This window comes from Ceratotherium simum, chromosome 6 (genome assembly GCF_057802395.1).
Source record: "Ceratotherium simum simum isolate JZ-2026a chromosome 6, ASM5780239v1, whole genome shotgun sequence".
Classification (NCBI taxonomy): Eukaryota; Metazoa; Chordata; class Mammalia; order Perissodactyla; family Rhinocerotidae; genus Ceratotherium; species Ceratotherium simum.
The window spans coordinates 3,680,529-3,968,886 of record NC_141905.1 but is presented as its reverse complement, the minus strand read 5'-3'; the positions used below and the strand labels follow the sequence as shown (position 1 = coordinate 3,968,886).

Genomic DNA, 288,358 nt, shown 5'->3' with positions numbered 1-288,358 from the left:
CCTGCCTATCTCACAATAGGCTTAGGCAGCAGTCAGTTACCTTGTAAAGTCAGTAACTCATTTGCAACCCAGATCCAAAGAGTCCCCCTTTGATCTCGAAGGATGTAACACTGTAAGTAATTACCCAGAGAAACTGGAACTTGGAAATACAATCACATTTTCCTTATTACTTATCAGAACAAATGAGACCACATCTGGCTCTCCTGTGCTCGCTAAGTCCTGTCATTTTCATTCCTGCATAAATACAGAGTCACTAAGCTCACCACCGCATGCTAGTCGTGCTCGGGAATGGAGAAACACCATTTCCAACATAAGGCTAGTGTTTGAAAACCCCAATCACAAGGAAAACTCAAGGAGGAGTTCCAGGAACCTGCCTGAATGAGTCCCTGGGGCTTTGCCCTCCAACATGGGCCTCCAGAGTTAACAGTTTCTGCAGAACGGAATTGAAAGCAGCTCCCCCTGAGGGCTTGGTCCCAGCCTTCTGGGTTGGGGTGGTGGAGGAGCATGGGCCTGGGAGACAGACAGATGAAAATGCCTGCCCCACTATTTGTTGGCTGTGGGGTCCTCAACAAGCCAGGATCCAGACCAGAATGAGTCTGAAAATAGCTGTGCCTGTTTCCTCCTTTTGAATTCATTCACAGTTTATCCAACACATTCAGCCACTACCATCCTAGGAAGCACCTCTACGATCATTTCAAGGGGAGAAGCTCTTTGCGAAGTGTAGCTCAACCACTGTGTGGCCCACCAAGACCCCAGGAAAGGGTGGGAACAGCAAAAAGGTTGTCCTGTTATGGGGTGCTGATCCAACCTCTCCCCGTCTTCCCTCCAGGGTACCTTCTACTCCACGAGGAGGGGCACACAGACTGGGCGGATACCGGCAGAACCAAGTCTGGATGAGAGCTGGCACCCATCTCTAGCTAAGCTTTGCATTCCAAAATGAGACCCCCTCTGACAACAGAGGTCCCCTTAGGAGCAGCTTGTGAATTATTTTCTTCAAGCCGCAATCATCATTCCAATCCATTCCTTTCTCCCCACACTTACCACCCAGTTCGGAGACTCGTCAGTTCTCCCCCGAGCCCCTAAATAGTTCCTTAACTCCATCCAGCCTCACTCCTCTCCAGGCCTCTACCCCTCAGCTGCCAAGGTGAAGTTTCAGAAATAAGAACCTGGTCAAGCCTACTCTGGAACGGGCCCCATCATCTCCCAACTGAACTAACGCAATAGTCCTCCCCAAGACCCAGGCACACTGGTCCCCCATGTCTTCTCTTGCTGTATCCCATAAGCCATGCTCCACACAATAGCCAAAATAATACACTGAAAAGCAGAAATTAGGTCGTGTCATTTCCCAGCTTAAACACCATCACACTCAGAAAAGAATTCAGGTCGTGGGACTCTGTATATCCTCCCTTCCTACTGCTCCTTTGATGCTCGTTCCACTCAGCCCCCGACCCCTACACTCCAGCCACACATGTCATCTTCCATTCGTGGGACCCACCAAGTTCATTCCAACCTTTGCCCTTGTCACTTCTTTGGGCTGGAATCCACTTCCCCAGATCCTGGGCGCTGACTCCCCTTCTCTCCACCACCCCTCCTCTGGAGGCATTCCTTGGCCTCCCAGGTTGGCCACATCCAGAGAATCAATGCATTTATTATATTTCTCCCTCCACCAGATGTGAGCTGCACAAGAGGAGAAACACACCTGTCTTGTCTTGTTCACCCCTCTATTCCCAATGCTGAGACTAGTACTTGACACATTCAATAAAGGTTTATTGAGTAAATGGATGGGAGGAGGGAGGAGTCATGTCACTTCTGTGATTAAAACCAGTCAGTGACTTGCAGTAGGACGAAGTGCTCACTCCTCACCATGGCAGGCAAAGCCCCCACATCAGCCCTGCCCACCTCACCACCTCATCCCCCACTTCTCCCTAGTTCCAGCCTTCTAGCACTTAGAAAAATAGATGCCAAGCTTAGAAATAAGGCAAAAAAGACTTCTTGTGCCTTTCAATGTCACACTAGCACACTGCCAAGCGAGCCCACATAAGGATCTCCTGATGTTCTAGGGAAAGGAATCTTGTTTGACTTACTGTTTCGTATTGATTAAGATTCAGAATCTGTGAAGGTAGATGTTAACTTCAGAATATTGATAAGTTGCAAATGATTTAATTTGGTAAAGATCTAAATGAATTTTGTCCAGTAAGACAGAAGGTTACAGTTTTGCTGCCATGTGGAACATTAACCGGTTTGGTATCTAACGTAAAAATCTTATTTCAGCATTCTTTGTTTCACTGAAATTTGCTTCAGGCTCTCATACTGCTCTTTGGACCAGCTGCTGAATCCCTCTTTAATGTGTTAAATCAATTTTTGACACGGGCTCACTATATATTTTGGGGTATTTTTGGATATCCTGCTTTGACACTAAATTACTAACACACAACTTCTCCATGCTCTCACAGCTTTGCAGTGTTTGCTGCCTTTTCTCGGCCCCACCCTCTACACCTCCTGCCCTCATTCCCAATCTCATTTTCCTCCAGGTTATCCTCTATTAATCCCTGTAGGCTAAATTCAAATGTCAATTCCTTAGGACGCCTTCCCTGACACACCCAATACACACACGCACACACACACAGACATACACAACTCTCTGAAATATAGCTTTCTCTCAGAAAAAAAGGAAAACCAATGGAACAGAGTAGGTCCACCAGGCACATGCAAAGCCTTAGACTAGCATGAGTGGCCTTCACCATGAAGGGAGGAACCTAGCTCCTCCTGGGCCATTAGGGATCTACCGGAAACAGAATGCTTCTGGAAAACCTCCATTCCTCAGAGTCCAAGGACGCACACCACATGGTGGATGCGTTGGGCACTTTTCCTTCCACAGAGGCAATCAGCTCATACTACTCAGCATGGCAGGGTGGCTGAGTACACAGCCTCTGGAGCCTTTCCCCCCAGGTTCAAACCCCGGCTCTGCTGCTGACTAGCTGTATGACCTTAAACAATTTACGTAATCTCTCTGAGCCACAGTGTTCCCCTCTGTAGAGTGGAAATAATAATAATAGTATACTTGATAATAGTACATAGTATACACAGGCTACAATAAGAATCAAGGGGAGTACTGTAACTGGAGTGCATGAACAATGGGAATGATAATAATAATAAACTTATACGCTGTTTTAAGAATCAAATGGATTAATATAGCTAAAGTTCTTAGAAGAGTAACGGGCATGTAAGTGCTACTATGGAACCACGGCTCATGTTCCAGTCTCGTGTAAGCCTCTTGGGCTCACCTCTTCCCCCAGTCAGCGGGAGCTGCGCAGATGAGACCTGGGGCCCTGCGATATGAGTGATGACGGCAGAGGAGTTACAGCCCCAGCAATGGAGATAAGACCACAGGTTCCCATTTCAAACTTACTGTAAACAATTGGGAAACCTGAGAGCCTAACACAGTACCTGGCACAGAAGGAATTTGATAATTTTTGCATCTTCTCTCTGCCATCCCTGTCCTACCCATTCCCAATCCCAACCTTAATCTTACAGGCAAGCAACATTTTGGATGCTTCCAAAGTTTTTGTATAACATTGACTCAGAGGTGAAGGGCTGTTTCTGATCGTTATTCATCTTTTCATTACTGTCATGTATTTTACTGATTTTGCATTGAAATATTTTTTTCAGCATTTTAAAATGAGACTCTTGCTTCAACACATCCCAAATCCTAACATCTGGTGAATTACAAACAATTCTGTGGGCTTCTTTTTCTTCTTAATTTTAATTTTAAAAATCAATAAGTAGTCCACGATGCCTTTAAAAGATATTAAATAACACAATCAGCTTGGATTTTATTGTGAAGATGATATTCTCAACAGTGTGTGCACAAAATCACAGGATTGGTGAGACCTTGAGGCACTGGGCTTTCTGGAAAACTCCCCATTAGGATCCAGAATTGAAAGGGCCCATGGAGAGCATCTGAGCTGGAAAAATTTTTGCATGAGAACAAATTCCAGGAAAATTAACAGATCTACTGGAGATTACCTTTTTTCCAGAATTACTTTTTCCATTTAAAATAAAAATAACTTTTGAACTAGCTTTGGGATAATTCTAACTTTACCTACTATTTAACGAATAGAGAACATCAGTGAGAATGCAATGCTGCTTTTGGCCACTGGAGTATTTCTATCTAGGCCACGTGAGGAGAGACAACGTGAAGGCAGCTTGCTAATCATTCACCATGGAAATAGATGGAGGCCATATGCAGAAGCCACGCCTTTGGGGAGAAGCCAGTCCATTTTGGAGGGAAAAGTGGGAAGACTGAGGTTTGGAGGCTGGAAGAAACATGTGTCTCACCTGAGTTCTCAAGCCATCCGGGGACAGAGACAGGACGGATCCCTCCCTCCCGCTTTCCTGCCCAGCACCCTTCCCATATCCCATGCTGAGGTAAAGAGTCAGAAGCTCCCTCATCCGCTACCAGGAGGGATGCTGCTCCAGGCAGCCCCCTTGGGCTGACTGACTCAGTCTGCACCTGCAGGTCAGGGCTGAGGACAGCAGGCCCTGAGTTCTCCAAAGGGACAAGTTGCCTCTGTAGCTCCAGAAGATCCCTGGCCAGCAATGAATTCACTGGGCCCCTACTCTGCTGGCAGCTGGATTTGAAGATAGGGGAAAAGATTATACACACACATACACTCACATTTTGTTTAAATCTGGCTCTGCCAACTCACAGAAGGACCCCTTCCGACCCTCCAGCACTCTCGACTGTACACATGGCAGGATAATAAGTGGCCTTCCTTCATCTGTTCCAACTTCGCTAACCCATCTCCCACACTGAATGCGGCCTGAGACCACTCACTGGCTTGCTCCTGTCCAGTGTCTTCCCCCTGACGGGGTTCTGCCTTCACCCTAAGGTTCACTTTCCCCCAGATGAGGGCAAGCCTTGGGAGGAATGTCTGTCCAACCCTGTCAGTTCCTCTGAGCGCCCAGCTCTGCCAGCACCAGGCAAGGCGTGGGAGTCAGGGCCCTGGCCACTCATTGGTGGCTGAGACAACACTGACATCTGGTGGTCTGGAAATCTGCCTGCCCCAAGCATCACGGGCCAAAGCCAACCTCAGGCCTCTCAAGAGGAGCCCTTCCCAGCCCTACAGGTGGGAGTGATCAGCCCTGTGTGGACCCCGCCTGCAGGAGCTCACGGTCCAGCAGGACACTCAAGTAACCAAAAACATGCATGCAATGGGCAATACAGCCCAAGACAGCATCAGACCTGCCGCATACATGGGCTTTAACCCAGTCAGCAAACGCTCAGTGAGCAATACCGTGGGCAGCTCCAGAACCAGGCAGGAATAAGAGGCTCGCAGGCAATTACAATCCAGTAAGCAAAGTGCCAATGGAGGGGTGTTTGATAGCTGTGGGAGCTCAGAGGAGGGAGGACAAACAGCCTGAGGATGAGGTAAGACTTCAGAAGTGACCTTGGGTGAGAATCTGAACGAATACTTTGGAGTCGTGGCGTAAGCAAGATGAGGAATGAGCAAGTGAGAACTTCTGAGCCTTACAGAATAGGTTCGACTTAGAGATGGAGTGCTAAGCCAGAAAGGTGGCTTTAAAGCATGGAGGGGGTGTTCATGTGGTTTATTCGAGGAGAGGCAAGAGTGGGGGGCACAGAGAGGGCAAGAGTAGAAGACAAGTGTGGAGAGAGCCTCAACGCCAGAATGAAGAGTTCAAACTGTTTTTGATTGCTGGGAATCACGTGACAAAGTTGTACGGAAGAAGAAATAATCTGGCAGAGAGAAAGCATGAATCATATGCATAGAAAAACATCTAGAAAGATATTCCCCATAACGTCAGGAGGGGTTATCTCTAGGGTAGAGGGCCACATATACTTATTTGTCCTTTTTCTTTTTCTTTCCTTTTGTTTTTTTTTTTTGTGCTTATCTAATTTTTCTGGGTTAATGAATTTTTATTACTTTTGTAATGAAAGAGACAGCCATGCAAGTTACTATATGAAGTACAGGAATAGTGGGGTTTGGAAACTGCCCACTGGCTCTCGCTGTGATAGTCAGTCTCGTCCATGAGGAAGCTCCTCCCCCAAAGGGGGTAGAAGGGGATCATGTAATACACAGGATCAGAGACCCAGCATCTGTCACAGGGAAGGAACCTTGGGAACCTACCCAACCCCAGTACTTCAGACAAGGGATTGGCTGCTGGCTGCTGGATTTGAAGATAGGGGAAAGATTGTATACGTACACTCACATTTTGTTTAAATCTGGCTCTTCTCTTTCAGACAAGGGAAGCAAGTTCTGCTGAAGGGGAAGTAGCTTGCCCAAGGCCACAGCCCCTGCCAGACTCAGGATTCAAATTCAACTCCTGCTTCCCACTCACTTCTCTCCCTCTACCTCTTCCCCTCACTGCTCACCACCTCCCATAATGCGTGGCCAGAAGCTCACCACGCCCAGCAGGGACGTACAGCTCCACACAGCTCCACAGGCAGCAGCCGAGCAGGGTGATGTCGGCCGATCTGCTTTCCCACGGGCCAAGGCCAAGGCCCCTCTACCACAGTAAGACAGACTGGAAAGCTCCACCCAAAAAAGGAAACAATTGAATACCAGGACTTTCATGTGATTTCATCCAACAGTTCTCAAAGTTTGGTTCAGGGACCCATGAAGGTCCCCATGACCCTTTCAGCGGGTTTGAGAAGTCAAAACTATTTCATAATAATACTGAGGTACAATTTGGCTTCTCCACTCCCATTCTTGCATGAGCGTACAGAGAACTGTTCCAGAGGCGACCTGACATGTGATGTTGCAGCAGATTGAATGGGGCTCCTGAAATGACTGTTGAATGATCAAAGGCAGTGCGAACTTGATTCTGTTGAATCTATTCAATGGAATACAAAGGCAGAGGGGAGAGCTCAGCTGTCTTCTGTCAAGCCAGACAGTAAAGAAAGCTGCAAAAACATAAAACAATGCCACTCATTTTTCATTCCAATTTTTGAATTAGAAAATATAGTTATTTTAAAATGTTATGTTTATAACCGTTTACTGTTTTATTTTTAATGAGTTCATAAATAAATATATTTTAATTTTTTAAATATATAAATTTTTAAAATAAATATATTTTTAATTTCTCCTTTCTAATCATCAACCAATATGGTAAATATTGATTGATATAGTCCACATAAAAAACTCTTTGAGATCTCCACAAATTTGTAAGAGTGTGAAGAGGTCCTGAGACCAAAAAATTTGCGAGCCTCTGACTTAACTCCCCCCCTTATCACCCTATATAGTCCTCCCCGCCCTGACTCCACCCCCTGCCAAGTTCCCCCACCTCCAGGGGATGGACCTCCTCTCTCGTCCCTTGTGTCCTCAGAAGGACCCCCAGGACATTTCCTACCAGATCTCTCTTCTATCCTCTCTCCCCTCTCTTCTATCTCTCTCCCAGCACACAGGCCCCGGCAGGGCGGGGCTGACAGCATTCTGAGCACAGAGTGTCTTTCTTCCCTCTCTCCTGCTTTCCTGCCACCTGTTGCAGCCTTTGGGTCTACATCCTGCAAGCTACCTTCCAAGTGCTTCTAAAATACCACTTCTCCCCAGAAATTGGCCCCCAACCTCTTTAAAGAGATCACAGACTGAGGAACCTGACAGAATAAAGCTTGCACCTGCCTTTCCATCAGTCAGCAATCATTTCAGGAGTCCCAGCTCCCTGTCAGATGCTGAGGATCCAAAGATAAGCAAGACATAATCCCTCAGCCTGCTCAGTTTCCAGGGAAATGAAGAAGGAGCCAATAGTTCTGTCTGGGAAAGCCGGGAAATGCTTCACAGAAGCTGTGACCTTTGACGTGGATCGTACAAGAAGAGGAGGCGTTTACTGAGTGAATAACCAAAGATATTTTCCTGGTGAGGGAAGAGTGCTTTCAAAGACACACAAATGTGAAAATGTTTAGGGGCTGAATACATCAATGTATTAGATGACGCTGTGCGTACGTGTGTGCATACATGTGTGTGCATGTGAAAATGTGTGTTTGAATCTGTAGTGTGTGACTGCACGTGTTTGTAGGTGTGCATGAGTGTGAGCGTGTGTCCACATGTGTGTTTGTGTGTGAACATAGTGATGATGGGACAGGAGCATCTCTTAGGAGAGAGAGGAGGAAGCGGGAGGAAAGGGACTTGTGCCAGACCCATTACACATATTATCTTATTTAGTCCTCAACCTTGCAACATGGGTGTTATTGTGCCCATTCTACAGAAAGGGTTAGTGAATTGCCTGAGGACATACCCATAATAGGTGATGAAGCTATAACTTAGGCGTAATCTCTAACCAGCCCCCACCACAGGGACCTGAGATTGGGGTACTGGAAAGCTGAGAAACCCAGATCTTCCCATATGCCCATCTCTCAAGTGGAGCCTCACTGAACGCCTGAATGCCCAACATTCCACTGAGAGAACCTCAGTGGACGGTGTTTATTTTCCAGATGGTCCCTCCAGCCTGTGCCAGGACAGCTGCACACCTCTGCCACCGAGGAAGAAGCTGATCCTTTTTACAAAGCTTTTCTTGCAATTCAGAGGCCAACGGAAAAACACAATCCGAGAATTTCAGCCTTTTGGAACGTTAGGAAATAAAGTGGGAGGCCAAGGGTTTGAGGAAGCTGGGAAGGACCATCACATCCTCTCCTGCTCGACAAGGGCCGCTGAGAGCTTGGGTTAGCTCTGCACAGAAATGTCCAGAAGAGGTCAGGCACTGCTTGCTCGCTGGGCCCTCCTGTGCTGCCGCTTCTGCTAAATCTGCTTCGCTAAACAGCAGTGACTCGAACTAAACGCGGCCCTGCATCTGCTTCAGTTAAATGAAAAAGGGGTCCTCCACGTCCTAACAGGTGTTAGGATGCGTTTCCTGTGCCAGACACTGTCCTGAGGCCGTATACATTCTCTCACTTAAGCCATGTCCGTTTTCTATAGTCTATACTATAGAAACACATTTTATATATTCCATGCTATATAGAATAAGATACCATAGATCTTATACTACTTATTTCATGTCCACTTAGTTTATGTATTTCAATATTATATGTTATACATGCCATGTTGACTGTTATACATTTTATTTCTATCTTTAGTACAATCATTTGAATTAGTTATTTATCACCCCATTTTTCAGATGAGAAACCTGAAGCCCAGCAGGCTTGGATAGCTTGTCTAAAGTCCTGCAACCATCAGTGACAAACAGCGTGCAAATCCACATCCTCCTGCCGCCCCGAAGTGCGCCTTTTCCTCTCTGCCAGCTCTTTGGGTTGGTCTCATTCTCAGTCACAACTAGGGCGTGGCCAGAGGCTGCAGGACCCATGGCCCTGCCGCTGGGCGTCCTCCTCTGAGCCCCAAGCCTGACTCAGCCGGGTCCAGTCACCCCGCCGTCCTTCACAGCCTGAGGATGGTGGCAGCACTGTGGGTGTACTTTTACAATCCTGGCCTGAAATTGATCAGCAAATTGCGGCTCATCCAGAAATAGAATATTATGGAAACCTTAAAAAGCACATTTATAAAGTATTTTTATGGCCCTGGAAATAAATGCTCATATGTAAAACAAATAATAATAATAGACACAAATTCATATTCATAGCATGAGATCAACAATATAAAAACAATTCAGAGTGGAAAAGCGAGAAAGGAAAGTCACCAAATGCGAACAGTGGTTATTTCTGGGTGATGGGCTTTTAGGTGCTGATTTTTTTCTTCTTTTGACTTTTCTGTATTTCACAATTTTCCACAATAGACATGCATCACTTTACAATGAGGAGGGGAATATTTAAAACCTGACTGTGGCTTGAAAACTGCAAGCTGCCCCCCTTCCCGTGCACTTCAAAGGGCCGGGGGCTGGAACACGGTTCCCTGCTGGAGAGCCTGCCAGAGACTCCCAGCGGGAGCTCGCCTGGGAAAACACAGCGGCCAGCCTGGGCGTCAGGGTTTGATGTCTCTGCCCTCCTGTTCTCCATTCTCGCTTCACCTGCATTCCCCTGGAAAAGCACAGGCTGCAGCCTGAATCCAATCCTCCCCTCCCCAGCCAGTCTGCCTCACCAGCTCCGCAGCCTCCAAACCAGACACCAGCCCTGACCGCTCCCTAAAATGAGCCTGCAGGTGACAGACTTCACTCTGGGGGCCTCAGAAAACCCCCCTTGCCCCCTGCTGGCATGTGTACAACCCTCTCAGAGGACAGTGCCCAGGAAGACACCCATGAAATCAGACTGTGCAAGGGACTATCCCCTCCCTCCCTCTTTGTCCGTTGCTGTCACCCAGGACCACACATGAGGCTTTAACACTGCACCTGTCCACTCACTTCCTCCTTTCACAAGCATTGGATCAGCGCTTCAGTTCGACCAGGGGAGAGGCTCACGACAGCACGCTGGATTAGCAGAGGGATCTGCACCACATCCAGTGGGCAGCAGGGAGGCAAGCAGCTCCCAAGTCTGGGGAAGGCTGGCCAGGAGCAGGATGTCTGAGCTGGATTCCTGAAAGACAAGGAATGACTGGACAGAGCAGAGAGAGGTCAGCATTTTGTGCAAAGTGAACAGCAGGAGCAGAGCGGCAGACACAGAATCAGAGCATTTGAGGCCTTTGGCAGGAGGTAAGATGGTTGGAGCTGAACTGCTATCCCCATCCGCAGTGCTGCGGAGGGAGGAGTCCCTCTTTTCTGCAAGTGGAGCCAGCCAGGTCTGTAAGGAGAGGAGCTGTGACCAGGCTTGCTCTTAGGGAGATGACCGTGGCAGCACAGGAGAGAGAACCGCAGGCAGAACGCCCCCAGGGGCTGCAGTGGGCATTGTGTCTGCCCAGCCCCCTCGCACGGTAATGGAAATCTGCTGTGGAGGAAGAGTCGCATACTTACTCTGCCCTGGTCCAGAAATGAGAAATGACACTAACTGGCATATTCCAGGCCCTTGTGCAGTCCCAGCCCTGCTGGGGAACCTCTCCTGAGCTGGCCAGGGAGTCCCATCCCTAGGAACTTGGCATTGAGAACTAGAGAAGGTTAATTCCCTCTCTCTGGGGGCCCTGGTCTATGACTACGAACCTAAGAGAAGCTCGTGGTCTTATCTGCCAAGCCGACTAGAGCATAGCATGAGCTATTCTGCAAGAAATGCTGCAAATAATAAGGGAGAAACAGAGGAGAGAGGTCACAACTAAAGGCTGTCTGGGCTCTGCATTACCCAGTCTCTGCTTCCGTTCCTGAGGCCCAGTTTTAGCCTTTCCTTTGCATTCTGTGAGGTTGGAAGGAGAGTCAGATACATTTTTTTGTTAAGTTTGCAAGTTTAACTTCTCTTACTTGCAACCAAAAAAGTCCTAATAAAGCTTTTTTTTTTAAAAGTTTAAGCCTGAATTAAAGCAGTGCAGTGTAGCTGAAGAGAACACGAGTTCTAGAACAGAGAACTATTTAGATTACGAAGTCAACAGACAGGAGACCAGCTGCTTTGTCAACTAACCAAGCTCAATTACTTACAGACATCCCCCTTGCATATCCTCCTAAGGCATCTATGAGCTTCAGAAGGGGAATGCATGGACGCCACACCACCTAGAATCCACCCATCCACAAACAGGTGCCGAGGCAGCTCAGGAAAGATAAACAGGGCCTCCTCTGCATGCAAGGGGACAGGAGGTCCTCATCATCTAGTGAGCACCTTGGCCCCTGCACGCACTAAGAGGATAGTTGGGTAACTATCACTGTTGAACCATTCCAGAATGAGTTCTCTGAGGCCTGGGGATAAGATGACATCCCTACCTTTGTTGGGTAGCAAAGCGCCTGTAGCAAGGTAACGTGAAGGGAGACACCACCGTTGCCAGGGACAGAAGGAAAGATGGAGAAAGCTCCAGGGCAGGATGGAGCTCCATGTCTGGTCTAAGATATCCACCCTCCTCCCACTCTTCCTACTATGTGAGTAAATGTCACTGAGAGGTCATTTATCCCTTCCATTAGAAACGCCTATTTCACACTTCATCTGCAAGTGGTTTCCTTTTGCAGCTTGGGAAGTTTTCCATCTTAAAAAAAAATCTCACTCAGATTTTTTATCTGTTCCAGATTTTCAGATTTCAGTGCAGCAGCATACTGGTTGGCCCCATAAAAGAGAAGAGGAAGAGGGCTCAGCCAAGCTTCAGTCTGGCACAACTTAGCCCCGGCACCTTCTGGAAACAAGCTCCAAACTAAAGAAAAGGTGTAGCCTTTCCCAGGTGGATGGAGTTCTACCGATTCTGACCCAAATCTGCATCCCAGGTTTGTTGGATGAACAGGGCGGATGTGTACAGCCAGAAGGGAGGAATAGGAGAAGCCCATTCCTTCTCTGCAAAAGCCTGCCATAGCCACAAGCCTCTCCATCCCCTGGATTTCTGAACCGAAGCCGAGTCCATTTCAGCCGAGACCAGAAGTCCACCTCCGCTCACAGAATCAGACAGCGGGTTGCAGCAGAGTTCCTCCTTTTGAAACATCCCAAAGATTCAGGAAAGATTTAAACATAAATGTCCTTCCTCCCCAGCCTGAAAAGTCTCCCTTCCATTCTCACAGAACAGAAGAGAAAACTTCTCGAGTTCTTGCCTCTCTGGTGTCAGGTGGGTTAAACTATGAGGCCAGTTTTCCTGGTTTGTGCAGAAATTCCCTCCGTGCCTGGGCCCCCAAACCCTTTTCTACTTGAGCCCCGAAGCCTTTTCAGAGAAGCAGCCTCAAAGCTCAGAGCAGAAGTGAAGGCACTGGAGGGGTCCACACAGCTGCCTAGACCACAGAAGGAGAGGAGGTGCCATTGGCTCCGGGAAGCCTCTTTGTCCCAAGAAACTATACCTCATAGTCCTCCATGGGCGTGGGCAAAGCCCCTCAGGGGCTGTAAGCCGCAAACAGGCAGCTCCTTGTACCTCCTCTGACAAAGCCGCTTCCCTGGAAGCCTTTACTGCAAGTGTACTGAGCACTGAGCGTGTACCGGCACCCTCATCACGCCAACTTTATGACAGTGTTTCTTTTTCCAATCCAGAGCAGTCAAGAGTTTTCAGCGGGCCAGCCTGGTGGCGTAGTGGTTAAGTGCGCATGCTCCACTTCAGTGGCCCCGGGTTCACGGGTTCGGATCCCGGGCACTGACCTACGCACCGTTTGTCAACCATGCTGTGGCAGTGTCCCATATAAAGTAGAGGAGGATGGGCACGGATGTTAGCCCAGGGCCAGTCTTCCTCAGCAAAAAGAGGAAGATTGGCAACAGACGTTAGCTCAGGGCTGATCTTCCTCAAAAAAGAAGAAAAAAAAAGAGTTTTCAAGACTCAACGTCCCTCTTGCCCTTCAAACACCTCCAGTGAGGAACGCCACACCAGGAACAGGAACACAAGATGAGTACCGCCTCCAGCTTTGTCCAGAGGCCACCAAATGGTCCACTTGGTGGGGTCAGCCCAACCAGCCAAGAAAGAGAAGCTGAGGAGTGTGTCCAGCCCTTGAGACTGGCTCAAAGAGAGCTGCCTGCTGGGAGCCCGGCTTCCTCTCCTGCCCCCCGGGCTGTCCCGACAGATAACTGCCTCCTTCCAGAAGCTCAGGGACCCCACGAAGAGGTCCTGCCGCTCCTCTAGCTCAGCTGCTACGGCCTCTCCCTTGCCCCACTGCAGGTCCCACCCCACCTCTGTGAGGCCTGCACCTGCAAGGCAGGCCAGCCTGCCGGGGAGAGGGAGGCCAAGGCACCGAGCCGGCTCAGCACCCCCACGGGCCCCCCGTCTCTCCCTGCCTTCCTCCACTGGACACCGGGGAGGGACCAGGGCCTCTCCCTGCGACGCCGGAGCAAGGGGAGCCTGGAGCGGGAGCACCGCCCACCCAGGAACACACGAGCCTGAGACGGGCAGTTGGCCTCCGCGAGCCAGGCTCGGGGAGAAGCGGACACCGGCCCACGGCCCAGAACGACACACAAATTCTAGGTGCGCCAATGCCACAGAGCCCCTTCAACCCAGGTTTTTCAAAATTTGCTCAACATGGTAGAAGAAGAAAGCAAAACAAATCCTGTGTTAAGACAAATTGTATGTTTCTTTCTGTTCCAAATAAGGAGTTGCTTTCATATGCAGAACATCACATCCCATTTTAACAAATTTAGGAGTGTCTCTCAATTCAGCTTCTCTGTGCCTTTCTTGAAAGCGTTCACTCTGTTACACTCACAGAAGATGAAGATAACCCACAGGATACACTTCCAAAACCTGGTGGAAGATATATTTAAAAGTTGTTTTCCTCTGGCGTTTACCTCAGCAAAATATTCAGTTATCTGTGGTTCTTCTTCTCTCCTTGGATGTCTGTTTGTTTGTGGGGGTGTGCAACTGTCTGAAATAGACACCCTCTTGAATATAAAAATTAGAGAAAAAATAACCCCTTCCTCCTGGTTGTCACGCACTCTTAGGTCTCAGGACGGCAGCTGACGCGGCCGCCAGGCTCCGGCAGCCTCTGCTTGCTGGCCTCGGGCTGAGAGGTGTGGCCTCTTGTTGCTTCTTCGGTTTATGTGTGTGTGTGTGTGTGTGTGTGTGTGTCATAAAGTGCACAGCAGAGACAGGTCGGCCCTGGAAGAGACGAAAGGGGAAAGAGAGAGAAACTCTGAGGGTGTAGTATGGGGTATGTGTGTGGTGTGTGTGTGTGGTGGTGTGTGTGTGTGTGTGGTTGTGTAGTGTGTGTGTGGTCTGTGTGTGGCATTTGTGTGTATGGTATGTGTGAGTGTGCTGTGTGTAAGTGTAGTGTATATGCCTCTGTGCGTGGTGTGCATATGTGGTTTTGTGTGTGTGTGTGGTGTGTGTGTAATGTGTAGTCTGCATATGTGAGGGGGTGTGTGTGCTGAATGTGTAGTGTGCTTGGTGTATGTGTAGTGTGTGTTGTGTGTGTAGTGTCTATGTGTGTGGTGTATGTGAGTCTGGTGTGTGGTGTGTATGTGTGTGTTATGAGTTTGTGTGGTGTGTGTAGTGTGTGGTGTGTAGTGTGTGGTATGTGTGTGTAGTAGATGTTTGGTGTGGGAATAGTGTGTGGTGCATATGTGTGAGTGTGTGGTGCGTGTGGTGTATTTGTGTGTAGTGTGGTGTGTATGTGTGTGGAATGTGTTTGTGTGATGTGTGTGATCTGTGTTTAGTGTGTGTGGTATGTGGTGCGTGTGGTGTATATGTATAGTAGGTGTTTGGTGTTTGTGTGCAGTATGTATGTGTGTAGTGTGAGTGTGTATGTATGATGTGTATGATGTTTGTGTGGTGTATTTGTGTAGTGCGTGTATACTGTGTGTTTGGTGTGTGTCACGGTGTGTGTGTAGTGTGTGGTATGTAGTATGTATGTTTGTGTGTGGTGTGTGTAGTGTGCGCTTGGTGTGTGTGTGGTATGTGGTGCATGTGTGTGAGTACGTGTGTGTATAGTATATGTTTGGTGTATGTGTAGTGTGTGGTGTCTATGTGTGTGTAGCATGTAGTGTGAGGTGTGTGTGTAGAGTGTGGAACATATGTGTGTGTTGTGTGTAGTGTGTGTAGTGTGGTGTGTGTGTGTGGTGTGGTGTGTGTGTAGTGTGGTGTGTTTTTGTGTGTGGTGTGGTGTGTGTGTGTGTGCTTGTGTGTGTAGTGTGTGTATGTGGGAGGTATTATATGGGGTGTGTGTGGTGTGTGGGGTGTGTGTGTGTAGTGTGGTGTGTAGTGTGGTGTGTGTGTAGGGGTATTATGTGGGGTGTGTGTGTGGTGTGGGGTGTGTGTGTGTAGTGTGGTGTGTGTGGTGTGGTGTGTGGGGGGTATTATGTGGGGGGGTGTGTGTGTGGTGTGGTGTGTGTGTGGTGTGTTTGTGTGTGTCGTGTGTGGTGTGTGTAGTGTATGTATGTGGGGGTATTATGTGGAGTGTGTGTGGTGTGGTGTGTGTGGTGTGGTGTGTGTGGTGTGTTTGTGTGTGTAGTGTGGTGTGTGTAGTGTGTGTATGTAGGGGTATTATGTGTGGGGGTGTGTGTGGTGTGGTGTGTGTGTGTGTGTAGTGGTGTGTGTGGTGTGGTGTGTGTGTGGGGGTATTATGTGGGGTGTGTGTGTGTGGTGTGGTGTGTGTGTGCTTGTGTGTAGTGTGTGTATGTGGGGGTATTATGTGGGAGGTGTGGGGTGGGGTGTGGTGTGTGTGGTGTGGTGTGGGGGGGTATTATGTGGGGGGTGTGGTGTGGTGTGTGTGTGTAGTGTGTGTATGTGGGGGAGTATTATGTGGGGTGTGTGTGTGTGGTGTGGTGTGTGTGTGTAGTGTGATGTGTGTGGTGTGGTGTGGGGGAGTATTATGTGGGGGGTGTGGTGTGTGTGTGTGCTTGTGTGTGTAGTGTGTGTATGTGGGGGTATTATGTGGGGTGTGTGTGTGTGGTGTGGTGTGTGTGTGTGGTGTGTGTGTGGTGTGGTGTGGGGGGTATTATGTGGGGGGTGTGTGGTGTGTGTGTGTGCTTGTGTGTGTAGTGTGTGTATGTGGGGAGTATTATGTGGGGTGTGTGTGTGTGGTGTGGTGTGTGTGTGTGGTGTGGTGTGTGTGGTGTGGGGGGTATTATGTGGGGGTGTGTGGTGTGGTGTGTGTGTGTGCTTGTGTGTGTAGTGTGTGTATGTGGGGGTATTATGTGGGATGTGTGTGTGTGGTGTGGTGTGTGTGTGTGGTGTGGTGTGTGTGGTGTGGTGTGGGGGGTATTATGTGGGGTGTCTGTGTGTGGTGTGGTGTGTGTGTGTGCTTGTGTGTGTAGTGTGTGTATGTGGGGAGTATTATGTGGGGTGTGTGTGTGTGGGTGTGGTGTGTGTGTGTGGTGTGGTGTGTGTGGTGTGGTGTGTGTGTGCTCGTGTGTGTAGTGTATGTGGGAGGTATTATGTGGAGGGTGTGTGTGTGGTGTGGTGTGTGTGTGTGGTGTGGTGTGTGTGGTGTGGTGTGTGTGTGCTTGTGTGTGTAGTGTATGTGGGGGTATTATGTGGGGTGTGTGTGTGTGTGGTGTGGTGTGTGTGGTGTGTGTGGCGTGTGTGTGGTGTGGTGTGTGTGTGCTTGTGTGTGTAGTGTATGTGGGGGGTATTATGTGGGGGTGTGTGTGTGTGTGGTGTGGTGTGTGTGTGCTTGTGTGTGTAGTGTGTGTATGTGGGGGGGTATTATGTGGGGTGTGTGTGTGGTGTGGTGTGTGTGTGTGCTTGTGTGTGTAGTGTGTGTATGTGGGGGTATTATGTGTGGTGTGGTGTGTGGGGTGTGTGTGTGGTGTGGTGTGTTTGTGTGTGTAGTGTGGTGTAGTGTATGTGGGGCGTATTATGTGGGGGTGTGTGTGTGTGGTGTGGTGTGTTTGTGTGTGTAGTGTGGTGTGGTGTGTGGGGGGGTATTATGTGGGGTGTGTGTGTAGTGTGGTGTGGTGTGTGTGTGTGGTGTGTGTAGGGGGTATTATGTGGGGTGTGTGTGTGTGTGGTGTGGTGTGTGTGTGCTTGTGTGTGTAGTGTATGTGGGGGTATTATGTGGGAGGTGTGTGGTGTGGTGTGTGTGTGTGGTGTGGTGTGTGTGGTGTGGTGTGTGGGGGGGTATTATGTGGGGTGTGTGTGTGGTGTGGTGTGTGTGTGCTTGTGTGTGTAGTGTGTGTGTATGTGGGGGTATTATTATGCGGTGTGTGTGTGGTGTGGTGTGTGTGTGCTTGTGTGTGTAGTGTGTGTATGTGGCGGTATTATGTGGGGTGTGTGTGTGTGGTGTGGTGTGTGTGTGGGGTGTGTGTGTGTGGTGTGGTGTGTTTGTGTGTGTAGTGTGGTGTAGTGTATGTGGGGGTATTATGTGGGGTGTGTGTGTGTGTGGTGTGGTGTGTGTGGTGTGGTGTGTGGGGTGTGTGTGTGGTGTGGTGTGTTTGTGTGTGTAGTGTGGTGTGGTGTGTGGGGGGTATTATGTGGGGTGTGTGTGTAGTGTGGTGTGGTGTGTGTGTGTGGTGTGTGTTGGGGAGTATTATGTGGGGTGTGTGTGTGTGGTGTGGTGTGTGTGTGCTTGTGTGTGTAGTGTATGTGGGGGGTATTATGTGGGGGGGTGTGGTGTGTGTGTGTGGTGTGGTGTGTGTGGTGTGGTGTGTGTGGGAGGTATTATGTGGGGTGTGTGTGTGGTGTGGTGTGTGTGTGCTTGTGTGTGTAGTGTGTGTATGTGGGGGTATTATGTGGGGTGTGTGTGTGTGGTGTGGTGTGTGTGTGTGCTTGTGTGTGTAGTGTGTGTATGTGGGGTATTATGTGGGGGTGTGTGTGTGTGGTGTGGTGTGTGTGTGGGTGTGTGTGTGTGGGGTGTGGTGTGTGTGTGCTTGTGTGTGTAGTGTATGTGGGGGAATTATGTGGGGGGTGTGTGTGTGTGGTGTGGTGTGTGTGTGGGGTGTGTGTGTGGTGTGGTGTGTGTGTGCTTGTGTGTGTAGTGTATGTGGGGGGTATTATGTGGGGGTGTGGTGTGGTGTGTGTGTGTGGTGTGGTGTGTAGTGTGTGATGTGTGTGTTATGTGGGGCGTGTGTGTGTAGTCTCTCCTGCGTGTGCTCTCTTCCGGAAGAACAGGGCTGGCAAGCCCCGGCGGCGCGCGGACAGGCGTGCTGGGTCCCCGCGTCAGTAACTGCCGCGCAGTCGCCTCCTGGCGGGAGTGTCCCGGGAGCTCCGGGCGGCCGCCTGGGCGTGGGGCTCCCGCCCGGCGGGCCGCCGCTCCTGGCAGAGAGCTGGGCGCTGAGGCTGGGCTGGGGGACAGCGGGCGCAGCTGGAAACCCAGGCACCGCCCGCCTCCCGGAGCTCCCCGCGGGGCCCCTGGGGCCCTACGGGGAAGGGCCCGTTCTCTTGGGTCAGGTTTCCACACAGACCTGTGAGGCTTTGTCCCCGTGCCTCAAGGGGACCAAGGAGTCTCCCCGGGCCAAAGCCGGTCCCCTGTATTGGAGCGCAGACAGGAGGCTGCGCTTGCAGCCCCCGCGCTGCTCGGGGCGGCCGGCCTGCACCGCACTCACAGGGTCTATTCCACCTACCCTGGGGGTGGGGGGGGCCAGACCCGTCTCCACCGGCCGCTCCTCCTGGATCGCGCCGCCTGCGGGTCCCCAGGCTTTCTCTCCACCGCTCCTTCCACCCAGGCCCCAGGCAGTGGCGGCGAGAGACGAATCCACGTGGACAGAGAGTGGGCGGCGTTCATCATCAGCACAGCGGCACGGCCCACGGTGCGCTCAGCACTCGCTGCCAGAGGGGAACGAGCAGAAACCCCAGAGATTTCCGTACCTCCGGGCAAAAGAACGGCCTGTCAGAGCACAGGGCTGTCTCCACAGCAGCATCACCCCAGTGGCCTGATGGCAGGGTAAGAGGTGGACAGGGAAGGAGAAGGCAGGGCGCGGCTCTTTCTCCTGGGATGACCTACCCCAAACATGGAGTCAGGAAGCACTGGCAGGGGAGAAAACCCTAGCCTCTGCTTTACCTAAAATCTTTCCCTCTCCCAAAAACCATCACCCTGGACAACAGAATTCAGTGATCAACCAACCAAAGCAGGGACCACCAGGTGCCACAGGTGTGGACCTGAGGCGGGCCTGTGGTAAGAAGGAGCCGAGGGCTGGGACCAGTGCAGGCAGGAAGGCAGTGCGGGAACCCAGGAGGGGGTCCTGCCCTGTGGGCCGGGGCTGGCCCGCCGTCCCGCTGCTCTGTCCTGCCAACCAAATTAGCCTTCACCCAAAACACTGGGGAGAGTGTGCAAATGGAACAGGAACTGGCATCAGGTTCCGGGCAGGACGGAGGCCAGTGTGCGACCACACAGCCCCTCTCAGACAGGGGTGACGGAACTGGGAGGCCTGGCCACCCTACCACCGGGACAGTCAGGACTCAAAACCTTCCCCGCAACTGAGTGGCGTGTTAGGGAGCTGAGCAGAGATACAGAGAGGGCGGGGCGTGGGCTAAAACCGTCTGATGAAAGGGCAGTGGCAGCACAGGTGCGGGAACGTGAATGTTCGCTGGCGGAGTATTTCATTGTTGCCGTAGGTTTGAAAATTGTTATAATAAAATGTGGGGGGGAGGAGACATTTGCACCTTTAGAGGACGGGAATATAGGGTGACAGTAGTTCATGTGACAGTCCCTAAGGTCCTCAGCCCCTGCTCCATGGCCCCCACCACCAACTAATCAGCTCCCGGTCCTCCAGGCCCTGTCGGGAAGGTCAGCCATCTGGTGGGCGTAGAGTCCTCTCCCTCCCAGGCCCGTGATTCCACAGCCACCGGGACAACCGGAATCCTGCAAGACCATCCTATCTTCTGCAACCGTGTCCTTGGTTTTGGCATTAAAATGTTATTCTTTGTGTTAAGTGATGGTGATAACAGATGATGATTTTTTTTAAATGCTTACATTTGGCAAAATAAAAGGTTGACAGCCCTGGGTTGGTATCTACAATTATTTTTGGAAATGGGACTGGCCTGTGAAAACCAGATCTGGGGACTTCTGATACAGGGGAACACGTGGACTTGGGTTCCTACAGCCATGGCCAGGAACCCCAGGTCACTGACCACTGACTGCCTGACCCTAGGCAAGTTTCTTCACTTCCGGGGGGGTGGGGGAGGCCTTGGTTTCCACATCCTTTAAAAAAAATTTTTTTAATTGGATATTTCAATGCATGAAATTTAATTGGATCCTGATTAAAAAAAAAACAAGAGAAGACAATTGGGGACATTTGAGTATGGACTGGATTTTAAATGATATTGGAGTGTTATTAATTTTCTCAGGTGTGAAAATAGCATAGTAGCTATGTGACAGAAGGTCCTTATTTTTAGGAGATACATGCTGAAGTATTTAGAGGTGAAATTTTATGATGCCTAAAATTTGCTGTGAAATAGTTCAAGGGGAAAAAAGAGCAAGAAGAAAATTCGGCAAAATGTTAGCAGTTGTTGAAACTAGGCAAGAGATATATAGGTGTTCACTACACTGGTCTCTTAAATTCCTTATGGTTTAAATGTTGGCATAATAAAAAGTTAGGGGGAAAAGGCTTTAAAAACACCTCGTTTGCTGATTTGTTGGGCAGATTAAATAAAACAACGTATCAGAGAAATTCTTGACTGAAAACAAGGTACAGAAGGGCAAATCTGTGACCCAGCCAGTCACCACTCTTAGGGCCCCCATTCTCCCCCCACCCCAATGAGATGGCAGCAGAAGAGGATCTTGGTAAAATCCTGCCCAAGAGATTCATCACTTCTAGGATATTCTAAATTTTCAACCCTGTCAATAAGCTCACCATTGTGTCTCTGGGATCCCAAGTTATGTAAATTTGATGTATCTCTGGGCTGGGTAGGTGGCCAAGAAATTCTGGAAATAACAATGACTTCTGAAGCAATTATGAGAGAGAGACAGACAGACAGACAGAGACAGACAGAGAGGAAAAAGGAGGAGGAAGGAAGGAAGGAAGGAAGGAAGGAAGGAAGGAAGGAAGGAAGGAGGGAGGGAGGATGGAAGGAATGAAGGAGCGAGGGAGGGAGGATGGAAGGAAGGAAGGAAGAAGAGGAGAGGAAAGGGGGAGGGGGAGAAAAAAGCCCCTGAGATCCGTGGTCACTGGAAGCTTTTCTGAAGGCCAGACAATCAGACCAGGAGCAGAATAAGAAATGTCTGTGCCCTTAGCTTCACTATTAATTTTGGTTATTAATTATCCTTCTTGCTATTGCTCATAAGCCTCAGCATACGTTTCTACCTTTATGAAAGGCTAAAGGTAGAAATCCTCTTTCAGACTGACCTATTTATGGTCCTTGACCACTCACGTGCTGAATGCATGCCCAGGTCTGGAATTGACATGTCATGGGGATGACAGACTGACCTCCAAATGACTAGTGGGGGAATATGCTGTGCCTCAGAGAGATCTGAGGGCCCAAAGGGAGGAGATGGGAAGACTGCTCAGGCAGGAGGTGAAGACAGTGTATTTCTAACCATCTGATGCCCTGGTCCTTCCCAAAATGGGAAAGTTCTGGTCTTAAACCCATCTTAGCAAAACTGAGTCGAGCATCAAGGGAAAGTAATCCCAGAGCACCTGTGATACCTGCTCTGTTCAAGAGGTCCTGGAAAGGGCTCCTTTGTGCCCAAGAGGAAAGGAAGGTAAACCCAGTGGCAGGTCCGGCAGCAATCTCTGACTAAAGACCAGGGTGTGAGCATGAGGACTAGACGGCCTTGGCCAGAGCCTCTGGCAATAGTAGCCCTCCAGACTGGTGATGTTTCCCATTCCTGGTCCAAGACCCAACCCAGGAGCCACTCTAACGGGGCTGGCCAATGGAAGTAAAGAGTAAAAATTGCCACTGCGATGTTGTAAGCATGGTTCACTGGATCCTAGAATCTTCCATAAACTTGGAGGGGGGTCAGCCCATCTCATTTCTTTTATATTCCCAGCTCTTCCAAGATGGGGCCATCAGTGTCATTGCCTGCAGAACACATCCCTCCCCAACCCTAAGCTCCCTCCACGTCAAGAACCTGGAGCAGGGGTTGCTGAGTCAGAGCTGGCTCCTCCTAACTCCCCCTCCAACCCTGCCAGCTCAGTCTACCAGTCTGAGCCCCCACCTTGGTCCCACACATCTGTCCCTGCTTCATTATTCCTAAAACTCTCTAGGCCTGGAGCTTAGAGGGCAAGGTCAAGGATGCCTCGCCCTGCAGAGAAGGCCCGTTCATCCTTCCCATAGTCTTCCATTTCCTCTGGTCCCTCCCAGTCCCCAGTTCCACGTCTCAGTCATTCAAAGCCCGGCACAGACTCCACGCTGCGAAGAAATCAAGGGCAGGGCGGGGTCTCTGGTAGGCAGTCACAGAGTCATTTCACAGGGGGACCACCCAGAGATTGTGGCCATCACTCCTCATTGCTAGTCAAAGTCCTTTCACTTCTCTGAAATTTCACGTGGGATGGTTTGTCTCCATTTGCGTGGTCGTGTCCATGATGCAGGGCCTGGCCCTCCTGAAGTATTGCTACAGTCTGCCATCCCTTTATTCACACATTCTTTGACCAAGCATGCCCTGAGCTGCAACTACAGGCCTGGCCCTATACTAGGCACTGGGGAAAACCACTCCAGCCACTGCAAACCAGGGAACAAGAGATGCCAAAGGTCAGCACTACCTTGTCACTTTCCTCCTTAAAACTTCTAGATGGTTCCCTTTATCTCATGAAATAGCTCTGTACCTAAGCGAGTTATTAAGAAAGAAACTAACCAGTGTTAGTGTTACTGCACAAAATTGGGGTTCTCTTGCCTGATACACATAAACAAGCCAATTAATTATGGCGCCAGCCTTTGGGAAAGAAATCAGCGTTACTCTGTGAGATCCATCTGCAGGGAGACAGGGGATGTATGCCATCAGATCTGTCTCCCCAGTTCAGGATTTGGGGTGAAATTTAAGAGGTTAGGGAGAACAGGCTGGCATGTGGAAATGCTGGCAGGACAGGCTTTGATTGATGGGCTTCAAGCATTTATGGTAAGGTTCTAAACATTTATGACAGGGTTATAAACATTTAGGAGCAGGTGGAGAAGGAATTTTAACACCGGATCTTCCTGAATGACAGAGCCCTCGCTTCTGATAAGAGTCCCACTTTCAAGTTCCGGTCATGTCCCAGTCCTTGGGTTCCATGGGGAGGAGAACCTTTGGTTCCACAGTCATTTCAGGTCAAGATTTCTTCTTCTGCACATGCTCTGGCTACATACTTTGCAAATTTTCTGAAAGACCACTTCTTAATTACTCTGTGGATAAGATGAGGTCAGTTAAACTGGTCCTGGAGGGCCCGCAGTTACATTAATATCTCCTTTCCCAGTCCCCACTCCAGGAAAGAGAGCCCAGCCACGTTTCTGAAATGCTGAGCTGTCCTCACTTCTTTCTACTCTTGAGACAGCTTAAGAGTTTTGTGTGTGTGTGTGCCTGTGAGTTTATGTGTGTGTCTACATGTTTATGGGATGTGTGGGTGTGTTTGTATGTGTATGTTCTAGGTCCATTAAAGAGAATTAGTCTCAAGTTGGTCCTGTAAGATGCGAGGATAAAAGTGTGAGCTTTTAGGATAGGGTCAGAAGCCAGCAGAGAGGAGGCATTTCCATCTGGGGGCCAGGACAAGAACTCCACAGCTGCATTAGGGAACTGGAGGAGCCAGTGAGACCACCATGGGAAAAACAGACCTGGGTCCTCTCCCAATTTTTCTGACACTGGATAAGCTTGAGATTCTTTGACGAAACTATGGAGGAGAGGATGAAGTCTCTGGGTCTCCTGGGTCTCCTGCCAGCAGACAGGTGGGATCTAAACGCAAATTAAATCTGATTAAGATAAATAGTAATAATACGCCCTTGTGGTCTAGTGGTTAAGATTTGGCGCTCTCACTGCCACAGCCTGGGTTCACTTTCCAGTCAGGGAACCACACCACCATCTTTCTGTTGTCATATTGTGGCAGCTGCGTGTTGCTGTGGCACTGAAAGCTATGCCATATTTCAAATATCAGTAGGGTCACCCATGGTGCACAGGTGTCAGCAGAGCTTCCAGACTAAGACAGACTAGGAAAAAAGATCTGGCCAGCCACTTCTGAAAACATTGGCCGTGAGAACCCTATGAATGGCAGTGGAGCACTGTCTGATATAGCGCCGGAAGATGGGAGGATGGTGCAAAAGACTGGGCAGGGTTCTGCTCTGCTGTACACAGGGTCACTGGGAGTCGGAATCGACTTGGTGGCACTAACAACAAGAGAAATAAAGGAATGTGGCATGTCACATACCTTGTTGCTGTGGACTGATTCTCACTACAGGTCAAAACTCCCTGGCTGAATGCTCACACCTCTCCATGATTAGACCCCATCCTGCATTTCTAGTCTAATCCACCCCCCCCACCCACTGCCTAACGTCTATCTACCATACACTACACTTAAACATACCCTGTGCTTTCTCACACTGTTGCCTTTACAAATGCATTTCCCCTGCATGGACTGCCCTTCATTCTTTTGCTATCTGTGGAAATTCTACCCAGTTCTTCAGACCCATGGGGTACCTATTTATGACACATAACTGGATCCTCTCTCCAGACAGAAGTGCTGTCTTCCTTGCCTCCACCTCTACCTTTGCTTGTACCACTGTGATATTTATCATGGTCTGTCTCACTATAGAGAACTGCACGCTTGTCCCCACTTCCCTTCCAGACTGAAAACTCCTTGAGAGAAGTATTAACATGAATTTTATTCTATATTAACTTTCAGTGCCTAGGGCAGTGTCCTGCAAAATACAGGTTCATAGTAAATATTTGTTCAATGTATTAATGTAGTGACTGAACAGTGTGTTCAGTCAGTGACTAATTCAGTGACTGAACAGAGTGTTGGATGGGTGGGTGGATGGATGGATGGATGGATGGATGGATGGATGGGGTGGTCTGACAATCCTACAGGTGAGATAAAAATGGAGCTTAGCTTTGTGTGGCCCAACTTCATGTTTGAAAAGACCTCCCTATGCAAGTGTGAAGCCTAGGGCTTGGAATACCTTGTCTATGCACATGGGGGAAAAATTGAAAAAATATTTCTGCTTTTTGAGTTTGGGAAGACACGGGTTTGACTTCATTTCTCAGTTTTCACCCAGTTCCTATGCAGATTGGCCTCTGACTTTTTGTCCAGGAAGGCTGAGTGAGAAAAAGCTGTCTTCCTACAAGAGAGACAAATAAGGCCTGGGGACTCAGGCAGCACCTTGCCGGGCCTCCAGCCACTGTCCCTGCACACAGAGCAAAGGAAGCCCAAGACACAAGCCACAATCTAAGTGGATTTGTTGTGGAATGTGGTCTTTCTGCACATCCTGCACTGGGATGCTGCCAAATTGATTGAGTCTCTAACAAAGAAAGACAGCAGAGAAATTTATCAGATTTCATCTTGGAAATTCCACAAAGCCCCTGGAGCTAGATGTCCCCAGGGCTTGTGGCATTATTGCTTTAATGAAGAACATATCAAGAGCCATATCACTGTGTGTCATATGGTCCTGTTCAACTTCAGTGGAGGGAGAGGGAAAAGGGAGAGAGGGAGACAACTGAGTCAGAGAGAGGAGGCTGAGGGAAGAGATGGAAGAGGAGGGAAGGGACAGAGAGGAAGAGGGTTCAAAGCAAGGAAAAGGGGAGAAAGAACTCACCCCTCAGACCTGGCAGGCACTTTTAGGGATGGAGGGGCAAGACTGATGGTGCCTTCCTCTGGCTCTTCCAGAGCCAGGTTAGTGTGCTTTGGGTGAGCTCACAGAGGGGAAATATTTTATTCAATAATTTTATTATTTTTATTCAATAATTCAGGCGGTAACGCAGATAGGGAAGGAAACACACATCTGCTGACTGTGCCACTGTGCTGTGCCCTTGACTCATTGAACCCTCAGGACCTTCTGAAGTAGGTACTAGCACTCCTGCTGAGAGACAAGGAGCTGGGACTTGATGAGGTCAGCTGATGTATGGAAGGTCGACCAGCTAGCAAGCAGCAGTGTCAGAACCCATCTCCATTCTGTCCCTCTCCAAACCACCACACTGACAAACCGGTGCCACCCCCACCGCTCATTATGTCCCAACCCATAAAGTAGACTTGACGTGTGTTAGAGCACTCCTTTCAGACCAAAGCTTGTGAATTGTTATATTAAAAATATAGTATTTCGAAGCTATTAAATGATATCATGTTCAGAGAATAGGAGATGTACAAATCTTACCCAACTCTAAGGATCCTGAAGGCTCAGATAATGATAAAACAGGGACCAGAATGTCACGTTCTTATTGGCAGGGATGGTGTCAGGAACCCGCAGAGTAGAGCTCTAATAAATCTGGTTTCAGATTTGGCTTAAGGTTGAGTCCAAGCTAGCCCTTCAATTCTTTCCTAAGGCACAAAGCAAATCTTGTTCCCCTATCGTTGTCTGGTCACCACGTGGAGCTGTGACCAGGATCCCCCAGTGACAGTGATTTTATAGAGTGTAATCTGAACATGCCAAAGGGGATTTTCCCACTCCACACATAACTGTGTAACCATTAGTGAAAGGTGACCCTGCTCCCTAGTAAACCGGGCAAAATCAATGTCTTTCCTCTTCCTCCCTCAAAGAAAAGCTAAGAAGGTTGTGAGCAGAGAGAAAGGCTTGGCACGTGGGAAGGTAACTGTGTGTTTCCCCGACGCTACTTTAATATTCAGCTATTGTCATATCATGAAAAATGGACCCAAAGACACATGGCCCATGTACACAGGGAATGGACCCCAGAGAGGCAACAAGGGGGTAGCTTGGGTAGGAACAAGCTGGCAACGTGAACAGATACTGCGTCCGTATCGTGGCTGAAGGAGGTTCATCCTGTTTATGCTATTCCTGAGGGATGAATGAGTTCAACTCCCCTTAGTGGAATCAAGGGGCGAAAGATTAATTGAGGCAGCCAACCTACCACCATCATGAGTAACCCGTACTCACTAGAATCATCAGCAGCATGAGCTCTACTGCTCCCAGGACAGAGCTCCCTTGTGCAGTGGAGCTGCTATGTGGAGTCAGAAACACTCAGTGACCTGCAACCCAACCAGCAGGATAAACTGCAGACAGGAACTGCCCGGGGGTTTTCAATACCTCAGGTCCAGTGCGCTCCTTCTCCTTTATCCTCAAATCAAACTTGTAAAAATATATATGGACTCATTATACTCACCACAGATTCCTCCCAAACGTCACTCTTATGATGGCCAGAAAATTTAAAACCTAGCCTCTGTTGTTGCATACTGTAGGAAATTGCAAATGATTCTGTTGGTATCAACGAGATCTGGGATTTTCAGCATAAGAGAAAGGAGATCCATATATCATTGATATAGTTAAGTAAAAACTCAACAATCCTGAATCAGAATTGGAAGTAGTAGTATGCATTCATGATATATTTTATTTAAAAACAAATACACATTTCCTAGCTATGTTTATTGAAAATGTCTAGAAACAACAACCAACACAATAGCAAAGAGCACCCCTAGCACTCAGGCGGTGGTCTCCAAATGCCATTTCCCATCAAAGGAGCCAGAGTTTCAAGGAAAAATGATGGATTCCAGATCAGGACATGAACAAGATGAGTCTGTTACATCTTATAAAACCAGAAAATAAGGAAGCTATCAGTGACTACCAGGCTCACATCAACTGGATTCAGAAGCCAATTTGAACAGGTTCTCTCAGGCAAAGATGGGACAATTTGAGCATCAATAAGAATAATAGCTACAATGGATTGAAACATATCAAATCTCAAATATGTTTCAATCCCTAAGTTCCATGAAGACGCTCAATGGAAGAAAAAAACTACACTGGTCACCTTTGGAGGATGTTATGAAATCAGCCCACTGTTTTGAAAGCTTATAAGTAAAGGGGAGAATTAAGCATAATTCTCTTCCTATACAAACTAGATTTCTGGGTAATCCAATAACCAATGAAGTGAAGTTTTTCTTTGTAGATGTTTTCCAGCTTATAAAAGAAGAAAATAAAATTAGAATGGCACCATGTTGCAACCCCTAATGAATTAATGCACCTAGGCTATGATCATCACGGCTGCTAATCACGAAAGAGAAACCACCAGACGCTACATGCCTCCTAATGGAAGTCAAATCATAACACCTCCTAAGAAGTAGCCTTGCCCACAAATCTCCCCTGAGCCTGGTCAAGCCTCTGCGTCTATTTACAGGCAATACAAGGAACAATGAAGATGTGATCAATCCCATGAGGATGCTGTCAGCCAAACCAACTGTGGGGAACTACAGGGGAGACAACAAAAGCAAAATGCAGTGAACGAAAGAGAGACTTAAAAGACATCAGCTGATCTGAAAATGTGGACCTTTTTTGGATCCTGATTCAAATAAACTATTTAAAAAAACACATTTATTAAACATTCAGGGAAATTTGAACATTGGCTGGATGTTGATGTTGAAGGAATTATTATTACATTCTTAGATGTAATAATTATATTTTGGTTATTTTTTTTAAGTCCATATAATTTGGCAGGGATTTGTTTCAAAAGAATCCAGGAGAAATAGAAAAAGCAAGGTTGGACATGGTTGATAACTATGGAAGCTAAGTGATAGATACACAGAGGAGTTTCTCGCCTCTGCCTTTGTGTAAGTATTAAATTTTTCACAATAAAAAGTTTTTTGAAAGAAAAGAAAAAGGTAGTCTCTTCCACTTTTTCATGTCTGCCTCTCTTGGTAAATTGTTCACCTAGATACAGTTATATGATTCAGCTGAATCAATACATTCTAATTCTACCCCTAAAAAAAGCATAATTCACACAATACTTCTAAACACAAACACCTGACAAGATAAATTTCTCATTCATGTTACCTAACCCAGAAATTTCCTCTATTTAAGTTTCTTTTTGGATTAGCATCCCGCCTCACCTCCTCCTCACACCTGTTGCAGATGTCTTTCTAAGTGTCTGATCGTCCTGTAGAAGGAACCAACTGTTGAACGGACCCCCAACTCTTATCCTGACCAATATCCTCCAACCTAGAAGCACTACAACTGGAAGTGTAGTTGCCTCACTCAGTAAAAGCGGTAGACAATCCCTGGTCAGAAAAAGGACGGGGCGGGGGGCACACAGCCCCTGCTCTCAGGCCCCCGCATCTTCACTCTGCCTCTCACCCGCTGTGTCCCTTGGGCAGGTTATTTCCTCTCTCTTACTCCTCCATAGAGGTTCTTGAAGAATGAGACATTGTACATAAAGATTGAAAAGAGGTCCAGACAAAGAGAAAGTGCCCAAGGCAGGCAAGATTCCTTCCCACTGGAAATCGAGGTCAGCAAAGACAAGGGGACCTGAATGACGATAAAGAAGTAGACCCCGAGTCAAGGGAGCCCAGAGAGAGTGCTGAAGATACAGGTACAATGGCCAAGTGACAGGAAAGGAGAGCTACTTGGGATATCGTTGAGTAGGGACTATGGGAAATCTTAGTGGACCCCAAGGCAGTTCATCAGGTCCCAGGAGAGGGGGTAGCCACCGTGAGATGGCATCCACTTGGGACATATGGGGCTGCTGTTCATTCCTGACCTGCTCTCTCCACACACCTGCCCCACACTTCATATCTGGCCACCCTGGCACTGACCCCACGCAGTTCAGCCCACTGGTGGCTCAGCCTTTCCAGTGTGACCCATCCTTTGGCCTTCCTCTCTGTGTTACTTGCAGACTCCAACTGACCTTTTCCCTGGCACAACCTCTTTGTGCCTAATAATCTTATCCATGTGTCTCAGGCAATAGAAAAAAAAGTTCAAATAAACAGATCCTGAGGATCGATGGAATTGGCTCCTGAAGATCAAAAGCTACAGCCATGCACCACCCACACAGATCTGGGGTCCTTGCCACACGCAAATCAGATTCCAGGTCAAGCCGGCCCCCTCCTCCCTCAGCAGAAGCCCCTCCCCTGCCCTAGGACCTATTTGCATGAATTGGCACATGGGTTTCTAGGCAAAAGAGAAAAGTAGAGATGAACAAATGAAGGCTATGTTGATGTCTTTTTCTAACTCACCCCACAGAGACAAAGTGACCACAAGTGAAAGAGTGGCTTTCATGAGCACCTGTGAAGCTCCAGACTACAAGCTGGGCTGCCTGGGTCCCAGGCGAACAAGTGGCACTGAGTGTGGGCTCCATCTTCCTGGCGCAGGGTCTGCTCTGATTCAGGAAGAGTGAAGCATATACAACATTGCAGAGCCCTATTTGGAGAGCACTGGGAGGCGGCACCCAGAGTGAAAATCAGGGCTCTGACAAAGGGCAGGGAGAAGAGGCAGTGATGAGGAGCCTCTCTCTTTCTGACAGCCAGAAAGGACCAACGAGGAGATCAGAGCAGAAGGAAATGAGTGGACAGGTTGGGATCACATCTGACCTTCCTCAGGGACTCCAAGATCTCCGAGATCTCCATGCACAATTGGGAGGCTGAGAGCCTGCCTTAGCTACGGGAGTCATCAGCCACAGCATTCCGATTATTAATACTGAAGTTATCTCATTGTAATTGCATGCTGGCGGTCCTGGGGGCCATTCAGATCACACACACGTATGGGATAAGCACCTCTTTGGGGATAGTCAAAGAAAAGAGGCACCATCTTAGGACTGAGCTGTGGTTCCAAGGGCAGAGCTGCTTGCAGGAAGGACAGAGTTTATATTTGACCTGGGAGACCAACTATAACCACACACAATGGTCCACAATCCAAGGCCAACTGAATAGCCCAGCCAACAACAAATTTGAAATTCAGAAAAGTTCAAGGTCACTGTGTGCTGAGGGCTCCAGAGAGGCATCTCAGAAAAAAATGCATTTGTTCTTTCTCTGAACAGCTGGGCACTGCTCCAAGCTCTGGGGATGCAGCAAAGTCAGAGCTGCCCTCAAGAGGCTTAGAGCCTTGTAAGGAGAGCTGACTGTGGTCTTGCGACAATCTCTCTGGTGCAAGTCCAGGGGCGCAGGAGGGGACCACTCATGCCGCGCAGGTGGGAGGGAGGCACAGAGCCTTCACAAGGTGACAACTGCCCCAAGCTTAAAGCAAAGGAGCAGGGACAGTCCAGGCAGGGGGCAGAAGCAGCAGAGCCCCCGAGCTGTGATGATATGTCCATGAAAGGTCTGTGGGGTTAGGGGCTGGGCTGGGGAGTAAAGGAGGGAGCCCGACCCCACGGGTCTTTGAGCAGAAAGTGTCAGAACGCCAGTGGGACTCCTGGTTCTGGGGAAAAGAGAATGAACCAGCTTCCTCAGTCAGAGCAAGTGCTGGAGGAGGAAGCTAGAGCATCAGGAACAAGAAGGCTGCATCTGTGCAGCCTCCGGCCAGTCTGCCACCTTCCCCTGGGCTTCCCTCTCTTCCTCTGTCACGCAGGAGCCACCCTGCCCCGCCTACCCCTGGAGATAAGGATATAAGGACCCCGTGGACTATGGTTTGTGAGAGTCCCGGGACTGGTTCCAAGGGCCTTACAACTGCTGGGGCGGTGAGCGCTCAGAGGCGGCCTGATGCGTTCCAGCAGCATCGAGCAAACAAACACCCACTGAATAACCAGCCTCTGAGAACTGTATCCCAGAGGGACCGCCACTCTCCTCCAGGTAGAAACCAAATCTAGCTGATTGATTTGAAGTGCGAGTTACACAAGTCATCACCAAGTATGGATTTAAGCTTTAAGAATTAATGAAAGGAAATAATTGCAAATGTGCCCAAACCACAGTCCAAATGAAGCTTTGTCCTTGAACAACCGTAATTTAAGATTGTCAGCTGTGGGCCTGATAACGAAAAGGAGACTTTATCCAGCCCCTTCTCCCAATAATAAAAATTGGTTTTTGACCAGGGCCAATCTATTGTTCCAGATCATTAACTTCAGAGAATAAATCATTTTCTCATGCAGTAAAACTGGTTTCTGGGGGTTTGATGTTTCAGGCGGCTGGTAATGCAGAACTGAAAGGCTCTTTCAGCTGGAAGCAGCTTTGGGGAGGGCAAAGCGGCCTCCCTTTTCTGATTCTTTGGGCTTCCTTTGTGGCATCTGAATTCCAGCTAGACCTGGGTGCTTTCAAAAAAACCCCATTTTAACCTTCTCTTCCTGAGGCCTGAATTTCAGCCTTTCCTTCAGAAATGCCCTCCGCCCACTTGTATTCCGGTCCACACCAGCAGCAGCTGACCCGTGGGGCCCTGGTCACGCCAACCTGACCTCCAAAGCAGAGCAGAAGCAAGTGGAGTGTCCCCAAGGCCAAGGTCCATGGTGCTCATTCTGAATCACAAATCCAAAATGCCATAAGCAAACCTCATTATTATCAAAAAGAAGTCCGAATTGTAAGACATTCAGGAAAAAACCCATTCTTCTCCCTCAGCCGTGAGCACACAATGATATTCTGCAGATTCTTGATCTAAAGGACAAAGGCTTCTCTTCTCAGCAGGGGGAGAAGAAACTAGCATGGATTCAAAAAAGCAGCAAGTGACACGTAGGACTAGAACCCCTTACCCTGCCATCTCACATGATTCTCACAGTAAGGGCGTGAGGAGAATATTGTTGAACCTTTTGTACAGATTGAAAAACTGAGGCTTGATGAGTCTCAGTGACTATCTCCAGACCACACTTCTGTAAGTGGGGAGTCGCAGGTAAACTCAGGCCTCTGGAGCCCCAGGCTCCACTCTTCCCACCAGCCCAGGTGGGATCCAGGGAGAAGGCACTTCTGCAGCCCATCTTTCTGGAGACTAGGTTGGGACCAGGGAGGATGCCGGGCACAGTGGGGACAGCCACAACAGGCCTCCTGGGGCCACTCCCAAGTGCCAAGTTCTTGTCAGACACAAGGTCACCCGGGAGGAGCTTTAGGAGACAGGGTCAGTGGGCAGGGACCCACACGCAGTGTGAAGAGCCCGTGTTAGACCGCTGCGGGGGGGAATGTGGCTGAGTGCTCCTGCATCAACACGACACTCCACAGCCCCAGCCAGACTCCCTGTGATGCTGGGCTCGGCCAAAGTGTCTCCCTGGCTCTCATGGCTATAGCATCAACATTCAGAAAACCTCACGTCTGAGCTCACCATAATCCCATGAACCGCGCCTGTCCCATGGAGGTGAATCCTGATCAGCCACGTGTGTGCAGAGTAACACATGACACACTCAGGATCACACTGAAGTGACAGCTGAAACATTTAATTACATGGTATTACATGGGACCAACCAACCAGAACAGACAGCAGCCAGGAAAGTCGGGACCTGGCTCCCCAGTGCACTCACCAGCGACACGGCGCTGGAGCCACAGCTGGTCGCATCTGGTACAGACCCTGAAGTCAAGCTGAGCTGATGAGACTCTGTCTCTGAAAATTCAGAATTAGGAGAACGAGAGTCTGGCCTCTTAATGAAGTGACTGGAACTGCGGATGACCAACATTCGACATCCTACAGACCGAGAATCACATAAAGGCCAGCTTCAGAGAGAGACGAAAGCTGACGCGGTAGAAGGCAGCGGAGGGAGAGGCCCTTCCCACCGGCGTCTCTGCTCACGTTCCCGTCCTTCCCTAATCCCAGCTGCATTTCCGCCCTTAGAGGCCCTGAAATCACACTTGATCCCTATTTTAAAACAATCATTTCCCTTTGCTTATGTATCAGGGTCAAAATCATCCCCACAACTCAGATTTGAAAACAGAATAGCATCCTTATTTTTCATCTCTATCCTCATCTTCTTTGCAGTCTCCCTTCCTGGTAAGGAGCAGCTCTCCCTGGTTCCCCACACCTGCACACGTGGGGGTGGGGGGTTATACTCGACTTGCAGTCAAAGGTAAGTTGATTTCTTTTGAGATAAAATAGCCCCTTTCAGGTTAGGAATGAATGTTTAGTCTTGCAGGTGAGCCCTCCCCCTTCTTCTAGCCAAGGTCACCTGCGTTGACAGTCCTTGTGACCCTTGCAGGAGATCTCAGGGTGCACCCGTCCTCCATCCTCCGGTCCTCATTGGCTTCTTCTGTGGGGTGTCGAATGGCCTTGCCCTGCCCCCTGACGGCCTCAGCTGATACAATTGGTGGCTCCACGAGCTTTGCCCCTCAGCTACATTATGTGTTCCCAGCTGGGAAGGCAGACCCCCAGTGGCCTCCCACACACCTGCACAGGCTACGGGGAACCAAGAAGTGCATTTCAAACTCTTTCTCTGCCCAAGCATCCCAAGCTGCCATTTTGTCCCTCTGCCACAACCAGCCCAGGTGGTTCTCAGGCCCCCTGGTTCCAGAATTTTAACCGTACTGGAGGTGCAAGCCCCTGTGCTTTTGGCTTCCTTTCTCAGCAGCCCGAGTTCCTCTCTTCTCAGCCCCACTGTCCCGGCCACCACGAATCACACCAAGGAGAGCAGGGTGCTGATTTCCTCAGGGCCCCAGGCAAGATTTCCGCCAAACTCCTCCATCCTCACCACCATGGGGGGATGGCACATCCCTGCATCTTGTCCTCCTTCTTGCCCACTAGGTGAGCATCCTTATCCGGAAATCCACGCTTCCTGGACCTCTGAGACTCACGGTCCAGCCTAAGAGTCAGATTCAACACAGAGAGAAAAACTGCTTTACCCTAAGGGAAGTGTCCGGAGGAGGCATTTTAAAATTATTTATTTAAAATTACCCCTGTTATCATTTGAATGGGCTTGAGTCTCTTTCTTTTACTTGTGACGATTCTTAATACACACAGGACTGGATGAGAAGTTCCTGTCTGGATCTTTCCAAAGACAGTCCTTCTGAATGCCCCAGGGATGAGAGGGTGGAGGGGGGTTGCCCTTTGTATTCATGTGTCCAGTGACTCCCAGGGCAGAGGGGAGAGAAGGGACTTTGGGCTGGCCTGCTATACACGCCACTCCTCAGGTGAGGAGGAAAGTCGGGAGACCTGGCCCTCTGGGGTTGGCTGCACCCTGACACGCGGGCCTCTTTCCACTTCCTGTGGCCTGTACCCTGCAGAGTGGGGTCCTATCCCAGACTCTAGGTGCTATTTGAGGGCTTGAACCCTTCCCACCTGCCCAGTCCTTCCTTCCAGGTCTGACCTTGTTCCTCATGAGCCAAGCCACCCACCACAGTGCCCCCTTTCTGCTCCATTGTCACAGACTCCTCAAGATCACAGCCCTGGGCACCTACCTCTGGGCCTTCCAGCCAGGGCCCGGAGGACAGCAGAATCAGGAGCATGCCAAGTCAGACCTGGACCACCACAGCCAGGACCAGCTTTTTGGACACTGTCATTAGAAAGCTCACCCCTCATACCTCCTGGGTCAGGACTCTCTCCTGATGCCAGCCCCAGCTCACTGCCCAAGTCTGCTCACCCCACCCCCATGCCATCCCCGGTCACAGGGCCCCAGCAAGGCTCACATTATCTAGGACACAATGCACCTGAGTGCCCTTAGACCCATAAACACAGCACTCCTCACCAGGAGATCTACAAGGACACCACCAGAAGCTTCTTGCCTCCTCCTGGAAAGTCATTCTGGCCTCTGCTATTTGTGGCTTGAGGGCACAAGAGGTAGTAACCTCCTACAGGGACCTCGGGTCCCCCCAGCCCCCAGTCTCCCCTTGCAGGGGCTCTGCTCTTCCTCTGTGTGGCTTCACTGTGGCTCAGTAGGTTGAATCCACTTCTACAATCCTGGGAGGCTTGCCCTGGGGGAGGGCCGAGGAGGGGCACCAGGTGAGCAGGGGTGCCGATCGACGGAGAGCAGCAGCCACTGAGCTCGCTGGTCTGGGGGCCACAGGGAGAGGGCTCCTGTAGGTTTGCTCCCCAGAGACAAGTAGCATCTCCAGCTGACTTGCCTGCAAATGCAGCTCTGTCTGGGATTGAGTATCTTTAATTGAGTTTAATATCTGGACTCAAAAATGCATTACCATTTATAAAGACATCTTTAATAATTTCATACCATAATCTTCAAAATTTAATAAGCCCTCCACAGATAATTAATAACAATGTGACCTAACTTAAAAAGTAAAATGTAGTGGCATACAATCTTCAGCTATTAAAAGGCTGCTGTTCCGAGGCGTCCTGTCCCAGGATCCTCTCTCCACCATTCAGGACCCCTTGGCTCACCCCCTGGAGGAGGGAGAAAAGATTCAGACCAGAACAAAGAGCGAAATTCCTACCTTTGATCTCAATTCCAAGAGCTGGGTGCTTAAAAGGGAGCTGGTTTTCCTTTGAATTTCAAAGGATATATTTGACTCGGATGATCAGGAACCAGAGCTCTGAGGAGCTTAAGTCCCAGAGTGGAGGAGGTGAGTGTGAAGAAGGATCCAGAATAGGACTAAGAATCATTTCCCTGCCAAGATGGGGCTGAGGATCATCGACAAGATTTGGAAGTGGTGAGACCAAGAATGGGACATTCCCTGTGTCCCTTCCAAGAGACTCAGAGTCTCTTGGAGACTGAGTTATGTTGAGGGGGAAGCTGAAAGCAGGAGGCTGCCCCACTTCCTGCCTGAAATTCTGGAATATCATCACCTCCGTGCTACAGCAACACGGGGCCCCTGGGGAGCAGAGCTGGTGGCACAGCATCTTTAGGCAACACATTATCAGGATTCTTGGTTTCAACAAAGAAGCCAATTCTGGCTAAATAATCAGAAAAGCCATCTATTGGCCGGGTATCAGAGTGCGCACAGAATGGACAGAAGGGACACTTCTGTGGTGCAGGCCTCAGTCGAGAGGTCAGCTGGGAGAAGTGTGCCTTTGGCCTCTGTCCGTGCAGATGCCACGGCTGAGTGTCTACAGCTGCTGAACTCACGGTCTGTGCTGGCTGCACTAAGCTGGCCTGCCTCCTGCTGCCGACGAGGCCACCATCCTTGTACTGCTGACCCTCTGAGACTCAGCCATGCCCACCGAGGTCTCCAGCCCACTCCTCACTCACTGCTCGGACCATCCCCACCCCACAGTGAGCTCTGGCAGGCACATCATCTCTGAATCCCTGCCAACGTCTGCATTCCTCCTCCAGGGGCGCAGAAATTGTTGTGGATTTTCTGCACGCTCTGCGGGAGCTGAGAGATACTAGGGTGGGTGGGCAGAGGCTTTCTCGGGCCCTCTCTGGCTCCAGAAAATATTTCTCATTCTGGCTACCCAGAATCCAAACAGCTTTCCTATTTGGGAGAATCCCAGGAGAGAAGGGAGCAGCTCTACCTCTGAAGCCAGGGGGTGGGGGAGAGCGGGCAGGTAGCCCCTGTCCCCACCTGCTGGCCCATGGGGTGGACATGTGGCCTGAGGGTGGCCAATCAGGTACTACCGCCAGGTCTCAGCTCCTGAGGGAGGCAGCTGGTTTCCATGGTGGCCGAGGTGGGATGACGTCCAGCAGTCTGGTGGCAGCAATGTCTGTAGCCAAGTTGAAGAGGGCTCAGCTCTCAGCTGCCGGATCCACAAAGAGACAGCTCCGTGGTGTTGTCGTGCTGCACCCTGCCTTCTTGGTACTCACCCGAGCCCCGTCCTGCAGCCTTCCTCCAAAGCCAGGACAACACAGAAACACACACTGAGAACTTATCTCACCCCAGAGCTGAGGACAGGAGGAGGGAAAGGGGTCAGTTCCAAACTTGTCTGAATATTTAACCAAATCTTCAACATCTTAAACCAGAAGAAACTGCATTACATACATGTATACAGTACTTTTCTGCTTAAGGCCCTGGCAGCCTTGGGGCGAAAGGCAGTAGAGAATCAGCATTTATTGAGCACCTTCTGTATCCCAGGTATTCACTCTCAGAGGCATCATTTGCTTGTAAGGAATGAAACCCAGTCAAACTAACTCCAGCAAAAGATAGAATTTATGAAAAAAATCAGTTGAAGCTCACAGAATTAAAGGGCAAAAGGTGCACCCTGGAGAGAGTACCAATATTATAAATTTTGACAATTAAAATAATGCAAGTACAGAAAATCATCACTAGAATACCACAGTAATAACTGCTATAGGCAAGACCCCATTGATGCATGCTAAGAATTAGTGGGCAAAACTTTCAGGAGAAACAGGGATATTTGCATAGCCCCAAAGCCTCTCCACCAAAATATTTATTAATTACTTGGGTGGTTTTAACATATGTCCAGAAATTCTTTGGTACTCCTCCCTTCAGGAGGTGGAACTTAATTCCCTCTTGCGTGTGGGCTGGACTTAGTGACCCACTCCCAAAGAATGGACTACGGAAAAAGAAAAAGAGTAACTTTACAGTGGAGAAAACTGCAGACACCACCTTAACACAGTGATCAAGGTTAAGATCACCAGTAATAAGTCACGTTGACATCAGGTACCCCTGACGTGATATGATAAGAAGGGCACGTCCCCCTGAACCCTGTTGTATTCATAACTCCAGACTAGTCATGAGAAAATATCAGACAAACCCAAATTCAGGGCCATTCTACAAAATACTTGACCAGTGTTCTTCAAAAGCGTCAAGGTCATGGAAAACAAGGAAAGACTGAAGATAGTGACGAATTGGAGGGGACTAAGGAGACACGACGACTAAATGCAAAGTGATGTCTTGTATCGGATCTGGGCACAGGAACAGGACACTAGTGGAAAAACTGGGGCAATCCAAACAAGGCTGTGCTTTAGGTAAGAGGGGGACCAACCGTCCTGAAGGGGCACTTTGGGCATGGGACTTCCAGTTCTAAAATTAGGACAGCCCTGGTTTGTCTGGACTGGGGGGGAGGGGGAGGCAGGCGCGGTGTGGGGAGCTTCCTAGTATGCGAGGCTTTCAACGCTGAAAGCAGCAAAGTCTCGGGAAACCAGGATGAGCTGGTTACCCTCGTAATCCATACTACTGTACAGGGTTCATTTCTCCGTTGTGACTAGGGTATCACAGTCATGTAAATGGTAACATTAGGGGAAGCTGGTGAAAGGGGTACAAGAACACTCTGTACCATCCTTCCAACTCTTCAGTAAATCTAAAATTATTTCAAAATAAAAAGTTTAAAATAAAACAAAACAATTGAAATAATAAAAATAGTGGGGAGGAGGCAAGAGGTGAGAGGAAGTATAAATATCCTAATATCCTCACTTCTCACGACAAAACGTCAATAGATGCAGGCAAGGCTCGGGAGAGAACCAGAGATGGAAAAGCCTGGAAGAAATCACTTCTCTGTCCATCCAGGCTGCTCGGGCTGATCTCTCTCCTCTCTCAGCCCTTTATCTCCCAGCAGCCCTGCTTCAGTCTCCTTTCTCCCAGCTTTCTCTCTCTCTGTGCACGTGGCCGTCCCAGCTCTCCACGAAGCCCCCTCCCGGCACTCAGCACTACGTAAGAGTCTCTGAGTCTCATAGTAAATTCCAAGCTGAGCAAATCTGAGTCTTGTGTCCACCTCTGACTCCATCAGTTATAGCTGGGGGTGTGAGACACAGCCCACTGCCCCTCCATCAGCAGATGTGTGAAGGTGGATGACAGGCAGGCAAATGGGTCACCAGGTCACTGATGCTTCTAGTGGGGTGAAGTGAAAAAAATACAAATAACACTAAAGAATAAATAATGTTGTCGAGCACCTCAGTGTTATTTGTGACAACTAAATAAAGCTGTTTTGTTAAAAAAATTTTTTGAAGGTACATATCCATTACTGCTCAAGGCAAAGACCAACAGCTGTGGGAGCTCCCTGCCAGGGTCACACACAGACCCCCATGAAAGACCCATGCTAGTCCCCTCCTCTCCAGCCTAGGCCCCCTTCTCTCAGCTCCCGGGTGCCATGGGGGGGTGGCCTCCTCCTCCCTCTATTTTCTTTCCAGTCTTATCATTGTGATATAAATTCTGTACCTTGCTTCACTTGGGTCTGCCCTTTTGAATCTTAAAAGCCTGTTTGAGGAATCAAATAACTGAAATTTAACTATTTCTTGCTATTTTCCTCCCCACTTATCTCACTTATCCTGAAGAACACGTGAATGTCCTACTTGACTAGAGGTGGGGATCAGGGAACACGTAAAACAAATGGCAGGGAAGGCAGTAAGAGTAATATTTCAAATTATTATTGTACACACCAAACGTGTACCTGAAAAAAAAGTTTAATGTGAGAAAAACCCGCAATAGACCTATATGTTTTAAGTGTGTTTAGGGGTGGTTCCATCTTGGAAAGGAAAAATAAATATACTATGTAACCCCCCATTACTTGTCTCAAAAGATACAAAATCTTTGCCTGTTTTCCTTAATTTTGTTCTTTTCCTTCACAACCAAACTCACAGCCAACTGGTTCAACCCCAGTGAGTATCTGATTCAGGTAAGAGATTGATTACTTTTGGCACGCCTAAGGGTTGCCGTCTTTGATTCTATTGTTTTAAATTTATGAAACCTACACTTCTTATCTGCACGTTCATTTTTTCTCATCTTCCTCTCATTTTAATAAAAGAAGGATAAAATGCCACAAAATGCTCAAGGAGTTGCATAAGGTACATGCTGTGTAGACACAGAAGGTGTGCCGTGGTCAACACTGGGCTGTTGGCCAGTGGGCTGTGCCACAGGCACCAGCTGAACGGGTCAGGCTTTCAGTTGATGGGCAAATGTGTGTGTTCAACAATGCGAGGCTTCTTCCCTTTCTTAAACAGTGTATTAGAAATGTTTAATTTCATAAGAGTTTGATGTGCTCTTGTAAAACATCAAACAATGAAGTCATACGAAGAAAAAGTTAATTCTCTCCCTCTCCCAATGCCCCTTCACCCCCAGTGCCACACCTGGAGATAACCAATGTTAATTGCTTGGTGTGTTTCTTTCCACATCTTTCTCCACTCAAACATCAATGTATATAAGCACATGTAGGCAAACATTATTTTATGCTTTGTTTTAATCTTGATGGAGTCATACTATGGATATTATCTTGCAACCTGCTTTTTCAGCCAATAGTATACAGTGGACCACCTTCTAGGCCTCTGCATAGAGATCTAGTTAATTTTACTTTGTGCATAATACGTCATATTATGGATTTATCAAAATTTATTTAACCATTCCCCAAGATGAACCTTCAGATTAGTTCCAGTTTTTTAACACCACAATAAATTTCCTTGCACATTTACAGAAAAAAAAAATGGTCCTATTATTTCTGTAAGAAAGATAGCCAAAACTGGTTTTACCAAGCCAAAAATTGTGTGTGTTATTTATATTATTAGATATTCACCATATTACATTCCCAAAAGTTATAGAAACTCATGCTCCCACCCACAATGTGTAAAAGTGCTTTTTTCTCACTATTAGGATGTGTTATCAATTGTTTTAACATTTGCCAATTTGATGAGTGAAGAAAAGTATCTCATTGTGTTCATTTGCATTTCCCTGCTTCATTAGTGAGATTAAGCATCTCCTCAAATGTTAATTGGCTAATTCTGTGAATTGTCTGTTCATATTCTTTGCCTGTTTTTCTGTTGAGTTATTGGTCTTTTTCTTACTGTGTAGTTTTCTATTGCTCCCACAACAAATTACTATGAACTTAATAGCTTAAACAACACAAACTTATTATTTTACGGTTCTGGAGTTCAGAAGTGCAAAATGGCTCTCACTGGGCTAAAATGAGGGTGTTGGCTAGATGGTGTTCCTTTTCAGAGGTTCTAGGAGAGAATCTGTTTCTTTGCCTTTTCCAGCTTCTAGAGGCAACCCACATTTCTTGGCTTGTGGCTCCTTCCTCCATCTCCAAAGCCAGCAATGACAAGCCCAGTCTTTCTCACACTGCCATATCTCTGGTTCCCTGCAGCCAGGAAAGGTTCTTTGCTTTTAAGGACGCACTAGATTGAACTCTCCTGGATGATCCAAGCATCGTTCTCCATCTCAAGATCCATTAATCACATCCGCAAAGCCCTTTTGCCACATAAAGCAACCTATTCATAAGTTTGGGGGACTAAGGCATGGGTATCTTTGGGAGCCATGATTCTGCCTTATACTTTTCAATGTATGGAAGTGCTTTTTAAAAAAGGATATTAGCCCATTGTCAGTGTAAATGTTGCACACATTTTTTAACCCTACCATTTGTTTTTTTGATATTGTTTATGACTCTGCTCTCTTCAGACTTGCAAATATTTTCCACTTCCCCCACTTTAAGGCTATGTGATTGCTGTGAGGTGAGCAATAGTCTCCTGCAGTTTCCTCATTCAAAGCATAAGCAGCTCGAAGAGCCAGAATCACAATGTAAGTTGAAATCACACCCTCACCAGGTCTCTCGTGGGAAAGTTGGGGTAATAATTGGGATGAACCCTGAGAATCGGGTCATTTGGGTAGACCTGGATGAACCTGAACCCCCGGAATTCCCAAATCCTTCTCAGTCATCCTTTGCCAAGAGACATCTCCCCTCTCGCTCCTCAGTGATGAGTGCAGAGCTTTGCCTTGCTTCAAGACACTTGACCTTCCCTGGGATCAAAAGGAGAGTCTCATCTTCCTTACGATCCATGCCCCTCCACTCCTTCTTGCCTGGAGCCCCATTACTAGGATCAGATCCCAGCATAACTCAGGATGTGAGTTTAAATATGACACAATGTGGAGCTCTGCTGGCTTCAAGCTCGTAAATACTGAGGGAGAGATTACTCTACCAGAGACGCTGGAAGCAGAGGCTCCTACCTGGCAATTTTGAGCTCCCAATGCCGTTAAGCCAGCAAGGGGAATAACTACACAGACTGGTTACCTGATCCTGAATATCAAGGACAAACAGGAGTGCTGCAGCCCGATGGGGACGAGGGAGAATGTCCAAAATGATGAAATGATAGATGCAAAGTGCTAAGGAAAAATAACTGGCAACTAAGAATTTTATACCAGCATAAAAATCTTCTATGTCCTTCAAAATAAAGGCAAAATACAGACATTTTTCAGAGAATCAAAAACTAAACAGACCTGCATTAAATGAAACACTAAAGGAAGTTCTTCTGGCAGAAGAAAATAATTCTAGAAGGAAGCATGGATTTCTACAAAGAAATGAAGAGAATCATAAAGGATGTACATACATACCTATAGACAGACATATATAAATTTCGAATACTGACTGTATGAAACAACAATAATAATGACATCATGTGGGGTTTAAAAATATACATGTAATTAAAATACGTGACGAAAATAATACAAAAGGCAAGAGATACATTAAAGTACTCTAAAGCCCTTGAATTATTAGGATGTGAAAGATAATTTACATTCAATTTTAATACATTAAGGATGCCTACTGTAGTGTCTTAGGTAGCCATTTAAAAAACTGTAAAAGATTTTAAAGCCATAAAACCAATAGAGAAGAAGGAAATAAATAAAAACTACTTGATGAATCTATAAGAAAGCAAAACAAGAAAGAGAAAAGAACGTAGAACCTCTGGAACCAATAGAAAAAAAGCCATTAAGATGATAGATTTAAACCCAAATATATCAACAATTATATTAGAAAGAAATAAGTTAAATATTCCAATTAAATGTAAAGGTTATTGTATGGATTAAAAAGCAACTATTATATGCTTCTTACAAGAGACATACCCAAAATATAAGGATATAGAAAGGATGAAAGTAAGAGATAGAAAAAATACGTACCATGCAAACACTAATTAAAAGAAAGCTGGTATAGCTATAGTAATATCAGACAAAATAAACTTCAGGGCCAACACAGTATAAGTGATAATGTGGGATACTTCATATGATAAAAGAGTCAACAATCTGTAAGATGGGAAAGAGTCTAAAACTGCCTGCACCTAATGGCATAGCATCAAATACTAATTCAGGGGCTGGCCCCGTGGCTTAGTGGTTAAGTGCGTGCGCTCCACTACTGGCGGCCCGAGTTCGGATCTCGGGCGTGCACTGACGCACCGCTGGTCCAGCTGTGCTGAGGCCATGTCAGGCCACATACAGCAACTAGAAGGATGTGCAACTATGACATACAACTATCTACTGGGGCTTTGGGGAAAAAAAGGAGGAGGAGGATTGGCAATAGATGTTAGCTCAGAGCCGGCCTTCCTCAGCAAAAAAGAGGAGGATTCAGCATGGATGTTAGCTCAGGGCTGATCTTCCTCACAAAAAAAAAAAAAAAATACTAATTCAGTAATTGACAAACCTAAAAGGAAAAAAAAATGAATCCACAATTTTATAGTAAAAAGTTTTAATACATCTCTCTCCATAACTGAAAGAATAAGTAGAAAAAAATTCAGAAATAGAGAATATTCAAACTAATTTAGCACAATTTATCTAATTGACATATATAAAACATTATATCCTGAATTGCAAAATATTCCATTATTTTCAAGCGCACATAGAAAATTTACCAATATCAACCATATACTGTTCATAAAGCAAGAATCAACAAATTTTAAGAGATTAAAATCTCACAGAGTATATTCCTTGACTATAATAGAAGTAAGCTAGAACTCAGTATCGCAAAAATAACTAGAAATTTCTCAAATGTTTAGCAATTAAGCAGTATACTTCTAAATAGTACGTAAGTGAAAGAAAAAGCTACAATGGAAATTAGGAAATATTTGGAGCTGAGTGGCAGTGAAAACATGGCATATCAAAATGTGTGGGATTCAGTTAAAACTATGAATAGAAGAAAATGTTTATCATTAAATGTACACATGAGAAAAGATGAAATGCCAAAAGACAACAAATTAAACTCAAAGTGCAAGAAAATAATAAAGAACAGGAATTAATAAAATAGAAAACAAATGTAGAACAGAGAAAAGTCAAGAAAGCCAAAGTCCAAAAACAAGGCTTGCTCTTTGAAAGCACTAATAAAATTTATAAATCCCTAGGCAGACTAATCATGGCGGGGAAAACACAAGGCACCAGAAATCAATATTGGCAAAGAAAAAAGGGGATACGACGACACCCCTGCCAGGCATTAAAAAGAAAATAAGTGGAAATAATGAACAGCCTTTTGCCAATATATTTATTTATTTATTTTATTTTTTTTTTAAGATTTTATTTATTCATTTTTTTCCCCCCAAAGCCCCAGTAGATAGTTGTATGTCATAGGTTCACATCCCTCTAGTTGCGGGACTCGGCTTCGGGTTGGACGGAGAAGTGGTGCCTTGGGGCGTGCCCGGGATCCGAACCCGGGTCGCCGGCATCAGAGCACGCACACTTAACCGCTAAGCCACGGAGCCGGCCCGCCAATATATTTAAATATTTATACAAAAATTTCTAAGAAAACACCAAAAAATAGAAAATTTGAATTGTATTTAATTAAAATTTTCTGCATTTTAGAAAAATTGAATTAATTTTTAATAAATTCTGCATTTTAAAAAATTAAATGCATAACTAAAAACCTTTCCTCAAAGAAAACTTCAGGCCCAGACAGCTGCATTAATGAATTCTTCCAAAGATTTAAAGAAGAAATAATGCCAGTTACACCCAAACTCTTCCAGAAAACAGCAAATAGGAAACACTTCCCTACTTGTTCTATGCAGCAAGCATGACCTTTGATTTCAGAATCTGAGAAGGTCATCGCGAGAAGGGAAAATCACAAGGTAATCTCTCTTATACACATAGAATCTAAAATTGTACCAATCTAGCAATATATAAAAATAATAATACATCACAACCAAGATATGTTTATTTCAGGAATGGAAGGAAATGTAACATTAGAAAATCGATGAATTTAATTTAGCACATAAACAGAATAAGGGAGAAAAATCATATGATCATTTTAATAGATAAAGATAAACCATTTGATAAATTTAATACCCATTCATGATAAAAAACTCTTAGAAAATTAGGATTAAAAGGCAATCTTCTTAACCTATTAATTTATAGGTACAAAAAAACCTACAACCAACATTACACTTAGTGAAATCCTAAAAGCTTTCCCCATGAAGTTGGAAATGAAACAAGAATACTTGCTGTCACAGCTTCTATTCAACATTATACTATAGATTCTAACAGTGCAATTAAGCAAAAACAATAAATGAAAGGTTTAAGGATTGGAAAGAAAGATGTAAAAGTCATTACAAATTACTACATAGACTACGTAGTATACAATAGAAAATACGCAAAAATCTATAGACAAACTATTAGAATTAATCAATAAATTTAGCAAAGTCACTGGATACAAGATCAATACACAAAAAATAGTTGTAGCTTTATATTCCAATGAACAAATAGAAAATTAAATTTTAACATATTTAAATTACAGTATTATAAAAAAATAAACCTGAGAATAAATTTAACAAAGAAAGTACAAGAACTCTATGCAGAAAACTACAAAATATTATGAGAAATTGAAGATGAACTAAATAAATCAAGTGATACACCATATTCATGGCTGGAAGACAATCTTGTACAGATGTTAATTTCTCTTCAAATTGATCTATAGATTCAAAGCAAATGCTATCAGAACTCCAGCAGAATTTTCCAAGTCAGCTGAAAAGTTGGCAGGCTGATTTTAAAATTTATATGGAAATGCAAAGGGTGAAGAAAAGTGAAGAACCTCTTGAAGAAGAAGCAGCAGGTGGGATAATATGAGCTACTCAATATAAAGACTTAGGAAGCCAAAATAATTAAGGCAGTAATTAAACCAACGGAACAGAATATGGAGTCCAGAAACAGACCCATGCAATATGACCAGTTGGTTTATAGCAAAGGTGACATTGTACATCAGGGGGGAAAAATGATGATCTTTTAATCAACATGGTGCTGGGTCAATTGGATAAACATTTGGACAAAATTGAATCTTGACCTCTATTTTACACCATCCACAAAAATCAAACACATCTGGATTGTACATTTAGATAAAAACATAAAACTTCTAGAAGATAATATGGGGAAATTTCTTCATTATCTTGGAGGAAAGAAAGATTGCTTAAACAGGACCCAAAAGATACTAACTTTAAAGGAAGTGATTGCTAAATTGGACCTGATTAATAATGAGAACTCTTGTTCTCCAAAAGATACTATTAAGAGAACCAAAAATAAGCCACAGAATGAGAGAACTTCTGCAATATACATATATAAGTAACAAAAGACTTGAATCAAGAATATATAAAGATCTACTACAACTAAATAAGAATAAGACAATGCAATAGAAAAATAGGAAAGACACTTGAACAGGTACTTCACAGAAAAATATAGACAAATGCCCAATAAACATATGAAAACATACTCAACTTCATTCGTCATCGAGAAATTGTACATTAAAACCACAATGAAATATGATTTCACACCCACCAGAATGGCTAAACTTAAAAAGATTAGCAATACCAAGCATCATTAAGTATAGCAGTTGGAACTCTCATATATGTTTAAATAAATTATGGTTCAGGAGATCCACACAATGGAATACCACTTAGTTTTTTAAAAAGAATGAGGTATTTATATGTGCTTACTAGAAAGAACTCCAATTCATGTTTTGAAATGAAAAGAGTAAAAGGAATAACAGCATATTACCTCATACGTACTAAAAAAAAATGAAAGGATACAAACATGTATCTATGTTTACATATATTAGTATACTTATATAAACTTATTTGGAAATATACACAAGAAGGTGTTAGTAGTGGTTTCTTTTAAGCAACAGGACTGAGGATAGAGGGAGGCTTTCATATTTCATAGTCTTTGAACTTATCATGTGCATATATTTCTTTGTGTGTGTGTGTACACATACATATACACAATACACATCTATACAAACACATGCACACATTCATTCATACAGACATTCTTTGCTTTAATGTCTAAATCTCTTTAAAAAGTTACAGTAAACTTTTAAATGTTGGCAGACATTTACAAAAAATAGTGATGGGTTTTAGAATATTAATCTAGTGCCCTCAGTCTGGCAATTAGATAATAGCCTAATCTGCCTCTGAGGAGAGGCTTAGTTCAGAGCAATGAAACATTTCATCCCATTCAGGAGCATAGTCCTGCTGCGAGCAGGTCACCAAGCCAACTGCAGGGTGGAGAGTCAAAGCAGGAGTCTAGCCCTCAGACAGAGAGAGGGTTCAGCTCAATAATCTCTGCACAACTATGACTTCCTAAAATAATTCATACGCTACTCTACTAATGGTTAGCAGATGTGATCCAGAGAAACTCCAGATCCATCACTGCCCACCATCTAGTACTTGCCTTGTTTTGATCTTAACCTTGTTCCTGATCCATCTTAGTCCTTCCTGGTTCCTGACTCTGGGTTCATCTTCTTTGCTTTATCTGTGTTTTAACCTAACTTTTATTATTTCAACAATGTCTGTTTTTTGGTTTGCCCTTTATTGTCCCTAAAGATTCTGGTTCCTTCTACTTTTAGCTGACTTGGGTAGATAACTATTCTAACTTTTAAGACCCAAATCACAGTCCTAGTGCCCTTGGCCACCACCAAGCCTAGTCTACATAACATCTACAAGGGAGTTTTGGTTCTGATTATGTTGGGCAAGAACTTGCTTTTTCCTAGATCACAGCATGCGTAGTCTGCTCACAGGAGAGCCTTGAGCAAAGGTGTACGGGAGCCCAGCATTTGCAGCCAGTTCAATAAACCTCAGGCATGGTGACTGGCTTATTCTACCATCAGTACTTTCATTCATTATATCACTTGGAAAAAAGGAAACAAAATTATCTTAATTTATACATGATATAACAGTTTCCGTTGACAATCGAAGACTTTATTTTAAAAATACTATTATAATGAATAAGTGAATGTGAAATGGTGACTGGATACAAGATAATTATACAAAGATCAATAGACTGTTCTGTTTTGATTTTTTTTCCCCTGTAGCAGACAGAATTCTTAAATGTACACAACCAACTTAGGCTATTTTAAACAGAAAAGAAATGTATTATGAGATATGGAAACTCAGGGAGAGCCAGAGAATCAGGCTGGGCATTTAGTCAGAGTCAAATTACTCCTCAGAACTGGACCAATGGAGCCACCATCGCCACATTTACTAGGCACAGACACTGAAACTTGCACCATAAACCCCGGGGATGTTAGGCACTGAATGTCACAACTAGAAAATCGGCCTCTGCAAACTTCACGTAGCTGCCTCAAACCATGCCAGAAAGCTTCAGTGCCTCTTTCTATGTCATTAACTTCTGACACAAAGTCTGGAAAAGTATAACTAATTGGCAAGGCTGAGTCAAATACCTGAGTCTCAGCTACAAGGGAGGCTGGGAAATTTCCACGGGGAGGTGGTCTCTGCCTCGCACCAAGATGCATAAAGTGGAAAATTCCTCAAAAGTAGGAAATATGTTCAATGCTCCTGGGTAGCCAAAGAGAATGAGAACTGTCTGTTGTAGTCTACCCTTTAACTGTCCGACATCAACATATGGCCTTCTTCCACACTTAATCTTCCAAATCACAACAACAATAATGGTCCCACCTAAAATAATGAAACTATCTGCCCTGGAAAAACGTACTCATGCTCTCCCCTAAAACAGAGACAATCAAAAGCCTTATTAGATAATTTCACCCAACTCTATATCTAGGCTTACTGAATAATGCCCATTCCTGCTCTAGTTCTGTGATAATCATGTAATGATATTCTGTGAATGACAGACTAAATGGTGGAGTTCAATATCATAAAACACCCTACATAACATTAAAGAAAAAGTAAGATGGAGAAAGAATATAATTAGTTAAAATAGACCATTGTATCTGTGACACTGGAAAGAGAAAATACCCATATTTAAACTTCCAAACAATAAGATGCCTCCACCTAACAGTGCGACTAGGAGGTGTGCTAACCCTCCCCCCGAAAAGGGGCAACCCAGATCCCACAAGTCACTGTGTCTGTGTTTGGATGATGTCTATTCTTCACATCATTTAGTCACGATTCCCTTTTGCTCTCCTGGGTAACCTAAAACCACATTATAAGGTTAACTCCAACTAACACACATAATATAAACTAGTATGGAGAGAATAAAGGGAAAATTGATTAATATATAAAAATATATATATATCAAGGTAAGGAAGAGTATGTGGAGACACTACAATCCTCATTTCTCAACTAGGTATGAGGCCATATTTAGTGATTTAGCGATTACAATTTTCTGTTTCCCCTACCAATCCTATAATCCCTTTGCCTTCAGCCGGTCCTTTAGCTGAGCGTGGTTCTCTTCTTGGGTATTTCTCAACCCAGCCTAACTTGTCTGGCAGTATTCGGCCAGTGCTTGCTGGAAAAGAAGTCCTCAGTGAGTTGGGGGAGTATGAGGCTAAGCAGGCAGGGTGTGGGAGCCCAGCTCTGCCTGCTGCTGACACCTGCGCACTGCACGCTCAGGCCTTCTCAGGGCCCAGCCCCTCTGTCCAAGGCCTACAAATACCTGGAAGGACCCACTAGCATAGGATGAGGTCTGGTGACTGCATGTGACTGCACAACAGCTCTGTGAAGAGAAAACGGGTGTGCTGGGTCTGTTCCCAGATCCCAGGGCAATGTTTGAGTCACGGTGAGAAGGCAAGGCAAAGTCTGCATCAGAAGCATAGATCTGTGACCAGACAAAGCTAGATGTGAAGACAGTCTCTGACTCTTGTTAGCTCTGTGATCTTGTGCAAACTTCTTAATATCTCTGAGCCTCAGTTCTTTATAAAATGGAAATAAATATGGCAACTCCTTTATAGAATCGTACGCATGACTAAGTAAGATAATGCACACAAAGCTTAGCATGATTCTGGGAACTGGTAAATGCTCAAAAGAGTCGGCTAATATTATTTCTTTTTACCATCATGGGCACACAATAGATTTTTTTACTTGATAAGTGAGGCTACATTCAGGGAGTCTGGGGTGCCAGAGCTGTCCCCAGGTCCCTGCCAATTCTGTTTTGCTCCTAACAGAAGGTCTGAGGCTGAAGAGGGACCCACCTCAGAGCCCTGACTATCGCCGTGGGCCCGGGTCACCTCTTCGGAGCTTCTGCACATCCGGGTCTCGGCAGTGTCTGGGTCTGCATGCCACAGGAACAGAGCACCACTACTGGCTTAGTCATCAATCCCACCACCTCCCAGAGGCGCCCGCTGCTGGACCCCACTCCCCACCCCCAGGTTTCCCCACCCCAGCCCTAGCTGAGATGTAGACGCTGGACCGAATGGCACCTTCAGCCCCTGTTCCATATGGACGGATAGCTGGCCTCGCCCAACTGGCCTTGCACAGTTCAGTCTCAGAATACTGAGGGCCAAGGCCATCCTGGGTGAGAAAATAGACTGATTTACTGAAAATCAGTTTGCCAAAGCCAATTTGTAAATGATTGAGTCACTAAATTAGAATTAATTTTTGTCTTAGTTTCATCATAGCTTTCTTAACCACAGCACAGCCTGCCCAGGTCAGCTGAGTATGAAATCCCAGCATGCTTCACTGTTCAAAGGCAGTGAGCTTCTTAAAGGTGAGCAGCTGGACTTTCTCCTAAATTCAGGTTCCCGCCTTCTTCATTTTACCCCTCACCTTTGCTTCCGCGCCTTCTCTGCACGTGCTTCTCGCTCGGCCAGCAGAATGTCTGCAGCCACTCGTCCTAAACACAGTCGAGGGTGTGACGGTTCTCAGCGAATTGGTTGTTCAGTGATTTAATGATTCAGCAAATTTATTCTCAGCAAATTAACGTTTGGTGAATTGGCTTTTAGCAAATTAGCCATTCAATAAATTAGCTTTCATTGAATTGACCTAGATCCACAGGCAATCTAAGTTCCCAAGTGATATTTTAGAATAAAATGCCAACTGGCAGCAAAGTAAGAGTCACATTTTTCTTACACTCTAAGAGAACTAGGACTCACTAAATCTTAATCAGTGTGTGTGCAGATATGCAAGTGTACACACACACACACACACACACACAAATAGACTCTTTTAACAAAGTATGCAGTTGCCACGTTACAGCATCCACAGTCTATTTGAACCAATCAGGCAGTCCTCGAAGGAAAGGAGGTGAAGAATACGGAAAGAGGCCACTTGGCATGCCGCCACCCGGAAATTCATTTAAATCTCGAGCCCAAGCCACACTGTTTCTCCCGTGGTGGTCAAAACTTGGTCTCAGCTCAGAGGGAGTGTTGGGAAAGATGGTGTCAGGGCTGCAATCCAACAGTGTGGAACAAGGCCACAGCCCAGGAGTAGGAACAGGAGACCAGAAGGGAAAGAGAGGAGAGAGAGGGAGAGGAACTGAAAGGTACTGAGCTCCTGCTCTGTACTAAGAGTTGTGGCCAGTACCTTCTCCCAATAGTCCTGACGCTCAGGCAACGTCCCTGCTGCACAGAGAAGTTGGCTGAATTGCCCAGGGCCCACAGCTTTGAAGTGGTGAAGCCAGCCTTAGCTTTCAAATAGGTCTGACTGTAAAGCCCAAAGACATTGGGCTCAAATGTCGTACTGAGTGAGCTGAGAAGAGAAGAGAAGACAGAGAATGGCAAGATCATCTGCTTCCGAGGCAGCAAAGCCTGGTTCCGTCAGGAGCACCACCTCTTTTCCCAGAGGCAACATTTGAGGAAACCCAAGACCAGAAACCCATCTCTTGACTCTTGGAAGTGCTTCCCAAGGAGTAGAAGGATGTTCTAGAGGCAGCCTCTCTTTCCTGGAGGCTGTCAGCCCTTTTATAACCCCCCTCCCAGCTGTCAAACACAGCCCACCGAGCCATTTAATTTGGCAGAGCAAACAATGGTGATCTGCTGGAGTGCTTATCAAATGTCAATTAGTACTCTGCTATAATTGACGTCTAATGAACATCCCACCGCCTGTTGTTGGATGCCAATTAAATGCCTAAACAGTCCTTTCTATTTTACTGCACCAACAAGACAGTAATTGTACATTTCTCAGTTCAGTAACTTTGGAGTTAATTTTATATTGTGAGCCTTTTGGAATATGGAAACCCAGAGAGAACTCTTGGGCAGATATTTAATTGATATGCTGCTTTGATAATGCTCAAGTCCACCTTCTGTTCACTACCTTCCAGAGACATTAAATTATTCCTTTCTGTAAAGGTTAAACTCTACTCAAGGTGTGGGTACCACCACTTGGGCGAACACACGTGACAGGAAGGAGCTGGACGGGCTGAGGGGGGAGGGAGGAAAGCATGGAGTCGGCTTCCCTCCCTCCCCGCCCAGACCGACTCTCTGGGAAGGGGCTTGTTAAGGGCGCAGGACTCACAGCGGAACAGGGGCTCCAGGGTACCCAGGAGTGGGGATGGGTACCAGGCTGAGTCCCAGGCCCTGCACACAGGGGACACACTGTGTACATTTCTCAGTTCGGTTTGGAGAGAGACCCTGGCGCTCGGCCATCTGCACCCCAGGGAAGAGTAACACCCGCTGCGTGGGAACCTGAGGGATCACCCGGCTACCGGAGAGCTGAGCAGAGCCCACCCGGCCTGTGAGAGGAAGCGGGTAAGGGGCAAGTCCTGAGGTACGAGAGACGAGGCCTCCCTTTGGCCGTGGGAAGATGTGACGGTTGTTAAGTAAGCGTCGGTCAGCTCCAACCCACGCCATCTCAGCTCTGTGATGCTGAGGCGGGAACCCTGCAAACCACATTCGTGCTCCGCCAGCAGCTCCGTTAGGCTCTGCCAGCCCGGGCCCCGGAAGGGGACTGGGAGGCTGGAGAAGGGGCAGCACTTGCTCCTTCCTGTCTGCCCCTGTTCCTATGAGGGTCACCCCAGCAATGCTCCTTCCCCCTGGCAGGGGCAGGTCCTTCCTGTGGCAGCAGCGAATTCAGTCTGCAGTTTTCTCAGCCCGCTCTCCCCGCACCCCACCACTGCAGACACTCCCCAGCAGTCTGAGTCCCAGCCCCACGGGGCTCCTCGCCAAGCTTTGAGTTTTAAGAATCCCATACTCTTCCGTTGTTCTTCCAGCCCTAAGAGTGGGTGCGGCTTCAGGCCACTTCCCCTGTGACACCTCAGAGTCCTCTCTGTACCCCGTCAGTTATGCAGTCAACAACTTCATCTCCAGCAGACAATTCTCCATAGTAAATACTCTCTGCTCAGATAACTGATGTGGTTTCTGTCTCCCAGAGGAATCCTGACTGACAGGGAAGGGTGGACTAGAATTGGAAGGAGGCCTAACAGGGGGCCATGTGAAAGACACATGTACCAAAGGGAGGGGTGGGGGGGTCGGTTAGCCTGCAGGGTTGAATCCAGCTCTGCCTCTTGTTCTCTGTGTGGCCTCGGGCAAGTTGCTTAGCCTCTCCATGCCTCAGTTTACCCATCTGTAAAATGGGTACAGACTAAAACTGTAAAAATACCAGTCCCTGCTTTGTATATTTAATGATATGTTATGTGAAAGCATTTGGCAGAGTGCCTGGCATGGCAATGTTCAATAAATCCTGCCTATTATCATCATTATGATTATGATGATGATCATCAGAGGTCAATTGAAAGGAGTAAGGAAAATGATGCACAGAAAGTGCATTCGCTTGTGCAAGACTACAGAGCCAGCTACTGCCAGCGACTGCCTTGTGAGTCAAGGCTGTAATGAGGAAGTGATCTACTCAGCTGGCCTGACGCTGAAGCCTGTGAGCAGGGAGCATGCTAGGCAGCCTCAGTCCACAGCCCTTGTGAGTGCTCCTAAACCCTCCCACCGCCCAGCTGACCTGCTGTCCTCAGGGTTTAGGGCTGAGTCTGCGGCCCACACTTCCTCCACATCCTCAGCTCCTTCAGTGGCGCTTCCCACTTGGAATAGAGCCCTTGGGCAGAAACACCTCCTGGATCATCCTCCCCAAGAAGCTGAGGCAAGGTGACCACTCAGTCCAGCCTGGAGGTCTGCCCAGGCAAAGGGCAAGCTCTTTCAGACACCTTGGAAGGAGCCATCAAATGGTGGGAGCGGGGGCTATGCAGACATGACACTGCAGGGGACCCCAGCTCTGCAGTGCGGCTGCCAGTCAAGGGGAACTCTTGGCAAAGCCTGAGTGACATGGAGAAGGGAGCAGGAGAGAGTGTGAAGCCATGTGGGGCGGTTGCCTGTATGAAATGCCACAAGGACACGTGAGATAATGCAAGCAGCACAATGCCTGGCCTGTGTGATGCGCGAGCAGCCGGTATCTGGTGGCTCTCAGTCCCTGTACTGTCCTGACAAAAGCCTGCACCAGTTCCTCCCTCCCTGGGCCCCATGCCGTGGTCCTCAGCCTCGGCTGCACATGACGCTCACCTGGGAGTTAAAGAACTACCTGTGCCCTGCCAGACCTCAAAACTAAATTAGAATTTCTGGGGGCAGGGTCCAGGTTTCACTATGTTCTGAAAGCTCCGTCACTATCGCCATCTCACCTCCACCCCAAACAGACTAATCTGCAGCTGGTCTGAGAACCACTGACCTGGGGCTGTGGTTTCCAATATGAGCTCACACATTAGAATCAGCTGGGAGCTTTAAAAACAATCCCAGCCTCTAGGCCCCACTCACGGGGTCTGCTCATATACAGCTCCTCCGACAAGGGGGGAGGTGGCCCCACCAGCCACAGCCACTGAATTTGCTGAGGGGGACTTTGTTACATAAGTGAGCCAAAGATGGTCTCCGGGGATCGGCCTCCACAGGGCTTATTTCTTCACTGCAAGCTGAGACCCCTTAGCTCAAAAGCCTACTGGCACCAAACTCAATGCTTTGCATACCCACCCCCCCCACCCAACAGCTGTTACCTGTTAATCAGACAAAGCCTTGAAATTCTAAGGCCCCGAGCTGCTAGGGCCACAAAGCACAGACTCCCCACCATGCTGCTGAGAGACCTCACCAGACACATGAGCCCCCTCTGTGTCCCCTCTCGCCTGGGAGTTCCCTTGCCCTCCTCCCCTCTGAGCTGCCACAGCCTCTGGCCAGACTCCTGCTACCAGGGACTTCTTCCCCCCACACGCAACCCTGTCCCAGCACCACCCAACAAAGCTTATTGTATGTTACTGCCTCTCGTGGTCGTACCTTTGTCCTTAATTAGCCCCCAAATCCCTCACACCCCTACGGGACTGCAACCGCCTGAGCAGAAAGGGCAGGTGTGAACCAGGACCCACATCCATCAGGAGCAGTGGCCTTTCCTGACAGGCCAAGGAAGAGGGGATGGGCCCACGACCCCTCGATTGAGAGGGGCTGGAGGTGAGGAAGAACGCAGCCTGGCCCACTGGGAATTGGAAACGCACTGCAGAAAAGATTCCCCCAGGACCTGGAACTTATTTCTGCGCGGGGGATGAAGCCAACTTTCAACTGTTCTTGTTTTAAATATTTTGCCAGAGGTTGCAACACCATCAATTAGATAATCATTTTTCCACTATTTTGAGAGGCTATTTTTATTATGAACTAAATTCTGATATTACTTGAGTATATTTCTGCATTTTAATATTTTACATTAATATATCCTTTTCTGTACCACTACCATATTATTTCAATTATTTTCCCTTTATAACGGGTTTTAATATCTGAAGGACGTTTAACATCTGGAAATTTTTCATCTCAGGGTTTTCTTGGCTGTTCTATGTCCATTACTTTAGATGAGCTTTAGGAAAAATTTGATTAAATGTTTCAAAAAATAAAATAGGATCCTGATAGTACTTTAATTGAACTGGAGTTCTATTTATAGACAAATTGGGGAGAGCTGCATCTTTAGAGTGTTGGACGTTCCGGTGCCTTCATTCATGTACTGAATGAATCATTACTGAGGCCTCCTATGTGCCAGGCACACAGAGCTGGGACAGGGGGCGACGTCAGCTACGATTCCCGCCCTCTCAAAGCTTATTTTGAACTTCATTTATTTGAAGAATCGTTCACACATAGGTGAGAGTTGAACTGTGGCCACACAGTGGCTGCGAGTGGGTATCCGCTAACTGAGGACACGATGAGGACTCCAGACTCCGCTCCACCCCTCCCACGGCGCACGCTGGGCGGGAGGGCCGCTAGCTCTCGGTCCCCCCAGAACACCTGGAGCCGCCCTCCCCCGAGTGTGTGTCCAAATGGAGAGAGCCTGGGAGCCTGTTTAATGACTCAGAACAGTAACAAGATAGGAAGAACCTGGAAACAAAGTGTCTAAATCTGAGTCCCGAGGATTGTTGCTAATGGGTTCACCTTGGGAAGGGGCCTGAGAACCTGGCTTGCTGTGGCACATTTCTTCCTCCCCGCAAAGAGCTTAGGGAGGCCCCTGGAGTAACTGCTATCAACAGTCAACAAGTCCCAGCGACTCTGCGCCAAGGCCGGAGCTGAGAAGGGCCTGGACTCGGGCAGCCTCCCCACCCACCTCGTCCAGGCCTGCGTCTCCTCAGCTCACCGGGCCCACTGCTCCTGCCCGGCCCCTTCCCTGGCTCCTGCCCCACCCACTCCTCAACACAGGCCGTCCTTAGAGCACAGCCTTGCCCTTGGCCCCAGTTCTTTCTCGGGGCCTCAGTTCCCATCTTCCTGCCCCGTCTGGCCCTCGCCTGCTTCCAGTTCGCTCAGATCCAATTCCAGGCGCCTCGTTTCCAGGCAGACCCGTCTCCTCAACAGGCCCTGTGCTCAGGCAGGCCGTCCCATTCGTAGGGTCAGGCCGTTCCCCTGGTTCCCGTGGCTCATCTCCTTATCTCCCTTCCCAGCAAGCACTTGCTGCGGGCTGGCCGTGTGTCTGGCCCTGAGGGAGATGCAGGGACACACTGAGGATAAGACACGGTTGTGTCTAACAGACAAAGAGTCAGCTCCGGACACAGAGCAACAAACAAGCCACTAGGAAAACCGGCACCTCACAGAGGAGAAAACTGGAGTGACCAACGAACAGGACAAGAGGCTCAGCCTCAACTGGCATGGGGAAAGGCAGGTGAAACCCAACATCCTTTTCCTCTAGTCAGACTGACAGAAATTCAAAAGTCGCATAACAGAAAGTGTTGGTGAGGTTTGAGGGCAGCCCGGGACTGGATCCCTTGGGGGCATGTGAAGAGGTACAAGACTTTGGCGAGGACTCAGGCAACGTTTATTCGAGTTGAGGATGCACAGACCCTCTGTATGTATGAGCCAATGATCCCCCACCACCAGTGGGTCTGCCCACCCTTCTTGCCTGTGAGCCCAGAAGAAACAGACAGGAATGTCAGTGTGCAGGTTCATCACGTTGAAAAATCAGACACAAATCCATTCAACAGGAGGCAAAAGATAAGTAAACTATGGTTTATTCTTGAAATCAAAAGCACTCCATTATGGTACCAGTGAACAAAATATATTTACACAAATCAACACAGATAATTCTCAAGAGCGTAATATTGGAAAGAGATTCCATCCAACTTCATGAGCCTGGGGGCAGAGGGAAAGGGAACAGGGGACTGGGGCTTTAGCTGTATTTTTTAATATTTATTTCTTCAAAGAAAGAGAAAGATAAAATAAATGTGGCAAATTGCTATTATCTATTAAATCTGGGTTGTGAATACATATTTGTTATTTTCTGTGGTTTTCTAATGTTTCCCAATAAAAAATTTAAAAGACTATTTCCTAGCACAGTCCTTAAGGAGCTCCCAGGCTCCTGGGGACATGAAACCAGCAGCTGATAAAGTGACAAAGAAAGAGCTAGCACAGAAGCCCGAGCATGGAGGACTTGAGGGAGATATCACAGAAGGGGCCACACAGTTTGGGTCCCACGGGACACACAGGAGTTTTCCAGCTGGAGGACGGGGTGGCTGGGCACCTCAGGCAGATGAATGTGCAAACACAAGCATGGGCAAAGCACGATGTTTGGGGGCCCTGGATTGTTCCGAGGAGGCTAGGGCGGGGGCAGAGGCCTAACCGGGAACAGCTCTGTCGCCGCACTGAGGGCCTCATCCTACAGGAATGGGGATCACCCGGGTATTCGAAGAAGGAGTGGCATGCTCGGGTTTGTGTTTCACAAAGGTTCCTCAGACAATACTTCAGGAAGAAAAAAAGAAAAATGGGAGCCCCAAATACGGCAGAAGGAAAGCAGGCAGAAAAGGGGCTGGGCCTAACAGCTAGATGGAAGGGAATCCCACATTTGTGGGATCCACGCTGATCTGCCTTCCTAAAACCTCCCAGGGGGCTCCCGCCTGACCCTGCTCCATCCGACCCGCCACCCTGTCATCCAGTGCTGGCGGGGGAGTACGGCTCACCAGACTTCTGGCCGTGACTCACAGAGGACCATCATTTGGGAACCATGTGATTCAGGTGGAGTCCGTGCCCAGGCCTGGCAGAGCAGAGCACCACATTTCGACGGGCATAAGGGTTGTTCGGGATGAGCACACGGCCCAGTCAGAGTCAAAGGTGGGAATGACACTTCTGCTGAGTGTCGTAGAAAGGGACTCTGCCTCTTTCCCCAGAGCCTGACAGGATGTGACTGCACTGCCAGGGGTAGGAGCCTGCCCATGAGGGTGAGCCTAAGACAAGACCCAATGTGGAGGAGAATGGAGCACAAAGAAGGAAAAAAGAGAAAAGGCACCCTCATGGCTTCCTTTAAGCTCATATCAAGCCACACCTGAACCCCTTCTGCTTAAGCCAGTCTGGAACTAGCTTGCTGTCATCTACTTGAGTCAATCGCATGGCTTCAGCCCTTGCCCAGCTTGGAGTCAGTTTCCCTGTCTTCAACATCAGGTCCCTTGCTTGGCCCCTTTGACCATGGTCTGTCTCCTCCCCAGCATCCTGTTGCCCAGGCCGATGACCCAAGGTTTGCATCTCTCTCAAGGACCCTCCTTGGGTCATCTCCAGGAACCCCTGCCCCTAGGCCTAGAGGGCCAGATGCGTGATGAGAGAAGACCAGAGCAGCGATTGCTTGAAAGACTCCAGGGAGGGGGCTCACAGGGGCACAAACATCCTCTCCTCCAGGAAATATACAAGTCACACGCTGTTTCTTCATCCTGACTGAAATGGGGCCTTCCACCTTGGCTGCATTGCAACAGGCATATTTGACATCACCCCTTTCAATCTATGACAGCCACTTCTGCATTCTCTTCTCATCACCATTAACACGGAAATAGCTCTATAACGACACCAAGCCTTACCGAGCATCGCTCTCCATTTATCGCGTTACAAATGAAACCATCTTGTTATCTGGGTAAACTGAAAACAGAAACGTTCTGTGTCAGATGTCACGGGGCAACTGTCCCTCATTATTTCATCAGACCGAGAGGAATTGGAGCAGCTGCTGAAAATCTGCTCCTGGTTTTGAGTTTTAGAAGTAACATTTCAGAGAAAAAGCTCGTCTGTCCACTGCGGTGAGTGCTGTGGAGCCCCTGCAGGCACATTTCCTTACAACTCCCAGGAAATTTTATTTATTTCCTGTCTGCACAAAGCAACGCCCAGGAAAGACACGGGGTTGTGGGGGATGAGGAGGGAGTGGAGATAGGGGAGAGGTCCAGACCTGGCCAGAAAATTCCCCCAGTCAGCCACTGTGTCCAGGTTGGCAGCGAGGGAAGAAGAGGCCGCAGCGATGGCCAAAGGCCAGCTGTTAGTGCCCTACATGAAGCCGTGGAGGCCCACCTCCAGTCAGGCCAGAGGGTGGCACCTTGCGAATCTGCCTCGCCTCCTCCTTCTCCGGGTTCTGATGCTGAATCTGCAGGGGATGCGGCCTGCCCACCACACCTCAGCCCACCGCTCACGGAACGGCTTTTCCCGGCTGGTGGCTGATTGCTTTAGAATACCTGTGCTGGGCCCGCAGGTCCCCATGCGCAGTGCTTTACGGCTCTTGGAAGCAAAACCACTTATCTGGTGTGTAAACTGGAGAAATATCGGGATCTTTAGAACACAATGTTGTACTTTAATGACAGGAGGGCCAGGAAGGCCATCGCGCTCAGAAACCCTGATCTAACCGGCAGCGGTATCTTCCCTGGCTTCAGAATATTGATGGGACAACTGCCCCCCACACACACAGAGGAAAGAAACAAAGCCAGAAGCTGTTCACGGTGCTCAGTCGTTCGGTACGGGAAGGCCGCAGGACTGGAGACGACGGATAATGAGGATGCATACCAAGCTGAGCTCATCTGTACCGTCTAGGAGGAATCCCCTTCCAGGCTGACCCCGGGCGGGAACCCAGCCCCTCACATGTGCTGGTCCAGGCCGTTTACCTAAACCCTGACTGGAGATTATGTCTCCTCTCCCCGCCACACGCACACCACACACCACACACACACACACACCATACAAACATATACACGCCTCACACACACACCACATATACATAACACATCCACAACACATACACCACACATACACACATACTCAACCACATACACGCATCATTCATACACACCATACACCATACACACACATACCACACACACACCCCACCCATACATACACACAACACAAACTCCTCTCCCAGGAACGCCAACAAGTGTCTGGCTTGTATAATCTTCAAAATATTATTGTCTCTATGATTTCCTTTATCTTGTGGAATTGGGCTATAACTCATTCAAGCCTGAGCCAAAAAGGCATGCTAGGTAGCCAGCTTTGCTGGACAACCAGCACAACTCTGAGAGGCTTAGGACTAGCCGCATTTATTCTCTTGCTTCTGAGGGTGGCCCCAGGGGAAGCTCCTCTCGTGTTCCATCCCCAGAGTGCAGGAGGCAGAGCCGATCCATCAAGCACTTGACAAAGCCTCACATCTGCTAACAGTCCACTGGCCAAAGTCCTATGGCCAAGATCAAGGTCAGGGAGCAGGAAGCACACCCTGCACAGCACAAGGCCGAGGGTGGAGGTGCGAGCCCACCACAGGTTGGTGAAGAATCAGGACCAATAACTGAATCTACTAGGGCGCCTTCTCAGGGTTTTTATGGGTGAGATACTCAGATTCCTAAGCAGTCAGTTGGCAACTAGGTACTTTCAAAAGAAGACAAGGAGTTTAAAACTGGGGATGATGCAGAAAATCAACCATTTAATTGGGGGTGGCTGTTGGAGGACTTGGGTTCCAGAACTCTGACCCAGGAAACTTTTTATCACAATGGGTCACGGCGGGAAGAGGGAGTGGGAGCAGATGTACAGGTTGTGAACAAAGATGTGGGAGACAACAGCCTGGGACCCTGCCCACACACACCCCTCGCTCAGCCTAAGGGGGGAGGAGGGACTCAGCTGAGTCTAGCTGACCAGCCTGGAAGTTGTGGGTGTGTGTGTGTCTGTGTGTGGCAGGGGGAGGAGGAGACGCGCTGAGGTCGTATTGTGTTCCAAGCCCGGGCAGTGCTGAGTCTACACTCGGGAGGCATGGGCAAACCCATCTAAACGGGGATCTGGGTCAGGCTGGGGTGGGGAAGGGAGTTAAGGGGTGAATCTGGGCCTGCCTGATCCATGTGAGCTGACTGCAGACTTAGCTCAAGACTACACCTTAAACCCGCAGTGATGGACCTAGGCCAGGGCTGAGGGAGAGACCCCGCCCCCGGGAACTCCTCACAGAGGGACAGCGGATGACACCCACTCCGTCGCTGTTGCAGGCTGAATGTTTGCGTCCTCTCAAGATTTCATGTTGAAACCTAGCCCTCAATGTAACGATGTTGGAAGGGCGGACTTTGGCCAGTGACTAGGCTGTGACGGTAGAGCCCTTGTGCAGGGATCAGTGCCCCAATAAAAGGGACCGCAGAGAGCCCCCTTCCCCCTTCCACCACATGAGAACACAGTGAGAAGACAGCCATCTGTAAAGCAGGAAAAGGGCGCTCACCAGACATCACGTCTGTCAGAGCCTTGATCTTAGACTTCCAGCCTCCAGAGAACCGCAAGAAATAAACTTGTGTTGTGTGTAAGCCACCCAGTCTGTGTGTTCTGTTACAGTAGCCTAAATGGACTAACACAGCCACCCTGTGTAAACTCTCTCCCAAAAAGAAAGAAATGCGGCTGGACCTCTCCAAAAGGGTGGAAGAATGGCCATCCTTGGCCTCTTTTACTTCTTCCTCAATTTTTTCTTCTTTTCCCATTTACTCGATTTTACACCATCCTGTTCTCCTCCAGAGTCTGGGATGGACCAGGACTGTGGCCAAGCGCCGGCAGGTGCCCGTGGAAGCTGCCCGCATTACTCGAAACCTGATGCCTCCTCAGCCCCGGCCTCCGTGCTGCCACTGGCCCCGTTTGTTGCTGGAGTTCCCTCCGGTTTACCTTCCTCCCCGGAGTCCCATGGGCCTTGTGGACAGCCTAGGCTTGCGGTCAGACAGGTCTGGGTTTGACCATAACCTGCTCTCACCCCACCCAGCAATGAGATGGGAACAACACCTGTGGTACCCGCCTCCCTGAGCGGCTGAGAACCAGGTGAGATGGTGCACGTGGACGGGGCACCCCGCGAGCCATGATTTCATGCCATCTGTGCCTTGTTACCTCGGGTTTGTTCAGTGAGAGGTGACTGCTAGCAGCTTGGGTTTCCCTAGTTGAAACACCAAACAGGGGAGGAGAAGGCCTGTCTTTGTTTAGGACCCAGCACAACGGCCCTGGGTGACACCTGTCAGAGCACGTGTGCACCCACTGCCAGGAAAGAGGCCGTGCAGTTGGGATGAAGGGGACGCGAGGTGGAGGTGAGGGTGGGACCAGCAAGAGCTGTGGGCACATGGCCACCCGATCCTGGCTGGACCCCTCAGTTGAGGGTGGGGAGGACAGAAGTGCCCTCAGACTGGGTGTCCACTCCGCCCCTGCTCCCCATACCAAAGTCACCCCAATCAGGAGGGAAAGGAGGAAGAAGAGGATCCCCAGCCAATCGACAGGAGTATCCACCCAAAGTGAGTGCACTTGAAGGAAAAGTCACTGACTGACCTCGGAGTGTCAAGGTGATGACTCTCCAGGGGAAACGGGAGCTGTGAGCCAAGTAGAGTTCTGTTGTAGGGAAATAACTTGACTATGTTGTATACCCAAGTCCACGACGGTAAAATTCACCTCTGCTGCGTGCTGTGCAGGAATTCAGCAAGGAGACCTGATGGGGTGCCGGCGTGAGGAGTAACCACATGGAGCGTGGTCGGAAGTCCCTCTGAGCGGTGACATAGGGCAGAGAGGGCGATGTCCAGAGGTTTTCCCTCCCAAGTGGGCAGGAGCTGCAGAGTCGGCAAACGAGAGCTGAAGGACAGCAAAGAGAAGCCACAGCACCAGAATAATGAGAAATCGGGATGTGCTCATCAACGAGCCCGGGCAGTGGAGCTGCTCCATCTGCAGGACCAGCTCATATAGCCGACAGGACAAATGGCAGCGTCCCAGAGGGACCTCACCTGACCCCTGCGTGAGAGGGGAAAAGGCCTGAGGGGCGTGGGGGTGGGGCGGGAGGGGCTTCCTGCGGGGAGGAGGGGCTGGAGGCACCCACGTGACGACCACGCCCCAGCCCGCGGGCGTGCCGCCTACGCCTCCCAGCCTGCTCGCCTGCCCAGATGTGCGGCCCCCCTGGGTGCTGGGCAGCCTGGGGCCCGCGGGCTTGTGGGAGGGAGGCCTGGCCCTTCCACGTGGGTGAGTCAGGCGGAGCGTGGGCTGCGCGGCAAAGCCAGGAGCCGGCGTCGGGGGCGGGCGACACCTAGGGGTCCGGGCAGGAACTGACACCTGGAGCGCCTGGCCCGGAAGCCCAGGGCACAGAACCGAGCGGGCAGGGGCCCCGGGCCCCCGCACAGCTCCCCCAGGAGAGGCCTGGAGTGTGGAGCGGCAAGCACTTCGGAGTCCTGGGCCTGCGCTAAAATCTCAGCTCACTGCTTCCGCCATGTGAAACGGATTAGGTGTTTGTCCTCCCTGAGCCTGTTTCCTCGTCTGTAAAATTAATACCAGTTAACAGAGATGGTCTGTGGAGTTAAAGCAGAAGATAGGGGACCCCTAAAAGAGACAGACAAATGGACTCTGTGTGGCCGACCGGAACCTAAAACGAAACCGAGTCAAGCGGCCACGCAGGACCGAGGTGCGGTCAGGGGCTGTTCTCGGGAAAACACAGCTCGCGCCTGGAACCGCGCGCCCCTCCCCGCCGGCGGCCCGGAGCCCGGCAGAGCTGACTTGAGAACGCCAGGACCTATAAGGGAAGCAACGAATCAGACGCCCTCAAAACAATCCCCGAGGACTATGGTCTTTGCCTTTATAAGCTCTGCCCTCCCACACCCCGCCGGAGCGCACTTTTGATTTGTTCTGGAGGCTGCGTCTCCCTGGTTTGCAAACTGAGAAGTACAGCTTTCCTAGCCAAATCCCTGTGTTCCAGATCTTTCTTTGTTGACAGGTCTCTGCCAGACAAGCCGCTCTACAGCAGCCCCTCGCACCCCTTCTCCTAGAAGCGGCCCCTCCTGGCTGGTCAGTCAGCGGTGCCCGGATGGCCCAATCGGAGCCGTCCCTCGGGATTCCCACACGGAGGCTGCGAGAATCCCTCTTCCCTTTCCACACCCTCGCCTGGTGGGAGGCGAGTCTAGGACGACCCCCAGACAGGCTTACCCTCACCCAGGAAGGGCCCATCTCCAGAGCAGCAAAGCCAGTGAACCCTGCAAGGGAGGAGAGCCCAGGGGCAGGAGCCCACCCCCCTGAGGCCAGCCCCAGTTCTGCCCCTGCGGGGCCAGCAGGCCCCCTCGTTTGCTGAAGCCAGTCCAAGTTGAGAGCTGGTGGCCTGGGAGAGCCTGGGGGAGTGGCCCTGGCAGAGGACCTGTCCAGGACAGCGCAGGAAGAAGGGGGCTCCCACCTCCTCCCCCTACAGGCAGCCCACCCATTCTGAGTAGAACGAGGGCTTGAGGCCTCCTTTGGCAGAGGAAGGAGCCAGTCGCAGACCTCATGCCGCATCCTCATCCTGGGCTCAGGGACAGCTGGGCAGGCTGGCCGAGGAGGCAGCACTGTTTCCCGTCCACGCTGTCACTCTGTCTGCCCAGACGGGCGTGGCCCTTGTCCTGCAGCCGAGAAAGAGCCAGGCAAATGCCGCTCCCTGCAGGGGGCTGGGGTCTGAGAGGCAAGGTGGTCACCAGGCCCAAAGGCCAGGGACGAGGCCTGGAAGTTGCTGCGTAGGACTGAGACATCCCCGTGCAGGACTTAGGGGCAGGCACATTCACGCCCCTTGTCCTGCTTGGCACAGGGCGGGGCTGGGTGGGGCTTCTTATTCTTTTCTCTCCCTTTGCTTCCAGCTGTGAACAAGTGGGTGCCAGTGCCACGGGAAGGGACACAGAAGTGGCCAGCTCAGCCCGAGTGCTGGCTCTGTGCCCCTCCCTGGCCCCCGCCCCTCACACTGCAGTCCCGGGAGGAGAAAGCAGCCAGCAGCCTCAGGACCAGGGCTGGGCGCACCCCAGACACTCCTTAGTCCTCAGGCAAAGAGAAGCAAACAGGAACTCCTGAGGCTGAGGCAAGTGGGGCTCCCCACCTCAGGCAGAATGAGGAACAGAGCCCCACACGTGGCAGCCCTGCTGAGGGGCTGGGCTCATGCATGCACGAACATGTGCACTCACACAGAAACACACATGCATACGCACTAACACGCAGAAACACAGGCGCACACACTCACACAGAAACACATGCACACACGCTAACACAAAAACACAGAAACACATGCACACTAACACAGAACACACACATAAATACACATACAGAAACACGTGTAAACACATACAGGAGCACACACAGACACTCCCACACACACCCCAAGGCTTCATCTACTCATCTCCACAATCTAGAAGCCTTGCTGCTCACATCTAACAACACACACGCTCCACAGTGCTCACGAGCCCCCAGGGATGAAGCAGGCAGTCAGTGCGGAGGAAGGACCTTCTGGGCAGTGCAGAGGCCACCAGAGCTGGTGCCACACAGAGAGCTGGCTCCTGCCTCAGAAACCAGGGCCTGGAGCCAGCCCCGATGGCCTCTGGCTACAGTTCTGCGCTCACAGCTTTGGAGGCCCGGGCTTGGTTCCCAGTCGCGGAAGCACACCACCCGTCTGTCAGTTGCCACGCTCTGGGGGTGGCTCACACAGAAGAACTAGAAGGACTTACACCTAGAATATACAACTGGGTACTGAAGCTTTGGGGAGGAAAAAAAAAGGAGGAAGAGTGACAACAGATGTTAGCTCAGGGCGAATCTTTCTCCGCCAAAAAAAAGAATAAATAACATTATTTTAAAAATAGATAAATAAATTAAAACAAAGAAAAAAAAACCAAGGTCTGTACCCTGTTTCCGGGGGTGCTGGCAGTGAGGTGAGGGAGGCCTTTGATGTCAGCCAGAGAGAGGAGTTTCCAGATCTTAGAGGGAGAAAAATGCCACAGAAACCACACAAGATGGGTGCCGGCGAGTACCCGAGACAGGCAGCCCATCCTCAGGGAGCTCGCGGGCGGGGCAGGCAGGCCAGAGCCCGGCACCGGCCTGCCGTGTGGGAGAGTGAGGCCAGGCGAGCACAGGCGCTGGGTGTCCATCAGAGGGGGCTCAAGATATGCCTCCTGGAGGAGGTGATGCCCGCGGAGGCCCCAGGAATGAGAACTCGGAGGAGGAGGTTCTGGGGGAGAGCTGAAGCGTTGGAGGTTACCTGCAAGAGAGACAGCAGTGCCATGGCCCCAAGGCCGTCTTAGAGGGGCGGGGGAAGGAGACCCACAGATTTCTTGAAACCTTCCTTTCTAGGCCCTTTATTCTTGTTATTATCACAAGACTACTGAGGCTCAGGGACGTTAACTAACTTGCTCAAGGTCACATGACAGTTTTGAACTGAGGTCTGTTGGCCTACAGAACTCAAAATCACATCCCCACAGCTCTCATCTGGAGTCACGTTTGGGGGACGCTCAGAGCCTGGGGCCTGAGTTAGGCCGAGTCCAGCCCAGTGCACGGCCCTTGCAGGAACGCAGCATCAACTGGCAGGCCCTCAGAGCTCGTCCATGGGCCACAGATGGGGAAGCAGGGAGAGACCAGGGAGGGTGGCTGGGCCCCCAAAGTCACCAGGCAACAGGGTGACCAACCTTCTAGGTCTTCCCAGGACTGAGGGGGCCTCCCTGGTGGGGGGCTTTTCAGTCCTGGAGCTGGACTCCCAACTTGAATCACGCAGAGACTGGTGCCCATGCACGTGGGGCCAGGGCGTCTGCCCGCAGGGAGACGGCCAGCATTGTGCGGGCACGGAGCCCTGACTCCAGGGCCGCCCCATGCCCCCTTGCAGGCTCATCCACAGGAGACCTAACAAGTTCCGGAAGCAGGACTTACTGGCACGACCCTGGGGGCACACACGTGCGTCTGGGGGCCGTGAAGCTGCCTCCTCAGCATGTCAGCTGGTGGAACTCCTTATGCTTTTAAATGAATCACTTTTGGAAGGTCCAATTCCAGCATTTCTGCCTGCCATCCAAAGTTTTAAATTCTACGTATCTCAGAGTCAAATACAATTGTAACCAGCCACTCAGCTCGAGGACATTCAGCTTTTTGTATAGTTTCTCATCTCCATGTCCCTAACCTTGCTTTTACAGGAATTGCTGTCTCTGGAGCCTTCCAGACCATGACCCACCATTTTCCTACAGATGCCAGCGCTGAGGACTCTGGAGGCCCTCCATATGCACCATCTGCACCAGGGCTGATCAGCTGTGCTCCTCACAGGGTTGGAGGGTGGGGTCACCTGGCTCACCCCTGCCGGGCCCAGGGATCAAGTGACATGGCCACTTCTCAGTGAGGCTGCCAGACCTCCCACTCAAAAACGGAATCCCACACTCACACATACACACTCTCTCACACTCAGACTCTCACACACACACACTTTCACGCACACACACTCTCAATACACATACACACTCTCACATACACACACTCTCACATACACACACATACACACTCTCACGCACACACACTCACATGCACTTGTCTCTTGTCCTGTTTTTCTATAGCACACGTCACCATTTAAAGGTCTATTTATCTGACTTATTCTCTCTCTCCCACCAGAATGTAAGTTTCCTGAAAAGAGGCATTTGTCTTTTTTCTCCCCCCACTGGTGTATCCCTAACACCTAGAACTGAGTCTGACATGTGTTAAGAGAGGTTTGGGGATTCGATCGGAGATGTAAAAGACACTTTCCACTCCAAACAAATGGACCGAAGGTATATTTTATTATATAGAGGATAGTAAAGGCAACAGTCTGCAAACAGATCCAAATAGATCAAATATTAAGAGGGAAAAAAAACATCAGCCCGACTGGAAAGGGAAAACACCCACATCAGCTGAAGAGAAATGACACAAATCAACCGGAAAGAGAAACACCAGGTTGACCGAAAAGAGAACACATCAAATCAATTACTTCATATCAAATCAATTATTTCACATCAAATCAGTTACAACATCCACGCCCCACTGCCGGGAGAGCCCTGTCAATCGACGCGGCTGGGCAAGGATCACACGTCCTGGGCAAGGTGTCCCTTCCACAGGTGGAACTCTCACCGGGGCTCAGTTTCCAGCAGTTTTTATACCATCAGTAATTTTCAGAGTAAGCAATTATAGAGTTTGCAGAGCAAGCATTTAGTGTTTCTATGCACAAATGGTTATCAGTGGCGTACGTGTACTGAGCCCCCTGGCTAACGTCCCAGCCCAGTAGTTGTGTACGTGCATTGTTCTCTTTGGTTATCGTCTTAGCCCGGCACAGATGGCCAGTCCATTCTGGGCCACGACGCTCCAAGAGCCTTGAAATGTTACAACTTGCAACTCTCTCCGTGGGAGAAAGGCCAGTTCCCGGGAAAAGGCCAGTTCCCACCACACAGAAAGCAGCTTTGTATTTCTTTTTGTGCTGGTGGCTGTAGGTCAATGGAGCGGCCAAACATGGCTGTACTCATGTCAAGACATATTTGGCCGTGGCCGTCTTCATTAACCATAAGACACCATATGCACAGACAATGAACTTTGTACGCAAGTACATAAGGCACATCCAAGAATCTAAAATCTAATGACTACAATAATTATAAAACTATCTCGCAATAAAGGACCCAAACCCCAAGGTAACCAATCAAACAACCCCTTAGAATATGAAATGTTATTAACTTGATCTTGTAAATCATGTACAGTATCAAAGATAACATTAGTTTGATCTGATATATTGAAACAACACATACCCGGTATTTTAGTACAAGGTGTTTGATGAAGAAGAAACAAATAGTCTAAAGCAGCTCGTTGTATAAGAGTCTCTCTACGCAGTTTTTGTAATTTTTGAGATATAGCCAAGAAGGCTCTAACAGTATCATTTATTATATGTGTCAACAAGCAGGAAAGGTGTTTAATTTGACGATGGTTGTCTACAATTAGGCCAGGATCAGGTAGTAGAAGGGCGGCCAGCGTTGTCACAGTAGAGATGGGAAGAAGGTTAACATGAGGGTCACAATCTGTAGTGAGTGCTCGTTTCACTCGAGAATTTTTGGTAGGGAAAGCGGCTATAAGGGGAACTATTGGGCCAATACCACATGTAGCAGATGTGTCAGTTGGAATGTGTGAATACGCAGCATTATCACATAACCAGAAATATCCAGCAGGTAATCGTGAGGGGGTAGGAATACTAACAGAGATAGTCTTATTATAATAGAATGGAATATATGTATAATTAATATAGTAACATGTAGTGGAAGTCACTCTAGATATGGGCATCTTTATTAAAGAATGAGGGATAGTAACTTTAGCATGTAACACATTAGGTAAAGTAACACCTAGACCCAACAGATTAGCTTGCAGAAGTCCAGAAGGATTATTATTGTTTCTGAGACAAAAAGCAGTTTCATTAAGAACTGTATGAGCTAAATGTAACCATAGATTAGTGTTTTTAAGAGGACTAGTGGCATTAGGAAGGATGTTAATAAATCGAGCTTCTTTAAGAAATGGGGAATCTGGATTTTTCTTTTTTTATTTAATACAAGAATACCAGCCCCCATCACGGAGGGTAACAGAAGACAGAGCAATGGAGAAATTATAACTAGTTCTGCGTGACTGATCAGATATGGGCTTGTACCGAGAGATTGCTTGATGTTTTTGAGACCAAATTTTTTGGCCATTTATAGTCCAGGTTATAGGTCCCACTGGTGTAGAGCAGTTGGTCCAGCAGTGCAGGGTCAAAGGTTGTCCTACGGAGACATTAGTTGGCATGTAGGTCTGCAGCAGACATGGAAGTGCAGCACAGCATAGCAAACACAGCAGGAATATCTATTCACGCAAAGAAACAGAATTTTTAGGAACATGATATAATTGTCTATTTCTTGGATATATTATTATGAGCGTTGTAGTGGGCCCTTGGGCCACTACTTTTGCGGCACGTGGAGCCGCATTGGGTGGATGTGTCACCCACACCTTTGCTCTAGGTTTCCATCTATCTGTGGACCCAAATCTTTGCATTCCTCTTTTAGTTAATTTACTTGGAGGTTGTCCTTGTGACACATTTGGAGTCAGGAGGGGAAGCACCAATAATTGTCCCACTCGTTCCCCAGACTCTACAGTTAGTATTGTGTCACTACCATTATATAATATAAATTTTATTTTTTCTTGATAATCTGGATCAATAACTCCTCCTAGTACATCAATACCTTTTGTTGCCAGTCCAGAGCGTCTTTTTAACAAACCAAAGGTATTTTTGGGAAATTGTATCCCTATCCCAGTAGGGACTATAGACTGCCTCTTAGGGGGCAATTGAATAGAATGAACAGTAGATAAATCTAATCCAGCCGCTTCGGCCGTGGCACGAAAAGGCGGTTTAGCAGACTGAGTCAGGGGCCAATAGGTTAAGGTCATAAGCTCATGGGTGGCGGCTGCCACTTTTGTAATCTTTGCTGGTAACAACCTTGACAGAGGAGTCTCATTAGGGCCTAATGGCCTGTTATTTAACACATTTAGAGCAGTACTTAGATGGTTGTGCCACCCCTTTAATGAGCCATGACCAAGTTTCTTCAATTGTTGTTTAAGCAATCCATTTATTTGTTCTATGAGGCCTGCAGCTTGGGGGTAATAAGGTATATGATAAATCTATTTTATATAATTTTCTTTGGTATAGGTTTGAATCAACTTACCTGTAAAGTGGGAACCGTTGTCACTCTGAATTTGCCTTGGTGTTCCATAATATAACTTGATTATATCTAATAATTTTATGGCACTCTGTTGGGTGGCCACTTTAGCTGGTATAGCCAATAAATAACCAGAATATGTATCAACAGCAGTGCAGGCATAAGTATATCCACAAGAATTTGGCAATGGTCCGATAAAATCTATTTGCCAGGTATGGGCGGGAAATAATCTCTTTTGGATATGACCTTGGTAGGGGTGTGGAACTCCCCGTTTATTTAACTGTTGGCATAACTGACACTGTTGTACTGCAGTGGCAATATCATCATGGGTGACAAGGATTTTCCTTTGTTGTGCCCACCTGTATGACGCTTGTTCTCTCAAGTGTCCACTCTTTTTGTGGACCCATTGTGCTAAGCCTGGGTTGTGCGTTGCACGAATCTGTACCAGCTGATTAGCATGAGAATTATGCTTTCGTTCTGCAGAAATTAAAGAACTGTGAGCATCAACATGAAATACAGTAACAATTGTATTTTGACACCATAACCATATGTCTTCCCATAATTTCTTTCCCCATATTTTTTTATCATTAATTTTCCAATCATGTTTTTTTTATTGTGGCATCCACGTTGCCAAACCTTGTGCCACTGCCCACGAATCAGTATATATATGACATTGTTGCCCCTGTTCTTGTTGAAGTGCCTGATACACCGCATAGAGTTCAGCATATTGGCTACTCATATTATCTCCGGTGGTGACAATTGTTTGTTGGGTGGATGGGTTATAGGCAACTGCTTTTCATTTCCGTGAGCTTGATATCATTTTGGCAGAACCATCTGTAAACCACGTATGGTTTTGTTGTTCTTTAGTCAATTGATCATATGAGACACCCCATTTAACAGGAGATTCTGTTATATCAGTCTTAGGTGACACAGTTGGCTCACTGCTATATTGAGACACTTGTTCATGTAATAGAGACAACCCCTTTGGGCCAGGTTTGGCCCGGTCTTGAATATACCATTTCCATTTGATAATATTAAATTGTTGTGCTTGTCCAATTTTATGAGTAACAGGCATGTTATGAATCCATTGCATGATGGGTATTTGAGGTCACATAATTACCTCATGTCCCAGGGTAAGGCTTTTTGAGTCTATTAGAGCCCAGTAGCAGGCTAACAGCTGTTTTTCAAAAGGACTATATCTTTTACTGGAACAGGGAAGCTTGCGACTCCAAAATCCCAGAGGATAACGTCGGGCACCTTGTTTTTGCCATAGACTCCAGCTGGCATACTGATCAATGACATCTACCTGTAACTCAATGGGTCCCGGTTTAATTGGCCGTAGATCTAAAGCAGTCTGAATAGCATGTTTGGCTGCTTCAAAAGCTTCTTTTTGTTCCATTCTCCATTCAAATTTATATTTTTTCTTGGTAACTTTATATAAAGGTGCAAGGAGCCGACTTAAATGTGGAATATGTGCCCTCCAAAATCCAAATAATCCAATAAATTTTTGTGCTTCTTTTTTGTTACGAGGTGCTGCAAAATCTAATATCTTTTGTCTAGCTTTAGGTAAAATTTTTTGTTTTCTATTATTCCAAAGTACTCCCAAAAATTTAACATTTGAACTCGGGCCCTGAATTTTAGCTGGATTAGTTTTCCATCCATCCTCCTCAAGTGTGTCTATTATTTTTTCTAACTGTTGTTGTACCTTTTTTTTTTCATTTCTTTGGATTATAATATCATCTATATAATGTACTATTTGGACATCATCAGAAGCAGGTACCTTTGCCAAGGTCTCAGCAACCTGTCGATGGCAGATAGTGGGGCTATGCACATATCCCTGAGGAAGTCTAGTAAAGGTATATTGTTGTCCCAGCCACGTGAAAGCAAACTGTTCTTGGACACTTTTAGGTATAGGTATGGTGAAAAAGGCATTAGCCAAGTCTATGACTGCATACCAAGTGCCTGGATAACATTGTACTTTTTTTATGAGAGTAATCAAATCAGGGACGGCCGCTTGAATAGCCGGAGTCACTTTGTTTAGCTCTCTGTAATCTACAGTCATTTTCCATGTCCCATCACCTTTTTTAACAGGCCAGATAGGATTATTCCAGGCTGTAGTTACTCTGCGAAGGACTTTTACAGCCAAATAATCTTTTATGGTCTCAGATATTTTTTGTTGTCCTCCAGGGATGCGATACTGTCTTTGATTGATCACTTGTGTGGCAGGTGGAATTTTTACTTCATGATGCAAACATCCCACAATTACAGCATTAATATGAAAAGACAAAGCTCTAATAGCAAATTGGTATTGTCCATCAGCCAAATTTAATGTCAATCTTTTTAGAATATCAATCTCAATTATATATTCTGGTATTGGTACAATCATAACTAGATATGTGCGCCGGGGTAGTTGCCCAATTTGCATAGAAAGATTAGTGGTAACTGCCTGGATTTCTTTTCCTCCCAATCCAGTTATCAGAATTGATGTACCTTGAAACTTAGTTGGATTCCCATAGATAAGGGTGGCCTCTGCCCCTGTATCTACAAGTGCCTTCACACTAGTTGTAGATCTATTTTTCTAAAATATTTTAATTGGTACATGTGGTCTAATATCTTTTTTTATAGTGGCACTAATCGATATAGAGGTTTGGCCTTCCCCTCAATCACATAAGTCAGCAAGAAGAGGATCCAAGGGAGGAGGTGGTGCACTAGGTGCAGTAGGCACTGGGTTGGAAGCATTCTCTATATTGTCCCTTCTGTTTACTTGTTTTACATTCAGCCCTTTTTCTTTATATAGTTTTCATAATTCTCTAGTGTCAACTCCATCAATCTGGTCTTTAGGTACTCCTGCCTGGAGTAGGGCCAAAAACATATCACCTCGAGTTATTTTATCTTTTTTAAAGAATGTTTCTCTTTTTTCTCTTCTTGGAGAGTTTTTAGTTGTCTGCCAGTCTCCCAAGTCTGCTAGCTGCATAATCTTATCTGCAAGTGTTGATATAGGGCTTTTAGTTTCATTCATGAGAAGGGTTGTAATTATTTGTTTGTATGCCGGAGGTGCAGTTTTTATCAACTTGTTTCGCACCTGGACACTTAAAGTCATTTCATTTAAAGCTTTACCACACCCCAGAAACACAGCCCGTTTTATGGTTTCTTCTCTCATCTTTTGGACACAATCTTTTAAAGTATACCAGGGTCTATTAGTGTCTGGCCACATATCATCCGTGGGGTATTTATCTTGAGCTCCTTTTACTGCAAGAGCCAATAAAGTGGTACCATCAGTGTCTTGTCCACGATCATTTGGGGGGTGAGCATTCATGCTCCAGTCTCTGAAAGCTCCCCGTATTACTGGATCATTGGACAAAATTACAAATTTAAAAGCATCTCCTGCATCTAGATTAATTTCTGTAGCGCCCATATCATATAGGCGAACAAGCCAGGTTATGATGGCTTCTCCAGGCTTTTGTGTAGCCCGGGCTAAAATATCAGAAATTTTTTGTTGGTTAAAATCTTCAATCACATCTTTCCTTACAGGATGATTATCATCCATTTCCATCCGCCGCCGGCGAAGAGGACGTGCCTCTGTGCGTTTGGGCGGTTTTTCCTCTTCCTCATAATCAGTTTCAGAATCATCATCCCATATATCACCATCCCATGTGTCCGGGTCCCACTTAGGACCGGCCGATGTTATGGCCATATGAACTTTTCGTTCATTTACCTTTCTTCTCCTCTTTCTATATTTATATTTGGCAACTCTTACAGCAGCCTTTTCTGCTATAGCTTGGTAGTTACGAGCCTGATCTCCCAGTGCAAGATATTGACATTGAATCATAGCCAAACGAGACTGCAAATCTAAATTTTTTTTTTCCGAGAGTGCCTTCTCTGTCTGTATCTTATCCCTATCTTCTATAGCCCGGCGATAAGCAGTCAACAAACACCAACCTCGCCGTGCCAAAAAAGAAACATCATCTTTTTCTTTCCTTTCCACCGTCTGCAAAGCTTTGGTCACATCCAACGGTTCAAATCGTCGCAGACGAGCATCCCAAGCTTCACATAACCCTGACCTATGAGCCCACTCCCCAGCCAGAGTGCAAAAGGGAGGGTCCTCCCATCCTGGAATTTCTTCCACCTTGACTTCAGGCAACTGTAAATCTGAATATTTTTTTTCCAAGAGTGCCTTCTCTATCTGTATCTTATCCCTATCTTCTATAGCCCGGCGATATTCCGTTTCCAAGAGTGCCTTCTCTGTCTGTATCTTATCCCTATCTTCTACAGCCCGGCGACATTCCGTTTCCAAGAGTGCCTTCTCTGTCTGTATCTTATCCCTATCTTCTACAGCCCGGCGACATTCCGTTTTCAAGAGTGCCTTCTCTGTCTGTATCTTATCCCTATCTTCTACAGCCCGGCGACATTCTGTTTCCAAGAGTGCCTTCTCTGTCTGTATCTTATCCCTATCTTCTATAGCCCGGCGATAAGCAGTCAACAAACACCAACCTCGCCGTGCCAAAAAAGAAACATCATCTTTTTCTTTCCTTTCCACCGTCTGCAAAGCTTTGGTCACATCCAACGGTTCAAATCGTCGCAGACGAGCATCCCAAGCTTCACATAACCCTGACCTATGAGCCCACTCCCCAGCCAGAGTGCAAAAGGGAGGGTCCTCCCATCCTGGAATCCCTTCTACCTTGGCTTCAGTTACCTTTCGTTTGAATAGGAAAGGCATCTCCTTAATCGAATCCTGCTCACAGCGCCAATTATGTTAAGAGAGGTTTGGGGATTCGATCGGAGACGTAAAAGACACTTTCCACTCCAAACAAATGGACCGAAGGTATATTTTATTATATAGAGGATAGTAAAGGCAACAGTCTGCAAACAGATCCAAATAGATCAAATATTAAGAGGGAAAAAAAACATCAGCCCGACTGGAAAGGGAAAACACCCACATCAGCTGAAGAGAAATGACACAAATCAACCGGAAAGAGAAACACCAGGTTGACCGAAAAGAGAACACATCAAATCAATTACTTCATATCAAATCAATTATTTCACATCAAATCAGTTACTCACAACATCCACGCCCCACTGCCGGGAGAGCCCTGTCAATCGACGCGGCTGGGCAAGGATCACACGTCCTGGGCAAGGTGTCCCTTCCACAGGTGGAACTCTCACCGGGGCTCAGTTTCCAGCAGTTTTTATACCATCAGTAATTTTCAGAGTAAGCAATTACAGAGTTTGCAGAGCAAGCATTTAGTGTTTCTATGCACAAATGGTTATCAGTGGCGTACGTGCACTGAGCCCCCTGGCTAACGTCCCAGCCCAGTAATTGTGTACGTGCATTGTTCTCTTTGGTTATCGTCTCAGCCCGGCACAGATGGCCAGTCCATTCTGGGCTATGACGCTCCAAGAGCCTTGAAATGTTACAACTTGCAACTCTCTCCGTGGGAGAAAGGCCAGTTCCCGGGAAAAGGCCAGTTCCCACCACACAGAAAGTAGCTTTGTATTTTTTTTTGTGCTGGTGGCTGTAGGTCAATGGAGCGGCCAAACATGGCTGTACTCATGTCAAGACAACATGGAACAAACACCTTACAAATATTTGTTGAATAACTGACTCCAGACTTGCACCTATAAAACACAGGAAAACCCCCCGGGAGTTGCAGACACCCCCTGGCCGCCCCAATGGGAACTGCGCCCCTGGCTCTGCAGGCTCTCTGCAGCTGCCTGCTGCTCGCTGGAAAAGCCCTTTCTTGATCCCCCTCTGGGCCTGGACCTGCCCTAGGTACCCCGCAAGAAACTCACTTCCCCCAGCAGTGCTGGAAGGCCTAGGTGCTGTCAGGCAAGGACGCCGAGAGGCTGCCGGACTACGAAGAGCGCGGAGACCCACCCTCGTGGGTCTGGGTCCCGGGCCACAGCGAGGCTGCATCACAAGGGAAGGTCTGGACCCCTACCTCTAGGGAGCTGAAGGCAAGGGCGTTAAGCTGCCTGTGCTTCCGTTTCCTTGCCTGTACAACAGGGCCTTGAGCACCCGTGTCCCCGGGTTGAGGGGGGAGGAAGTGAGGAACCGCGAGGGGCCCGTAGTAAGCGCTGGGTGCTGGAGCCATTACCGCGCAGGCCCCAGCCCCTGCCGCCTGGTCTGCACCTGGCCAGGGCCTCTCCCGGGAGAGCCTGGAGGCGAGCTCCCCGTATCACCAGCACTGGCGGGGGCTCGGGAACCCCCGCTTCCGCTGCAACTCTGCGGCCAGCCCATGCGCCTCTCCACGGAGCCTCCCACCTGGGAGCCCAGGCTGGGGCCTTGCTGACCCCCGACAGACAGACCCATGCCCGGGGTCGAGGCCAGTAGAGAGTGGGGACTGCAGGGGGGAGGGCAGAGGGTCCCTGGTGAACACCCCCTCCCCAGCCCCCCCGCGCCTGGAGGACCCCAGCACCTCGTGTTCTGGGGCCGACCCCTCAATCTCCCTGCACTTGGGAAAGACGCAGCGCGCCCTGTTAACTCGCGGAATCTCCCATCTCTCAACAGCCCCGCGCGGAGGGCGCCGGCGTCACCGTCCCGACAGCGGGCTGGCCCCCGGCTGCGCTGCGGGCGGTCCCCGCTGGGCGTCCTCGGCTCCTGGGACGCAGAGTCGGAGGAGACCTCCAGGCGCAGCGGCGTGGCCCCTCTGAGGCTCCAGGAGGGTGCCGCATCAGACAGGCGTCCAGGAAGGGGCCGGGGCTCCTGCGACCCTAACCAGAGACGTCCTCGGCCCTCAGCCGACCCAGGCGCGGACCCGAGGGTGAGGCCGCTCCGGAGCGGGAGCCGCGCGCCCCCGTGTGGCCGTGCCTGGGAACACAGGTCTTGGAGCCGGGCCACCCCAGGCTCCGGCCGGCTGGGGAGGGACGACCCTCAGACGGCCCTCTGCCACCTGGGGGGCAGAGGGGCGCAGAGAGGCCCCTGGAGCCCCTCGACGGGCCTTACTCTCATTGGAAGGCACTTGGCAGAACTGGATCTCCTATGATTGCCACCCCCTGAGGGGAGGACTGCCAGGTGGCACAACCCCCACTCCTGTACCCCAAGGTTCTTCTTCCCCTTGGGGCTCACGTAGCACCTAGTGCCCCAGGGACTTTGCCCTCCCATGAGAGCTCTAGTCTGAGCAGGGTGCAAGGCCCCTCCAGGGCTGCCCTGAAGATTCGGGGGCAGCACCAGAGAAATGGCCCGGAGTAACAGGCAACAAGACAGAGCACAGCGCACTCAGCTTCATCCATTCATTCAGCAGGGCTTCTGGAGTGCCCACCAAGAACCAGTCACCTGCAAGGCTCTGAAGCTGTGTCCTCTACAGGCTAGGAGAGGCTTTCAAATCCACCCACCAAAATTGAGACTTACCAAAGGGCCAGACCCCCACAGTGAATTCTGTGTGCCTCAGCGGGGGGCTTCTCATTGCCCCCTTCCCACATTTGAGCCCCAGGAGGAGGCCTCATGCACCTCTGATATGGCGACTCATATTTAAGAAAGGGTTACTGTGTGGGAGGCACAAACACCCCTCTGATAATTCGGGTGGATACTGGTCCTACCCAGTCTTACCTATGAGTCAGAGTGTGACCTTAGATGCCTTAGAAGTACACTGGAAAGTTTGAAGAAGCCATCCAGGTAAGCTGCCTTCACATTTTTGCCAGTCTGCCCAGGATACGTAGAAGAGCTTGATGCCATCTTTTGGATTTTGCCAAAGATACCAAAGCTGTGCTCTGCTGTCCTCCAACAACTCTGGGCAGGAATTTGGCATCACTTAGTAACTACGGGCAGCATGGTACACCAGGGTCTGTTGACATTCACTCCATGTGACGGTGAGCGTTTGTTACTGATATAATTGGTGCAGAGAAAAGCCACTAAAACTTCTGGGAAATTTACTCAATATTGTAATGCATGGAATGGAATCACAGCAATGAGGAGCTGAGTTATGTGACTGGGGACTTGTGGTTCCTGCATGGTTGAAAATGTGTGCACTTGTATGCGCTTGGGATTTTGATAACTTACCAAAAGCCTTATGCTCTAATCTCCCTGCCTCCAGCCTTTTCAAAATCCAAAGGAAATTTGCCGAGATTGGCCTCTGAAAGCCATAACTGATGCGACAGCAAATCAGAGCCTGCCTTAGTGGGTGGAGTCCCAACCCGGGCACCCAGACCTAGACCCCGCAGAGGCCTGAGCAATCTACTCCTGGAGATAGAGAGCCCTCTACAAAAGAGAGGCTCACTTCAGGTACACGGGGTTGTGCATTCTGGACTCCAGAAGACAAACCCATTTCCCCCCCCCCTCCCCCAGGACTGTTTGCACACATACAGGGAACCAGGTGTCCCAACTGGCAGAGCAAATTGGGACTACTGAACATTTTAGCCAAATTCTCCAACTCTAACCCAGCATTGGTACGCTTCATATTAGGGTCTTGAAAATTTCCTCTGGAGCCAGTCTCTTTGGAGCACAAGGGCAAGGTTGCTCTCCTTGATTGCATAGAAGATTCTTAGGGGTCCTGGGCATTGCACATGGCGACCACACTGCCGAGTCCACCTGCCCTCCAGTAGGAGCCAGGCAGAGGAGGGTACAAGGTCTGGACGGTGCTAACAGAAATACAATGCCAGCCACGTATGTAAGTTTGAATTTTTAGGAGACACATTTAAAAATTTAAAAAGAAATAAGTGAAATTAATTTGAATAAAATATTTTATTTAACCCAATATGAAATAATTTATTTCAAAATGTAATGAGCATAAAAAATATTAATGAGCTATTTTACCTTTTTTTCAATATGAAATCTGGTGTGGATTTTACACTTACAGGACATCTCAATTCAGACTAGCCACACTTCAAGTGCTCAGCAGCCACACGTGGCTCATAGCTACCTTATTGGACTGTGTGGTGCTAGAGTCCATCTCTTCATGACACAACTGAGTACCATCATTGCCATCCTGCAAAGTCCAAACCAGGGTGTCAGGTCCTCAGTGCTGCTTTCAAAACATAACTGTGCCAAAAGTACCATAAATGTGGGCACCTAGACCTGAAAGATGCAGGGGATAGAGTCTGCTGAAGCCTTCACAAGGCATTCCCATCCAGGAGTGACTGCCTGGAGAGAGGAGGAGGCTGAACCAGGGTTCCTATATAAACAAGCACATCTGTTCCACTGAGACTCTAAGGTTGGCTTTTCCAGGTAAAGGAATGTCCACACAGAGGGAACCTCCCAAGTTTTTAGTGCTCTTGTTGTTGAATTACTAATGAAGTCCAAAACCAGGGAAACTCTTGTGATGAATTGATCTACTTTTTTTTTGCCAGTGAGAAAAATGGAACACATAAGTTTCCCTCTTTGCCTTGGCTGCCAGGAAACTCAGAGTCAAGTCTGCTCTCAGTTAAAAGGCATTGCCTCGGCTATACCTCCATTATTATGTAGTTGTTGTCCTTTCCCTCTTATTTTAATACTTTAGGGGTTTTACAGGGTTTTTGTCTTCTGAAATTTTAAGAAACTTGGACGTCTTTTGGAAACGGGCAGGGTATGTGTGTGTAAGGAAGTTTCCAGACTTTACCACTAGATGGCAGCATTGTGCAATAGACTGTCTTGGCTTTGGCCGCCACCACCACCCCCCCCACCAGAGCCTGCTCTGCTATTTAATAGCTGTGTGACTTGGCGCAAGCGATCCTTAAAACGTCACGTCTCAGTGTTATCACGTGAGAAAGGAAGGGCTGCTGTGAAATGGACTGAGAAGAGACTCCCCTTGAGAAGTGGTAACAGCCTTGTGATTAACCGCATGGACTCTGAACCAGGGGGCCTGGTTTCACACTCTGTTTTGCCATTTAGCAGCTGTGAGCTCTCAGGCAGGTTATCTGACTTCTCTGAGCCTTGGCTTCCGCTCTGTAAGGCAGAGATACAAGCACCTGCTTCACAGGATTGCTGGGAGAATTCAAGGGTTGCATACAGAGTGCTAGCGTGACAGCTGTACACCAGAACACCAAGGGTTGTGAGCTGTTACCACTGTAACTAACACACAAAGCACCATCAGAGTGCTCAGCACAGTGCTCATTTAGACGATGAGGTCTGTACTGTGGGCCTGGGACTATCTAAGAACCTGGAAATGGGGCTTCCATCTGGCCCACGGGCTCTTCTGTGACTCCTGGCCCTGCTGCGCTGAGGGTCAGGGACTTGGTGTGGAGGGAAGTGGGGGGTGAACAGGGCAGAAAGGAGCCTCAGAGCAGCTCAGGCCATGGGGAAGTCTTGCGGGAAGCGGGCCGGACAGCTGAGCAGTCTTTGTGAATGTTGCCGTGCAGACTATGTATTTGGGCTCCATCACAGTTTTTGACAAAGCAAGTAAAGAATTTACACTATTGTGAATTTACTTTTGGCTGCTGGACGGTGTCTGGGATTTTCCATTGCACCAGCATCAACACTAAACAAGATGGGTCCTTCATTTATAGTGGCTGCATTTATAAAGCATTTAACTCTGTTCTTGGCAAACAGAAAGCCCTCAGCAAACATTAAGTCTTCTTATGTGACCAAGCTTCCTCAGTCTGCACCAACCTCGGCACCGTATTAACGGTATTTCTCCAGCGCTCTCCACCTGCAGTCTGTAGAAACCCCCAAACTCCACAGTGCCTTTGAGACTCACTGTATCTTCTGCAGTTTTCAATAAAAAAGATGATTTTGTTGAATTTAATTTTTTGGTTTATGTTGCAGCAAAAGAAGTTCAGATTTGGAAAATAAAATTCAAATTATAGAAGTGAATATTTTGTCTTTAGAATATACCCCCATCAGACATTGTAATTCACCGCACTGACAGCAGCCTGACCTTCCCTAAGGCTCCTTGGTTCCCAGGAAAGTAATGTCCTCCCCACTCCACCCCTCATCTCTGTATCTCTTCCTGTGCTACACATATCTGCATCAGACTCAGTTTGGGTAGCATACATCTAAAACCATAGGCCCTACGGCCTGGCGTGCTCAGCTTCCCAAATGACTCTATGTTTTATTCCTAAGATTCCTGCTACTTCTCTCACTAATAAAGGAAAACTTAAGATGACTTTTTTGTGTGTGAGGAAGATCAGCCCTGAGCTAACATCCGATGCCAATCCTCCTCTTTTTGCTGAGGAAGACTGGCCCTGGGCTAACGTCCATGCCCATCTTCCTCCACTTTATATGGGACGCCCCCTCAGCACGGCTTGATGAGCGGTGTGTAGGTCCGCACCTGGGACCTGAACCTGTGAACCCTGGCCTGCCCAAGCGGAGCACACGAACTTAACCACTGCGCCACTGGGCCAGTCCTACAGGTGACTTTTATTAAGACACTTTAAGGTCACTGTTTGGGGCCCAGGCGGTCAGCGCCTGCTGCAATGTGTGTCTGGAGGAATGAGATAGCAATAAGACACTTGAAATCTTTAGCAGGGGTCTCAGAACTAGGGGGCTCAAACTAGGGGGACCAGACGCCCCACACCCTTTATGTGCTTCCTGGCCACGTGGGCTGGTGTGACAGGCCTCTGACAAAGTGAGTGTGGGCTTTATCCTCCCCCTCAAAGTTGGAAGGCTGTGTCGACTCATTGCTGCTGTCCCCTCGGGCCACTGAAGGCCACAGCAGGAGTGGTGGCCACACGGAATCTGTCACGTATGTCCCAGCATCAGCAGTATTAGCCTCAAGAGGGCCGTGCAATCAGACAAGGAAAAGGGAAAAAACGCACCCACATTGCAAAGGAAGATGTAAAACTGTCTATTTGCAGATGACATGACCCTATATGTAGAAAATTCCACGGAATCCACAAAAGCACCATTAGAACTAATAAGTAAGTACAGTAGTTGCAGGATACCAGATCAATATACAAAAATCAATTGTATTTTTATATATAAGCAATGAACAATCCAAAAAAGAAATTAAGAATACGATTCCTTTCACAATAGCATCAAACAGAATAAAATACTTAGGAATAAATTTAACAAAAGAAATATAAGACTTACACACCAGGATGTATAAAACATTGCTGAGGGAAATTAAAAAAGATCTAAATAACTGATGAGATAATTCATGTTCATGGATTAGAAGACTTAGTCTTGTTAAGATGACTATTCTCCCCAAATTGAACAGATTTCATCCAATCCCTATCAAAATTCCAGCATGCTTTTTTGCAGAACTTGACAAAATGATCCTAAAATTTATAAGATTTTTAAATACAACGAATAGCCAAAATAATTCTGAAAAAGAACAACAAAGTTAGAGGACTTTAGCTTCCTAATTTCAAAACTTGCTATAAAGCTACAGTGATGAAGACAGTGTGGTTCTCGCATAAGGACAGACATATGGATCCACAGAACAGAATTGACCAGAAAAAATTTTTTATATTTACAGTCAATTTACTTTCAGCAAAGGTGCCAAGACAACCTATTGGGTAAATGATGGCCTTTTTAACAAATGGTGCTGGGACAATTGGATATCCACACGCAAAAAGATGAACTTACACCATCAACTCACACCCTACACAAAAATTAACTCAAAATGGATCACAGACTTAAATGTAAGCTAGAACAAGAAAATTTTTAGAAGATGACCTAGGGGAAGACCTCGAGTCTTCAAGAACTTGGGTTAGGCAAAGATTTCTGAGAAACGACACCAAAAGCACAATACATTAAAAAAAAAAATTGACAAAGTTGACCTCATCAAAATTGAAAACTTTTGCACTTTAAAAGACATGAAGAAAATGAAGACAAGCAACAGATGGGGAGAAAATATCTTCAAAACACATATCTGGTAAATGACATATCTAGAATAGAAACAGAATCCTTATAGGTCAATAAGGAGAAGACAAGCCCATCGCAAAATAGACAAAAGAGTTGAATAGACACTTCTCCAAAGAAGACCTATGAATGGTGAGGAAGCACGTGAAGTGACATTCAGCATGTTAGTCGTTAGGAAACTACAAAGCAAAACCACAGTGAGACACCATTTCACCCTGGAGAATGGCTATAATAAAAAAGACAGACAATAACAAGTGTTACGACAGATGTGGAGAAATGGACCCCCGCCTATGTTGCTGGTAGGTATGTAAAATGGTGCAGCAACTTTGGAGAACAGTTTGGCAGTTTCTTAAAAAGTTAAACACGAATTTGTCATATGGCCCAACAATCCCACTCTAAGGTATCTCTACCCCAGAGACATAAAAACATGTCCATACAAAGACTTACACATAAATGTTAGCAACATTACTCATAACAGCCCCAAACTGCAAACAATGTAAATTGCCAACTGCTAAATGGATAGACAGACTGTGGTATGTCCCTATGATGGAATATGATTTAGCAATAAAAAGAATAAACTGATTCATGCTATAACTTGGATGAACCTCAAAACATTATGCTAAGTGGAAGAAACTATTCACAAGAGACTACATCTTGTATGATTTCATTTATACAAAAAGTCCAGACAAGGCAATTTATAGAGACAGAAAGCAGATTAGTGATGCCTAGAGCAGTTGGTGGGGCAGGGACTAACATTAAATAACCATGTGAGATCTTACCGGGGTGATGGAAATGTTCTAAAACTGATTTATGCTGAGGGTTGCACAACCTGGTACATTCAACTGAAAAAACCATTGAATGTATGTACACTTGGAATGGGTGAATTATATGATATGTAAAATATGCCTTCATAAAGCAATGTTTAAAAAAAAACAAGGCCACACAGCTTTGGAAAACCAACCTACCTTATCTCCCTACCAATGAGGATCAGGTCTGAGGGAGGGGGACAGGCAAGGGAACGATGCCTTGTTTAAAGATGTCTAATCAACATCTAATACAAAGAACTGAAGGAAACGGCAGAATCCTCTTGCTCATTGGGAAAACTCAGAAGCTGGAGTGAGAAAGTATAGGCAACACGCATTCAAGGGGCTAAAAAGAGTGCTGTGTCTTCTCACCCACTCCAGGCAGAAGAGAAGGAGCACCTCCCCCCCTTGCCCCCCCGCCCCCCACACAGAGTCCCCCGTGCCCTGATCTGCACAGCTCATCTTACTCTGCACACGAGTCTCTCCTCCTCTCAGGCTCCGCAGAGGATCAGACCTTGAACACACTTGATGTTCTGAACTTGTCACATTTGATTTACAAACGTTGAGTGGCAGACGAACAAAATGGTTAGGTATGGGGAACTTATTCAGAAAAAAGGAAAAATTACCATTTTCCCAGGAGAATAAAAATAACCATTGGTTGAATAACTTTATTTGCAGGTAGAAGCTGTTAGAAAAGCAATCGTGAGGTTTGGCCACCAGCTACAGAAAATTAAATATTGATAATGAGAAAAATAGTTGTCGTGGGAAGAATTTTATTTCTCCGTGCAAACTGAGTGAATGCAGGCTTGGGTGTCCACCAGGATGCCCGCTTTGCGCCCCTTTTCCTCTCCTATTTCCTTACAACGTGCACTTGTGTGCAGCTCTGTAGGGGAGAAGCTCACGGGCCTGTGAGATGACGGCTGGGCAACTGGGCTCAGGTGGACTTTCCTACTCACTCCAAACCAGAGTGAAAGCTTAGTGCTAAGGAAACCATAAATAAAGGGTATAATTATAGGCTGGGGTCCCCCTCCTTGGCCCAAAACAAACAGAATTAGGTGGACTGTTCCTCATCTCATCCAAGAATCGGAGGCAGCAGGGCCGTAGCTGACCAAACCAGAGAAGTCCTCAAGTCTTGGGACCAAAGAGTGGCGGGGCAGAGCCCTGAGACTGGCCTGTTCTGGTTTCCAGCATCACTGAAACACACTTTTAAAATCTATCCAATTGCATGATGCATTCTTTCATGCCAGGCATGAAAGTCCAGTTAACACATGAAGAGCTGACCTCCCACAGCACACGGCCCTAATAATACAGCGGGACCCAGGTGAGGCTCCATCAGTCCACACAGATTTTCCCTCACGGCACTCTCATGTGGGAGGGTGAGATGGAGCTGATGACTAATAAGAAAGTACTACATGGAGAAGGGTTGGTGTGTGGGGACATGACTATCTCCAGGCCTAACTAGTACAGGTTAAGGGTGCAAACTGTTCAAGTTTGGGGGAAATGTATTTTGTCACTGATGGTGGACCCATCTCTGCTGCATACAGTAATGTGTTCCCAGCCCCAACTACCTGGACAAAGGATCATAAAACATAATGATGCACTGGCACTCATTTCCATGTCAGGTAGATCTGCCATTAGCTGTGTCTTTGCATCAGTGACTTAACATTTGCTGACACATCATCTTCTTATAACAGGATGTTGTGAACAAGGGCTGCTCACTGACTCAGTGGCTGTCCCCCTGTCACCAGAGACTAAAGGGCCTGAGGACCCTCAAGGAGATGAAGGAGGCCCGGGACACAGGTATTCCTGCTCCAGAGAAGTGTGGAGCACAGGAGACAGGGCAGCCACAGGGCGGGGAGAGGTGCAGGTGGATTTCAACAAGGAGGCGAGGAGGGCCTGGCTCTAATGGACACTGACCAGTGCACTGACTGGACATCGAGGTCGCCAGGGTGAATGGGCCCACAGATGCTGGGAAGGGAGGCTCGCGAGCTCCTGCTGTTCTCTCCTTCTGGCTCTGCCTCTCTCTGTGTAAGGATCACCACGACCTGTCTCATCTCTTCTTTGAGGGCCTCTCTCTCTAGGGTTTCACTCATTTTGTTGAGTAGCTTCACATGGTAAATCAAGTTAACCATTAAAGAAAATGCAACAATTTTGTGTGCCATAGATTTTAGTAATATTCCCAGTTCGTGTCAGATAGCCCCCTAGACACATCTGTCCTTGCTCCAGGCAGGTCTGGTGAGCACAGGAGATATAGTTTTGCTGAGGCCAGTTTGACTATGTAGTGACATACTGGTGACATCTCACATCCTGTTAGATCACATTCCCAGAAAACGAAGTATCCTCCATTTCAAATGTTTTAACTCGCTGTTGTGAGTTAGTAAGAGAAATTTTAAAGAACTGAAATGCCCCCCTCCATCCCTCACCACTTTCCTACCTTCAGCTCAACTAGTCAGGGAAAGCAGGGGAGAGGATTTTCCAATTCCGGGTCACTTTTTCTGCCGGTCCCATCCTGACCTTCCATTCGTCCGCTCACGTAACAAATGTGCCTGTGACCACAGAGCCGTGACCATCAGGCCCAGGGGAGTAAGGCCTGGTGGGAGGGCACACTGACTCCCGGGTGGGGAGGGCTCCCACCGAGGTGACTGCTTGCAGGGGCTGTGCGAATCCAGCAAGGGCTGCACTGAGGATTGCAGCGTGAAGGACGAGAAGGTGGTCAAAGGCAGCCCAGGCAGGACCAGGGGCCTCGAGGAAGCCTGGCTGTGCTGTCTCCTCTGGCTTTGCTTTCATCCCGCTTAATGTTCCCAGGTCACAGCCCATGTCAGCTGGGCTCAGGGAGGGCTCTGGGTCTACCCTGGGCCCAAAACTTAAATGAGAACCATAAGATCGTGGCCATGACTCAAGCCAGAAATCCCCAAGGACAAGGCGACCCAACTCTCCCTTCCTGTAAGACTTTTTCTAGGCTCAAAAGAGCGTGTGTGTTGGGGGTGGGGAGTAAAGCGGATCAATTATTGAAGGCCTCTGTGCCCTGTGCTTTACAAATTTTGCCTAGGCAACAGAAATGCCCGTTATTTAAAGAGCACTGTCTCATAATTAAAAGAAAATGTATACGATGAAGATAAAAATACCACTCATAATACTATCATCATTCTTAACATGTAGTTCTGTTATGTAAGTATTTATAAGCACAGCCATATAGGGACTGCAGTGCATTCACAGCTTTATTTTGCTTCTGTCCCCAGTTATAATGAGAATATTTTGAGTAAATGTTATAATGTGAATATTCTGGTAAATATTCTTCAATAGCATTAACTGACTATAGAATTATTTTGTCATATGGATGAAATATTTTAATCATTCTCCTACTGTTGGACATTTATTTCTGATTTTCCATTCTTTTAAATAGCTCTTTGCATATAAAGATATATAAATGACCTGTCATTCTACTCTGCCTCTCTCTACTAGCAAAGGTCAATTTTTCACATTTTATTATCGTTTTGTACATCTGTGGTTGGTCCATTCTGCGACTTAAGTAATGCTTCTTGCAATACACACAAATGACTGTAAGTCTATGGTCTCCTCTGCTTCTCCCTTAAATTTTTGGGGAGCTCTGAAAGGCAAGAGATCATTATGCTCTACTCCCCTTCCCTCGGCCCAAGCGTCCTTTACAATGAGAGCAGTCAGACCGAGGGCCAGGGTTCTCTGGGGGGCCTGAGATGAGCTGTCCCCACCCCGTTGGGCCCAAATCCATTCCTGAATGCCTCCTTTGAGCTCTGTCTAGCCCTGGACTTATGAACCTGACCACAGTAGCAAAGAGTTCAGATGCATGTGTTTGCATCTCGGCATTGGTCTGGAACACAACTTAGGAAAGAACATGGATTAGTAATTCATCACAGGTCCTATTACTTTTGCTTTTCATTGCAATTTATATTTGCACGTAACTACCTTCAATTTATATACATAAGAGCAAAGCCTCAACTAAAATTTGTCATGAAAATTCCCTATAACTCAGAAGTATTTGAACTGATCGTGTGTTTAAAAATGCCTCAGGTTGGTTGAATATCATTGCTTAGTACAGATTATGTGATAATGGTCTAATTTTTGCTCAGCTTTAACTTTCTTCCCTCTGACACAAATGTACACCTGTGGAGGAAGAGAGGCGGTGGAAGTAAGTTCACACGTGATCGCGGTCATCTCTTTACCGCACACTTAGCTCCTACAGTTCTATGCTGGGACCTGTCTGTTCTGCTGGAATATCCTGATCTCTTCCACGGCAGGGACTGTCTCCTTCATCCCCACTACAGGAGCAAACCCAGGGTTTGGTACACAGCAGGCACTTCAACAATGTTTATTGTGAGGAATGAAAGAAAAGCTGTTACCTTTCACTTTAGCAGATTAACATTTGAGGCATACTTTTGCAGAAAACTGTAATCACTTAAAATATTACCAAAGGACCATTATTCATACTCAAAATGGATGTGTGAATAAGTGAATTTACGTATGGATTAAACAACAGGTCATGTTTCAGAATCTGGAAAACAGCAATACCATTTTTATGGTTGAGATATCAGAGAAATGTCTGTGAGGAACTGTTTCTTCTATTTTGTCATGGGATGGATGCTAATTTGAGGGTTGTTGGGGGGAAATTCATGAATAGGGAAAAGGTTCTTCTAGATGACCTCAATTTCTCCTCAGAATCCACATGGCAAAAAATAACAGGTAACCAAAACTATCAACTAGCCCACCCAAGATATTCTGTCTATATGAGAGACTGGGATGGAAGGAAAACGAAGCCTAGACATACACTGAGTGTAAAAATAGACTTCAGAACAGGAGACCGTATGAGCCAAGGTTCTAAGAGGGAAGGTGGCTCAAGACAGTTGAGAAATCTCAACCTTAAGTCCTGACTAATCACCTCAGGAAGACAATGCAGAGTATTTAGGAATATCTGACATGGCTAAAGACGGGGTTCTTGAATAAAATCAGATTATAAAAAGCCAAGTTTTCAAAGGGAAATGAAGGCATGTAACCAAGAATTAATATAATATAGAAGCAAAGATGAGAATAGTGCAAGAGAATTAAAAACCAGAATGAAATGCAACTTGAGAGGAAATGTCATCAAAAAGGAGTTTTACTGTTAGGTTCAAAATACGATGATCAACATGGAATGCAAGGGCATTCTTGAACTGAATGGCATGATGTTAAAAACCACCTGTGGGTTCTCAAGCTCCATGGGGTAGGGACCACGTAGTCTTCATCTCTGGAGACCCAGCAACTTGCTCAGTGACTGAACAGGTAAGATATCCCACTAAAATTACTTAAACCCAACTAACAGGAGGAGTCAGAATTAACTTCTATTTGTCTTTTCGGTGGGAAAAAAAGATTTTCAGAACAGAATGAACAACATAATGAGAAACAACTGAAATGGCTATACCTGATGACAAACTAAAAAGGAAAAATTTTGAGTTAGTCTATGAAAATACTTGTTAGTAACTCAGAGGACCTTAAAACTGATACAGGTGTCATAAGAGGTTCCTTAGTAAATGCCACTCTCAAATTTATTACTAATGAAATTTCCTTCACTCTTTTTTCCAGCATTTATGTAACCATTTTGGATTAATAACATATCACTGCATCAATTTTTATATCCTATTATATATAGACTATCACACATAGTTAAATTGGAAAATAAATATAAATTCCCTATTCCTTTGGTTCCTAAATACTATGTAAAATTTCATTAAACATTCCTCTTGCTTCAAGCTATTTTGTACATGTAATGTTTAAAAACAATAAAACAAAATAATTAAAATTATGCGTTCCCCTTTTATGCAGCTTTCCTAACTTAAAGTGCTAAAATTTTTAAGTAAAAATTACCCATTCTCTCAATATTTTTCTAAGCAGATATTTGATTAAAATGGAAACTGAAGTATTAGATCACTAACAGAGTCTGTGAAAACACAACAAGCTTGTCAACTCCTACTCAATCAGGACTTGGAGTGTGATGTGCGTGTACAGGGGACTATCTGAAAGGATAAAGAGTTTGAAAAAAAATCAACCAAGTGAACAGTCTTTTAGATCTATGTGGGAAAAGGATATCCAAGAAAAAGTACAGCATGGACGTCAGTGTTGACAAGGACAAGAACACTTTCATAATTATGAACTTTATTTTTATTTACTATGCCAACATTTTCTGGAAAGAGACTTTACATTGTTTTTATAATTCATTTTACAAGCAAATTCTAATATACAGTATTTACTCTGAACTGGTTTTTTAAATCAATGGGAAAAACAATACTGCAGATATTAAAGACTGTGATGTTTTTGTTTTTAGTTAGTAATGACTTAGAGACTTTAATTCTTAGGGGTCAGTATTATTTTGTTATGGCAAAGCTTTACCAAGGAGAAAATGGGTAGCTTTTCCCCAGCAAGGGTAAAACATATGATGTATCTTTAATTAATAGCATAGCTGTAGATTGGCGCCCACCACAATTTTTCTTCCAAACGTACTGTTTCAAATTGCTGCAGCAGAAAAATTGAAGAGAGGTGTGAAAAAAAATTGTAATTCAAGCATCAGAATTAAGAAAAAGAGCAAGGCGATCACCCCCAAGGAAAAACATCAGGTATCTGTGTTACAGGTATAATTAATTTTCAGTGTGTGCATAAGCATGCAAACATGACCACCCCAACTAATCCATAGACACGAAAACTACTGAGTGAGACGGCGAGTGAACTGAGCCTGTGCTGCAGTCTTACTGATCCTCACTGCAAGTCCATTCAGTGATTCCAAACTGCACCCTCAGTGCCCTAGAGAGCAGGAAACCACCGTGACAGCTCTGCTCAGGAACAGAGTGCACCTCTGCGTCTGTAACGCCCTCTATGCTACAGGAAGACCAGGAAGACTGAGAAGTAGCAGCTATAGGGGAATCATGTTCTCTTTGATGCACTGAGTAAAACACTTAAGGGGATAAGGAAACATTCAAAGAACTTAGTGCTTTAATGGGAAAAGCGACATGCTGAGGATATAATTCTGTGAAAGGCTGTGCTTCAAACGGCAACAATTATAGAGAAATTCATTTCAACAAAGAAAGCCACACCCAATAGGAGGCATTTCGATATTTCAGGCACAACTCCAAGCAATTAAGCTCATTTAAAGTGCAAATCTGATATTTTCTTTCATATTCAGATTTTTACTTGTTAAAATACTTAAGTTCCTTAATATCTATATAAATACAATGAACAGTAGTCTATATGCCTGAAAATATTGCACAAATTAAAACGAGACTCCAAAAGAAAAATGCTAAAGGGTCTCAGTTATTAGAAACATTCTAAATGATATAACTATATAATCCTTTGTTTAATGCCTTAAAATTATCTGCACCTGTCCTGATTAACTCCTTAGGCCAAGCTTTCTTTACAGAATTTAATATGCATCCCATTAACAGCCAAATGTACAATTCTACATACTCTATTAATTTTCTCTTTCACAAATGTGAAACTTAACCCCCATAAAACTTCTTCCTTAGGATGTAGAATTCATACCTTGGAACCATCTTCACCGAAATCACAAGAACTAAGAAAAAAAGTGATCAGAGTTCCTGTGGAGGAGGATTTGGCACAGAGTTGACTTAAAGAAGCACTAAACAGAGATCAGGCCGAATCAGAGAGTGTGACCTCTGATTACTCAGGCGAGCTACATCCTCATATCATTTGTGACTTAACATTTACTAATGAGCAGACTAGCGCAATAATTATTCTTGCAGTTTTTAAAAACTGCAGGCAAATACTTTGCTGTTTTGTGCAAGCATCCTAGATTGTTTTTCTCTTAAATACATTATGCTTCATAATTATATCGATAAGCCTTCGATTAAGGCTCAACAAAAGCACAGAGAAGTTGAACTGATTGGTTAATATTTCTGCAAATTCATCAGGGGGGAAATAAGAGCAGAAAAAAGATTAGAATAAACAAATACAGGAGTCCACATTTTTACATAACAAAGACATTTCCCTCAGACTAGGGGGGTAAAAATTTAAAACTTTTCCCCTAAAGATAAAGGCCTACTTGTCAATTATGTTTCACAAGAGTCTACAGCAACTTCTAAATAAACCAAAAACCTACTAATTCATCAGTATGTTCTACTTCAGGGAAATATGGTGTGATAACATCCCCTTTACAATATATGAGATCAGTTTTCTTTCTCACATGTACCCACTTACAGCCACAGCGATCACTGCTCTTTCCAGTGAACCAACAAGAGTTCTGCGGACATCTCTGATCACTTACACTAATAATACTTGGATTGTGTGGAAAACTTTCTGAAATTCAGTGCTTCTGCGGCAGAAGTGCTATCAAATGAGAGTATGGCAGTAGATTTGTGTTGCTCACCTGTCACCAAATCCTAGAATGGTCTGTACCCAGTGAATGGCAAATTCCCTGGAATGGTCCTCTGGTAGGTAAGGGAAGACTGCCTCAAAATGGTAATAGACACCTCTTTCGAAATGTCCACTAAAGCACCTGCTGTTGTTTCTCTAAAAAGGCTCTGACAACTTCAACAATGCACATGTTTTAAAGGAATCCCTAGAAATTTGAGTGACTTTTTGGCCATAATCCCTTTTGATACATTTTTGGTCAGCTGATCACAACCAAAACTGACTTTGTAAAAGGCTGTCTATCTGAAAGACACTAATTCCAATTAAAAGAGCTGCAGGCGAAGAGCCTAAAGATGACATGATTCGGGCGAGCAGGAGGCACGTTCACGGAGCCATCGCCGAGCGGCCCGCAGCATGATTAGGTCAGTGCACGTGGTCCCTGGGAGGCTCCACAGCTGCCTTCCTAGCACACTAAAATAAATAAGCACAATGCCATCGAAATATCTTTTAATACCTTTTAATACAACACAATTTCTCCTCTCCAATTCTATTTTTCTTCCCGAATCTACTTTTCAAGAAACTGTCATTCAAACACACACCGACATAAAAGGAAAATCTGGAAAACTCAGAAAAACAAAACTTATGAATTCCAGCTTTCTCAAGATAGTCATACTTAAATTTATACTCATTCTCAAAACATTTTAACTTGTTTGGCTATAGAAAATAGTTTTAAATCCCTATGTATGAGATATTTATATCCCACCAAAGTTTTGTGCAAACATTTCAAGTCCATTATTCCAGTCTTCGGATATTAGCAGAAAGTCAATAAATATAAATATTACAGTAAGACTTAATTTAAAATATATGCTGTGGAACCTTAAAACAGCTATCATGGATCCATAAGCCTACAGGGTTCAAAACTGAATTACCAGCAAAACTAGAGCACAACATGTCACAAACGAATAGATCTTTAAGTACAGGTTTCAAGATGTATCTCAAGCTTTCCAAAATTTATCCAGTAGCAAAAAACAAACACAAATGGAGTGTGTGTGTGTGTGCGTGTGCGCGTGCACAACAAGATGTTAAAGCAACATATAATTGGTTTATATATAATACGAAACATTTTTAGCCCAGGGAATTTGTCTGGTAAATAAATAAATACTGAGACTAGCTTGCTGATCCTAGCAAGGAAAAATAAAGCTTACATAGGCTTCCCATTAAAAGCTGGATCTCCTTTATTCATCACAGAGCTTTTGCATAGACCTTTTAAGTATACAAACACTGGCCAGAACTGTGTTTACAGACTACCATCTTCCATTATCACCAAATCTTTAGTTAAAATAGTAACCATATTCACAGGAGGGACAAGTGAAAAAGGATGAGGGTCTGAGAACCACCATTAATACAGACCTTAAAAGGATTAAATCAGCAAAGCACACTTCTTGCCTGCTAAGTGGAATAGCAGGAATTTTCTGATGTGCAGAGGAATGGATTACATGATTAGAGCCTTCTGTAGGCCTCTGAGATGGCTAAGCAAACTTTTGTGTTTACCTGAGACAAATATGCTCAAGTGCTATGTACTTCGACCAGGATATAAAATGGAAGAGCCAAACTAGTAGAAGCTTCCACATTTTAATTTTAAGATTTGCAAGCTTTCAATGGAACCTCCATCATGGTAGCAAATAGCACATAAAGCTATTACAGAACAGATTGTTTTTAAAAAAACAAATTGGCAGGTGATGGCTAGGTAGTTAATGTATCTTTGGTTTAGGAAGACGAGAATATCGTGTAGAAGCCAAACAATCCCCAGAATTCAAATTGCCATTCGGATTCTGCATGATTTCTTTCTTTCTTGTTAGTGGCCTTGGGATGCTCGTCTTGGCCTGGAAGTTTTGAGGCTCTAGTCGGGGGTTGCTTATTTGTTTTTGTTTGAAAGAGCCAGAAGGGGGGCGGAGCTTAGATGCTTTTGGATTTGGATTATTTGCAAGACTTGTTTGACTAGATGTTGGCTGAAGTTTAGCTGAGTTACATGGTATGATTATTGGTGACTTGTTACAAGTGGGAGTCCTACTTGAGGATGATTCAGAAACTGGAGGAGGTACCAAAGAATTCAAGACGGATGGCTTCAAAAGCTGCAAGGACTTGGGCTGTGACACGTGGTCCTCCGGTGAAGACTGATTTCTTCCAACTCTCGTAGCCTGGTCTACTGTTCTTGACTGGGGAAGCGCCTGAAGAGAAGCGGGTACAAACTGCACGTCACTAATTTGATTATCCGCCAAATGATAAGGCTCTTGAGCATTCGTGGTCATGTTCAAGTCTGCTTCAGAAGGGGTACTCTTTGCCACATCTGTAGTGAACTGCAGGCCTGACGAACAAGGCCGGTCTCCCAGACCGTGCTTGCTTTCTTGCGGCAAGCCGTGCGTACAGCTCTCATCCAGACGAGCCTCACCCTGAGCTATGCCCTGGACTGTGCATTCACTGAGGGCCTCGATACGTTGTGGCTTTATTAGTTTTCCCTGGGCGTGGTCTGTGAGTCTGGGAAGGCTGCTGGAAGGCTGTAGTACTTGAGGCTATTAAAATGAAAAACAACATTAGCATCAATTCATTTTAGAAATGCCACCCAGAATTAATATGTTCCAATTAGGCTGTGTTGGTACTTATTATGTTTTAACATGAGAAATATGTGAGAATTTTTTAATTAAAAAATAAATTGCAATATTCAAGTGAATTCATGAGATACATACAAGAGTGATAATGGAAACAAAAAATGATACAGGCAGGAAACACTAAACAAGATCCAAAATCAAACAGGGGAAAAGAAAAATCTTAAAGTACTGATTTATTGTAGAAAAAAGATTCCTGCCTTAATTGATTCATTAATATTTAAAACTTTACATATAATAGAGCTTACAGAATGACTTCTATAGCACTCAGGTTTGATCTCCCTAAAGCATTCAGATAGTAACTGTGACCATCAGGATATCACCCATTTTAAAGTTTTTTTTTTAAAGGAAAGCTATTTAGCATGTTATCACACTTGACTAGTTGATGTGAAATTCTAATTACTTAAAAATAGGTCAATACATTTAGCTAATGCTAACCTACCTTTAATATTCTTGTTGAAAAGTTTCAGAATACAACGTTTTCACAGCTTATTTGTTCTGTCTCACTGCCATATGAGAGACCAACTAAGGTTCTGTTATGTGGAAAACAGACTTACCCTGCCCGAGAGTGGACATCCACTTAGTACAATTAAAAATGATCAGCCTTTTGAATGATGGCTGAGAGTAAAACAAATCTGAAATTGCCTGTAACTTGAACTAAAGCTCAGAAGCCTACAGTATAGCAAAGTTCTCAAGGCCAATGTGCCAACATGCCACTACTCTGGAGTTCACTGTGTGGTTATATTCTACACAAATCAGAGGAAACAGGCAACTTCCATTACTTTTGGGCCAGGAGGGGAGTAAGAAATATGAATCTTAAAGTTATCTTTCAGTGGCCCAAATAGTTAAAGTATATGGGGCAGAGCCTATTGGTCACGTTCTGATACAAGGGTGGTTGCTATAAATGTATAAACACACACACACACTCACACATACACTTTCTATTAAATAATACGGGCTGAAAATGTCAAAAACTTTGGCAAAGGGCTTTGAAACGTGAACTTTAAAGGACCATTTTTAACTAACAACTTTTTTTTTTACTATGCTAATCTACAAACAAATCTACACAGTATATCTTTAATTTCTCCAACAGAAGGGGCGAATATCTTTATACTGTATCATTTGTGTGTTGTCACTTTTTTCACCTCCTTGACCAGCACTGAACGATGGCTGCCAGGGTCAGGAGTCTCGGATTAGATCATGGCAGGGTTACAAGTGACTGAGAACAAAGTTCACTGACTCATGGAGAGATGGCTGGCCATGACAATAAAGGGCTAGGGTTTTAAAAAAGAGTAAAATGCAGACAATGACTACTCGAATCCATACAGAATATGTTACATTAAATTCCTATGTTTAAAATAGGTAAGCCATCTCAGTTTCTGCTTCAAGCTAAACGTCCTAGACTTTCAAGTCACTTGGCATTTTCACAATAAATCACCACAGAGACGAATAAACTGTCCTTCAAGAGAAAGGCACTAAAATCACCAGGTAACTAATTCAAAAGACTCTCCTTGTGGTTCCCTAGAAAAAAAATAACCATGCCAAAGTGATCATACACTTTAGAAAGATGAGTAAAAATATAGAGCAGGACCATATTAAGCAAATCAAAATCTACCAAAGGAAAAAAAAGCAACCAAGGAGGAGAAAGGGGCTCCATCAAATGGTTGATTAAATGGGGATCTGTTTTCCCTTTTCACCTTCACAAACACTAAGATATTCTAGTCTAGAGTTAAAAATCTTGGAGCAACTTAAGACCTTTGAAAATAGTGACAATTTAAAAAATGACTTCATTGTAACATGTCTATTGCCACTAAGAAAAAAAAGGTATAAAGGTGCTATCAGCTCAAAGCATAAAAAGTTATGATTTTATAATTAAGACAAAGTAATAAATTGATTATTAAGATAACCAAACATCCAGAAAAGGAGTACTGTGAACTGTAGATCAGTTATCCATTTGCACTGTTCTGATCACTTATATTACCCAAATGACCATGGTTTATCAGAGCACTTAAGGGAAATACAGCAGATAGAAAGATATGCTGCTTGCATGCAAGAGAGCTCCATATCAAATATTAAAGAATTAGAAAATTATCAGGTTTTTAAGAATAAAATTTTGAGTCTTTTAACTGAGAGGAGTTAGAGCGAACAATTGTATAAAAAATGTCTAAACTATCGCTTAATTACATTAAATAAATTAGTGGTTTCTAAATGCTGAATAAATAATGTAGATTGCATATTTTTATTAAAAGTTTATTTTAGTGGTATAATTTCCCCATCCCAAAATAAATCTCTTGTTTTATTAATTATTTGAAAATAGTTTGGAAATCAATTCTGTTAATGTAAAGAAAAAAGTCTTTGACTTTTTTAATGGAAAAAAGTCTTTCTTTTACTTTCTTTAATGTAAAGAAAAAAGCAAGGACCAAGGAAACAACCTGCTCCTGATACAAGGAAGATTGTGTAGAACTGGTTACCCCACTAAGGACTGTCATTACCTACCTGCTGGCAAACAGAACAACAAGCTGCCTCGTAGCCTCTAGCAAGTAAAGCCAGGATGTGTTCTGATAGCTTGCTGCTTGCAGTATAATTTCCCCAAATTCTAAACACTCAACTGTATTAACACAAAGGCAAGATGTTAACAATTCATCTTACCCACATTCACGACTGCTTCTATGCCCTCAGACATCTTTAGAATGAATTCCAAATATAAAAAGAAAGATCCCATGTTCTCATGGATAATAAGATCAATAAAGGAACATCAAAGACCATTTATTTATTTTTTAAAAATGTCTACAACGTATCCTGCATTGTACTAAGTGTAGGAAAATATGGAACTGAACACAATGCTGTTCCTGTGGTGGAGAGGCGTAGTGAGGGAGATAGGTAAACAAATGATGAGACCACGCCTCAAGAATTACAACATATGGGAACAAAAAGAATACACGTGCCTGACTGGAGAGGTCACAGAAGGCATCCAAGAATTGCAAACATCTGAACTGAGCTTTAAGGTGAGTAGGAGTTTGCCAAGTAGACAAGAAGGGAAGAGCATTAAAGGCAGAGGGCCAATACATGCTAAGCAAAGAAGCAAAAAAAGAACACGGTTTGTTCTAGTAATTTCAAACAGTTAGACTGAATTTGGAGAGCACAGTGCTGATGGGAAAGTGTAGGCAAAGGCAAACTCATAAAGGCACTCATGTCAGGCTAAGCAGTCCTGACTTCGTGCAGTAGGTGATGGGAGAGACTGATGAATTTTGCTTAAGCAGAGGAATTAATGTGTACTGCAGAATGTCACTCTGGTGGAATCCGTGAGGGACGCAGTGGGAGGGGATGAGACTGGAAGCAGAAGAGCCAGGTAGTATGCTACTGCCAAGAGACCAGGTGACAAATTATAAAGGTCTAAAATTAGGATACTGGAATAAAACTGGGAAAGATTAGAAGAGATTTTGAAGGTGGGACAGATAAGTGGCTGTTTGGGAGGAATTAAGATGAATTTCAGGTTTCTGGCTTTGGAGATGCATGATGAGGTATTGCCCTGTATCGAAAAAAGGCCTCTGGGGAAGTTGCCCATCAGCCCATTCGTTTTATAGCCTCAGCAGCCCACAGGACACAGAGGGCAAAAGGAACCCCCCACTACTGGGGGAACTTCAGGAAACTCCCTGTGGTCACAAATAAATAGAACTTTAGTATTCCATCCTTGCAACTTGTAGAAGGGTTGTTACTGAAGCTTCAAAATGTGGAACCATCTCCAGACTTAGAGTCAAGTGCTTCTAACTGGACTCAGCAACTTCAAGTCCTACTTTAGTTAGAGACATACACTGCAGCACACCATTCTGAGAATTCTCAGATGCAACGGTTACAGGTGTCAAGGTCTAGAGTGCCAGCAACAGGCACTACTGGGCAATTGTGCAGGGTATTGGCAGGCATTTTCCATGATAATTTTAAATGCATATTTTGGGCTGCTTACAAAGATAACCAGAGACTACGAGCTCCTTACAGGCATGCACCAGGCTTTATTCATTTTGTTGATGTAGTTGGTATCCCTAGTATTTGGTACATAGCAGGCATTAAATATATATTTGCCAGATCCCTGTTAGGGCAATGATGCAGCACTAATAATCAAATAGAAACAAGTTTAAAAAACACTGATGAAAAATAAATCTTATAATAGAAATAAAAACGTTTTCTCTAAATAAGTTTGGGGTTAGCTTAATGATTCATGTTTAGACTAGCAGGAAAGATTAATTAATTACACGTTAACCTGAACACAGCACCTCCCATAATGATGTACACCAGCTAAGCCACAAATGTTTCTTACTTGAAGACTAGACATTGCTAGATGAAATGAGCTGGGCGTTCAGCTCTTTTCCATTTCTAATTCTAATAATTAAATATGATTATACCTGCTAAAGGCTCAGCACAGGACCTCCCAGCACATCACAAGTGCTCAATAAATATCATCTATGATTATTAAAAGGTGTGTGAATGACGAATTCGAGCCATGGCCCTTTTGTAACCGGGACTTGAGGGAAAAAAAAAAGACAAGTTCTATAACAGTATAATAAACTAGTTGCTACAGAATAAGAGGTTTCTAGGGTTCAAATACATATTTCAATAATGTTGGTCCCACCTAAATTTTTTTTTTTTTTTGTGAGGAAGATCAGCCCTGAGCTAACATCCAATGCCAATCCTCCTCTTTCTTGCTGAGGAAGACTGGCCCTGGGCTGTGCCCATCTTCCTCTACTTTATATGGGACGCCACCACAGCATGGCTTGACAAGCAGTGCGTCGGTGTGCGCATGGGATCCGAAGCTGCGAACCCCAGGCCACCAAAGCGGAGCACGTGCGCTTAACTGCTGCGCCACTGGGCCGGCCCCACATCTAAATGTTTTAAATCCATAGCAGGCATATCTGATATGACACAGAGGTCAAGCTTCCTTAAGTGCCTCCCTGGAGATAAACCAGAGCTAGGACATGCAAGGCACTTTAAAGTTAAGGAAGAATTTACTTGTGGCAATATGACGAAGCCAGTACAACACAGTACTGAATCACCTGGTTTCTGGAGTCAGACGGATCTGGGTTTGAGTCCTGGCTCTATCTCTTACTATTGGTGAGATACTGGGTAAATTATCTTACTCTTCTGAGATGGAATTTCATAATTAACAAAATGAGAGTAGTAACAGTATCTATACCTCACTGAACTGTTGTAAATAATAATTGATGACATGCATACAGAGTGCTGAGTATAATGCCTGACACATTACAAACCCCTGAGTAACCTTCTACTCTGGGCTCTGAGAGACCGCCCCGGGGCTTCCCTTCTTTCCAGGGGCAGACAGCCCAACTCTAAGTTCACATACATGTTCTCCAATTATCCCAAGATCCTAGGTGGAAGGTATTGTCTTCTTTTTGTAAATGAGTAAAGTGAGGTTTAAAAAAGTTATGTAACATGTCCAAATTCACACACTTTAGCAAATGGCAAAGCCAGAATTTGAACTGACAGAGAATTTAAAATGTAGCGCTAAAACTTTATTATTCTGTGCTATTTGAGTAATTCCAATGAGTTCACAGACTTTCAGAATATGCAATATAGCCAGATGATTGTTTTAAAAACTCCATAGGCAGATTCAGTACCAACATTCAGGTACTAACTTTTGTGGATCGTGCCCTATTTCTTTCTTAGCTGATCTATCCTACACAGGATAACTCTCAGACACCAAACTCAGGCCATGCTGTGGAGCAGTATTTCTGGGAAAAAGTGGTTCCAAGTGACCCACTGAAGGGAATACACTGAACACAAGGAAAGGCAAATTAGCACTCAGCACTGAGAAAAACTCTTCACCGGTTCATACCACTTCAAAGATTTCTAGCTTAAGAAAAAATATTCCTATCAGTTTCTGTAAACATTCTTGTTCTAGAGTCACCAACAATAAAATGGCAGCTGGAAACATCAAGTCCTGATTGAGTAAAAATATGTCAAAGTGTGTAAAGTAGAAAGCAGGAAATGTTCTCCAGTGTAATAATGCTACTGCATAACAGACACAGGAATTATCTAAAATTATTTTCTGGGTACATACAAGTTTATTATTATTAAACACATTTTAAAGGTTAAAAAGAAGATGGAAATGGAGCCATCTGTACCATGCCTGTAATTTCATGCAGGCTCTACATGCATCATGCAAACTGGGAAACAAAAACAAAAATAAAAAAGTGATTATGAGGAAGGTGGTAAGAAAAAATCTGAAATTGTACTGTACCACGCTTTGTCAGAGAAGTAATGGACTAACTTCTCAACTCCTTGCCAATGGCATAATGGGAGAGCAGAGACAAGAAAAAGACAGGACAACGGTGTCAGAGACCACACACAACACCAAGGCACTGCCATGACTGGGTAGCAGCAACAGTATTTGCTTTGCTTCTGTTGTGTTTTTCTAGGCATTATTATTTTATTTAATATATTTGTATAAAATGAAAACATATTTTTAATGGATTTATACTTTCTTGCTGAAGTGGTTTGCAAATTAATGCAACTATTCATATCTACAGAATGGCGTATGTAAAACTTCTCAAACTTAAACTCCCTTGAAGAATCTCACCAAATAAAATACCAGAAAGAATTTTGATACAATTTAATATTCATACTCCAAAGATCCAAAAAGGTTTAGTTACTGTAATCTCTTACAAAGGAATAGAAATTTTTTAGTGTTTACTTTTATTACTGCTGCTGCATTAAAGAACAATAAAAGTATAATCTGATCTTCATGTATGTCTTAAATATGATGATCTAAATTATAAGCGAGGCTCCACACATCACTATAGAGATGGAAGACATAACTGGATCCCTAGTGTAACTAGATTCAAAGAATTCTGCTCTATAATTCACAGGAACCCAATCACAGCTTCCAAGGTTTCTTGGAACCAGGAATGCTCTTACTCCTCTAGATCTCAGAGGACTTACAGAAGATACCTGATTGATAAATTTGAATTATATATGAGCAAATTCTGAAACAAGGAGTTCAACAGCTTTTCTAAATCTATCAGTTAACTGCTTTTAAAAACTATCAAAGTGATTAATAGTGAGTTAAGTAAGCATTTACTATACAGGCACAGTCAGTGTGAGATGCTTAATTTTCATGGGTCTATATCTCTAAACACAGAACCCATCAGCATCTACCTCTGGGATGCAGAGTAGTTAAGAAAACAAAACTAAATAGCATCATAATAGTACAATTCCATTGGTATGGCCAATATGCATGGTATATTTATCCAGAGTAGGATACTGCAGGCACTATCGTATAGCAACATATATGGCTAACAAAATGATCCCACAATCTGCAGAGCAGGTTGTTTCAAAAGGCTTGTACAGAAAACAGTAATTGCTGTGTTTCTCAAAATTGCAAGATGTTGAGAGAGAAACTAACCCATGCCTAGGTTTACAGGACGGCCTCCTGCACCATGAGTTGCATGCACATTTCTAGCCAATTAACCAATGACTATACTAAACAGCACTTGAAATTAGCTACAAAAATGGACACAGTGCCATAGTCTATATTAACTACACTTAAAAAAATAGATCACTGTAAAATGTAATTGTTCAGTTTTTACTGAGTTACTCTAGTTTCCATTTCACTGGAAAATATTTTATTTTTATGAAAAGTCACTCCCAGAGCTAATTTCTCATTAAAGCACTGAAATTGACGCTATCCTTACATTCAGAATTGACTACAGTCACAGGGTGGAGCCAACCAGATGAAGTCACGTTAATGTATACCTTATGAGCATGTTTGACAGTTAATACACATCATTTGTCCCTAGAAAGAGCACACTCTTTGATTAAGTAACATCCTTCTAGTAATCTAGCTAAGAGCGTGCTGACACTGATCTGTACTCAAGGACAAACTGCACTGCAATACTATCTCTATTTAATAGGGAAAAATGGAAACAACATCAACGCCCAAAATAGGAAAAGATTAAATAAATTCGAGTATATCCACATGACAATGTATTATCACGCAGCCATTAAAATAATGTTTTAAAGAAATATTTACTTATGAAAAATGTTCCTATAATGATACTATGTGAAAAAAAGCAAAATAAAAAATTGAGAAGAAAATATGCGAGTATCATATGTCCTAAGAGAAAGTACTGTTTTATGAATCTTATTGGAATTTTAAATACACACACATATGTGTGCTGGGTTGTAAATACATAATTTTATTCAGTGAATACATACTGGGTTGTGATATAAAATAAATTTATAAGTGTCGCTTGTCAAAAAGGTTTGCAAAACACTCCCTGAAGGTTATAAGTGGAAAAGGAGGATATAAGACAACATAATTGCCATTCTTAGTGTAATTCTGGTGAATACAATTAGTTATTATAATAATATAAATTGAGAAATCAGACAACACTACATCAAGAAACTGCTGGGTTATTGAGACATATGACTATTAAGACAAAAACATGCATTTATGTTATTTTTGTTGTTTAAAAACAATTTTTTCCTCCACATCTAAGTTATTGCACATAGAAGGTAAAAGTAGATAAGATCTCTAAACTTTTTCAAGCAAGGTGTTAAAGAGCAAATTTTAAAAATCTTTTTAGGCATGATAAGAAATAGGTATTATTTCAAAATATACTTTTTGAAAAGTCAACTATCCCTAGAAGCATATGCTCTGGCAAGAAATGCTATTTGAGATTACCATTAACACTTTTTACTTGCCAACAATAATCATTTCTATTAAATTTTCCCTCTATGAGGTAGGTTATTTATCATTCCTAATTTACAGGGTTGGAAATTAGAAAGACTAACCCAACGCCAGTTAAGTCAATGTGGACAAAAGCTGAAGTGCCTACTGAAAATAGAAAGACCGCTGTAGGTCTAAATGTAGATAATTTCTGCTAACCCAAAGAAAAATTTAACTTGAAACGATAAGACAAACATCATCAAGTTGAGACTAGTAATATACTCAAAAAAACAAATGTAAGTCAAAATTTCCTAGAAAGAAAAAAAATGCTTAAAGATCAGGATTTTCCTTTTATCTCCATTTTTCTAGAGTTATTCTTAAATTCAGCAAGAACTTCCTTGGTCAGTACAGCTTTCTTGAGGGACTAGAGCCAATATCTCCTGTAAGCATTAATCATTTCACTCTCTGCATATCTAGAACAGGCTATCTTTTTATGCTGAAAGGTCTACTACTCTTCTACATTTAAAAAAAATGAAACCAAAACCGGATTGCCTTACTGAAAACTAATAGCCAAGCCTACCTGGCTTCTGCATTTAGAAGAAAAAAAAAGGTTAGGTTGATGTTCAAAAGGGCATCAGAAAGAACTTATTAATGAAACAGATTATAATACAGAAGAACACTCAACTATCTACCATCACCTACAGAATTACAACCCCCCAAAATCAGCACTAGGAATCACATACTGACTAAACACGAAGACTAATAATATTTCACTGAATATAAGTTTAGTGTAGGAAAAGGAAAAATCTATTTCAAACCCTCTGAAAAACCACTGGATTTACTCCCCTAATTCCATACCCTTCTCCTTTTCTATATTTTATCACTAAAAAAAAAAATTTTATTTGTAAACCGCTTCAGCTGCTCTCAGGGTAAATCCAAAGTAGTGCTGTAGTTTAGGATATTATTTCTCCTCTAAAGGAACCTCTCAAGCTTAGTAAGAGCTGTCAAACAGCTGTGAACAAGTTCCAGTTATCACTCTCCACAAGTAGGGTCCTATGGGTCTCAATGATCACATCCCAGGGCAGTTCTCTTAGCTGAGGAAGCCATAAGAACTTACCCAAGGAAAGACTCCAGTGTATACATCTTCCCCTAGGTGGCTAACACATCCCAACTCTGGAGAACCCAAACTTTCTTTTTGCTACCTTGGAGATGCAGAGGAAGAAGGTTTGCCTTAAAAAAGCCAGAAAGACAGATCTTGATAGCAGTGTTGCAGGACAGAGCTGCTTCATAGCTGGAAACGAAAAAGACAGCTCTGACCCAAAAGGAAAGGAGGAAGAAGCATTTGAAATTGGAGGGCCAATAACTCAGGGGAGGGACAAGAAAATTCTAAAGCTATACAAATAAGAAACTAGTGAAATGGGTGTTTCTGAGAAACGTGTTTTAAAAATAAATCTAAAACTATTTGCAATACAGAATAATTAACCTTAAACTTCAATTCCATATTATAACTAGCTGAGCGGAAGGAGAATGCAGGAGAATGGTGGAGGAAAAAGATGGGGACTGAAGGAGGGCTCCAGTACACTCAAGGTAGTTGTGTTAATCTGAGGTAAATCTGTCAAACCATGCTGGTTACAGGCTACAAGTCTAAGAATACATTATCATTTGTTACAACTGCCCTTTGAAATTCAGATTAGTTCACTAGCAATTTAGTGTAATTCCTTATACGCTAGGAATCTTTAAATGGAGGAGAAAAAAAGCAACTTACTTGAAGCTAAGACAAGTAAAAAGGAAGGCAGTGGGAGATGGAAAAGGAGGAGGAGGAGGAGAAGGAGGAGGAGGAGGAGAAACTCCTTATTGCTTCCACTAAACAAATTAGCTTGCTGCTAAATTACCTGATATAAAAGCCTATATAAGCTCTCCACTCTATTGTTCTTTAAAACTGTGCACAAGGGAAGGAGAGGTATAATAACCAAAATATAACTTCAAACCTTGTCTTGAATTCATGTTGATAATTCAAAATTTTGCCTAATTCAAGAAATAAATTTTTATTTGAATAAATCACATTTCTTAATTTTAATTAATTAAAATTTCCCCTTTTGGACCTTTGATACTTCACATAGATAATAAGGATAATTTGTGAAAAAGTTGATATGAATCACAAATCAGGGTAAACCCATGGAGAAAGCAATTCAAAGTGACTCTGACAATATTTATCTCTCTTTTTCATTAATATTAGCTTTTTTTGGTGACTTTTCAAAAAAGATAAAATATAACCAACTTACCAGGTGTACTTAAAGTACATAATACAAAATGATAAACATTGTTTTGGAAAGCAGATTTAACGTAAACAAAAAAAATTTTACAGTCAAATAATTACTAAATCATTAGAAATGTTAGTAAACCATGCATATTCAAAAGCCATTTCTTCTGTACTGTAAAGCAGCTGATAAATTACAGAGACATATTAGTTGTTAAAAAACACCCTGCAAAAATGATTTAAAAGCTGTTTATTCTAGATAACAGTGAAATGCAATCAAAACCTTTTGATTAGGAAATATTTAAAGAAATGTGCAATGGTCTAGTAAGCCTGCTCCCTAAACAGTATGCATCTGTCCATTATACCACTGCAGATAAGGTGTGTATTTTTAATATAACTAGATTAAAAAAACAATTTTTCTTTACATATCTCAAGGTCATGAAAAAAGAAAATGCATTAAAAACAGATGCATGTCAGTAGGTCTAGGGTCACTGGCAACAGGTGTAAACAGCATTAGAGTGAAATTAACTTCAGACAGCTTTCCTAAGGCTCTAGTGGAAGTCTATTCACATGCAGTCACAGAAGTGTTAATTATGGGAGGAGAGCCCAGGGAGAGCAGGTTTAGCACATGCCTGCAGGTCCCTCTGGACGGGAGAGGAGGTGCTGGGGAGGGACAGGTCATGCAGAAGGGAAATACCATCAACGGGAAGCCAGAGCAGGATAGGAGTGAGAGACACAGACTCACTCTGTCTGCGGTGCGGCGGAACAGTCCGTGGGATCCCCTGGAAGGAGCCCTGCCAAGGAGAGAAGGAGGGAGCAGAATACCCACCCTGTGCAGAGAGAGACGGGGGTAGGGAGGTATAATAAAAAAGGGAACCGAAAAATAGAGAAACCAAAGTCATATTTTTTTAAAATAATAACACAACAATAGTGTTAACGAGAAGACAGATTGCATTTTTTTTAAATACAGGCAGCTCAAATTACGAAAAACACATCTAATCCAAACCTAGTTGTTTTTCATATACTTTAAGAAAAAAATTATTTTCCTCTAATATTTATAATTAATGCATAAGAAATAATATATTCTTTCTGGTATACATTACATTTATTATCACATATCTCTTTTTAAAGTAGGAGATTCCAGCCTTTTGCAAAAAATGAAAGCATTTAAAAGGGGAGATAGACTTTAGGTGTTAAACACACAGAGACTGCATCAATTATAAAATCAGGCAATAAAAAAATTACCATATGAAAAAGCTTTCTTTTTAAATCATACATTTTCAGAGGATTAGTAGGTAAAATAAAGGTCAAAAAATATTAACTGAAGATAGCAGAACCAACATAGCTTAAAAAGACTGAGGATGTTGTGAGAGTGAGTACTGTATCAAGAACGTGACATATAGGCCACAGGTTACACAGGCAAGCTTTTTCATTTGAATATCTTGTGGCTTCTTATCTTTGCTTATTTTAATCACAGATTATCAGAATTGGAATACACTTGACATGTTGTTTACTTAAATTTCCTTACTTCCCAAATAAAACTGGGTCTTCAAGAAACAAAGAATTCGTTCAATGTCTGTAAACAGAACTAGATTGGCTCTCACGTCTCTCTGTTTCTAGCCTCCTCACTGACTGAAACATATCCATAAATAAAACTACTGGAACACTCACGACATCATCAAGGAAAATGAGCCTGCAAAATTATGATCATACTCAGTTCAATTTGCAAAAGAAAGTACGCATACTTTTTCAGACTAATTAATCTGACACAGAAATGATATATTAAAAGATTATTAACATAGTTTATCGGTGTTTACAGATTTCACCAACACTGGTCCAAATAAAATTTTTTTCACCTCTGAATCAACATTCTTTGGCCCAGTTCAGTACAATCAGACACTTCTTTAAATGTAAGAGTAATCCTACATTGCTCACAATACAGCAAAAACAAAGATCCCATTTTCTAAGTTGATGAAGGGAAAAAATAGCTACAAGAAACTAAGTAGAATTAACGATCTTTAGAATATCCTAGCAAATAAAGATCCTGTCTTTGAGATTATTATACTTTCTCCACTAATTTAACCAGAGATGTCTGCAAAACTAGCTTAGAAAACATTTAATAGGGTGACGACCCCAGGTGCTCTCCACAGATATTACCTGATATAACTCCATTTTGCTGTTTCAGGAATGTTTTGGTTCAAAAGCTTTACACAAAACAAGTCCTCAACCAAGAAGAGGCATGCACTTCCCTGCCTATGAGTTGCACCAGGGCCAAGTTTCTACCCACTGCCCTGGGTAAAAAGTCTTTCAGATAGGGATTTTGTATGTAAGCTAAACCAGCAGTCAGAGACTCCCTCTCACAGAAATAAGTTCTCTCCGGAGGTCTGTGGCAATAGTACTCACTGGGAGTCAGGGGAACCGTGTTTTTCTTGGATCTTCCATAAGACCTGCAACTTTGATAAAGCCACTGACTGATCTTTTCTGAGCTTCAGTTTCTTCATTTGTAAGATGTAGATGGAATATGCTATAGAATGAATATTTGTGTCCCTCTCAAAATTTCATAGTTGAAATCTATTCCTCCCGATGATTTGGAGGTGGGGCCTTTGGGAGGTGATTAGGTCATGAGGGTTGAGCCCTCATGAATGGGAATAGTGCCCTTATAAAAGAAAGGGAGAAAGGAGAGAGCTCCCTCACTCCTTCCAGCATGTGAGGACACAGGGAGAAGACGGCCATCTATGAACTAGGAAGTGGGCCCTCACCAGACACTGAATCTGTCAGAGCCTTGTTCTTAGACTTCCAGCCTCCAGAACTGTGAGAAATAAATTTCTTTTGTTTATAAGCGCCCCCGTCTTTGGTATTCTGTTATAGCTGCCCGAATGGACCAAGACAGAATGATTTATCTCTAAAACACTTCTCACTTTTAGTTCTTATAATTCAGTTACTCACATATCTGTCCTTATCCCCACTCCAGAGTCACTGTTATCCTTTTATAACTCTATTTATATGGCATTCAAAACAATCAACTTTGTATTAAATTGTCTCTCCTGATATATCATTAGTTCTTTGAAATAATTTAAGTGAAAGTATCTGTCACAATACCTAGAACCTGGCAGGACGTTTAAAAGATGATAAATGTCCCACCTTCTCTGCCTAACAGTCTCCAACACACAGCAGACTCTAAATAATTGTTTACTGATTTAAACTGAATTAAATCAAGTTATTGTGTTTATCTAGAGATGAAGCTATAACATCTGTCAGGCCTGGGACACACAGTGTAAGCACCTAAGAATCTTAAAAAAAAAAACAATGATAACAATGATACTCATCTTCATTCCTCCAAGAACAACAAATCATGATCTCTGAAATGGGCCTGAGCATGAGAAGGAGAGAGACAATCTTGTGAAGTAAATACATCAACAGCTCTGCCTGCTATCGCCAAGGGGCACTTGTTTATTAAGCTGACTAAACAGTTGTCATTTGACTTTATGCCTAGAAAAGCAAAAAATGTTACTCGTCTTATTTCTGCCACTTAAAATGCCTCCTGCCACTTTCCTATCCCCATCTGTCAAAATCCTATCTAGCCTTCCCAGCCCATTTTAAACCCATTTCCTAAAAGCTTGTCCTGATCCTACCTAAATTAATTATGACCACTCTTGTTTATAAGCATCCACATCTCTTGGTGCATACTTGTCTCAGGGAATTTTTCTTCCTCTACTCATTATTTTGATTTGAATATTTTTCTTATTCTTCTATTAAATATAACCACTCTGACAATAATAGCTTCTTACTTTTCTTGTTGTCAACTATAGCTTCTTGTTAAGTGACTTATACAGAGTAGAACCAACACACTATTATTAAAATTTAATACAAGCAGAGGGGCTGGCCTGGTGGCGTAGCAGTTAGGTTAGTGCGCTCTGTCTCAGCGGTCCAGGGTTCGCAGGGTTCGGATCCTGGGCGCAGACCGATGCACTGTTTGTCAAGCCATGTTGTGGCGGCGTCTCATATAAAGTAGAGGAAAATGGGCACGCATGTTAGCCCAGGACCAATCTTCCTCAGCAAAAAGAGGAAGATTGGTGGGGGCCGGCCCCATGGCTTAGCGGTTAAGTGTGCATGCTCTGCCACTGGTGGCCCGGGTTTGGATCCCGGGCAGGCACCAACGCACTGCTTGTCGGACCATGCTGTGGCAGCATCCCACATACAGCAACTAGAAGGATGTGCAACTATAACATACAACTATCTACTGGGGCTTTGGGGACAAAAGGAGGAGGATTGGCAATAGATGTTAGCTCAGGCCTGGTCTTCCTCAGCAAAAAGACGAGGATTGGCATGGATGTTAGCTCAGGGCTGATCTTCCTCACACACACAAAAAAAATTCATACAAGTGGGACTTCCAGTTTCAGCACAAGATAGAATACATATACTTTTCCCTTTTCCTCCTGCAAAATACAGCTAAAAACCTTGGACATTATGTATAAAACTCTGAAAGGTGGAGCTAAGAACACAGACCAGGTAGGGAACTTGAAATTCAAGAAGAAACATGGTAGATAATTCTCTGGGCTTTCTTTTCACCTAATGTATCCTAGACTAGGTGATGGAAAAGCTAGCACCCGGAAATGTCAATGGGCACAGACAAAAACAAAGTCAGTCTCAGAAAAACCTGCACCCTGCCAAACGACCAGCAAAGAAGTAGCCTAGTAATACACAAAACTTGTACACTATAACCTGCTAAACGCCACGGGAAAACCTGCCGCCCTCGTCCCCATCCCGATCAGAAAAGACCAACTGGGAAACCTAGGCTTCCACCCTCACCTGGCTCTAATATTATCTTACGTGGTTCTTAAGGTATGTATAGGCAAATATTAAGATATTTATATTATAAATGGGGGAGAGGAGGGACTTAAAGGGTAGTAAGGTTTCTGTACTTAGTAGACTACATAAAGTTATGTATATATAATGTAATACCTAGAGCAACCATACATTTCCATAAAAAGAGTATGTAAAGTAAAACAGAAAAGATATACCATGCAAAAAAATCAAAAGAAAGCAAGAGTGGCTATATTAATACCAAATAAAGGAGGATTCAGATTAAGTCACCAGGTACAGAGTGGGACCTTATAAAATGATAAAATGGCCAATCTACCAAGAAGACATAGCAATCCTAAATGTGTATGCACCAAACTACAGAGCTGTACAATACATGAAGCAAAAACTGAAAGAATAGCCAATCCACAATTACATCTGGAAGGCCAACACCCCTCTCTCAACAATTGATAAAACAACTAGACAATAAAATCACTAATGATATAAAAGAACTCAAGGACACCATCAACAGTCAGGATCTAATCAACATTTACAGAATATTCCATCCAAGAACAGCAAAATACATGTTCTTTTCAAGAGTCCACAGAACATTTAACAAAACAGACCACGGTCTAGGCCATAAAACAAACCCCAACAAACTTAAAAGAACTGAAATGATACAGAATGTCTCTGACCACACTGGAATCAAATTAGAAATCAGTAACAGAAAAACAGAAAAATTTCCAAACACTTGGATACTAAACAACATAATTCACGCGTCAAAGAAGAAGTCTCAAGGGAAATTAAAAAAAACACACTGAATACAAAATATAATACATAATATCACAAGTTGTAGGGCACAACTAAAGCAGTGACAGAAAAGAGAAAAAAATCTCAAATCATTAAATTAAACTTCCACCTTAAGAAATTTGGGGAAAAAAAAACAAAATAAACCAAAAGTAAGCAGAAAGAAGAATACAACAAAGAGGGGCTGGCCCAGTGGTGTAGCAGTTAAGTTCACGCATTCTGCTTTGGTGGCCCGGGGTTCACTGGTTCAGATCCTGGGCGCAGACTTACTCACCGCCCATCAAGCCATGCTGAGGCGGTGTTCCATATAGAAGAGCTACAACTATACAACTATGATACACAACTACGTACTGGGGCTTTGGGGAGAAAAAAGAAAGGAAGATTGGCAACAGATGTTAGTGCAGGACCAATCTTCCTCAAAAAAATAACAAAATAAAGAACACAATAAAGAGTAGAAACTATTAAAATTGAACACAGAAAAATAGAAGTACTTCATTAAGGAAACAAAAAGTTGTCCTTTGAAAAGGTCAATAAAATTGGCAAACTACTAAGACTGATAAAGAAAAACAGAAAGAAGACACCAATTACCAAAATAAGGAGTGAAACGGGATATCAGTACAGATCTTCCCGTCATTAAAAGATAGTAAGGGAATACTATGAACAACTTTACAGTCATAAATTTGACAACTGAGAAGAATCGGACTAATTCCTCAAAACCACAAACTATCAAAACTTATCCAAGAGCCAGCCCTGATGGCCTAGTGGTTAAAATTCGGAGCGCTCACTGCTTTGGTGGCCCAGATTCGTTTTCCTGGTTGCGGAACCACACCACCCATCTGTCAGTTGCCGTGCTGTGGCAGCAACTCACACAGAAGAACTAGAATGACTTACAACTAGAACATACAGCTGTGTACTGGGGCTTTGGGGAGGGAAAAAAAAAAAAACAGGAAACGGCAACAGATGTTAGCTCAACGCAAATCCTTCTCTGCAAAAAAGAAAGTTACCTGAAATGAAAGAGATCATTTGAATAGGCCTATAACAATTTAAAAACTCCCACAAAAGAAATATCCAGGCCCGGATGGTTTTACTGGTCCAAACATTTAAAGAAGAATTAATACTAATTCTATACAATCTCTTCTAGAAAGCAGAAGAAAGAACACTTTCCAACTCATTTATGAGGCCAAAATTACCCTAACACAAAACCAAAGACAGTACAAAAAAAAAATTATATATATATACATATATATATAGGCCATCTATATATATATATAGATCATTATCCCTCATGAATACAGATGTAAACAATCCTTAACAAAAAAATACTGAATAGAATTCAGAAATATATAACAGAATTATATACCATGACCAAGTGTGGTTTAGCTCAACAAGACTGATTCATTATTCAAACATCAGTGAAGGTAATCAATAGACTAAAGGGCAAAAAATCACATATTCATATACATTAGTAAAACAAAAGCATTTAACAAAATCCAACACACATTCATGATAAAAACTCTCAGCAAACTAGGAATAGAGAAGTTCCTCAACTTGATAAAAAGAATCTCTCCAGTGTCTACAGCTAACATTTACCTAATGTGAAAGACAATGCTTTCCCCTTTAGATCAGGAACACAGCAAGAATGCCTGCTCTCACCATTCATATTCAACATACTAGGACGTCCTCACCAGTGGCATAATGCAAGAAAAGGAAATAAAATGCATATAGATCAAAAAGTAAGAAAACTGTTCCTATTTGCAGATGACATGATGGTCCACATAGAGAATCCCAATTTACAGAAAAATCACCAGAACTAATAAGTGAGTTTAGTAAGTTCAACAGGATACAAGATCCATATACAAAAGTCAATTGTATTTCTAAATACCAGCAATAAACACATGGAAATTGAAATTTAAAATATAATACCATTTATAACCACTCAAAAAATGAAATAATAAATCTAAGAAAGCATATGCAGAATTTTTATTCTGAAAACTAGCAAATGCTGATTAAAGAAATCAAAGAAGATTTAAATTAATGGAGAGATATACCTTATCCATGGATTAGAAGACTCAACATACTAAAGATGCTATTTTCCCCAAAATGACATTTAGGTAGAACACATTTCCTGTCAAAATCCTGCCAAGATTTTTTTTCTATAGACAAGCTCATTCTAACATTATGTGGAAAGGCAAAAGAACTAGAATATATAAACAATTTTGAAAAAGAATATTAATAAAGTAGGAGGACTCACTCTACTCAATTTAAGACAAATAGCTATAGCAATCAAGACAGTGTGGTATTGGTGGAGGGGGAGACACATGGATCAGTGGCACAGAATACACAGAAGCAGATCCACACAAGTACAGTCAACTGATTTTTGACAAAGGCGCAAAAGCAATTCAATAGAGAAAGGACAGTCTTAAACAAATGGTGCAAAGCGACTGGATATTCGTAGGAAAATAATGAACCTTGACCTAAACCTCATATCTTACAAAAAAATTAACTCAAGGTGGATCATAGATTTAAATCTAAAATGTAAAACCATAAACATTTTAGAAGAAAGAAAATTTTCAGTGTCTTGGGCTTGGTGAAGAGTTTAGACATAACACAAAAAGCATAATCCATAAAAGAAAAAAATATGAAAAGTTGGACCTCATCGAAATTAAAATTGCTTGCTCTGTGAAAGGCTCTGTGAAGATGATGAAAAGACAAGCTATTGGAGGGAAATACTTGCAAACCATATACCTGACAAAGGACTCACATCAAGAGCAAATAAGAAACTCTCAAAATTCAACGGCAGAAAAATAAACAATCCAATTAGAAAATGGGGGCAAAAGACATGAAGAAACATTTCAACAAAAACGGCAAATAAGCACACAAAAAGACGTTAACATCATTAGCTGTCAGGGAAATATAAATTAAAACCACAATGAGACATCTGTACACACCTACCAGAATGGCCAAAATAAAAGAATAATTACAACACTAAATGCTGGTGAGGATGCAGAGAAACTGGATCACTCATATAATGTTGATGAGAATCTAAAATAGCACAGCTGCTCTGGCAAATCGTTTGGCAGTTTCTTTGAAAACTAAACATACAGTTACCATATGACCCAGAAATTGCACTACTGGGCATTTAACAGAGAGAAATGAAAATTTACATCTACACAAGATCCTCTACACAAATATTCATAGCAGCTTTATTTGTAATAGCCAACACCTGGAAACTACCAAAATGTCTCTCAATAGACGAGTGGTTAAACAAACTGTGGAACATCCATCTCATGGAATACTACTCAGCAATACAAAGGAACAAATTACCGATAGACACAACTATTTGGGTGGATCTCCAGGGTGTTTGCTGGGTGACAAAAGCCAATCTCAAAAGCTCACACACTATATAATACCATTTATAAAAAATTCTTAAAATGATAAAATTATAGATACGGAAAACAGATTAGTGGTTGCTGGGGGTTAGGGGTGGTAGGGAAAGGAGAGAGTGGTTGTGACTTGTAGCACACAAGGGAGAAATTTCTAATGGTGCAATAATTCTGTATCTTAAATACAGTGGTTGTTGCAAAAATCTACACAAGTGATAAGATGGCATAGAACTACACATACACTAATGTCAATTTCCTGGTTTTGATATTGTACTATAGTTATATAAAATGTAACCACTGTGAGATATTGGGTGAAAGATACCAGGGATCTTTCTGTACTATTTCTGCAATTTCCTATGAATCTATAAGTATTTAAAATAAAAAGTAAAAAAAATAGAGGAATAAAACCATAATGTACATTACAGTAAAACAGAGGAAAATTATTTGAAATGCTGATTATAATTGGCAGGGTCATATTTTCTTGGGGAGAGAAGGAAAACATGTTTAAGAACCTTCTCATCTCTATAAACTAAAGGTAATTTCCCTGAGTAAGAAAAGAAGAAAGATTGTGTATTCCTTTCAATAGCAAAAAACAACTGAAATAGTTATAAAATATGATATGACTGACTAAAGCTTGAGACCAGGCAAGTTCAGTGACAGCAGACATCTGAGGAACACTAAGCAACAGCACTAAGAAACAGCATGCATTAGCTTCCCTTGATTCCATGTCTACTGGAAGTGTTTCTACAAAAAAGAGAACTTGTAGGGAAGAGCCTAACTCAGAAAGACTTAGGGTTTATAAGATGGAAGGAAATGGTGGGAGACCTGACCTTGAGTAACAAGACAGCAGAAACAAAGAAAGAAAAAGCTCCCAGTCAGATGGACTTGTTCCAGCAGTGAGTGCTGGAATACACTATGCTCCTAAACTGAAGACCACCAGAAGTCATGGCAGCTTGAAGATGGATTTGAGAGCCAGAAGGTCTAGTTTCCATATCTGGAAGAGACGTCCACCATCCTCTGGTCCAGAAACAGGACCTCACTGTCCTATCATTTTTCATTTACCCTTTGCTCTCTATGAGTAACATCAACTAAGAATCAGGCAATGTCTTTGATTTAGTATCCAAAGCCTGTAGCACTGGGATTGAAATACAGAAAAAAACCAGTCAAACTTCACTGTATGAATGAATGAACAGACCTATGGTTTACAAGCTGAAGGAATTTACTATTTTTTTGGTCAGTTCCTGGTACTTAATTCAGGTTTAAAGCCTAATCCAAGAGCTGCCTGTCCAATATAATAGCTAGTAGCTACAGTTGTGGATAGTCTTAATTGAAACGTGCTATAAATGTAAAATACACACCAGATGTCAAAGACTTAGTACAGAAAGCAAAAAACAAAAATTGGAACGTAAAATATCTCAGCATCTTCTTTATATTGATTATATGTTCCAACGGTACTATTGGTTAAAGAAAATATTTATTAAAATTAGTTTTGCATGTTTATTTTTACTTTAATTTGGATACTAGAGATTTAAATTATATATGTAGCTCACATTATATTTCTACTGGAGCACTAATCTTAGAGGGCAGGAGACTCCATAATTCTTTCTTAGTTGATGCCATGAAGATCCCTAAGCTCTGGCAAAGAAAGGACCTTATGCTCATATGAGTCTACTTGAAATCTTCTGATGACTTTTAAGATGAAATGGTAGGTATGAGATGCTTTCTGCTAGAGAAACCACAGTGGTTGTATATAAAAACAAAAAGCAGTAAGTATGCATATGAATATATCCCATCCAAGGGAAAAAAAAATCTACTGGAAGGAAAACATAGAATATCTGACATATTGTTTAACCATATGCATAATATTCTAACTACACTTTAAATTGGCGGGACAGAAAAACACAACCAAAAACAAGATAAAGGAACACCAACAAAAAAAAACAGGCATGTCTAGACTCAGGGTTTTAGAGGAAACTCCTTGTTTCTCTCAAGATAAAGCCTAGTGAAACTAGTCTTCATATAACAACACCTTTCTGTGAACTCTAAGGGTAGGGGACACGGCAAGGAACTGTGAGCCAAGTCCTCCAGAACACGTGCAGCTCTTCCTCAGACAGTTGCTTTTTCTTAAAGCGGAGGTGATGGGATGGGAATTACCACTGAGGTTAGAGGATGGGGAAATTTTATCTTAGCACTGAAGAGAGAAAACTCCTCAATTCACGAAGATTACTTTACATAGTCCTCCCTCTACTGAGAGCTTAGGAAGCTTCCTGGAATGGTCTGACTCGCTCCCAAGAGTCTGTGGCACTTGGCACTGTAGCACTTTATCCCAGTGGATAAAGCTCTATTACCACAGATTTCTGTCTTCCATACCTCAAGATCTCCACACACTTTGAATCCACATCTTTCCCTAACTTCTCCTGCACCTTTCAAGCGCCAATCCTATATAGTCAAACTCCTCTACTCCCTTCTGTCCTGCCAGAATTTCAAACGCAAGGGATTAAAATATAATCTAAAACCTCCTGCAGTTTCCTTTCCTAATAAAATCCTTTCTCTTGGTTTTCCTATTTTTATGACTGACATGCCATTTTCCCAGTCATCCAGGCTTGATAATTTATATTCACCTTCTTTCCTTTCTTCGCACCCTTCTCATCCAATCACTTATCAAGACAACAGATCCTGCCTGAGTGATCTCCTCTCTGTCTCCCAGAGAGATCACTAATCATAAGTCGGCCCTCATCTCCTCTTGCCTGGGCTATCATGATAACCTTCTCAGTTGTTTTCCCTGCCTTCGTCTGTCCTCACTGAGATTAACTCATTCCTGCTGCCATAGGCTAGACCACCAAGCACACAAGAGGAATGAGACACAGCCCCTGCTTCAAGAGACTCAGTGCCTCCTCTCATATACTCTTCCTGTAGCAAATACGGTTAAGCCTGGATCCTGCTAGAACCTTCTGGCTACAGGATTAAGTAGAAAGTTCTCAGTCTAACATCTAAATCTCTCTTTAATGTGATCCAAGTGTAACTCTCCAAACTTCTCTCTTCTCTCACCATATTCTCATGTAATCATTACTATTACCACCACCAATAACTACACTAAAATATGGGAAAGTATGGTAAGTGATTTAAAAAAATGGATAACAATCCAAATGTTACAGAGTTTTAATAGCAGAAGAAATTTCATCTGTTTGGTAAACTTTTATTTAACCCTTGCCCAGGTATTCCTTCTGAGAACGATAACAGGCAGCCCCAGGTGTCCAGAACTGATCTCATAAGCAATCTCACAGAATACCAAGGTTACTCTGAGACCATGATAACATGAAACAAGGCCACTCCATAATTTTGTCTAAGTACAGATAAAAACAAGGTCACTATGCCGTCCAAAGTACCCTAGACTTTTCCACTTTCTGATAGCACCTAACAAACAAAACTCTGCTTCCTTAGACTCTCTCCTAAATCACCCAAGAAAAGCTCAAATCCTATCAAAAGTTCTTTCTGACACACATTTTTGAGATGGTTCCTCATGGTGTGTATTCTCCCTGGCCGCAACAAGTAATCCACCCAACTTGTTTCACAGGTGTGTTCCGTTTGTTCCTGGTGGGCTTTAGCTGAAGGTCACTGACACTTCACTGCTCTGAATGATCAGGACAGCTATACTTGTTTAGAAACTTTAGGACTGGGTAAGAGAAGTGGCATTATTTTCTGCTATATCAGGAATAGTAATGTAACTTTCTGAAAAACCCTCAGAGCATAACACTAAAGAGACACCCTCTAGGAAAAAAACGTGTTACATTTGACATTTAAAAAATAATACTTTTCTAAAACATCTATAGAAATGGTTTTGTAATTATCTAAGACAAAAGAAAAGTTAGAAAGTTCCAGCAAATAAAGACTTAATAAATTACCACTCTGCTAAGCACAGACTAAAAGAGGAGCAACTTTTATTACCTCTTATGGAAGCTGATAAGTTTCTTCTGAAAGACTGACTTGATCATGCTGTTTCTTGGCAACTAACAGGATCATCCACATCTCACTGACTGCTAACATTAAATTCTAACAGTAAAACTGTGTTCTGCCTACACTCTCAATGTACGAGTCAGTACATTAAACTCTACATCACACAAATGAAATGGATCCCAGTAGTGGAAACCTTTGGTGTTATCCTTTGTTTTCTAACTGCAGTGCAGACAAACTTTGCTTCTTTTAATGGATACTTTAAACAAAGTTTTTTTTTATTTTGGTTTTTTATTTTTGTGAGGAAGATCAGCCCTGACCTAACATCCATGCCAATCCTCCTCTTTTTGCTGAGGAAGACTGGCCCTGAGCTAACATCTATTGCCAATCCTCCTCCTTTTTCTTCCCCTTTTTCTCCCCAAAGCCCCAGTAGAGAGTTGTATGTCATAGGTGCACATCCTTCTAGTTGCTGTATGTGCGATGCCGCCTCAGCATGGCCGGACAAGCAGTGCGTCGGTGCACACCTGGATCCCAACCCGGGCTGCCAGTAGCAGAGCGCGGGCACTTAACCGCTAAGTCACGGGGCCAGCCCCTAAACAAAGTTTTAAAAATGCCTTTTATAGTTCTGGTATTTGGTATTGAAGGACACAAATTTAGATACTGTTAAATTTATGACCAGATAAATCACTCAATTGCTATAATATCCATATTTAATTTGTTCCTAGCCTTGAAAAACAATTCTATTTTTCAGTTATTGGTGTTAGATGTATCCATGAAAACTACAGCACTATTGTTTATAAAAATCATTGTAAAAGATGCACATAATAGAATTCATGTTGTCATAAATACATGCATGCTAGAACGAGATGTGTCTCAGCAACACAGATCGCTCCTGTCAGCATTTAGCTCATTGAAACACAGGCCCGTATTCAATGGTCAATATCTAATACTGACTAAACACTAAACAATTTAAAAATAATTGCATGACCATATCATAAATATTACTTGTTTAAACACCAAAGTATATGTATATTTCACTTAAAATATCTCTAGTGGCATATTTTAAATACAAGTAATAGTGAATATAAATAAACAAAAGACCTCATCAAAGAAATAAATTCCTTAATTACCTTTGGAAACACATATGAATAGTAATGTAACATCTTTCCCATTGGGAGAAAATGGTACATCTAAGTTTAAAATCAGGACATTAATCTCACCTAAAAATTAACCAACAATGCTGCCCACTTCCAAATCAGGAAGGCATATGGTCTAAAAGAAAAAGAACTTAGTTGAGAGTACCCTTAAGACAAATCTTTGGGTTATATTGTTCCTTTTATTTAACATTTCATCTTATCTCCCAGGCAAGGAAAAAAAAGCAGAATTCTGCGCTAGTACATTATCATGATTGCCAGAAGCTAGGTACACTCCTTCTCCTTTGGGAATTATAAACAGTTGACATGGTTTTTGGGATATGTCCATGATAAAGTTTTCTGATTTTCTCTTCTATTTTATAAATAGCTATGACAGGGACACACCTGATTCTGTATTTTGAAATACATGCATAATCCAGTACATCTGAGGCATAAGAACCTAACTGTAAGCACAAAGGACTGCTGATAATGCTGATCACGTTCCAAGTGCTGAATTTATATAATTATATGCATATCTATTAATTATGCTATAAAATGAATTAATCTTTGATTCAGTACTAGAAACTAATTCCAAAAGAGCATTTTAAAATTTGTATTAAATCATCTTTTCTCATCCCTTTGCTACAGATAATAGAGTTTGTTTTTTTTTTTTTTAATAATTTTATTTATCTTTTTTCCCCCAAAGCCCCAGTAGATCGTTGTATGTCACAGTTGCACATCCTTCTAGTTGCTGTATGTGGGACGTGGCCTCAGTATGGCAGGAGAAGCGGTGCATCAGTGCGCGCCCGGGATCCGAACCCGGGCCGCCAGCAGCGGAGCGCACGCACTTAACCACTAAGCCACGGGGCTGGCCGTAGAGTTAGTTCTTAAAATATGAGAGAAAACTAGTATCAGACCAAATTGCACACACTCTGAGTTTTAACTGGTAGGCATATTTCCCACTGACACTGATATAACGATGTTTATCCTACACTCAATTTTCAGAGTAATCCACGTCAGGCCATTAGGTGATAGGCCAGGTGGATCCTTTGGGTCCATCTTGAAGTCCCTTCTTTGAGATTCAAGGGAATAAAAAATAAGATATTTGATGGTGTCAGTCTAGAAATGTTTTCGGATATTATGGCTTCTCTAGTTAATTTAAGATGTCTGAACAAATGCTCTGTAAAAAGTATATATCATGAAAATTTAGAATTTACTTAATGTGCAAAATAACTATTCAAATCTTCAAATACTGATATTAAATGTTTTTAAAATATTGGAAATACATTAAAAAAATCTTATAATGCAGTCCAAGATAACATTATTTATAAGAATATGCTTGTGCATGGATCAGTAATATCATACTATCTTTATAGTTTTTTAAGTTTATATGTTTAAAATGAACCTTGATTTCTCACATAATCACCATCTTCCTGCAGTACTCCTAGTCTCTTCAACCATTTATGTGTGAATGATTAGGCACCTTCCATGTTGTTATTCTTTCCACATTATCCATGTCACCATTTTACCTGGGTATTCTATCCCTCAGATGAGAATATTTGGTCAGAAGACGACTCATCTACTCTCCTCTAAAGGTACCATCTTCTCTTACAGCTCATTTTTACTTCTTTTCCGTCTTTTTTCCCCTACCTAAATCTGTACTCCATCTTCATTTTCCTTTATTTCTTCCAAAAATTGCCTTCACTGACTTCCCCTTTACTTATTGCTCCAGGTAGTTTTCCTATATCCATCTAAGTAGACATTATTAGCTCTAGAGCTGCTTTGTCCAATATGGTATCCACTAGCCATACATGGCTATTTACATTTAAATTAATTACAATTAAATAAAATAAAAAATTCTCTTCTGCAGTTAGACTAGTCATTTTCAAGTATTCAATAGTCACATGTTGCCATGGCTACTGCACTGGACAGCACAGAAAGTTCTATGCGAGAGTGCTGCTGTACAGTGGCCTCTCATTCTCAATTCTGGATCTCAGTCCTACTGTGCCTGCCTTCTTTTCATAATGCAGGGCTCTGGGCAGTTTATGCCACCATGTTATTCCTTTCGCAAGCACAGGGTAGCCTCACGTACCCTTTATTCTACAAGGTAAGAGGTGCTTCATATTGGAAATGCTGTTCCAATATGAAGCAAACTACAGTTTCTTGAACACAAACTATACTTGCAAGTGTCCTGTAATATGCCCACAGCATGTCTTAGGCAGCTCCCTGTAGCAGCAGGCACCTTTGTCACACCCTAAATGAAGAGCATCCAGCAGGTGATTAACTAGTGTCCTCTTGCTAGGGTTCAATTTCATAAATAACACCCCAACTAAACCCAAAACAGGTCTGATCTTTATCAGTAAAGCTCCAACACCAATAGTACCTGTAACATGAAAGCCAAATGTCACAACAGGCAGAAAGACATTCCCAAAATTCTAAGGATTAAAATACATAATGAATATATAAAAGCTGAGGTTGAATATATGCAAAAAAGAGCCTAATGAAGTGGTTCCTCGGGCAGGAGGAGGAAGGTCATAATTTGTAAGGTAAGAAAACATCACAAAACAGGAATGGTCATAACTAACATAGTTGAGAGTGGCCTCCAGTGCCACCTGAAATGATGGTGTGGGGACCAACGGGGAGCCATCCCGGCCAAAATGTGACCTGGCTTGTCAGGGCAGCAGGTATTTCTCTTTTGTACAAGTAAATATCGTAGGCTCTTGTAACCTGATGACATCAAACACTTGAGTCTACAATCTAACATCACGGCCATTTTCTGATCATAACTTAGCTGGTGGTAGTATAAACTGTATAAATCTTTCAGGAAAAAAAAAATGGTAAGGTATTTCAAGAGCCTTACAAAGGACTATCCACTAAGAAAATTCATTTTTCATTAAAAGTAATGTATTCCTTCAATTTTGGTTTAGCAAAAAATCAAACAAAATAGTAATAACATCAACCACCTAAGCAGGTTAAAATACAGCACATCCACAATTCCATCTAGATAGATGATAGGCATTACATAAAAATTCTGGAAGACCAGATACAAAACGTTAACAATGACTGTCAGTGATTAATACAATTTGAGTAATTTAAATTTTTCTTAAATTGTGTGGTTTCTTTATTTTCTATTTGCTATAGAATGAATACATGGTTACCTCTCAATAAAAACAGGGAGGAAGAAAGCCATTTTATTGTGTTTCTCTTGTAAGCATATACATTTTTTGACTCTATGTCAGTCATAAAGTGTCCTTAGCATTCTATTTTTCTCATATCTTTAAAGGCGTTAAATTTTATTATTCTTTCTATTGAGAAAATTACTTATGCAACCTACTACGTCAATAGATTTCTTCACACTAACATTGGAATTGAACCTAACTTGGTTGCGGAGGACTTTTCTTTTACACTCACCCTGAAACTATGCCTTTTCAACCATAAATACTTTTCTCCCAGCAATTTTAAATACCACAGGTACGTTCTATAGATTATCGCTACGGACTGCTAAAATCTCTACCACACAGCGTAAACCTGGGCACCTGTTTTTCTCTCTCAGGAAAATAAGTCCTTATCATGATCTCTCAATGAGATCAAGTCTCTGTCCTTCCTTCCCAGAGCTATGACCCTGTTCTCCTCTCTCTTCCTTCTACCCACCTTGCCTCTTGCAGCCACTCAAAAGTGAGGCAACTAAGATGTTACCTACAAGGTAGAAAACCTGGTCTCTGGCATAACACAAGTTGCCTAAGTATTTGCACAAGTGGTCACTTCTTACTCTTAGATTCTTCATGTGTAGGAAAAGGTGAGATTAACACCATTTAGGCACACTAGAGGTTTCTGCAAGCACCCTAAGGGCTGGGACTGTAACTTTTTCATGTTTACACTCTCAGATGAGGACAATGCCTAGCATAGAGAAGGCACACAAACATCTGCTGAAAGAGTAAGTGAATATCTACTTTTCTCCCTTTCTGCTGTTCTACTTCCTTGTTTCCTCCTCTTATTTCCTGTTGGTTCTCTACTTTAAAAATTTCATCTGTAGCCAGTAGGAGATACCAAAATTCTCTTGGGCAAATTTATGAACACTTAATGTTGGGCTCAACACATTCCAATTTCCATTGCTCTGCTGCTGTTGTTGGCCTACCACTCTCCTTCCTCTGAGTAAGATGTTTATATGCTGTTGTTGGCCTACCACTCTCCTTCCTCTGAGTAAGATGTTTATATTATTACTTTTTTCCATATTTCTTTCTACCTTCCAAACGGCTGCCAATAAGTATTACAGGCAGTAGCTCTCTCTCCTCCACCATCCTTCTCTGCCTTCTATTGCAGCCAGATTCCTTCCTCCGATTCCAGGAAATGTTCAGAGGAAATGCTTAAATATGCCTCGCACTCTCTGAGGTAGATTCCACAATCCTCAAGTAACTGAGAGAGTATCAAGACAGACATTTAAATTTCCCATGATATTACAGGGAACGGTGAAGAACAAGGACTCAGATTATAACTTTCAATCTTCCTAAAGGCTTATCTGGATCAAAAAAATTTTACCTATAATAATCATAGGGATTTTTTTAATATAACGTTTTGATTTCCAAAATCACTAACAAACTAGATGTTGTCAAAGAAGAATCCCACTGCATCTCCCCATCCTCATCATCAACATCTTGTTTAAATATGTTGGGTTCCTGCTAAAAAAAGAACGTGTAGAGTCAAGTGTAACTTATAGTAAATGGTTTCCAAAATAAAGTAATTTATTTCAAATAAATCTCACTAAGTTCAAAGAATGTAAAAATCAGAGAATAAACTGAATATTTAACGTTCATATTTAATAATTAGCACATAACTAAGTAATAAATATATGTAACTATTTCTTTAACTAAATAAATACAACTTAGTAAAACTATTTTAACAGCAATTCCTGAATAAAATTTTGAATTCTACCTTCAAGTGAGCTTTAACACTAACTTCAACTATTTCCCTAAACATACATCTGTGTTTCAGCCAAAACCATGTACTTACTATTGCCTAACTTTATCTTCCCACCTCTTTGCCTTTACTTGTACTGTTCCTTTTGCCAAGGATATTTCTCCCATTTCAATCTGCAAAACTTCTCCTAATCCTTCAAGGCTTCTCAGTGTGCTTTTAGGGAAAGGAACCTTGGACGAGCAGGCAGGAGCCTGAAGTTATAGGACTATCTCAGCCACTGATTAATTATGGAAACTTCAATATGCCATTTACTCTCCCCAGCTTTTGTTACATTATCTATAAAACAAACGTATTAAGCCAAGTGATTCCTACAGTAATAGATAAGGAAGCCTGAAGTCTGGGTTTGTGAGGAGTGATAGGCTGGAAAACTGACCTTCACTTCACCCAAGATCACAGTAAAAGTAACTCAGGAATACATTCAGGAATGTCTTGGGGTTGTTTTGCACCACACTTTTGTCTGATGAGCAGGCTGAGTTAACAGCTGGTTTCCAGGACGGTGAGGTTGAGGGAGCCAGAGATGGTATAATGACTCCCATGAGGATGGCAAAATGGAACTTCTCACACATAATGAAATCACCCTTCTACTGAGTAAGCCAGAAAGTACAAACATCCCTGTGAGGAACTGGAGAAACCTAGAAAGCCCAAACTTCCATCTAGAAACAAGAAGCATGTCTTTTATCTTGTAATCACCTCCAAACAGATTACGTTTCCATATCCTTTGTCATTAAAGAAGTATTACATCATCTCTGACTACTGGCATCTTCTGCTCTGTATGATTCAACCACTACCTTCACCTTCTTCACCAAGCTCCTTGATTCTTCCAACTAGACTTTCCCAATCCTCTGAACCTTACAGAACTTCCTACACTTTAACTATTATCACATCACCAGTTCCTTTAATAAGCACTTGTTAATGGAGGAATCCTTATTCGTCTGTGTATTTCCTTCCCCAATTCCCTACTTCTACTTCAAGAGCCTTTATATAACTGAGATGGGAGAGGCTCACCAAACTATGGTTGAATAAATTAATTATTAGCATCATACCTTATACAGAGCACACAAAAACTATTAGAATGAAAAGAAATAAGTATTGTATAAACTTTTAAGGCCTATAGCCAAGTTTTAAAAATTGGATTGTTGATTACATTAACCATTATAGTTCCCTGTTTATTTGTGTTACTACGATTCCACTGCCAAAGTAAGGCAAAAGAAGAGTCAAGGTTGGCTTATTAGGCATTCTCTTAAGAAATATCTATTACTTGGCACCATACAATAGGATAATGATGACTGATGGCTCAGGCACATCCTGAACTGAGTTCAGAAGAACTCAGATTAAATTATGGTCAGTGTATTCTAGCACTAAATACGTTTTGAGATGTAACTTTTTTGAAAAACAACAAAGACACATGGAATGCATGGGTACCTTCGACTGTTTAGAAGAAACCATTCCCTAACTATGCTCTAAAACATAACCTTTACTGTCTGTATTTTAACGCATTTATACTTCCCAATAGCCTCAACATTTATTATAATAGAATTTTTATAATATACTATAATAATAGAATATATCTGAAAATAGAATATACTTCAACAAAAAACAGAATATGTTACATCATGTATTTTCAAAGAGTCATATGCTGCTAGAGAGGGAAGACTGCATTTTGGACTTCATTTCTTTTTGGGTAATCTACTCTCATAAATACACGCAATGAGAGGAGACTGGACACTCAAATAAAATGGGCTACAGTGAGCAGGATGGAAAAGCTATTAAATGCACATTCATTTATATAACACACACAAGAAAAGCTTTAGAAAGCACGTAAACACCTAAGAGACAAAAAAAATCAACTTACCTAAAAGTAATTAACAGCCATGGCAAATTCAAAATTATTAGAGATTAGACTAAAAAGAGTAGAACAAAACATCAAAATAGTAAATGACAAGAGAAGTTGTTAAGGGCATATGATTACTTACAGGAATTTTTCTCCAGGGTGTTTGGGTATATTTATCAGCATATGTGCATTTTTCCTCTTTAGATTTTTGGTGGCAGTTACACTGAGTTGCCTGAACAAAAACACAATTTTTACATTGGCATAATTCTACATATACACATACACGTACAGACAAAAGTAATTAGGGTCTCTCTTAGGGGGTTAAAAAAACAACAACAAAAAAGGGCAAACATCAAAGTCTATTCAATAGTCTCCCATCTTATTCAGAGATTGGGTTCTAGCGTCCACCAGTAATACTAAAATTTCGAATAGTCAAAATTACCTTTGGCAATCTCTTATATTGTCCATAAATTACATTACCTATAATTTTATGTATATAAATATATACAGTACTATGTGTATATATATATATAGAATATATACAGCAATATATAGTATGTAAAGAATATAACTATAAAATTTTAAATATTTTCCTAAACTATTATGGTATGACAGTCACTACAGCATAGTTTCTTAAATTCATTTTTGATGAGACTACAGGATCTCATCAGTCCACAAGTATGGTTGTCTGTTCACACGGATAGTGCTTTTAAGCCCCTTTAATGATGTGTTGACTTTTTTGGACTGGAATATTTTGAAGGATCTCTGGCCTTTGACGAGATCCATCTGACCATCTCAGTTCACAAATGAATTCTCTACACATGATTCCGCTCAAAGCACGCTCACTTAGTCATTTATACTGTGTAAACTCTGGTCTCTCAAATATCAAATTAAAAAAAAAAAATGAACAGATTAATAATGAGAATTTCTCCTTAGTGTGAAGTTGGAGTACAGCCATATTATTTGTTACACAAGCCCACTAGAGGTAAATATACTTTCTTGTAGGAAAACCCATATAACAAATTCTTTAAATTTTTTTTTCCAGGGGAAGATTTGCCCTAAGCTAACATCTGTTGCCAATCTTCCTCCTTTTTACTTTCTTTTTTCTTCCTTTTCCCCCCCAAAGCTCCAGTACATAGTTGTGTATAGTTGTGAGCTCCTCTGGTTCTTCCACGTGAGCCGCCACCACAGCATGGCAACTGACAGACGAGTGGTGTGGTTTCACGCCTGGGAAACAAATCTGGGCCGCCGAAGCGGAGTGCACTGAACTTTAACCACTAGGCCATCAGGGCTGGCTCACAAATTCTTGATTACTGCATCAAGTTAAAATTATAAGTTTCTACTTTAAAAATATTTACCAATATTCAAAATTTTTCTTAACGACAATCAGATTATTCCTATTTTCATATACAAAATAAAATCTAATTAAAAACAAAAATCTCTGTAGTACAGACCTATTTCCCATTCGTAAAAAATGGGATAGTCATTGAAACAAAATTCAATATATAAACAGGTCACCTTAGAGTCTCTTGGAATTCACTATAATATGGCTTAACTTTTAACATATATGGTAGATATGTAAAGAATAGAAAAGAAAATATAGAACATTTATCTTAATGCAAACACATTACTTATTCTATCCTGACTAATGCAACTCCAGAAATAATTTCCTTTCCGTGGTCTGCGTGTTAACATATGAAGAACATTTGGCAAATATCTGAATTTTCCATAATTCGGAAAACCTAGTTTTTAATGACACTTCAATAGATGTAAAACGACTACCCAAATCATTCCCTCTGCAACTGCTTTCCTTAGTACTGACAGATTCTCTTCAGATGCTCACCTTCTATGTGGTCCCGTATTCAGGGAAGTGCATCCTCTCTCTTTGACCCAACGATAGATTTTGATTAGTCTGAACCAATCTGGTTAATCCTATTCCTCTATGCCTAGGAGGGGACCAAGAACCCAAATCTAGCCAATAAAACATGAGGAAAGTCTGGGTTATTTCTGAGAAAGTGTTCTTAATTTTAAAAATAGGCATGCTAGAGAAAACAGGCCCTTCTCCTACCTTTGGGGACTACTTTGTAAATATGTGACACACAGAGCTACAGCAGACATCTTGTAACCATGAAGGGACAGCCAAGAGGATTCCAGAAAAGCCAACCTAGAACTTCATCATTACCCAAATGACTAATTAAGCAACCATGGAAATGGATGAGACCATTTCCTATACACACACACACACACACACACACATACTTTCCTGTTATTTAAGTTTACAAATGTTCTTATTTTTAAGTCACTTTAGTTAGGGACTTTTACTTGGAACTTAAAACATCATAAGATATGCACTGATTTACTAGCTGGTAATTTAGGGTAAGACATTAAATAAGAGTTACTATTTACCACCTACCTATGGCCCAGGTATAGCATTAGGTAGTTTACATACATAGTTCATTTAACTATTACAACCCTACATGGTCAGTATTATTTTTATTATCCCCATATACAGAAGAGGCTTAAGAGAAATTAATTTCCCTAAGAAAACATGGCTATTAAGTTTCAGAGCCAGGATTTGAACCCAGGTCTATTCAGCTTCAAAGCTGGTCATGGTTTTTCAAATATATTACATGCTAGCTATGTCTCCATAAAGAAGTTTGACATGGGGCCGCCCGGTGGCGCAAGCGGTTAAGTGCGCGCGCTCCGGGGCGGCGGCCCAGGGTTTGCTGGTTAGGATCCCGGGTGCACACTGACGCACCGCTTGTCAGGCCATGCTGTGGCGGCGTCCCATATAAAGTGGAGGAAGATGGGCATGGATGTTAGCCCAGGGCCAGTTTTCCTGAGCAAAAAGAGGAGGATTGGCAGATGTTAGCTCAGGGCCGATCTTCCTCACAAAAAAAAAAAAGAAGTTCGACACTAGTAATTTCATAAAATTATTCTAAACTATTAATTTAGATAAATTATTATGTAACTGGTGTACTGAAGTGAAAATCAACTGGCATTCTTGCATGTTGGAATAAGGTTTGAATAGTCGATGTTCTACCTTTCAGTTACATTCCTGGAGCACTGAAATCTGACGTTATATCTGCATATTTCACATAAAATATGAATTCACCACTTTATTTTTCTGAAAGTTTGCACGCAAACATAGGTTAGAGTTGAATGCATATTTTCAAAAAAAAGATAAAAAGCATAGAAAGCCAGAACCGGAAAGGGACTTTGAAATCACCTAGAAAAACCTCCACATTTTTGATAAAGAAAACACTAGAGAGTGATGGAAACTGCCAATGTCAATCAGCTAATTAACACTGAAGATAAGAAAAGTCTTCTAATTCCCAGTCTACGGCTCTTCTTCTGCTACTTTAAGAAAAGCAGTTTAGTGATGTAAGGAAACAAAAAATAAATAAATAAATTGTAAATAGAAAGAATAAATTGTAAATAGAAATCAAAATTTTAATTTTGATAACGTAAAAAATGCTGTTAGCTATCTCTACTTACAGAGGTTTATATCTTTTTAAATTCCCTTGATGTGAACAGGTGAGTTTCTAGAGTTCCATAACTAAACCAAAGATAGGTGATGGGCTTTTCCAAAATAAAATATGATTTCCAGGTTTCATATATCAAATACAGAGAATTTCAAAGCACATATTGCTAGAGAGTAACGCTTTCACCTTTCTTCAGGATTCTCTTAGATATTTGTAAAACCTTTCTAAAAATTAATTGCAAGGTGAGATATTGTTCAGGACAACTGGCCCAGTCTCTTCAACGAGTCAGGACAACAACAAAAAGAATGGTTTTAAATTAAGAGACTCAAGAGATATAACTAGATGTAATGTACAATTGAAAGGATATTTTTGGAACTGGAGAAATCTGAATATGGACTGGAATAAGAAGCTATTAAGGAATTAATATTAATTGGTTAAAGATGATAATATTTCAGCTACGAAGAGAACTGTTCTTATTTTATAAAGAAGTACATTGGGGTTAAAAAAACACTAGTAAAACTTCTCAGAACAAAAAGCTTTATCTTTCATTATTTATTAACCATATATCAATATAAAGTGACCTCTTTTCATAATTCTTTCAGTCTTAAATTTTTCTAATTTTAACATTGCAACCCCAACTTTTTTGATGAGAATTTCATTCTGTCTTGCCCAACCTTTTATGTTCAGGATTATTGTGCCATTTTATTTCATCTAAATTTCCTTTATACAGAGAAAGTTAATGGATTTGGCTTTAAATCCTCAATGAAACTCTCTCCATAAGATAAGATCATTTGCATTTACTATTATATTTATTACATTTGGTCTAATTTCTGTCACCTTAGTTTTGCTGTTTTTAGATATCCTTGGTATTTTTCTACTTTATGTCTTTTTTTACTTTTATCTTTTGCAAGATACAATATTCTAACCTACTAATAGTTATCTTAAAGTATTTCACGTTTTATAATTTATCTAAGTATATAAAAAATAGTCTTAAAATAATTTAGAAAATAATTTTAGATACTCATTTGTAGAAGATAAAAATTCAGTTCTTCTGACTTCTTCAGCATAGTCCTTATCTTCTTACTCAAACCTATTTTATTTAATCTAAATACTTTCAAAAATTAATAGCAATTCAAAATTTTAAAAATTAAAAATATTTTTTTAATTTCAAAAAAATTAAAATTGTATAAACTCAAAAAAAAAACGCCAACATTCAAATGACGTTGACGTATAATTACATTAAGATGAAATAAAGCACAATAAGTTTTCTCCCATTAGTGGTTGGGAAGTTTATGCCACCTACTCTCTCTAAAGATGATTTTCGTTTTTTTTTTTTACTGAAGTGCAAAGTCCACTTTGGGACTTTACACTTTATTTATTTTTATTTATTTATTTATTTTCTGTGAGGAAGATCGGCCCTGAGCTAACATCTGCCAATCCTCCTCTTTTTGCTGAGGAAGACTGGTCGTGGGCTAACATTCGTGCCCATCTTCCTCCACTTTATATGGGACGCCACCACAGCATGGCTTGACAAGCGGTGCGTCGGTGCGCACCCGGGATCTGAACCGGCGAACCCCAGGCCGCCGCAGCGGAGCACGCGGCACTTAACAGCTTGCGTCACTGGGCCGGTCCCTCTCTAAAGATCAATATCATTTTACCACTCATTCATTTCAACCTTTACCTTCTTATTCTTGAGTTATTTTTAATTTCTCCCTCAGGTATTTCAAATGCATTATTAAGCAATTTTACAAAGATAACTGGGTGGTACGTTTTTCAAAACATTAAAAGTACGAGAATTTACCTTTGTTTATAAATAAAAATTTGTTTCAATATAAAATATGGGGGTCATAACCTTTTTCTGAAGTGCACTAGACACAACAACCTCTTGTGTTTTGTAGTACATCTTTGCAAAATTTGAAGCTTACTCTATTTCCTAACACTGTCTTTTTTTCTTCTTCCTGAAAATTGGCTGGGTTGGTTGAGTCCTTGTCTTTAGCTTTGAAAAATAAAAATTAGGCTTACTATTTTATTTTTTAATTTTATATTTAATAGGTGCTCAATTCGCAATGTTCAATTACTCTTTTTTTAGATTCTTTTTTTTTTTTTTTTACAATTTTATTTATTTATTTTTCCCCCAAAGCTGTATGTCATAGCTGCACATCCTTCCAGTTGCTGCATGTGGGACGCCGCCTCAGCATGGCCGGAGAAGCGGTGCGTCAGTGCGCACCCGGGATCCGAACCCAGGCCGCCAGCATCGGAGCAAGGGCGCACTTAACCGCCAAGCCACGGGGCTGGCCCTTTTTTTTAGATTCTTAAGTTGTCTTTGTACCCTTAATCATAATATCTGTCTGTCCTTACTATTTATTCAGGAGCTGAATCTGTGATCTGACCTCAATGGCTCAGAGATTCAACATATCACATCCTTTACATTCTGAGTGAGATCAGTATTTTATATTGCTGAATTGCTTTGCTATACCAACATATGCTTTTGATTTCCAACAAAGATCTTCCTTGGCCTACTGTGATTTTTATGCCATTATGTTCTTATTATCCTGGCCTTTTAAACTAAATTATAACTAAATTCAAGGCACTTCACATATTGTTCTCATATGGGACTAACATTTGTCATTGTAACAATTACAAAATTAAAAAGGTTCAAACATGGCTCTGAGGGATCACTCAACATCATCCACGGGGAAAAAACATTTTTTTTAGAATTTTTTACTGATGGACCTACAAATACCTAAGCCTGAATTCCCAATTTCATTCTGCTCTCAGAGAGAATATGCCTTGTTCTCAACTCACCAGTACTCGCATCTTTAAACATACATGAAGGAAAGACATTTACCCTGCATCAATAAATGTATGTAAATTGGTGAATTTCAAACCCCCAAAACAGAGGCCACTGAAAATGGATTGACAAAGATTTTCTTTCCACCTTGAAAACTTAATATTTAGACTGAGAGTACTTTCAAAGTACATATAATCTAAAAATAATACAATAGTACAACTTTGAAAGCCAAAAATAAAGTCAAATTTCAATTCTGACTAGAGTTTTATAAAAAATATATACTGCCAGTTTGAAAAGCCCCCACTTTACATACTACTCTATAATACTCACAAGCTGATGTTCTAATAGTTGAATTTTTTCATCTTTTTTCTTTATTTCCTCTTTAAGTTGTTTTATTTCATTTAATAAATCTTCATTCTGAAATATTTAAAAAAATTAACATGAAGTATTTAACTGTATTTAAAATACCCTAATGCGAAGCATTAAATCAATGATGAAAACTGAGTCATGAATGGTCTGCTCATTTAAGGGAAAAATTCTTCTTAAATATGCCAGCAATTAACCTATAAAAAAACAAACAAACAAAAAAGCCACTTTAGTCTTCTAAGAATTCGGTCTAAGGGAATCTGACATGTAAACAATGAACAATAACAGCAGCAACAGCCAACTGCATTGCATAGTTACCAGTGCCAAGAACTAAGTACACTTTAGGTATCTAAGCATTCGATCCTGACTACATCCCTGAGGTAGGTACTATTATCCCCATTTTATAGATAACAAAACTGGGATATAGGCCATACAGCAAAAGAATTACAGACGAAACAGTATCTTGAGCTAGATTTCAAAGGATGTGTAAGAGTCGCCTGTCAGAGAAAACGAAGGGCACAACAGCAGAGGGAAGAGCGTAACTAAAGGCACAAGGTCATGTCAAGGCTGGTTAAGAAGTCAGCAGCAAGATAAACGCACCTGAAGGGTAAGAAGGGAGATTCTTTTTCCACAAGCCACTTTCCTGAGAACTGCCTGAATCAAAGGGAAAATACCCTGTCAACTTAGTCTACAAGAAATTCCTAATAGTATTAAATGGAAACCTATTGTTATGTTAAGCAGAAGTCCAGTTACATTTCATATACCCTATATACATATAGGGTAAAGTATCTTTACCCTACAGTTAGTGCATTTTGTTTACTGCTATTAAATCATCCAGAAACATATACTGAAGCAGTAGTGCAAGCAAGGAAATTAGAATATATAGGTGAATGATCTATCTTTCCAGAGAGAAAAATATATAAACAAATAATTATAATGTGTTGCTACTGAGCAAAGTATGCCATCTCCTTCAGATATGTTAGAAGAAAAAAATATATTGTAGTTTCTTTAACAAGAGATCAGAAACAGATATTTACAAAGGCTTTAACATATCAAATAAGCATCACAAACAATGGGGAAGAAAAGATTTTTTTAAATGCTATTATGTAAACTGCAATTGGGAAAGATTGTTTATTATATATAAAAAATGATTTCCAGTTGAATTTAAAAAGAGTTCAGGAATTTTAAAAAATCATAAATCAAGACCAATAAAAAGATGGACTGCAGATCACAAAGGATACATTTTTAAGCTATGTGGCAAATGAAGCTATTAAGAAATGATAAATATATTTGATTATATAAAATTTTTGAGCATCTATAGAGTTAACATTAAGTTAAAAGCTGGTGAAAACCTATGCAAATATGACAAAGGATTTATAGCGCAAGTATATTAAGAGGCTGTTCAAATTTTTAAGATCATTTTCTAGGACCTGATAGACAAATAACCAGTTCTCACAAACATACATATAATTGGCAAAATGTTCTTGAAGAAATACCAATTAAAGTATAAAAGGTATTGCTTTATAGGTATTGAATTTAGGGGAGAAATACTCAATGTGATTAACAAGACTGCAGAAAAAAATGATTCATCATTGAACATCACAGCTGACCTTTCTGGACAGACATATGGCTGTGTATATGAGAGTCATGAAAATATTTGCACTCTTTGATTCAGTTATCCCACGCCTAAGAATCTGTGACAAAGAAATGATCTTAAGTATGAGAAACCTACAACAAGGTATTACCTGAAAGTTCACAAATTTACAATTGTCCTAGAAGAGGACAATTGAAATAGAATGTAGCAACTTGATGGAAAACTACAGTCATCATTTAGTCATTGCTAGGTTCTGCCGGTACTGGAGAAAACGGACCCAAAAACAAAATCAAAATACAATGTGGTAATAACATTAATAGCCAACATGACATGACAATATGACTTTATGACAGGCACCACTCTAAGGATTTTACACATAAAGAGAGGCAAAGGAGAACACGTTAGGAAATGGGTAACTCCAGGGGAGTCTTAAAGGACGAGTAAAAAGTGCTGAAGACACAAGTGTGGCAGGCTTTGGATTTTAGGGTAAGGGATTCTAAGTATTGTATGACAACAAAGAGATGAGGACAAGCATAGCATATTTGGAGAACTACAAGCAGTGATGCTGTTGCACAAAGGCTGTGGTGAACAGTGGGGAGCAATGTGTTTAGTAAACTGGGTAAGGGCCAGATCATAGCGGGCCCGGAATATCAAGCATGGCAGTGACAGATGGATTTGCATTTGAGATGGCTTTGACAGCTGTCTGGAGGACCAATTTAATGACAACAACAAAACCATGCTAGGGAACTTGTTATCAAGATGTTGTAATCCTTCAGATGAGACTAATAGCCTGATCCAAGAGAGTGATAATAGGGAGAAGGAATCAAAATTAGGAGATTTTGGCAATTGACTACACGTGAGAGAATAGCACAGAAGAGCAATCAAGAGTGACATCTGTATTTCTAGCTTGGGTGATATGGTGAATGGTTGGGCCACCAAAAGAAATGGAGAATAAAAGAGGAGAAATATGTCCAAAGAGGAATATTTGTAAGTTTTAAATATATTGTTAGAGGTACCTGTAGGTGGGACATACAGTGGAAACGTCCAGCAGGCAACTAGATTACCAAATACGAAAGAGAGATTTTACGTGAGATCAATATATATGTCATAAGTGAAATCATGACAGTAAAAAGTTCGAAGAGGACTGAACTAAAGATATAAATCTACATCCTAAAGAAGAGAAGGAATCTACAAAGGAAACGGGGGGAAAATGTTGAGGGGTATAAGGAATTTCAGAGAGAAGTGGCACAAAAACCAAGAGATAAAGCTTTTAAGACAAAGGTCATGCAAATGTCTACAGCATTAAAACCAGTATCTATTTTCATTTTTCCAAGTTTCCATGTTAACTAGAAAGGGGTTTAAGGAGAGTCAAGGAAAGGTATATCTGATTTACTGAATTTAAGATAGGTAAAATATAGAAATTTATTAACTGAGAATGAAGAGGCAGCAGAGAAAGCACAGTGAAGAAGGATGAGAGGACAATGTAGTCAGGTCCTTAACAGCAGCAGAAAATAGAGTCAAGAACACAAGAAAGGGTGGTCTTCCACAGCATAGCGGCCACTTTTGCCCTGTAACTGGAACGAAGTGAATGAGAATGATGATAGATACAGGTAAGTCAGAAGGCAAGAAGGGAGGTGGCATAAGATCTGGCTTGATGAATACAAGGTTACCTGCAGAAGATGAGAAGAGTGGCTGAGAATGAGGCCTGAGGAGAGTGGTCAATGTCTGGAATAGCTCATCAAGGGAATGGGAGAGCTGTCCCGAGATAAAGGATAGATAGGAGACCTGCAAGTCCAGTGGAGATTTCAGACTCTAAATTGGCACAAGTCACCATATTTGTATCATTTGAAACTGAACTGCTAAACCATTTTGGAGGAGAAGGTGACATAGTTGGGGATTTGCCAATGAAGGTGCAAGAGAGTCTAGTGTACCGGAGAGAGACAGTATCAGCTATCACATCTCACCTGGAAAAAGAAGGAAGAAAGAATAGGAATGATCTGCCTGAAAGGAAATGGAGTGAGGATAAGAAATAAATACTATGTAACAATATTTCTGTCGTGTAATATTAAATATATAGACAAACTCCAAAGGAACATAGGAAAAAATGAAGACACTAGTTGTGGAAAAAAGATGGAATTAAATTTTTTTTCTTTAAAAAGAATTTCTTGGGCTGGCCCTGGTGGCCTAGTGGTTAGGTTTGGTGCGCTCCGCTTCAGTGGCCCAGGTTCGGTTCCCAGGCACAGACCTACATCACTTGTCTGTCAGTGGCCATGCTGTGGCGGTGGCTCACATACAAAAAGAAGAAGATTGGCAACAGACATTAGCTCAGGGCGAATCTTCCTCAGCAACAACAATAAAAAAAGAATTTCTTCACATGTAAAAAACTTTTCACAAAAAATTTTTTTTTTGGTGAGGAAGATCGGCCCTGAGCTAATATCTGCCAATCCTCCTCTTTTTGCTGAGGAAGACTGACCCATGGCTAACATCCATGCCCATCTTCCTCTACTTTATATGGGATGCCACCACAGCATGGCTGTGCGTCGGTATGCGCCCAGGATCCGAACCGGTGAACCCTGGGCCACTTGCGCCACTGGGCCGGCCCCACAAAAAAATTTTAAGAAAAAAGTCAACTTTACTTTTAAAATATCAGTCACAATACTTAAAAAACTGAGAGATAATTAGAGATCACCTAAGTCAATGGTTCCCAACTGGCACAAGTGTGTATGTAAAAGATTTTTAAAAAAGAGAAGTCGTGCTACAGACCTGCTGATTTAGAATATTATTATACTCAAAATAGGATGAAGCCCAAAGATGGGAAGAAATGTGAGCAAGGACAGGCATGTAACATGTTGAAAAGCCCAGATTAGATAACTAGATACGACTACCATCCTATATTCTTTTGATTTGATTGATTTACATACAATCTTGTTCCCAGTAAGTCACTGCACACCCTATGAGAAAATTATGCTTCTCTGACCCCTAATACTAGGCTTGGCCATTTGACTTGTTTTGGAAGTGACCTATGCTACATCCAAGCAGAATCTACATGTGGTTCTGCCAATGCTCTTTTCCCTCAGGTACAAAAACAACACGTCCCAGGATAGAGGCTGATCCTTTAGCCTGGATACCAGAATGAAGAAGACACATGAAGCAGAGTCCTAGCTGATCTCCAGCCAATATGTAACATATTGAGAAATGACAAGTGAGAAATAAACTTTTGTTATTGTAAGCCACCAATATTCCAAGGTTGTTTGCTACTACAGATGACTATCAAACACTGACTAGCATACCCTGAAAATAACAAGAAAAGCAACCAATAATTTTACTTGGAAATATTTTAAAAAATCAAGAATACTTGTGTGTGCTTAAGAAATAAATATGTGCTTCAGAAATAGTTGCAAAAAAAAGAGATTTTTCCAACTAAAAATAGACCTAAAGATGAGAATTATAAAAAATTTACTTCGAAACACTAAGATGCATCTGCATCCTACAATCATATTTTTAAACATGAAAAAAGAAAATTAATCTCATTTTCAGTATATTTCTTCAATGCTGTGATTATATATGAGAAGTACCTATTAACCATTTTAAATTTTACTGGTAGTCATATTTTAAAAACTGTTATTCATAATTATAAAAAAAGAATTAAAAAATTTGATGATTTAAGAAAAAGAATTCTGTACCAGTAGTACTACAGGGACAACTGATTATCCAACTGATAAAATAAATTCAAAATAAAACACCACAGGGATATCATTTTAACATAATAAGGTAGCAAAAGTTAAAAGCAAACCTGATTAAAATCCAAGACAGCAAAGCTGCAGGTTTTAATATATTTCTTATTAAATGTTTTAATTGCTATTGCTTTATAATTTTAGTAATAAAAAAGAATTTTGAAAAATTCAGCATGACTATCTAGTCATACCTTATATATTTGATCACCATCCTCTGGTTCTGGACTGGATGGCAATGATAGTTGGATATCATGCAATGAACCACTTCCATCATGCTGTCAGAAGAGAAGGAAAACATGAGATTAATGTACAATAACTGCAGACATTCAGTTCAACTTGAATTCACTCTAGGCCAAATGCTAGCACAGCAAAGAACGAAGAGGAAATAAGATTTTAGAAATCTCCTTTCCATCTCTATGCACTGGTAGTAGGAAATGGGGAAGAGGAAAAAAAGAGAGTTAGGCCAAGAATAATCTGTGGAAATAAATAACAGACACTATATTAGTGGATGAAGCAGAAGAACACTGAAAGTTTTAGAGTGGCAAAAGGAATATGGGAAATTTCCTAAAGAATTTTAAGATTATCTCGCCTACGAAAAATGTAAAATAAAAGCCAAATTAAATCTGCTTTGATGTTTTGAGTATAAAGGAGTCAGAAACAATAATATTAAATAACTCAACAAGGCATGGCCACAAAAATCATCTGATTAAAAATACTAGGCACAAGTACCCTATTACATGACTATTTAAATGAAGTCTGAGAACTGGTAAAACTAATTTATGGTGCTAGAAATCAGAAGAACAGTGCTTGACTCAGGGGAAAGGATTACTGAGCAGGAAGGAACACTCGGGAACCTATTAGGGTGCAGGAAATGTTCTATGTCTTGACTGTATGGTGGTTACGTGGGTACACACACATGAAAAGTTCAAGCTAGACACTTAAGGATTGGTACACCTTAAGCACTTCACTGAATATATGCTATACCTCAATGAAAAAAAGCTGAAAAAGAGGCCGGCCTGGTGGCATAGCAGTTAAATTCGCACGTTCTGCTTTGGCGGCCCGGGGTTCGCCGGTTCAGATCCTGGGCACAGACCTACTCACCGCTCATCAAGCCATGCTAAGGCGGCATCCCACACAGAACAGCTACAACTCTACAACTATGATACACAACTATGTACTAGGGCTTTGGGGAGAAAACAGAAAAAAGAGGAAGACTGGCAACAGATCTTAGTGCAGGGCCAATCTTCCCCCCCCCCCCAAAAAAAGTTGAAAAAGTTAAACTTTTTATCCTTAAATGCAATAAAGAAAATGACAGGATAGTGTTAAGTCGTACCCCTTGCTGAACTGGTTTAGGAATAACCAGCTAAGAAATGGTATGTTCACTGATTGACAGACAACCTCAAAAAAGATGCACCAGTGAAGAATATTCCTGGGATGATGGTGAGGCAGTACAGCTGCAGTTTGACACCTTGTTTCTTCAGATGGTACCCAGCTGCCTTGGGACACCCACTGAATCAACAACCTTCGAGGAGCACTACCATTGCAATCTTCCTCAGACATATCTGCCCCAAAGGAAACTTCCCAGACCAAGGAAACGTCCTGCATTGAAACAAAAGTGCTAAAATAGGAGACATAAGCATGTAGGTCATTTTCTTCTTTATTTATTGTACTGTATACCTGGTAAATCAGAATCTCTAGGGATAGGGCCTAGGGATGTGTATTCAGAAAAGTTCAACAGGTAATACTGATTGACAGCGAAGAATAAGCATCTGCCAAATTTCTAGCACAGGTAAACTAAATTTTTATTGGTGATGACATATGGACATTAAGAACTTGACCTGAGAGGGGAGGCAATGTCCTAATACACAAAAAATGTTCTCAACGCCACATTAAAAAATGTTACAAAAAAACAAAGAAATTTTACAAGACTCATCTCGGTAAAAAGATCATCTCTGCTGTAAATGCCTTGACATATAAAAACAGGGCCAGTCCTACATACAAGGTATATATTTGATAAAAGAGGCACTGTAAAATTTGACTTATTTCCAAACATCTATATCTTCCTGTCCACTGCAACACAGGAAGCCCAAGGAATGGGAGATAACACAAGCATACACTGCTTTACCTTGGACATGGATGTAGTTGTGGGAAATATGCAGCAGAACAGGAAAAATAAAACATCAGCTTTCAGGATGGAGGAACAAAAAGGGGAGCCCAAGGAAAGGAAAAATATCAGGGAGATCACAAAGTACCAGGAACTCAGGAAAGTGAGCTAGAAAGTTGTATGTAAATTTCTAGGTTCACCCCAGAGCAGCATTTACTTGGATCTGATCCTAAATAGCATAGCAAAGACTTTCAGAAATAAACTAAGACCACTGCCCAGGTCCCAAGGTAGCCTCTGGAAGGTGTACACTCAGAACTGATCTGGCGAGCACGGCAAGGGCTTTGAAAATAGAACTGACATTACAACTACAATCCAAAGGTTGCTAGTTGGAACTTGTAGCTTAAACCCAAGCAGACTGTTTGCCTGCTTAAAAAAAAAATCAATATTCTCCATAGCATTTAAACAAAATCAAGAGCCTCATAACACAACATCCAAATATCTAAAATACAATCCAAAATTACTCAACATATAAACTACAAAGAAAATCTCAACTCACACAGGAAAAGACAATCAACAGACACATCAATGCCAAAATAACACAGAAGTTGGAATTAATTGGAAAAGATTTTAATAGATCTATTATAAAAATTCTCCAAAAGTAAGGGTGAACTCTTAAGGGGAATGTTAAGAAAGTATCAATAAAAAAACAGTGGAAGTGGAAACAGTTTCCATATAAAGTGGAAACAAATGGAAATTTTAGAACTGAAAAGATTCAATAACCAAAATTTTAAAATGCACTAGATGGACTAAATACCAGCATTTGAGTATCATTCATAGAGTGAACTCGACAGATCAAGAGAAATCAATCAATCTGAACAATGGAGAGAAAAAAGACTAGCCAAAAAAAAAAAAAGAACAGAACAGAGCCTGCTGAGGGAGCTGTGGGACAATAACAAAAGATCTAATATTCATGTCACCAAAGTTACAGAAGAAAGGGTGTGGGGCAGAAAAAATATTTGAAGAAATAATGGATAATTATACCTCAAATTTGGTGAAAGATCTGAACCTAACTATTTGAGAAACTCAATTTGAAAAAATTGAAAATAGACAAAATGTGCTCTCTGGACATAAGGGAATTTTACCAGAAATCAATAACCCGAAGGATAATCTTCACACATTTGGAAAGTAAACAACAAACTCCTAAATCATCCACGGGTCAAAAGAACAAATCTCAAGGTAAATAAGAAAATATCTTGAGTTAAAGGAAAATGAAGACAATACATCAAAATTTATGGAATGCAACTAAAGCAGTGCTCAGAGGGAAAATTACTGTATGAGGTGCTTGTAGGAAAACAAAGGTGTTAAATCCATAACTGGAACAAAATAAACCCAGAACAAGCAGAAAGAAGAAAATAACAAAGAGCAGAAATTAATAAAATTGAAAATCAAGAAATAGAGAGAAATCAATGAAACTAAAAATAGGTTCTTTGACAACTGCAAAATCTCTGCCAAACAGCAAAAGATAGAAGGCATGAATCAGACACATTATCAGGACATAGAAGACATATATCAGGAATGAAAGCAGGGATAGATTACAGATGTTTCAGGCATGAAAAGCAAACAAGGCAATAATACTGTAAGTGACTCTGCGCATACAAATTCTCCATGACATGGAGAAATTACTCAAAAACCCCAAACTATCAAAACTCACCCAAAATGAAAAAGACAACCTGGATAGATCTATGACTATTAATACAATGAATTCATAGTTTAAACCTTCCATAAAAGAAATATTGAAAGCCAGAAGTTTTCCTGACAAATTCTTCCAAAATTTAAAGGAATAGTATCAGTTCTAAACAATCTCTTAGAGAAAACAGAAATCAATTAGAAAATTAATCAAATCAATTAATGAGGCCAGCGCTTCCCTGATACCATACAAAGACAGTATAAGAAGACTATATAGATCAATATCCTTCATGAACAGAGACACAAAAGTCCTTAATAAAATATCTGAATCAATTTCAACAATATATAAAAAGGAAGACACATCATGAACAAATGGGGTTGATCCTGGGAATGTAAAGCTGGCTCAATAGTCGAAAAGCAACGGAATTCACCATATCAAGAGACAAAGGATCTATACAATTATCCCAATAGATACAGATAAGGTTTCTGACAAAATTCAACATCCATTCATGATAAAAACTCAGCAAACTAGGAACAGAAGGGAACTTGCTCAACCTGATAAAATCTATCTAAAAAACCTTACAATTAACATTATATTGAATGGTGAAAGAATAAATGTTTTACCCTTAAAACCAGGAACAAGGCACTCCTGTTCAATATTGTATTGGAGTTTCTACCCAGTGCAATAAGGCAAGAAAAGAAAAAACGAAGACAGACAGGTAGGAAAGGAAGAAATAAAACTTTCCATTCAGACAATATAAGTTTTGGTGTAGTAAACCCCTAAGTATCTACAATAACATTACTAGAACTAATATACGAATTTACAAAAGTCAAGATCCAAGGTCAATATACAAAAATATACTACTTCTATGGCAAAGAACAATTCGAAATTGAAATTTTTTAAAAAGATTACTATTTACAATAAACCAAAATCCACAAAACAAAAACCAAACAAAACCAAGAAACAAATGAAAATCCAAAATTAAGAAAAGATATATTTAGGTACAAATCTAACAAAATATAGACAAACAATCTATATTAAAAACAAAAACAAAACTGATGAAGGAAATCAGAGATGACCTAAGTTAATGAAGAGATACACTCTGCTAATGGATTGAAAGACTAAATATTGTTGAGATGTCAATTCTCTTCCAAATTCAACTACAGATCAATGCCCTCCCAATCAAAATCCCAGCAGAATTTTTTGTAGAAATTGAAAAGCTACTTCTAAAATTTATATAGTAATGCAAAAGAACTAAAACAGTCAAACAGTTTTGAAAAGAGGAATGAAGTTGGAGGAGTCACACTACTTCAAGACTTACTATAAAGCTATGGTAATCAAGAGAGTATGATATTGGCAAAAGGACAAACACTGATCAAAGGAACAGAACAGAGTCCAGAATTAGACCAACACATACATGCTCAAAGGCATTTCTGACAAAAGTACAAAAGCAATTCAATAGAGAAAGGACAGTCTTTTCAACAAATGGTGTTAGAACATCCATATGCAATAAAATTAACTTCACCCATACTTCATACCATATACAAAAATTCTCAAAACAGACTGTAGACCTAAATGTTAAACTTAAAACTACAAAAATTCTTCGAATAAACATAGAAAATCTTTGTGACCTAGGGCTGAGCAAAGATTTCTTAGATATGATACCAAAAACATGAACTGTAAAAAAAAAACTGATAACTTTGACTTCAAGAGCAGAACTTCTCTTTCAAAAACTATTAATAGAATAAAAAGAGAAGCCATGGACTGGGAGAAAATATCTGCAATAATTCAGATAAAATACTGAACATAGTGCCTAACTCATAGAGAGCATTTATAAATTGTTAGCTATTTTTTAAACAATAGCAATAACAAAAATAATTATCATGTGAAGGTTTAGGGTTTTTACCTGACTTCATTAACTCAGAACTGCACACAGTTGCCCAAAAAGCTAATTCTATTTCTTTCAATATTCATTTGTTTCATCATTCACATACCTAATAAAGGACTTACATATAAAAATATAAAAAACTATCAAAAACCAATAATAAAATAGACAACATTTTTGTTAAGGGGCAAAAGAATAGACATTTCACCAAAGAAGAAATACAAATGACAAATAAGCATATGAAAAGATTCTCAACATCATTAGTCATTAGGCAACTACAAATTAAAACCACAGTGAGATACCACTGCACACCTATGAGAAAGTCTTTTGAAAAACACTGACAATATCAAGTGCAGGCGAGGATACAGAACTGGAACTTTCATTTATCACTGGTGGGAATACAAAATTGTACAGCCACTTTTGGAAAACAGTTTGGTAGTTTCTTAAAAAGTTAAATATACAGTCATGTGTCACTTAACAATGGAGTTCATTCTGAGAAATGCATCATTAGGTGATCTCGTCGTTTCATGAACATCACAGAGTGTACTTACACAAACCTCAATGGTATACCCTAATACACACCTAGGCTGTATGGTACTAATCTTATGGGACCACTGTTGTATATGTGGTCTGTCATTGACTGAAACGTTGTCATACAGCACATGACTGTATACTTACCATACAACCTAGCAACCCCACTCCTAGGTGTTTACCAAGAGAAATGAAAACATGCTCACATGAAAATCTGTGCGTGAATATTTATTGTAGCTTTATTCATAATTGCCACAAACTAGAAAGTGATACAAATATCTCTCAACTGGTAAATGGATAAACAAACTATGGTACACGGATACAATGGAATACTACTCAGCAACACACAGGAACAAATTACTGATACATGGTACAGCATGAATCAATTTGAAATGTATTATGGTAAGTGAAAAAAAGCCAGACTCAAAAGGCAATATAACATATAATTCCATTTATGTGATAGTCTTGAAAAGGCAAAACTATAGAGACATAAAACAGATCAGTGGTTGCCAGAAGCTAGCAGTGGGTACAGGGACTGACGACAAAAGAAAAAAAAAGGAATTTTGGACGGTGATTGTAATAGCTGCACATTGTATGCATTTGTCAAAGCTCACAAAACTGTACAACAAAAAAGGTTGAATTTTACTGCATGTAAACTATACCCCAACAGAACCATACTAGGTTGAACAGCGTCCCCCTAGAAATTCATGCTAACCCAGAACTTGTGAATATGACTTCATTTGGAAATAGGGTCTTTATAGATGTCATCAAGTTGAGGTCATACCAGACTAGGGTGGGGCCTAAATCCAATATGACCAGTGTCCTTATAAGAAGAAAGAAATTTGGACACACAGGTCATGTGAAGATGGAGGCGGAGACTGGAGTGATGCATCTACAAACCAAGGAATGCCCAAGACTGCCAGCAACCACCAGAAGCTAGAAAGGCAAGGAAGGTTCCTCTCCTAGAGCCTTCAGAGAGCAGATGGCCCTGATGAGACCTCGATTTCAGATTTCTAGCCTCCAGAATTGTGAGAGAATAAATTTCTGTTATTATACGACACCTAGCTTGTGGTACTTTGTTATGGCTAGAAAACCAATATAAGACCTGACTAAAAAAACAATTAAAAGCAAACCAAAAGAGTAACATCACATAAATCTCAACAATAACAAGACAAATAAAGCTCATACAGCAACATTATTATAACACAAGAGGCAAGATGAAAAGTATTAATAACGATAAAGACTTTAGCAATCAGAGGAACAATCCACCAAGAAGGTGGGCCAATAATAAACATTTATATACCTAATAAAATAGCCTAGAGATACTAAACAAAAATTGACTAATTAAAAGGAGAAATTGAAAAATCCATAATTATAGCAGGAAATTAACATACTCTCAGAAATTCACAGATCAAAGACAAAAATTTAGTAAGAGTAAATAAGAATGAATGATACAATTAAAAAGCTTCATATAATAGACATACTGCTACCTAAAACAGAATGTATATTCTATTCAAACAAACACAGAACAATCAAAAACTGACCATGCTCTAAGCAGGGGTTAACAACTATGGTCGATAGGACAAATCCAGCCGGTTGCCTACTTTTATTACAGTCCATGATCTAACAATAATTACTACATTTTTAAATGGTTGCATTTTAAATGATTTTATAAATACCTACATCATAGCGTCAATTTTGCTTTTGCTTGAAAAAGCTAAAATATTTACTATCTGGCCCTCTAAGGAAAAGTTTTCCAACCCCTGCTTTAGGACACAAAGGGAATATCAACACATTATAAAGAATTTATATCATAGAGCTATTATACTTTATTATTAATGTACTAGGATTAGAAATCAATTAAAAAGATGAAAGCCCCATAAACCAAACCAATATTTTTGAAAATTGAAAAAAAATAGCTCAAATAAAATAAATGTATGGTATAGCCCCAGACATTCATGTTTAAGCTATTGCTATGCCTCAAAGAAAAAAAAAAATCTTCCTTTTCTTTTTTTAACTGTCTAGCAGTCTAGATTCAGGAGATCAAAGAGGGAAAATACTATTATTTCCATCAAAGCACAAGAGCTTAAAGATCATGAATATAAGCTCCAACTGAATCAATTAATAAAACCACCTCCCCTCCAAATAACTCTGACACTAACCCATGGTAGTACTCTCTATAAAACTTTGACCAAGACAAAACGTGTCCAGGCCAAAAGTAGGAAACATTTTGAGAAAAGCTTCTTTAATCATCAGAGGGGATAAAAATCATAAAACAGACAGAAAACATTCTCTTTCTAAAAAACACTGAAGAAATAACAATCAAGCATGCAATGGTCATACTTTACATTACATAGACTAAGGAGCCAACATTTACCGACAGTGCTGGGCACTGTTCTAAGCATTTTGCATAAACATATTTAATAAATGTCTAGATGCAAAAATAATACATAAAACCAGAACACATCGCTGCACAAAAAATAAGAAATTCATAATTAACTGACTGTCCAAGTAGTCTGGGCTGCTTTACTGAGTGAAGTGTCTCAGCAGTTTCGATGGGTTCCAGTTAGGATTTTTGAACTCTGAATGCAATTAACCTTAAGTTAATTAACTCTTGTGTTATTAGCATCTGATTAAGATTCAAAAAGATAAACCTTCCTCTATTCTAAGAGCATTAGGGGTCTACTGTCAGCAAATAATCTTCCACTTTTCTTTTCTGACATAGCATCAAGGTAAACTTTTCTTCTACTATTATTACTCTCCTACACATTAACTTGTTAGAAAACCCTACAACAAATTCCATCTTACCCAGGTGGTTCTTCCATGAGTTTGAAAAAACTGGGCTCTTCCTATGAGTTCCAGAGCAGCCGCAATGGACATGGACATTTAAAATGACTAACAAAAAAAGTTTGGCAGCGTTGACCCATCTCTGCTGACAAGCATCATCAGTGATGTCAACAAAGCTGCCTTGTGTTTCAGATGCTACAACACAATCACTAGAGGCATCCTAGGAAAGGGAGCACAGGAAGAGGAGAGAGTGACTGTTGTTTCTATTTCTATTCAAAAAAGTATCTTCTAAAAATACAAAGGTAGATAGATGAACAATCACATCACAACACATTGACTCTACAACGTGCACTGAGAATAACTTTTGAGTAACGCTGTAATTCACCTATGAAATTTAAAATCTAATAATTGAAGCTATATTTGAGAGGATTTAAGAAATACAGACTTAGAATGCCTGATTTTCATTAAGTGCTTCAAAGAAGAGGTGATCTTAACAGATGGTTGGGACAAAGACATTTTAAAACAGAAAAATCAACCTGGCATTCAAATTGACTAGAATGTTATATATGGATACATTCTTTATAATATTCTAAGCAAATATTACTTACAAATTTCTTCTGTTTAGATTTAATTAAACATGTTTAATTTGTACATATCTGAATCAGAATATCCTTTTCTATAGGTTTCTTTTGTCCCTTAAAATTATTGTGTTGTAAATTTCTTCTAATTTTTCTATATTTAAAAAAAATTCAAGTCTTCAAACCATCTGAGTTTACTATAGCATAAAACAAAAAACTAAATAATTGCTTCTATACTACTGAGTTTTTCTCAACATCTATTTTAAAATCCATCTCTGTCCAATCGTTTTCATCAACACCTATTTCTGGGTTTTCTCTTCCCTTCCATCACTCTAGGTTTCTATTTGTGTCAGTATTACATCCTGCTCTAAAGGGTATGTCCCACCTTCTCTTTTTGTCTTTCTCAATGTACATAAACCTTACCGTCTGGTGCTAACAATTTTGGAGTCATTTTGATGAATCCCCAAAATAAAGCTGTTGTGATTTTGGATGAATTTATATTACATCTATATACAGTACTGGGAAGAACTATAGGTTCCAATCATATAGCCACTATAAAGTGGCTGTCTTGGTTACTATACTAACATCCATGGATTAAGTTAATGTTTACAATATTTAGCCTTCTTATAGAACATAAGTATTTTCTCTACATTTTTTACACAAAGTTTTGTAGCTTTCTTTACAAAATGTCACAAACAACTCTCAGCAAATTGATGACAATGTTTTATTGATGCAGTAATTATTTCCAGTTTAAATCTAAGATTTATTATCCTTGGATCTTGAATATAGTACTGTTTATCTACTAGAACAGGTCTTTTTTTTTTTAGGCAAGGTCACACAATAAGAAATACATTTTATATCACAACCAAGTACACATATATATACACACATAGACATGCATATGTGTGCATGTGTGTGTACATATATCTACATAAGGATGGATGGTGGACAGACAGACAGATATAGATATTATATTAAAAACAAGTTTCACAAAACAGTATTTGTCCTTATTACATGTGATGTCCCCTGATAGTTTCTATACTGTTCTACTTTATTAAGAAAAAATAATAGTTACAATGGAGAACAAAATTGATTTCAAAACCCACTAAACAGCTGTAATGTGCAATTTTAAGAACAATGCAGTAGGCAGAGGACAAGAATTGTGACTTCTTTCTTTTTATCTTCATTACACCACGATCCTTGGTGCTCAACAAGTGCTTAATAAAGCATACTGAATGATGGAACAACAGTAACTAAATGAATATTAAATTGTGAGCAATTCAAATAATTAAAAACCCTTGACGTTCCCATTTTTATCATTATTGTTCCCATTACTGTTATTAATATAACAATTTATATACAGCTAACATTTATTAATTACTTTCTATGCATCAGACAGCATGGTTAGCACTTTATCTGAATTTCCTCATGCATTCTTTTTTTTTTTTTCTTACATCCACAACACACCAGGCAGACATCTCATGCATTCTTTACAACAGTCCTGAAATACAAGCTATTATAATCTCTATATCTTTTATGAGGAAATTTAGGCATAGAAAGTTTAAGTCATTTGTCCAAGATCACACAACAAACAAGTGGAAGAACCGGTCTGATTTCAAGTCTCAACCTTGGAATTGTCTAATTTTTTGAAATTACATTTATTCTTATTAACATTCATCATTAATATGCATAGAATTAGCATTATTCCAGTTACCCCACAACTAAAAACAACTCAAATGTCTATCAACAGGTAAATGGATAAAAATAAAATTTTGGTATATATATGTACAATGGAATGCTACTCAATAAAAAGGAAATGTACTGATACTCACAAAACACAGATGAATATCAAAACCATTATGGTGAGTGAAAGAATCCAGAAACAAAAAGAGTACACGTTGGATGGTCTCATTTAGATGAAATTCTAGAAAAGACAAAACTTTAGTAACAGAAAGCAGAGCAATGGCTACCTGGGCCAGGTTTGAGACAGGACTAACTGCCAAGGGACATGAGAGAATTTTAGCAGCTATAGAAATGTTCTATATCTTGATTGTGGTAGTGGTTACACAACTATATATATTCATCAAAACTCAAGCTGTATACTTAAAATGGGTGCACTTTATTTAAATGTAAATTCTACCTCGATAAAGTCGATAAAACTTTTTTTTAATTCGCTTCTTTTTCCACTTCATTTTCCTTTCCCTTCTTGAACAAGCCAAAACAGAGTAAGATAGGTCTTCACCCAAAAAGAGAGCCCAGCATGAAATCTGAAAGCCTAAGTAAGTTGAGGAATATGACCTTGCGGGGGACAGCTTACCAAAGCATGTCAGAGCCTAAAAGGGTGAAAAGGGCATCCCCAGGGTTCCGCAGGGTATGAGGGAACAATATGATACCAGAGTCAAGCCTGAGTAGAATGAGCAGGGCACGTGCACATATGGACAAGCTGGTGGGCTGTCAGAGTCCAAGTAGAGTGAGGTGGGCATCCACACACAGGATGGCCTGGAGAGGGCTGCCAGAGCTCAAGCAGCATGAAGAGGGCATCTATACAGGAAAAGGCCCAGTGTCAGACCCAAGTAGGGAAAGGAGGGCATCTATATGCAGGCATTAACTGACATGTGGTGTCAAGCCCAAGCAGAGTGAGGAGGCATCCAAATGGAGAGGGAGACTGGTGTGGAGTGTCATAGCCCGAGTCGGGTGAGGAAGGTTTATACAGACAGTGGGGAGCAGCCAGGCATGGGGATTCAGAATCTTAGTGAGGAAAGAAGGACAACTACACGGGAAAGGTGATGACAGCAGTGGTAGGAAATCGGTTACACCCAGGAGGACTGATCAAATGAGTAAATATATTAAAAAAAATAGAAACCAATTTTCACACTGTCAGAGAAGAGAGTTATAAATATGGGAAAGTAAAAATGCTTTATTTAGATTGGAATTGAAGTTATGACTACAAACTCACTGTTTTCAATATATTTAGACAGATACAGAGATACAGTCACAAGTATGCATATAAACACCCACAAACACATGCACACACGTGTGTGCGCGCACACACACACACCCCCCCTCGGAGGGCTTAAGGGCACCGAGGCCCCAACAGCAATAAGCACACCTAGCCCCCAGATCTTGGCTTCTAAATACCATTCTCCACTAAAAGGAACCAGGGCTCCTTGACATAAATGGCGGTTTCTAGGTTGGGATAGGGAAAATACTAAATAAGCCTAGACATCTTGTATTGCCAAAAAGGAAAGAAGTGCCCAAAGAATGATGAGTACAAGTCAAAAGGACATAGGAGCCAGCCTAAAAGAGCTCTCAAATGCCAAATCTTGGATAGTCTGAGCATCAAAATAAATTATATCAATAGATTATAACTGATCACATAATATAAGAAACCAAGAATATATACTAATATAAATAAATCACTGAATAAGTAGGAAATTTGACAATAGGGTATTTGTATAGTTTTAAAATTCCTCCCTACAGAATACTAATTTTAAAGAGGAAAAGAGTAATTTTACAGTTGAGAAGGCTTGCAGACAACACCTTTATCAAGTGATCAAAGTTAATATCACTAATGGGACAAACCAAAATCATGTGCCACCTGACGGCATGCAATGAGAACTAGGCAGCATTTGCTTCTGTGACATTCCTGTCGAAGATGCATAACCTAAATCCAATCATATGGCTACATAAGACAAACCAAAATTGAAGGGCATTCTGCAGAATAACTAGCCTATAATATTAAAAGGCGTCACGGTCATCAAAGTTAAGGGAAAACTGAGGAAGTATTGTAGTTTGAAGAAAACTACGGAAACATGACAACTCAAAGCAATATGCAATTCTGAAGTGGATCTTTCTGCTATAAAGGATATTACCAGGATGAATGGCAAAATCTGAAAAGGCTCTGAGGATTACATGGTATTAATGTATCAAGGTTGATGTCCTGATTTTGATAACTGTATTGTGGTTATACAGGAGAAAATCCTTATTTGTAGGAAATGTACACTTAACATTTGGGGGTGACAATCTTTAACAGGCAACTTACTCTCAGGTGGTTCAAGAAACAAAGTTCTTGAAACTTGAAGAAAGTACCTGAAATGTTTTTGTAAGAATGAAAATGTTCCAAAAAAATTTTTGTTTCAAAAAAATTAAAAAAAAAATACAAACACTGGAAAGGAAAAACATAATTGTCATTACTGCAGATTACATACTTATCTAAATAAAAATTCCAAATAAATCTATGTTTAAATTATTATAATTAATAATAATTGTATCAAGGTTGCTGGATACATAAACTCAATAAATAAAAGTCTACTGCACTTCTGTATACCAGCAACAATCCATTAGAAAATGGTAGCATTCACAATAGCAAAAAAAACTTTAGGTACTAGAAATAAATCTAACAAAATTGTACATCTTTTAAGGAAAAAAGTATAAAATTTCACTCAAAAAATTTTTTTAAACTAAATCAATGGACCTATATATCACGTTTTTGGATACAAAGTCTAAATATTCTAAGATGTTAATTCTTCCTGTTGACCTATTGATTCAATGCTATTCCCATTAAAATCCCAAAAGAGTTTTTCATAGGACTCAACAAAATGATTCTAACATTTTATGGAAAAGCAAAAAACTAAGAATAGTTATGACACTCTAGAAGAAGAGTAAGATAAGGAACCATGATGATGTATTATCGAGTCTTATTATAAAAGCAACAGTTAGATTATATAACCTGGCACTGGGACTGTGTCACGCATATGGACATCTGGCTTTTTTAAAGAGTAGGCACTGTATATCAGAGGAGAAAAAATGCACTCAACACTTTTAGTACTGAACCTACTGATTATCTACACGGAGAAAAATGAAAGCGGATCTCTATCTCACACCTGATGTACACCAAAATCATTTCAAAGGTATTTGTAACTTAATTGTGAAGGTCAAATCTCTCAATTTTTTGAAAAGAATACATTATTTTTATGACTTCAGAACAAGGAAGGATTTCTTAAACAAGAATTTCTACAAGCACAAAGAAAAAGTCTGATAAAATCAATTACATTAGAATTGAGAACTTTTGTTCATCAAAGGATACCAAAGAGTGAAAAAGCAGGCCACAGAATGGAAGAAGACTTTTAACACACATAGCCAACAAAATACTTACATCCAGAATATACAGAAAACTAAATCACATACACACAGACAAACGATATGCTCAGGCAATAAACACTGCATAAGCATACAAGAAAGCTCCACTTAGGAAAATGCAGAATAAAACCACAATTAACTATCACTATATGCTCACCACAAGACCAAAATTAAGAAGTTGGATAATACCGAGTGTTGCACAGATGTGGAACAATGGAAAACAGCATCTGCTATTTGAGGGGAGTGAAACAGATTGAACAATTTTGGAAAACAGTCTGGTATTTCTAGAGTAGAATATTTCCATGCCCCATGATTCAGAAATTCCACTCCTAGTTAGTTAACTCCAGAAGAATTTTTGCACATGTTTACCAGGAAAATGTTCACATCAATATTATTTGTCACAGCAAAAAAACTGGAAGGAAACAAAGTTGACATCAAGAGTAAAATGGACAAAGAAATTATTGTTTGCTCATAGAATAGAACAATATAGAAATGAAAATTATGGAAATAGAACTAAATATAAATATGAATGAACCTTAAAGAAAACTCTGAATAAAAGAAATGTCACAGAGAAATACGTACAGTATAATTTAATTTATATAAAGTTCTAAAAGAGGCAAAACTAATATTCACAGGGATACAAACATAGGTGGTTCCAACTTAGAAAAACCAGGGAAGCGCAACATTCTGGAAAGGGAAGGTGTTCCCATCAGGAAGGAGCCCAGAGGGAGCTTCTTCATGTCTCATTTCTTAACCTGGGTGGTGAGTACAAAGCTGTTTTACATTATTCATTAAATTGTACCCTTATACTGTATACGCTCTATGTATATTTCATAATCTTTTTTCTTCTTGAGTGATGAGAAGAGTCTAATGATAGAGAAGCATGAGCTCCCTGGCCTTTCTGTGGGTCTCTGCCACCAAGTGGCAATCATTCAGCAGCTCCTTAACTCTTAGTGCACTCAGCCAGAATGCTGCTGCTCTAAATATTTCATCCACCTACCACTACACACACACACACACACAAACAAATAGGAAAATTATGTGAAGGAAAAATTACTGATTTTATTCTCAACATGGGAGATGAGAGGAAATAAAACATCTCTATACCATACTTGACAATTCATAAAACACTATTATATACTTCTTTATTTTTATCCCCAAAACAGGTAGACAGGGCATGAATCATTGGGATGAAATATTTTGCAATCCCAAAGAAAATGTAAAAAAGAGGTATCGTCATGCTCTTCTGATTATTTCACGTCAGATTGTTCATTTCCTACTCCAAGGTCAAAACAGATGCTGAATGTGATAATATAATAAATGCAAACATGGAAAATAATGAAACAAAAGGGAAGAAAGTAGATGAGCATAACCAAACTGTTCTGCAGTATTTACTAAAGCTAAATATCTATATACGTTATGACTCAGCTATGTATTCCACTCATAGGTATACACCCAACAAAAACACACACATATGTCCACCAAAAGACATATACTATAATACTGTAGCAGCATTATTCACAAAAACCAAAAACTGGAAAACTGCCTAAATACATACCAACTATAGAACGAACGAAATAAATTGCGGTATATTCATGTCATGAATTACTCTACAGCAATGAGACACACTGCAAAAAATGGATGACTCACAAATCTAAACTGAACAAAAGGAGCCAGAAAAAAAGAGTATATGACATATGATTTCATTTACATAAAGTTCAAACACGGGCAAACTCATATGTTTTCAGAAATGAGGTAGTCACTGTTAGAAAAGCAGGGCAGCAACTAGAAGGGGTTAACGTTCTGGGGTTTTCGTGGGTGCTGGCTAAATGGGTATTTTCAGTTCGTGAAAATTCATTGAGATAGACATTTAGGAATTATACCCTTTTCTATATGCATATTATGCTTCAAGTGTTTGAAATGGGATACAGCAAAAAATTATTTTTGCTCCATGTTCCCATGTTCTTCAGATCAGAATCGAAATTCTTATTTAAAATTCTCTAAATTGGGTGACAGAACATGAGAAGTATTAAGCTAAAATAATTCAAAAGCCCTGAGTTTTAAAATGCATTGTGGGGGCCAGCCCCGTGGCATAGTGGTTAAGTGCGCGCACTCCGCTGCCGGCGGCCCGGGGTTCGGATCCCGGATGCGCACCGATGCACCACTTGTCAGGCCATGCTGTGGCAGCGTCCCATATAAAGTGGAGTAAGACAGGCACAGATGTTAGCCCAGGGCCAGTCGTCCTCAGCAAAAAGAAGAGGATTAGCATGGATGTTACCTCTTCCTCACAAAAAAAAAAAAAAAAAAAAAAAAATGCATTGTGCATTCAATCTGAGAATCTCAGTTCTCTGACCATTAAAATAGGATTACTACTGCTGTCCTCCCTATCCCACTGTATTGTGATTAGGAAAACAAGGTACATGAAAGTGCTGTTTAAACCGTGAAGTAATCTTGAGCTGTGTGTAACAAAAACAAAAAATAGATCAAAGGCCAATACAATGGTTTACCATTTTTAAATTTATATGGGTGCAGTGAGAACTTCGTTCAAGTGAACTCAAATACAGAGGCCTATTTAATAAAATAAAGACTCCATTGCTCCGGGTTTGGCTGAGGTGATACAGAGCAACGGTGAGGAGAGTGCTGGAGCCTGCCTTCACACTCTCCTCTCCCTGTTGTCCCCCAAGGTATCTCCTAGAATGCTGCTGTGTGCAACAGGCCTTGGAGTCATACAGACTGGGGTAAAAAGTCCTGGTTTTATCACTAATTAGCTTTCTGGGCCTCAACTTATTCAACATGAGATGAAGTCAGTATCACCTACTTTTCAAGGACTAGAGATAATGTATGAGAGAATCTAGAAGAAGGCCCAGTATGCAGTGTATGACCACTATATAAAAGTTTTACATACACAATTCTGTAAAACATATGCATGAAAAAAAGCACTAAAATTCAACGATTTTCAAAGCAATTAAATTTAACAAATTTAGGTTAACACTTGGATGTCTGCAACAGCCACCTAAATATTACGACTTAAGTCATTCCTTCTGCTATTCATTTTCCATAAATCTCTTCAAGTAATATTTTTAATGTACCAATTTGGCCATGTCACTCATTGGCTTACTACTGCCTACAGGATAACACCCAACTCCTCTTGTGGCACACAGGACCTTCACAGTCTGCCCTAAGCCTCTCCATCACTCCTGCCTCTTCTCTAACACCCAACATTTTAACCATACCCAATTATTAATTGACCTTTAAATAGGACATGTATTTTGTCAATAACCTCTTATTTTTTCAGAAATAATAAATACATATTGTAGAAAATTAGAAATTATAAAATGTAGATTTAAAAAAAAAATTATAGTCTCACCATCCAGGTATCATCACTATTAACACCTTAGTGCATAACCTTCTGGAGATATAGATATATAGATACATAAAGATACATGGATCATAATGTACATACTGTTTTACCACTTGCTTTCTTCAGTCAACAATCTCTGTCTTTCCATTTCAGTAAATTTCTACTTATCTAATACAGAGACCACATTCAAATTTCCCCAATTGACCCAAAATCTCCTTTAGAGTTGATCTGTCCAACCAGTATCCAATTCAGAATCTCACATTACATCTATTTGTCCCTTAAATTTCTTTTAGTGTAGCACTGTAAACTCCCTGCATCAACTTTTTAGGACACTAACAAGCTAAAAAGACATCACTATTTTTCTTACAGAATTTCCAGCCATCTGAATTGGTCTGGTTCCTTCCTCTCTTAATACTTCTATCACCTGTTTTTCCTGTACAAAGGAAGTTGTAAGTAATGACTAGAAGAATTAAAATTAAATATTTTGGGCTAGAATGTATTATATATAATTCTGTATATTATATATAATTACGTATTTTATACATAATTCTGTGTAGCACATAAGAAGATACACACTATCTGGCTAACTCAACTCATTAAAGATGAGAAAACTAATCACTGGATTAGAGTGATGACAGTTTGATCTCTTCAATGAACAATTATGTGTTTTTCTCTTGCAACCATGAAGTAATTTACATAGCGTTACTCTGGCACTATATAAACTGCCTGGGAATCCATCACCCATTCACCTAATGGTTGTAACAACAATTACTAATCCTGGCATAAAGCAAGAATTTCATCAAGGTTTATAAAATGATGTTTCTCTAATTCTATTACCCCTTCTACATTTGTTTGCTGGCATTCTTCAGCAAAACTGAATTATCTTGCATCAATGATCTCTAAAGAGATATAGATACACAACCAACTATAAATGCAACATAAATGCTAATTCTTTCCCATTAATAGACATTTTTAAAGTAAGAAGGTGTATTACTAGTCACCTCAAAGTGCACTAACTGAGCACTGGTTTTTCTGGCTTTCTCTTTTTTGAGTATCTTATGTTCTCACAAGTTTTCTGTCAGTCATTGTGAGGAATGCAACTCATACTTTCAATAACCTGCACCTTTGCTCATGCTGATCCCACTGATCTGCCCAAAACTCTTCACTTGATAAACTCAACTTCCAGGAACCAAAATATCAGTATCATGTCTTCTCTATAATGGCATACAGTGAATTTCTTCATTTCCATTCCCAGAGCAATTTTTTCTCTCTGCAATACTACATCAAGATACCTCTGATAGAACATGCGGTTGCATATCTTTTTCACTCCCTGAATTTGTCTTTTACAGGTCAGGACAGTATTTCACACCAATGTTATTCACAGTTTGATTCATAGATCAGTTCTGGCCCATAAACTGTTTCCTGTCTGTGACACAATAAAAAGCTTGCACCAGAATATAAATCAACTACTCACTAAATACACTGTTTAGTTCAGATCACTTGTTTTCTTTGGTAACAAAAATATGCAGAAGGAGGATGAAATGTGCTGATTTCTATTCTGGCAAGAGCTACTTTAACTTTCAGTGGATCAATAACAAACATTTCAGTATAAGCTACTTTGAAATGCACTGTCTAACTGTCAATTTATCCTTACTGCCAGGAACACAAGAGGAATATAAGTAACTGTTTGTAGAGAGAAAAGGCAGTGTAGCAGAAGTGGGGACCATGGGCATGTTGAAATATCTCTTCTAAGAAGGTGAGGATAAGTTGTCACATCTGGATCTTCCTACAACAAAAAAGATGTACAACACTTAATGGGCCTCTTTGGATTTTGGAGGCAACATATTCCTCATTTGGGTTTATTATTCCAGCCCACTTACGAAGTGACTCGAATAGCTGCTAGTTCTGATTAGGGCCCAGAAGGCTCTGCAACATGTTCAGGCTGCTGTGCAAGCTGCTCTGCCACTTGGGTCATAAGATCCAGCAGATCCCATGGTGCTTGAAGTATCAGTGACAGGGATGCTGTTTGGAGATGTTAGCTGGCCCCTACAGGTGAATCTCAGTGCAGGTCCTTAGAATTTTGGAGCAAAGCCCTGCCATCCTCTACGGATAACTACTCTCCTTTTGAGAAACAGCTCTTGGTCTGCTAATGGGTCTTAGCAGCAACTGAATGCTTAACCTTGGGCCACCAAGGTACCATGCAATCTGAACTGCCCATCATGAACTGGGTATTATCTGACACAAAAAGTCATCAACTTGGGTGTGCACAGCAACACTCCATCATCAAATGGAAGTGGTGTATACCTGATCAGGCCAAAATAGGCCCTGAGAATATAAAGAAGTTACAGGAGGAAGTGGCCCAAATGCCCATGGTCCCCTCTCCTGCTACACTGCATTTTCTCTCCCAGCATACACTGTGACCTTATGGGGAGTTCCCTACGATCAGCTGACAGAGGAAGAGAAGACTCAGGTCTGGTTTACAGATGGTTCTGTATGATATGGAGACAACATCCGAAAGTGGACAGCTGCAGCACTATAGTCCCTTTCTGGGACATTCCAGAAAGACAGCAGTGAAAGCAAATCCTCCCAGTAAGCAGAACTTCAAGCAGTAGAGCTCATTATTCACTTTACTTAGGAAAAAAGATGGCCAGACATGTGATTATATACCAATTCATGAGCTGTGGCCAATAGTTTGACTGAGTTGTCAGGGACTTGGACGGAACATGATTAAAAAATTGGTGACAAGGAAATTTAGGGAAGAAGTTATGTGGACAGACCCCTCTGAGTGGGCAAAAAATATGAAGATATTTGTGTCATATGAATGCTCACAAAAGGGTGACCTCAGCAGAGGAGGATTTTAATAATCAAGTGGATCAATGACCCATTCTGTAGACACCAGTCAACTTTTTTCCCTAGCCACCCCATTATTGCCCAACAGGCTCACGAACAGAATAGCCATGGTGGCAGGGATGGAGGTAATGCATGGACTCAGCAACACGGCATACCTGGCTACCATCACTGCTTAATACCTAACTTGTCAGCATCAGAGATCAACAATGAGCCCCTGATATGGCACCATCCCCTGGGTGATCAGCCAGCTACCTGGTGGCAGGTTGATTACAGTGAACCACTTCCATCATAGAAGGGGAACAGACACTTACTCTTTTGTCCTTACTGGAATAGACACTTACTCTGGATATGTATTTGCTTCCCTGCTCACAATGCTTCTGCCAAAACTACCAGCTGTGGACCTAGAGAATGCCTCCCCAATGTGGGTGGGCCTCATTCAATCCGCTGAAGGCCTGAATAGAAGAAAAGGTGGAGTAAGGGAGAATTCACTCTCTCTCTCTGTCTGACTGTCTTCAAGCTGGGACATTGGTCCTCTCCTGCCTTTGGACTCAGACTCATACTAAAACTTATATATCACTGGCTCTTCTGGTTCTCAGGCCTTCAGACTCAAGACCAGAACTATACCATCAGCCGTCCTGGGTTTTTAGCTTGTCAACTGCAGATCTTGAGATTTCTCAGCCTCCATAATTGCATGAGCCAATTTCTTATAATCAATCTCTTCATATATATATGTACATATTATATATATGTGTGTGTGTATATATATGTCTCTCTGTCTATATATATATACACACACACACGTATATATACACATACACAGACAAAGATATACACACACCACATATACACAACATTAGTTCTTTTTCTCTGGAGAACCCAGACTGATACAACGGCAATTCCTTCAAACTGGTAATAGGCACTAAGGGAAAGTCTAGAAAATGCAAAGGTGGTTTCTCATTTGTCCTTATCAAGCAGGGCCTCTTGATCAGGTTCTGGAGATCAAGAAAAAGACAGCAAGAGAGTGTACTGGATTAAGGGATAACCAGCAACTAAGGAAGGTAAGGTACTTGTAAAATTGTTTGATTCAACTCAATCTAACACATATTTATTGAGTACTAGGTAACAGAAATTTTATATATTTATATGTAAAGTTCTCAGGAGCTCTAGAAAATTCTGTTGTTTCCAATAAGAATCAAGCTGCAGAAATCATTTTTATGCTATTTATATTTTCACTAATCATTTCTCTTTAGTTTTCTTACATAAATTTAATTCAATCTTATCAAGGAAATAGCCTAACTAAACTTTGCTAAAAACAGTCAAGGAAAAGAATTCTGTCTGAGTTTAAGGAACATTGCCTTGGGGTAAGCCACCTGGAGGAGAGAACACAAAAGTAACAGAACAAACGAGATTATGCAACTACATCTTTCTATGTGGACATTCGTCTTTCTGAGCTAGTAGTTAGTCAAATCTTGGAAAGCTTCATGTTTTACTGAAGTAAGAGTGACTCCTCCCCATAATATCAATCTCTTATGGGTAGCCCCCCAAGCAGATACTGGTTGCTCGTGCTTATTTAAGTTCTTATGTTTGCAAATGAGTGTAAAACCCCACCTCACTACCGGCAAATCCAGCAAACAACATCAATGTGCAAGGATTAAACCAAATGTTGAGCTGTGATACACTGAAGTTTGGTAAGAAGCATTCACACAACTTAATTTTTAAAATATTTTTCTCTATGTTTTAATAAGGAGAGGGCTTTTGATTAGAGATATTTTTATCTTCTCTTTCTCTTAAACCTATACTAAAAGAACAGTAAAAATTTTTTGAAAACACATAAACCATAACAATAAAGGGAACTGGGGAGGGGACATAGCAGACAGAAACTTTCATAACTGATTTAGCAGGACCAGAGGAAGACACACTAAAGTGTGTATAGATGAGGAACTAAAGGGGAACCAATTTGCTCTGCAAAACCCCAAAGAGGGTCAAAATGCTAGATACAGGAAAAGGTAAGTATATGACCTACTAGGGTTAAAAATACGGGACTTAATTGGAAGTCTGCATAAGGCAAGAACAGACTCCCAGTCCTCTATCTCTATTCCAAGCAAAAAAAATTAGAGCTTTCTTCTCTGGAGAAACTGCAACGACCTCAGAAGGAAAAATCTTCCACTTAGTAAGTATTGAGGGTCCAACAACATCCATCCATCACTATATAATGAAGCCAGCAGGCTGACAAGCCCAGTGCATGTACAAAGAGTCCTGAAGCAACTTTTTAGTTCCTTACTCTCAAATATTAATAAATAAAAAAGAATCACTACATATTTGAAGAAAGATTCCAAAAGAAAGAGAAACCAAAATAAAGAACAAAATGACCATGTACAAAGAGAATGCAGGGAACCTGAAAAATCTTAACAAAACAGGAAAAAACAGTCTACTTAATGTAATTACAGACAAAACAAGAACTGAATGATATGAATAAGGAATGGTATACAATAAAGAGTTCTTGGAAACTGAAAATACAATTGCCAAGATAATAATTCAACAGAAACAGCTGGAATATGAAGTTGAGAATATATACCAGGAAACCTAATCAAACCCAAAGAAAAGGAAAATATGAAAGAAAAAATAAAAGATTAAGAATCAATTCAGAAGTTCTAGTTTGTGATTACCAAGAATTCCAGAAAGATACAGAGAAAATGGGGTAAAGAAAATAATCACAGAAATAAGAAAATTTCACACTACATGAATCTCCAAAGAGCCCATTAATTACCCACACATTAAGTGGAAAACAAACAAACAACTACAATAAAACTCAGATCCCAGGACATACTGTGAAACTGCAGAATGTCAGAAATAAAAGATTAAAAATCTCCCAGAGAGATAAAAACAAGCAAAATACAACTCAAAATGAATCAGAATATAGTGGGCTTTTCTCAGTGGCTAAACTGGATCCTAGAAAAGCAATGCCTTCAAATCGCTAAGGGAAAATGCACCTCCATCCCAGCCAAATTATTAATATCAACTAAATGTGAGAGTAGACAAAAGAAATTTTCAGTCTGTAGTAACCAAAAATCTTTACCATCCATTTGCCCTCTCTTAGGAAGTAAATTAAGGATATACTCCAGCTAAATGAGGGAGTAAACTGAGAAAAAAAAGGACACGTTATCCAAGAAATAGTGGACCCAATCCTAGAGAAGCTTCAGACAGTAACCTGTTCAGATTAGGAAAGGCTGACTGAGGTGGGAAGAGTGACAGAAATACTGTTCTTTCATTAAGATTCCGGATACTATGTTAATTTTTTTTGTATTATGTATCAAACTGAACTTTTTAAAATTTAGTAATATTAAAAGGGAAAAAATTAAGAGGCAGTTATATGAAATCTTTAACTCACTCAGCTTTTAACTTTCATTAGCATTTTGGGAAACTTTAAGATGCCCTAAAAAGATTCTGCAATTTTCTCCTCCTAATTTTGTTTTTACTATATAAACAAAAAGTAAAGTCAATCTGATCAGTGTGTACTACCTACAATTTCAAAGGTCATAACGACAGAAAAGAGACATTAAGAGATTCACAGCTGGGGCCAGCCCAGTAGCATAGTGGTTACGTTTGTGCGCTCTGCTTCTGCGGTCCAGGGTTCGCGGGTTTGGATCTTGGGCACAGACCTACACATCACTCATCAAGCCATGCTGTGGTGGCGTCCCACATACAAGACAGAGGAAGACAAGCACAGATGTTAGCTCAGGGACAAGCTTCCTCAAGCAAAAAGAGGAAGACTGGCAACAGATGTTGGCTCAGGGACAATGTTCCTTACCAAAAAAAAAAAAAGGAGATTCACAGTTTTTCTATTTTCATAGTACTTATCACTGGTTACCAATTCACCTATACTGTCCTTAATTATGCTACTTCTCTCATTATTAGAGGTGGTCTGGTCTTATTAGCTGATATTTAATCATGCTTCATGTTTCAGGGCAATAACCCCGGTACAAAAGAGGGTATATGATATAGCTAGTACAATGACTGACTCAAAATAGATATTTAACATATTTTAGCTATTTCCCACCCTTTCTACCTCCTCTTTGTTTTACTCTGAAGCTCCTGATCAGAAAATCTTCTCCCCAGACCAACGAGCAGAGAAATACTATAAAACAGAGTCTATCTCCTAGTTACAGTTGAACTAAGTTGTAAGCCCTATGTCTGGATATTTCAATCATGGAAACTCTTTCTGTCTTGAGAGGAGTCCAAGAATCTCAGATCCAAAAAGGATCTTCCACTTTCTTTCTGCCAGCCTTAGCACAGAACAGTTTCTCTTAAAAACGTAGTCAAATATCCACAAGAATGGAGAATAGTAGCCCAGAGAATCCATAACTGAGTAATATAAAACCATATACATGACTTCAACAGAATATTTACACTAATCGTCATTACTAACACAGGAGCCATACTTCACTTCAACTAGCCTTTACTGAGCATATATCATGAGTTGGTTTTGATGGCCACCAAGAATTCTCAGACTTGGGCCCTGTATATAAGAAGGTAGAACATACAATCCTGAGGAAGGTAACTCGCAAAGCTGAGCAAAGAAGCCAGACTCTTCTTTCTCAACCATAATTTTAAGCTAATTTGGCTAGTCTACAAAACACAAATACAGATTTAAAACTAAACAAAAGATATCTATAATTTAAAATTAGTATTTTATTTCTCAGTTTCCTGCTATGCATCTGACCTTGTCTGTAAGTACTAAATGTTCAAGTAAAGAAAGTACTATTGAATCAGAAGCCAGGTTCTACCATCAGCTCACCTTGTGTCTTTGGACAAATCACATCACTATGAGTCTAGATTTCTCTCAAATAAAAAAATGAGACGACTGGGGAAGATTAAACTTGAAGGTTTCAAACAAAAGTGAAATTATATGACTATGATTATCTAAGTAAAAACTGCTATTTCTTATCTCCCACTTAGCTGAAAGTCTAGTAGCAGCCACTGATGACTGAATGCCTGCTATGTCTCAGGTATCAGACTGTTCAGTTTACAACTACTATTTCTAACTCTTTCAACAACTTTACAGTGTAGGTACTGTAAAAATGAGGACACAGAAACAGAGAGATTGGCTTACCAAATATCACACAACTCAGAAATGCTGAGGGCTGTACTGAGACCATCATGCCAAATCCCATGGTTTTTTTTCTCTCAGAAAAGGTTCTATTATGTACTATTTACAAGCATTATTTCTACAGAAATCTAAATAGACATAAGAAACCCAATTAACTCTTTTTTTAAAGTCAAGTCACCCTATTTTGCAATTCAAAATATCAGAGCTGAAAATGTTCATTATATACTCACCTGATGCAGCAGACGTTTCAGTTTGAGTAACTGGGTTTTGACAGCAGTGCAATCCTGGACCATGTGCCGGAGGGTCATCTCATCCAGTATCACTGTATTTTCGGGTACATCTACAAACATCTTCTGAGCCTGGAAAAAGGGGGTCCCTCCATAGCTTTCAAAATGTCCCAAAGGAGATTCTCTATAGGGAGAGCCTCTGGAAGGGCAGGGGAAGAAATTGGAGGGAAAAGATATACAATATAATTTCAGAAAGAAATAAAAGTAATGAAATTATCGCAATGATTATTACAAATCATTTATCATATCACAAAGCCTCTGTCTTTTATTCACCTCAAACACTGAGTTTGTTTCCACTGAAAAGTCCTATCAGTTCTAGCTGTCATTAATACAATTGTCTTCTGCATTCCCCCTTTTGTGTGTATTTCACACATTGGTTGAATAAATCTTCTTCCTTAGGAACTAGAATAGAAAGAAAAAACTCTGGGGAAAGGCCTTGCCTGGAAAAAATTATACTTATTTTCATTTTCTGCACCGATTTGTCTGCTATTTAGCTTTTGACTTGAACTGGCCTCTTAAGTTTCACATCTTTTTTAACCCCATAACTATTCTACCCACATTAATTCCTAGTTTGGACACAGTCCTGGACTCCTATTCCTTGAAAGTCCCAGTAGATAGTTAAGACAGACAAACTATTATTCCTTCTTTTGTTTTTACATTGTTAGTAAGTCATCTTTTCCAATAAAGATTAAACAAAGTTTTATAAAAGTCTCATACACACCACATATTTTCTAATACTAAATTACATTAAAAAAACCTACTCTAAAAAATTGAAACTTACCTTTAGTTTCATACAATAATATACATGCTGAATAAGAGAAGGAAAAAAAAAGAAAACTAGGGATAATGTGTTTCATGGACATGAGAAACACAATATTTTAACCAGAAGTTATAGCTACAGCAGTCCAAAAATGACTGCATTCACATTACACATAACGCCAGTTGGTTCTTAAGACAAGAACTTGTTATCTATGTGAAATCTCAATATTTATAATAACACTGAAAAAGTATTCTCTGCAATATAATGGCTATGTTAATATATCAGGATTAAAGTTAAATTCATGATGCATCAAATCTGCAAAAGTCACAACACATTAAATTTTAACCATATTGAAAAAGTATAAATATGGTTTCTACTAAATTTTCTAGCTTTTAACAAATATTCCCAAATCTCTAAATTCTCAAATTTTCAACACAAGCTTGGCTTTCACAAGATTATTTTTCTCTGAAACTACTTCTCAATACTTGATTTCAGGCCTGGTTTTTCTTTCAACTCAAGAAAAAGATTTTTAAGAACTTTTAAATTGTTGATCCATAGGTAAGACTCTAATTTGTTCACATATAATTCTGTTTTATTTTTATTGGTTCAAAATATAGTTGAATGATTAAATTTCAAATACTAATCAATTAATTAGTAAGAATTTACAATCCATGACTGAATAGATGGACAATCTAGACATGGACTGATGAAAAATGTATAGTAATAAAAAGTTAACAAAATAATCAAGACAAAAATATAGAATCACCTGGCAAATGAATTAATAGAGATGATAAGAGCTATGTTTTCAGACAAAAAAAGTTGACACACTTTGGGAAATTTTCCCGGGTAGAAAATAACTTGGGATGAGCTATAAAGTATGAGGTTTGAGTTTCACTAAAACGAAAGGCTAAGGGTTTCTAGAAAAAGAAGATGAAAAGTAATGACATAAAGTGTAAGGCACATTTTTCAGGGTCAAGGAGACTCTTAAATATGGCTTATGAGGCCATAGATAGCCTGAATCCAAATTTATTCTTCAATTTCATCCCTTAACGCACCTGCCTCCCTCAACTGACTTCTTAATCCATAGCCAAATACTTGATTTTGCCAAAGCATGGGACAGCCTTCCTCATCTCCAAACTCATGTCCTCAACCTCTCTCTACTCTCAGCAAGTCTACCCATCCTGCCCGCCACCGCACACTTGATCTGGAGAACGACAACTCCTCTTTATCTGAAGTTAGTTGGCATTTCCTCAGGGAAAGCTCCCTTAATTCCCTAAGGCAGCACTTGGTACTCCATAGGTGTCCGCATAGAGCCCTGTACTGAGTCCCATTACAGTACTTGTCACAGTATATTGTGTTCATTTACAATCTGTGCTAAATTATAAACTCCATGAAGAGATGGACTATGTATTCATTTCCTCTGTATCAGATAGAGTTCGGTTTTTTTTGTCTGTTTGTTTTTGTTGTTGTTGTTTTTTGTAAATGAGTAAGAAGCACTGATTTTACCCACCAGGTTGATTTTTTTTTTAAGCTTCCATCTCTGAGATTCTAAAATTCTTTCGTTGTGACATGAAAAAGCATTACTTCAGAATTATAATCTAGAAGCAGTCACAATAAAAAGTTCCAGTTAATAATCAAATTAAAATTTATTTTTTATTTTACCAGTTTAGTAAAAGAAAGATTAGAGAAGGAAGAGACTAAAGGAGATTGGACTACATGAGAATCAGGTACAAAATGAGGGTTTATATTAGACTGACATAAATATGAACCACACGCATGAAACTAATGAATTAAAAACTTCAAAGGAAAAGGCAACAAGTCTTGATCACTAACTGAATACAGGGACAAAAAATTAGCATTTAGAAAAGCCACAGTAGTGTAAAAGAGCCAGCTCCAGCCTAGGATTTAGGTTTAAATTTTGGCTGACAGTAACTAGCTACTAAAAATAATTAACATCTTTGGGCCATAGTTTCTTTAACTCTCAATGTTCTCCAATGCTTAATGAGTAAAACATGCCTTAGGGGGCCGGCCCCGTGGCTTAGCGGTTGAGTGCGTGCGCTCCGCTGCTGGCGGCCCGGGGTTCGGATCCTGGGCGCGCACCGAGGCACCGCTTCTCCGGCCATGCTGAGGCCGCGTCCCACGTACAGCAACTAGAAGGCTGTGCAGCTATGACATACAACTATCTACTGGGGCTTTGGGGGAAAAAAATAAATAAACTACACTGGTCTTTAAAAAAAAAACAAAAAAACATGCCATAGGTTGCATTTCAAAATAATTCCACCATTAGATCCAAAAGTAAACTTACATCTATTCTTAGTACTGAAATGTTACTTCCTCCAGAAGCCCTTCCTAATCCCTTCAACTAGATAAGACCTCTGTTTTATGATCCTTAATTTATTTTACAGCACAAAGTAAAGAAATCTGTGTATGTATCACCTCTAAGTACACTGTAAACCCTTTGAATATAGGGCCATATCTTATTCATTCTTATGTTACTTGCACAAGTTATCTGAGCTCAAATCTCAGCTCTGTCACTTACTAGATATATAACACACAGGGTACTTAATCTCTCTATGCTTCATATTTCTGATCTATAAAACGGGGATGATAAGAGTACTTACCTCATTAGGTTGGTATGAGAATTAAATGAGGTAATATATGTTAAGTGCTTGGAATGGTGACTGATACACAGTAAATGTTAAAAAAATTATTATTGTTAGTATCAATAATTTCCAACTTCTTTATATTGAAAAGATTTTCTAACAGAAATTCAAAAGAATACTATAATGCCCTATATCCTCCACTTATATTCCCCAATTAGTAAATGTTGGACACATTTGCTTTATATCTGTGTATCTGTTGTTAAACCATCTGACAATAAGTTGGAAATAACACCTCACTGGAGGACCATCTGAAGTCTGCTGGAAAAAAATAAATACAATTGAGAAGGCCAAGAGGCAGAAGAAGAAAAAGATGGAACAGAAAGCAAATATATGAGGTTATTTTCAGAAAATAAAAGGATATTATTAAGACAGGAACAGAAAAAATATAGGATAGGGAGAAAGCTAATGAAGATTCTGAGATTTCACATTCTGAGAAGATAATGCAATTCACACATGAGAACTTGAACCTTCAAAACAGAATGAGAGGTAAAATCACTTTCCAAGAGTGCAAGCACAAACCCAGGGACAAAGGCATAGAGAAGGTGATGAAATATGAACACGAGACAATAGAGGAATTACTGGCCACAACACTTTGTATTAAGTTGACAGGCATAAATTAGTACTTGGGTACAAATTTTAACAATCACAGATTTCTAGTACAGAAATTAGATGGTGAAAGCAACAAAAGACTGCAAGCTGCTTTGGGGAACACACTGGAAGGTTAGCAGTGTGTTAGTAAAGGCAGAACCTATGTGGCTGATCACAGGCCAGATGGGCTAGTAGATAAGAAGAACTGAACCAGTACAGGGATGGATGAAAGCAAAAATGAGTTCAGGGCTTACAGAAGCAAGAGAAAGAAATGCCCACTATCACTAATACATTGTTCTGTAAGTCCAGCCAATAAAGTCAACAAGAAAAATATAAGACCAGAATAACTACAAAAAGGAATCTTTAAGAGAAAGCCTTTTTTTTTTTTAACTCATTTAAATTGAACCCACATACAGTGGCAGCACCTGATATTCAATCCATATGCCTAATAATATATGCATAATCACTTATTGCGGTTTTAAAGGAATCTCCCCTAATGACATGACTGTATCCATATACTCATATTTTTCTCCACTTTCACCCAAGCTTCTTGATTACTAAGATGTGTGATTCTGTGCTAAAATTAAGGTTTGTGATTCGTAAGTTAGACTAGCAAGTGGAGGGGTGGGTGTGCGTGTGTGTGTGTGTCTGCATATGTGAGAGAGATTTTTCTTCTTCATTTATTCGTTATTTATTAATCTGAGTCGCAGTTTGACTTTTACAAAATCTTTAGCATTTCTTTCTTCACCATTAATAAAGCTTCTTTCCTCACCATTAATAAAAACTACACATTTTATGTTCACAGTTATATATTTTTAATGGTAAATTCAACACAATCTCAATCAAAATCCTAGCAAGTCATTTAGTGGATACCAATAAAGTGATTCTAAAGTTTATATTAACAAGCAAAAGACCCAGAATAACCAACACAATATTGAAGAAGAAGAAAGTTGGATGCTGACACTATCTCACTTCCAGACTTACTATGTAAAATGAAATAATCAAGACAGTGTGACATTAAAGAACAGACAAATAGATCAATGGAACAGAATAGAGAGTCCAGAGATATACCCGCACAAATGTAGTCAAGTGATCCTTGACAAAGGAGCAAAGGCAATGCAAAGGAGAGATGATAGTGTTTTCAACAAATGGTACTGGAACAACTAGACATCCATATGCAAAAAAAAGGACCTTTATATACCTTTCACAAAAATTAACTCAAAATGGACCAAAGACCTAAACGTAAAATGCAAAACTACAAGATAACAAGGGAACAAATCCAGGTCACCTTGGGTCTGGCAGTAAGTTTTTAGATACATCATAGAGAGCACGATCCATGAAAGAAAAAATTCATAAGTTGGACTGCATAAAATTAAAAACTTCTGCTCCGTGAAAAACAGCATTAGGAGAATGAAAAGGCAAGCCACAGACTGGGAGAACATATCTGTAAAATATGTATCTGATAAAAGACTGACATCTAAAATATACAAAGAACTCTTAAAATTCAATAAAACAAACCCAATTAAAAAATGAGCAAAAGATCTAAACAGATATCTCACTAAAGAAGACATACAGATGGCAAATAAGCATATAAAAAATACTCAACATCATATATCATTAGGGAATTGCAAACGAAAACAACAACGAGATACCACTACACACCTATTAGAATGGTTAAAATCCAAAACACAACACCAAATGCTGACAAGGATGTACAGCAACAGGAGCTCTCGTTCATTGCCAGTGGAAACACAAAACGTACAGTCACTTTGGAAGACAGTCAGGCAGTTTCCTACCAAACTAAACATACTCTTACTATATGATCCAGCAATCATGCTTCTGGATCAATATTTACCAAAATGAGATGAAAACTTAGGCACATAAATGAGCAGCTTTATTTATAACTGCCAAATTTTGGAAGCAATCAAGATATCTGCATATAAATGTTTAGAGCCATTTTATTCATAACTGCCAAATTTTGGAAGCAATAAAGATGTCCTTAGGGCCGGCCCTGGGGCTTAGCAGTTAAATGTGCTACTGGCAGCCCGGGTTTGGATCCCGGGCGTACACCAACACACTGCTTCTCCAGTCATGCTGAGGCCGCGTCCCACACACAGCAACTAGAAGGATGTACAACTATGACATACAACTATCTACTGGGGCTTTGGGGGGAAAAAAAGGAGGAGGATTGGCAATGGATGTTAGCTCAGAGCTGGTCTTCCTCAGCAAAAAGAGGAGGATTAGCATGGATGTTAGCTCAGGGCTGATCTTCCTCACAAAAAAAAAAAAAAGGTCGTCCTTAGGTAGGTGAATGGATAAACAAACTGTAGTACATCCATACAACGGAATATTATTCAGTGATTTAAAAAAAAAAAAAAAAGCTATCAAGCCATAAAAAGACATGGAGGAACCTTAAATGCATATTGCTGAGTGAAAGAAGTCAATCTGAAAAGGCTACATACTCTCTGTTTCCAACTACATAGCATTCTGGAAAAGACAAATGTATGGAGACAGTAAAAAGATCAGTGATTTCCAGGAATGGGGGCAGGGGAGAAGGAAGGGATGACTAGTGGAGAACATGAGATTTCAAGGGCAGTGAAATTATTCTTTATGATACTATAATGGTAGATATGCCATTACACATTTGTCAAAGCCCAAAGAATATACACACACAGAGTAAGCCCTAATGTAAACCATGAATTTTAGTTAATAATAATGTATCAATATTGACCCATCAATTGTAACAAATACACCACACTAATGTAAGATACTAACAATAGGAGAAATTGTGTATAAAATGATATGAGGGAATATATGAGAACTCTCTGTACTTTCTGTTCAATATTTCTGTAAACTTAAACTACTCTAAAAAGTGGTCTATTAATTAAAAAAAAAAAAAAAAAGCATGACAAAAGAGAAGGAAGTACTTCCAGAACAGCAGAATAAAGATCTCCAAAAATCCACTCCTCCATCAAAGCACTGAGAACAGTAGTAAATTTATCAAAACCAACTTTCTCAGAACTCTGGAAATCAACCAAATGCTTACAACAACCAAGAAGCACTTATTCAAAAAAACCCAGCTGAATCTCAGAACAAGTTCTGTGGCATTTTAATTTATTCTATTGCCATGCCTATCTTCCTAGCTCTGTGATAGCTTGAAAAACAACAGCCTTACAAGCATGATAGCTGTGAAATTCAGCAATCACTGGGCAGATGTAAACTGGGTTTGGAATTCTCCAAAAAGTGCCATTACCAGGGAACTGTTACTATTTGACCTAACTGGCACCTCCCTAGAAAAGCCTCATTCTCAGGAGTTGTTTTATTTGACTGGATTCAGAGCTCACTCAGCAGTAACAGCCTTATCTGCAGTACATTTGTTGAAAAAAATCAGTGGTGATTGTTTAAAATCTCAGCTGCCTGAGATGGCAATACCAGTTGGGGCAAACAAGCAGGTGACCAAAAAACTCAAAAACGAAAACCTGAGGAATGAGATGGCCACAGGAGGATTTGAAATGCTCTACCATATTCTTGGGCATAGAGAAGGCCACACACAAGGGCTGTGTGCATGCCAAGGAAGTACCTGAGAAGGCCTTCATCTCTCACCTTTGGCTGACCTTGAGCCTTGGAGCAAGCAGGAAACTAAGGCCAAGGCAGAGCTGCAAATGCTTACTAGGTTGTTGAATTCATCCCTGAACACACACACACACACACACAGACAGACACACACACACACACACACAGCTCCTTGGCAAAGGCTGGAAGACTTATCGGTTCAAGGCATCTAAGGAAACTGCTATCTAACCGTTAGCTCAACAAACTCCAAAATATGATAAACTTGAGGAGAGACATATCATAGTTAAACTGTCGAAAGACAAAGAAAAAATGAGAATCCTGAACACAGCAAGAAAAACGTGACTTGTGACTTATCATGTAGAAGACATGCTCAATAAGATTAACAGCTGATTTTTCATCAGAAAGCATGGGAGTCAAAATGTTAAAAGGAAGACTTTCAACCAAGAATTCTATAGCCAGCAAAACTATCCTTCAAAATAAAAGAGAAATTAAAACATTCCCAGATAAACAAAAACTGAGAGAATCTGTTGCTATCAGACCTTCTCTACAAGACACATTGAAGTTGGATACTTCAATACCTCCTTCTTACTAATGGATAGAGCAACTAGGAAGAAGATCATCAAGGAAACAGAAGACTTAAACAACACTACAAACTAATAAAAACTAACAAATATCTGTAGAACATCTATAGAGATTAAATTAGTAATCAAAAAACTTGCCACAAAGAAAAGCCCAGGCCAAAATAACTTCACTGGTGCATTCTATAAAACGTTCAATGAAGAATTAACAAAAATCCTTCACAAACTCTTCAAAAAATAGAAACAAAAGGAACACTTTCCAATTCAATCTATGTAATCATAATAGCAAATATATCTCAAGAAAACTATCAACCAATAGTTCTTATGAATATATACTCAAAAATCCTCAACAAAATACTAGCAAATTGAATCTAGCAACATATAAAAGGTTTATATACCATGACCAAGTACGATTTACCTGAGAAATACAAGGCTGGTTTAACATCTAAAAATCAGTCAACGTCATATACCACATTAAGAGACCGAAGGGAAAAAAATGATTATCTCAATAGACACAGAAATAGCATTTGACAGAATCCAATACCCTTTCATGATAAAAAACACTCAACAAAATATAAGCAGAAGGGAACTTCCTCAAACTGATAAAGAGTATCTACGAAAAACCCACAGTTAACATCATACTTAACATTGAAAGACTCAAAGCTTTGCTCCTGACATCAAAAACAAGACACAGACGTCTGCTCTCACCACTCCTATTCAACACTGCACTGGAGGCTCTAGCCATAGCAACTATGTAGGAGAAAAAAAGAAAAGTATTCAGATTGGAAAGAATAAAGTAAAATTATCTCTGTTTTCAGATGATATGATCTTGTATATAGAGAATCCTAAGGAACTAGAGAGCCAGAGAGTTAAATGAATCACGTACATGAATAGTGGAGCCATTGAGGATTGTAGCAAAGCTTACGATGAAGAGGGAAAGTGAGCTGAGGGCCAAGATTTTTGTGAGGTAGGAGCTGATACAGTCAAATGCTCTAAGTCTCAAGTGATAGAGACATAAGAATACTTCATTTAGAAATGACAATGAGAAGTGAAAAAAAAGACCCCACCTCTAAACAGTAAAGTACTAGAGTGACTGGAAAAATAACACTTCTTCATGAAAGAATGCTACTGGAAAATTAGTACATTTAGGAAAAACTTAGATTTCAGCTATGTCCAGGAGAATGCAGGCGAAGAGGTCAAGGATGTGAGTTTGTTAGTACGTAAGAGAATTCCATATAGCAAAGTGGAAGGTCTAGGGAAATAGGGAGGTCTGGGGAGAAAAGAGGAGTGGAAGGTTAGGCCAGGGGAAAAGAGAGAGCAGTATTATGATGAAAATATAGAGAAAGCAGATCAATGGTTCTCAACCACCAGTCTTCTGAGTTATGGATAAGACATAATTCTCTAATTAACTAAACGATGGGAGATGAAGGACAGACAGGAAAAAGAACCAACATTCGAGAAGCTATAGAATGGGATGAGGGACTTTTTACACATGTAACATTAAAAAGGCCCTGTGGTTAGTGCATCCAAACCTTTTTAATATGAAGGCACAGAGAGAAAATGATAGTTTTAAGGTATGCTGGGCTAAGGCTTGTCTTGGATGAGGTTTCTCTCTCTACCACCCATTCCCATAACTGGCTTTGGGGATCTAGATGTCTCAAACCCCACACAGCCACCCCAAAGCCTGAGGGGATCAATAAACTGGTTAACCTATAACTAGTCACAACAAACTGGTGTGCCTCAGCCCACTTGTTGGGAAGTTCTGCCCTAAGTAAGTCAGATTAGCAACCTCCAAGAATGCTGTGCATTTCTCTCTTCTCATTGAGAATCACCAGTGTGGATGATCCACAAGTCACTAGTCCCTCAAAATAAATGGTGTAGAAGGGATTTGTAGTCATATGTTTTGGGAAATAGCTACATATTCTATCCTACCATCTGTTGCAAAATCAGTACTATATTTATATACTAAAGGTCCTGTGGAGTCCACTATTTAAAAAAACTCAAGTAAGTTTGTTCCCATACGTATTTGATCAGAGAATCTCTCTTTTCTGCACCTACTGACATCCAGAAACAGAGTTTTTGGAAAATGTTGCTTAGCTTTTCTGACAGAAAACTAATCAGCCTCAGCTTGATCATTCCCAGGACAGAGATGACTATCTCTAAGTAATTCCTTCCATTTTGAAAAGTCTGATTAATAGGCTCACTTCAAGCTGAAATTTGCCACCTTTTATCTTAAAATGCATAGACGTTTTGCTATCCCGAGTTACAGATCATATCTATTCGTTCCTCCAAATGACCTAGCCAATCCAGCTATGAACTTAGAGTAGTTGTCTGAAAATGCCATACCATTTCCTACATGATTTTCCACATGCTATTTCTTCCATCTGAATACTCATCCTCCTCCTCGAGAAACCACTCCTCTGCAATCTCTACAGTCATACTTATCAGTTCAATAATAACTTCCTTTATACACCACTATTCTAGACAAAAAACAGTTGCTGCATGTTCCTGGAGTCCTATATACATCACTTTACTGAGGCACCCATCATCATTGCTTTGCACTAACACCACATTGCAACTATCTGCATGCCTATCTCTCCCACAGACTCTGAGCATCCTGGAAGCAGGAAGTATCTACTACTCTTCTTTGTACAGAATGGAAGAGGCACACGAATCTTCTACCTAGCCAGTAATTGCAATGATTCCAACTGAGCTCACAGACTACATAATTCTTTTTATCGTCCTCAAAATAATGCTCCAAGAAGCCACTATCAATCCACAGCTTTCACCTCTCACACCATCTCCATATTTACCCCAGCTTCAGAATTTAGCACAGGATTCAACATACAGGTTCTTAACAAATATTTGTTAAATAGAGGAATAAATCTTATCTGGAGTATAAGCAATGGTTCATGTTTTAGTTAGGCTTCTAAATTTTCTTAACTTGGCATTAAATTTATCTTCTTATAAACCAACCATCAAAGATGAGGGAAGCATAATCTTCATTATTAGCAATGAAAACTATCTTTATATCAGATTCTTGACTAATAATACCAACTCTCTGATGTCCATTCCTTATCAAAAGCCCAGATATGAGAAACAGAATAGCCAAAATAATGCCCAGAAGGTTATGTGCCCCGTGCATTCTTCCAGACCTTCTAAATTTTATCCTTGCATCAAATTACACCAACAGAAGGATCTTTAGCTGGACCTCATCATTTCATGACCCACTGCAGACCTGCCTTTTCTTACATGGACTAGAGTTCTTGTAGCTTGCAATGAAGAATATAAGTAAGAAACAGACAAGGAATTTATCATTATTTCTACTTTGGGAAGCCGTCTGAGACTTGTCCACTATACCACAAGGTACTCTCTCTATAAGAACTCATGCAAAGCAACCTCTTTCAGGTTTCCATCTCATAAAAGCAAATCAATTTGGAAGAAACATATCCTTTATCTTATGCACACTAGAAATCTTGTAAAGGATCAAGTTTTGTTCTTTGCTTTTGCTGCAAGGAATCTTAGAACAAATTTTTTTTCTTACTTTAAGAACTATATGGGGCCATATATTTCTCTTCCATTATTTCTTTATCCCAAGTTTATTATTTGTACTGTTAATGTGCTCCAAAATGACCTCAAATCCCTAGTGGATTGAGAGTGTAGAAAGAAAAAAAATGAATAACAACTACAACCAGGTGCCTACTGTAAGCAAGATACGGCTCCCGGCACTCTTATCCCTGATCCTTGAACAGTGAGAGAAAGGTATTATTAACCATGTTTTACAGATGGTAAACTCAAGTAGAGAGGGGTTAAATGAATTATCGAACCTCGCAAAGCTAATTTGTGCCAGGCCAGGGTTTGATCCCAGGTGTGAATTACTACAGAGCTATATTACACATAAAGTCTGATCAAATTAAAGACTATGCTAGCATTATACAGTACCTTCTTCTGTTCCTAATAGTACTTGAGGAATTCTTAAATTTCAATTTATTATATAAGTAAAAGAAGACAAATCACTTGGTACTAAATTTATACATTATTATTTAAAAAATAATAAACTTTAATAAAGTCAACATTTAGTCATTTCCAAATGAGAACTAGCAAATCACACCAAAACTTACAGTCCAAATAGCAGACATAAATATTTATATTTATAATAAAGCTAATGAAAAAAGATTTGGACCAAAAGTAAAGAATTAAACATATTTTTCCAATTAATACCACACATAACTTGAAATGTTTTTTGGTGCCTCTAAAAACCAGACCAAAAAAACACACAGTTTTTGAGGGGTAGGGAGAGAATTAGGATTCAAAATTAATCAGAGGATAGAAAATGTAATCTAAAGGAGACGCACCTGCTCAAGTCACTTTTCCCGTGGTGATGATAGTGGTCAGGATGGCTGAGGTGGTAATGTTCCTGTCCACTCCACCTCTGGGTCGGCCTTTTCCAAAATCCCTCCTGAGACTGCCGAACATTCCTGTCTGATCGGTCAAAGCGGTTCATATCGTCACACTCCACTAGACAGATTCAAAAGCAAAACACTATAAATATGTACATACTCCATAAAAGTTAACTACTTACAGGTTGATAATGAAATGCTGCTCAAAATATGAAAGTAATATTCTAAAAATACCAGTCATTTATGTCAGCTAATCACAAAATCAAGATTTCCAAAAGAAATATAACCAGAAATAATGTTTTGGTGAAAACTGAACTTTATGTTATTCAAACTGAAGTAAACTATAAAACTTCCATATCACAGGCACTTAAGTAACAATGGTCCCACTGTTTTAAAACAAACAAATTATTCTTGAAATCGACATCATACATTTTAAACACCAGTAATCAGTTTAGGTCATTTTCATTATTATCACTAGTTGGTTCTGACTTCAGAATGAAAATAAGAAAAAGTACAAGATTTTAAGTCTAGTAGAGAACTTATTCCTAAAAATGAAGGCCACAATTAATTTTCACTGATTTTAAGAAGCAGAAATTAACTTTTCAACACAAACAAATCAAATGCTTTAAGCTCACAGTTTTAGAAAGTAAGACGCTTCAATCTGCCTGCAATAGAGCTTGTTCAAAAAGTCTAAAATACCACTGAAAACAAAGCCAGTACTTTGCAGCAACAAACAGTACACTCCCTGAAATCCAAATGCCACAAAAAGACGAAAAAAATCTCTTTGAAACACCCCAAGCTTCTCCTTCACTTACCCAAACACTTTTTCATCACATATCTGAGCACTCACTAAGACAGTTACCGTGTACAAGGGAGACATTGTGTCGCCGACTGCCTACTCAGACATAGTTGCATACAAGGCACTGACAAACAGGCCTTCCTTCCTGCTCAACTCCCAGCCCTCCCTGTGGGAAGCAAGCCCAGTTTACCCTGTGACTCCATCTTCGCTCAGTGCTTACATAGCTACTGAGTTAGGACTGTTACTAAAAATACAACTAAACACTACCCCAAGCCAGAAACAGGAAAGGTTTCTCTAGTCTGAGAATTATTACATGACAAAGTTCAATCCTGCATGTTCAGAATTCCTTGTGATAAAAAAGGTTTAGAAATCAATGTAGTCCCCAATTAAAAAAAAAAAAAACTCACTATTTAAATGATTGTTTTCACTTAACCTAAAACACAAACTTGAAATATGGAAAAAGTGTTTACATTATAGTACACCAGATAAAAACAAACTTTCTCATTCCAAAAAAAGATGATGTAGTTAAAGTGTAGATGTTCGATTTGCATAAACACTGAACTCACTAACGTATTTCTTTTAAATGCATAACAATTTAATTAAAGTTTTAAAAGACATTGAAATTTTGTTTATATTCATTAGAGGAATCAATTGTAGGGAAAAATGATATTTATTATAGTTTTTAAAAAAGTTTTGTAAAAATTTTTTTAAAAGAAGCCTCACATTTAAAATTATTTCAAACAATTTCTTGTCATCTTATTGGGATAAATTAAGATCTACTTTTTTTTAAAGTTCAATTACAGAAAACCTGACTGTTAGGTAAATAAAGGCATGGTGACCAACATGCAGGAAAAAAATCAGGAGTAGAAAACCAGATTGCAAAAGAAAAATAAATTTAAAAATAAACCTAAAAACGCTTCAAATTGCTTTAAGTTCACAATTGTATTATACTCACAGTTTCTGTTAAGTTCCTTAAGTATTTCTACATGGTATTAAAATGTTACTTTAGTTTAAGGAACTCTGTATAGCTGAGGGATAATCTACATTTACTTTTAAATACTCTGAATTCATATTTTTTCTTAATTCAGGCAAGTAAAATTCCACTTACTCCCCAAACAAGAAATTCTGTGACAATAAGAACCTGATACATATGATACATAATTCGGATATCATCAACACAGTGCCCACAGAGCAAGAAGAAGCAAACAAACCAGACAAACAGGCCAGGAGATGGGTTAAATACTATGGGAAATTACAATGCAGAAATTGATGTGTTGCTTTTGTGTTTGCTAAAGGTTGTTGGTACTACACACAGGCTCCAAATTAAAGTACCTTTACTGAAACATGAACTCAACCATGTGCATAACGGCAAATAAGCACTGGAAACAAACATTTGCCATGACCACAAAAGACTACTATTCGAAACTGAGACAGAAGGGGCATAAACTCGCAGAGAAACGACTGCTCCAAGACCCTGTAGGAAGGGCCCTGCTTATACTCCTACCTGAGGCATCCATCAATCACGTTTATATACTTTAAAATGTTACTAAGAAGATAATGTGAAATAACATTAGCAGTGGTTTCTTAGAAAAGGTTAAAGGCTCTCTGACACAATCAAAGAAATAACATAGAAAAGAAAATGGAAAGCAAATAAAATTACAAGATGGAGATAAATCAAAACCAGAGCCAATGAAGGAACAGGACAAATGAGACTAGGAAAGGAAATCAATCCCTCTGAATGTGTAATACCATAGGGAATGATGGGGTGAACCTAAAGGCATCCCAGTTCCAAAATTTTTTAACTCAACATGCTGATCAAAACTATCTATACACCAAATTTGGCCCTAACTATGAGTTTAGGACTAAAGAATAAATAAAGACCTTCTGAAGGAGGGTTCCAGCTCCAAAAGTAAAAGACAGCAGATTTTTGTAGTTCTTTTACTATGAGTAGGAGACAGAAAGATAATAGGAGGATTTTTACCCTCTGGAAAGAGAAAGAAGATCTAACATAGCTAATTGAAAGGTATGGGATGTGGGGATACCTTTGTCTAACACTCATCATACCTATCTCTTCTGATTTGATAAAGGCACAAAATACGACACCAAAAGTAACCGAGATTATTTCTCTAATAACTTCAAGTCCTAAGAAGATAATGGAAGACATAGGTAGTATTACCATCTGTGACTGACAATTGGCTATGAAGATAAAAAAATTACACATCACAAAGCCTGAAAAGAATGTGCTTTGCAGGAGGCTTTACAATTTGATCAGGAAAGCCTTTAACTGAAATTTGGGTTGAAAGAAGAAAAACTCAAGTAAAAAAAAATCATGAACCTTATTATTACTAAACACAATTAGTACTGAAAAAGAAAGACAAATTTCCAGAAGAAAATATAGTAGTAACTGGAAAGTGGCCAAGACAATACTACTGACCTCACAACTCTATCTCAATAACAAGTTTAGCAAAAATGTGGTCTTAGGAAATATAACATGAAATAAGTACATTTTAATAAGCACCATGACTTGGTAGGGTAAGATTCAGGAAGTAATTAGAAAGACATCTTCTTCAACAGAGAAATGTTTAACACAGAATGAGCAGAGGAAACAACACGTGGAAGAAGGTATACACTATGGAAATTTCATAAACCTGAGGATTATACTAAGAATATGCTGAAGGGGAACAAAATATGTGACTCCAAAATATGCTACTTCGACACGTAATTATTTTGAGCTGAAGGCAATCAAGATCCAGCAGATTCGGGGCTGGCCCGGTGGTGCAAGCGGTTAAGTGCGCGTGCTCCGCTGCGGCGGCCCGGGGTTCACCGGTTCGGACACTGGGCGCACACCGATGCACCACTTGTCAAGCCATGCTGCGGCGGTGTCCCATATAAAGTGGAGAAAGATGGGCACAGATGTGAGCCCAGGGCCAACCTTCCTCAACAAAAAGAGGAGGGTTGGCAGATGTTAGCTCAAGGCTGATCTTCCTCACAAAAAAAAAAAAAAAAAAAGATCCAGCAGATTCAAGAAAAACTTTTACCTCTCCCTTAACCATCTAAAAGATCTATCTGTACGGCAGTGCAAACATCTAATTATCAAACATCTGCTGTTCCCATTATCCTGTGAATTCTCCTCCTCTCCTCTGAATCTCCAGTCTCCTATCTGATTCCTCAGCTCAGGAAAGCATATGAGCCTCAACTGCCCGAGTTGTCCTTGAGTCTCACGTTTTTGTGGGGCTCCTGTACATACAAAATGAAATTTGTTTTTCTCCTTTTAATCTGTCTTATGTCAATTTGACTATTAGACCCGCCAAAGAATCTAGCAGGGTAGAAGGAAAAATTTCCTCCCCTACAGTGCTAGGCTTTAATCTGTAAGTAATGAGTGACCATTAGAAGTTCCTAAGAAAAAGAAGAAAGCAATACCAACTGTGCTTTTGATATAACAAAATTATTCATTTCAGGGACATTTTAGAAGAAAAAAGGAGCAAATTTCAAATACCCAGTGATCTACCAAAAGAAATTCCGATTCCAAAACTGTTTAAGAGATTCCTTGACCAAGGTAAAAGAAAAACATAAATGAATTAAAACACTTTTTCTTTTAGATCTTCCCAAATCACAACTCAAACCTCAAGTCCTTTCTCCTTTTATTCATCTGTCATTCTATGCTCTTCGATTTCCCTCTGTCCTATCTCTCCCTCTGAACTGTTCCTCTACCTCTCAAGCTGGTCAGAAACCTCAAAAGCTCAATACCTCGTAAATTTAAACCTCCTTCAGAAAAGGGAAGAACTCCTTAAGGTTGATTTTAAGACCTGGTCTCATTCTGGGCTGAGAGCTATGGCTACCTACTTTCAAAGATCTAAACATGAATGGGAGAAATTTGCAGAGGAATTTAGAAGATTTAGGAATTGATAATCCAGAGCCCCCTGATCTATACCTATTAGTTCATACATCAGCGGGAACTCCAGGTGCAAAAAAACAGAATGGAAAAGTACAATGTGAAGAACCTGAAGAAGATTTAACAACCTGTGATTAATTGTGTAGAGGAGGAACGTTTTTCTTGATCCTTTTAGGGTATGAAAATGAAACTGACAAGACAGATTAACAGGAGAAAAGGATACAAATTTATTTAATATAATACATGGCACAAGAGCCTTCATAAGGAAATGAAGACTCAAAGAGACAGTTAGACCTATGTATTTTTATTCTAGGTTTGATGAAGAGGGGATAGTCATGGAGGAGTCTGACAGGTGAGGGAGTATGAGGTAACTGCATTAAACTAGGGGAAACTTAGCAAGGCCTGTCTGCTAGGATTCTTCTTGGTGTCCCTTTATCTTTGAGGATAAGGATGCTCCTTTCCTCCAGGTATAGGGAGGAGGGCACCGCTCACATGAGGCTTTTATAATGTCTCAGGGAAGAAGGCCGAAGCAGGGAGGAGGTCAGAATTATCTTCCTGTTCCTGCTGTTTTCTCAAACTCCTTCAGCTTAAAATATTCAAAATGGGGGCCAGCCTGGTGGCGTAGCGGCCCAGGGTTCGGACACCGGGTGCACACCAATGCACCACTTGTCAAGCATGCTGTGGCGGCGTCCCATATAAAGTGGAGGAAGATGGGCATGGATGTTAGCCCAGGGCTAGTCTTCCTCAGCAAAAAGAGGAGGATTGGCATCAGATGTTAGCTCAGGGCTGATCTTCTTCACATACACACAAAAACATTCAAAATGCCAAGGTGCCATATTTTGGGGTAGTGTGTCCTGAACTTCATGAATTGCATAGGAAACCAGAAGAGGCCTTTCAGAAGCCAAAAGGCCTTTCAGAGGCTGTCAACAAAGTGTTTTCTGTGAACACAGATTGGGCTCTAACTCAGTTCTGTAAACAAAGGACAAATCCACTGCAGACTTCAAGGACAGACTAACACCTATAGATATCATTCAGAAGTAGATTCTGAAAGAGATGTGACCCCGTCTCTCTCTCCACTTTCTGTGAAAGATTTTAAGGCAGAAAGAGGGTAAACAGCCTCATTGTTAGACTTCCAATGCTTGGGAAGAGCCTTAGGAAAAAAACAGAATAAGACTCAGAATAAAATGATGTCCTTCACATATAACAATTAGATGCCTCCACCTCAGTCAATTAAACACTGAAGGAAGGAGTCTCATAGACACACTTATAGATACCGTAAATAGCAGGGCACTGGAAAAACAAGTGGTCTGCCTCGTATAAGAAATAAAAGAGAAAAGATAAGATAAAGTGGGTGATTAATCAAAGTATTCTGAGGGGGAAATCAAGCACCCAATTTCTGGTTTTACCCTTACACTCAAAGATAAATTTCTCTAAATATTAAAGGACGACCTTGCAAATGTTTTACTGCTACAGGCACTACAATATCAACCTTAAATCCTACTACTGAACCCATCCAGGTTCAAAGTGCCTCATCCAAAACTCTACCCAAATTTGCATAATGGCCTCAAAAACCAGACTCTAAAGGGAATTGAAACCAATCGTCAAAAGTATATTAGAAAACTCCTTAAACCTTGTACCAGTGCTTGTAACATTCCTATCCGCCCAATCAAAAAACTCCATGAGTGCATATAGTCATTTAGGACCTCAGTGCTATAAAGAGAACAGCCATTCCCTACTTCCTAGTGGTAGCAAACCTCAATATTATCATCTTTGGTGTCTCTGAAGGCTACATATTTTAGATCCATGTTCTGCTTTCTTCAGTGTTCCATTAGCTCATAGTTAATACTTGTTTGCCTTCTTGTAGGAAAATCTATATCTGAGTTGTTACATTTCAGGAGTTCCCTCCTACTTTTCACAAGTCCCCAACCAAGACCTCAAAGACTTTAAATTTCCCTGTGATTCTACTTTTATCTAAAATGTGGACAACTTTTTGTTGTACTCTAAAGATGAGGCAGGCTCTAACACCTCTACTTCTTTTTATCTCAGAAACGGTATTAGGTTTCCAAAGGGAAGTTGCTATAACTGTGTCAAAGTAACACGTATTATCTAGGATGTGATTTATTCCAAGGAGGTAAATCCCTCACACCTCACTACCAGCCCTTTAACTCACATTAAATTTCCTGAGTCATGAAGTCTCATTATTTTTTCCCCTACAATTTTCAATGGTTTATGTTTTTCCTCTGTGTTCTACAATATTTTTCCACTTGATCTTCCTGGCCACTAATTCAGATTTCAACAGCAGCTATGCTTTCTGTCATCTACTAAACTGTCTTGTTGGGAAATCTTTTATAGCTCCAGAAAGAAATGTGCTGCGATTGAATCTCCCTAAATGCTTTCATCATCTCTTTCGGCCACTCTGATCCTGAGAGTTCTGTTGTTTTCCCTGTCCTTCTTCCTGGGTGTTGGCTGTGATTTTTCTTTCTTGGTTCACTAGAACTCAGCTCTGGTTGCTAGAGTATCCCAAGCGACAGCAGAACCACAAGAAGGTGCAACAGTCTCTACCCCTGTGGTAGAGCTGATATTGTTCTCAGCTCCTCACTCTCTCCTTTAATAGAATTATACATCCAATGTCCTCTGCCGCAGAGCTTCTCACTGTGAAGAGAGTATACTTTCCAGTCCCACTGGTGTTAGGCTTGGCCGGGTAACTTGCTTTGTCCCAAAAGAATGTGGGTAGAAGTAACAGTGTGCTGGTTCTAAGTCAAGACTTTAAGAGATATTATCTGTATGTTCCTGCTCACCCTGTAGTCCTTCTGAAATCTGCCATAAGAGCAACCTGTTCCAAGTCGTCCTGGTCTCAAAAAGAAAGAAACAAGGAATCGATCTGAACTCAGTCCCACAGCCTGAGCAGCCTCAGCTGATCCACAGATCCAGGAATGAGAAAAATAAATGTTTATTTTGAAAGCCACTGAGATTGTGCGATTGATTGTTACCTAGTATCCTGGCAATGCAAAAAAAGCCTGACCAATATGACAAACATGAGCAGTAAGCAGGCTCCTAGTACCTCAGTGAAGCACTAGAACAAACACTACCCTCTCTGAAATATCCTTGCATTTTTCTAGCATCATGTATAAAAAGGACTTCACCATCCTTTTTAATTCATGCCTGGCCCCTAGGAGGCCTGAGAGACCAGGCGAACGTTGACTGATAGGGACTCCATAGATCTCTGGAGCCATTCCTCTTCCCAGGAGGATCCCCATTTCAACCCGTGCCCCAGGGGCTTTCCTAGGCTGATCTCGGATTCTTAACCAGTCTTTAAGATAGAAAATCCTACAAATGCTATGTCAGTGGAGGTAAGAATGCCTAGGCCTCTCCTGCATATGGATTATCTAAAGCCCCATTCCAGCAGTTACTGGGATCAGGAGAGGAAAACAGACTGGATTTGGGATTTGAAAGGGAAGAATAATTCATTCAGAAGGTCACCATTTTCCCCAAATCGATCTTTTTATAAAATATTTACCAACTTAATGATTTTTACTGCAGTTTCACAAGTCAAATGATTTTCTCTGTTTCTCTAAATGTGTTTCTTCTTAGAATCAAAACGAGACCAAGGGAGGAAAAACTGGATACGTACATAGGAAAAAAAATGACAAATCCTACCTACCACTTACTTTATGGTATAGGTATACAATGTTATTGGATCATACAATGTTACTGGATCAAACAGAATTATATCTAAGACCTACAAAATCAGGTTTTAAACATTTAAATAAGTTTTCAAATGAACCTACCTAACATATTTAAGATTGATTCTCAGTCTGAAAACGAAAAGGCTTCCTCTCTTGAGATTAGGAAGTCTGTAAATAACATATCAAATTGGGTGTAGTCAGGTAGCTCCACTATATGTCTCTGGAGGTTCAATACTGTCCCCACTTACCATTGTCAAGAGGTGCATCCTCAGGCAAATCCACATCAAGCATAAGGTCATCATCCTCAAGGTCACATGATTCAAGATTATTCAGAATATCCTGTGGAAAAAAGCAGTAAAAAATGCCATAACCTAGATCAAAATATGTGTGTAATCATTGGTTTTGAAAATATAACTATACCATAATCTGAATTTACTCAATGTTTGTGTTTTAAGAATAGATTTTAAAAATAATTTTTAAATGAAAAATACAGATTCAACTATTTTACTTGCTTCAACTATTTGTAACATCTTTCTCCTAAGTCTTCCTCCCCATCAGGAGATTTTTATTTTTATTTTAAAAAACTTACAGTGCTTAGTATCTACAAGATATTGTTCTAAGCACTCTACAAATATTAATTCCCTTATTTAATCTTCAAAATAATCCTATTATTTAGTGACTAGTACAGTCCCCATAGTATATATCATGAAATCAATGCACAGAGAGCCTAATACCTGGCCAAAACAGGATGCGAAGACAGGAGGACTGTCTCCTGATTCCATGCTTCTAACAACTTCCCTGATAACACAAATAATCAAAAATGGTCAAGAATCTCCCAAAATTTATTCATATTCGGTGTGGAAGGTTGTTTTATTATCTCTAGGGATTGGACCACTTATGTAAAATAACGAAATAAGCCTTTAATGATGTGATTATTCCATTTCTTTTCTTGTGCCAAACCTACCTACCACTACCTTGGGCACCACTACTACCTCCTTGGTTTGCCTTAATTTGTTCTTTTTCTATAACAGAACTAGACTATCAAATTGGTACAGGTAGCCCCTCCAGGATTCTATTTGCAACCTTGCTAGCTATCATCTATCCTTAGAAAAGCAGTGTTTTGCTTTCAAAGACTCTTGTTCTGAAGTCTAAATAACTAAATTAACAAAAACTAAGTTTCAGGTAATGAACTCAGTTTGACCTATAGCCCACTAGAGGATCCTACCAATCCAAGAACTAATCCAATACTGCAAACCTTTCCTTAGTATAATATAAGTAAAAAGATCACAAATCCACAAATTTTTAAACGACTTACAGATTATAGCCTTGAAAAACTCTTATAGAAAGGGAATATCGGGGCCAGCTCCATGGCTTAGTGGTTAAGTGCGTGCACTCCGCTACTGGCGGCCCAGGTTCAGATCCTGGGTGCACACCAATGCACCGCTTGTCCAGCCATGCTGAGGTGGCATCCCACATACAGCAACTAGAAGGATGTGCAACTATGACATACAACTATCTACTGGGGCTTTGGGGAGAAAAAGGGAAAAAAAAAAAAAAAAGAAAGTAGGATTGGCAATAGATGTTAGCTCAGGGCTGATCTTTCTCACAAAAAAAAAAAAAAAAGAAACAAAGGGAATATCTACTTTATTACAGACAATATGAATAAAATTAGAATTGTCCCTATATTGGATATTCCACGCAAACCTTTCCCATTTTGTGTTGTTGGGCCTTCCCTTCCAGGATTCACTGAGGACTAAAAGTAACTGGAATAATTGTTATTATTAAAAAAAAAAGAAAAAGCTGGATAATTATTTAACCTTGGCACAAAAAAGACATATTTCACAGAACCCCTTTCCATCATGAAATGTTTGCTGTCCTTAATACTTACTCTTCCTAAAAATCAAGAAAAAACATGAACAAGAAAAGAAACTGGCAAAGGTCACAATGGACAATTCACAAAATAAGCATAAAATAAATGGCCAATAAATATGATATAGGAAAAAATACTAACACAAACGTTGATTTTTCACGATTGAGAGGACTCTAGTACTCATCTATACTCCAGATAGGACTAGATTCATACAACCTTTCTGGAGGTCAATTTGTTAAAATTTAGCTAAAACCTTTTTTAAAAAGATAAATTTTTCCTTTCTAAGAATTTATCCCGTAGAAATAGACAAACACAGAATAAGTATGTATAAGTGTGCTTATTGCAGCATTGTTCAGAATGGCAATAAAGTAGAAATAACCTAAATACCCAACAATAGAAAAATGGTTAAACAGAAAGTATGATATAGTCATACAACAGAATATTATGCTGGTCTTAAAAAAAGATAATAAAAATATATCTTACAGACAAGGAAAGATGTTAATTGGGGGAAAAAACAGACTGGGTTGATTCCAATCTTATGCTCTTACAATGAATCTCTGTAAGTCAAAAGTAAATTGAAATACATGAATCTAACTGTGTATCAAGCTGATGGCACAGCACTCAGAGCAACTATTTCAAGTGGAGAAAGAAAAAAATCCTCAAACTGTTTTAAGTAATTATATTATCAGTATGGTAGTTCTGGTGTTATTATTCTGAGATGGCTGTGTATATACATGGGTATAAATGAAAGGAGTTATATTGGTGTTTGTGGAAAAATGGATTCTCATCTTAGGAAAAAGGACATAAGGATGTAAAAAACAATAAAATTAAAAAAAAAACTCTATGTTCCTGGATATAAGTGGGAAGTATCAGTATGAACACAAGAAATTTTTCACCTTATAAGAAAAAGTGCATTTCTTCCACTGAGAAGGCCTAGATGTTAACTGAAAAAAAATCAAGTCTCTAAAACAGCATGTACAGAATTATCCATTTTATCAAAAAAACACTGTATAATATGCATAGAAAAAAGTAGGAAGGAAAACAAAACACAGGTGAACTCTGTATTTTAGGATTATGGATTTTTTCTGCCTTTTTTTGTTTAGAGCACCAGTATTTTCTCGTTTCCTGGAATAAGCATTATGAATTACGTAATTTTACCCAAAAAAATCACATCCTCTATACAAACATTTGGCTCTTTATGTATGTGTGAGTATGTGTGAAACAAGACGATGCTGGGTGGCCCAGGCCAGATGAACAACTGACAACAAAGCAAAGAATCAAAGGCAATGGAACTGCATCTTCCAAGTTCAGAGCAGGGCTTGCTGAGACACAAGTCAGCAAAAGGAACACCACCACCACTGCCGAAGAGGTGCTCAACTTCTAATAACTAACTAGACTCTTCAATTTGTTTTGTGTGGTTTTCTGCAGGTTTCATTTTATAATGAAAGGTTTAAAAAAACAGTCTTAAAGAATGGGAATGAGCCTGTTCTAATTAATGCAAAAGTGGTGGAATAATTATGATACCATTTTGAGAAGTTATTAAGAAAGTCCAGTGGAAAAGGAAGCAGAACACAGTTACCAATAGTTACAGGGAGGAAGGGAGAGAAAACTATCCATATTTATGCCTCAAGTTAACACTCATCAATAAATTATTACATATGATGTTTAGGAAATTTATCTAGTCACATGGAAAAATGCTTTGTAAAATGGGGGTGGAAGGGAGAAACAGATCACATATGCACAATATGACTTCACCTTAAATGCTGAAAAATACATTTAAATAGCTGGATGGTGGTAAACCAAGAGATTGATATAATTTTCCATTATGTGAGATAATATGTACTTATTATTTTTATATTCTTCTTGATTTTTATGTAATAAGGACATAGTGCTTTTATAATCAGGAAAACTTCATGTTGGAAAAAATCTACCTCCCTTGGCATCAGCCAGGAAGTTCAAACCATGCAAATCTAGCCGGTGTGTGGGAGCCCTCAGCCCAGCCCTTCCTCTAACCACAATAAAATCCAGAGCCATCTGCCCTCCCCTCTTCACCCAAGCCGTTCTGGACCGTTCTGGACGTTCTGGGTGCCTGCACTGCTCTCCCCACAAAGTCTCATTAGGTGAGCAATAAATCCTTTCACACCCTCTTGGTATACGTGTGGCACTATCAGTCGTAACATCCGAACAAATTTTGGTGGAGAGGAGTTGATCCTGCCCCTCCACGTGGCAACCACAAGACATACTCCCAATAATTCAAAACATATAAAAACCAATACATGTGAGGTACAATTCTGAGCACAGGATATACCCATGTAAAAAGACAATCTCTGTCTCTGTGGAGAGTTTAGCCAAACTACTCCATGCTATTGCTGCCTCAGCATCCATTTTGTGTGGCCAAGCAGCCTGCAGGGCCCTTGAACTGAAGCTAGCCCCTCCACAAGCCCTAAGTAACAGCACCAGAGTTACAAGCAAACTAAGTTCTTGATATGACCTCCCCAGCAGCTCTTGTGAGCAACAGTCTCCTCAGCCTCCCAGGGCGTTCCCCTTGTGCCCCCCTTAGAGAAGACCCCCATGGAGCTTCCCAACACCCTGTTCTTTTTGGTTTGAACTGACGATCCAGTCTCACCCTGGGAACCCCAAAGCATTCCACCACGGACCCTAATAAAGCCATGTGCCCCAGGTCCTGCTGCTCTCTCTGTTTGCACTTGTATGGCCCCTTAAAGCATGCCAGGCCCTCAAAGCCTTCCTCCAAGACCTGTAAGTAATAAACTTTTCTATTTCAATTTCCCTTGTGTTTTTTGGTTCACCATCCAACACTCCAGGGCTCTACTTAACAAATGTTAATTTAACAAAGTCACAACAACCCTCCAAGGCTACTTGTCTCCCCTCAAACAGACAGTTCCTTTAGAGTATGTAACTGCTCAAGTGCCAGGAGAGCACATCAGATGGATATCTAAGTCTCAGCAAGTCAGAGACAACCTAAAACAAAGTCAAGTCAGAGACAATCTAAAGAACTAGCAAACTTGGCCTCTAGAAAATGAAACAGGAGAATACCTTCTGTATAAACAGTATGGTAAGCAAGGAAGTAGAAAGCATAATCTAGTCCAAGTGTTGGCAAAAATTTTTTCAAAGTCGAGATGTAAATATTTTAGACTTTGCAGGCCTACAGACAAAATCAAGCATATTATATAGGTACTTATATAACCAGTTAAAGTATAACTAATTGAAATGTAAAACGCATTCTTAGTTTGTAGGCTGTGAAAAAAGATGGTTGGTCAGATTTGGCTTACAAGACATAGTTTGCTGACCTGATCTATTCAAACAACTGTAAGTAGTTCATTAATCCTTGTTATGGACTGAATGTTTGTGTCCCCCAAGTTTTATATGTTGAAGCCCTAACCCCCAATACGAGGATATTCAGAGGTAGGGCCTTTGGGAGGTAATTAGGTTTAGACAAGGTCATGATGATGGGGACCCTGTGATGGGATTAGTGTCCATATAAGAAGAGAAAGAGACCAGAGCACATACTCTCTCACTCCTTGCCATGTAAGGGTATAGTGAGGAAGCAGATATCTGCAAGCAAGGAAAAGGACTCTCACCAGAATGTGAATATGCCATCACCTTGATCTCAGACTTCCAGCTTCCAGAACTGAGAAATAAACGTCTGTTGTTTAAGCCACTCAGTCTACGGTATTTTGTCACAGGAGCCCGAGCTGACTAAGACAACATTCAAACACAGTGTAAGGGGAAGAAACAGAAGTAGATCTACACCATGAACAACTATCTAGGCCATATTAAGACATCTGGACTTCATTTGAGCAACAGGGGTATGATGGATGAATTTTAAGAAGTGACAAATTGAGATTTACGTTGAAGAAATATTATTCTGGCTGCAATGTAGAGAATGGATTTTAGTGAGAAAGAAAAACCAGTTTTGTGGCTATTGCAGAATCCATGTGACATATAATGGTAGCCTGATTATGAGTCAGTGTCAGTGAGAATGAAGAATAAGCAGTTATGAGACACACTGAGGAGTTAGGATCTATAGAACCAAAGTTAACTGAGAAGTAAGAAAGGAACCATGAATGATTCCTTGGTTCCTGGCTTGAGAAATAGATGGATGATTCCCATTTACTAAAATAAAGTATCCCAGATCTAGTAGGAGATGAAAGAATTAATATATAATTTTTAAACCTGACAATTTTGACATACTTGCTGCATCTTCGAGAAGACATGTCCAGCAGATAACTGAATATACAGGGGTGTGGAGGTGAGCAAAGATTTGAGGTGTGGGAGTCACCACCACATAGATGACAAATGAAAGATGTTGAATAATGAATTTGACAAGTGACACAGTGCAGAGCGAGAAGACTGGACTCCAATACAGTCATGCATCACTTAACGACGGGAACATGTTCTGAGAAATGCATCATTAGGCTATTTAGTCACTATGCGAACATCTTAGAGTGTACTTACACAAATCTAGATGGTATACTCTACTACACGCTCAGGCTATAGAGTACTAATCTTACGGAACCACCCTTGTATATGCGGAAGAAAGGAAGCCAGGTAATGTGGAGACTGGTTAACGTGAGAAAGAGCTTCTGTTCCATGTTTGTTATGGCAGGCTCTTTTTCTAACTGGCAAGTCTGCACTTGTTGGAAGCCAACATCTACATACCTGTTTTAGTTGGGAGACCAGCTAACACAACCATTAGGTGGGAGTACGACAATGAAAACCTAAATCTGTATACTCTTGAGCTTCCAGAGGCCTTCCAAAAGCTTCACTGGAATTAAAACTCTGATGAAGCACATATTGGCAGAACTGCCACAGAACTTCCCTGACCCCTGAGAATGCTGTTCCATTCAAACAGAGTGAACTACAAGACAGTGAGCCAACGCTTCCTTCAACAAGTTTCTCCTTCACTAAAAAATTGCAGAAAGCCAAAATGTTTTTGACAAATGAATGGTACTATCACTAGATTTGTCTTAATTATCATGCAGTAAAATTAATTTTTTCTTTTGGTATACAGTTTATTAATTTTAAAACACATATAACTTTGTGTAAACACCAATACAATCAGGACACAGAACAGTTTCCTCACCCCAAAAAACTCCCTTGTACTATCCAGTTATAGTTACATCCTCCTCCCACCTATAACCCCTGGCAAACAACGATCTGTTCTCCATCACTACAGTTTTGTCTTTTAAGAATGACACATAAATGGAATCATGCAGTATGTAACCCTTTGAGACTGGCTTCTTTCAATCACCAGAATGCCTTTAAGATTCATCTAAGTCACTGAATATATCAATAATTCATTTTTTTTTTGGAGGAAGATTGGCTCTGAGCTAACATCTGTTTCCAATCCTCTTCTTTTTTGTATATGGGACACCGTCACAGATGGCTTGATGAGCTCTGTGTGGGTCCATGCCCAGGATTCGAACCGAGCGAACCCCAGGCCACTGAAGCAGAGTGCACAAACTTACCACTATGCCACCGGGCCAGCCCTCAGGAATTCATTATTTTTTACTGCTGAGTAGTATTCCATTGCATGGATGTACCGGTTTGTGTATCTATTTACTCACTCACAGACATTTTGGTTTTTCCAATTTTTATTTATTATAAATAAGACTACTACGAACACTCATGTAAAGGTGTTTGTGTGAATATAAGTTTTCACTTCTTTATGGTAAATACCCAGGAGTGGGCTTGCTTGAGGTAGTCAGTACATGTTTAACTTCATAAGAAACTTCTAAACCATTTCCTGGAGTTGCTGTAACAGTCTACACTCCAATCACTAATGAGACTGGCTTTCCCATAGGTACCTCCTCAGGTTGACTACAGACTTGAAGCCTAGTTTGAGATCCTGGTCCCTTGTTCCAAAGGGTACAGTGGAGACCTTATTCACAAAGAATTGTATTTGTCTGCTCTAACCCGTCTGGGGTTCCCTGAATGACTAACACAAAATGCTGGTCTTTGTTTTGCCTAACTCAGAATTCACTCAAGGCAGAAAAGTGGTGGGCATTGCTCAAAAACATTGTAAAGCAAACAGACAATCCACAACCACCCTGGGGCAAAAGATTCTAGTTCAACATATAACAGAATGCTGAAAGACTGAGAGAAAAGGCTGGGGAGAGAGTTTCTTTGGGAAACTAGGTAATTCAAAAGTGCCATGTATACTGGGTAATTTAGAAAGCCACAAAAATGACCAGGGCAGGATGTACGCTCAGTAATGGCCTAGGAAGGCTCAAAGCTTTCAACTCTGGCTGATCTCTAGGCTCAGAAGCAGCAGCCAGTGAAGGCTATGGTAGAGTCGTAAATGCTCAGGCTAAGCACTGAAGGAGTGCCCCAACACAGAGACAACATGCAAAGACAAAGACAAGAAGAGAGTTTTTTTTTAATTTTGAGATTTTTTATTCTTTTTGTTTCGTTGTTCTTTGTCTGCCTCCCTCCCTCCTTCCCTTCCTCTCTCTTACTCCCACTCTCCCTCTTTTTTCTTTTCTTTCTTTTTTTTTTTGGCTTCTGGCATTCAGGGGTATCTCTGCATGAAAGACTAAATAAACACAAGTTAAAGTAACACAGACTCCATAGACCACACGTTACAAAAAGACTCTACAAAAATAGTTTAGAAAAGTCACTAAAAAAACAAACAACTATAACCTAAGGCAAGTAACAAAAACAAACCCTAAGGAGAGTGAGGAATATGATTGCCATTGTTGCCACATTAAAATATTCAGAATGTCCAGTTTTCAACAAACACTTAGGGGTATGCAAAGAAAGTATCATCCATTCACAGAACTATTTAAAAATTAACAGAAATGATCTCTGAGGAAGCCCAAGCATTGACCTTAATAGGCAAAGACTTTAAATCAACTGTCTTAAATATGCTCAAAGACCTAAGGAAAACCATAGAAAGGACATCTAACCAAGTACAGAACATCAGTGAAGAGGCAGAACATAAAGGAATGAAAAACAGAAATTCTGGAGGTGAATGTATAACAACTTAAATGAAAAACTCACTAAAATTTCTGGGTCTATATCCAAAATAACTGAAAGGAGGATCTCAAAGAGATATTTACACACCCATGTTCATTGCAGTATTATCCACAATAATCAAGAGGTAGAAACAACTTAAATGTCCATCAACAGATAAATAAATAAATAAAATGTGGTATATACATACAATGGAGTATTATTCAGCCTTAAAAAGAAGGAAAGCCTGTCACATGCAACAACATGGATGAATCTTGAGGACATTATACTAAGTGAAATAGACCAATCACAAAAAAACAAATATTGCATGATTCTACTATTATGACGTACCTAGAGTAGTCAAACGCATAGAAACAGAAAGCAGAATGATGGTTACCAGGGACTGTGGGGAGAGGAAAACGAGTGTTTGTTGAAAACTGGACATTCTGAATATTTTAATGTGGCAACAATGGCAATCATATTCCTCACTCTCCTTAGGGTTTGTTCAATGCATATAGAGTTTCAGTTATGCAAGATAAAAAAGTTCTAGAGATCTGTTGCATAACAATGTGAATATAGTTAATGCTCCTGAACTGTACATTTTAAAATAGCTAAGGTGGTAAATTTTGTGTAATTTTTTTACCACAATTAAAAATTTTAAAAGAAAGAACAATTAACTGACAACTCTTAAGAATTAAAGGGATTATACAGTTGTAACTTACATTTACTGCATACCTACTTGGTGGCAGGTATTGTGGTAAGCATTTCTAATAAATTATTTCATTCAGACCTCATGAAAAAAAAATCACTACAGAGTTTCAATAGCACATTTGAGCAGGAAGAAGAAAAAAATCAGCAAATCTAAAGACTGGGCAATTGCAATTATTCAGGCTGAGAAGAAGAAACAAAAAAGGAAATAAAAGTAAAAAGCCTAAGAGACTTTTAGGACACAGTCAGGCATTCCAAAACATGCATGATGAGAACTTCAGAAGGAGGGAAGAGTGAAAAATGAGCAGAAAGAATATTTGAAAAAGTGATGGCCCCAAACTCCTCCAGCTTGAAAAACAGACATGAATCTATGCACTAAGGAAGCAAAATCAATTATAAAAAGGATAAATGTAGACAGCCACACCAAAACACATTATATTCAAACTGTCAAAAGACAAAAAGAAAATATTTAAAGCAGCAAGAGACAAGTGATGCGTTATGTGCAAGGGATCCACAGTAAGATTAACAGCCAAGTTCTCATCACAAAGCATGGAAGCCAGAAGGCACTGGGATGGCATTTTTAAAGTGGTGAAAGAAAACAATTCAACCAAGAATTCTATATCCAGAAGAACTATCCTTCAAAAATGAAGGAGAAATTAAGAGATTATAAAATGATGAAAAAAAAACAAACAAACAGAGTTTGTAACTAGTAGGTCTCCCTTACAAAAAATGCTCAATGGAATCCTTCATGTAGAAATGAATGGATAACAGAGAAAACTTGAAGCCATACAAAACAAACAAAAAAAAGAACTCTACTAAGTTTGAACTACATGGGTAATAATTAAACCCAGTATTATTGTACTTTTGTTTGTAATTGCTTTTCTTATTTCCGACATGATTTAAAAGACAAATACATAAAACAAAAATTATAAATCCATTTTAACAGGCACATAATATATTAAGATATAATTTGTGACAATAACATAAAGAAAAGCAAAATAGAATTGTATAGGAGCAGCTTTTGTATCCTATTGAAGCTAAGTAGGGAACAATTCAAACTAAACTGTTACAAATTTAGGATTTTCACTGTAATTCCCAGGTAACCAAAAAGAAAATATTTTAGATATACACATAAAAAGAAATTAGAAGAAAATCAAAATGATACACTGAAAAAAATCAATTAAACATAAAAAAGGGCAGTAATAAAGGAAACGAGAAATAAAAGAAAGTATAAGACATACAGAAAATAGCAAAATGACATAACTAAGTCATTACTTATTAGTGATTACTGTAAATGTAAATGGATTTAGCACTCCAATCAAATGGCAGAGATTGACAGTGTGGTTTAAAAAAAAAAAGTGAGTCAGCTTAGACTCACTTTATATCCAGAGACACATACAGGTTGAAAGTGAAAGGATGAAAAATATATTCCATGTAAATAGTAACCAAAAGATAGCTGGGGTGGCCACACCAGTATTAGACAAAATACTTTTAAGTCAAAAATTATTACAAGAGACAAAGAAGGATATTATATACTGATAAAGGATCAATTAATCAAAAAGATATACCAATTACAGACATATAGGTACCAATCAACAGAGCAAAACATATGAAGCAAACACCTACAGATTTGAAGGAAGAAACAGTTCTACAATACCTGGAAATGTCAATACTACACTTTAAATAATGGATAGAATATCTAGACAGAAGATCATTATGGAAACAGAAGATTTGAACAATACTATAATCAACTGAACCTGAAAGATATATATAGTCATACATCGCTTAATGATAGGATTCATTTTGAGAAATGCATCATTAGGCAATTTCATCATTGTGCAAACATCATAGAGTGTACTTACACAAACCTAGATGGTATAGCCTACTACACACCTAGGCTATAGAGTACCAATCTCATGGGACCACTGTCGTATATGCAGTCCGTTGTTGACCAAAGCATCATTATGTGGTGCATGACTGTATAATTAAAATTCACCCGACAAAAGCAGAATACACATTCTTCTTACGTGCACATGGAATATCCTCCAAAATATACCATATGTTATTCACAAAACAATTTTCAATAATTTTAAAAAGACTGAAATCACAGAAAGAATCTTATTGGTCCAAATGCAATGAACTTACAAATCATAACAGAAAGAAATCTGGAAAATTCACACATATGGAAGTTGAACAACATATTCTTAAACAACCAATGGATTGAAAAGAAAAAAAGATTGAAAACAAGAAAAAAAATCACAAGAGAAATTAAAAAATATCTAGATTCTCTAAATTTAAATGAAAACACAACATACCAAAACTTATATGGGATGGGGCAAAAGCAGTGCTCGGAGGGAAACTTATGGCAGCAAATGCCTAGATTAAAAAGAGACAATCCAAAAATCTAAAAATCAGTAACCTAACTTGAAAGTTTACAGAGCTAGAAAAATAATAGAAAACTAATCCAAAGATAGCAGAGGGAAAGAAATTATACAAATCAGTGTAGAAAAACATAAAATAGAAAAATACAGAAAATCAATGAAACCAAAAGTTGGTTATTACAAAAGAACAAAACTGACACACCTTTAGCTATATTGACAAAGAAAAAAGAGGGAAAATAAACAAATAACTAAAATCAGAAGGGAAACTAGGGACATTACTACCAACCTTACTGAAATAAACAGGATTTACAAGAATACTATGAACAATAGTACACAAATTAGATAATTAATATAAATGGACAGATTTCCAGAAGCATAGAAATTACCGAAATGACTCAAGAAAAAATAGAAAATCTGAACAAACTTATAAAGAGAGGCAGAATCAGTAATCAAAAACTTCCCAATAAAGAAAACTACTAAATCGGATTGCTTAACTGATGAATTCCAGCAAACATTTGAAAAATAATTAACACCAATCCTTTTCAAATTCTTCAAAAAAACAGATGAAGAAAACTTCCTAACTCATTCTATGAGCCAAGAATTACCCTGATACAAAAGCCAGACAAAAAGACTACAAGAAAAGAAAACTACAGACCAATATCCTCATGAATATGGAGTAAAAATACCAATAAATACCAGTAAATTCAATCAATCAGCATATCACAAGAATTATATACCATGAACAAGTCTGATTTATCCCAGGAATTCAAAGATAATTCAACACATGGAAATCAATTAATGTTATACATTCCATTAATAAAAGGAAAGAAAAAAATCACATCATCTCAATTGATGCAGAAAATGCATTTGACAAAATCGAACATCCTTTCATAATAAAAATACTCAGAAAGGTGGGAACTTTCTCTACATGACATAGGGCATTTATGAAAAACTCACACCTAACATACTTAATAGTAAAAGACTGAGAGTTTTTTCCGTAAGATCAGAAAGAAAACAAGGATGCATGCTTTCCCCACTGCTATTCAACAATGTACTGGAAGTTCTAGCCAGAGCTAGAAATGGCTAGAAGACAGGAAAATGAAATAAAAGGTATCTGAATTAGGAAGAAAGAAATAAAACTCTCTCTTTTCACAGGTGAAATGATCCTATATATATAGAAAACGCCAAAGAATCCACAGAAGAACTATAAGAGCTAATAATAAACAAATTCAGCAGAGTTGCAGGGTACCATACGAACACACAAAAATCAGTTGTTTTTCTATACAACAAAAGGAACAATCCAAAAGACAAATTAAGGAAACAATTCCATTTATAATAGCATCCAAAAGAATAAAATACCTAGAATAAATTAAACTAAGGAAGTAAAAGACTTACGACACTGAAAACCACAAAACACTGCTGAAAGAAACTAAAGACGACCCAAATAAATGGAAAGACATTTTATGTTCATGGATTGGAATAATTAATATTGTTAAGATGGCTACTACCCAAAGTGATCTATATTTTCAATATAATTTCTTTCAAAACACAAATGGTCTTTTTTGCAGAAATGGAAAAGCTGACCCTAAAATTTATACAGAAGTGTAAGGGGCCCCAAATACCAAAAACAGTACTGAAAAAGAACAACAAATTTGGAGGACTCACACTTTTTGATCTCAAAACTTACCTTTGTGTAATCAAAACCATGTGATTACAGATCACCACAGTAATCAAAAAACAGTGAGCTACTGGCAAAAGGACAGACATACAGATCAATAGAACAGAACTGAAAGAACAGAAATCAATGTTATCCATGGCCAACTGATTTTTGACAAGGGTGCCAATATCATTAATAAGGAAAGAATCGTCTCTTCAACAGTCGATGCTGAGAATTAGATAACCACGTGCAAAAGAATGAAGTGGGACCATTACTTCACACCATATACAAAAACTAACACAAAATGGATCAACAACCTAAACTTAAGAACTAAAACCATAAAATTTTTAGAAGAAAACATAGGGGTAAATCTTTATAACTTTGCATTTTGCAATGCATTCTTGGATATGACATCAAGAGCATAAGCAAAAAAATAAATTATACTTCATCAAAATTAAAAACTTCTGTGCAAAGAACATTATCAATAAAGTGAAAAGACAATCTACAGAATGGGAGAAAATATTTGCAAATCATGTATCTGATAACAGTCTAACAACCAGAATACATAAGACATATAAACAACCCAATACATATAAACAACCCAATTTAAAAAATGGGCAAAGAACTTGATAGACGTTTCTCTGAAAAAGATATACAAATAGGGGCCAGCCAGGTGGCCTAGCAGTTAAGGGCGCACGGTCTGCTGTGGCGGCCCGGGGTTTGGATCCTGGGCGCGCACCCACACACCGCTTGTTAGGCCATGCTATGGCGGCGTCCCATATAAAGTGGAGGAAGATGAGCACAGATGTTAGCCCAGGGCCAGTCTTCCTCAAGCAAAAAGAGGAGGATTGGCAACAGATGTTAGCTCAGGGCTGATCTTCTTCAGAAAAAAAAAAAAAAAAAAGATATACAAATAGCCAACAAGCACATGAAAAGATGCTCAATATCAGTATTCATTTGGGAAATATAAATCAAAACCACAACAAAATACCCCTTAACATCCAGTAGAATGGCTATAATAAAAAATCAAAAACAAAAACCAGAAAATAACAAGTGTCCTCAAGGATGTAGAAAAACTGCAAAACTTACACACTGCTGGTGGAATGTAAAATGATTCAGCTGCTATGGAAAACAGGTTGGCAGTTCCTCAAAAAGTTAAACACACCAATTACTACGTAACCCAGCAATTTCACTCCAAGGTATATATCCCTCAAAAATTTAAAGCAGGTACTCAAACAAATACATGTACATGTGTGTTCATAGCAGCATTATTCACAATAGCCAAAAGGCACACACAACCCATAGGACCACCAGTGGGTGAATGGAATGAACAGACGATGGAATATCATTCAGCTTTAAAAAGGAATGGATTACTGATACATGCTATACTGTGGATGAACCTTTAAAACATTATGGTAAGTAAAAAAAGCCAGACACAAAAGGTCACATATTGTATGATTCCGTTCATATGAAATAGCCAAAATAGGTAAATTCATACAGACAGAAAGCAGATTGGTGGTTTCCAGAGGCTGGGGAGGGGCTAATGGGGAGTAACTACTTAATGGCTATGAGGTTTACTTTGGGGTGATGAAAATGTTTTGGAACTAGATAGCATAGTGGCGGCACAATTTGCAAATGTACTAAATGTCACTAAAATGTTCGCTTTAAAATGGTTAATTTTATGTTATATGAATTTCACTCAAGAAAAAAAGAACTTTTGAAAATTAAAAAATGTTGCTCAAATATCTTACAAAAGTTTACTTGTACATTTAACATTTAATCCAATATCACAATTCTATATATCTATTCCCAAAATACAAAAAGACAAGGCTATTTATTAAAGAATTATTTGTAATAGCAAAAGCATAATATATATGCTTAGAAACTGAGAAGTAAATATATTCATATTTGCTTACTTTTTCTAAAAAAAAGGGTAATAAAAAATTTAAACAAAAATCCATATATTCACACCCTTTCCCCTACTTAGCCTCATATAATATGCTATTCTTATGTAATATGAATATTATTTGGATGTTTGGGTTGTTTCCAATCTTCTACTATTACAAATAATGCTTAAATAAATCCATAAAAATCAAAAGTAAAATGATAAACACAAACCCAACTGGTTATTGGAATAACCATACAGAGAGAAACTATTTTAAGAGGGAAAAAAAAAATTCTCAAAAGTTATTTTCAGTAATTATATTATTGGTGGTGGGATTATTATTCTGAGACCTTCATAGGACAATAATCCCATCAACCCCTGCATTCCTAACAGTAGCCTCCCTCTATGAAGACTTCACCAAGCAGTTTTGGTTTTACAACACTAAGTAGGACATACTATCCTTTTCCATGAAACATTCAGGTAAAGGAGACCAACCACTTCACATAAAGCCCGTGTAGGCATACCAGTTTTCATCTGAACTTTCACCTTAACCCCATCAACCCATGCATTACTATACTCTGTCAGTCTAAAAGTGGCCCCAGTTAGGACATCATCAACAGGTTTTAATACCAAAATACATGGGGCTCCTGCGTCAAGGAGTCCCAGAAAGGTCTCTTCTACACGCGGTGACCATTTTACCCACACATAAACATAAAACTTTAGGTCTCCGGAGAGGAAGTGTTAAGAGCTAAGGGATCCTGGCCCCTCTGTCAATCTTCATTTTAACTAATCTACCAGACCATTGTCCCAGGTGATTTCAAGTCAGGTTCCCCATTTTCATCTTCATGTTTTAGCTTTTTAAATTCCTCCAAACTGGGGTAAAAAAAGTGGAGTTGTTTAGGGACCTTTAACGTTATGGAACCAGCATTGGCTCCCACTGGTGCACTCAATCTTCAACAGTGCTGCATTAACACCTTTGTTTCAACCTCGTCAATGTCCGATATATTCATCCCATTTCTTTTTTTTTTTTTTTTTTTTGGTAAGGAAGATCAGCCCTGAGCTAACATCCAATGCCAATCCTCTTTTTGCTGAGGAAGATTGGCCCTGGGCTAACATCAGTGCCTATCTTCCTCTACTTTAAAGATTTTATTTATTCATTTTTTTCCCCCCAAAGCCGCAGTAGATAGTTGTATGTCATAGGTTCACATCCTTCTAGTTGCTGTACGTGGGACTCGGCCTCGCGTTGGACGGAGAAGTGGTGCCTCGGGGCGCGCCCGGGATCCGAACCCGGGCCGCCAGCATCAGAGCGCGCGCACTTAACCGCTAAGCCACAGAGCCGGCCCTTCCTCTACTTTATATGGGACACCGCCACAGTATGGCTTGACAAGCGGTGCGCCAGTGCGCACCCGAGATCCAAACCTGCGAACCCCGGGTCGCCAAAGCGGAGCGCAAGCACTTAACCACTATGCCCCTCACTCCATTTCTTAATAAACACTGACCCCTGATGGGATGAGTCCCTTGGCTCTTCCCTTCTGTCTTTCCCCCTTCCTTGTTCATGACTTTAATTTTGTGTGCATCTTTAATACCTACAAAGGAAACTGAGACAGCAAATATGATAAAGTTTCTCAGACAGCTGCTTGGTTTTACAGAAGTATAGTTACATGGGGTGCCCATGTAAAAGTGGCCCCCTTAAGCACAGCAGTTACAATGACCTGGTTAAGACGCATATTCAGGGCCGGCCCTGTGGCTTAGCGGTTAAGTGCGCGCGCTCCGCTGCTGGCGGCCCGGGGTTCGGATCCCGGGCGTGCACCGACGCACTGCTTCTCCAGCCATGCTGAGGCCGCGTCCCACATACAGCAACTAGAAGGATGTGCATCTATGACGTACAACTGTCTACTGGGGCTTTGGGGGAAAAATTTTAAAAAATTAAAAAAAAAAAAAGACGCATATTCAGTAGCTGAATATCCCAATCACCATAAGGTCAGTCCAGCATGGCTTACTATAAAGTGTACAGCCTCTTCATCTGAGGTGTTCCACTTGGCATTTAGAGGAAAAAGACAGTCCCTCTTCTCAGGTAAACAAACTTTACAGTAGCTTTTATCCCGTTCACCATGCTACCTGCACCCTTGGGAATAACTTGCTGTGTATAGCCATCTGTGATTGTTCTATAGTAAGCTGTGGATCCTATATCAACCCATTCTCTTCTACTCTGTCGCATTCAAAACCAAAAATACCGCCCCCAAATTAGTCACTCTCACAACCCATTTTAGTAAAGGTCCTTCAGGAAGCTGATGACACAGATCTACAAAATGAGACAACTCCTTGGCACTGTAACCTCTGGTTTCAGTAGTTTCTAGGTTTTGCCCTCCCCCTAATTGGACTATCTTCCTGGTAATCAGAGGTCACACCAGTACTGGGTGTTGTCCTAGAATAATCTTTCCTATTGGGGGTGGCTTTAAGGCTACTGGTCATAGCTCAGACTGACTGAAATCTAAGCCTGGCCCAGTATCAGGATCAGCCCCAGCACTCTCTATACTTTTGTTTTAATGACAACAGGTAACAAAAACCAAAGGATTGTATATTTAGTTTCTTATTATCCTGCATTTCCTTATGTATCCAGTGCACCATCTCATTGGGTCTTGAATCCACCACCACTTCTAAATTCCATTCCATAACTTTTGCCTTTAGTAATGGATCACAGCACAGTTGCAGTTTCATATCAGGAGAGACTAGATAGCCATCCAAGAATCAAAAATTCCTCACCCCTGCCCTTTCATCCTTTCTCTTTCCAAACCGTATGTTTCAGTGAGTCAAGCTTGATCTAGCAAATTCCACTTTTTAAGTCACCAACTACAGTGACTTTTGATGCTAACTACCCAGAGTTAGGACAAACTTCATAGGTTAAGGGCACAGTCTTCCACAAGGCTGACCTTAATTCAGATACCACCAGCCAAAGCTCAGGGGTTTCCAGGCCCTGTACTTCTGACCAACTGGCTACAAATTCAGAGGTTCCCACTACCCCCTCAGGTTCAACAATTTACTATAACAGCTCAAAGAACTCAGGAAAGCACCACATTTTATGATTCCAGTTTTATTATAACAAAAAAGCTATAAATCATGACCAGCCAAAAGAAGAGACACACAGGGCAAGGTCTGGGATGGTCCCAAACGCAAAACTTCTGTGTTCTCTCCCCATGGAGTCAGAACAGGTCATCTCCTTGGCACACTGATGAGTAACAAGATGCAGAGTATTGTTAACCAGAGATGCTCACCTGGGATTCAGTGTCCAGAGTTTTTATTGGAGTTTCATTACACAGGCATGATTCACTGAATCACTGGCCACATGCCTGAACTCGATCTCTAGACCACTTCCCCTGCTCCCCAGAGGTCAGAAAAATATCACATGGCTCAACGCCTCAACCCTTTAATCACATGTTCAGTTTTTCCTGCACGGCCTACCCCTATCCTAAGTCACCTTGTTAGCATAAACTATTAAGGCCCACGAACAAAAACCATGAACAAAAACACTCCTATCACTTGGGAAATTCCAAAGATGTAGAGGCTCCCACACAGGAACTGGGGCCAAAACAGCTGAATTCTTTATTATACAACACATGACTTACTATAACACAAAGCAGGACAATTATCAAGACAGCATGTTATTGGTGAAAGCAGAGACAAATAGATCAGTGGAACAGACCAGAGAGAGCAGAAGTAGACCCACACAAAATACACTCAACTGATCCCGACAAAGGAGCAAAAGCAATTCAATGCAGAAAGGACAGTCTTTTCAACAAAGAGTGCTGGTAACTTTGAAAAAATTATATGCAAGAAAAAAATTAACCCAAACACAGGTGTTACACAAAAATTAATTCAAAATGGAACATAGACCAAAATGTAAAATGAGAGACTATAAAACTTCTTGAAGTAAACAAAGTAGAAAAACTACATGACCCTGGGTTTTTTTAAAATACAACACCAATAGCATGATCTGTGAAAGAAAAATTAATAATTTGGAATTTATTAAAACTTCTGCTCTGTGAAAGACATTTTTAAGAGAATGAAAAGACAAGGCAGAGACTGGGAGAAAATATTTGCAAAACACTTATCTGATAAAAGACTTATAGCCAAAATATACGAAGAACTCTGAAAACTCAACAAGAAATCAATTAAAAAATGGGCGAAAGATCTAAACTAACACTTCATCAAAGATATACGGGTGACAAGTATATAAAAAGATGCTCAACATCATTTGTCATTAGGGAATTGCAAACAAAACAATGGGATACCACAGTACACCTATTAATATGCCTAAAATTCAAAACACTGACAATACCAACTGCTGGTGAGGATGCACAGTAACTGGAATTCTCACTCACTGCTAGTGGGAATGCAAAATAGTATAGCTACTTTGTAAAACAGGTTGGCAGTTTCTTACAAGGCTAAACATAATCTTACCATTATGATCAAGCAATTGTACTCTTTGGTATTTTCCCAAATGATTTGAAAACATGTGTCCACAGAAATACCTGCATGTGAATATTTATGGCAGCTTTATTCATAATGGCCCAAAATTGGAAGCAGCCAATATGTCCCCTGATAGCTGAATAGATAAACCAACTGTGGTACCTCCGTACAATGAAATGTTATTCATCAATAAAAAGAAATGAGGTATCAAGCCACAAAAAGACATAGATAAATCTTAAATGCATATTGCTAAATGAAAGAAGCCAGTATGAAAAAGCTATATGCTGTATGATTTCAAATATATGACATTCTTAAAAAGACAAAACTACTGAGATGGTCTACAGAAAAGTGTTTGCCAGAGGTTCGCTGGGGAGAAGAATAAATAGATGAAGTATAGGGGATGATTTAGGATGGTGAAACTATTCTTTATGATATTGTAATGGTGAATACAAAACATTAAGCATTTGTCAAAATCCATTGAACTTTACAGCACGAAGAGTAAACAATGCACACAAATTTTTAAAAATCTTTTAGGAGGTCAGGGGACCTAGATGGAATGCAAAATGTAACAAAAATCTAAATGTGTTACAAATTTATGAAACAACCTCACTTAAAGGGAGTGAGGGGAACAAAGTGCTGTCCTAAGTAATTCTGGAAATGAATGGGATCTGTAAGATTAAAGGCAATGGAATTTTACATAAGCACCGTACTCTAGTCGATACAGGTGTTTCCTGTGGGGGTACAAATTAACAATTCTGAAATGGCTATACATGTATACTGGAACTGAACAATTAAGTAACTGGATGGCCGATGGTAAGCATAGGTGTCTTACTGCTGGAGTGGGAGGTTACAAATAAGCAATGGCAAAAAGCAAGAATGATGCATGTGGTAATGGATCAGAGCTAGAGACATCAGTATATAAACTCACATTTACCATAAAACACAGGTGGTTACATACCGAAATATTTATAGATACGTGTATATACATGGGTGAGTATATATACACACATATATCTCCTTGCTCTTTCAGCTGACAGAGCCTAGAAGCACACCTCACATCCAAATTTTGGTTTCCAATACTATTCTCCAATTAAAAGAACTAAGGCTCTTTGGAAAAATGGCTAAGACCTAAGACTCTAGGACTGAGGCAGAAAATATACAAGATGAGCCTGGAGCATCTTGTAGCGCCAGAAAGTTAAAAAAGTGCTAAAAAAAAAAAAAGAAAAACCCACAATGATGGGAGTATGGACTAGAACCAAAAGTATAAAATATGTAAGTCCATACTGATAATAAAGAAATGACTGCATAAATAAATAAATGAAGGAAAAGAGACAAATCCTTTTCAGTCTTGCAGGAGAGATCCAAATAATTTATGCAGATACTTTGCCCTTAAGCAGGTGGAGTATAACCAGCCACTCCTTAGTGTGGGCTGCCCACAGAGATTTTTTTCCAAAGAGTAGAGTATAGAAAGAGAGAAAAAAAGAGCAATCTTTCTGTGGAGAAACCTGACAAACATCATCTCAAGCCAGGCAATCACTGTTAACATCAACGGTGATACATCATATCCATATATGTATCCTTGATATGATGTGATGAGAATGCAATTCCCCTCTGTGGTCTTCCTTCCAAAAACACATTACCCCAATCTAATCACAAAAAAAACATCAGACAAATCCCAGTTGGGCAACATTCTACAAAATACTTGATGAAAACTCCTCAAAACTGCCAAAGCCATCAAAAACAAGGAAAGTATGAGACACTGTCACAACCAAGAGGAGCCTAAGGAGACATGATGACTACTTGCAGTACAGTATCCCAGATGGGATCCTGGAACAGAAAAAGGAGAAAACTGAAAATATCTGAATAATATAGACTTTACATATTAAGATATCAATATTTATTAATGTGACAAATGTACCATATTAATGTAATACGTTAATAATAGGGGGAACTGGGTGTGGGGGATACAGGAACTCTACTATCTCTGCAATAATTCTGTAAATCTTAAACTGTTCTAAAATAAAAGTTTACTAAAAAAATTAAACATTTACTGGGTTCTTAATGATATTAAGAAATTACTGTTAATTTTTTACAGGTATAATAATGAATTATGTTGTCTTAACAAGAGTCCTTATCCATTAGTAAGACATTCAGAAATATCTACATATAAATGTTTAAGTACACATTTAAATATAAATATTTTTGTACTACATTTAAATTATGATGATACTCAAATTAATCCCAGTTGGGGGAGAGGAGTAGGTGAATAGGGATATAAATGAAAAAGGACAGGCCATGATTTGATTTGATCATTGCTGAAGTTGAGTAACTGATATAGGGAACTCCCACGTCTCTTCTCTCTAGGTTTGAATATGTTTAAAATTTTCTATAAAGAGTTAAGTAATTGCCTGATTTAAAAATTTAACAGAAAGGGCCAGAAAAAAACTCTAGGAATAATGTCTCAAAAAGACAAAGGACAAAAGGAAAAAAGTGAAAGAACAAAGAAACAAAGGTTAAAAAAAAAAGAACGAACAGAAAACAGAGAGAAAACAGGCTCATGTGAGATATAATATCTATTAGAAGTTCTAGAAAAAGAACACAGAAACAGTGGAGGAGATAAAATAATTTAAAAAAAGCAAAAAACTTACAGATCTGAAAAGGATAATGGAGTAAATTCCTCACTTAAGAAGGATTAAAAAATACTATTATCTTGTTTACAATTACTACCTAGTAGGTACCCAAAACATATTTAGTGAGTGAAAATAAATCAATTCAGACTAACACTCAGCTCTAGTAACTTCTAACACAGTGTCCTTCTTTATCTCATCTCTCATCATGACACCCAAAAACACCACCCAGAGAAATTTCAGCTGTAGTATTGCTACAAGACTCTTCATAGAAAAAAGGCTGAGGCAGTTAGTCTAACCCTAAGGAAACCTGAAATGGCTAGATACAGTGAGAGTGACCAGGTTTAAATAAGCTTATGGAACATCACCACAATACAAGCATTATAAACAAGAAACTTCCTTAAAATAGAGCTGGTTCCCAGACCTGGAGAACAGAAAAACAGGGATCTGCTGATGTGTCTACACAAATTCTTTACAAAGAATACCCTATGAAACAAAATCTTACTTAAAAAAAAAAGACTGTTCATCATTGTATTCCTTGTGAATTCTAACTAGAAAGGGAAGACTTCAGCTATATCTAAATTCTTTATAAATTTTTCTTTTGCTTGCAAGAAATGATTATCTTAGATTTTCCTCCATTCTTCCCAGGAACAAAACTACCGTCGTAACACCCAGAAACACCTTAAAAAAAATAAACACAGCATATAAAATCACAAATCTAAGAGCTCCAGAGGAAGAAATGACTACTCACTGTTTCATTTTGGGGTCTCCATACTGAAATTATGATTCCTCACAAAGTACTTTAAGAATTCTACTACAATAAAAATAGGAATTCCAGAGAAATGGAATCATTTTCCTGATAAGCAGAATAATCCCTGGAACCTGTGAATATGTTCAGTTACATGGTAAAGGGGGAATTAAGGTTGCAGGTGGACTTATGGTTGCCAGTCAGCTGATTTTAAAATAGGGATATTATCCTGCATTAGCTGGGTAGGCCCAATGCAATCACTCCTTAGAATGGAAGAGGGAGGCAGAAAAGAGCCAGAGGAAGAATGGTCAAAGAGATGCAGTGTTACTGGCTTTAAAGATGAAGGAAGGGGGGCCATGATTCAAGGGCAGATGCTAGAAATTAGAAAAGGTAAGAAATGGATTGTCCCCTAAAGTCTCCAAAAAGAAATGCAGCCCTGCAGACACCTTGATGTTAGCCCACTGAGACCTGTATCTGACTGCTAACCTACAGAACTATTGATAACTTTGTGTTGTTTTCAGATACTAAGTTTGTGATAATTTGTTATTGTTGGTAGCAAGAGAAAACTAATTTATCTGTTTCCTTGAACTCTATAATTAGACTTATTTCTGTTACTTTTAAATCCAATCCTATTCCTAACGGCTGTACTTTTTATACTTTAAATATTTGTTCCCTCCTTTCTGTGGTACTTCCCAGTGGACCGAAAGAGAGAGCTAGGCCAACACACACGCAGCTGAAAAGGAAGGAGAGAAGAGTCAGTGTGATGTGAGGTCTTGTGTGGGATGGGATCTCCAGTGGCTGCAGGTAAACTCACCTGGCCCTGACCGTCTTGTATTATGTTGTGAACCTCATCAGTAAGTCCAAGTCAAGTTCTGTTTGACCTGATAAACATTTTAAAACATATTTTATTTAAGCCTTTATAGGTTTCAGATGAATAATTTTAGCCACAGTGATTATAACGGTGGTTGGCAGATTTCAGTTAATGTGTTAATATGTTTGTCGACAGTTTAGCTAAGCTTTACTCCATGGTACTGCTGCCTGAGCATCCCTTTTGTTTGGCCAGGCCGCCTGCAAGATCCTTAAACTGACACTAACCCCTCATACAAGTGCAAGCCCTGGATAACAGCCCACAGAGTCACAAGTAAATGTTAAGTTCCCTGCCTCCCAGTGCCTTCCCCTTGTGTGCCTCTTAGACAAAACCCCTGTGGAGCTTACCAAAACTCCCAATGTTTTTGGTCTGAATTGACCAATCCAGCCTTAGCCTAGGAACCCCAAAGCACTCCAGCCATGGACACTAATAAAGGCATGTGCCCCAGGTCCTACGGCTCTCTCTGCCTGTACTCTGCCTTCAGCTCCCGGTGTGGCCCCTCAAGGTGTGCCCTGTACTTCCTCCAGGACCTCTGAGTAGTAAACTTCTCTATCTCAATTTCTCTTATAGTCTTTTGTTGAACCTCAGCTCAACATCCATCACCCTAGGGCTCTACTTAACAAATGATGATTTAACAAAATCAGAACGTTTAATAAATCAAAATGCCAAGTGCATTAGTGATTTACCGTATCCTTTGTTGGATGATAGAAAAATGAATGTATTTAATGGACCGGGTTCCTTCAGCAGCCTGATTTCCTTCTTTTAGATTCAATTTTCTGTCCTTAAACCAGTCAAGTTACAGTGCACCAGCAGTGAGTGCCCATTTTAGCTGAGCATCAGAATCACTGCATGTTTTATCAAATGGAGTTTCAGAAATATGAAAAAAAGCACTTCCTTTTGTGGGGCTGGCCCGGTGGCGCAATCGGTTAATTGCGCGCGTTCCGCTGCGGAGGCCCAGGGTTTGCCGGTTACGATCCCGGGCGTGCATCGACGCACTGCTTGGCTAAGCCATGCTGTGGCTGCGTCCCATAGAAAGTGGAGGAAGATGGGCATGGATGTTGGCCCAGGGCCAGTCTTCCTCAGCAAAAAAAGAGGAGGATTGGCAGATGTTAGCACAGGGCTGATCTCACAAAAAAAAAAAAAAAAAAAGCATTTCCTTTTGTTTCATTACATTGTAGAATTTCACATCTTAAGGACACTGTACTTTTTTAGCGGGGGGAGGTGGCAGTACAAAAATATCATGAGATGAAATTTATGAATATATTCCAGTAACTCCATAGGTTTATTAATTAAAGAATTTAAGATTTGCCGATAAGTTTTGGATAAGAGTCGAAGGTAACTGGAATGTTCTAGGAAAACAGAGTATCAGGAATAACAACCATCATATTGTAACACTGAAGAGCACTTTCATATGAAAAAATTTTTAAACAACTGAATAGGAGCTGGTATGGACATACGTAAGGCAACAAGAAGCTTTCCTTTACTTAAATTATGAAAATAAATATGCACTAGGATAGTCATTGCAGCACTTTATAATTGCACAATATTGGAAATACCCTTACTGTCCATTGTTAGGAGACTAATTGAATAAACAATGTATATCTTCAAAATAAAGCAGTATATTTCGGTAAAGTAACAATAAGGAAGATCTCTATAAAGTGACATAAAGTAAATAAATAATTTAAATGACCATGATGTGGAGGGAAGGACCTCAAAATGAAATACAAACCTAACAAATGAACCTAACGGTTACAAACGAGTAACACAACCACGCTGAAGGGGATGAGAACTAAAAGAGCTAACCTAAGTAAACTTGGAGAACAGTATTTTGACTGTATATTGTAAGGCTAAAGTTAAAAAAGAATGGTACAAAAATATTCCAAGTTAGTAAATTTATTCTTTATGGGGTATGGGTTAGCAATTCTGAAACTGTGTGTGTGTGTGTATATATATACACACATAATATATATAATATTTATATATATACATATATACACATACACTAGGATTGAACAACTAAGTAAATATATTGTGATTAACGAGAGCCAAGTTTCTCACTTCCTGAGAAAAGGGTTAAAAATAAGAAAAGGAGAAAGGCTAGAATAAATTTTGTTACATTAGATTGGAAGCAAAAGTATCAGTATGAACTCTTGGTCTTTAACATACTAATAAATGGATACATAAATAAATATACAGTCATACACTGCATAACGATGTTTCTGTCAATGACAAACCACATACACGATGGTGGTCCCAGAAGATTAGTACCATATAGCCTAAGTGTGTCATAGGCTATACCAACTAGGTTTGCGTAAGTACACTCTATGATGTTCGATAAGGACAAAATTGCCTAACACCACTTTTCTCAGAATTTATCCCCATCGTTAAGTGATGCATGACTGTAGGTGTGTGTGTATACATACAATTTCCAGCTCTGCCTGTTACAATGCCTAAGAGCAATTACATGTCACTAGCAACAAGCACGCCTAGCCCACAGATCTTGATTTCTAAATATCATTTTCCAATAACATTCTTCCTTGGAGAAATGTTGATTCCAAGGCTGTAGGAAAAATACAAGATTAGCCTGGAACATCTTGTATGACCAAAAAATAATGGGGGCATGCCAGAAACACAGAGGAATCAACCTGAAGCAGCTCTCAATGACCACATCTAGAACATTTTGAACAAAATAAATAACAATAATAATGGATTATACATGTAGAATAAAATAAATATCCATGAGCCCATACTGACATAAATAAATAAATAAATGGGAGACAGCTCTTCTTTATAGTAGAATTCCAATTAATAAAGAATCAATAGACGCTAAAATTAATAGGCAAAACTACAAAAAATAGAACACTTGCATAGTCAAAGTATCTGTCCACAAGACACTTATTAATAATAAAGGGACATACAGTAACTTTGCAGTAGAGAAATCTGGCAGATCCCCCCCTTAGTCAACTGACCACAGTTAACATCATAAGTAACAACATATATTGAAATCACGTGCTTCCTCATAAGATGTACTGAATAGGGTACAACATCACCTTTGTGGCATTCTTGCCAAAAATGCATAATCACAATGTAACCATGAGAAAACACTATACAAGCCTACACTGAAGATTATTCTACAAAACAATTGGTCAGTACTCTTCAAAAGTATCAAGATTATGAAAGAGCAGGAAAATCTGAGAACTGTCAGAATGGAGGAGCCCAAGGAGACAGGACAAGCAAATACAATGTGGGATCCTGGATTGGATTCTGGACCCGATGAAAGACATTAATGGGAAAACTGGCAAAATTCGAATAAGGTATGCAGATTAATTAGTACTGTATCATACTTAATTTCCCAATTTTGACAACTGTACTATGGTTATGTAATATGTCAACATCAGGAGACGATGAGTGAGGAGTAGACAGAAACTCCTATGTATTTTTTAAAATTTCTCTGTAAGTATAAAATTATTTGGAAACAAAAGGCTAAAAAAAAAAATCAAGCTATATCACATATCCCACATGGGCAAGTAAAACATTCTCATTTGTCACCTTCAGATTAGCCAGAAAGCCTTTTAACCACTAACAAAGAGATTCCCAAACAAACAGATATATTTAGGAAATGAAAATTTTTCAAGTAGAGAGAATTTTCAAAACAAATATCCCCATTTCTTCTAGCACTAAAAACAAGAAAAGGGACAGTGAACCCCAGAAGGAAGAAATTAGAATTTCAAAGCTGGGAAAAGTCTCAGATCACTTGATGTTACCTCTTACAATGAAGAACACTGGTAGGTTATGTCATATGAAACACTAATTGATATAGCTAAGGCTGAAACATGGGCTTCTCGATGGTTGGTCTGATGTTCTCATGTTATTTTCTACTTCATCACATACCAAAAGGTAGAAAGTTTCCATACACCAACCTTTCCACTGTACCTCCACGCAACCCAACTTAAGCTACCAAGTTGGTAGCTTCTGCAAATACAGGCTGCCTGACTCCTAAAACCAGGAAAGGGATAAAAAGATTGGAGGAGTACCACCTAAATGCCACTAAAAATTGAAAAGCCTAAAGGCAATACATTCTGGCTTTTGTTCTAATCACCACAGGACAATAAAACAGAATAGCCTGAGTTGGAAAATACTTACTCATTCAGGCTAGAACACCAACTTCAATAACTCCTAAAATTCGTCCAATTAGTGAAAGGCACTTAACTTCTCAGCCTCAGTGCCTTCATTAACCAAAACTAGTTTATAATATGTAACTGAACCGAGTCACTCAATTCAATATTTTCTTCATAACTATTACTAATTACACGTCTACTCTATGCCAGATCTTATGCTAGGTAAAAGGGACTTGGTAGTGAACAAATTACTCTTTTTTTTTTTTTTTTAAACAAATTACTTTTAACTAACTTTTTCTCTGAAACATAGGCTTTAACCCAGAAGGAGTTCAGATAGCCCAATAACCCAATTTTTATGAAAGAAGAAAAAATACTCAGACAAAAATACTCTGCTCGTGGTTCCATACCTAGACCAGAAGTGTGTATGAAGATCTGAAGTACAGATACTGATATATTTAAATCATATCTGTCTTACACTATTTTAAAAATATGATTTGTAAACATCATTTGTCTTTTCAGTTTGAGATACAAGATTTTTCTTCCTTTCCACCTTCTTGATTCCCTAGCTTCATCTCTAACCACTCTCCGCCTCACACTCTGTACTCTTAGTAATTCTGGTATTCCTCTCGCACATCATGATTTTATGATACTTCCATGCCACTGTACATGCTGTTCCCTACGCCTAACATGCTCACCTTCTCTTTTCTTCGGCCAGTGGGTCAACTTTGAATTCATGCTTAGAAACTCAACTCGAACTCAACTTCAAAACCTTCTGAACACATACAGACACACACACACAATTAAACCTACCTTCTGTGTTATTTCGAGACCACATGCATACTAATCATAGCATGCATATCACTTATAAAACTATACTACGAAAATCTATTTATAATATATCTGCCTAACATACTAGACTGAATTCATTAAGGACAAACACAACCTTATCTATATCAATATTTTTAGCACTTAACAGTATGTCTGGGACATAATAGAATAGAATGCTCAATAAATAGAAGCTCATAACAGAGGCTCAATAATTACTGAATTGAACTTCATATTGTAATAGACAATCTATAAGAAAAAATATGGAGTGCAGAAAAATATGTTTAGAGGGTCACAAAAACTTTATTTGATAAATTTAAACTTTTTTCCAATAGAAAAGTTATATTAACAGACTAAAAAGAAGCTATGCTAATAATTAAACGCACATGAAAGACTCACTAGTCTGGCAAAAAAATGTGAATTAAGAAAAATTTAGTTTCCTCATCTGTCCCTTTATCTGTAAAATAATAGAATTGGATTAGATCCCTTCTATGCCTTCAAATTCTGTATGTATCAGAGGATAGCCAAAAGTATCAATATCAGTTCAAGATTTTCATTTACCTATATTAGGACGTCTCAACTTTCTGTAAGCCGTCCCTCCACTATCACATCTATGCTAATGTCACATTTTTAGTTACTTTGCAGTTTGCTATTATGACACGTGGTACCTTAGAAACTTCCTTTGTAAATAGGTTATGTCACAATGTGTATGGAAAAATATTGAACAGTATTAAACAGTACCTTTAGTTTAAGTGTTTCTACTTATTTTGAATTAAATGGAATGACATCGTGGCACCCATTTCAACAAGTATATAGTGAGTCCTTACTTAGTGTCAGAAACCTACCAGAGTAATGAGATAATGAAAATATCAACTACATTCAAAACACGCAGGAGCAACTGCAGATTAAAAGCAACTAGATAGACCAGTATAAGGTGAGAACAGATCATGGAGAGCCAGTCAAAGGAGTTTAGATTTGACACTACAAGGAATTGGAAAATAACAAGTCAAACTAGCAATTTAGGATGATTTTGGCAGAATGAACAGACACGATCTTAGTCATAATTTCTTAAAAGTGAGGAAGTGACAATTTTCTCTCCTACGGTCAATGAATAATGGAATTTTTCCAATTGTACTCTCTAAACCCATTTTCAAAACTGTCCACCCCTCTACATCCCACTCTGCCACCATCTTAGCCCAAGCCACTACCATCCCTCACTTGAATGGTAGCTTCCTGTCTAGCTTTCTCCTAACTGAATCTTTATACAGAACATTTTAAAAATGTAAATCGAATTATGTCCCTTTCCAGCTTAAAATCCTCCAAGAGCTCCCCTTCCATTTTTAGGATAAAGACCCAAATCCTTTGAGCCCCATAAAAGCTGTGTGTCAGTGCTCAGGCTATCCTGGCCTTCTCGAAGTTCCTCAAACACTCCATGATCCCTTCCTGCCTCAAAGCTTTCCCGTGGGCCATTTACTAAAACATGCAACATTCTTCCAATTACACATACCCTTTTTACCTACTGTATTTCTGGACCAACTTAGCCTAAATATTGTTTCCTGACAAAGCCTCACCTAAGACCCACACGAGACCAGGTTTTCCAATAACATTCTTTCACACTTCGTAATTTTCTTCTGTAGCACTTTCCTCAGTTGTGAATTGAAGATAGTTAATGAGCTAGCTACATATTACAACTTCCTCATTATAATATAAGCACCACTAAAACAGAACCTGTAGTTGTCTTGATCACTATCATCCTCAGCGCTTTGCACATAACAGTGGCTCAAATATGTTGAATGGATTGATGGATGCCTTCCACTTGGGCCCAGAGGAAGAATGGCACTAGGAATGACAATAAAGAGAAAATTCAATGCCTAAAAAGTTTACATAGACTTGTATTTGGCTTAAAAAGCTAATTTCTGAGGAGCTGGCCCAGTGGCATAGTGGTTAAATTTGTGGACTCCACTTCGGCAGCCTGCGGTTTGCCGGTTTGGATCCCAGGTGCAGACCTACGCACCACTTATCAAGCCATGCTGTGGCAGTCATCCCACATAAAAAGTAGAGGAAGATGGGCAAAGATGTTAGCCCAGGGCCAATCTTCCTCAGCAAAAAGAGGATTGGCAGCAGATGTTAGCTCAGGGCTAGTATTCCTCACCAAAAAAAAAAAAGAAAAAATTTAATTTCTGAATCTTTAGAATTATCTGCAGTGTTCTAATGTAGGGGTCAGCAAGCTTTTTCTTAAAGGCCAAAGAGTAAATCTTTCAGGTTTGTGGGCAATACAGCCTCTGCTGCAACTACTCAATCTTGCCACAGTAGCACGAAAGCAGCCCTAGACTATGCACATTAGAGGGCATGGCTGTGTTCCAGTAAAACCTCATTTACAAAAGCGGGTGGGCAGCCTGCAGGCTGTAGCTTGCCAGCGCTGTTAATATATCTCAAAGAAACAGGAGATAGAAATTAAACAAATGCAAAAAATATTTTCTCTTCTCACTTTAAAAATAAGCCTTTCTTGAAATACCATACAAACCTCCCCAAACTCTGAACTCAAAATGGGTTGGCATATATTGTTAATCAGAAACACACACCGAACCTTACTTTAATAGTCAGAATTAAGTATGTCTCCTCTCTGAATTTGGATCATGAGTTTCTGCTAAGGTAGCAAATTGTCTCTTTCTTCATATGTATTTCTCAGGGTAGCAGTAGCACATAGTGGGAATTTAAAAATACAAGCTGAACAAACGAATGAACCAAAAACAAGAAATATATAGAGGAAGTCCTCCATATATTAGCCTTTTCTCCTTTCATTCTCCCAGTCTACTATAGTTGGGTGTAGAGATGAACAAGAGGGGAAGCAGATACTCTAAATGATTTGATTTGGTATTCTCCAATAGGACTGCAAACAAACCATTTTCCAAAAAGGCTGACATTTGATAACAAACGGAAAAGAGAGGACAGCAGTAAATAGGTACTTCTTCACCTTAAAAGAGAAACCCAGTATAAATCTACAGTGGCACATGGTACAGTAGAGACAATGACATGGGAGTCAGTTATTCCAAGTTTTAATTCCTCTGTGTCTCTTAAGTGATTTGTGTGACTTAACTTTCTAGGCCTCAGTATCTTTATCTACGAAATGAGTGGATAAGACCAACTGATTTCTATGTCCTTGATTCTATGGCATCTAATTTTTCTGTATGTAAAAGACACTACTGGGGCAGGCCCTATGGCGTAGTGGTTAAGTTCGGTGTGCTCCACTTCAGCAGCCCAGGTGAACAGGTTCAGATCCACATGTGGACCTACACCACTCATCAGCCATGCTGTGGTGGCAACCCATAGATAAAATGGAGGAAGACTGGCACAGATGTTAGCTCATGGCAAATATTTCTCACCAAAAAAAAAAAGAGAGAGTGTATATATGTATATATATATATATACATATACACACACACACACACACACACACACACACACACACACACAATGGAATACTACTCAGCCATAAAAAAAGACAAAATCGTCCCATTTGCAACAACATGGACGGGCCTGGTGGGTCTTATGTTATGTTAAGTGAAGTAAGCCAGAAAGAGAAAGACATACACTGTATGACCACACTCATATGTGGAATATAAACCAACACATGGACAGAGAAAACTGTATTGTGGTTACCAGGGGCAATGGGGGTAGAGCATGGACACAAGGGGTGAAGCGAGACATATATATGGTGATGGACAAACAAAAATGTACAACCCAAAATTTCACAATGTTATAAACTATTAAAACATCAATTAAAAAAAAAAAAAAGACACTACAGCTTTGCCAAACATTTGTAAAAGGCCAAGTGGAAGGAAGCAAATGCAAAATCTCATAAAACTGAATAATGGGGGTGGGGAGGGGATAGTATATAGCCACCATTGTGATAGGTGTAACCAATATATCTAAAACGAAAATTCAGAATAAATGTACAAATCAAAAGTCACAGAGTGTACATATGCCTAATGTCCAGGAAAACAAAAGCTGGGTGTTATAAAGCAATCCCATCCTCCTTTTATTTTAAATCATAGGGCAGCCATACCTAGTATTCTGAGCAGTCACAATACTCACATCTCAACAGAAACACAATGGAAATGCCAGACAATTAAAATAATCAAAGGAGTAAAAAGAGTCCATAGGAACAAGACAAAAAAAGAAAAAGAAAACAACGCTTTATCCCTCAGTCAGAAGGAATCTAGATCAGTAATTATTTTAAGCAGCTATTGATGTAAGGCAATCAATATCAAACAGATGCATTTATCATGTACATTTTTAGTAAATAAAGAGTATATCATTACACTTTGTAATCTACAGAGTGCTAATCTAGTGTTATATGTACTTACTTGACAGCATGGACACTACTTTCAAGTCAGTGTCTATAAACAATTTTTCCTAGAAAATGGAGAGTTGAAAATATCTAAAATCTAACAAGGCCAATAACTTCATCATCCTATTAGTCCTTAATTGCCTTTCTTAGAAATGAAATCATCTTTAAATTCTATGTCAATTTACAGAAAATACAAACACACATATACACATACATATAAGCTGCTACAAGTTATTTCCAGCTGTTATAAGATATTAAATATTAAGATTAAAAATACTCAAATATCTCCAAATAAGAAAATTTATGATTAGCTATAGCACTAACAATCATTAGTGAAGGCCACCTGAATAACTATGCCATCAGTTTAGATTAACTTAAACTGAAAAAATTAGTTTGGCTAAACTGTGATTACAATTCACAATTTTATTCTTTAAATCAAATTTATAACTTATTAGAGCTAAATCTGTCAACCTCAAAAGAATAAATTTTTTAATTTTAAATTTAATTTTTAAATTTAATAAGAGTATTATTTTTAAAAAACACTGAGAAGTATGTCTCCAGCTACCTTAAGCAGAATAACGGCACCCTCAAACATGGCCACATCTTAATACCTGGAACCTGTGAATATGTTAGGTTACGTAGAAAGGAGGAATTAAGGTTACAGATGGAATTAAGTTTGCTAATAAGCTGGCCTCAAAATAGGGATAGTATACTGGATTATCCAGGTGGGCCCAATGGGCACAATGGTCCTTAAGTGGAAGAATGAAACAGAAAAAAGGTCATAGTGACATAATATGAGACTCAACCCACCACCACTGGCTCTGAAGATGAAAGGGGGCTACAAGCTAAGGAATGTGGGCAGCCTCTAGAAGCTGGAAAGAGCAAGAAAACTGATTCTCCGCTAAAACATTCAAAAGGAAAGCAGTTTTGTCTACCTTGCTTTTCTTTTAGCCCAGGAGATCCATTTTGGACTTCTGAGTTCTAAAACAGTAAGATAATAAGTTTATGTTGTTTTAAGCTACTAAGTTTATGGTAATTTGTTACAGCAACAAGAGAAAACTAATACACCAATAGATTTATAAATGTGTTTTTCATTAAACTCTAAATCTAATTACAAAAACAACAAACATCAGAATGCCTACATTCTTAATGAAATTCTTTTAGATTAAAGAACAATAATTGTGTAGTTACCTCTACAAACTCATAAAAAAGATAGTATTTACATGTGCAATTTTTCCCCTTTGAAACAGTTTTGAAATAAATGCCTCTTGAATCTTTAGGGCTAAGCTGATCCCAGATTCTTATAAATCCTTCCAATACAAGATACTGTGCACCTTCCTGATTAATTATAAGTAAATATATTCACATTATTATGTGAATTATATATGATTATATAATTATGATTCTATAATTATGATTATATAATTCACATTTCCTAGAAATCACAGTAGTTTACACCAAATTTTGAATTTAACTAGTGTTTGAAAAATGAAGCTTTTAGCTCTCTGGGCACTTCTAGACCCAAGCTTCCATATTAATCACATAAAATGATACAGATCCTATAAAACTTATTACCCGTAGAATCACTTTTCATGATTTTTTTCTCATTCATTTTGATAATAAAACAGGTATATGTACAGGTCTGGGAATGTTTATACTGTATCTACATTATTAAGATTAAGATGTCCAAGAACCATCTCCACAAATATTTCTTCAGATTGGCAGGTATGACTGTAGGTGGGGGAAGTGAGACATGAGGAGTCAGAGGCTGAGCAAGGTGAGAGAGGCATACACACAGAGGGGCAGCCAAACACAAGGAATTAGAACCTAAGTAATGTGAAAAGATCATCCATGCACAGGTTGGCCTAGCACATGAGGGCCTGAGCACATCAGGGGAAATGATGACATTCATGCTGGGGCATGGAGAGGGAGGATCTGAGGCATGGCCTGGTGTGGGGTATGAGAATTTAAGCAGAGTACATATGGAGGATGGCCTGATGTGGGAAGTCAGAGCCCAAACAGGGTAGGGAGCTCATCCATGCATGGTGGTGGCCTACTATAGGGGTTTCAGAACCCAAGTAGGGTGAGAAAGATATCAACAGGGAAGAGCAAGTGGTGGCAAAAAAGGGAAATTGGTTACATAGAGAGAGGTTGATCAAATAAGTAAATATTTTAAGGATAATAGAAGCCAGGTTTATCACCATCAGAGATGGGAGGTTACAAATACAGAAAGAGAGAAAACTAGAAAAGAATCCTTTGGTGATGGATTGAAATGGGAAGTATTAGTGTGAACTCATGGTTTTCAATATACATAGGTAACAAAGAAATAAATATGGATGTAAGTGTATGTTTGTGTGTGTGTGTATACATATACATATACACTCAAATATAGATACATATATTCCCTAGCTCTGTCCACTAAAGATGCCTGGGAGCAGCAACTTTTCAACAGCAATGAGCATATCTAGCCTCCAGAACTTGGCTTCAAAACAGCATGTTCAATTGAAAAGAACCAGGGCTCTTGGAGAAATGGCTGATTCTAGATCTAGGACAGAAAAAGTGTAAGATGAGACTAGAACATCTTGTACAAGAAAGCAAGGGAATGCTCAAAGAATGACAGATACAGAAGACAAGGACACAGAAGCCAGCTGAAAGGAGCACTCAACTGGCCAGGAGACTGAAGAGACTGAAGACCATGAGAACCAAAACCAACATGTGATTCTAACTTGGATCTCTGCTACAGAAGATATTATTAGTCAACTGCAGAAACTTGAATCACATCTGAGGATTAGATGGTAGTGATGTATCAATGTTAATTTCATGATTTCAATGGTTATATAGTGGAATGTTCTTGTTTCTAAAAAATACACATTAAAGTATCTGAAAGTGATGGGGCATCAGGTAGGGAACTTACTCTCAAATAGCTCAAGGAAAAAAAAAAGTCATTTGTACTGTATGCTGTCACTTGCTAATATGTGCAACTACACTGATCTCTGCATCACTTTGTAGAGATCATCAATACTATGATCCCACCGTTCTCACCATCATTTCATGAATATGAATGAACAGGGAAAATAATAACACTGTCTCACCCACAGTGGCCCTGGTAGAAAGATCATAAGGAGGCTATTAATTCAGAGTGAAAGAAAGGACAAACATGAATAAGTTCAAAAGTTCAGCCATGAAACTCGTCCTATGGACCACAGACTGAAATTTGAGACTTTATTCTAAACCAAAACAATAGAATTTAAACATAAATAACAAGGAACTTTGCAAGATCTATGGTAACACATGAGGGAAGTGGCATAAACATCAGAAAATGAGAATTTTACAAAGTAAATTAAAAAATTTAAACATAATTCACATCACTGGCACTTTAGTTATCTAGGTTCCTAATTTCATTTCAAAATACCAACAGGGAAAGACAAATAAGATACAGTCCAGTTCTTGCCTTCAAAAGGCAAAACTTCAGTGTAGGTGAGGAGACCAATATAAAGTAGCACACCACAAGGCAAAATCAAGTGCTAAAACTGGGAGGAAGCAAAATGGTTAGAAGCAAACAACAAAGAGTGACTAATTCTAACTGAAAGGAACCATTTACTGAGTACCTACCTACACACAATAAGTCAGTATTAGGGCAACAAAAGATGAAAAGAAGCAGTCTTCATTTCACTATCTAGCAGGAAGAAGAAAAGCAGAAAACCAGGATGTGATTTAAAAGTGCTATGAGGTCTCACCATTGAGCAGTTAGCCCTTAGGGGGAGGGGAGAGAAGAGAAGTCTGAATTAGCCCTAGAGAAGGAACAAACTGGATAGGCAGAGGAAGCACAGGAAGAGAGCATGCGAGGCTAAAGAACAGCATAGGCAAAGGCACAGAACGGGAGTATTTAGAGAAATGTAAATAATCTCAAATGGTCTTCGTGTGGGGATGCAGGTAAGACAGAAGCAGCATAATAAAGGGCCCCTGAACAAGCAAACAGACTTAAAGCAGCAGCAGCATGGTCTCACAAGAGTTAATGAAAATAGTTCCGAGAGAGAGGTGTGAAAGACTGTAAAACAGTGTCAAGCAGAATGGAGACAAGTTGCCACCATTTCTGAGATAATATACGTGAATAACTTTAAAATGATTAAAGCATTCCCAGTCTCTTGCTTAAAGTAAAATAAGCCAGGCTAAATTAAATGACAGCAAGACCACTGATACATAATTAGAGAATAAGTTAACAACTTCCTGGAATTTCCTCTAAAATTCAAAGTAAAACCAAATAAGGAAAATACAAGCCAGATTTGACATTTTAAAATTCCTCTGCTACATTTTTAGACTACAGAAAATTACAAAATTCAGTACAAATAACCTAGGGAACTCATATTCCCACATAAACTACTGCTAAGAATATTATGACATTCAGCATACATTTAAGTCTCTATAATAAAGTCTAACAGCATCTGTCACCAAGGTAGAAACCCCAGTCCAGCTAGTTGTTCCGTTAGTAAAACACAGGTAAAGAAATTTGCAACAAAATGTTAGACCACGAAAAATGAGGGCATAGCTACTTATTGGAGTGTCAGAAGCATTCAAGCAAGAATTTGAATCTAAATTTTAAAGGAAATACTGTATTTAAATGATAAGGTTAAACTTGCCTACTATGTGAAGGTAAATCAAGGCTGATAAAACAGAAAAATAAAGCTAGATACTTCCAGTGATCATCTGGTTTGACCACTTTTTTTTTAGGATTCCTATAAAAATCCTTCCAAAAATAAAAGCACTCCATGTGATGATTTAAAATTATCAATTCCTAAATATTTTAGTGTTAGGAAATCAGTCATCACGACATTGTAGTTCAGCTCCTCTTCAATGAGCGCTCTCATTGGTCATAGTACTGCAGCAAAAAGGATTCTGAGTATGGCTCACTGTGCTTAAAACAAGAGGGAAAATGTCTTTTCCTAAAACCGTGCACATACAATATGATTCTGGTAATATTTACCAGGAAAAAAGTTGCTGTATTTCATCTTCAAAAAAGTTAAACATCAATTAAAATTTTATTGAGTTAAAAAATGCTCAGTTATCTTGAATAGATATAAGGCTAAAAATCAAGAATACCATAGTAAGAGTATAATAATTAGTAAACTAATGTCCGGTCTATCAATATCAATTTACTCAACTCCTCTGCAATTCATCCAAATCCAGAACAGGAGTTAGTAACTGGTCCATAGCTACTTCAAAGGACTATTATAAAAGATGATGAAAAAAAAAGATACTGGCATGCAGTGAACAAAGATAACTTTAAATAAGTACCTATGTCAGAGTCCTCAAGACCACCCCCAAGTTAGACAATTCATGAGAAGGACTCACAGCACTCAACATACACTCATATTCACAGCTATGATTTGTTCCAGCAAAAGGACACAAAACAAAATAAGCAAAGGAAAAGGCACATGGGGCAAAGTTGAAGGACACCAGGTGTAAGCTTCCAACAGTCCTCTCCTACTAGTCACACAGGATGTGCTTAACTCCTCCAGCAATAAGCTGTGACAACACATGAAAAGTGGCGGATGTTCTTACGAAATCTGGTGTTTATTAGGTGCTGGTCATGTGGGCACCCTCTGCCTAGCACAGACCAAAACTCAAGAATCCCAGAGGGAAAGCAGGTGCTCAGCATGAAGCACACTGTCTGTACAGTTTAGGCACAGTGAGCCACTCTGACCATTGAGAGGAAGCTTTATATCAGTGTAGGGGAACCATTTACCAGCAAAGGGTCAACCTTTCTGAGGACAGGCAATCAGGCTTGCTACGTTAACTCTTTTCTGCACAGTACTCCAAGTATATTATGAAGGAATATTAATGAGGGTTAATTACTATACCTCATACCAACTTCAGATGGATTAAAGTCTTAAATGTAAAAAAATTAAAACAACTAGAGGATAATGAAATAATAATAAACAGCTAACATTTACTGAGCTCTTGCTATACCCCTGGCATTAAGTATTTTATATGTATGACCTTATTTAATGTTCACAGCAATCCCCTGAGGAAGTCAAAGACGATACTCAAAATACTCAAAAAGCCAGTTATCACATGGCTGTTACACCATTCAGGCATGTACTTCCTAACATCAGCCCTGGAGGTAGGTACTATTATTATCTCCATTTTATAAAAAAAAGGAACAAACAGAGAATCCAAGGACACACAGCTAGTACATGACAGAGATGGGATTTTTAACTGAGCTTGTTCCAGAGCTCTGGCTCTTAATGGTTGTGCTATATTGCCTTTCAATACACAAAATACCTGTATGGCGCTAGGATGGAAAAGATGTCTTAAACACACACACACACACACACACACACAGTAAAAACCATAAAGAAAAACATTACTAAATGTAATTACAGCAAAATTTAAAACTATCATGGTAAAAGGCACAAAAAACAAAATTATAAACCAACGGCTAAGAGATTATTTGTGACATATTTAACAAGAATTAAATTTAGACCACCTAAGAAACTTTTCCTTATCAATAGGAAAAAGGCAAACAACACAACAGAAAAATCAGCAAAGTATATAAGTAATTCACATAAAAAGAAACCAAACAGCAGTAAATACATGAAGAAAATGATAAAATTAGTAATGCTGTAAATGTAAAATAAAATAACATACCACTTCACACTTCAGACTGGCTAAAATTTTAAAGTTAGATAATAGCAAGTAGCATGAAGACAAGGAGCAAGAGAAATCTTCATTCACTGCTGGGAAGTATAAAATGGCAGAACCATCTTAGGGAGATATTTGGCAGCTTCTAGTAAAGTTGAAGATCCATATATCCTCTGATGCAGTAACTCTATTCCTAGTTTTTATATCCTAGAGAAACTCTGACATATACGATCAAAGAGTCATGAGTAAGAATGTTCATTACTGCACTGTTTCAATTTTATAATTATTAGTGAGAAATAACTCAAATGTCCATTAGCAGAGGAACAGAGAGAAAAAAAGTATAAATGATATTACACAGCAGAAAAATGAATGAACTAGACCTATAATATAAACACAAATGTATCACAAAAACATAAAAATGAGTTAAAAAAAAGGATTTGCAGAACATTATGTATCACTTATATAAGTTGTAAAACATATACAAAACAATACTATGTATAGTTCATGGATACATAAATGTATAAAAAGTAAAAAAATGAAGATGGCTTACACAACATGGCTTAGAATTCATTGTTTTAAAGTAAGACACATTAGGGCCAGCCCAGTGGCTCAGCGGTTAAGTGGGCGCGCACTGACGCACCGCTTCTCCGGCCATGCTGAGGCTGTGTCCCACATACAGCAACTGGAAGGATGTGCAACTATGACATACAACTATCTACTGGGGCTTTGGGGAAAAAAAATAAATAAAATTAAAATAATAAAAAAATAAAGTAAGACACATTAGAAGAAACTCACTCATATTTACTACTGGGGTGCTATTGAATGCATTATTTACTACATACTAAAGCCTTCTCTTTATGAGAATCCATATATATGTTAGAGGAAAAAAAGGCTGAAAATTGATGCTCCAGTTTACATGTCAAGAATTTTGGAAAAGAAAAAGCAAATTAAACTAAAAGAAAGTGGAAGGAAGGAAATACAAGTTATGAGCCAAAATAAATAAAACAGAAAAAAAGTAAACAATAGAGAAAAATCATCAAAGCCCAAATTTGGTTCTTTGAAATGAAGAAACAGACAGGAAACACCAATTACCAATAACAGGAATGAAAAAGTGAACATCACTACAAGACCACAAAGATGTTAAAAAAATAAGATAATCCTGAATAACTTTCACCAACAAATGACAACATAGGTGAAATAAATTCTCAAAAACCAACACAAGAAGAAATATACATATAAATCTTAATGGGCCAATATCTATTTTAAAAATCAAATCTGTTATTAAAATCCTTCTCACAAAGAAAACTCCAGGTCCAAAAGGTTTCATTGGTGAATTCTTGAAACATTTCAGGAAGAAGTAACATCAATTGTACATAAACTTTTTCAAAGGGCAAGGAAAAAAAGGAAACACTTCTCAATTCATTTATAAAGCCAGCATAACCTTGATACCAAAACATGACAAGAATACCAAAAAAAAAAAAAAGAGAGAGAAATTGCAGAGCAATCTTGCTCACGAACATAAATGCAAAAAACCTGAATAAACTATTAGGAAATCGAGTCTAACAACATTGAAAAGGATAATACATCACAACCAAATGAATTTATTGCAGGAATGGAAAGGTAGTTTAACATTTGAAAATCAAGAAATGCAATCTACCACACTAACAGAAAAAATAATAATAATTTGATCCTTTCAATAGATGTAGAGAAAGTATTTGGTAAAAACTAACATTCACTCACAACAAAAATTCAGCAAATGAAATAAAAGGGAACTTCTTAATTTGATGAAAGATATCTACAACCCGGCCCCCCAACACACACACACACACACAGAAACTTTAATGCACACACATACACACACAGACACACACATACACACACACTTTAATGGTGAACTATTAATACTTTCCTGAAATTCTGTTCACCATTCAATTCAGCATTATGTTGCGGGTCCTAACCAACGCAATAAAGGGGAAGGTAGGGGGACAGACTTTGCAAATGGCAACATTGTACAGTATATGCAGAAACTCCAAAAACATTCACAGGCAAATTATTAGAACTAGTAGGTGAATTTACCAAGGTCATTGGAAAAACAAGTCAAAATACAAAAATCAAGTATATTTGTATATATTAAAAAAACTTAGAAAATAAAATCTTAAAAGTTCTTTTTTATTTATAGCAACAAAATCAAATTTATTTATAGCAACAAAATCAAATACCTAAAAATAAAGCATATATGTATATGTATGTGTATGTATAAAATTTTATAGAAAAGTACAAAACATTAGCAAGAAATATCTCTAAAGACTCAAACAAATGTAGAAACATACCATATTCAGAAACTGGAAGACTCACCATAGTAAATTCTCCCCAAATTAATCTATAAATTTAGTGCAATCCCATTCAAAACCTCTGCAGGTTCTTTGTCGAAACTGACAAGTTCATTCTAATATTTAAATAGGTTACAAATGGCAAGCTAGGGCAATCAGTACTTATTTTAAAGCTACAGTAATTCAAACATTGTAGCACTGACACAAGGATAAACAAAGAGACCAATGAACTAAAAAAGAGTCAAGAAATACATAGATACAGTCACTGATTTATGACAAAGATAACCCTGTGGTAGAGTAGGGGAAAGATGACTTTTCCAAAAAAGAATAAAATTAATCTTGACCTCTACCTTATATCATGCACTAAAATAATTTCCAGATGGCTTGTAGATCTAAATGTGAAAAGTTAAAAAACAAAGCTTTTAAAAGAAACCACTAGAACATATCTTCATGACTTCAGGGTAGATAAAAATTTCACACAGATCAAAAAAGTGCTAACAATAAAGAAAAAAATAGTATATTGGACTATAGTAAAATTGTTAACTTATATTTGTCAAAAGGCACTATTAAGAGATTTAAAAAGCAACCCATATATATAAAATATATACACATATATGTACATGTGTATATATGTCTGTGTGTATGTATATACATAAAAAATTTATATCCAAAATATATGAAGGATTTTTACAAACCAATAAGAAAAAATACATACAGCCCAATAATAGGCACTTTACAAAAGAAGATATCCTAATGGCAAATAAACCTATGTGAAGGTGTTTAACAAGCAGTTATCATAAGACACAAGACAAAAATCTCAGTGCAAACTACTGTACCTCCACCAGAAGAGCAAAAACACAAAAAGACAGACAACACCAAGTGTTGACTAGAAAGTGGCATTCCTGGAATGCTCATTTACTGCAGTGGGAGTGTAAACTGGTACAACCACTTTGGAAAACTGAAAGCATCTAAAACTATATACAGAAGTATATTTATAATCCAAGGATTCCTCTCCTACATGTTTTACCACGAGAAATGCATAAATGTTCACCAAAAAACATGTAGCAAAATCTTCACAGCAGTAGCAGTAGCCAAAAACTGGAAACAACCTAAACACCCATCAATAGCAGGATAAAATAAGTTGTAGCATATTCACATAAAGATATATTATATAACAAGAAGAATGAATAAACTACAACTAACAAATACATAACATTGATTCAAAGAAGCCATACATAAAATAGCATATATATAGTTTTATTTATATGGAGTTAAGAATATGCAAAACTAATTTACAGTGATGGAAATCAGAACAATGATTGAGCCTCTGGGTCAGAGGGTGAAAGAATGACTGAAAAGCACAGGAAACATTTTGAGGTGATGGAAATATTCCATATCATAATATGGATGACTGTTAAACAAGTATACACATTTTCAAAATTCCCTGTGCAGTATGCAAAAGATTTGTGCATTTTATTGTATTTAAATTATACCTCAACAAAACACTGTTAGTATTTAAACAAAAAGCCTAAATTCTAGACAAGTGCTATGCAAAGTAGTCTGTCCACAAACTGTTAGGGTCCACAACAAGATAAGGGGCTTGCACCAGAATGTATATAAACACACTGCTTACCTCAAAGAGAAGGTCTTGCTATGAAAATGATGTCAGCCAAACTAGTGGATTGAATTAAACTGTGTCAGTAGTGACACAGTTGACTTATAATCTAGTGAAAGCTCCCTATCTTGGACCTGGACTGGAATGAGCACTGTTGTAAAGGACATGGGGGGTGGGGCGGACAACACAGTGTCAGGAAATGTCTCTGGTGAGAGGCAATGGAGGGACCAAGAAAAATGAGAACACACTGAAGTTCTTTTTGGGTTAAGTTAGATACTAATTTAAACTACTTTAGAAAAAGAAGAAACAGAAAAAAGTGAGACAATTTAAATAAAAATAATAAGATGGCAGAGTGAAGTCCAAGTATATCAATAAATGCAAACATAAAGGACTAAACTCACCAGTTAAAAAGACAGAATGCACTTTTTAAAAATAATAATCTATTTGCTATATGTCAAAAAAGGCTGACAGTAAAAGGATGGAAAATATATAACTAAAACTGATAAAATATACTAATGTCTGAATAAAAGGGCCTTAAGACAAAAAGCATAATGAGGGATAGAGAGGATCATTAAATAATAACTATAAATTCAATTCACCAAGAAAACAATTCTAAACAGGTACACGCCTAAGAAAATAAACTTAAAATATAAAAAGCAAAAAACTGATAGAATTTCATAGCAAAAATGGTAAATCCACTATCACAGACCTTAACACACTCTTCAACTTTTGGCATTAATTCTCCATCCTTTTCTCAGACTGTCCTCCTCTTAGATCAGAAAAAAAAGACACAGAGACACCACCTTGTTCCAAAGCACAGAATGAACACTTTTGTTGCTTCCCATCCCATATGCACAAGCCTAAGGATCAACGAAGAAACTCATGAATCTTGAAGACTAATAGTGAACCCAGGTGCATACTGAACTCTTTTATAGGCTGTTTTGTCATCAAGTTACAGGAACAGTGACCTGAAAATGGTGAACCTCTGAAAAATGTTAGGTACCAACTAGCTTACTGCTGCCATCTGCTGGACACAATGTTCATTTCCACTTCAACCATATTGGCTTAAAAGTCCCAGGAAGAGAGCACATAAGGCCTCAAACTGCAATCTTTTCTGAACTTCCTTTCTCTAATGAGACAGAGACACTCTCTCTAAATTAAATGTGTCTCCTCTCTCTGTTAGTGCAACTCAACAAGCCTCTAGTAGTGATGTTTATTTTTTCCAAGTCACAGGTTTATATGAGCGTAGAAAATTACATTGCCTGAAATCCACCTGGAAATAACAGACTACCAATTTTCCCATACAACTACTGGAAAATCGTATTTTGTATACTAAGTAATCACAATGAGTCACTTTAAGCACATCAACTACGCTTATTCACATGGCATATTATTCATATTACCTGCAATGTTTCTTAAAATATGCACGTACAAATACTTAGTAGGTCTTCTAGTGGTCACGCACATCTGGTTCCCTCGCAGGAAAACTACACTTCCTGCCCACTTAGTAGATAAGATTAGTTCAGGTCAACTGGCTGTGAATGAAACTGCCCTGTGCCATTTGCAGGTCAAAGCAAGTAACTGTGTGCGTGAGGCCCTCCGGCACTCTCTTCCTATATCACAGGGACAAGACTGGGCCTCAAAGGGAGGTGGTGAAGTTCTAAGATCAAAGCAGCTTAGAACACTGAAGACAGTTGCCCTAGAGAGTTGTCCAGATCTGCAATAGACTTTGTAAGAGTAAAATATAAACTTTTATTGTGTTAAGCCACTGAGAGTTGGAACCTGAACGTTATCTCAGCACAGCTTAGTCCAGGGTTTCTCAACAACGGCACTAATGACATCTTGGGCTGGATAATTCTTTGTTGTGGGTGCTGTCCTGTGCATTGCAAGATGTTAAGCAGCATCCCAGGGGTCTATCCACTAGTTGCCAATAGCACCCCTAAATTTGACAACCAAAAATGTATCCAGACATGCCCTCTTCCTCCACTTTGAGAACCATTTTGAGCTTAACCTGAACAATACAGTATGTATATATGTATGTATTACGAATATGTGTGTATGAGATTATATTCAACTCAAGTGTCACATGACACAAATATATGCTTTATTATGTATTAAGAGCAGATGTTTTATAGGCCCTTAACAGATAGGAATTCTCATTTCTCAAACTAGGAGAGTTAATTCATAAACTTAAAAAATCCAACCAATATCACAAGTCTCTCTACAGTAAGGTAAAGAAAATGTTCCAAAAGCGTATATAAATCCATACATACTATGCTGTTCACTTCAGAGGATTCATAGCTCCCAACTGGATGGACATTTCCAATGGGCTCCAAGCCCTCTTCATCCCACATGTATGTTCCATCAGAGCTATCAGACGGAGAGAGTTCAAATGAAGAACCAGCTCTGTAATCTGTATCTGGTGAAATCAAGCTATTCCCAGAAGCATGTTTTCTACATTCACTCCTGTCTTCAACTGATTTTTTAAAAAGAGAGGAAAAAAAAGTTATTAATTCACAAAAATATAATTATTTCATAGGTTCTAAAAATATAAGCTCTAATAATATATTACAGCAAAAAAGTTGGCCAAAAAAAGCATTCGTAACTGTAGCATTTTCTAAATCCTAAACAATAAAAAAAATCAAGAGGCAAAAATCTTAAAAATAACCTACTGAAATGTTTCCCAATAAACATGAAGAAAATTCACTGAGCCATGTTTCACTTTGCAACATTTCTAGAAATGTGAATAAAGTCTCATATTCTGTTAATATTTCCTAAGATATTTAGTTTTTTTTTTTGGTGAGGAAGATTGGCCCTAAGCTAACATCTGTTGCCAATCTTCCTCTTTTTGCTGAGGAACATTGGCTCTGAGCCAACATCCCGGCCCATCTTCCTCTATTTTGTATATGGGATGCCGACACAGCCTCGCTTCATGAGCAGTGTGCCAGACCATGCCCTGGATATGAACCAGCAAACCCCAGGCCACTGCAGCGGAGTGCTCGAACTTCACCACTACACCACTGAGCCAGCCCCATAAGATATTTACTTTTAAGCACTGGCCAGGACGCTCCTTACTCTGTGTATTTCATTTAACCTCACAGTTGCCTCCTTTATAAAGAAAAAACTTGTCCTGGCAGTTGCTCCTGACTAGCAGACCCTCAGAGAGTCAAGAGCTTATGCACATCTCTATGTACGGCCTAGTCTCCTGACCAGACCACACACCTACACCCAATCCCTTCAGTCTGTTCTTTTTTTCAGGCTATCTGGGCACACAGATACATTTTCTCCAGCATTTAGTGCCAGGATAACCAAGTATAAGAGGAAATGTCTAACAGGTGCTATCTCAGTTTCCTCAATTAAAAAAATACATAAAGCTCCTCTGAAAGCATAACTATAAAGTTTGCTAAACAAGAAATCTAAGTCCTCCCTTAAGAAAATGAAAATTTTCTAGAATAAAAAAATTCATTAGTTTGGACATAACCTATATTAGCTCATTTACCCTTTGGTACACCTTTACTCTTAACAAATTGCAATGATCTACTACCCTAAGGGAACAGATGGTTTAAAATGGCATGCCATTGGTTGGGGAAAGTGGGGAAAAAATAATTTTGAAGCAACTAGGAATAGGCCTGTGTATGACAAAAAAGAACAAAGGTAAGATACTTTAGGGGAAGAGCATTTTTACTGACGATGTTTTAGAGTGAAAAACAGGACAGGGAACAAAAGATACAAGGAAGAAAAAGGCTGCCCCACTCCAATTTTATCTAGACCCATCCCTCCATGTAATTGATAGTGTCTTGGAATTAATCAGATAATAATCCTAAATGTAAGTTCAGTTATATTATCTAGGAGAAAGCAAACAAACTTAAGGATATTAATATTTACCAGAGACACTTATATCTATCCACTCATCAGTTTTACTGAAGGATTTTTCATTTTCCTTGGGGGAATCAAATATATCCTTTGGTGGTACATTTTCATGCTTTTCTTCTTTGAGAGCAATTTCCTCTGGAGTTATTCTAGTTCGGTTGGAGTCTTCTATATCTATAAAATCATCACTAAAGTCTTCACTTAAATCATTCTTATCAGAAGATGACAAAGAAGACAAGGAAATGTCATCCACATCATCACTCAGGAATCTAGTTTTAGCATCATGCTTCATGGTCTGGTCATTTTCTGTTCTGTAACTATCATTTTCAATTAGTTCTTGGTCCTTATCAGTAGCTCTGTCCTTAGCCAAAAGTGCAGCATCTTCCTCTACACATGCATCAGCAGGTGAATTTTTATTACCATCAACTGTGATAGTCCCAGAAAATGGAGGTCGGCTAGATTTCAGTAGAGAGGGAGGAACCATCCTATAACCCAAAGTGGAAGTTACACCTGGGACATTTGGTAAAGCCAACTTCTTTCCAGCAGCAGCGTAAGGCCTATTAAATCCATACCCTAAATGTTCATTCGCATTGAGTACTTCTGACTGCCGGGAATTTCTTGTTAGCATACTTGACCTCAGAGGCACTCTAATGGGTAGCTGTTGGTTCTGATAAGGCTTTGTAAGATCTGCAGCTCTATTGAAGGAATGTGATCTGGTTATAGATGACGATGGAAGGAATGAATTCTGAATGGAATGTGAAAAACTTTGTGACCTTACCATTTTTTCACAAGTAACAGACTTAATGTTGTCTAGGGATTGTGCTAAGCTTTCTCCAGAACTGCTTCTGGTGGCACAGGAGTTTGCTCTAGGCCTTTGTATGCTACCACCTGATCGGTTTCCATAAAATCCATTCAACTGCGATTTTGGTGCACTGATTGAAGAATATGAAGTCCTTCCCAATAATTTGCCTTTGGTGAATTTACCCAAATTAGATGTTCCAGACAAAGTCTTTTGGTTTAACTCCTCTGTAGATGACACAAACATAGTGGACGGCTTTGCTAACTTTGATGTGAGTAAAGAAACACTTTTCAAACCTTCCTTTATCCCATTTTTATCAAACATTCCTTGAGTAGGTGCTTGTTTCTCAGGATCAATTACTTTATCATGTGAACTTTGAGTACTGTTAGGCTCTTCAGCACTCTGTGCACTAAGCTGGTATTTATTTGCCGTTCTCCAGTTAAATGAATGGGATAACAGACAATCAGAGCCATTATTTTTGATGTAACTTTTGACATTGCCATTCTTGGAAGTTCCCAATAAATTAACAGGTGTCCCATTTGGCATTGGCTGCAGTGTACTTCTTACAGATTTTGTTCCATACTTTGGCAACTTGGAACCCAAAAATGTCTTGATTTGTGTTTTTTCTTCCATGAGCTATAAGGTGCATTTGTTCTTAAAATTTGACAGAATCTGAGGAGACAAAAAAGTAGATTAAACACTCCTAAATAAGGATAATTACATGGATTATTACATAATATGAATGCATATTCTTATACAATGAAATGCAGCAAATCCCAAAAGCTAGTCATGATTCCTACAGAACTCTTAATAAATATTGAAAGCACTAATTAAATTAATAACTTCAGGTTAGAAGAAAATAACATTTTTATAACACGTTTATAAACTTGGGCTATGAATGAGAATAGCAAAATCCAGAAATTAGACTACCAAATTTGATTGCATAAAAAAATAACACCTCTACAGCACAGCTTTCAATTTCCAACCCAAATTATTTTTTCACTTTGGGTAATATATCTCTTTAAAAAACAAGAACATGTGAATTTGTTTCTTTTTTTTAAAGCACACATGATTGTATAAAAACTGGAATAAATTTTTAAAACTTTCACTATTCAAGTCAACAGAAAGGTGTAGGTAAAGAATACAATAGCACCAAAACAATTCTTCTGGCATTAAGGGCTGAGATATCAGCTGTCATTTGAAGCAATATCTCAAAAGAATTTCCATCCAGTAATATAAACAGACACTAGAGTACATGCCAGGGTGAGAAGTATAATAATTTAATAAAGTTGATTAGTCCATCAATTTCAACCTCTCAAATTTATTTTAAAGGTAATACAAAACAACAAACACAAAAAGGTTCAATATACACATAAAAGCATAGAACTAGAAACAACTAGTGTCCTCTATTTGAGTAACTCTTCAACAAATTATGACATGTCAGGATGAGATTACGAAGATGATATAGAAATACTAAAAAGTTTGTGCTAACATTAGCAGAAATATAATATGGTATGGTCACTACACGCTCACTGCAACTATATAAAAATTCAGTAAAAGCACAAACGAGAGCAAAATGCAAATAACAGAAAAGACATGCCTTAGGGCCATTTATGTTTTCTAATATTATGTATCTTATGACACTGTCTTCAATTTGTTGGGTTTATTTTTTTAATTAAAAAAAAATTGATTCCAAGCCATCCCTGACCTTAAGAATTAAAAATTTCGAGAGTACATATGTGTTATTACTTATGTCAAAAGTAAATATTTAGGAACTCATATAGACTTGCAAGTAAAGATGGAGTGAAGCAAAATTACAGAACTTCCTGTCCCCAACAACTAATAAAAGGGACAGTGTATATATACATATATGTGTGTGTGTGTGCACAGTTTTTTAGCCAAAACTCATCAGCTGCAGTCAAACAAGAAACCATTTAAACTAAGAACCTCTGAACTTTAAAAAGTAGTGGCCAGAAAAAGATTCTGTATGGTGTGGTCTGGCTCCTAGCCTGATTATACTGCCTGGAAGCACTAATGCGAAAAATATGTGAGTTAAGAAAACTTGAAAATTTTAACAAACATTCTCAAGTTTCGATAAAAAGATCTGATTTGCCACACCCTAGAAAAGTCCAAGAAAACATCTATAGCACAGAAGCTTTGAAACCTCAGCTGAGGCAGAGTAGCCACCAGAACCTGTCGACTTCCAAGGCACTATTCTGAGTTAAGGGAAGGGTCTGAAGCCCCTAAAAATATACTACACCCTCAGCAGGATGGACCAGGACAGGACACTTAAAACCTAAGGAGAGAGGAGAGCCTGGGACTCTAGAACAGTCCTCCCACCACCACCATCTTATACCCTTCAACTACAGAGAAGCAGAGAATAACACACTGCTCAAAAGGTGTACTGATGGGCTACAGTAAAAGGAGGAGACAGTCACAACTAAGGTGGGAAAAGTGTGGGAAAGAATTCACCTATGTTCTATCAAGGCAAATACAAAGTCTTGACCTAGCTATCCAAGTCTTTACCTAGCAAGACAAAAAGAAACGATCCTACAACTGTAAACAAGGGAGTGAAAGGAAGGGGAGAAACAAATACAGTCATGCATCCCTTAACAATGGGGATATATTCTGAGAAATGCATCGTTAGGCAATTTTATCGTTGTGTGAACATCATAGAGTGTACTGACACAAACCTAGACAGCACACCCTACTACACACCTAAGCTGTACGGTACTAATCTTATGGGCCCACCATCATATATGCGGTCGGGCACTGATGAAACGGCATTATGCAGTGCATGCCTGCAACGACTATAGCACACAAAACAAGGAAGAACCTATTCTGAAAGAAAACATAATGCGAGGAAAATAAGGAAATCTCCAGTGAGTTCGTTGTAACAAAGAACAACCTAATAAGAACATATATTTAATAAAATAAAAGCTCAAAGATAAAAAGACAAAACAGTGAGGCTGGCCTGGTGGTGTAGTGGTTAAGTTTGTGCATTCTGCTTCCATGGCCCGGGGTTCGCGGGTTCAAATCCCAGGTGCAGACCTGCACACTGCTCATCAAGCCACGCTTTGGCAGTGTTCCACATGCAAAATAGAGGAGGACTGGCACAGATGTTAGCTCAGTGACAATCTTCCTCAAGCAAAAAGAAGAGGATTGGCAACAGATGTTAGCTCAGGGCCAATCTTCCTTACCAAAAAAAAAGACAAAACAGGTAAATTGAAAAGTTATGGAAACCAATTAAGAAGAACACTGAATTTGAAAAGAGCATGAAAAAGAATCAAAGACTGAAAACCAAACTAATGAGAAGGAGAAAAATCTTGAGATAACCTGAGTACTGAGGAGGAAAAAAAACAAAGATATCAAAGCAATTAGATAGAAGATGTAAGACAGAGATTGAACAGAAAGATAATTAATATCTCTGAAGTAGAATAACTAAACAACTAGAAGAGAAAAAGCAGGCACACATAATAGAAAATATCCCTAAAATAAAGGAGAAAAAATAAATCTACAGAATGGTACGAAAAAAAAAAACTCAACCATAGATCCAAATACATATCAAGGTTAAGTTAATAAACATCAAGGATAAAGAAATAACTCTCCAGGAATGCAAGCAGGAAAAAAAACACTTTGTAAAGAAAATTTAAGACTTTGCAATAAGCTAAAGAGATTTCTGGATATCCTTCCAATGAAATGCTGGAGCCTCTAGGGATAATTTAATCTACAGGAATTACCATTCAGCTATTTTACAACACTGTAAAGACAGAGGTTAACACGTAGAAAACTAATGGTGATGCAAACAATTCTTGTCTACAGACATGCAAATAAATTCTGTCCAGTTCAGCTGACTTCCCTCCGCCACTGTGGAAGAAGCCAGCTTTGTATCCATTTGCAAATTCACTTCAATATTCCTGATCTATAAATGTACCTGTTCTTTGCATTCTTCTTTGAAGTAGCTGTAACATCTCTCTGACTCTCTCATTGACAATTTATAAAATATTTAACATGTGTTCATTTGATATCTGAATGGGAGTCATGATTTTATTCTCTTCTAAAATTTATCCTTTAAAAGTTTTGGAGATTCCAAGAGACCCAGTGTATGCACCAGACAGACACAGCTGGGTAATCCTTTGCCAGAGTGGTACATCTCACAGGCAGCTTAAGCCCAGACATGTCTTTCCTGTCTCCCAGAAGTGAAATGAGAACAGCAACAGAATTTTGCTAACTTTGTCTATTTTAACTTTCCTCTCTTCTAATTTTGTTTTGTTTTTGTTTTTAGTTTATTTACAGCCATTAACTTCTTCCCCAGTGGTGATAACAACAATTGATAATTTGATTTTATGGACTGCCATTCAGTGATCTCTGTAAACAAATGAATAATTTATACAGATCTATTCTGTGTTGGGTGAGAGAAAAAGGAGAATCTGATTCATTAGTCATCTCTTTTGTTTACCTGTTTTGGGCTCAAATCAATTAAGAATTTCATGCTGACCAGGAAGGAGAATAGCTCTTTGGGATCTGGACAGGTCAGGTTTTACGTTTCTGTAGCCATGGCTAAAATTTAGAATTGGAAATGATAAGCTCTCTCAGTATCTGTGTGGCTATGTGTCTGCAATTCAAAATGGTCTTTACTTCTCATTGTGAGTACATAATGCTTTCCTACCTCTAGAGGGTATTAATAAATTGGATTGTGAAGCATCTCGGAGCAGTTCTGTTACGATTGGCTTATAGAGATAAACATGCATTTATATAAGCTGAATATTACCCAAATTCCCAGAAAATAAGTAAATTGATCATCTAACATTTTAAATGTGTTATACTTTTTAAAATTATTTCTACAGAAACTAACTCAGAAAGGTTTTAAGAACCAAGTTCACATAACTAAGGTAAATGGCAAACAAAATTAGTTTAATAAGTTTGTCTTCTGATTTTTTATCAGTGTTAAGCATAAGCATACATTTTTATTCCATTACAGTAACTTTTCTAAAACATATATAGGCAGGGCCAGCCCCGTGGCTTAGCGGTTAAGTGCGCGCGCTTCGTTACTGGCCGCCTGGGTTCGGCTCCCGGGCGTGCACCGACGCACTGCTTGTCCAGTCATGCTGAGGCGGTGTCCCACATACAGCAACTAGAAAGATGTGCAACTATGACATACAACCATCTACTGGGGCTTTAGGGAGAAAAAGGGAAAAAAAAAAAAAAAAGGAGGAGGATTGGCAATAGATGTGAGCTCAGGGCTGGTCTTTCTCAGCAAAAAGAGTTGGATTGGCATAGATGTTAGCTCAGGGCTGATCTTCCTCACACACACACAAAAAAAATATATATATATGTATATATATAGGTGTACTGATCAAATAAGCCAATGTTACTGATAGACAATGTATATTATGAAAATGTAAACCTATGTTTAAATTGAATGATTATTCTGACAAACTTTTTATTTAAATAGTAATAATGTTTTATAGTATGTCAGCTTACAGATAATTTCCAAGAACTTTAGAGGTAACTTAAAACCTAGGACTAATGTTAAATTGAATTAATTAATGGATAATCCTTGGCTGGCTAGATGACTTCTAAGTAAGACAGAATACTAAAACATTAATTACCAAGTATAATTTCAAGTTTATATACTTTTGCTTCCTGTTATTGTATGCCACAGAAAGACTATATCTTTGGGACACATAAATGAATGTGTTCATTTTTGCTATTTTGAGAAATTGTACACTGGATGCCATTTTCATAAAAGTAACACTATAGATGATAGATAGATAGATAGATAGATAGACAGATAACACATAAAGATGCATGTGCACATATATATTTAAACACAACAAACAGTTAATAGTAGTTACCATTAGGGAAGTGAGAATTAGGTGAACAGAAGACTTCTTTTTACCTTTAAATCATTATTGTTTAAATATTTTAAATATGACATTGTTTTTGACAATTAAAAGGCTTTAATTAAAAAACTGCAATTTAAAAATAAAAACCATTTAGAGTGACGTCAGCATCATGGCAGAGTGAGCTCTTCCCTTTGACTCTCCCCAATAAGATACAATGAAAAGGACATTCATATACCAACAGAGGACATTCACACAACACAAAAGACATCTGAGAGACCCATGCATCCATATGCCTGAAGGTGGAAGTGCTGGACCCACCAGAGGAAGTGGAAGGAGGTGAGGGGATCTTTTCTCCCTCCCGCAACGGCAGCGACCCAGGGCTCTGAGAGCCGAGGGCGAGGGGCAGCCTTCCATGGGAACACCTTCACTCTCGAAGTTCCCTCACTGCATGCGGGAAAGGCCCACACAGATGTGACTAAGCTATTGCAGGGGTGTCTTCATCAAGCCAGCACCACAGGAGAGCAGACAGCAAAGGCAGAGCAAGAACGTCCCCAGGATCGCACCGGCAAAAGAAAGCACCCCTCCCCCCGCCTGTTGCCCAGCTCAGCCTGTCAGCCAAAGCACCCACACGTACAATAGAAAAGCCGCAGCTGTGAGCGAGTGAGCCCCAGTCATGGCAGGCTCAGAATACACAGCTCTTGACCCCCAATCAGTGGTGGCAGATGGACTATGCAACCAGATACTATCACTATGTAAAGGCACAAATCCATGGCATCAAACAGTATGAAAAAATATATTAATACTCCAGACCAGAAGGAAAGTGACAAGCACCCAGAAACCAATCCTGAAAGCACAGAAATTTATAATCTAAATGACAGAGAATTCAAATTCAGCTATCATAAAAAAAACTCAATGAGTTACAAGAAAATACAGATAGACAGTTCAATGAAATCAGGAACTTCTTCACAAAAGAGATTGAAACTCTAAAGAAAAATGAATCAGAAATGTTGGAGACAAAAAACACAATGGAGGAGATAAAGAAAATTCCGGACTCCCTGAATAATGGAACTGGTATTATGGAGAAGAGAATCAGCAGTCTGGAGGACAGAAATGCTTCAGATGGAGGAGGAGAGAGAACTAAAACTAAAAAGAAATGAAGAAATTCTCCGAGAAATATCCTACTCAAGTAGGAAAAGCAACATAAGGATTATAGGTATTCCAGAGGGAGTAGAGAAGGACAATGGAGCAGAAAGCTTGTTCAAAGAAATAATAGCTGAGAACTTCCCAAAACCTGGGGTAGGAGCTGGAAATAGAAGCAAAAAAAGCTAATACAACCTGTCGCTGTATCAACGTAAAAAGAGCTTCTACAAGGCATATAGTAGTAAAGCTGGCAATAGTCAACGACAAAGAAAAAATATTAAGGGCAGCAAGGCAGAAGAAAATAACCTACTAAGGAACCCCTATCAGGCTTTCAGCAGAAATCTTAAAGGCTAGGAGAGAATGGAATGATATATTCAAAATTCTGAAAGACAAAAGCTTTCAGCCAAGAATCCTCTATCCAGCAAAAATATGCTTCAGATTTGATGGAGAAATAAAAACTTTCCCACATAAACAAAAGCAAAGGGAGTTTGTGGCCAAAAGACCCCCTCTACAAGAAATACTCAAGAAGGCCCTCACACCTGAAAAAAAAGAAAAAGAAAGGGGTTACAAAGCCTTGAAGCAAAGAGATAAATAGGTAGATAAAACCAGAAAATTGCAGCTCTCTATCAGAACAGGTTAGCAAACACTTAATTATAACATTAAACATCAAGGGAAGGAAAATGTCAACAATAAATATAATCTCGTCATTTTAACCACAAATTTACAACACAATATGGGATAAGTTGTGACAATAATAACTTAGAAGGGTAAGAGGGAGGGGAAAGAATCGAGTTAGTCTAAGGAAATAAGAAGCCTCAGAAAATGGACTATCTCATCTATGAGATTTCTTACACAAACCTCATGGTAACTATAATCAGATAATCAGAACAGAGACACAAATGATAAATAAAGAGAAAACTAAGAAAACCATCATAGAGAGCTACCAAAGTGAATTGGTAGTCCAAAATATATGGGATGAGAAACAAGGGAAATGCAGAACTGGAAAATGAGTGATAAAATGGCAGCATTAAACCCTCATATATCAATAATCACTCTAAATGTAAATGGATTTAATTCTCCAATCAAAAGACACAGAGTGGCAGGATGGATTAAAACACAAGACACAACAATATGCTGCCTCCAGGAAACACATCTCAGCTCTAAAGACAAATACAGGCTCAGAGTGAAGGGATGGAAGACGATACTGCAAGCTAATGGCAAACAAAAGAAAGCAAGTGTTGCCACACTTATATCAGACAAAGTAGACTTCAAGGCAACACAGGTAATGAGACAAAGAGGGGCAGTATAGGGCCGGCCCCGTGGCTTAGTGGTTAAGTGAGCGCGCTCCGCTGCTGGCGACCCGGGTTCGGATCCCGGGCTCGCACCGACGCGCTGCTTCTCCGGCCATGCTGAGGCCGCGTCCCACATACAGCAACTAGAAGGATGTGCAGCTGTGACACGCAACTATCTACTGGGGCTTTGGGGGGAAAAAATAAATAAATAAAATCTTTAAAAAAAAAAAAAAAAAAAAAAAGAGGGGCAGTATATAATGATAAAACGGACACTCCACCAAGAAAACATAACACTTATAAATATATATACTTATATATAAACATACACTTATAAATATGTGGGCAGCATCCCACATGCAGCAGCTGGAGGGATGTGCAACTATGACATGCAACTGGTGCTTTGGGGAGAAAAAGGAGGGGGACTGGCAACAGATGTTGGCTCGGGGCCAGTCTTCCTCAGCAAAAAAAAAAAAAAAAGAAGATTGAAATCATATCAAGCACCTTTTCTGACCATAATGCTATGAAACTAGAAATCAACTACCAGAAAAAAGCTGGGAAAGTGACAAATATGTGGAGATTAAAAACATGCTACTGAACAACCAACAGATCACTGAAGAAACTAAAGGAGAAATCAAAAAATATCTGGAGACAAATGAGAATGAAAATACCCCATACCAACTCATATTGGATGCAGCAAAAGCAGTCCTAAGAGGGAAATTCATACCAATACAGGCCCACCTTAACAAACAAGAAAAATCTCAAATAAGCAATCTTGAACTACACCTAACAGAAACAGAAAAAGAACAAAGCCCAAAGTCAGCAGAAGGAGGAAAGTAATAAAAATTAGAGCAGAAATAAATGAAATTGAAACAAACAAAAAAAAACAGTAGAAAGGATCAATGAAACAAAGAGCTGGTTCTTTGAGAAGATAAACAAAACTGACAAACCCTTAGCCAGAGTCACTAAGAAAAAAAGAGAAATACAAAGGATTATAAGAGAATACTACGAAAAACTACATGTCAACAAATTGGACAATCTAGAAGAAATGGATGAATTCTTAGTTTCACACAACCTTCTAAAACTAAACGAAGAAGAAATAGAGAATCTGAATAGACCAATCACAAGTAAAGAGATTGAAATAGTAATCAAAAACCTCCCAAAAAATACAAGTCCAGGACCAGATGGTTTCCTTGGAGAAGTCTACCAAACATTCAAAGAAGACTTAATACCTATCCTTCTCAAACTATTCCAACATCACCCTGATACCAAAACCAGACAAGGACAACACAAAGAAAGAAAATTACAGGCCAATATCCCTGATGAACACAGATTCAAAAATCCTCAACAAAATATTGGCAAACCAAATACAGCAATACAATAAAAAGATCATACACCACGATCAAGGGGGATTTATACCAGGGACACAGGGATGGTTCAACATCCACAAATCAATCAATGTGATACACCAAATTAAGAAAGTGAGGAACAAAAACCACATGATCATCTCAATAGACGCAGAGAAAGCATCTGACAAGATCCAACATCCATTTATGATAAAAACTCTCAAGAAAATGTGTATAGAAGGAAAGTACCTCAACATAATAATGGTCATACATGACAAACCCACAGCCAACATCATACTCAACAGGGAAAAACTGAAAGCCATCCCTCTGAGAACAGGAACAACACAAGGGTGCCCACTCTTGCCACTCTTATTCAACATAGTACTGGAGGTTTTGGCTAGAGCAATTAGGCAAGAAAAAGAAATAAAAGGAGTTCAAATAGGCAATGAAGAAGTGACGCTCTCACTGTTTGCAGATGACATGATTTCATATACAGAAAACTCTAAAGAATCCATCAGAAAACTATTAGAAATAATCAACAACTACAGCAAAGTTGCAGGGTACAAAATCAACTTACAAAAATCAGTTGCACTTCTATACTCGAATAACGAACTAACAGAACGAGAACTCAAGAATACAATCCCATTTACAATCACAACAAAAAGAATAAAATATCTAGGAATAAATTAAACCAAGGAAGTGAAAGACTTATACAATGAAAACTATAAGACATTATTGAAAGAAATCGATGATGACATAAAGAAATGAAAAGATATTCCATGCACATGGATTGGAAGAACAAATACAGTTAAAATGTCCATACTACCGAAAGCAATATACAGATTCAATGCAATCCCAATCAGAATCCCAATGATATTCTTCACAGAAATAGAACAAAGAATACTAAAATTCATGTGGGGCAACAAAAGACCCCGAATTGCTAAAGCAATCTGGAGAAAAAAGAACAAAGCTGGAGGCATCACAATCCCTGACTTCAAAATATACTACAAAGCTATAGTAATCAAAACAGCATGGTACTGGTACAAAAACAGACACACAGATCAATGGAACAGAATTGAAAGCACAGAAATAAAAACCACACATCTACGGACAGCTAATGTTCAACAAAGGTGCTAAGAACATACAATGGGGAAAGGAAAGTCTCTTCAGTAAATGGTGTTTGGGAAAACTGGACAGCCACATGCAAAAGAATGAAAGTAGAACATTACCTTTCCCCATACACAAAAATTAACTCAAAATGAGTCAAAGACTTGAAGGTAAGACCTGAAACCGTAAAACTCCTAGAGGAAAATATAGGCAATACACTCTTTGACGTCAGTCTTAGAAGGATCTTTTCAAATACCATGTCTACTCGGACAAGGGAAACAAAAGAAAAAATAAACAAGTGGGACTTCATCAGATTAAAGAGCTTCTGCAGGGCAAAGGAAATCAGGAACAAAACGAAAAGACAACCCACCAACTGGGACAAAATATTTGCAAATCATATATCCAACAAGAGGTTAATCTCCAAAATATATAAAGAACTCACACAACTCAACAATAAAAAAGCAAACACCTGATCAAAAAATGGTAGAGGATATGAACATTTTTCCAAAGAAGATAAACTGATGGCCAACAGACACATGAAAAGATGTTCAACATCACTAATTATTAGTGAAATACAAATCAAAACTGCAATGTGATATCACCTTACATCTGTCAAAATGGCTATACTTACTGAGACAAAAAATAACAAATGTTGGAGATGACGTGGAGAACAGGGAACCCTCATACACTGCTGGTGGGAACACAAACCAGTGCAGCCACTATGGAAAACAGTATGGAGATTTCTCAAAAAATTAGAAATAGAAATACCATATGACCCAGCTATCCCACTACGGGGTAGTTATCCAGTATTATTTGAATTGTAGAAACCAACAATTCGAAAAGACTTATGCACCACTATGATCACTGCAACATTATTCCCTATAGCCAAGAAGTGGAAGCAACCCAAGTGCCCAGTGACTGATGATTGGATAAAGAAGAGGTGGTATATATATACACAATGGAATACTACTCAGCCACAAAAAAAAGACAAAATCACCCCATTTGCAACAACATGAATGGACCTTGAGGGTATTATGTTAAGCGAAATAAGCCAGACAGAGAAAGACAAACACCACATGATTTCCCTCATACATGGAAGATATACTAACACTTGCACAAAGAAAACAGTTCAGTGGTTATCAGAGGGGAAGGGGGTTGGGGGGTGGGCACAAGAGGTGAAAGGGCACATTTATATGGTGACTGACAAATAATAATGTACAACTGAAGTTTCACAACGTTACAAACTATTATGACCTCAATAAAAAAAAATGAAAAATATAAAAAAAAAATAAAAACCATTTATTCAATACAAGACTCTTAACAACAGTTCGATCTAACCAAAAAAATATTATTTAAAATTAAGTTTATTATATAAAAGATACTTAAAAGACATAAATATAGAAGATGCTTGCATAAAAAAGAATTTTTTTATTCAACATTGTTTCTTCATAAGAAATTACCATTTCAATTTCTCCAGACCTCAACCTCAATTTAATATGTTTCACTTATGAATTTTATAAAATGTATTCTAAATTCACTATTTCCATTCCACAATTCTAGTTCTTACCCTCGTCATCATTTCCTGTATTTACAAAGGCTTCTTCTTACATTATCAAGACTCGGATCTCACTTCTATTCCAACTGTCAACAGTTATTCTCTTAAAGCACAGATCTGATATGTCACTCTATGGATTAAAAACTATGCATGGCCCAGGAACAACAAAATAAAACCCAAAATCCATTGTACAGAGATCAAGCTTCTCTGTTTGGTTCTACCCTATCTTTGCAGTACTATCCTTTCAAGCCAAGATGCATTGTTTGTCACTTCCCAAAATCCATCCTACATTTTCTACCTCCTATGCCTTTGCTAAGGTTGTAAAGACCACCTTGAAGGCCCTACCCTCAAAGTCCAAAATCCCTGTACCCAGAAACCTTTTCATTTAAAATTAATCTTGCATCCTTCTCTATTCCCTTCACATCAATGATACAGCTGAGTCTATCTTATAATTGTGTGCATGTCTACTTGACCCATAGGAAGTAAAGCTGTTGAGAACATAAACTAAACTGAGTCCTATATACTTTAGGGCCTGCTATAGGACCACAAATTTGATAGATGATCAACTTTTAAGTCAATTCATAAGCTCTTAGTGCAAATTAATTTAATAAATAGTAAGTCAAGACTGAAAAATAACTTTGCATTCTGTGCTTAACTGGTAGTAGTTGCATTGAGCAATATGTTGAAAAAGATTCTGAAGTCAAATCTAGATTCTAGAATAAAGCATCATGCTCAAACAGCAATATCTGCCATGAGCAGAAAAAGGGACAGCGGCAATATCCATGCGAGATGACTGTTATCGCTTTTTTTTTTTGGTGAGGAAGACTGGCCCTGAGCTAACATCTGTTGCCAATCTTCCTCTTTTTGCTTGAGGAAGATTGGCCCTGAGCTAACATCTGTGCCAATCTTCCTTTATTTTGTATGTGGGACACCGCCACAGCACGGCTTGATGAGAGGTGTGTAGGTCTGGACCCAGGATCCGAACCCGCAAACCCCAGGTTGCCGAAGCGGAGCACGCGAACCTAAACCACTACAGCACCGGGCCAACCCCCGTCTCCATTTTTGATAATGGTCTTTACCACAAAACATACTTTCACACCTACAAACACTTTCAGCATAATCATAAGGAAACTGATAATGATATTAGATATAAGGGTCACTCTGCAAATCACTAAATAATACATTAAAGATTCTGTCCTCCAGTGAGTCAGTCTATGAGTCAAAGAGGCTTTAACATTTCCCTGCGTGTCATAAGTAGACTGAGGACAGAACATTCTATTCTTTCACTTCTCTATGCCTCTATTTTACTGCCTAAAATCAGGATAACGTATGTTAATTTTCCAAGAACATCTTAAGTATTAATAACTTAGAGGTACAAGATAAGCCCACAAGAAAAGACACAATGTTACTACAAAGTGTTTGGGGTGCTACCACTCGGGGAAAAAAAGAAGATTACAACCTGAATGCACTATTAGTTCTATCAAGAATATTTATTTCTAAATGCACAGATAATTACAACATAAATGAGATCATCTTGGACTGTGATCCTAAATCTAAGCTAATCTGATGTCTCAACCACAAAGTTTCCATATTTGCTCATAGTAAGAATATTGTCACTTCATCTGTTATGAGCTACTTTCTGTCTTTAAATATTCACGAAATTTTCTCCGAATGTGCTTATAACTTTTAAATGAAACAATATAGACATTTTAGTAACTATGCCATCTTTGATGTACTTTACCTGATATGCAGTCTGTTAAGTGATTAAAAAATGCAGTCATAACAATTTGAAAAAGTACATGTTGGCTACAAATCTAATGATATAATCTCTGAAACACTTCAATATTGTCTGTGAGCTTTAATTTAATGCTGAACTAAGAATACCTGGTATAGAGCTTGGCAATGTCTGAGATTTTCTCAGTTAGTTTAAGAATAATTTTTAAAACTACAGCACATTTACAGTACTGGTATTTCACATTTGAAAGAATTTTCAAAACTACTTATAAATTCCTTTTTAAAACACTAGTAAATCAGATTTTTTTGCTTTTAAAATCCACAACTGGATTAAAAGAAGGAGTAAACGTTATTGAGCACTTACATGATAGGTACCAGGCCTAACACTATCCTTGTCGTTTAATCTTCATCACATTATAAGGTGGTAGATTTCACCCCATTTTAAATACATAAACTAAGATTCAGAAAGGCTAGAATACTTGTCCAAAGTCACAAGTTCATTAACTAATGAAGAGGATTCAAGTTCAAGTCTACCTGATGCCAGGGTCCATGCAGACTGCCTTCCTGACAAAGGAATGAAATATTCTGAGAGGTTTACTGATAGCTAGGGACAAGCGTGAAGGAAGGAACTGGACAGCTAAGGTTTGAGAAACATAAAAGACTACAAAGAACCTAGGTACAATTAATTAAAGGAGAAGTTTTGCAGAGGAACAGTAAGAGCTTTCACTTTTTCAAACTCCTTTCATATCCATTACCCTACCATCTGAGGAACCACCCACTCACATTCTTTTTTTAGTTCTTCAAATAGCTTTTTAGAAGGTATGAATTGCCTGTATTTTAGGGATTTACATAGGCATAAATTCACTACTGAGTCCAAGAGCACTTTAATTGAATAACAATGCTGACGACTACCTACCCATAACCAGTCACTTCTTGAAACTTGCTTTCACCTTCAGCTAACTACATCTTAATTTAAAAAAAAATTTTTTTTACCTTGTGTTACTCAACCACTTCCCCCATATCTCCTTCTCCCGTTTTTCCAGGCTTTCATCTGTGGCAGAAGCTGATTCAAAGGCTTGATTACAGCAATTAAATAAGCAAAAATGACACCTTCAGCCTAACGTAAAGGTTTAAAAAACAGTACAACTTCATTCCAGATTCTCGGTTTTAAAGAGAGCACGCCAAGCTCAACACAAAGCCCCATCACTGTATCAAGCTGACCTTTCTGTCCTCCAGCTACAACTTTTTGCTCAAGTAGATGGAGATCAAAGCAATTTGTGAAAGTTATTTGCTCTAAATGAATTTTTGGCTTAGGAACATTAAATAATGTTATTAAATGTAGACTCAAGGTGTATTACTTTCTTAAATTTTAATTTAAGGGACAAGGAGACTACAAGCAGATAAAGAGGAAACAGAAGCTCTCCTGGCCAAAGCATAAAAACTCTCCCTCCAAATTTTACCATTTAGTTCAGATAAAACTCAAATAACTGTGTGGGGCATGCAAATGACATTAAGGTGATGGGGCCAGGTAAAGATGACAGGTGCCAAGTTGCTTGAATAATGACCAAGCCTAACACATGAGTAGTTACACTGCCTTTTAAAATAGTATACAGCCATAACAATTAAACGTAGACATTTTATAAACACTGGGTGCCTGAATAATCACAGCATGCAATCGTTTAGCATTTTAGTCTATTTAGGACCTGCTCCAGCAAAGTTCCTAAATTAAATTAAATAGGCAATGAGGACAGGGCTATAGGGGGTCAAGTGTTATGGAGAAGAGTGACATGGGCAACATTAGCGTGTAATTAACATAATCACTAGGCTGTAAGTTCACTGATGGCACAGACTGGATTTGACACACCAGTATACATTACCTAACCCCAAGCTTGTTCAGTATATGAGACACTCAATAAATACCCCAAAATGAAACATTTTGTTAATATTCACATGTACTGAAAGTATTATACGAAAGAAAAATCAATTTCAGTGGTAATTTTGACATAATAGAATACAACATGGCAGTAAAAAAAAAGAGCTAACTATTGGTTACATGCAACAACGCAGATGAATCTAACAAGATCCTTTAAACAAAGAATCCAGATACTTAAGAGTACATACAGTGTGGTTTCATTTATAGGAAGATCAGACTTCCACTTCCACTGAGGATGTAGAAAGCTGCAATGAATGTCACTACTAGCTAACAACCTGGAAGAGCTAAATAATCTTCAAAATCCTAACTTTTCTGGAGCCCATCAGAGAGCTGATGCCTTCTTGGATCCTAATTTAATCAAACCCCCAGTAATAGAGAATTGTTCTTGAGACACTTCAGGAAAATTGAACATGGAATGGGAGATGGATCACATTAAGGATTTTATTATTTTTGTTGGGAGTGATAAGAGCATAATGTTCATACATTTTTTTAAGTCTGTTTTACACTAGAGCTACAAATACGAAAGTATTTAAACACAAAATTATATATTGGGATTTGCTTTGAAATACTTCACTAAAGATCAAGCCCCCCACCCAAAAAAAAGTGTTACAGACAAAACAATATTGGTAATTCTTAAAAGCTGAGTGATAATACACTAGGGGGTTCACCATACTGTTTCTCTACTCATTATGTTTGAAAGAATCTATATATAATTTTTCCTTTAAAAAAAGTAAACCCCAAATAAGGATGTTTCTGTTACCGCACAAAATTGGAGTTCTCTGCCTGATGTGCATAAACAAGCCAATTAATTATGGCACCAGCCTTTGAGGGGAGAAATCAGATTTATTCTGCAAGATTGATCTCCAGGGAGACGGGGGCGTGTGCCCTCAGATCTGTCTCCCCGATTCAGGATTTGGGACAAAATTTAAGAGGTTAGGGAGAACAGGTTGGCACACAGAAATGCTGGTGGGACAGGTTTTGACTGGTGGGCTTCAGGTATTTTCGGTAAGGTTTTAAACATTTATGATGAGGTTCTAAACATTTATGATGAAGTTGGGAAGGAATTTTAACACCAGCTCTTCCTGAATGAGGGACCCCTTGCTTCTGATAAGAGTCCGGCTTTCAAGTTCCGGTCACATCCTGGTCCTTGGGTTCCACAGAAGGACAATCTTTGGTTCCAAGGTCATTTCAGGTCACAATTTCTTCTTTCAAGCATGCCCTGGCTATGTGACTTTGCAGTCTTTCTGAAAGACAATCCTTAATCACTTTGTTGATAAGAGATGGGGTCTGTTCGAACTGGCTCTAAATGGGCCCGTGGTTACACTTCCATAGGAGGAAGAGATATGTAATAAACTACAGCACAATCCACATTATCCTCCTCCTCCTCTTAGCATTCACTTCCTCTCTCTCCCCCATCCATCTCTCCCTCCCTCTCTCTCTCTCCCTCTCTCTCCCTGCCTCCTCTCTCACTCAGGTGCACCTGCATACTTCTCCTATTCAGAGAACTCCTAATGCCTGAATCTCTACACGTAACTCCTCCCACAAAGGATAAAGCCCTCTTGATTTAGCAGTACCATGAGCCATAACCTGCTCTAATCAAGGCTTGAGAGGTTCCAGCAAGAGGAAAACTATCTTGGAAAGTGGTAATGGGTAATGGTTAAGAGGGTTGTGGAGTTGCCCAGATTAGAATCTTATGCTTACCACCTCCTAGGAGTCTGGCCTAGGACAAATTACTTGGGCTACCATTAAATCTGTTTTTTCATATGTAAATGATGGATAAATAATAGGACATAATCATGGCTTTTATCTTAGGCTGCACTGTTTTCAGATTAACAGAACAACCCGATGAAGCCAATCTGGCCTGCTGTTTTGACATTTGCCAAGGGACATTTTGTGAAAACACTATCAATAAGTAATATGAACAAGAGGCTTCCTTGACCCTTACCACACCTGAGTACTAGCTACCCTGATACAAAGCTCAGAGACAATGCAAAAGTGGCTGTGTCACACATTACTTTGTGGTTTACGAAACTGAGATATTTAATAATTTATTTTTAAAGTACAACAAAGTGTTTCCACCAAAATGGTCAGGTCACAATGCAACGCATCCATTTTCAGCTTCATATCAGCACGGCACACAGCCTCTCTTTAACAAGCCCAGCTCCCTTCTCATATGCAAGCTTTAAAAGGACAGTATTTAATACAAGACACTACATTAAATCACAAAGCTAATATTTTAATATTAATCTCAAATATTACTGAACAACAAACATTTAAACAATAAACCAACCTGGCAAAATTAGGGAACAAATTGTTCTGATAACCTAATACTGAGTAATATCTAAAATTGACACTTGGTGATAGACCTATAGTGATGTAAGCTTTCTCTGATGATTCAGAAAGCACCTTAAGATCGTAGAAACTGTCTCAGAGTTATTAAAATGACTCAGTTATTTCAATGAAAAACTGATTAGAGATTTCTAGCCAAAAAAACAGCTGGATTGCAGTCCTCCATTCTTACACAATTTCAAGCAGGAATGGACATTCATCTTGTTCCAGATCCTGCAGAGTTGCAAGTGCCCATTAAGCAGATACATCAGGTTTCCTATCAACTCTTCAACTGTATAAAATATTATTAACACAGTAATGCCTGAATTAACTAATCCTTTGGGAATAACGCTCTTTTTTTTTAAAAAAAAAGTCTACCTATGAGCTATGAGTTAGATGTTCCCATCACTTTGAATCAGTAACAGTGGGAGGAGGTTACAGAAGTCGTTTTGAGAAGCAAACTTCACAAAGCAAATCAGGGTCCCAGAATCAGGAGAAAGCAAATGCTAAAGGTTCACAGATCCCACACACACAGAGTTCCTCTACTCACTTTCAACTCATAAGCTTTTTGTAAATGTGAACAAAGCAAAGTGAACATATGAGGAAGAAATGAATCTCTTTTTCCCTCAATAGGTCTCAGTTGGTACATGCTTGCCAGCATGAGCATGTTACCAACAGTGTGATAGTACTATGTGAAGATAAGATTTTCTTGCAGAAGCCAACTACTCGAACTCACGCTCATGCAAAGCTGCAAAAAAAGGACTAGGTTGACCTTAAGTCACTATCTGTTTTTTTTCAAGGGCAATTTTGGCTTTACAAGATTTTTAACCTACATGCTAACTAGAATCTAAGCTCACACAAGATGTCCTATTTTGTAGTTATATATGTCCTCTGAATCACTGGAGGCAGGGGAAACATAAGCAAACAACTTAAGAGACAAGTGTATTCTCTATGAAGTCTAGAGGGCTAAACTCCATCTAGGAGGAAAGGAAAGAAAATCTGAACTGAAATTAAAAGGAAAAGAACCCATAGCTAAAAACATGCATTAAGTCACATTCTCTTCTCCAACAAAACTATTACTTACTGTATACTTTCCATAACACTATTAAAATGTTATCCAGAATAGCATTTATTTGTTGACTAAATATTACTGAGCACCCATTGTGTGCCAGTCACTGTACAAGTTACTGGGAATACAGCTATGACTAAAACAGACATGAACCTCGTATTCACAGAGCTAATGGTCCAGCAAAGACTAGATAGTAAAATATGCATAAGAATATAATTTATGTTATAAAAAGGCGGTATCAGACACACACTGCGAACCAAGTCCAAGGAAAAAGGGAGTCAGGGAATTTTCAAGGTTTCTATGGACAGTGTAGCTAGTCATTAGCCCAAGATTACTCCACTAACTACTTATAAAGGCTCATGGTTGATTTGTTGAGGAGTTTTGAGACCCACAGCTCCCATAACAGACCATGCTCTCCCATCAACTTGTGTTTGCACATTGAGTTTCTTTTGCCTGTAATGCACAACTCTTGACCCTGCACACATTCTTCACAGCATCAAGAAACCTTTGCAGAGCCCAGGCCCAACTCCTATTTCTTGTCAACAAGCCAAGAAGTGCTCCTCAGACCACTCCAGGTTTATGTTCCCTCCACTGGAGGCCAAGTTCTTTGAGAACACAGACTATGCCTTTCACTCATCTGTTTCCTCACTCTGGCCCTAGGACACAGCCTGGCACATAACTGGTGTTTTAGAAATGTAGGTTGAAAGCAAGAATGAAGAGCATATCCCTTAACATTGTCTTGCTGAGAATTCTGTTAGTTTTACCTCAAATCCACAATATCAACATTTATATATTTAAAGCATAACACAGCTTGACACAAAATAGGTAGTATATTTCAACTAATAGCTGAGATCCTATAGAACTGGCTTATAAGCTTCTGTTTAAAAGTTCCTTGTTTTCCTAGGTAAAACAGGTACCCAAATTCATGATATTTTTTCCCAACCCTCCACAAACCACACTGGGTTATTAAACCCAATGAACAAACCAGTCTCTCTTCCTTGATGGCTTCCTTCTTATTTAATAATTTATTCTATTTTGGAATCTCAATCCTTACCCATTACCTATGGCACCTAACTCTTTAGTTTTTTTCAACAAGAAACCTAAAATTTGGGGCATAAAACATTGTTTTCTTTTTTAAAAAACACTAAATTAGAAAAGAAATGGGACATGACACAATCACTCCGTCTGACTGCTCTTTCAATGCTGACTCCTTGTGTGATTTAATTACAATGTATTTTAGATAATTACTCCGCAACTTTTAATAGCAACTAGGACACCCACACTTCAACATTTTGAAAAAGTAAAAATCCTCAAACTAGTTAACAGTATTTAATCAATCCCCAGAGTACTGACACTGAGACTCTTCTTGATGTGGCAAATACCAAAGTGATTGAAGTTAGGTGCAGTGTTTCCATCCATAAGTTGATCATGACCTAAGACATGAGGACCACTGACTATAAGAGCAATCTTACTGTGCGTAGGACTAATGCAACTCAGCGTCTTCCTCGGCAGGGAAGCCCCTTAATCCACTGCATACCCCCACCGCAGATTACTACACTTTTTTATTAAGCACCTATGAGACAAGATCCTGAAAAATAAACAAGGTAAGATACAATGCTCGCCAGGAGAAGATTATGATCTTGTAAAGGAAGAAAAGTCCTTATTATGGCAATGACTTACAATACATTCATTCAGTCAGCAAACATTTATTGAAAGCCTATTATGAATCAGGCTCTGTGCTAGAGGCTGTGGATACAAGAAGACATTCCAGTATAGAGAAAAAGACATATAGACAAGAAAAAGGCAATGAAGTGCTATAACTGCTATAGGAGAGTGTGTGGGGTAACACATGGGCGCACAAAAAAGAACGTGATTAATTGGGAGAAGGGGATATCATAAATGGCTTCGTCTCAAATGATAAATAGTAAATAATAATAAAGACACTGAATGTGAAAAGCAATACAGGGTAAGTTAAAAGCATAAACAAAAGCACAGAACCAGCATGGCACATTCAGGAAACTGTTACTAATTAAACAAGAGTAGAGAACAAAGTTCAAAGAAATGAAGCATAAAAAGGGAGAACACTAGAGAAAACACAGCCTGTGGAAGCCCTTATATGCCAAACTAATTTGGGCTTTATTATGGGCAATTAGGCAATCAATGGATGTTAAGATGATAAAAAACAAAGATCTGACCTTAATTTTGAAAAATCACTCTGATATCAGTATGGAGGATGGACCAGAGGAAGACGGAGAGATAGGTGAGGAAGTTATAACATGAGAAAGATGGCAAAGGTTGTAGCAAAAAGGTTAGAGAAAAGGTACAAACACAAAAGATATTAGCAATACTGAATCTTAAGAATTTTATCACAATAGTGAGCACAAAATGACAGCACAATACTTAATAAATAAATGGAAGAATAACTGATTGATTAGATGTATGAGATGAAAGAGAAGAAAGGATTCTGGATTCCAGACTTGTCTGACTGGACAGAAGGTGGTGCCTTTAATTGAGAGCAAACATTATGTCTGGGGAAAGATATCATGAACTTTACTAGTACGTCAAGCTGACTTTGAGGAACCTACAGGGGATGCATGTGGGGTGTTTACTACTCACATAAAGGAGTATGAAATGCAAGGACAAGGTCTGAATGGGAGAGAATGCTTTGGGAACTGTCAGCACAGAGATAACTGTCAAATGTTCCACCAGAAACAGATGAGGTCACCTGGGGAAGATGCAGAACAAGGAGAAAAGGGCTAAGAGCACTGTCCAGAGGATCGATCAGCAACACTTAAGGAACGGAAAGAAGAAAAAATGGCAACAGAGAAGGCTGAGAATGTATAGTCTGAGAGGAAAGAACAGAAAAGAAGAGAATTTGACAATGGTAATAGGCAGTAGTGTCAAATTCACAGATAAACAAAGAAAAACTAAAAACTGAAAACAATGATTGGACTTGGTAGTTTGCAAATTTGTTCACCTTTGCCAGCGCACTTATGGGAGAAGATGAGAAAAAGAAAACTGACTACAAGGAGTTCAAGAGCAAAAAAAGATAAAGAAATGGAGTCAGGAAACATAACCCACCCTTGCAAAGACAAGAAAGAAAAAGGCAATGACTTGAGAGGATTACAAAGGCCATAAGGTTTGTGTTTTTTTCTCATTTTGTGCCCTCTTTTCTGTTTCTAAGATGCAAGGAAAGAGCTAAAAGAGAAGGTTAAAACTAAAGAAAATGGTGGGAACAATAGCTGGAGCAAGACCCCACAGGATATAAGATCAAGGTGGGCTTCCAGTCCCATTACGAGACCCGGAATGCCGGACAGGAAAACAAGGCAGAGGTTCTGACTCATGGCTGAGTCTCAAAGAAGGTGGCAGCCTGACAGGCACACTGCTCGGGGCTCCAGCCCCGGACACTGAGCACTGCACCTACAGCAGTCACACACAGAACTGCAGGCCACTCACCTGGTCAGCCTGGCGGGACCCGCAGGGTGTGGGGACTGTGCTTGCAGCTGAACGGGGCTGGAGAAGGCAGGGACTACGTCTTACTAAATATCATGAACAAATTCAACCAGTAAGAGCATGGCAAACTTAGGCAATACAAATAATCTCAAAAAGATAAGTATAATGAAAATGTCTATAATACATACTCAGCAGCTTAATTAAAAGACTCATTTTTTAAATTCTCAGCATCTAGCACAGAATCTGACACATAACAGATACCAGTGCACACAAATGAATGATGTTCCGGGTCTGTTGCAGGCCAATATCCCAAGAGACAGGAACACCTGTGGAAGGCACGCTCTGCAGTGTCTCCACAACCTGGGGAGGAAACTCTCCCCTCCTACAGGACCAGGAGGGTGGAAAGATCTAATTGTCTTTGCCGAAGACAAAAAAGGACAACAGAACTGTGAGGGGCCTTAATGATAATAGCTAATCTTTATTAAGAACAGTATGTGCATGGCACTGTGCTAAGCAGTTTATAAGAATTATTATATCTTAACCTCATTACAACACACAACAGGTACATTTATTCCCATTTCAGAGATGAGGAAACTGAGGTTTGCAGAGATTAAGTAACTTGTCCAGTTCATATAGATAATAAGGGAGCACGACCACTGAACCCAAGTCAGTGGCACTCAACAGGGTGGGTAGCGGTAGCAGCAGCAACAGCAGCTAACACTTCGATGGCTCTTACTATGTGTTACCCAATGTTCTAAGGGCTTCATAAATATTAACCTATTTAATCCTCACAACTACTTTATGAAGTGTAATCTTTATTGTATAAATGAGGAAACCAAACACAAAGAGGTTAAGTAGTTTTCCCAAGGCCACACAGCCAGTCAGTGGTGGGGCCAACACTCAAAGTTAACCATTACCCTATATGACCTCTCTCCAATTCATTTTCTTCAGCTAACACTCAATATACTTGTGTTTTTCAAACTGCTGATCATAATATCAATTTATTGGTTTACAACAAGCAAGTTTTGTTGTAAATTAAAAGACTAAAATAGAATGGACTACCACATTCTTTTCCCAGCACCTTCTCTAGTGCTGGACGAGACGGCTGAGCTCCTGGGCACGGCAAACTGCAGGAAAAGCATAGACAACGGATGTGTTTAGTTTTGTAACGGGTGTGGAAGGAAACAATCAAATTTAACAGTGAAAAATATTCAAAAACTTATTCATGGAGCACTAATGAGAAAATCTGTTTCTTCTTCTATAAGTGTAAAAGTTGTGTAGAAGAGGGAAAATGTTTAAGAATTATTCGAAGTACCTGCAAAGTCAATTTCAATGAAAATACCCAAAGAATAACCTGTTTTTCAAAGAAATCAACACTTTAGGGAAACCTTTAGAAGAAAATGAGAAAAGGGGTGGGAGGTTGAGAACAGAAAGCTGAAGAAGATGCTCAATTTAACTCTAATAAAAGAAAAAATGCAGCCACCAAACACAAACAAGTATGCAAAATTAGAAGAAAAAAAAAGTTACCAGAGCCTCCTGAAATGAAAATAAACAATGTAAAAACTGCAGTTTTTTCAAGAATATCACAATAAGAAAACAATTCATTTTTTAACAATAAATAATAACATGGGTAGGAACTCTATCTTAAAATCACTCTTTATGCAAACATAGCTAAAGCCAAGAAAATGGAACGTGGAATACAAATCAGACTACCACAAACAAAAAAGAATTAAAGTCTCATACACTGAGTTAAAGAAGATACTTTTCACCACCTAAAGAATTATAAGTAGCTAAGAAACCAACAGAAGAAAATGAAAAGCAATGCTCTAAACAGGAAGATGACATAAAAGCAATGGAAGTAGAACTGGCTGATTCAGATGATGAAGAGAGAAGGTTTGAAAAGGAGTTTGAGGAAGAAATCTTAAATAAACGGAGAGATACTGAACTGGAAGCCAGTCAGCTTCATCATTAAAAGGAAGTTAAGGAACAAATAAGGAAAAAAGTAGCTATAAAATGACAACTGGACAATTTTCAGTGAGAGAAGACAGAGGAAGGAAGACATATTTTTGTAAAGAGGAAGCAGGTCACGTTCAGGAAAATCTAAAACTACCTGTTAAAGAACAAATAGAAGGCAAAGAGTTGTTGGAAGAGTATACAAACACATGCAGACATTGATTGTCTGAAAAAGAAAACAGCAAGCGGAAACTCTGATGTAACTGAGATATCAAAACTGTCTGAAGGTAAAAGAGAATTACCTTATTCGGAGTGAATTACGAAATAATACTGGAATGGACCACCGTGAGGGAAAACGCCAGGAAAGGAGGACAGAAGTTCTGGATTACCTCAAAAGGCTTTATCCAAATTCTATAATGAAGCCGTCAATGAAAGATTAAAGTAGACTAAGACTGTGAAAAGGTGAGACTCAGTCTCTTCACATGGAATAAGTGATTCCGTTTGTGTGTCGTAATGGTCCTATTTGTCAGATCAAAGAAACAAGGCATGTCGCATTCAATAGACTTAAAGAGACAGAGTAAGAAATTTGCCTGCAATGGTTTTTAAAACCTGAAACAGTACTATAAAATGTAATTATTTTATGTAAACAGTTTTGCTTTTGTTAAGTGTCTCATATAAGGAAAACCAACATAGAACCTAAGATGGTTACAGCTTCAGCAGTTTTTATAATGTTCAGCTGGATTTTAAAAATAATTTTGCAACATTTCACAGAACCATTTTATATTTTGGAAATCAGATTTATTGTAGTAATACCCTAAAGCAGTCTTTTCCTACTTAGTAATGAATCAATCAGTACCCTTGCTACACATACAACAATAAGAATGAACAGAATAGAAAATATCAGAAGGCATCATGCAGAGTGAGGGTGTTTCATGACACTTTAGTTTCAGCTATACATGTGTGCAGCATGTAAAATGTTCTGAACATCGTAAGATTTAAAATACACAAGGATAAAACATTTTTATGTAATGTGTAAGAAACTTTTCCTGCACAGGTATTCCTGAAAACATAAAGACCCTACCAACAAACCTGCAAATACAGAAAGCTTGCACACTGGCTGCCACTCACCCAGAGGACTGCTCCCCTCGTTCTTCCCCCTCCCCAGTGCTTCTCCCATAACCAGCTGACCTGAGCAGACACCGCCACCTGACCGCCAGTGCAAAGAACTGTACGTCTTGGGGCCCTGTTCACACACCTCTTCTCACTTACTCCATCTTCAAGATTTAGCCTCTTCAGCCTTAAAAGGACTGTGTGCACGTAAGTCAACATTTCGTCTGTCTTCACTCTCATGAGCAATCACATTCCATACAATCTCTTATTCTAGCACTCGCTATAGAACTTTCTGCAATGATGGAAATGTTCTATATCCACCCTGTCCAACACAGTAGCCACTAGCCACATGTGGCTATTGAGCACTTAGAATGTAGCTAGGGTGACTAAGGAACTGAATTTTTATTTTTACTTAGTTTTAACTCATTTAAATTTAAATAGCTACATGTGGCTAGTGGTTACCATAATGGACAGCACAGTCTTATGCACAAACATAAAAACAACGTATTTGTCCTTCTCTTCTTCTGTCTTTTCAAACTCTTGCCCAGATATTATTTCAGAGAGAAAAAGCCTCCTGTTTATTTTCACTCCACTTATGAATCACAAAATATGCCTAAGGAAGACAGATAAACCTTGCAAGATAAACCAGATAAAAACAGCTTCTTACCAAGAAAAATATTTTAAAGTGAAATTAGATGTAATAAATAAATGCGCTAATAACCTCTATATCCCTGAAAAAGCCACTCTATCATATAGTGTACTTTGATAAACCACAATTTTAGAATTGAGAAATTACATCATATAGGAAATTACGTCCAGAGAAATTAAGGGAATTGCCATTCACAGAGTTTGTTGACCACAGAGCTAGCTTTTCTGACACACGATGGGTACAGAAATTCTTTCAGAATTCACTCAACAACCACTTACAGCAAATTACTAGATACAGAGAACAATAAGATAGAAACCCTACTCTCAAGCCTCTCATTCTTTCTAAATGTCCACCTATCTCCTTAACACTCATGTAATAAAACTTGATTTTCTTCAATTATCAATGAAAAGAATAATTTCAATCAACTTTATTTTCTGGATTTAATTACTAATAACCAACTGTTATTTTCTATTATTTTTGGTTAAAAAATATAAAATAATACTTTTATGAGAAAAAAAGTTTTGCAAGTACTAAATAAACATCTTTAAGTTTTGACATTACTACAACAATTTTAAAGACATTTTTCTGTAAAGACAAAATATGGATTTATTTTTAAGTTTGCTTTTAAATATGCTAGCTATAGCATTTTAAGTGAGCTTTTTCTCAGAAATAACTTTCTAAACTTTAGTTATAATTACCACTTAATTATTAGTTTTAATTGAAAGTAATATTAAAATATTAACCTATTTCAAGACAGTAGGGAATATAGTACTGATACAGAATATTCAAATAATATACTAGCAGTCCAGGGCTTTGGTACCTTTTTAGACAGCAAAGAATGCCCTGAACCACCCCTCGGTCACTCAGTCCACCTCAGGTCTCTAAGCCAATTTGATATGCCACCACAGAAAATTAGAATGTTTTTAAATCTCAAGGAAACAAACTTTGTGCCTTAATTACTTTAGCAATTTCAGTTGACGAATTCAAAGGGTTAACAGTGTGATAAGGCCACACAACAGGCAATCTTAGACTACACTAAAACAAAGTATCTAAATCAGAAGAGCTAATGCAGACTACTGAAGTCTCACTTAACTTCTAAGTGGAATGACATTAACACTTGAAAGCACTAAATTTTATCCTTTCTTATTAAACTAATTATAAAATACTCTTTATTTAAAAATTTCTTCCTATAATTCCACCCTAAAACAACTGTTCTCATTACTTCACGTACCCTTCTAAATTACAACTATACACTCAATCGGCTATAACTATCTAGATACAATTTAATGTTCTACTTTTTAAATATCATTATTTCATAAATATTTCCCACATTTCTATAGTTATATTTATATTTTAACAGTTACAATATATTATATTGAATTAATATGCTATAAACCATGAATTACTGGACCCAAGACTATGAACATCTTTATCCTTCAATATACTACTTTTAGAATTACCCTGACAAAATGGATACATACGGGGGGGTAAGGGTGAAGAACTACATTACATGATGAAAAGTAAAGCATTTACAAATGTTTTAACTTACAAAACCAAGAGAGTATACGAGTGTTGCTGTTAAATAGTTTAAGGTGTCAGAGAGGGGCAACTAGGATCCATGGACGGAAATAACAGAAAGACAGTTTTCAGTCCAAAATAAGGAAAATCTTTCAAACCCTCAGAATTTCTCAACAAGGTAATAAGCTACCACATAAAACACTAAGCCGTCCACCTCTGAAAGCATTCAAAAACAGGCTGGATAATCACTTGTCAGAGGTAGTGCAGACTCTTACACTGGATGGGCAGTAGTACTAGACAACCTCTCAGGTTTCCTTTCTCTATGTAGTGTTATTCAAATATTCATTAATCACCTGCCATGACCCTAGCAATGTGCTAGCTATACAAAAGTTGACAAAACAGACAGGGCCCCTACAGTTTTTGCAATTACAGTCTAGAGTAGGTGACAGAAAAAGAAATTAAAAAAAAAAAACACAAGCAAACAAATAATTATGAATCACAAGGAAAACAATGAAATGCTATAGGAGAAAATAGCATACTGGGCATCAAGGAAGGCATCTCAGAGGGGGAATAGTCAAGGTGTGACCTAAAGGAAGAGAAGCTTGCAATACAAAGAGCACTCCGGCACAATGGAAAGCCACTGAAGGTTATAAGCAGAAGAGTGACATGATCTGATTTTCATTCCTAAAAGACCATTCTGGCTGTTACGTGGAGAATGAATTGGAAGGGAGAAAACATGGAAGCAGGGAAATCAGTTAAGAAGCTGGGTAGGAAGGAGTCCGGAGGAGAAATGATGCCAGTCTAGGCCGGTTGAAGTAGATGGATAGAAAGGAATAGAAGAGTTCAAGACATATGGGCAAGTCAGGAGCAACAGCACTTGCTGGTGGATTAAACGCAGGGATGAGGGAAAAGGGAGAGAGAGAAATCAAGGATAACTCTAAGGTTTCCGGCCTGAACAACTAATCAAATGGTGCTGCCACTTTCTGAGATGCAAAGACTGAGGCAAAGACAGTGTGGAATGAAAGGGGAATCCAACTTTAAGTCTCCATGATTTTCTTTAGATCCTTAATAGAAAATTTCTACCAAAGCTCTCTCATGATTCATTCTCTGCTCTTTAAAAAGCAGTCTGTGGAAAGAGAGGGGAAATACTATAAAGTAGACTTGGTCAATTGAAAAAAAAAAAAGGAACACAAAAGGTAGATTAAATTATTTATTGTATCAATGTTAAATTTAGTAAAGTCCATAACTGTAGAGTGGTTATGTAAAAAAAAAATCCCTATTCTTAGGAAATACATGTGAAAGTATTTAGGAGTCAAGTGTCATGATGTATGCAACTTACTCTCAAATACTTGGCGTGTGTGTGTGTACGAGAGACCATATATATGTATTAGACATACGTACACATATACATATATAAGTACGTATGTGAGAGAGCAAAGGATAAGCCAATGGCATAAAATATTAGAAATAGGTGAATCTGGCTAAAGACTATTTGGACATTCTTTGTATTATTCTTACTCTTGCAACTTTTCTCTGAGTACAAAATTATTTCCAAATAAAAAAAAAAATTTAAAGCAGTCAGTTCTAGACTGCTCTTATTCATGCTAAATAATTCCAATTCTTTTCAACCCATCTCATAGCTATTTCCCTCCAACCAGCCATCTTGTCTTTTCCACTACCCAGAGTAGTGTCCCCATCGGGAAGACAACCAGCATAAACAGCTCCACAAAGAGATGGCATGGCAAGAGGTGAGGACTGTAACAACAGGCTACTTGCAATTTGCAATCTCCTGTAAAGTACAATGTCTATATCTCTGTCCTCTGGAATGCACTATGTCCTATGTCCTGATCTATCAGGCTGCTAGATGACAGCTCTTCGGGTTTGTATTTTCTCTTCTCACGTAATATATAGCAATAAATCTCACTGTAGAATTAGCATGTTCATGTGACACCTACCTGGACAAAGTGCTTCTCCTATAAGCTCCCATATCTCTCTGGGTGTAGCAATTATCATACTATTTTATTTTTAAAACCATGTCTACACGTGTTCTATTTTCTCTACTAGCCAGAGAGCTTCTTGAGAACGAAGACCACAATATAGCTGGGTTTTTTTAATTCCTAAGGACTATCATAATATGCAGAAAAAACACTCAAGCTATTGAGTGAAGAAATAGAGGTTATTGAAAAATCTAAATATGTTATGACTGCAGTTCTACTAAAAGGTATTTTTTTTGGCCTTAGACATAGCAATACATAGAACGAGTCCCACTCTAATTCCATAGCAAAGGAGACATAATGTCTAGGAGCTGCTGATCAAGAACTAAAATGCCAATAACAGTACACACAATACCACAATCTTGTTTAATTCAATAACAGAAATCATTATAATTTTATAAAATATAATTGATAAAAAGTAAAAGGGTATCTTAGGCTGAGGCCTGAGTATCAACTACACCTTAAAATCAAAGTGGATTTATATTTAACCTGTACTAGCAATTGGTCAATACAATGCAAGGAATACTTTAGTGACAAGAACATACATGTCATAACACTCTAGACAGAACTTTGTTCTCTATTATCAAAGAATCTTTAAGTAAAATTATGTAAGGTAATATTCAACTTATTAAACAAATTAAAAACCAATCATTTTACTGTGAAAGGCAATTTATCAAATGGTACAATTAAACTTATCAAAGAGAATATGATTAAATGAGAATATACAAAAAGTACTCCAAAAACAAAACTATAAAGTAGAAATGCATCTTTACCCAAAATGACTACAGGATAACACTTCAAAATGTCCCACTATCAAATATTAAAATACCAAATGCTGAAAGGATATTTCTGAGCTTGTAAAATTAACAAAACTTAGGTGAGTCCCTCATAGGGCCTGATCCTCTTTTAGCACTTAGAAAGGGCAGAACCTAGAGATGCAAATCCAAATACTATGCAACACTGTCTGTTTGTCCTTCTAGCCCCTTAGGAACTAGTTCTTCCTCTGTTTCATGCCTGGTGCTGCTTCGGTCTACTGTGGTTTATGCCATGTCTCGCCTGCACTCAGGAGAGCTTCCTGATACTTGGCACATCATCCCTGTGTGCTGCCCAAAGTCACTGCTCTGCACTCATCTAGAGTTGCCCAAATGCTCCAGCCCCATCTGAGGAACAGTGGACAGCCCAGCTCAGCCATCAGATCATTGGCAATGGTGAGCATGTGCCTCTAACCACCCTCTTCTGCCCTCTCCTATTACTAACAGGAGAGCACAATGTTTCGTACTCAGCTGGGTGCTCTGTCTTCATCCTCGCTGTCTATTCTCCTAGTTCCGTTTAGATCTCCCCAACTCACGGAATACAACGCACAGGTCAATTTGTAATAATTCTCAAATCTATCCTGTCCTCTCCAACACCACCTTATTTCTTAATCTAGAATCTTAGCATCTCTAGCCAGTATTCTAGCATAAGTTTCCTTAATTCCCTACCTTCAGTTTCTTCCCCTTCAATTCATCCTTTATACTTTTCGCAGAGTTAATATTCAAAATTGTAAACCTGATCATGTCACTCTTCAATTTAAAATCCTTCAGTGGCTTCCCAAAGAATGAATGCCTTAAAACAGTACTAACAACAGCAGCTGATACCTATTGAGTACTTGCATGCCAGGTAACGGAATTATCTCATTTAACTCTCACAACAATCCTACAATGTAGATATTTTTATTATTCTTATTTTGTAGATCTAAAGAAACCGAAACTGGGAGAAATCACATAATCTGTCCATAGACACATGGACAGTAAGTAAGTACAGCTAGGATTACAAAGGCCTTCAGAATCTGGCTTTGGTATTGCTTTGCAGCTGCTCTCTCCCACTGTGACCCAAGAAACCCTGCCTTCCACTCACAGCAAACCACCCAAGGACTGTGACCATACTATGCTCTTTCAGGACTCCTTACTACAGCACACTACTCAGTTGGCTCAAAATGCCACTCACCTACTTTGGTCCAACTTGGGAACTCTGATGCTTTTTCCTTTCTTTCTCACTTCCTCCACAGGGGAGCTGCTAGGTAGAACAATATAAGCCAAAACGATACACACACTCTACTCTCAGCTTCAAAACGCTACAATAAGAATGCAGAAATATGGGCCGGCCCCGTGGCTTAGCAGTTAAGTGTGCGCACTCCACTACTGGCCGCCTGGGTTTGGATCCCGGGCGCGCACCGACCCACCGCTTGTCCGGCCATGCTGAGGCCGTGTCCCACATACAGCAACTAGAAGCATGTGCAACTATGTCATACAACTATCTACTGGGGCTTTGGGGAAAAAAAAGGAGGAGGATTGGCAATAGATGTTAGCTCAGAGCTGGTCTTCCTCAGCAAAAAGAGGAGGATTAGCATGGATGTTAGCTCAGGGCTGATCTTCCTCACAAAAAAATAAAAAATAAACAAAGAATGCACAAATAGATTTTCCAGGTAACTTCCAAGTGAGAATCTAGTGCCAGCCTCATAAACCCTAAATTCATCAGAAAATAAATAAAGATCAACAATATAACAACAGCAAAAGCTAATAAAAACTCACTTAACACTTTTGTAAAATATTCACAATATATAAAATACAACTATTTTGAAATATGTGCTAAATCATTCAGACTATAGGGACTCAAGTTTTAATGCACTTTCTTCTGCCAATTTGGACTTTTTTAAATGTTACAAGCAAGACAAATTCTATCTAAAATCTACTGTTAGAAAATCAAGAAAAAATTCAAGAAACTAAAGAGCTCTTCTATATCTGGGTTCAGAAAATGATGATTCAATACTAAACTTGTGCTTATGAAACATATTAGATGATGTAGAGGTACAGTGATTATATCACCACATCTGTAGCATTAGCACATTAGGCCAGTAACTTCCAGGAACACACAACAATATCAGGAGTCTCTCCTGGGTATTAACTGACAGCGAAACAGCATCTCTTCACTGTACTACTCAAACATATTAGCTTACCATTCCCCACGCTAAAGCTCTCATTTTTGTCTATCCACAGTCTGTTCAAGATCTTCCTGTAGTTAACTGCTCTTTAACTGGCATTTGGACATAATGCACCAAGTGTTATTTCAAACTTTTAATCTCTTTTCTAGCTCATTAAGAAAATGTCCTATAAGATCATTTCTGGCACTTATCCCAACCAGAAATCTGTTTCCATATATCTTTTCTTGCTTTTTCCCTCTAATCCTTACAAATCATATTCTTAATCCTTAAGAAAACTTCTTGTAAAAAGCATAAATTATTTTCTAACAATGTCATCTAATACAGATATTTAGAAAATTGACCTTTAATGGATACACAAGGATTAGTCTATGGTTCAAGAACTATTCTAGGGGCAGACCCAAAACTATTTTGCCTTTGGCATTCCTACAGAATACAACCAACATGCATTTCCTATAGAATATCCAGGACCTGGCAGAAGACTTACTTTAAAGGGGCATTTTACAATGATCTATTCAGGATATTAGAGCCTGGCCCCAGGAAACAGTAAAGGGAACGGAGAGGGAACAGCTCCATCAGCAGGATTTGACAACTCACGGAAAATGAGGGATAAGAGAACAGAAGTCAAGCTGATTCCCAGGTTTATACTTTGAGTAACTGAGTGACTGGCAGCATCATTAACCAAGACAGGAAAACGAGGTGAATACATGGGTCTGGAGAAGACCACGGATTTAATTTTTTTTTTTTTTTCCGGTGAGGAAGATTGGCCCTGAGCTAACACCTGTTGCCAATCTTCCTCTTTTTGCTGGAGGAAGAATGGCCCTGAGCTAACATCTGTGCCACTCCTCCTCTATTTTGCACGTGGAATGCTGCCACAGCACGGCTTGATGAGTGGTGTAGGTCCACGCCCAGGATCCAAATCTGCGAACCTGGGCCACCCAAGTGGAGAGCGCCAAACCTAACCAACACGCCACCAACCCAGCCCCATGGACTTAATTTTTGATGTTTTAAGTTTCAGGTTTTCTGCTAGACAATCAGGTGGGCATTCTAAGAAGCAAACCTAAGGACTGGAGTGCTCAAGAGAGAAAATGGGCTAAGGAAATGAATACAGAAAGAAGATAACGAAAAACAACGTGCTTCAAGAAAGCATGACACAATGAAGAAAAAAAGAGGTCAGCTTGAAACTCTGGGAAACATGAACATTCAGGGATATGAGTCAATAAAGACAGCTGAGAAAGAATAGGTAAGAAAGAGAAACAGGAGAGAGTGATGTCATGAAGGCAAAGGAAGACAGGGTGCTAAGAACATGGGCATGATCATCTAAAAGGTTCACACTGGGTTTAACAATTAGGAACTACATCCAAGGACACATATGACTTCAGTAAGCAGAGGAAGCAAGAGTAAAAATACTGTCGAGAGGCAGAATGGCTCAAGCAAACAAGGCAAAGAAGGAAAAGTGTGAAGTGTGTCTGGAACACAATGTAGAAGAGTTTTGCTGGTTCAGGTAGCAGAAGACAAGAAAGGAAGTCTGGGCCAAAGGCTTTGAATCCCAGATTTTATTCTATTTTGGATTTTATTCTGTGAGCAGGAAGAAGAAAAACAGGTATTTTTTTTTCTTTTTAAGACCACTACTCTGGTGACAGCGTCCATGATGAACTGGAATGACAAGAGAGTTAAGGTAAGACAAGCTATCAAACACTCTTAAAATTATCTAAACATAGTAATGAGCCTGAAAGAGGGTAGCAGTAGCCAAAGTAAGAATTAAGGGATACACGAAAGAGAGACACTCACTACTCCCAGGGTGCCCTAAATATTCCACTATTACTATATTATTATACTCATCACATTGTATCATAATCATTTGTGGACTGAGATCCTCTCCTCTTCAGCTTCTCATCACCAGCCCTAACAAATCAGGAACATCAAAAGTGGCCAAAAAAATGCTTGTTGAACTATAATAGAACTCAGTAACATAAGACATAGAAATGAGACTAAAGATACTTCAGAGAATCCTAAGTGACCTACAAGACAGTGATACAGAAAACAGTAATGGAAAAGTCAAGATCAAGTTTAGGGAATAAGTTTAAGATATGTTTAGGGTGGAGTGTGTCTAAGGACAACATCCAAATAAAAATATCAAACAGAAAAAAATGAAACTACGGTGGAAAAAAGTATTCAGATATTCAGACAAAAATAGAGATTTGAGATATATAATGAAATCAAGAAATCTCATTATTTGCTCTTAAGAAATATTTAATAAAGTATTAATTTCCTAAGACACTTTAGGGTATGACTTTGTCTTTAAGAATGCTATCTGAATTGCTCATTTGTATATTCTGTACAAATTAAATTGACGTAAAGGCCCAACCAAATGGGTCTATCAAAATTGGGTCAATGTTGAATAATTATTTGCTTTACTCAATCATTCATTCAACAAAAATTTGAGTGACTATAAATTTGTGTTGGGGTAACGGTGACCAGACATGAAAGCAAACAGAGTAAAATACATTAAATACTACAACAAAATAACTGCAAAATGTTAGAGGAACACAGGCAACAGCAAATATAATGGAGGATGCATAGAAGAGGCATGATGAAAATATGCCTAAAAGCTTTCCTGCAAGAAAAGACATCTATATTCGGCTTTTAAAAAGATGACGTGATTTAATAAGATAGCTAAGAAGTTGAATGGTATTTGCAAAAAAAGGAAGAGTATATGCAAAAGCATAGAAATGTCAGAGTTTCTCATCTTCCTGTCAGCATGACAGCAGATGAGGGCCACAGCTCATGAAGAACTTTCTGTACACTGATAACGCATTTGACAGTTATCCTGTAGTCCTGTGGTAAGAAACATCCCATGTGCAACAGGACCCCCTAAGGAGCACTCCAGATCCCCTCAAGTAGAGCGCAAGTACAAGCAGGCGGTGGGCAAGAAGCAAAAAAGAGGGCGTATTAACTTCCGTAGACAACAGCGTGCCACAGATTTTTAAGCAATACAGGACCTGATCACACCTGTGTTTCAGAAATCCAAAAGTCAGCAGCATGGATCAGCGGTAAGGGAAGAAAATCTGGAGGAAGACCAATGAGGAAGATTAAGAAGCGACTGCAGGGGCCAGCCCAATGGCGTAGTGGTTAGGTTCGCGCGCTCTGCTTCGGGAGCCTGGGGTTCATGGGTTCATAGGTTTGGGTCCTGGGTGCGGACCTACGCACCGCTCATCGAGCCATCCTGTGGCAGCATCCCATATATAAAGCAGAGGAAGATTGGCATGGATGTTAGCTCAGCAACAATCTTCCTCAAGCAAAAAGAGGAGGACTAGCAACAAATGTTAGCTCGGGGCCAATCTTCCTCACAAAAAAAAAAAAAGAAGAAGAAGAAGAAGAAGAAAAAGAAGCAGCGGCGATTGCAACAATGCTCCAGCACTAAACATTGACAACTACTCACTCAAACATAAATGAACCACAGAGAGAGGCAGCTGAAGTGCCGTGACCGTAACATGGGCTTTCAACACAAGTTTCTGAACTCATCTCAGACATCAACTCAATAATCAGAAGCAATTACAGTAAAAGTGCGGTCAGGTGCATTTAAAAAAAAGGAAAAAGAGTGGCTATTAAATTTTCCCCTTAAAAGTACTTCATTTATACAAGTTTTTTTTTAATTAAAAAAATTTTTTTTCCTTCTGTAAAAAGGTAACTTCATACTAAAACTACCACATTGGACAGAGATCACCAAATCAAAATTTAGAACCTACCACGGGGCAAGCACTGTGCAAAACTGCTGAGAATGATAACAGAGAAAAGTTACCAGAGAAAAATGGATTAGCAAAAAAAAATCATTTAACTCATTTCCTAAGGATTCATAAAAAATTTTGTTACCCACATACAAAAACTACAGTTTTGAACTGATAAAAATTCACCAAATTGGAGGGAGGGGATGTTCTTTAACACCTCTCCCCACCAGCCACTGTCTTCATTTGAAATAAACAGGTCAATACACAAGGAAATATATATCATAATGATAGACCTCGGGTTCACCAATTAGGATAAAATTAATTGAAATGGCTCCTGTCTTCTTTTTCTCTCTCTCTATTGGGTCATTCCATCAGTTGTAAATACTTTGTATTTATACAATATACTAGAAAAGTACCCATCTTAGAAAAAATAAAAATTCCTTGACTCCACATCCTCTCCAGCTATCACTCTGTTTCTCTCAGCTTTAATTTATAATAAACTCCTCGGAAGAACTGGTTGTCTCCAATTCCTCTCCTACAGTTCTCTCTCAAACCCATTCCAATCAAGTTTTCCTCTCCACCACTCCACCAGGAACAAGCTGTGAAGGTCACCAACGATTTTCACATTGCTAAATCTAACCATCACATCTTAGTCCTCGATCTAACAGCATCTGACACAGCTGATCACTCACTCCCTCATTAAAGCATTTCACTTGGCTTCAGGGATACCATTCACTCGTAATTTTCCTCCTTCTTCATGGGGTGCTTCTTAGTCTCTTTTGCTAGCGCTAGCTCTAACTCTCCCTCTCCCTCTCCCTGTCCCCCTCTCTCTCTGTAAACATTATAGGACCGGAAGGCAAAGTCTTTGAATGACTTCTTCTCCAGCCGCACTTACTCGCTAGATTATCTTAATCAGTTCTCATGGTATTAAATACTATCTCCAGCCCATATCTCTGCCCTGAACTGCAGACTCATGTATACCCAGCTGTCTAGATAGTTATCTCCACCTGGATTGCTAACTTAACGTGTCCAAAATTGAACTCATTATTTCCCCCTATAACCTGCTTCTCCTGCAGTCTTCCCTATCTCAGTAAACAGCAACTCCATTATTCCAGTTGTTCAGGCCAAAACTCAACCCACATCCAATCCACCATCACATTCTATTGCCTCTGCCTTCAAAATGTATACAGAAGTGGTCACTTCTCCCAATCCCTGCCTAAAATCACCATCATCTCCTACCCCTGATTGTTGCTGGAGCCTGCTGAATGATCTCATTATGCCCCACCTCTGACATCTCTACATAGCAGTCAAGAGATCTACTTAAAACAAGTCAAAAACCCTTCAATGACTTCCCATCTTCAGACTAAAAGCCAAAGTCCTACTGGCCTACAAGGCTATACACGATCTTTCACGCACCCCTCTCCAATCCCCCTATGGCCCCCACCTCATCTTCCACCAATCATTCCCCTCAATGCTTCCACTGATCTACTTGCCACTCCTCAAACAGGTCAAGCACGCTTCAACCAGAAGACATCTGCACTCTTGCTCCATCTTCTTCAAAAGCTCTCCCCCAATATCTGCACAGACTGGGTCACAGTATCACTTCTTCCACATCTCTGCAACTCATCATTTCAGCCTTCTCTAACCACCTTATATAAAACGGCAGTATCTCCCTCACATGCTCTTTCCACCTTATTCTGCTTTGTTTTTCTCCACAGCACTATAATAGCTGACACTTTACATATATACTTGTTTATTTTCTGTACCTTGTCATTAGAATGTAAGTTTCACAAGGGCAGAAAATGTGTTTTCTTCACTGCACTATTACTAGCAAGTGCTCAGCAGGTATCTCTTGAAAGGATGGATGGCAGGAATGAAGGAGATCCAGACTCACGATCTGGTGTCAAAGCCTGGGTTGAAGGAATTTACAGTACATAACTTCTCAAGACCTTGAAAAATGTCGACTGCAAGAGTGGCCACAACAACGGCAAAGTCTACAACTCTAGCTGATGCCAGTAATAAATAAGAGTTGACAAGTCCAGACTAACCTAAAATGAAGAAAATAAACTTGAGGAAAATTTTAAAAATAAAAACAAAAGGAAGAATAAGAAAAAAAAATGGCCATCCCTGCCTCCCCACTCCCTGTAAAGAAATACCACATGGATATGTTTCCTGTAAGCTGGCCTACCAACTTGAACCAAAATATCACCAGACCCATTCTGCACACTAAAAAAGCTGTTATGAATAGTTCCTGCTTTTCTAAGCTATGGTCTTCAGAGAAAATCGTAACTCCCAATCATTAACACTGGCTGCCAAGACATAATGGTCAGAGAAAGCTCTCAAATTTTCCCAAAGCACTCAGGCTGCAATCAAATATCATTAATACGATGACAACAACAATTCAAAGTACCTTCTGGTGTCTGCCTATCTTTGTTGTCCCTAGTGTATCCACTAGGGGCTCAGTCATTAAAGATTGCGATATCTTGGTATGGGGGGAGGGATGTGAGTGAGAGAGAGAGAATGAATTCAAAGAAACAGGACCTGATTTTAGTTTTTGCATTTTAAACATAGATTGCAAGGGAACAGAAAGCATCTGCTAAGATATGAGTTCATCTGGGCTTTTCAATACCAGACACCAAAATAGAGATCACAGAAGGACCAAAACCCTAAAGAACTGTCTCGAATCTCCCATGCCCACACATAGAACTGAAGATATGGGGCAGGAAGCCATGCCAAACTGGACAGCTGGGAGCAGTGATTGGGGAGAGAAGGGTGGTAACAACCATGGAAAGGAAGGGAAGAGAGACGTAATAATCCATGTTTTTTTCTCTTCCCACTGTACTTACCAAGTACAGAAACTGGGCCAATAAAAACTGAGAAGGAGAAGGCAGAGAATGAAGGGTAAGGATGCTCCGAAGCAAATGGTAGGAGAAGAAATCAAGCACAAATTCCTTTTCTAAGTGACTCTTTGAAAAACAGACATATGAAGTAAGTTAGGAACTGACCAAGGAAATTTTAAACAAGCCCCCACACCTCAGACAACTATAGAACTGTATGAAGAGAAGAGAGATTCTTAATTATTTGGAATGATGGTCTTGGGGCATTTTTAAGATCAACAATCTTCAAAGATGATCCAACTATATTCAAACTAATCTACTGATCAACATGGAAAAATAAACAGGTGAAAAACTTCAGCTTTCACAGATACAGCCTTTAAGAATCCTCTGGCTTCCCAATGGCACCAAATCTCAAAATAAGCAACTACAAGGCTTGAAAGTCACAGAACTAACTCTGGGATCATTCAAAAGGAATCAACTCATCAGAGAAGAACTGAAAACTCAGAGCCTACATCTAACATACTCTGATTGGTCAATTCACTTAAAAAGAAAGGAGAGTTCTGATTGGTTGCTCTCAACCGGCTGAGTCATGCCCCAGCATCAGCACCTGTAGCAAGCAGATGTTAGAAGCTAAAAGAGGCTGGCCACCACAGGATACTCTGAGAAAGGTCTGAGGGGAAAAAAAGTCAGTAACCGAGGAAAGACAATTCAGCTCTACACAACCTCTGGTCATCAGCATATCACATTAGGGCACACCAACCTGAACTGTGTGTAGCCTGAGGTAGCATTTTGTGTTTACTTCTGTGCTAATATACTTCCCTCTCCTTAGCACTCCTCCCTTGCATCTGGCACTGATGGCTCTCCCCCCTCCTCCCTGACAGCTGTCACTTTCTCGACCTCCTCTTTCTCCATCCACTCTTTGATTTTGGTGATTTGGTGTTTCCTACCCCCAGTTCAGTCTCTTGCCCTGTTCCTGTATTAGCTCATGCTGAATTAGCTCACGTCTTCTACTCAGCCTCTGTCCTTGACATGCAGACAGTCCACTGGGGGAACTAGATGTGTCACATGATTAGGTACAATACATCATAGTCAATGCTATGAAAGAAATATAACAAAGTGCTGTGAGCACATACTCACCTGTCATTACCCCACTCAGTATCTTCCAAATCAACACTCCAGCTTCCCACTCTCTTGTAAGTCAGTTACTAAGTTGTGTATCTTTCCATAATATCCCCTGATCTCCAAATCCACTTGCAGTTCAGGCTTCATTTCTCATGCCCTATTTCAACCACTACTTATCAGAAACACAATTCAATATATTTCCACATTGCCACATCAGCCATCTCCCTAAAAGACATACCATATTATCCTCCTGCTTTGAAACATCTAATACCTTTCCAATGCCTAAGAGATAAAGTTCAAATCCTTAGCACAGAAAATAAGATAATATAATACACTTTTCAAATGGAGCCTTTTAAAAGCAGGCAGACTGAGTTCCAGTTCCACTGCTTACTAGCTTTGTTACCTTTGGTAGGTTACTTCATCTCCCTAAGTTTTCTCATTTGCAAAATGAGGATACGAAAAGAACTTACCTCTTACCATAGAGGTAGAACTTATCATAGAACTTACCATAGCGCTGTTATGAGGATTAAGTACCTCGTAGCGCTGTTATGAGGATTAAGTAAGAAACTACCATGCTGGTACCCAGCACTCAGTGTTAACTATTACCCTGAAATATCTCATCTATCTAGAATGTCTCACTCCCCAAAGGAAGCGGATAACCAACGTTTTACTTTCATACGTTTTAGAATGAAGAGTTTAGAATAAGAGTTAAATCAGAAATGCCTTCTGGTGAATCCTGAATCAACAAAAACTTCAATTAACCAAAATATTGCTTTCATGAAAGTTTTGGTTCATCTAAATTTACTATAATTTATTAAAAACAAGTACTCATTTATAAAAAAGATAATTAGGTAGTTTTGTTTTGTTTTGTTTCTTATTCAAGTTCAAGAAGGAAAAAAGCAGCAGCTTACCAACGGAAACTCGCTTAGATATTTATAAGAATGTAATTCTCTACAGTATAAAATTCACATAAATTAAATTCAATCTCAATTGCATATATAATTTGTTAAAGATATATATATATAAAACACAGACTCTGGAGGCTTAAGAAAATAAAAGTGTGCATCAGATGGTGGAGTGACATTCATTCTCAGACCTCACAATCAAAAGATGAAATCACAAAATTTTTTTAAACTCAGTGATTTTAATATTTTTAAAAACTGCAAAGTTGGGGCCAGCCCAGTGGCATAGTGGTTAAGTTGGCGCACTCCACTTTGGCGGCCCGGGGTTCACAGGGTCAGATCCTGGGCACAGACCCACGCACCACGTATCAAGCCATGCTGCGGCGGCGTCCCATACAAAGTAGAGGAAGATGGGGACGGATGTTAGCCCAGGGCCAGTCTTCCTCAGCAAAACGAGAAGGATTGGCAATGGATGTTAGCTCAGGGCTAATCTTCCTCACCAAAAAAAAAAAAAAAAAACCTGCAAAGTCTACAATAACAAAAATAAAACAGATCAGAAGCATATTTCAAGAGATTAATATATTTATGATGTTAAATGGTAATGAAAATTGGTAAGACAATTCCAGTAAACTTATGGGCAAAGGACAAACAATTCATACAAAGAAGAAAATAAAACTACAAAAATACTGCATTTGCTTTTCTATTTTGGATAGTGATGTTACACAGCAGGTACCTTCATACCCATTTTTAAAAAACAAACTTTTGAAAACAAAAGCCTATAAAAGTATGATAAAACTCGTCAACCAAACTGCAGGAGACACTGTAAATCAATACAACCTGTCAGAAATAAATCTGGCAATATTTTTCAAAAGTGACACAAACCTTCATACCCTCTGACCTTGTAATCCCCCTCCTGGGACTTTAGCCAGAAGGAAAGAAGCAAAATGAAGGACAGCTATATGTTAACTGCATCGCTTGCAAAACAAGAAGCACCTTGGATGTCCAATTATTAAAAGTAAGTAACTCAACTCACTGTAACACTGTATAACACTTCAAATGTAGAAAAACTATAGCAAAATGAAAAAAAATGAAAGCAAATATTAAACATTATATTTATGCTTTGATTATAGTAAAAAATCATTTATATACAGTAATAAATAAATGAAAAGAAAAATTTTATTTTGATTTTTTTTCTTATTTCTTTGACCATTAAGTTGTTTGTAAAATAAAAAGCGTGTTGGAAGTGATCATGTCCACCACAGTAAGTACACACTTCAAAACTGACTTTTCAGAGGCAAAACCACAATTATAAATTTTACCAAAAAGCCTATCACATAGGAGAAATCCATAGGCTCTTCTCACATACAGCCTAGACATACGTGTAATTTTAGCCATGCTATTAGCCAGCTGTAACCTTATTAAAATCTCAGTTTACCATCAAACTGTAATTGTATGTGGGATCTCCATATGGTGAGCAGAAGCCACTTGCTATGGGGCATCTAGAGATAGGGCCCCAAGCACTGATGTTAAAAACTATCTGGCTGAGTAGAATGGTGAAGGTTAGGTTTCTCTTACATCCCCAAATGAATTATCATGTTTCCCAGCCACTCAAGGGTTCTAAACCCCTAGGAGTGGCAGCTAAGCATTCAAGGACAGAGAATGTACAAGCCGACTTACTCTCCCTCTGAAAATTGGCAACTTCCTCATTTTCCCTGCAAAGCACCATGCAGTAATGAAAAAGACACAAGCATGAGGTCAGGAGACGTGGGATACAAGAGACTCTAAGTAACCTCAAGCAAGTTACTTGCCCTTTCAGGCTTTAGTTGTTTAATGCGTAAAATTTTAAAAGCTGAACCAAATAATCTGTTAATTCATTCAAATTCAATATTCTATTAATTTAATAGACCCCCTTTACCAGTACATGACCATGCCTCTCAAAACCCCCCACTCAGGCTGTGAAACAATTATTAAGACTGAGCATTACAAAAGTAAAATACACAGAGGGTCAAAGACCTGGACTGTATCCCAGCTCTGCCCCTTCACCTGCATGACCTTGAGCATATTACTTTGCCTCAAAATAAAGTCCTAAGATCAAAGCAGCAGCAATCTTTACTGGCCACGTCCTTGTCATTCTTGCCTCATAAAATGTATTGGTTTTTCTGTCATAACTGGGGTTTCGTTCCTAACCAGCAACAACAATAATTTTGACTTTATTCTTGGAAATTTAAAGGTACCTTGTGCATTCATCTTTTCTAAGTTTTCTGATACTGAAACAGGTAGTTAACACATTTTGCCCTTCTTAAAGCTATATTCAAGACTGAGAGCATTCCTCAAAAATGTACTCAATAAATAGTTTTTGAGCACCTGTGCCACACACAGTATGTGCTAGAGTTGCAAAGGTCCCTTCCCTTAGAAGCCCAAAAGTCTAGTGGAGGCAGACATATAAACAAATTAACTACCAGTTGACAAATGCTAACTGTAGAATGTACAATGTACTGTTGGATCAGTCTAGATAAGGGGGAGAAGACATCTGGACAACATTCAGACGTGATGTTTGGTTAGGTCTTGAAGAGCAAGTTGTTTACAGGTAGAGAAGAAATCTCCACAGAGGGCACAGTGTAAAACCACACAGGAAGACGTCCTCTTCAGAGAACTCTAGTAGTCTCTGTATGGAGAGGGCAGACGAAATGGCAGAAATGAAATGAGAAATGTAGACAAGTACTAGAAATTGTGAAGGACTTTGACTTTTATCAAATACAAATTATGGAGAATCAGTGATGGACTTTAAACATAGAACCAAAGGCCCCTTCTTCCACCAGACAGTCAAAAGCATTGAGTCAAGGCAACAAACAAAAAAAAGCAGGTCTGGATGTGCAGAGGTAGAATAAAATGGTTTTTTTAATGGAAAGTTCCTGCTCTCAGGATTGCTTCTAGCAGTTTCTTAGTCTGGCATATTAATGCAAGACTGGGGTAAACCAGTACAAATTACTGCTAAGGGGTTCAAGAAAGTGTGTTTTTCACCTAAAGATTAATTGAAGTCAATGTTGTTGAGAACTAAAGAAAAGAACCAAGTAAGAACATACTGAAGAGCTACAATAAATTAAGAGGCAAACAGTACTAACATCGGAGGAGATGAAGACTGAATTCAGGCAAAACATTCAGGAATGTTTAAATTCTTATCATATATTGATTACAGATAAAACATGTTTTTGCAGGAGGAGAGTATCTTAAATTCCTTTTGGTTAAACAGCTGCCACCACTAAACTCCTTAAACTAGTCTAAAAGATGATGATTTCAAAACAAAAAAAGGCAAAATTAATAGGTTCTTTTATATTTTAATGCTAAGGAAAAAAGGAATGCCTTTTCAAATGGCTACTTTGAAAAGCCGAAAGCTCCATTTATCTCACCAACGGGAGTGAAACATCCACTTTCCAACCTGATCCCAGGAAGAGTCCATACATGAGTAATTTCCAGGGGCTAAGGCCTAGTCTTGGAACAGCAAGCCTAATTGGCTGGGCAGCCTACAAAGATGAATTTGCAATTATTGAAATTCAAACGCAAGCTTCGCCACCAACGACCACCTCAAAGGAGACAGCTTCCTTCTACTTTGACAAAAAAGTAGGTGCATGAAAAATATACATATGTATAAAAATAGCAGACGTCTAAAACGGAGTGAGAGGCAGCATCTGAACCTATGGCAACGCTGCGGTCCTCCAAAGTTTGATCTCAGGATGTGTTTTAGGGTGTGTCTTTGTTGTGGCCCAGCAATAAAAAAGAAAAAAACCCCGTCATTCAGGGCACTCCGGTACCTGACCCTGTGAACGCTCACCAGCATCCCGGCTCCGAACCCACTGGGTATCTCGGCCTCGCCCCATCTCCCCAGAGATGCTGCAGCCCCGGCGGCCCGAGGCCGCGCGCCTGTCACAGCCGCGGGCAGGCGGCGTCCGGCCTCCGGCTCCACGCCCGCCCGCCTCAGGCGGCTCGCGGAGGGCTCCAGGGGGTCGCCGCGGAGGGCCGGAGGGCGCCACTGCCCCACCCCGGGCGCCCGGGCCCCCGACTGCGCCCCCCGCCCGGGCTCCGCGGGCGCTCGCCCCTCCCGGACTCCGGCCCGGCTCCCGCCCCGACCCCGGCTCTCACCGTGCGGAGGTCGCGCTGCCTCCTCGGCCGCGGCCCGCTGCGGGTCGCCCGGGGACCTACGGGCCCAAGGACCGCAGGTGAGGCGAGGACCGCCCGTCACATCCCCGCGGACCCCGCCGTCCGACCCACAGCAGCCAGCATCGCGTCCGCGGCCTGAGGGAGCACAGGACTCCAGGGCCACCGCGCACCGCCCTCGCCGGCGCCCGCCCGGACTCCGCCCTCCAGGGCCCGCGCAGCGCGCGCGCGCAGCCCCGCCCCGGCACGCCCGTGCGCAGGCGCGAGCCCCACGGGCCCAGGCCCCGCCCCGGTCCCGCCCCCGCCTCCTGACTCGGGCCTCCCCACCTCTGGCTCCGCCCCCGCCCTCTCGCCAGCCGCTCCTAGGCTCCGCCCCCTCGTCGGGACCCGCCCCCCTCCACTGACCTTGCCTGCCTGCCCCGTGACTCAGGTGTTTGCTACACCCAACCCGTGACTTCAGCTGGGTGGCTGACCCTAGCTGTAGCCGGCCTCCTGGTTTAACATTTGCTGCTCGACCGCGGTCAAACCTGCCAGCTCCACCTGCTGACCCGGAAAAGTTAGGAGTAATCCGAGCTTTGGGACTGACATGGTCTCTCCCCCCACCTTTCGGTGATGGGGACATCTCCGGCATTTTGTTTGCTAGTCTATCCCTGTTCCCTGCGCCCTCGTGCTCTGGGGCATGCCTGAACCATACATCCCGCCTACCACACCAAAACACGGGATCTTGCTGAGGCTGAGAGGAAGGAAGGGCCCCCCCAAGTGCTGAGATTTGGAGCAACTCCATGGCGCCATCAATCTAGGTTCCTTCTGCCAGGAGCCAGGTCCTCCTCCCCCTTGGGGCTTCCGTCGCCCACAGGCCATCTTCCCCTCCTTCTTCCCCGATGCCTGGGCCTGCCTTGAGTGCCCTTACCCTGCAGGCCTCTCCCGTCTGGCTGGGTGTGAAAGCCCTGGAGCTGCCATTCTCTGGGATAGACTAGCTGCTCTCTGAAATCCTTGTGGGGCGTACTTGTCAACAGCTCGACTACAGTAAATGGCATTGAAGGAAGATTTCTTGAAAAGTATCCACATCTTCCATATCTCCGGATCAGTGATACTCCAAAGGGAAAAGGAATGGGAATTACCAGCCTGAGATGAGGGGGCATGCTTGATCTGTAGAATCACATTTCACTTAATAATATACTTTTATACTTGGAAAATAAAGTGTCATTTTTAATATCAACCCCTAAAAGCAAAGATTGAATTTCTTGGGTGATAAGATGCGTGTTTAAAATGTTGAGAAAGACTGGATCTAAACACTCTACAGTTTATCTTTGCGTCCAGTCAGATCATTAGAAAGGCAAACGCCAGACTGAACTCTTGAACGCACTCCTTAAGAACATCCTGAGGAGATACTAACGTGTGCTTTGGGGTTTATGCCATCAGCTACATTAAGAGGTGGTACAAGACATGGCTCCCAATAGCTTGTCGGTGAGAACTGGGGAAGATGCTACATACTTAACAGTCTCCATAGGAGGATCTGGAAAAGGAACATCTCTCAGTTCCTAAAACCAGAAAGAGCTAGGCATCTCCCAACTGCTAGGTTGTTATCTTGTGATTCCCCAAACACTTGAGGCAATCATATTTTCTGTTTTCTTTGGCAGCTCTTAAGGACTAAGTCACCTTTCCCTTCCTCCTTTACAAAGGTTACTGGGTACTACTGTGTAGGAATAGTTCCCAGCTTCATCTAAATTTCCTTATTGCTATTCTGTCTTTGTCCCAATTTCCTCATTTCCTTGGTTGTTATATCACATTAATTATATCAGCCACATCAAATTATATGTAGAAAAAATTTAACATTAAATATAAATGTTAAATAATATAAAATATAAATAATATATATATATGTGTATCCCTAGAAGTCTGACCTCTGAAGGTCTGAAGGCTGCTTATGACTAAGGATAAGGGTAAGGGGGCAGACCAAACTGAGCAGTGGTTCACATTTTAGCATGTATCAGAATCACCTGGGGGGCTTGGTAAAACACAGATTGCTGGCCACCACCCCCAATGTTGCTGATTCAGCAGGCCTGGGTGGTACCCAAGAATTTGTATTTCTAGTAAGTTCCCAGGGGAACAATATCCCAGGGACCACACCTCGAGAACCACGGCACTAAAGAACCTCTTCAACAATCTGTGCTACAATCATCCCAATCAGGTAGAAGAAGACCATCTCCCAGGAACCCTTGAAGGACTGAGGAGAGACAAAGGTTTAAGTGTCATGTGCTATCATGTGGACAAATGCCACAACTGTGGCAACCTTCATCACAGGCCAGGCAGGAAAGAACAGCTGAGAAAGCCAGGGTGAGACCCCAGCCCATGAGCTGCGAGAATAGAACAGAAGATGAAGAGTCGGAGGCAGATAGTATAAAATGCTGTGATGGGCATGCACGTGGTGCGAACGACCCTTCTTATGTTTTTTTGGATGGGCCCAGTGGTGTCAGAGCACAGAGACAGGGAGTCAGTTGATCTTGCGGGATCACAGCCCGGACTTGCTCATTAAGAAAAACAGTATGACAGCCCAGAATGTCTGGAGAATGAGGCATCTAATTTATAGACATCTGTGTAGGGATGGGTCTAGAGAAGAGTCAGCGAGCATATTATACATTTTACTATGTATTTTTTAATTAGATTAAAATATATATATAGATACAGGATAATCATAATAGACAAAACAAGAAAAAGACTTTCTCACAATTCTCACACACACACAAACACACTTAATACCGTCACAATAATATTTCAGTGTATTTTCTTAATTTTATAGACATCGTTAACATGTTTTATTAGTTTGGAGTTAATGTTCCTGGGGACTTTTTGTATTTATTTATTTGTTTGTTTATTTATTGCTTAAATAATACACATTTATTATCTTTGAAAAGATTCTCAACATCACCAAGCATCAGTGAAATGCACATCAAAAACACGATAAGATATCACCTCACACCTGTTAGAATGGCATTATCAAACAGATAAGACATAAGTGCTAGCAAGGATGTGGAGAAAAAAGAACCCTTGTGCACTATTGGTGGAAATGTAAATTGGTGCAGCCACTATAGAAAACAGTATGAGGGTGCCACAAAAAACTAAAAATAGAACTACCATATGATCCAGCAAACCCACTTCTGGATATATATCTGAAGGAAATGAAACCACTATCTGGAAGAGATATTTGCACCCCAATGTTAGTTGCAGTATTATCCACAAAAGCTAAGACATGGAAACAATCTGAATGTCCTTTGATGGACAAGGAAGATGTGGAATATATATACAACGGAGTATTATTCAGCCGTTAAAAAAAGAAGGAAATTCTGCCATTTGTAACATCGATGGACTTTCAGGGTATTATGCTAAGTGAAATAAGTCAAATAAAGAAAGACAAATACTGTGTGATTTCACTTATATGTGGAATCTAAAAACAGCCAAACTCATAGAAACAGAGAGTAGGATGGTGGTTGCCAGGGGCTGAGGGATGGGGCAAATGGGGTGATGCTGGTCAAAGGGTACAAACTGCTAGTTATAAGACGAATAAGTTCTGGGGTTCTACTATACAGCATAATGACTATAGTTAACAACACCATATTGTATATATGCAAGTTTCTATGAGAGTAGAGCTTTAATGTTCTCACCATAACAAAAACAACAACAAACTGGTAATTATGTGAAGTTAAGGATGTATTAACTAACCTCATTGTAGTTATCATTTTGTAATATATAAGTGTGTCAGATCATCACGTTGTACATAAACTTACACAACATTATGTATCAATTATATCTCAATAAAACTTGGATGGCGATAACAAACTTATTACCTTAAAATTCTGGAGGTCAGAAGTCTGAAATGAGTCTCACCTGACTAAATCTCGTATTGTTTGGTGTAAGGAATGAATACAATTTTCTTTTTTCATATGGCTCTCCAGTTATCTCAACACCATTTACTAAAAAGTACATCCTTTTCAACAAATGGTACTGGAACAACTGAATATCCACATGGACTAAAAATCAACCTTGACATCTACACAAAAATTCAATGTAAAAGTTAAAATGACAAAGCTTCTTGTAGAAGAAAACATAGGAGATGATGTTGCAATCTTGGGATAGGCAAGTATTTCTTAGGCACAACCCAGAAAACACTACTCATAAAAAAATAAATTGGTAAACTGGGCTTCAGCAAAATTAAAAATCTCTATTTATCAAAAGACATAATTAAGAAACTGAGTAGGCAAGCCGCAGAGTGGGAGACAATATTCACAAGAAAATTGTGAATCTGAAAAATAACTATTGTATTAAGAATATTTAAAGAACTCACTCAAATCAATAATGAAAAGACAACCCCAAGGGCCGGCCCCGTGGCTTAGCGGTTAAGTGCGCGAGCTCCGCTACTGGCGGCCCGGGTTCAGATCCTGGGCGCGCACCAACGCACCGCTTCTCTGGCCATGCTGAGGTGGCGTCCCACATGCAACAACTAGAAGGATGTGCAGCTATGACATACAACTATCTACTGGGGCCTTGGAGGGAAAAAAGGAGGAAGATTGACAATAGATGTTAGCTCAGACCCAGTCTTCCTCAGCAAAAAGAGGAGGATTAGCATGGATGTTAGCTCAGGGCTGATCTTCCTCACAAAAAAGAAAAAAAAAAAAAAAAAGACAACCCCAAATTTTGAATGGGCAACAGTCTTGAATAGAATCCATAAAAGAAGGTATGTGAATGAGCACATGAAAATTGCTTAACATTATTAGTCACCAGGGAAATGCAAATTAAAATCCAATGAGATATCACTTCATACCCACTCTAATGGCTAAAAACTTTAAAAGATTGACGACATCAAATGTTGGGAAAGAATATAGAGTAAGTGGAACTCGCATACACTGCTGGTGAGAATTTAAAATGGTGGAACTGTTTTGAAGCTCGTTCCGGCAGTTTCTCATAAAGTTAGACATACCCCTGCCCTATAACACAGCAACTTCCCTTTTAGTTATTTCCTCCAGAGAAATCAAAACATATCCACAAAATAAGCAAACAAAAATGTTCGTAAAGGCCAAAAACTGGAAAAAATCACACATCTATGAACAGGTGAATGGATAAACAAATTGTGGTATATTCATAAATGGAATACTAGGTCAGCATTAAAAAGGAATGAACTACAATACATGCAAAAGAAGCCAGACACAAGAGAACACATATTGTATGATTTCATTTATATGAAATTCTAGAACAGGAGAATTAACCTATGATGATAAAAATCAGAGCAATAGTTGAGTGGTTGCCTTGGGGGGTGGGGGGTGGGATGATGTTGAATGGAAAGTGGCAGGAGAAAACTTTCTGGGGTTCTGGAAATGTTATATATTTTGGTTGGCATAGTGGTTTCATAGGTGTATAAATTTGTCAAAACTCATTGGATTATACAAATAAAAGCTGTGCCTTTTTGTATGATAATTAGATCTCAGTTAAAAAAGAGTGTTTTTTAAAGTCCATCATTTTCTCACTGATTTGAGATGCTGCCTTTGTTATAGATTAGCTTTCCAAATGCAATTGAGTCTATTTCTGGATTTTTAAATTCTGTCTCATTGATCTTTCTGTATATTAATGGACCATTACCAAAATGTTTTAAATATAAAAGCTGTATGATATATTCTAGCATCCGGTAAGGTTAGCTCCCAGCCTCTCCATTGCTCTCTTTTTTTCAGGCTATTTTTGCTCCTCTGTTCTTCCACATAAATTTTATTTCATTTTTTTTTTAATTTTTAATTTTATTTTTTATTTTATTTTTATATAATTTTTATTTACTTTCCCCCAAAGCCCCAGTAGGTAGTTGTACATCATAGTTTCACATCCTTCTAGTTGCTGTATGTGGGACACGGCCTCAGCATGGCCGGAGAAGCAGTGCGTCGGTGCGCGCCCGGGATCCGAACCCCGGGCCGCCAGCAGCGGAGTGCGCGGACTTAACCACTAAGCCACGGGGCCGGCCCCACATAAATTTTATAATCAACTTATCTGGTTCCAGAAAAAGAAAACCAGATAGTATTTTTATTGGAATTGCTTTGAATTTACAAATTACTTTAGGGAGAACTGTCATTCTATGAGGTTGAATCTTCCTATCCAGCAACTTGATATGTCTTTCCATTTTTTCAAATTCAATTTTGTAATTTCAGAATTATCTCATAGTTTTCCTTCTTCAGATATTATCTGTTATATTTATGCCTTGGTATTTTGTGTACTGTAATAAATGGGAACTCTTTTCCACTATGTCTTCTATCTGTTTCTTGTTTGCATGTATGAAAGTCTTTGGGTTTATATGTTAATTTGATAAAATTTTTTTTGGTACTTTACTAAATTATCTTGTTTGTACTAGTTTTCCC

The 288,358-nt window shown here is 40.3% G+C and overlaps 1 protein-coding gene and 1 long non-coding RNA gene across 5 annotated transcripts; one reads left to right on the top strand and one right to left on the bottom strand.

The window, feature by feature from the left end:
* Window positions 1-18,691: 18,691 nt before the first annotated feature.
* On the top strand, window positions 18,692-20,295 carry LOC147916748 (uncharacterized). Its single transcript, XR_015552552.1, has 2 exons — window positions 18,692-19,239; window positions 20,069-20,295. It is a non-coding gene; the product is annotated as an uncharacterized LOC147916748 (long non-coding RNA).
* A 73,987-nt stretch (window positions 20,296-94,282) lies between these two features.
* On the bottom strand, window positions 94,283-282,141 carry CCSER2 (coiled-coil serine rich protein 2). Of its 4 annotated transcripts, XM_087431791.1 has the most exons (12): window positions 281,952-282,141; window positions 235,438-236,893; window positions 233,826-234,028; window positions 187,734-187,824; window positions 179,064-179,226; window positions 166,490-166,685; window positions 140,422-140,505; window positions 134,867-134,953; window positions 128,403-128,492; window positions 108,127-108,211; window positions 98,941-99,052; window positions 96,147-96,351 (listed from the first exon to the last, which is right to left on the bottom strand). In XM_087431791.1, exons 2-12 carry the CDS (start codon window positions 236,852-236,854, stop codon window positions 96,288-96,290), a joined length of 2,592 nt encoding a protein of 863 aa, XP_087287917.1. In that variant the 5' UTR covers window positions 236,855-236,893; window positions 281,952-282,141; the 3' UTR covers window positions 96,147-96,287. The 4 variants fall into 4 exon arrangements, with proteins under 4 accessions (XP_087287915.1, XP_087287916.1, XP_087287918.1 ...); XM_087431792.1 differs by lacking the exon at window positions 98,941-99,052 and having other exon boundaries at window positions 96,109-96,351; window positions 281,952-282,140; XM_087431789.1 differs by lacking the exons at window positions 98,941-99,052; window positions 108,127-108,211 and having other exon boundaries at window positions 94,283-96,351; window positions 281,952-282,140.
* Window positions 282,142-288,358: the final 6,217 nt, after the last annotated feature.

Bases quoted from the DNA above. Each gene is read 5' to 3' on its own strand.
- CCSER2 (XM_087431789.1), bottom strand. From the start codon at position 236,854: ATGGAAGAAAAAACACAAATCAAGACATTTTTGGGTTCCAAGTTGCCA. The intron at 234,029-235,437 runs GTAAATATTAAT...TTAAAAAATCAG, and splicing joins GATAGATATAAGTGTCTCTG to TTGAAGACAGGAGTGAATGT. The intron at 166,686-179,063 runs GTGCGTCTCCTT...CTGCCCTTCCAG, and splicing joins GGGAAAAGTGACTTGAGCAG to AGGCTCTCCCTATAGAGAAT.